We start from the raw sequence: 288358 nt of genomic DNA, 5'->3' as shown, positions 1-288358 counted from the left end.
ATGCTGTACTCCTATGATGAGGTATGCGTAACGTGAAAGATGCAGTGCGTGAACTCCTCAAGCTACCTTCGGCTACAAAGCTGAAGTGTCTGTCACCTTCAAAATATTTTGGCAATCTATTTTTTTTATTGAAAATGCTAACATGGTGATTTTAAGTAGCCTCTGATCGTTCAACTTTAATATTTTTGATTCAATGTAGAAAGTTGTAATGTGCTCAAATCGTCTTAAATCTAAAACAAATCGCAAGCAATAATTCTGCGAGCGTTGCAGCACACCAGCAAGACTTACAGTCATTTCATTGATCACAGAGTTGCAGTTAGTGAAGTGGGGAAATACGAGTGATTTGACAGGGTGGAGCTTTATGTGCAATGGCAAGAAAGTTTGTAATTTTTTTTAATGAATGTATTGATGTGAACACCTTTTTACGAATGTCAATCACTGCATCTCCCCAAGTGAGTGTAGTGTTGAGAGTCAGTCCCAAGTTTTTCACTTTGTCAAAGTATGGTAGTTCAGTTCCGTTAACAGTGATTGGATTTGTAGCATGAAAGTCAATTGAGCCTTGCAGTTGTTGATGGCAGATTATGATGGGTTTGGTTTTGTCATGATTGATTTTAAGTCCATGTTTTTCGGTCCATTCAATGATTCGTCCAATGTCTTCATTAATGTTTGAAACACAATGGTTAATGTCATCGGCATTGAAGTGAGAGTAAATTTGTAGGTCGTCAGCGTACATGTGGTATTTACAGTGAGTGAGAGTTGTGCCAATGCCATTGATGTACAGTACAAAAAGTAAAGGCCCAAGGATTGACCCTTGAGGCATACCACAAGAAACTATCTCCCAGTCTGATCTCAAGTCATCAACCTGAACACACTGCCGCCTATCTGACAGATATGATCTTAACCATTCAAGAACACTATCAGAAAATCCTATGATCTTACTTAATTTTTTTCGAATGCTTTAGAAAAATCAAATAAGGTAAGAATTGTACCCTGTCGACGTTCCATTGAGAGTCTAATGTCATCTGTAACTCGAAGAAGTGCTGTTTCTGTACTGTGACCTTTGCGAAAACCAGATTGATAGTGAGAGAGGATGTTATTTTCAGTCAAAAAGTCAGTAATTTGACAGTGTACGATTCTTTCTAGGCCTCTAGATAGAGCGGGCAAAATGCTGATCGGCCTGAAATCCTGACAGGATGATGGTGCTGCGATCTTATTTAATGAGCGAATGAGGGCAGACTTCCAAGATAAAGGAAATGATCTTTGTCTCAAAGATGTATTGAAAATATGAGTAATAGTTGGAAGAATGGCAAAAAGCATATCTCTGATGAGTGATGAATCGTAGTGGTATATCGTCAGATCCGACAGCATTGCTACGAATCCGGCGAATAGCCTTTAAAACATCAGATTGTATTTAACAGGTTTAAAAGAAAACATTGGATATTCCAACCCTTGGTCCAATGAGTTAACCAACTCATTAACGTAGTTATTAACTGGTTGTTGGTTGATATTTTGACTATACGAAGAAAAAAAGGTATTCAATTCGATAAGAGATATTTTAACTGGATGTGAATCAGTTTGCTTCCCAAGCCCAAGACTTTTTACATTGCACCATAAAACTCTGGAAGACAGATTTTTATCTCCAATAAGTTTGTGAATGTATCTCAATTTTGAGTTTCTCAGCAGTTGTTTGACTCCTACTTCTATTACGTAGACGGCGATATTCATCCAATTCAATTTAATCTTGGGATAGTCTTGCTCTCCGATAAAGACAGTCGCGTCTGGCCATCAAAGAGCGTATTTCAGGCGTCATCCATGGTACAGGTTGCAGTTTTGTTAAACGTTTTGTAATTATAGGTCATGTTTATCAAGGAGATCATTTATGGTACTATTAAGCTCACACCATTAAATCAACAGAGTCAAGATTTTCGATGGTGTGCCACGGTATTTGCTGTACATCTAACATAAACTGTGCCTCATTCATGTTCTTGAAATCTCTATACTTAACAAATTTTGTCTTGGGTTTAGGAGCTTTAACCAAATACACACAGTAGATAAGGTCATGTTGGGATACTGCTGGAACGGGAAGTTGCCCATGATGTAAAATTTCTTGTGGATCAGAAACAAGTCAAGGAGTGTGTCAGACTCGGCAGCATGATGCGTAGGTTCAAGTTGGAGTATACTTAAGTTGCATGAATCGAATAATGTAGTCAGATGTCTGTATTCATAGTTTTGGTTCGTTTGTAGTAAATTTGTGTTAAAGTCACCATGATCAAGACATGACTATACCTAAACATTAGGTGCAAGAGTGCATTCTCAAAGTCTAGCAGCTGTCCAAAAATTGTGTCTTGGGTTTAGGAGCTTTAACCAAATACACACAGTAGATAAGGTCATTTGTGTTAAAGTCACCATGATCAAGACATGACTATACCTAAACATTAGGTGCAAGAGTGCATTCTCAAAGTCTAGCAGCTGTCCAACTGTGTTATAGGAGGGCTATAACACACTCCCAGCAGCAAGGAATCTGCCCCAGACAAACCAATATCAATGAATAAGAATTCTGGCTTTGCCGAGTACTACTAGGTGTACAATGCAGTTGTCTGCTTGCAATATTGAGCGGAGCCAGCATATTAATTCAATGTCAATGATATATTTGGTTTGCATAATGCCTAGTTACAGATTCTAATGTCAATGGTACGTCCGTTCACGTAGACGGATTGTTTACTTGTAGTATCCAAACTCAATGGTGCATGTAAATGAATAATCTACTTGCAGTATCCTAAATCAATTGTCCATTTATTTCGTTCATTTAGATAAAATGCCGAATTGCAGTATCCGAAGTCAATGGTTGGCTTAGGCCTACTTCTGCTTCACTTATATGGGATGTCTATGTGCAGTATTCAAAGTACGTCAAATGATACGTCGGGTTCATGTCAAAGAATTGTCTAATTGCAGTATCGAAACTATGAGCAAAGATTACATATGCATGAGTGTTATATTTGGTTCACCTTAATGGAATTCCTATTTATAGACTGCAAATAGGAATTGCAGTGCATATTCAAAGTCTACATTAATGGGCACGTCTTGCTCACATAAAATACTGAAAAAGTTATTTACAGAATCCAAACGCAATATGGTGCATTCGCCTAATTCTGGCAACCCTTATGGTTATTCATTTTGTAGTAAATTATGCTCAATGCTATTAATCAAAAGCAGGAGTGTATGATAAGAGAAGTTAAAGTCAATGATATAAGAGCTTTGCTACGCTCTGCTCAATAATTTCTATATCCTGCAAATAAATCATGGTAAACCTATGCGATACCTGCATTATTAAAAGGCAATAACGATTATTATTCGAGATCGCAAGTTCGAATCTCCTCGGCGGCCTTAAAATTTTGCTTCTGATTTTGTTATAATATGATTTTCTCTTAACTTCACTGATCAGTTTTTTTTAGACATTTATAACTTAATTTTGTGATAAGAATGCATTTTTTATAAATACATTAACTTTTTGTGGTAATCATTTCCTAACAGCGAATAATTGAGATAGGCTAATCGATTTTTAAAATTATCAATTCGTTTTTAAGTATAGACATATAACTTAGGTCTAGTTTTATTTTAGCAGTTAAAAGTAAGAAATATATTGTCAACCACTTTCAAATTTTCCCTTTGGTGCAGTAAAATTTATCAATACGACTATAATGTAGACTAAAAAGAATAAGTGAAAACTTTAGGAATTGGTTTACTGTTACGTTTCATTACTTTTATAACAACATCAAAATAAGCAGTTTGCTTAACTTGAAACCTTATTTTTCCTAGTAGCTGGAACCTATATATTTTTCCAACTTAACTTGTTGAAAAGAACATAACGATTATACAATTAAATATAAACGTCATGATTTTAATCACTCAATATAGAACTGATTGTTAATCAATTCGTATTACATGCAATTAACTAATATACTCTTTAGTATACATCACATATTTTTCTTTTGTACTGTATTTATAATGTGGTAGATTTGTTGACTATGTCGAGGCTCTTGTTTACTTTTTAGTGTTGACTCGCAAATAATGTCATGGCAACCAATTAACCCATAAGGCCCATGTTAAATTTCTAAAAGTTTGCATTCATGTAGGGAAAATTCCTATGGTCCGATTTGTACCATTTCAGATTTATACCTTCCCATGGTTGGGTACTATGACTGTGTTAAATTTCGTGAAGATCGCTTCAGCCGTTCAGGAGGAGTATTTGTAAAACAAAAGCAGGAGTGTAGTATAAGAGCTTCGCTCGCTCCGCTCAATGAAGGCGACGAGTGAACAGATGAACATTTTAGTCCCTCCCTGATATACACCGCAACTCCTCCACCCTGCTTTCCCGTCCTGTCATTTCGATGCAGAATATAACCCGGAAGGGACACCTCGGCTGTCGGGATACTCGGTTTTAGCCAGGACTCAGACACCGCAATCAAGTCAAAATCTCTGTGTCGAAAAATCTCACGCACCTCATCAATATGATAATGCAATGACTGAGCATTGATATGCGCCGCCTTTAGCTTCTTGGGGTAAGGAGATAAGGAGTGAGAGAGATTGTCAGCGGTTGATAGTGGGTGCTGGTGGAAGGGTGAGGGGGGAGTGATTAGCCGGTCGGTGTGACGATCACTATGAGGACGTGGACTCTCGTGTTACAGAGGTTGAATATTACTCATAAGAAACTTCGACTTATAAAGGTACTTTTAACATAATGTGGATTTCAATGGAATAAAAAAAATGAGATATTAAGGAATTTGAGATATTAAGGTTTGATTAGTTGAGGTTCAACTGTAATAATTGTTTTACCAATATTAGTGTCAAAGTTGCTTAACTAGGTGACACCATTAAGCAGACATGAAAAAACGGTTTGTTTAGAAATAATTGTTTTTGGCTTGTGCTGTCTTTGGAGCAATTGATTGTTTTTATGTTGGGCAGTATTTAACAGGCAAAAATCACCAAACTGCTGCTGGACAAAAACTGCAGCTGCTACAGTTGAACGCTCAACCAATTTAAAAAATCTATATAGGCTAGGATACATTTTGTTTCACATTGCTAAGGGTTAAAGATGATAGTGAACAACACAAATTTGCTAAGACTAGGACCTTTAAAGAAACCAATGCATACATCGAAAAGAATCTAGAATTTATACTTTTAGCGAATTTCCCTATAGGGAAGTAGCTATTACCGTAGGTCTCATGGTAAGACCTAAGCCCGGGACCGATTTACTTTTTCATTTTGATGTCCCCAGAGGCCAAAAACACCATTCGTTCAAATTTTTATATATCTATATATAGAGATATATATATGTGTCCATCCGCACGATAACTTGAGTAATTTTTGTCCGATTTTGATAAAATTTGGTTTGAAGGTGTAAGGCGGGATAAACTCGAATGAGTTCGCGAACCAGCATGATTGGACTATAGGAACGGGGGTTTATGGGGGGTTTTATGGGGTAAAAATAGGTTTTTCTCATTTTTGACCCTAAAAACACAAAATTTCACATTTTCTTTTTAAACCATTTTGTAGAGCTTAAAAAAACAAATAATTTAGTATATTGAAGCGTTATTATGCGCCTAATTGTTACGGAGAAAATTAAAAATACCCCCGCCGCAGCAAACCTGCAGACTAAGCGAATTTCCATTTGACTGATTGGATTTACACTGAAATGTCTACTTAAAATTATAACATTTATTCTTGATTTAAATAGAATTAGTTTAACACGTTGACTGCGTGCGCCGACTTTACAGGCGCTCCCCAGTGGCGGGCGAAGCCCCGGCGCGCAACCGAATCAGCGAACGCAATTGGCATTCAAATATTTCAGTCTGACGAATCACAAAAGAGCAGTGGTGACTGTGCTGCGTTACCCCGAGAGTGGATGTAGTTCACTGAAACACCCAAAGGTAGCAGCACTGCACGGATCCGTATCCAGTGTCTTTGTAATGTGGGTTGAAGAGAAAAAATCCCCGAAACCGGGACAAAAGCATTGCCAGACAGGACTTTACGGGAAATTTTAGTACCAACCTACACCAAAGTAAAGCTCGCATTCTAAGCTGGCAGGCTAGCAACAATTATAACGTCTCCGTCTGAGGCTAAGCTCACACTGACTCAATATATTTCTGTTGGTCTGGTGCCGACTTTAGTCGGCGCGCGCCACCTGGGAGCGCTGGCGACGCCGACTAAAGTCGGCACGCGCGGTCAACGTGTTAACAAGTACTTAGGTTTGCTGCATCAGGGAGGGTAAAACTGTTTTTTTTTGTAAAATTTGAATAGTTAGTAAAAAATAAAAACATTTTCCAAATTTGATCAAAATATGTTCACAAACAAGCAAACTACAACAGTTTACTTATTCTCCATAAGAATAACATGGGAATTTTAAATTTACAATTTTTTGGAATTTTCTCCGTGACCATTAGGCGCATAATAACACTTCAATATTACAGAGGTTGAATATTACTCATAAGAAACTTCGACTTATAAAGGTACTTTTAACATAATTATTATAGATAATAGATAAGATTTATTATTTATTATACTCAATTATTTGTTTTTTTAAGCTCTACAAAATGGTTTGGAAAGAAATTGCTAAATTTTATGTTTTTTGGGTCATAAATGGGAAAAACCTATTTTTACCCCATAAAACCCCCCGTAAACCCCCGTTCCCATGGTCCGATCATGCTGGATCGCGAACTCGTTCGAATAAACGTACGTTTACACGTTTGTACCAAATTTCATAAAAATCGGATCATTTTTGCTCGAGTTATCGTGCTGACGGACACATATATATATATAAATATATATATATATATATTTATATATATATATATATATATATATATATATATATATATAAATTTTAACGCATGGTGTTTTTAGCTTCTAGGGACCTCAAAACGAAAAAAAAAATCGGTCCCGCGTCCAGGTCTTACCATGAGTACTACGGTAATAGCTTATTCCCTATATGGGAAATTCGCTAAAAATTGTTATTTTAAAATTCCCATGTTATTCTTATGGAGAATAAGTCAACTGTTGTAGTTTGCTTGTTTATGAACATATTTTGATCAAATTTGGAAAATACATTAATTTCTTACCAAACCACAGTAGGCCTACCTTTTAATATTTTACATTAAAAAAACTTTTTTACCCTCCCTGTTGCAGCAGCAAACCTAATTACTCATTAAACTAATTCTGTTTAAATAGGGAATAAATGTGATATTTTTAAGGAGACATTTTAGTTTGAATCCAATCAGGCAGATGGAAATTCGCTAAGTCTGCAGGTTTGCTGCGGCGGGAGTATTGTTTTTACACACACTCGAGTGTTGGAAAAAGCATACCTATTTTATATTTTGGGACTATTTGTTCTGTCCGTGCTTTGCAATGGGGCAAGAATACTTAAGATAATAATGTGGGTCTCGAACTCTACTGTAAAAAACAGTTACACTTACCATGCGAATTATAAAGGCAAATCTCAATCGTACTTATTGATTTTTTAAGTGAAAACCTCTTGTGTATTTGCATTAAACTGTGAGGCAAAATCAAAAGATTAACTCAGGGAAAAGTAAACAAACTATAAATTAAAACCAATGTAACAGCAGATGCATCTTCAATATTATTTTACTTCCATATGTTTTGTTAGTAAACAAATCTAACTAAAATTCTTTCAAAATCCCTGACATGAGTACTTTTAAGATGGTCCCAGGGTTAAGCCCTGAAAGTTATCATGAAATTGATGGTGTATAAACATACTCCATAAAATTGTACATGTATGTATGTATCAAGTTTCGTGGCCTTCGGTCCAGCGGTGTCTGAGTTTATCACTGCGAAACAAATATAAAAAAAAACCAACAGTCCTCTTTTATAGTTATAAGAATATTATGACGAAATAACAGAAAAAAAATGTATCATTGGCATTCAAAGAGTTGATTAACTTCTAAATATTTCATTATTAAATCATATCATCGTACCTTTACACACTCTTTATACACTTTCAAAAGTGAAGCGCACATTTCGTCATTATGATCTCCTTTTAAAAATTTCTGGCTGAACCACAAATTGAAACAGTTGTCGTACTCCTCTTTGAGTTGTCGACAAGGCTCCATGTCAAATTGTAATCTACTGTAGACTTGGAAAACAGAAGATAGTCACCTTCAGACACTGTTGATAAATTGCAAACTGAGAAGCGCAAGGTTCTTCTGAACCAGCATCACCATTCAAAAACTTTTTTGTAAACCAGACGTGAAAACATTCATCATACTCGTGTTTTAATTTTGTGCATTGATTTTTGTAGCTGTTCATCCCAAACAATCTGAAAAAAAAATTGTTTAGATAAGTTACAGGTTTTTGGATACAGGTTCTTAGTTAGCTAAACCCATTATAATCTCTATTACTAAAACTGGATCGCACACTCTAAACAGGGTTTTCAGTCTGATATAATAACAGTGGGACCAATGGGAGCCTAGTTTTGAGCGTTTCAGTTTGTGATCCAGCTGTAATATAGTATAGAGGTCTATGGCTGAGCCTCAGGCCTTATTAAAAAACACACAAATATAAAGCATCTATATACAGTATTTCCATAGTTGGGAAAGTTAGTCAAAAATTCTAACTAGTTAGAAGTTATTAGTTAGCCACATAAAAAGTAACTGATAGAAGTTATTAGTTAGTTAGTTTAAAAAGTAACTGATAGAAGTTATTAGTTAGTTGAAAAACCAACTGGTAGAAAATAAAGTTAGTTTTCGTAGAAGTTAGCCATTTGTTGGGCAATTGTTTTAACCCTCCAAGTGTCCATAGTTTAGGCCTTAATGTCCACCTATTTTTGGCGCATTTGCAAGGTTTTATTAAAACGGACCTGAGAAGCTTAAAACAATGTTAATTCTAATGTTCTATATACCATTTTGTTTGGAAAATCATGGGCTTCAATATCATACATAAAACATAAGGAATATTTGTTTCAAAAAATTTATTTTAATAAAAAAAAAATTATTTTGGAAAAATTGAAAAAAAAATAAGTTTGCGCTCAATGAAATTGTATAAATTATAGGCCTATAAATATTTGAAAATAGCCACTTTGTTCTAAATTTTATGAGGATTACAAATATATAATAATATAAGGAAGTAGATTTGCAAATAAATAAGTTATGGGCAAAAAACAGATTTCAGTACATAGCGTTTAGCTAAGAATGCATAGCCTAACCATAGCTAGGAATCTGGCTGATAATTTACATCAATATCACTACCTACTTCTTCAGGATCATCAACCAGCACTTCAAAACCACTTAAATCTTCTTATAATGCACCACGTATATCACTACTTTTGATTTTTAACACTAAAACAATGATAAACATAATAAAACACATCAGTCATCGGTCCGAGGGTAACCTAGCTGTTTACAAATACACGCACGTCAGCTGTCTGCTACAATTACGATCGGCTCAGAGAACATACAGCGCTGAGACAGACCTCTGGAGAAAGCTTAGAATATTACGGAAAGAACGATACCTAACTCGATCCAGTTCAATCCGATTCAGTCAGTCATAGAGCCTTCGCCGTAAACGATGTCTGCGTGTCGAAAAATCGACAAGTAACACTACACAAAGTGTGCTGCTTGTCGAATTTTCGTCAAGTAACACTGGGAGGGTTAAAGGATTTCATAATTACACATCTTGGTTACTAATCTATACTATAATAAGAGTAAAGTTTGCGCACAATGATTAAAAAAACGTCTTCTATGATTTCCTCCAATTGCAATGCTATTGAGAATTAATTGCTTATATAATACATTTGCATTGTATGATGTATTACTAACCAAAGGGGTAATTACGACTGTGTTGAAAACGCTGAATGTTTACAGCTGTTACGTTTAGCAAATGGTATTATACCAAAAGCTAGAGTAGAATGTTAGCGTCGGCTGCTAGACTTTTTAAAATTTTAAACTTAATTTCAAAAAAACTGAAACCCTAAACTAAAATTATGGCTTCGACATTCCCTAGTTCTCAAAATTATCTTTCAATCAACACAAAAATCATGAAAATCTGTCAAGTGTGAAATAAACCCCTAAATATGGTGTTATTCTAATCTTATCTTAGTTTAAAAAATAATAATTATGAGGACAGAGGTTTTAAAGTACTAGGTTTAATGGTATATAAATGGTTGAAATAAGGTTACAAAAATTCTTAAGGGGTGGGGATTCGTGCAGACTGAATCAAAAGATTTCGTTGATGCCTAATTTAAATTTTCAAATAAGTACGGTAAGTTATAAATTAAATAATCTTTTAGAAACAATAAATAGGAAGGATTTTGATTTTAATGAATGGAGGTAAGTTGGGTCCAAATGGATGCTTGAGGAGTCTATAGTCTGAGTTAATAACTTAATAAATGGAATTTTCTCACCAATCTTCTATAATAATAATTTTCTTCTTAATAATGTAGGCCTAAATTCTTCTTTCTTCAGTTAACTTGATTCGGATATTTTGCCAATACTTTATTTTATAATTTCACAACCAATAGTTTAAAAACTGTATGTTCTTCTTGGATGCCTTAACTGCACTGTCACTATTCATTGTTGTAAATCCTTTATTAAAATATGGGGTTCACATAAATAAAAACATGGTTGAAATTTACTTGTAATCTTGAACCCAGATGCACTGTATTTTAAACGGAGGAATTGTTTTAAATAATAATTTTGGATAAGCCAATGAATAGGTTTGATTATAAATTATATATAGCCTATGTTGAGACAATATGGTTTTAATAATATTAACAATGAACATGAATAAATATTGAAAATATAACAAGATTGAGTTTGGAATTTAAATAAGGACTATATTTATAAACATTGAATTTTAAGTCATTACAAGTGGTTGATTCAGAATCGTGAAATAAGAAAACTCTGTCACATTTTAAAACATAACCCCGCCGCAGCAAACCTGCAGACTAAGCGAATTTCCATTAGCCTGATTGGATTAACACTAAAACGCCTCCTTAACACTAATACCGAAACCCCGGTCTGACAGGCCCACGGGAATTTTCAAAAACGCATGTTGGCAACACTGTTTACTTGTGAGATTCCATACCCCCAATACCTTCCCCACTTTTCCTCCCCTACCTATTGATATATTGTTTGTTCATTTTGCATGGGTGCCGTGACCTTGACAGGTTGTCTATTCATAACATGCCCGTCTCAGAAGCCCATCGTTAGTGTATTTTCAAGCGGGGTCTCACAGGCTGAGGGTTTCGGTTTGTGTGTGTCTAAGCCATCCATTATTCCATTATCTTTTCAAATGGGGTCTCACAGACCGGGGGTTTCGGTTAGTGTCAGCCTAGGTAGGGTTTCGGTATTAGTGTTAAAAATATCTCATTTATTCCTTATTTAAAAATAGAATTAGTTTAACAAGTAGGCCTACTTAGGTTTGCTGCAACAGGGAGGGTAACAAAGTTTTTTTTTTTTTTTTTTTTTTTAAAACATCAATACCGTAGTTTAGTAAGAAATGAATGTATTTTCCAAATTTGATCAAAATATGTTCATAAACAAGCAAACTACAACAGTTGACTTATTATCCATAAGAATGACATCGGGAATTTTAAATTTATAATTTTTTGGAATTTTCTCCGTAACCATTAGGCGCACAATAACGCTTCAATATACTAAATTATTTGTATTTTAAGCTCTACAAAATGGTTTGGGAAGAAATTGTGAAATGGTTTGTTTTTATGGTCAAAAATAGGAAAAACCTATTTTTACCCCACAATATCCCGCTTAAACCCCCGTTCCCATGCTCAAGGTCTAATCATGCTGGTTTGCAAACTCGTTTGAATAAATGTAGGTTTACACATTTACTGTATACCAAATTTCATCAAAATCGGATAATTTTTGCTCTTGTTATCGTGCTAACGAACACATATAAGTTATAAATATATAACTTATATGAATTTGAACGGATGATGTTTTTGGCCTCTAGAGACCTCAAAACGAAAAAGTAAATCGGTCCCGGGTCCAGGTCTTACCATGAATACTACGGTAATAGCTTCCCTATATGGGAAATTCGCTAATATGTGATACCCATAAGGTAAAAAGGGCCTACATTATATGAAATTCCAGAGCCAAATGGGCGGAGCTCCAAGGGAGCTCAAGAACGGGATAGGACAGAAACCTTCCCAGAACTGTATAACTTGGAACAACTTCTTTAAGTTTCATCTCAATCGGATGACCGGTTTGGTAACCCATAACTTAAAGGACAAACATACAACAAGCAGGCATAAGTTAAATTATATTTGGCAAATATTTACTGTATTTACACTGGGATATGATGTAATTTTTATATGTCTACTTACAGTATTTTTAACGCTGAATCCAAAAATGCAATCAGTTTTGGTCGCAGAGATTACTAAGTGGCCGTAGTGGCCGTAAAACGAAGGTTAGGATTACAAATCTTATGATAATTGAGCGGTACTGAAGGTCAAGGTAATGGTAATATGGCGTGGTTTGGACGGGTCCGTACTGAGTGAGGAGTGAGGACTGAGTGAGAAGAGCAAACAACTGTTTATACTTGATCTAATGCGGAATGAAATCAAATCAATTCGTTTTGAAACCAAATAATCAGTTCTTATTTAGGCATGTGAGGAAGGTAGGTTGGGTTTTATTCGGATTCGTGACTGTATTAAGTGTTTTGAAGTGAGGTTAGATTAGGAAGGTAAAGGTTAGGTTATAATGAACCGACTCATTAATTTATGCAACTTCCAGACTGTTTTTGCACAATTAAATAGTGGGTGAAACACAATGAAATAACTTAACAATATCAAAAATGCGCAAGCTTTTTAAAAATGCGCTACCGGTATTAATAGTTTATGTATCGTAGTTGTTTTTTTTGTATTTTCTAAATAGCACCAAAGTCCATTTTCTTAGAAAAACCTAGTAATTGCAAACTCTGATTTTGTTTTCATGGCGTCGTGTGTGGTTTTGTCTGTTTAGTATTGAATGTATATTGAATGTAAACAACTGACAGCTCTGTTTCCACTCCACAAACCTTCCACCCCTTTTAGTGTTAGTCGCCACTAGAACTTGGAGTTGTCCATACCACAAATATGTTAATAAATCTACAAAACTGAAGCTTAATATTAATTATTTAACTGTACGGCCACTTAGGAATCCCTCCTACCATAACTGATTGCATTTTTAGATTCAGAGTTAAAAATACTGTAAGTAGACATAAATATCAAAATTACATCATATCCCAATGTAAATACGGTAAATAATTACCTTATATTTTAGATCCAAATAACATTAGGCTAGTTTAACAAGTAGGCCTAGGCCTACTTACGTTTACTGTTACAGGGAAGGTAATAGTATTTTTATGTGTATCAAATCTGAAATGGTCAGGAAAATGATTGTGTTGACTTGAATGTTATAACCTAACCTAACTAACCAAACATTCTGATAATGAAAAAATCGAACTAAGCCTATGAAGGTTAGATTTTCAGAAACTGTACCCTTTGGAATTTATAAATAACCTTATACTAACTAAAAGTAGCTTATTTTGAAAATGCTATATTATTTACCTTTAGGGTACTAAGGTCCTATTGCGAACCTACGAACATGGACATTTTCCATCACTTCACTAGTACTAGTACTTACTTACTTGTTGATAGCTAGGGCTAGAGGCTAGATGAGTAGAATTAAAAATAAGCCTAGGCCTATGCCCATTTCCTAAAAAAAATTCAAAATGTTTTATTTTTATTTTCCCACAACTCAGCTCGGCTGGCCTCCGCCAGGCCGCATAGCATAAACTTAAAAAGTAAAATTATAAAAGTAAAAGATAGCCTAGGCCTAAGATACTGGTAATAGTCAAAGATACTGGAGTCTGATACTTGACTGGTGGTACGGTACCGGTACAGCTCGTGTCTTATAAAAAATACTAGGTGGCGTTCGCAGAGGCATCCACAAAATTGAGCGGAGTCATCAAGGGTTTATATTGTTTTTGTCTTACTGCAGTCAAAACAGTATTTTTTCATGCATGCGCTGCGGGTCTAAAGTATAGCATTTTTAATATTTAGGGAGTAAAAATCGTGTTTAGCCTCTATGGAGTAAAAATCAGCTGTTGTCAACTCAGTTGTAAATTTCGATTGTAAACGATTGCATGTATCGAAAATATTTATCGATTTGTGCTTCGTAATCATTTTTAACATATTACAGTCTACAGTCTCTTCCCGTAGCATTTTAGCATTGCAGATACATTAATCCATTCCCAAACTCAACACTGCTCACATTTACTACTTCCTTCACCACACCCTACGTCGTGGACCTGTTTCCCTCTCTTCCCATAGCATTTTAGGATTGCAGATACATTAATGTAATTGCCAAAGACAGTTCCCACACTCTGCGCTGTTAGCCTTACTACTTCCTTCACCATTTACTACGTCATTGGCCTGTTTCCTTCCTTTCTCATAGCATTTAAGTATTACAAATTCACTTATCCATCTGCTCAAACGGTTCCCCCACTCTGCACTGCCAGCCTTTACTACTTCCTTCACCACTTACGTCGTGGACCTGTATTCATCGCTTTCCAAAGCATTTTAGTATTTTAGATACGTTAATCTAATTGCAACAAACATCCCCACTGTCCGTACTGCTAGACTTTACTACTTCTTTCACAATTTCCTATGTCTTGGGCATGCTTCCATTACTTCTCATAGCATTTCAGCATTGCAGATACATTAAAACCGCTACAAACGGTTTCCAGTTCCCACACTCCACACTGCTCACCTTACTACTTATTTCACCTGTTCCTACGTCGCGGATCTGTTTCCCTCTCTTCCCATAGCATTTTAAGATTGCAGATACCTGAATCTAATCGTCATAAACAGATCCCACACTCCGAACAGCTCGCCTTTACTACTTCCTTCGCCACTTCCCACATCGCGGACCTGTTTTCCTCCCTCCCATAGCATTTTATGATTGCAGATAGGCTTATCTTATCGTCATAAACAGTTCCCACACTCCGGACAGCTCGCTTTGACTACTTCCTTTACCACTGCCTACGTCACGGGCCTGTTTCCCTCCCTTTCCCATAGCATTTTTGATTGCCCATACCCTTATCTAATCGTCATAATAGTTCCAACACTCCGGACAGCTCGCCTTGACTACTTCCTTCACCACTTCCTACGTCGCGGACCTGTTTCCCTCCCTTCCCATTGCACTTAAAGATTGCAGATACCTTAATCTAATCGTCATAAACAGTTCCCGCACTCCGGACTACTCGCCTTGACTACTTCCTTCACCACTTCCTACGTCGCGGACCTGTTTTCCTCCCTTCCCATAGCATTTTAGGATTGCAGATACCCTAATCTTATCGTCATAAACAGTCCCCACACTCCGGACTGCTCGCATTTACTACTTCCTTCATATCACTTCCTACGTCACGGACCTGTTTCCCTCTATTCCCATAGCATTTTATGATTGCCTTTACTACTTCCTTCACTACTTCCTACGTCACGGACCTGTTTCCTTCCCTTCCCATAGCATTTTAGGATTGCAGATACCTTAATGTATTCGTCATAAACAGATCCTAGACTTCGCACTGCTACCCTTGACTACAATGTATCGAGTAATCTTAAGTATAATCTTTGCTCAATATTAACAAGTGATGTTTTTCCTTTTGTACTGTATTTGTAATTTCCTAGTATACTGTGGGTAGTTGGCTTATTATGAACACATGCTAAAACTTCAAATCTTTTGTTTACTTTTTACTTGTTATTTAATTCAGCCAACATGGTTACCTAGCAACCCATAAGACTAATGTTAAGAAAATGTGATTTTCAGTTTCATTTTTCTACGGATTCCTGAGAGACTTTTTTAACGCCATATAGATGTTGGCACTCACCGATATGGTCTTTATCACCATGCAAAATTTGAAAACGATTGATTCAGCCGTCTAGGAGGAGTTTGCGTATTACGAAATGCATAAAAGTCGACGTATAAGAGCTTCGCTCGCTTCGCTCGCTCCGCTCAAAAAATACAGTAGGAAGGTTCACTTACTCTACAGATCATAGTGACTTTGAGCCCCGAGCCTGCGGTAAAATATTAGATGGCTCACTTACACTACAGCTCATTTAGCTACACGTTGCGTTGCGACGAACCCTTGTCTCTCGTTACACCACCCACCATCCTTCTCCCACCACCGCGCCACCGTGTCGGCGTGTCATACGCCCGCCATGTTTGCGTGAGGCCGGAGTTGGCGCGAAATTTAAAATTGCATGCTAATAAATGGGCTGATAGCGCATGTTCAACCTTCGAGTTCTTACTTGAAAAAAGTTAAATAAATGCGTTTTGTGGTGATAACATTTCTGTTAATACTAGTCTTTATTTACAATTACCTGACATAGCCGAAAATTCAGAGATACATGTAATATATCTACATGATAAATTTTGCATTTGAACATCTGAACCGTGAGTGGTTTTCATTGCATATTCAGTTCTTTCTTGGGGCCCAAAATTCTAAACATATTTATAATCAAGCTTCTAGTATGGCAAGCATTCCTTTGTTTTATAACTAGAGAGTATATATCCTGGCTAAAAATCATCCTTTAATGTTTCTAACTAATCACAAATGACCTAAAAGTAATAGGATATGTAGTTTTTTTTTAATACAGTTAAAACAATTTTGATTATAACAATCTGTTAGCACTGCAGAACTGTATGTAAAAGCAAATAAAAGTAATATATTATTTTTATTAAGGCATGACCATGAACGCCTTTTAAGGTGAACCATGAACCATGAATGCATTTTAAGGCCTATTAGTGTAGGCTATGATTCTGATTCACTCACAAATAGGCTACATTTACAAAATTCTTGAATTTGTTATATCATACTTTTAAAGACACAATACCAGAAATTATTCCTTAAGGGTAATTAAATAAATTTCAAAATAGCTTATATTATAGGAGTATGTTTTATCTATGATTATATTAAGTTTAGGCTATTAACAAGACCTATGAAAACAGAAAACCTCTGAAACTTAGATTCTTTCAAGTTAGGCTATTTATTTATTTTATTTATTTATTTATTTCCAACGGACATCTCCATTTTACAGCACACAAAACAAAACATTAAACTCAGGATGACTTAATTGATAATAACAAATTTTGTGCTTATATTAGAAATAAAATCAACAATATATAATGATCTAATAACAAACAACAGTAACAATGCCAAACCTAGCCAAACCAAACAAAAACTGACAAAATAACAAAAGGTATACTAATGAATAAATAATTTAAAACAACAACAATAAATAAAAAATATGAAACAATAACAACAAACCCACTAACAACAATAACAAATGAGAAAGATAAATATATAGATTGACTAATATAAATTAAATTGATTAAAGAGCAACGACAAACCTAAAGTTAAATGCAAAGACAAAAGTGAAATTTTTAACAGACAAGTAGTATTAGTTTGAATGGTACAACGAAAAACAATTTTTAATTAGGACTGGTCAGAGACTTTGAAAGGGGGAAAAAACTAAACATTCAGTGTTAAAGTGATGATCTTCTTTTTCAGAGTAGTTACGCTGTCTTGAAAAAAGTCGACATGCCTTGTCACTTTGTTGCCAGCTCCCTGGACTCGAACCATCGTGCTGTTTGCTGAGTAGCTAGTGCGGTGCTGTTGCTTGATAAACAGATCAGTCGACCTTGTGTTGGAAGGAGTCTTGAAATGGATTTGGCGGAGCATGTCAGGACAGTCGACTCTTCCGTTGATAATCTTGTGCAGCAGGACCGTGTCAGCAATGAGTCTACGTTCCTCCAGCGACTGAAGACCAAGTGCCAGGGATATAGTGTCAATGGGCACCTGACGGTATGGGAATCCCATCTTGAAGCCCACCATTCGAACAAATCTTCGTTGAATTTTCTCCAGCTCATTTATTAGTAACTTTTGATGAGGACTCCATATTGGTGAACCATATTCGAGAGTTTGCCTCACCAAGGCACAGTAAAGGAACTTTAGAGCTTCTGAACCGCTGAGCTGCTTTGAGAAACGGAAGATGAAACCGAGCGTTCTGTTTGCTCTGCAGCATAAATCCAATACATGAGCTTGATAGTTCAATGAGGGCGTCAAGATGATGCCGAGGTCCTTAACTTGCTGCACTCGGTCAATGTTTATGTTGCGAACTGAATAATTGTAGTTTATAGGGACTTTACAGCGATGAAAAGTAATGACTTGGCACTTCTTGATATTCAAATTCATCCTGTTATCCTCACACCAACGATCAAGACTAGTCAGATCTCTCTGAATCTGGAGGCAGTCATCTAAAGAAGATATAGCGGAGAAAATCTTTACATCGTCAGCGAAAAGCAGAGATTCGTTCTGAAGTGCGTCAGGGAGGTCATTAATGAAGACTGTGAAGAGATACGGACCAAGTAACGATCCCTGGGGCTATGTAAAAACACATGTTAGAGTCCTAAAACATGTTATTTTTTTACCACTGTTACCGTTTGACTGTCTTCGCTAAAAGTTGAGATCTTCATTAGGCAATTATAATTATTGTGAAACATTGACATTGCACAATTCCAATGCTGAAGGACAGTTAAGTATTTTGAATAACTTAAAGTTCCAAATTGCAAGAATGAAAATATTAAAAAACAATGACTGTTAAATAAAACAAAATATATTTTGCAAGAGTAACTTAACTAATTTAGAAATCCCAATAGGCACAATAGAAATTTTATTGATGAGGAAGTTGAGGTTTAGTAAATAAAACAAATTCATTAGTCAAATACAGTGTATTTAAACATTTCACAAAAACAAAGTGATTCTTCTTTTATCCAAGTCTTAGGTCATTACATTTGTAGTTTTTTTCATTGGAGAAACTGAACTATCAATTTGAGTGTGTTTGCTGTGGTGGATTTGGCTGATGTCCGTTTGATTTTCCCTGTGCTTTGTCTTGGCGTCTTAATCTCCATGGGTTCAATTATTGGAGTCTGAAACAAAAAAAGGCCTTAGTTTTTTTATAACATTACTCGATTAAAAAAGTAAGAGGTGGTCCTTACTGATTCAGATTTTTAAACAGTTTCAATCAAAAAACCAATCAAGATTAAACCAAACTAGACAAAACTGTGAGTGTGAGATAATAATTCGCTTCTACTGAAATGAGCTGTAAAAATTTAAAAATCAAGGCTACACTTGCGCTGAGACCAGGTAAAAGTAATAAGTAAAAATAATAGAATACTAAATCAGGTATAGTTAGGTTTCAAAGTTCCGTTAGATAACAAAATTACTTTACACTAAATACTTCCATGTTGCTGTGCCTCAGGCCTTATATGGAAGTGCAACCAAAATTAGCTAATACAATTTATTGTTTTTTTTTACAGTGATTTCATTAAAATTACAGCCACTATTAATTGCCTCAGTGAGAGTAATAAGTTATTGTTACTCTTTAAGTTAGTGTTAGAGCAACGTCTTTAATCTAAGACTAAATTGTGTCAAATTAGGACATGTATTGGCGTTAAAACACCATCGTCAGCTTTAGGTACCTGTAAAGTTGATCAGTTGTAAACATCTTAAAAGATAAACACAGTACGACACAAAAAAAAACTACTGTACGATCAAGTACAAAAAGAAACATTCACCAATTTTTATAAACAGGACTGTTCTTACCAAAGTTGACCAGCCGCACAGGTAGGTCGGTAAGTCCTTATAATTTCGCAGGTAGCATAATATTATCACAATTCTGTTTAAAAAAAGGTAATCGTAAATATGTGCAGATAACCTAGCCTACAACGAGATGGTGCAGGGTTTGTAAATGAGTATGTTATGTTGAACTCTTATTATCGCCACGAAATTATTGCCTAAGAATATAAATTACAATAATGGTATCAATTATTTCACCTCACCTTCAAAAAGAGATCATCAAAACAACTCGAAAAATGGGGTGGGGTTTAGTTAGTTACGAACTATGAAAAAAACGTATAAATAACTCGATTTACCTAAAGTGCCAATTCCATTAACTAAGTCTAGATGTCATGTCCTGAACTCTTCCCATGCTCAGGCACGGTTAGAGAAGTCTCCAAAAACTTCCATTATAAGTTCCTTTTGTCAAAACCAATAATAATATATTTTTTAACCTGTCTTTATATTTTATGATACAAAGAATAGATACAACTAGGTGAAACCCGTCGAAATCGACGATTACATTCAAAGCTTACGTTAATTCATCTAACTGCGATAAATTGGGTGAAATATACATATTTTGAGCATTTAGCATTGTTTAAAGAGTAATAAGTGTAAAAACAATAATGATATTAATTGCGTTAATTGCCAAATTAGGTTGATCATTCAATGAATAAAATATTCCCCATACCGTACGTCATCGGAGTTATTATTAGTATGTTATATGGTATATCTTCCTTTGGAAGAACGTTTAAATAGTATTAAAATCGTATTGATGGATCTTTTGTAGTTAAACACTTTCGTGATTTCACATCAGTGTAATATGATTTTATTTCAAAAGAATAGTTATTTGTGTAACTAGTGGTGAAAGTGGCACTTTGCTGCACACGAGAGCAATGTTTACGCACGAGCCGCAGGCGAGTGCGGAATGATCTCGAGTGCAGCAAAGGCCTTTTTCACTCGTGTTACACATTATATTTTTCCTACAGTCACTATAAAACATAAATAATTAGTCTTTCAAACACTATACAACACGTTTTTAGGTTCAGCTAGCAACACAATTACACAAATGGTGCCCTGGAGAAAGTAGTACCCGTGGTCCGTATCACTCCGCTATTTTTCCTCGGCAAGAAATGTGCTCCGTCTTTTGAGAATATAGTTCCGTATATTAGCGAATTTCCCATATAGGGAATAAGCTATTACCGTAGGTCTCATGGTAAGACCTAGACCCGGGACCGATTTACTTTTTCGTTTTGAGGTCCCCAGAGGCCAAAAACACCATCCGTTCAAATTCATATATATATATATTTATATATATATATATATGTGTCCGTTAGCGCGATAACTCGAGCAAAATTGATCCGATTTTGATGAAATTTGGTACAAACGTGTAAACCTACATTTATTCAAACGAGTTCGCGAACCAGCATAATCGGACCATGGGATCAGGGGTTTATGGGGGGTTTTATGGGGTAAAAATGGGTTTTTCTCATTTTTGACCCTAAAAACTTTAAATTTCTAAATTTCTCTCTAGACCATTTTGAAGAGCTTAAAAAAACAAATAATTTAGTATATTGAAGTTTTTTTTAATGTTCATTGACTACGGAGAAAATTTAAAAAATTCCCATGTTATTCTTATGGAGAATAAATAAACTGTTCTAGTTTGCTTGTTTATGGATATATTTTAATCAAATCTGGCAATTTGGCTTATTTCATACTAAGCTATCAATATTTCAATAAAAAAAAAACACAACTCAACATCTTCCCCGTAGCAGCAAACCTAACTATTCACTAAAATTAATGTTATTTAAATAGGAAATAAATCTGAAAATTTATAGGGAATATTTTAGTAGAAATCAAGCCGGGTAAATGGAAATTCGCTTAGTATGCAGGTTTTGCTGCGACGGGGGTATTTTTGTAATTTGAAGTGGTTTCCGCGCCTAAAAAAAAATGCTTTAAAGGTATTTTCTTGTTTATTAAGACCGTAGGAATGTTTTAAAAACGTTTAAAAGAAAAGTCCAGCAAGTTCAGAAATACCAAAACTATAAACACGAAATGACAGGTTAAATCGTAGTTATAATAGTCAATCAGCTGTTCATAGTATTATTATCTTTAAGTGTTGCCAACCTATTTCCAAGCGTACACGGATTACGTGCATAATAAAACCACGCTGTTTTGTGTTGTTTGGTTGGAATCCTGATGTGCGGCAAAGTATAAACCGTGCGGCAAAGTATAAACCGTACGGCAAAGTATAAATATGCAGCAATTAGCAGCTTTCTGTACTATAAACAGTACAGGGAAGCCAACTTTGTCGGGTGACTGTAGGAAAAATATATTTTTTTTTAAGACATATTCTAACTTCAAAGGGAGGTAAATCCGTTACAGCGTAAGTTTGATTTTTCCTTCCTCACGTCGCGTCAGTTCATATCGTACTTCTGTGCCAATGAATGAACCCTCTATCATAGTTTTGAGAAATTATTGATTGTGGGGTTACTGTTAAAGCTGGAGTTCCTTGACATGGGGGATGTCAGTTAGTTGTTTCAGCCTTATCAATAACATAAATTTGTACTTACTTGAAGTGAAGTTGGCTTTTATTCTTGTACTGTTAGGGGCCTCCTCGTTTATATGGTCGTGCGGCTTCATAGGCAACAAATAATGCAAATGACATAGCAATGGGACATTTCCAAAAAGCAAAAATACTGTAAATTGGCTGTTACGTATGTATTGACGTTTACATATTGTTAATCAACGTATCTTATAAAGGATTATGTGATCTAGTTTAAAAGGAATATGACCTTTCTTTCATGACAGTAGCTGCTTAAATAGTATTTTCTCTTTGTACCATCTTTTACAGCCAAAATGTCGTGTTATTTTCAATAATGTTACCAAACCGTGCGCCAAAGTCCGTAATATAGGCAGGTGCAAATAATTTGTCAAGATGGGTACCATTTTAGACAAAGTTTCTATGTTTGGATTTTATTAGACACTATAAGAGCAGATATTTCTACATAAATATTTGATATGTGTAGAATAATACTAGTTGTTTCCAGGTAATAATATTAACTATATTTAAATATCATTAGATAATTTAAATAACCTTTAACTTATCAATACGAAAAAAAGGAAGAACTTTTAGGAGCTTAACTTTTAATTAACCATAAATAAAAAGCTTTAAGCTCAATACTGTTTTAATACAGGTTAACAGATTAGGCTTAGAATACTGACTGACAGACCAGTCAAAATGTTCATCTTACTTTTAAAATGTTAAATAAGAAACTCTTCCCATACTATGTTTCTTCTAAACACTCTAACGTCTTTGACCAGATGACCTTGGTTTCGTTGTTCTTTAACCATTATTTTTAGATAATCAAAAGCACAGTATCTTGACATTGCTACAATTCCCCATGCTGAAAGCAGGGCTCTGGCAGATAAAGACCAACTTTTCAAAAGTGTCTGTCCTTGAATTTTGTAATAGTCATGGCAAAAGCGATTCGACATGGGAACTGTCGACGTTTGAATTTTAGGGGAAAATTTTCTTCTGATGGTTCTAAGCTCAATTGGGGCAGTAACACTCGTTTTCCAGCTGAACTAATTTATAAGTAATAATTTCAAGACTTAGGACTTAATCATTCATCTCTTTCACCATTAATCTCGTTCTATTAACCGGTCCTTTTTGTGGATTTAAATTTCTTAGTAAAATTACAATTACATCTTTTTTTAAGCATAACTTGTGGGTTGTGAGGAGGTAAACCACTTGGTGCTAAAGTGTGAAGAAATTCATCAGGTACATGTAACTGGTCTCCCTCTTCTTGAATTAAAGTGTCCACTGAGTAGTAAACTCGGCAGTCATCATTTAGTTGCTCAACCATTTTATTATTTATAGCTGTGTGCCCGTTCTACGCACGGGGATCTTATAGTAGTAAGTTGAAACCTTCTTATATTAAGATTAAGAACAGCAATTAGTTTGCATATTTGCAGATATGCTGGCAAAACTATTATATATAAACCTTCGCAAATACAGTATCTGACAGTTCAAGCCAAAATAAATGCTTCGCAATTAAATGTCACCCGGATCGTGTTGGTCCATATGTCCAATGATTAAACTTAAAAATGTTTTATAGATCCATGAAGCGTAGCCCTAAAGTAGGCCTATAATTGAAAGTTACTTTCTACATCGGTTAACTTAAACGTATTTAAAGTACTACCTCAACCTCACCATTTAACACTTTACTAGTGAACCAGTGCGGCTCAATGCGCCGCAAAATAACATATGAATTTAGAAAACAAATTCATCGTATCATATATTGACTCGACGTCGAAAATTAAATACAATAATAATGAAGCCTTGGAAGGGAAGCTGTCCAGCCATTTTCTAGCTGTATGTGTATTATATTTAGTAAATTAATAAGTGTTCAAGTTCAAGTATGTTATAGGCAGCGAGCAAGGTTATAGGGTAGTTATGTTTTAAAGATTTTATAACACATTTAACAAAACATTTTATCATATCAAACCAATAGGCCTATGTAGCATATTTTGAGGGTCATAAAAATGCTGCTTGAAGAAAACACACTTTTAAAAATAAACACTAAAAAAATATTTTTATCACAAATGCACTTCCATGAATACTACGATTTTAGCCTTAAAGTTACCTTCAGGAAGATTACCTTGGTCAGAGTTTTCCGTAACGAATATGCTTATCCTATTAATAGATGTAGCCTACTTAAAACAACATATAATATAGTTGTTCATGACTGAAATTGGTCTAGGTAAGAACAGCGCTGCAAATGCCAAAGGTAACAGAAATTAGCATCTTTCCATTTTAAAAGGTAAGTTTGTTTCAGACGGGTAAATTTTTATCCTCGAAATCAAAATATGTCCCCACTCACTTGTTCCAGTTAAGACTTTACATTCTATTAAGTTGTTAACCATTCTGATCACAAAGCCTTGTGCCATTAATAAGGCCCTTTTTGATGTATTAATATTCCTCATCAATAAAACCACTGCCCCCTTTTAGTAGTCTAAACTGTGTCTTGGCAATCCACTGGGTGTCTGCGCCTTCGTCTGTTTCAAGGACCCACTCTTCTTCCCCTTGGTAAACTGACAATTAATTTCCTGACTTGTCAAGTTCATGTAGTAATTCATTAATACTGTTAGTTTATAAAGAAAGTTTGAAAAAGTTACTTGGCTTGGTGCTTTCATAACTGCAAACTCAAAATACACCCACAAGTAAAAAAGAATCAAGATATTGGTTAAAAAAACTATGTTTGTGTAATAACATTATTCACATGAAGTAGATGATTTGTTTGATTTGTCGATCAGCTGTTTAGTTTCAAATGAATTAATAATGTCAAAGATTTGTGATTTAAACACATAAATTATTATAGTAAAGTTTTTAAATCATGGTACCTAACTTATTCTCCACTAAATTTTACTATTCCCAGCATTAAAATAAAGTAGTAAGATCCATTATGGGTAAACTTTAAGGTACACAATCCTTGATTGAAATGTAGTAGGTATACATTAAGAGTCATAATACACAGCAATTATTATGTAGTAGACTTTGACTATTTTCAAGTAACAAACATATGTTTCTGTAAATAAAAATTATCTTCCATGTTATCCTTATGGAGAAATACGAAACTTCAAAGTGCTCCAGGGCCTCAATCTCTCATTATTTCTCTAAAAAGAAAGTTTCCTGCACAACTTCACGTTACCCTCTTTCCAATGACACCAAAAACATGTCAATCGGTTCAGTAGTTTCGGAGGAGTAATTGTCACAAAAATCGTGCTTGCGTATTAAATAAGTATATAGATTCCGGTTGACATTTTCAGTATCAAAGGTGCTCTTGTCCATTCCGTGAAACACTGAGAAATAAGGACATTAATGCGTTACCAACATACAACAAAACAACACAATACAACAATCCAACAAAGGCCACGAACTATTGATACATAAACAATATAAAGGCGTAAACAATTCATGATGGTTTGCCCAACAAATGTTTTACTCAAATAGGTTATCATTTTCTTAGCATACCGGGCAAGCTAAGATTTGGAATCCAGGCAGAAAAAGCAAAACTTATACAGAGTTAAGACATCACTTAAATTGAATACGGACGGCTCTAATAAATAAGGTGCAACACCAACGATATCTAATTTGTAAACTACCGGTTCTAAGGAAAAGAGCCAGTACCTACGTAAGAACCTACCTAAGAATTACAGTAAATCGGACCAATTAAATACATTAATATCTAGTCCCGAGGTTATTGATCTCTTGCTTTTGGATTTTCTCGTAAAAAGTTATAGCGTAAACTTATCGGTGTCAGTTTGAAAAAGAAGCAACCTTACCCAAACAACTTTTTGTTATTTAATAGATTACGCATTCTCTAAACAATTATTAGTATATCTACATTAGAAGGAAATGTGACAAAAATCACACAATGTTGGGGGTTTGGTCATTTGTAATTTTATTTTTTAAGTAGGTAGGCCATGTATTCTATGGAAAAGTACCGGTATCAAGGATCGTCGTCAAAAAGGTTGTTATGAATAAATATGTAGGCTTACGTACCCAAGATATGAGCTATGGGCCTATTGGCTGTATGGTCCAGCAATTGCATCACACGGTGAGTAGAAACAGAAAGTGACACATTGGAAAAGCGAGTTTAGCACTTCCTCTGTTAAACCTCTGTTACAATCACCCACTGCAGTTGTGATTTTTTACTTTACACTTTACACAATCGCCATTGAAGCGCCGTCAATGAGTGGAAACCTTTTTTGTAAGCTATTGGCGACGATCATTTCAGTGTCACAGCCCTATACAACACTGATTCAAGGTCTTCTTCTTTCTGGTTGTCAAAACTCAAGAAACATTTTATACTCAAAGAATTTCTGGTTCCGATTTGGACGATGTCTAGTTATTTAATTTCATTTACGGTTACACTATTAGACTATATTATTGCACTTGCAATTAATTAAATCCGTTATGTAAGAAAAACGTTTTTAATCTCACTTGGTTGGGATTTGCTTTCAAAACGTGATTCGAAATAGTTGCGGTATTTGTAAACAACATTTGTAAACATGTCATTGACAGCTAGAAAAAATAATCTTGATCCGAACAGCTGTTCGTTATTTCATAGACGATTATGTGATAAAAATTGAACGAAAATTTGACAAGAATCGCACAAAACTGCAATTTTGAACGTCCGTAATTTTATTTACAAAGTAGTGAGGCTATATTTAAATCACTAAAGACACTCTCGCCAATCCAGTGAATACATTAAAATGACTTGGATCTTGATATGTACTCTGGTTTTCACGGAGAAGATTGCGTAAAATGCCATCTTGAGTGTTACAGACAAAGGGACAGACAGACAGACAGACAGACAGACAGACAGACAGACAGAAATTGAGATAAGACTCGTTTCTGCTTCTTTAATGTATAAAACGTAAAAATAACCTAAAAGTATATAATTCTGAGCAATGTACAGACAAAACTCTAATTTTATTTATAGAGATATGATAAAATGTAGGCAAAAGTGGTGAAAAAGGCAGATACCAACCCGTACAATAGATATAAGATGGTTCAATAAGAAATAATTTAAGAATTCCTGTGATAAAAGGATTTTCCACTGATTTTGTAATGGAACGTTATATTGCAAAACATGACATGATAAAGAAGAAAATCAATTTTAAAATCAGAAAATAATATTGCAAATAGTTATTTGGTAGAATCCAGTAACTCCCAATTATAAATGTGTGTTGTTTGAAATATAATTTAAAAATGAACAGCTGTTTCATTAAAAAGTATTATTCACACGGCCAAAATGTAAACAACTCTGTGGAGGGATCTTAAAAGGCTTCTAGGGCAGAGTCCTAAGGGATTTTGATTAGTTTTTCTTTTAATAACTCATCTACAGACTAAGACCTTTCTTTGGACACCTCTACCAAGTTTCTACGCCCAGCCGTTCTCTCAAATTAGAGGGGACAAAGTTTCCTATTAAATATTTAGATTTCCCCATGTTAATCTTATGGGAGAAACTCCAACTTTGATGACCTGAGGGGCAAAGCCCGAGGATTTTTATTACAGGAATTGGTGAAAGGAGGCGTCTTCACAAAAAATACTTTATTTTGACACGTCGTTTGTAAAAATCCGTCCATTATTAACGGAGGAGTAGTGTTTCGTAGTAATCGCCTTCACGTATTATATATAAGGATGTCATAATCTTTACTACACATACTAGTCAGAGAAATATAGCATATGACCTTAAAAAAATTGCAAGGAAACGTCTTATGGTTTTATTTTGTAGTGTTAGGTTTGCAGAACAAGATACTAAAAGTTGCCAAAAATCGGTGCACGAGAAAACCACTAAAATCGCAATTTAAAATGGCGGCTTTTCCCAACATTGAAAAAATTTTGAAAAAAGATACTACATGCATTTTGTATGAACATTATTTGAGAAACTGATTTGGGACCGCCGCCGATATTTATTGGGTCGATAGTACTTCATTTTTATAGGGAAGGCGTTTTTGGCCGCCATATTGGACATAGATATATTTTTTTTAATGTAATGATAGTGTTGTGACACATAATTTCAAACAACATTTTTACACTGACTTCAATGCCGTAATCCTTTTTTAAATATATTTTTTCATTTAGAAGATATGTTCAAAAGAAAACTATTCCCCATACATTTCTTATGGACGTTTCGTAGTTTGATAATAATAAAAAAAAAACATTTTTCTTATATCTCCAGTTCTTATTAACGGTTGCAGTTCGTTCTAGTCATAAAATATTCAGTATTGTAAGGGCATACATTTGAACTCTTGAGCATTAAAATCAGACGAGTTAAAGACCAGCTACAAACCTCAGAACAAAATCAATTTTAACTTTTTAGGAATATATTTTTACTAAAAGATTTATAACTCGGGTTGTTAATACGTCATCAAGTTCTTTCTGGTCTTAAATTACTCTGTAAATGTTTTTCTTTAATTTGATTAATCATTAAATAAAATCTGAAAAATGTTAAATGAGTCATGAATCTTCATTTGACAGTAAATTATTTCTTTTTATAAATTTGTCTTTAGTTAAGGACATATATCCCAAACCCTAATAACTCCCAAAATAAGTAATCCATAACTAAAATAAAAGTCAATAATGTTACGACTTATTTAAGACTATAAAAAGTTTTGGGAGTGATTTAGAATTGGGTATATACATCCTTAACTAAAGACAAATTTCAAAATAAATACATTTTAATCTATATAAATAAAATTAGAGTTTTGTCTGTACATTGCTCAGAATCATAAACTTTAAGGTTATTTTTACGTTTTATACATTAAAGAAACCAAAACAAGTCTCATCAAAATTTCTGTCTGTCTTCCTGTTTGTCACGGCCCAGGAGCCATTTTACGCGGCCTTCTCCTGAAAAACGAGAGTACCTATCAAGTTCCAAATCATTTTAATGTATTCACTGGATTGGCGAGATTGTCTTTAGCCATTAAAATATGGCGTCACTACTTTGTAAATAAAATTAAGGACGTTTAAAAACCCAATTTCGTTAGATTGTTTATAAAGTTTTCTCCCAATGTTTATCAAATATTCATCTATGAAATAACGAACAGCTGTTCGAATCAAGATTATTTCTTCTAGCTGTCACTGATATGTTTACATTGAATTACACAAAACAAAAACAAGTTTTTAGGTTAGGATAGATTAGGTCAACAAACCCAGCCAATTTCCCAAGTGCACTCTACCAAAAACCTGCCAACCCCAAAGATCTCTCCTAGGCCTATTTACCTAAAAACCCGCCTATCCAAAATGACTAAAAATACAGATGAAGCACCACCTTGTGCTATATGTAAACTAGATGTTAAGGAAAATGACAATGCTATTATGTGTAACTGCGACGTTTGGTACCACATCAAGTGTGCAAATGTAACCACTAGACAATATAAAGCTATGATAAATGACAAACTCCACTTTGACTGGATGTGCAAATTATGTTCCAATAAAGTTAGACCTAAGATAGACCTGGAGAACCGAGTTGAACCAAATGACTCAAATCCCAACCAGACCAACTACAATCAGACCCTTGACATGACCTCCGACTCAGAACCCCTTCAAAACTGTGGTCAGTCAGATCAAATGAAAAAAATAATTGAAATACTCATGGAAGACATTGCATCCCTTCAGAAACAACTCGAAGACCAAAAATCAGAAACCAATAAACTCTCTGAAGTTGTAGTAATTAAAATGCAGGTTATCCAAAAAATGGAACAAACCATTCGAGACTTAATAAATGGCACAAGCCTGACAGACTCCCTAGCTAGGCAGTCACATCACCTTAAGTTACCAGAAACCCCCAGCCTCCACGACCCCCAACTGCGGGGTGAAAAAGCGGCCTCCGAACTTGTACAGGGAAGCTACGAACACACAAACACCACAATATCCCCAGATGGAGGACCTTTCTTGATCCAAAAATCAAACGCCTATAACAAAACAAACCTCAACAACAACAACAAATCCAGGTCAAATAGATCCTGTAAACGCACCCCAGAAGAAATAGAAAACACGCAACCAAAAGCCCTTCTTGTTGGAGACTCAACACTTCGCGCAGCGGCTAGCATCATCAAGGATAATTACAAAATAAACGTGGACAGTAAAATTATACCAGGGGATACATCGAAGACCTAGACCAGATACTAAACGAAACAAAAAACATGCCTAGAAAAGTAATTATTAACCTGGGATCTAATAATGCTCAGCACGCCAAAACTCCCAATCATGCGATGAGGCCACTGTGGCTGGCCATTGAAGCTGCACAGAAACTTCACCCAACCACAGAATGGTATGTAAATGGAATCCTACCTAGAAGAGACACGAGAGAAACATACATTAAAGAAATAAATGAAGCCTACAGATTCATGTGTGAGCAACTTAAGATTAGCTATATAGACTCAGGTGCTATCGTCGACACCTCCAACTATCGTCCCGATGGTATCCATCCTAATCTAAAAGGTGCAACAGTCCTGGCACATCACATAATTACAGAAGCTAACCTAACCTGCCCGCACTCCGCACTCAACAGAAACCACAACAGACACACTAAGACTATCAACCAAAATAGGCTAAATGGAACTAGCAAGAGAAAAACCTTGATACAGGAGGTTGAAAAACAACCACCCGCCACCCCCTATAGAAATTACCTCGACAATGACCATGATAATAAATACACAAATGAGCCTAGCCCCTCCAAAAGCCTGAGCCAGGACAAACCACTCATAACACCACCTGAACAAACATATGTTCAGGGGCCAAAGCACAACTTATCCAGTCCAAATCTCATAACAACCCAACCTACAACTCGAGACTGTAATAGGCCTACTAACTCACAACCAACCCCAGAAAAACCAGCAGATCAAGCAAACACCACTGATAACCTGTCAAATAGAGAACCAAAAAACTTGCAAGGCCATTCTCCGCCCATAATGGACTAAACAAAGACAACCAAATCGACCCCAACACAATCAAACATATAAGCATAAAAGAAAAACACATAAAAATTATCTATATAAATATTCAGCGAGGACTACAAAAGAAACTGTGCCAACTCGAATTTGAACTGAACATTTCAAAACCTGATATACTTTTAATAGCTGAACATGGACTCAAACAGGATCAAATGCAAAACCTGAATATAAACAACTATATCCTAATCAGCAATTTCTCAAGATGCAAAAATAAATGGGGAGGCGTAGCTGCCTACACCAAACAAAACAGTGAAACAAACTTCACCAAAATCAACACAGACGACCACTGCGAGGAACTAACATCGGAATTTGTGGGACTATACTACAAAAATTATCACTTAAACATTATAGGGGCATATAGATCACCTTCAACCAACTTGGATGGCTTTCTGCATAGCTTTGACCATCTTCTAACAAGCTTTTCAAACAAAAACAAGGATATTATCTTCCTCGGGGATATCAATGTAAACATACTAAACCCTACTAGCCCAGACACGATAAAGCTTACAAACTTCCTGAAAGAACACAATCTAGAGGCTGGGAAAATACCATTCACAAGAATTACCCCAACTTCAATTACCAGCATTGATATCTGCCTAACAAACCTAGGCCTCCCAAATTTAAAATTAAATGCCCTAAAAACTCCACTATCAGACCACCACATTGTCTGCTGCGAAATTAAAACACACTCATCCCAAGTAAACAAACCTATTAAAAAAATCGTCAGACCTATAACTACACACAAACTAAATCAGCTAAAACAGAGCCTAACTGACCAAAAGTGGGACGAAATCTACAAGACTCCACTGGTTGAGGACAAATATAATGATTTTATAAAAATCCTAACGGACAAAATAAATGAACACTTCCCCAAAACTAGCTCAAACTCCAATAGAAAATCCAACCATATTTTTTGGGATGAAAAACTGATCAAGCTTCGAAACCTGACCAATCTAGCCCATGACAAATATATACTGAGCAATACTGAAGAGGATAAGAAAACATACTCAAACTTAAAGAAAATGTACGACACCAGCATTAAAAAAAATAAATCGGAACAAATCATGAAAACAATAAATGAGGCACCAAACAAAAACAAAACCATCTGGAAGACCGTCAACAAGGAGCGAAAAAACAAAGAAAAAACAAAAAAAATCTAACTCTACATCTCAATGGAAATGAAACCACAAACCCAATAGACATAGCCAACAGATTCAACTCCATATTCATAAACACTGGAAATAACTCAGGACACAAACAAATAGAACAAAACCAAAACAATCAAATTACATCTAGGCCTATAAATGGACTAACAGGACTGGGACAGTTTCAACCCATATCAAAGACAGAACTGGAAGAAATCTTCAAGCAACTCCCACCAAAAAACTCTTCAGGCCTAGATGAAATACCGAACAAAATCATTAAATTTTGTAAAAATGAACTGATTTCCCCCCTCCTAAACATCATAAATGCCTCCATTACTCAATCAACAGTTCCTATGCAATGAAAAGAGCCCTAGTATACCCTAAATACAAAAAAGGAGACGACAGCCTTCCAGAAAACTACCACCCCATCTCAATCCTCCCAGTTCTATCAAAATACCTAGAAAAAATTATAAACGCTCAATTGGTATCATATTTGGAAAAAAACAGCATTCTAAGCAGCAACCAGCATGGCTTCAGGGAAGGAAAATCGACAAACACAGCTCTCACCCAGCTGTGCAACTCCATTACTGACATCTGGGAAAAAAAACAAACAGCAAACGGTATTTTCATTGACCTAGAAAAGGCTTTTGACAGTTTGGACCGCAGGATTCTTCTAAAAAAATTACAAGAGATCAAAATTACCGGAAAAGCCCTCCGCTGGATCCAAAGCTACCTGGAGAACAGAGAACAATTGGTGGAAATAGAATACCTATCGAACAACCACTTAACAAAATACAGATCAAAACTAAAAAAAACCATCACCGGAATACCACAAGGATCAGTCCTCGGACCATTATTCTTTCTCATCTACATAAACTGCCTCCCAACACTCCTCCCCCCCCGACTGCACATGCATCATGTTTGCCGACGATACAACCATAATTGCCCCCATGACAAAAGACGCAAATCAAATTGAAAACATAATACAATCAGCCAGTAATATAAGCCAAGACATGAATTTAACCATAAATAAAACTAAAACTGTGCACATTGAATTCAAAGTTAAAAACAGAACTAACGGTAATGAAGAAGCTGCTAGCCCACAAACTGAAAACAACATATACAGAGCAAACCATACAAAATTCCTGGGAGTTACCCTTGATTCAAATTTAAACTGGCAAAAGCACCTAGAAATTCTACACTCAAAACTATCATCGGCAATTTTTGCAATCAGAAGAATCAGGGAAATCACAAATACATCAATAGCAATAACGGCCTACCATGCACTCTTTTCATCTCATCTCAAATATGGACTTATAGCCTGGGGAGGAGCAGACGAAACCCACCTACAAAAAATCATCACACTCCAAAAAAAAGCTGTCCGAATCATCGCAAGGGTCGAAAATGAAGAACACTGCAAGCCACTATTTATCCAATATAAGATCCTTACTCTAACCTCCCAATACATCCTTGACACAATCATCGCCATCAAATCAGATCCTCCACAAACCAGACAAGAATGCCATCAATACAATATTAGGTCAGGGACAAATCTCAACCAAGGCCAACACAGACTACACAGAACAAGTAAAACCCCTACATACATGGGAACAACTCTCTATAACTCTCTTCCTCAAAACATAAAATCGATAAACGAAACAAAAAAATTCATCACTAGCCTTAAAAAATACCTCCTGAACAGGCCATACTACAATTTAAAGGAATTCTACAAAGACCACAACAATGTGACACACCTCTAAAATAAATAAACCACACACACTCACACATAAACACACACACATAAATACAACAAACCCCCTCCAAGAAATTGACAACTCTCCGGTCTCCACGACTGCGAAGAGGAGCGCCGATGTAAGATGTAAGATATGTAATGTTGTTTACAAATACCGCCACCATTTCCGATCACGTTTTGAAAGCAAATCCAAGTAGGATTAAAAACGTGTTTCCTTACATTACGGATTTAATTAATCGCAAGTGCAATAATTTGTAGGGTAACCGTAAATGAAAATAGAGATTCGTTGTGTATAAAATTGTTCTTGAGTTTTGATAACCGCAAAAAAGTCCTTGAATCAGTGTTGTATATGGCTGGGAAACTTACATTCTTTAAACGAACGTTTTCAGTCGAGACTCGGCACACGACCGACGCGCGTCTATATGTCCATAGTAAAAATAAAAGTAGGCCTACCGTGTATTTATGTTTTATTCGTCATGTGTATAAGTGTATGTGTTTCAAAAACTTCAAGACGCACCTAATGGGGAAGCTCAAGACCTTATATTAGGACTGATAATGGCGATTTAATTTCGCCGAAATGCATCTCCTGTAATAAGATACATTAGGATCGACCGGCGGACACAGGTAATTTAACCTTTTATTGATTTTCATACCGATCCGGAACAACAACAAACAACATAAAATGAAGTTATGTATACCGTAGTTTGGCCAGCATATCTGAAAATATGCAAACCAACTGCTGTTCTTTATGTAAGAAGGTTTCAACTGAATATTATAAGATCCCCGTGCGTAGAACGGGTACACAGCTAGTGTTAAATTAAAATCCATGATTTTAGTGGTTTTCTCGTGCACCGATTTTTGACAACTTTTAGTATGTCATTCTGCAAACCCAACACTACAAAGTAAAACCATAAAACGTTTTCATGCAATTTTTTTTATGATCCCTGTGTCAGTTTTCTTAGTTTGCTTGGACTATACATAACTACACGATGCCCAACTGTTTAACTCAAACGAGAAAGACCCACATGATGACATGATACATAAAAGTCCTCACATTATAGTTATGAAGTACTCACTTAACAGTATTTTGTGTGTGTACTCACTTTGATAACCAAAAACAATAGTCCTCAGATAGTCTGCAATTATTCAACCAACGGTAATTTTGTATGTGTCCTCAGTGCGTTGGACTATTTTCATGGTCCTCACAAAGTATGGTCAGTAACAAAAAAGCTCAAATTCAACGAACGAAAATAAGGGTTTAATAAAAATTAAGGAAAATGAAATGTTTTGAATTTGGGTTGGAGTAGTGGTGAACCCAGAATATGACCCCATTTTAGGCACGTTTTCCCCATAAGAATAACATGGGGATAATTTTTTGGCCACCAATTCCAAAAATCCTGCTCTCGGCTTATACAAGCCTATATTAATGTTCAATACCATTGTACAACTTCATTACTATTTCAAATCCACATGCATTCACATGTATATTCTCAAAATCATCAACTTGACAGTGCGAGCTTTGCACGCGAACTTGGGCGCGCTCCCGGCTCACGGCGCGCTCCCTTGGACATCCTTAGTGGAAATCCATGAGTTCTGGCTACTTGGGAATCCAAGCCATTTGACATACAATAAATCACCCTTCCTCCTAATTACCTGTTCTACTAAATACTGTACATGTCTTAATATTTAGATTTATATTAAGATTTATACTTGGTCTTTAACAACTCCTCTGTATAGAAGCCTCCTCTGATTATATTACCATTTTCATCTTTCAAGATATAAGTCACAGGCTTTGTATTCTTTACTTCTGCTATTGTAAATAGTTCCCCTGTCCAATTCGGAGTATAACCTTTACTAAAAACATGTTTATACTTGGAAATCCTCACACTATCACCTACCTTACATCTTATGGCTTTTTAACTTGCACTACTTTAGAAGTCAACCTCTCAAGCACATATTTACTGTTCGTAATACTCACTTGGTTAGGCTTCATTCCTATAGATCTATGCAACTTATTATTATATTTTCGAAGTAACTTTGGAAGTAAATCCAACCATTTATAACTTCCCTGAGCACTAAACTCTCTATATAACCAATTCTTTAAAGTTCTCTGAAACCTCTCCACAATTGCAGCCTTAGTTGTAGAAAAAGTGTGATAGTGATTAATATTTAACTAGTGTACCTATTGCTCGAATTCGAGCAATTGCTAAGTATTACAGGCGTTATTTTAAAACGAATGGCCATAATTTCTGATGACTTTAAAAGATTCGACTTAAAGATTATGGTAATACTCAAGATGTACATAACAAATCGATATAACCAACATTTCTTGTAAATATCTAATAATTTTTCAAAAGCTGATCTTGTTTTTTAGTGTTTTCTACAAATAGCCTTACTCATAGCCGTATTAGGTTGTCCATAATAACGATTAAATAAATAATAAAAAAAACATTATTCCTATTTCTTCTCCTTGGTGGTGTTCTATGACTCCTATGTTTCCATAGTTTGCAAATTGGCTCTTTCAATGATTACTAAGAATTAAATGCTGAACAGTGTTAATTCAGTTTTCCCTTTATTATATAAAATCATCCAGGCTCTCTCGCTTTTTTCCATTGTAATATTTACGCCAACCCAAATTCAAATAGTAAATATTTCCTTTCAAAGAAGTCAGTCAATGTTTGTAGCAAACTGTTAAATTAGCAAACTTATTGACTATATATTATTGACATATGTTCTTCTTCTCACTTTTAATTTCTGAAAACAGCTGGAGTTTCATAACAATTTTTGTTTCCCATGTTAATCTTATGGAGAAATACAAAACTTTAAAGGGCGCCAGGGCCTCACTCTCAAATTATTTCGATAAAAAGAAAGTTTCCTGCACAACTTCACGTTACGCTCTTTCCAATGACACCAAAAACATGTCAATCGGTTCAGTAGTTTCGGAGGAGTAATTGTCACAAAAATCCTGCTTGCGTATTAAATAAGTAAATAGATTTTTTCATTAGTTTGCTAAAATATTGATTAAAAAATTCTTTTCCATTGTCGGATTGAATGTTTTTAACCCCCTTTGGTAGAATGGTTTTAATGGCTTCTTAACCACCAACCCTGTCTTATTCTTTAGTGGAGCAGCATAAGCTTTTTTTATAAAATGTATCTATTAAAGTTAAAATATATTTATTGCCAGAATTCTCTCTAGCATAGTTTTGCATATCAATTAAATCTATTTGTATGGTTTCGTTTATACCCAATACTTTAAAAGAGCTTCTAATGAAATTCTTTCTTGCAGGTTTATGAAGTTCGTATGCAATTTCATTCATTTTTTATAACATCACTCTTTCCTTTAACTCTACATACATCACCATTAGCCCCAATCAATAGATTATCTTCCATTCTTTTAAATACATAGTTTTCTGGTATATATGGTCTATTATCTATATACTTAAATCCACTCAAAGATGTTGGGTCAGCAACTAATAAATCAGGATTGTATTCCATCAAATTAAATTTTTTTCTCCATATACAAATTTCGAACCATCATAATGCATAGCTTGTGACATTAGACAAATATCATCCGAATGTTCCCCCTCTGGTAGATTTCTTATAAATTGGCATCCCAACAATTTAGTTTTTTATTATAAGTTATAGTCTGTTCTTTTGTAACACAGTCAGTGTCATCAATGGCAGGTTTAACACGTACTAACCTTTTATTATTAAAATTCCAATAGCCTGCTTCCATTTTTGGAACTTGTGAAACATTCACAGCATCTTTACTATATGTACCTTCCATCAAATCTCTAAGTTTCTGTTTCTTAGCATTCCAAACACCATTTTCTGATTCTAAAAATTCATAATTATTATAGTCTTGTACAAATTTACCATCTTTTTTTCGTATTAAAGTCTGTTGTAAAGTAGGCACATCATTTAAACTTTCACCCTTTTCTACATTAGTAATTTTCCGTTTCTTAGCATTCCAAAACCCATTTTCTGATTCTAGAAATTCATAATTATTATTGTCTTGTACAAAATGTACCACCATCTTTATGTATTAAAGTCTGTTGTAAAGTGGGCACATCATCTAAACTTTCACCCTTTTCCACATTAGTAATTTTCTGTTTTTTAGCATTCCAATTTTTATTCTTAGATTCTAAAAACTCATATTTAGTTTTACCTTGTAAAAAGACATCACCTTTTCTAGTTAATGTCTGTCCCAAAGTTGATACATCATCTACAAACTCCCCATCTTTAACATTAGGTACCAATTTTACGGTTTAAACAATTCCAACTATCGTCTTGTAAATTTAAAGTAGGTTCACTACTAGCCCTGGGTTCTGCAGGCTTATTATATGGATTATATAAACGATAAAATTTATCTATAAACATATTTTTATTTAATAAATAATTCCACTTTCTCTCAATTTCTCAATTATGGAATCTATTTCATTATCCACTCCTGAGTTACCAGCTTGGCGACTTAGCCAAAGAAGTCTTAACCTATCTACAAGCTCATTAGGATCATCCCAATAAATATAGTCTATTTTATTACCAGTCACTTGTCTCAAACCTTCACCAACAGATTTAAAAAAAGGTTTAATTATATTAAGATATTTAGTATGTCTATTACTTGAAATTGGTGCACCATCTTTGTAACTCTTTAAATGTCCATTTGTAGCTTCCAAAATTTCTTTATAATTTTGCAAATCAGCCTGAGTATAATCCTCAGGTTCTTTTAAAGTTAATAATTGCCACAAACCTTTTGTCCCCTTGTAGGTTTTATTTGCAATTGTAACATCATCATTGGCAATATCAACTTCCTTATTTCCAATAAAATATTTATTTGCTTCTCGTCTAATACCATATGTAGTGTCTGTCATACTACTTTTACTGAGGTAATTTCCTAAATAGTCTGATCCCTACTCAAACACTTTATCATGTATTATCAAACAATATGCAGATGTATTTGCTGGCACATTTTCTGCAGTTTCAATCTCTAATTTAATATCAACAATTCCTTCCTTCACTGTTTCGTTCTGTCTAGAACAGTCTATTACAATTAGTGGATATTTCTTCATAAACTCAGCCCTACTAATCATAGGATCTGGGATAGTATTATAGTAAGTCTCTCTAAACCTCATAAACATCTCATAAGCTTTAGAGACATCTTTATTTTCAAAGTCGAGATTTAAATCACTATAAGGATAATATTCAGAGTTTAGAAATACTTTGAGATTTTTTAATTTACAGTGATCAAATTCATCAGTTCTTTTTCGTGCACTATTATCCCTAGCTGTTTGGAAACCAAATATAATATACCTAGGCTTCTCCAAACTGGAAGACGTCTTTACTGACCATGTATGTCTTGTAGTATTGGGATATGATGGAAGTTCATGCAGCTCTAAGCTTCTAAATGCAATTTGAAAATTTTTATTTTGCAATAACATCTTTTGTAATTGTAACTTCTCCCCATCGGATGGTATCACATGTGGCATCACCCATTGAATTGAGTTAAGTGTAATTTTGGGAATCAAATCAGCAGTGCCACTGGCTGGAGCACTAGCGGTTGTTAATATACAATTCAAATCATTTTTGGATCTTTTCAACACCAATTCTTGTTTGACATTTACTAATGCCTTATTAAAATCCTCAAATACACCCATTAACAGCTCTAATGGCAAACATGTACTAAACTTACCACCTTTATGGAACTCTTAAATTTGTGTCAGAATCAAATGCCACATTTGACAATTTAGTAGTTTTATTGTAAGAGCTCAATATTTTCATAAGACTAGAAATTCCTGGGTTTCTTACAATGTCTATTTCTTTACCTGCAACTTCGTATCTAATTTCATCAAATAAGAATGCAAATGCATTATTTATAAAATGACCTTTATCAGGATTCTCAATTTCTCCCTTAATATACAGATAACTCCTACATGGGAGGGTTAGCAAATCTTGATTATTAATACATATTCGAATTTCATCAGAATTATTTATTGCTAAAGTGTTGTGTGGAACATAGGAGTGATTTGTAATTTTAACCACACTATCGTCGAATTGGGATTTCCCTGTAACGTCTAGAAAATCTTCCATTTTTATTAATAGAAAATTTTAACTTTAGTCCTATTGACTTTAGGAACCTAGCATTTTGCACACTTATAGATAGCTGCCCACTCTTATAAATTCTCATATCTTTTTTATATGACAAGTAATTGTAGTTTCTTCTCCGTTAAAGTCAATTGCCTTTTTGTGCTGATCGGCAAATGTAATACTGACAACATCTAAACTTCTCTTATTTACAGGAAAATATATAATATTTCTTGGAACTTCAATAATTTTGTAGCCAGGAGGAGCTTCTGGATAAAAGCTATGTATGGTGTGTGATTTGTTGCCATTTAAATAGGGCCCATTTGCAATATTACATTTTACTCTAATCACATTTACATTATTAATGTTTATTTTATTTGTAGATTTAAACTGAACACCAGGAGTAGAAACACCTTTAAATCCGAATAAAACAGACCCTAAACATGGTTTTGTAAAATCAAACACATGGCTAGAAAGTAATGTCACTTTCATAGTTTTATTATTAGGTGTAAGGAAAAAGTCTGGGATTTGCTTTTGAATTTCCTTTGCAAGCTCAACCACCTCATATGTTCCTTCAGAAATTTCTATTGTAACTGGAGCATTGTGGTTATAATAGAAAACATCATCACCTTCTCTAATGGTTAATTTGTTGCCTTTAAGTTGATTTAATTTTGGAATAAGCCCTTTGAATAAAAGTTTGGATTTAGTATTAATTAATGCTTCTCCATTTTTATCTATTATAACTTTAAGTTTACCATTTAATAACTAGTTTAAATCATCAACTGAGATCTCTCCTTTTGGTAATGTTATTTTCTCTACTTTGTAATATGTTAAAGTATTTAGAGGTTTTTTAACATTAAATATAGAATTATAACTTTGAAAATCTACTAATCCAATTACATAATTATCATTTAATTCTATGGGAGGAAAGAACACTAACTTTAGCTCTGGCTCTGTGCCTGAAAATGTTATAGTAAATGAATCAATTTTAATAAAGAATAGACAAATGATAAACATAAAATTCCACAAATAGAACTATTTAAATCTTGTATTTGATCGGTTGTATAGAAGATTTTATATCCCTCAAAATATTTAATTATTTCTTTTGGAGGTTGGATTCCAAATGGGTCAAAATAAATTACAATATCTTTATTTTTACGATATGCTGTCCAATGTGTGCCAGATGAGCTATCTAAATTAACTATTCCGCACTCTTTTACTCTTGGTTTTAGATTTTTTAGCTCGTTTTTTTAGGTAAACCCCTCTGAAATGAGGCACGTCTTTTGCGGCCTCTAACAGCTGGTAGCTGTCCATCTTTTTTATTAAATTTTAATCCCATTCCCATTTTTGCTTTTGCCTTCATCAAATTTGTCACGGCATAAGCAGCAGCTTTTTCAGCAAGACTTGCGTCCTTGGCCGTAACTCTAGTCCAAGCTAAGTCTGCTAATCTCATGTCTGCTTTGTTCCGAGCAGCAGTATTGGGATTATTCATGTAGAATATGTCATGCTCTTTACAATAAGAGTCTAGTTTATTTTTTGGAGGTACATTTTTGGCTAGATTTTCACGTATATTCGTTCCATGTCCACAGTACCGATATGATGGTATGTGAAGTGGGAATGGAAGGTTATTTATAAGAGAATTCAATAACCCTCGACCCCTGTAAGGCTTTAGGAATAAACCTTTGCCCTTTTTACATGTTTTCTTATCATTTTTTACCATTTTTATTATATAAAAAATGTCTTTTATTCAACAAAAACATAAATTTAAAATAGTACATACTAAGGAAAATATACCAAAGAAGTTGGGTCTATTTCCTACCAATATTCGATGTGTTATTTGTGGTCCAAGTGGAAGTGGAAAGACGGTTGTAATTTATAACTTAATTGTAAGAAAGGAAGGATTAAAATTTACAAACTTATATATAATATCTAAATCTTTAGAACAAGAAAAATATAAAAAAAATAATTTAAATATTTAGTTTGTGTGATGGAGTGAAATTACACACGTTTACTGACTGTGAAATCACACCAAATGATGTAAAATCACAGTCAGTTGTTGTATTTGATGACATAAATAGTCAAAATATTACACAATTTTTATCAATGGGTCGACATAAAAATATTAACTGTTTTTACTTGTGTCAATCTTACAGCAAAGTACACAAACATTTACGTGATAATGTAAATTTCCTAATATTATTTAAACAAAATGATTTAAATTTAAAACATGTATATAACAATCATGTTGGTAATGACTTTTAACCAAATTAGACCAATTTAAACATCTCTGCCACCAATGTTGGGATAAAACTAAATATGGCTTTTTTGTAATAGACAAAGAAAGGTCAAAGAATAATGGCAAATATAGATTAATGTTTGATCAATTTTATAATGACCAAGAGCAAGGGTATTGATGCCATCTTCTAGAATAAACCTCTTGTCATCACCAAACGATAGTTATTTCTTATTCATGGTCAAAGTTTGAAGGTGATGATTTGTAGATTTAATTCTTGTCACATTCTCATAGTAATCTTGCCCAGTTGCAAGACAGTTCAAATAATGTTGATGTCTTAGGAGATGTTTAACTGTAGCACCATCAGCTCCTTTAGCTTTTTTGACCTCTAAAGCTTGCTTGTCTTCTTCATATAATCATTTTAGAGAAATGTAAGAGTATAACTTTGGTCTTAAACCACAATATTCATACATTATATGATCATCTAATTCGTCTTTAAACTTTCCAGTGACTTTTTTATTTTTATCAGAGTATAAGAAATGGTCTTTACTATATCCAGAGGTATCAAAATAGTGCAAGTCACATTCTATTTCCTTGTAAAGTCCTCTGTAACTTTAGAATACATTAAAGAATCTGTATCTGTCATTAGAAATCTTTTGTTCTTAAATTTTGACATATAATTATAGTGAAAATCATACATTATTACTTTACTGATATCCAAAATGGTCATGCCTAAATATATTGGTTTATTAAACTTTACAACTAATTTATTTAAATGTATAGCATGTAAATTGTTATCAAACTTTTTGCTACAATCAAACCTTGGATTAGTGACATATTTTGTTAATAGTGACTCATCCTTGAGATATATATCACAAAACTTTCGTTGATTCATAATTGTTCGACCAAAGAGACTATTATTTAACAATTTGTAAAAGTCTTTTTCGAAATCATTTTTAGCCCATTTTCTTTTTTCAATATTAAAATTAATATAGGGTGCAAGCCATTTTGATTGTCTAAATTTTAAAATTCTATGGTATTTTGTAACAATCAAACCCGATTCCTCATATTTTTGTAATGATTTGTAATGTAAAATATATTTAGTTTTGTAATTTAAATTAGGTATTAATTTTCCATTCATTTTCTCTGGTGCTAATGGATATTCATTATGTAAATCATGTAAGCTTTTATCATATTTTAAATCAACTTCTAAAATGTATCCAAACTCATCATTTTGATTATATTTGTATATTTTGTAGTCTATCTCATTAGTCCAACGAAATCCATCCACAGGTAGTGGCTCGCACATTGCTGTGGAGTATAGTGAATTACAGTCTAAATATATTAAATAGACACTCTCTTGATTGGGGTCATAGTGTTCACCCATATATCTATTATTGGCTTTAGCGTAACGTGTGGAAATGATACTGACTCCTCCTCTAATCGCACTTTCTATGAACAAATGCATGTCAATATCTTGAAATAATTGTAATTTTATACCAGTCATTCTAAGACAGGCCTCCCATGTTAATCCAGGAAGTGAATACATATGTACGGGGTCCAGTTTGTAATCCTTTAAACACAGGTCTCTAAATGTCTCAAACACATCAGCCAGTAGCAATACATCTGCTTTAAGATATAAATCATGACATTCTTGCAAATTATTTATATTTATTTATTTATTTATTTTATTTTCAATGCTACAAAACAGCACATGCCAATTACTTTGTAGCATTAATCAAATAACAGGAATGTTAACATGGTATTACAATTAATAATAAACACAACTAGGGAAAAATTTCCGTCTTCAATGGTGACAGTTTCACTCAAACTATAAATAAAAGAATATAAAATATAAATAAGAATATAAATAAGAATGACAATATAACATTTAAATATACAGTAACAAGAGAATTTATACTAACTTAAATAATACTGATGGCCATGAATCAATTATAATAAATATGCAATAAATATAATATAAATATATAACAAATAAATATGAACTATTTAGAAAAATTATAAATTAAAGTTGATAAGAAAGTTTGAATTTATTTAACAAACAGACATTTAACATTTTTAGTGATAAGTGAAATATATCAAACTGATATGCATTACAAGTGCGAGACATTATATTTAGTGGAGAATTGAATCCAAGATTGGTACGAGAGTAACGAGGGGTAAATACAAGAGTGCTGCGTGAATTGTGTCGTGGAACGTGAAAATTGATTTGTCCCAGCAAGTCACTATCGTCCAGAACACCGCTCACCAGTTTATGTAGATAAGATAAGGCGGCCAACTTCCTTCTGTCACTGAGACTAGTCATATCAAACATGGTCAAGAGCTGGTGGTATGAAATGTTGAATGTATAGTGACCAAATGTTTTAAAATACATAAATCTTAAAAATCTTTTTTGAATCGCCTCAATCATGTCCACAAGATAATGCTGATGAGGATACCATACAACTGATGCATATTCTAATCGTGAGCGCACCAATGAACAAAATAATAATTTTACTGAGTTTAAATTTCTTAAAAAGCTGCAAGATCTATGAATGAAACCTAATACTGAATAAGCTGCCTTACAAGTGTTCATCACGTGTTCTGCAAATAGAAATTTACCATCGAAAACAACACCAAGATCTTTAAATGCTGACTTTCTACATAAGACAACACCATCCATTGAATAAGGAAAATTGACAATAGTTTGGGTAGTTTTCCTTGTATAACTCATAACAGCACATTTTTTAACATTAAATAATATATTTTCTTTACTCCAAGCAATTAGTTCATCAATATCAGTTTGTAGCTGTTGAGAATCCAAGATTGTGTTAATATTTTTGAAAATTTTTAAATCGTCAGCGTACATTAAAATTTTACTATGTTTTACACACCTGGTTATATCATTTATAAATACTATGAATAATAAAGGCCCTAAATTTGAACCTTGGGGGACACCTGAGTCCACCAGAAATGTGTTGGAGCATGCACCATTGTATGTTACATACTGTTTACGTTTGTATAAATATGAAGAAAATAATCTTAATGTGTTCTCAGAGAGGCCATAGTAATGCAGCTTGGACAATAACACTAAGTGATTAACTCTATCAAATGCTTTTTCAAAATCGGTGTACACACAATCAACTTGAATGTTCTGATCAATAGAATTTATAACGTACTGTGAAAAATTTATTAAATTCGAATTAATTGATCGGCCCGGAAAAACCCCATGTTGATGAGGAGTGATAAAATTGGATACATGACCGAGCAATCTGTTGTATAATATGCACTCAAAGACCTTAGCTGGAGAAGATACAACTGCAATTGGTCTGTGGTTTTTTATGTCATTTTGAACACCTTTTTTTGGAATTGGTACTACTTTTGCAATCTTCCAAATATCTGGAAAACAGTTATTTTTCAACGAGAGGTTGAAAATGAAGTGAAGTGGTTTGACTAAAACATCAGCACAGCCCTTTAATAAATAAGGTGGAATGTTATCTGCACCTAATGACCTTTTTGATTTTAATTTTTTCAAAGCATTTAAAACTTCTACTTCACCAATCTCAGAAATAATCAATGAATTGACATTCTCCAAAACTGGCGAACAGAGCACCTGGTTTACAAGGTCGTCAAGGTCAAGGTCGTTGGGTTGGTAAACAGATTGAAAGTAATTAGCCAGTGCCTCAACTATCTTATCATTTCCCTCAATTTCCTTATCTTCATATTGCATAGTTCGTGGACCTTTATCACTTGCTCCTCTCAACTTCTTTATAACACCCCAAAATGATTGTGGGTTATTAGACAAGTTCTTTTCGATATTTGTAATACTGTATATGCATCATAATCTGTCTTTATTCTCAATTTTATTTCAGAACGCAATTGTTTGTACTGATCTCGAAGATGGTTCATTTGAAATTTTTTTAAACGTTTGCGAACTTTTTCTTTATTTTTTATCATCAATTTTAATTCGGGCGAGAACCAAGAGGGATGTTTGGGTCGGTATTTGGGGCGTCTTGCTGGAACGTGTGTGTGAAGAATTGTATGTATTTTGCTGTAAAAAATTTCCAAAGTGTTATTTAAATCATCACATTGAAACATTTCAGACCAGTCGCAGTCCCGGATGTCACAGTAAACTCTAAGAAAATCTGCTTTTGTAAAATCGTATGTGTATGTGTGTGTGGTGTCGGCACTGAGGTCTGTATCCCCCCCTCTCACCCTCCGTACCATCTGGAATTCACATAACAGCGCGGGGTGATAACCATCAATATTTACAATAGGATTAGATTCTTCAACAACAGTCAAATTATTTATATCACTTAAAACTAGATCTAAAGTCCTACCAGTTACATTTAATATATTATTTTTTGACACCAAATTATGTAAACTACAATAATACATTAATTGTTTGCAAGTCTCATTTCCCTTAGATAAATCATATCCAGACCCTACAATATGCTGATTAAAATCCCCTATTACTATTATATGCTCTTGTCTACGTACAAATGAATCCAACTTATCAAAAAATGATTTGTAAGAACTAACATGCGAGTTTGGTGGAAAATAAACTACAGCTAATATCACAGAAAAAGTTTTAGTAAATTTTAAACTAGCCCAAATATTATCTCCATCCGTTTCTAATTCAACTAATCTCAACTATATTAAAATGGGTTCAGACATTTTTAGCATGTTCATATTCATTGGGAGAGATATGTTCTTCAGTTAGAGTACTGTAAAATGCTTCTTTTGGGGGTAGAGACTCTGCGAACTTATCTGGTCCCGTCATATATTCATAGGAAAATTCGCCTTTACGTTGTAGTAGTGGATTGTCTATGAATCTAAATGTATTTAAATTGGAAGCTAATTTGTATAATGGAAGGGACAGAAAGTTATAGGAATCCAAAAATACTAAATCATCAACTGAGAATGAAATGTACTTTTCTATATCCTTGGCTATGCAATTTAATTTACGATTATATTTTCCCAAGTGTTGCATTATTAAATGACCATCATAATTTTTTAAGTTATGGAAGAATACTGGGATTTTCTTTGTTACTTTATAGTTTAAATTACAATCATTGTGGGCAGCTCCACGGTATCGGCCAGATGAATGAAAGTGATCAAGTACCCTATCAAAATATAGGGGCTTTTCACAAATGTGACAGTGTGTTGAGTTTTGGAAAGATACCTCTTGCTCAGGAGTCATTACTAGGGGAATATATATTGCCATTTGATTTTTAATATAACCATAAGTCTGAAATAATCTTTCAAAAAACACATCCATAACATTTATGCCACTGTACAACTCTTCAGAAATAATCTTAGAATCTTTTACTACGACAAATGCAAATCCCGATGGAGTATTGTTAGAGTTTATAAAACATTCAAAATCAGGATAAATTACATATGGGGCTTTAAGTTGATATTTATAATTTTTAAATTGTAATGTATTTTGTTTAGACATTTCCACTCGTTGGGCATCAAAGTTTTTACAATATGTTATGTGACGTTCTAATATATCATTAGTGTAAAAATGTTGTAAACACAACTTGCAAAAATGCTTCTTATTGTTATCTTTTGTAGACCGTAGCATTAACTTATTAAAATCACGAATTAAACAATAATGTGATTTACGACATTCTTGTAATAATAATAAATCTATGTGAGTATTTCTATTTAGTTTGGTTGTTCTTAATGGATATATACGTTTCTGGTCTTCAACTGCAAATACATTAACACTTATATTATTCTGTCTCTTTTGAATTTATTTATATCAGATATTTTTACGGGATATTTTATATTTGTCATATTTAACTGACCTACGTAGGGTACATAGTTAGAGACCCTTTCAGCATGATCATTAGCATTCCTTGGATATAAAGCTGCTAAAATTGACCAAAGAAAGCATTTATTATCCGATTTTTTTATATTTAAAACTGCTTTTGTCAATTTAATACTCTCTGGTGTGGGAATGTATGACTTTGGAGTTAAGGGCTTATACTTGTAAACATGTAACTGTCAATAATTAATTAGTATGGTCATAAATCCATCCACTGCCTTGGGCTTGATATTTGTGTATAGATGCGTCAATCTTTAAAAGAGCATTGTCAATTTGAGGCTTTAAATCTCTCTTCTCAATAGTTAATGTGGTAATGCTTCTAAAATCCGCAATACATTCTTTCTCAGTAACTAATTTTCCATTTTGATCCACAGAATATTTTATAAATTTGATTCTCCTTACTAAAGTCCATTTTATCGGCAGAGGACAAGACTTCAGAGTATTTTCAAGGTCAGCTCTAATCGATTCACCGACAAATTTAATCATTGTATATGGACATTTGATGCAAGAATTGGCGTGTCTTTTAAAATGTCCAACAACATTCGTTTTACAGAAATTACAAGTCTTGTGACTTTGTAATATATGTGATTTTAAAGCCACACGTTATTATCACAGATTAAATTGCAAACTTTGCACAGTTTCACCTTCATTTGATGAATTACCTTGTAGTGGCGAATCTAGTTGCTATTATTGGAAAAAGAAGCGGAGCAGTGTTGACATGTAGTCTTCATTTTATATATGTAACTAAAAACTTAGGTTGGCATCTTCTATATAGTTGAAATTACATTTTGATAATTTCAATTAATGAGAAATAATAATTTAAATCAGAATTCTAAATTTAAATATATGTTTTAATATTCAAAACAATTTTATACAATAAGATTTGACAATTGCAATTTTCAAAATCAAAACTAAATCTTAAAAGTGAAATTTGTTAAATAAAAAATACTTTTTAGCAATTCAGAATGTTGAGTCTACATTTATACAGTGTGTGTGCTATAGGAAAGACTACCTATGTTATCTATGTTACCTCAGTGAGTGAAATTTAGCAAAGTGTTTAAAAATCAGGACTTAAATTTTTGCATAATAGAAGTCACATAAAAACGACAAAGTGTAATTGGAGAAAAATAGTCTAAGTTTTAAAGAAAAACCTTGTACAATTTTTCTAAGTTCGAAAATTGGGACTTTAATGTGTAAGTTTCACTACCATAGTAACTGTTGAGAAATACTCTTTAGTAGAAATTACATTTTGACAATTTCAATTAATGAGAAATAATAATTTAAATCAGAATTCTAAATTTAAATATATGTTTTAATATTCAAAATAATTTTATACAATAAGATTTGACAATTGCAATTTTCAAATTTTTAACTAGACTAAGAGAATAAAGTCGAAGTACTCGAGATAAAAGTCGAAGTGAATGAAAGACAAAAAGAAACTGGAATGTCCCTTCAGGGCCGTCGTTTAACTCATCGGAAATTGTGACTGTTATTAGTTTTAAAATCACTCCTGAGAAAATACTTTTGTTTATGAGCAACTTTAACATTCCTTTCGACTATTTGTTCTAATGAGGACTGTAGACTGAGGAGGCTTGGGATTTGAAGAAGAAGAAGCCGCGCATCGATGTACCGTTCCGATTCCAATTCCGCTGTCCCACGGCGCGGTGGCGGGGGGTTGTGGTCCTCCGTGAACGGTCTCGCTCGTACCTAAGAAGAAGAAGAACGAAGCCTCTCCCCTCTGTATCTGTGTAGTCTGGACGCTGGGTTGAGGTTAGTTAGTTTGGTATTTGTGTGTCATAATTGATTTTGAGTCTGTTTAGAACATTAACAGTTTTCGCTGAGAACTCAACAGTGATTTTAAAGTTAAGTTATCAGGGATTCATAATGTCCACTGACTTTTATATCCGATACTATGTAGGACATAAAGGGAAGTTTGGTCACGAATTTTTGGAGTTCGAATTCCGACCTGATGGCAAGTTGAGGTATGCCAATAATTCTAACTATAAAAATGATACAATGATTCGCAAAGAAGCCTATGTTCACAACTGTGTGATGGACGAGCTTAAACGCATCATACATGACTCTGAAATAATGCAGGAGGACGATTCACTGTGGCCTCAGCCGGACCGAGTGGGTAGACAAGAACTAGAGATCGTCATCGGCGATGAACACATTTCCTTCACAACATCAAAAACTGGCTCTCTAGTTGATGTAAATAACTCCAGGGACCCTGAAGGACTAAGGTGCTTTTACTATTTGGTTCAAGATTTGAAGTGTCTGGTATTTTCCCTCATTGGACTGCACTTCAAAATAAAGCCAATCTAAAGAGTTAATTCAAGACCACAATATTTATGTGTAAGTTATGGTATCTATGTTCACCTTTTGTTTCTAACTGTTATGTCTCAAATTGTTCTTGGTTAAGCTTACTCATTTTGAAAATTCTGCTTAAAAACAGTAACTTAGGCTGGGCTTAAATGTCAAATAAAGATTCCATTCTTAATTAGCCTATATTTTCATTTAATAAATGCCTAACTTATAATCCTTTTGATAGCCTGGATACATCAATAATCATCATCTCGTCAAGTATTTGAGATGGGGACGCAGCCTGGGTGTACATTTCAACCAAAATATGAGTGAAGGATGAATGCAGAATGTGAGATGATCTCTGTAGTTTCGTTACTCACTAAGATCAGCTGTTACTTTAGTCAGTAAGTTATCTAAGATCAGGGACAGCTCGTCCAGTTTCTAACACTCAATTAGGCCTGGCTACTATACTTAACCATGGATAAAAAGAATTAAATAGGTATAGACCGACAGATGTTCTGTAGTTACCACAGGTTCTGGCACACACCCCTGGGAGCGCCATGTAGTTATGGCGTAGGGTACACTTCCATATCTGTTGGCACAAACAACCGAATGAAAATATCAATCGATATATCAATTGTTCGATATATCGTTTGGTTAGTTAGGTAAGGTTAACCTAACCTAACTAACCAAACGATATATCGAACTAAACAATCGAATAATCAATATTACTCATTCGGTTGTTTGTGCCAACAAATATGGAAGTGTACCCATGGCGTACGCGCTACTTTAACTACACGGCGCTCCCAGCGGTGTGAGCCAGAACCTATGGTAACTGCAGCATGGCTGAGTCTATATTTAATTCTTTTTGTCTATGACTTTTAAAACCTATTCTCAGGATCAACCGGTGACCTTTTTGACTGTTGGACAAGCACTTTAACCACTCAGCCAGTTATAATAAATAAAGGCTAACTTAGCCTAACGGATACACTAACTTAGATAACAATTAAGTTGGGGTTCAGAAGTGGAACACAGTGATGACATGTTATTTTATGTGGCATTGCTAGTACAGTAACTTACCTAGGGCCTATAAGCTTAATGGATAAGCTTAAAACACAACCATTAAGTTAACATTAAGGCACAACACTTGGTTATTAGGAACTTAAGCTACTTACGTGATTTTACAAACGTTTTGTTTAACATATTTGGTTAAGTTAGTTTGAGTGTCTTCAGTAGGCTCTTGATGAAGTGGCCAAACGTTTATTTAGTGTTGCTTTGGCTAGACACAGTAAAAAATTAAGTTATTCAGGCTTTGAACAAGCACATCACACTTTCGGAATAAATATTAGGCCTACCCTACCTAAATGTTAAAACAGTTACCCATACCTCTTATAAACAAGTTAAAAAGGTTGAATTAAAATAAACTTAGTGTATAAATGATCAAAAAGTAACTTATCGTATTTATAAAGTTAAGCTACTCTTGCGATTTTTGACATCTTTTTGTTTATTTGACTAAATTAGGCTAGGCAATTTTAAGCACTTTTTTCTGCTGGGTACTTTTTGAGCAAACGGATAACTTAATTTCACCCAAAAATTTGTTTTAAGGTTGTCTTATTTAGGCACATGAGAATGGTAGGTTATACTTTTTATGTGAATTTGGGGCTGTATTGTTTTGAAGTTAGGTTAGATAAGGAATGAAATGTTTTTAGGTTATAATGAACCAAATTGTTAGTTTAAATACTTTATTGTCTTGACAATATAAATTGTATCGACAGTACAATTAGGTTTACTGTAGTATTAAATAAAACTTTAAATTTTGATGCATTTTTCATTTAAAGTCTTCAATAGAGAGTAGATGATTGGACTTTCAGTAAAGATTTCTTTTAACTTTTCTTTTGTATTGTTTTAATTTTAGGTTTTGAATATTAGTTGGTAGTTTGTTAAATAATTTTCTTCTGTTGTGATAAAGATGTTTTTCATAAAACTTTGTTTGGTGGAAAGTAGAATGAAATATTTGTAATTTTCTCAAATCATAATTCTTCTCACATAGGTAATTAATAATTTTCCAGAATTTCTCAAAATTGTTCTTCAAAAATAGTAATGTTTCATAAATAAATATTGAGTAAACGGTCATAAATTGGTAATTTGAAAAAAAAAATACTCTTTTACAGGATTGGTGTGGTTTTAATTTGAAAATAATTCTCAATGCAGACTTTTGTAATTTAAATATTTGTTTAGTTTTTGATGAAGTTGAGCCCCATATAATAAGGTAAATACCTGGCCTATAGGCTATTGCATATCTAATATTGGAAATAATTAACGAATGATATACAGTGAGTAATGCGTCTTCACTACCTACAGAACATAGACAATCTTCTTAGTATAAAAATAATTTGGGAAAGTTTTTTACATAAGTGCTCAATATGTGAGTTAAAATTTAAATTTTGGTCTATAATAAGTCCTAGGAATTCCGATGTTTTTACTTCTTCTATGTTGATCATCAATTAAAATGTTTAAGTTGAAATCTTTTTTTAATTTTATCTCTGATTAAAAATTACATAATTTTTTTTTACATTAATTTCTAAATTGTTTTCCATGAAGCATTGTGCTAGGTTACTTAGGTACTTACTTATTTACTGCTGTGAAAAATTTAAGTTTAAATTTACGAGGTTTAAATTTACAAGTAGGTACATAGCCTTGATCATTGGCTTTTAATAAATGGTCCAGGTTGAGAATAAGCTAGGGTAAGTAGGCCATACAGATCATCTCAAATAATCGTACACCCACCGTTCGTTCATAAAATAAAAATACAACTTATGTTGATGTCTCATAGAATTCAATTGATAAAGCTGCGTTTACACCGGAGTTAGAAACACGTGCTTGGTAACTTACAGCTTGGCAAATCTTATATATTAAAATAATTTGGTTTTTCTTTTCCGAGTTCGTTTAGTTCTTCTACCCGACCGATTTTCATGATTGAGGTCTCAAATTGAAGGTATGCACGCACAGATTTGCCATCAAGCATCGGCATATTATTATCTATAGTCTCAGTCGGTTTGTACGTAAACGAAATTTGCTCTCCGTGTATTTCTTATGGGAGTTAAATTTGGTTTTTTTTCCGAGTTCGTTTGGCTCTTCTACCCGACCGATTTTCATGATTTAAGTCTCAAATTCAAAGTATGAACGCATAGATTTGCCATCAAGCATCGGTATACATTTATATATAATCCTACTCGCATTATCCGTAAACAAAATTTGCCCTCTAGGCTATGTATTCCTTTTGGGAGTTAAATTTGGTTTATCTTTTCCGAGTTCATTTGGCTCTTCTACTCGACCAATTTTCATGATTGAGGTTTTTAAATTGAAGGCATGCAAGCAAAGATTTGCCATCAAGCATCGGCATGTATTTACCTACTGTATTAATCGACCAAAAAACATCATTTGATTCATTTTTGAATTCTTACTTCATTTTAAGATGTATTTCACCAGTTATAATTATATAGTCCTACATATTCCGGTCTAAGAACCTTCAGTGAAATACCGGCTTTCATTTAAGCTATTAGTTATTCAAATTGGACAAGTTTCAAGCAAAATAGGTGAACAACCAACATAAAAATCATTTTTCATATGGGTTTTCTATGATTAAAAATCAATATAGGCCTATTTATACAGGGTGTCTCAGACCACCCGGCCGGCTTGTATAGCTCCAATATGAAAGCAAATGAAAACCTAATTGCAACTGGAACCCCCTATTTTGACCCCAAGGAATTCAGCTAAATTATTTTCAACCCCAAAAAAGCACCCCAAAGGGCAGATTTTGGGGGGTGGGGGTGGTTTTTGGGAAATTTTCAAATGTAAAGGGGGGTCGTGTTATACCTCTTTTTAAAGGTCCTTTAGTCCTGAGTATTTTAGTGGAAAAAGATTTAAATTATCTTCATCCCTATTTACAGGGTGTTCAAAAACGTACAAAAAATAGCCCTTTGAACTACTTTTTACTGTAAAGAGGTGGAATTTTGTGGGGGGTCCAAATTTTGATAACACTTTAATTGCTAAATGAGCTTTCAAAAAACTCTGGTTTCAACCCTTTTGCTATCTTTTTACTTATGTTACGCATTTTCAAACTTTTTGAAGTTTCAAAAGCTGTTATCTCAAAAATTTCAAATGGCAACATGGGTTTAATTACAAACCACATTGTAGCCCTTAAAATTTGCTATAATTTTTGTATTTAATGTTTTTTGGTATCTTCATTGGTTAAAGAGATATAACGAAATTAGTGTATTTTAATGGTTTATTAAATGGTATTCAAAGTGTTTACTGTTGCAAATGTACACCTCTAGGTCTCAATTAAAACAAATCTTGTCTAAAAAAAATAAAATAGTACTCAGATTTTTGATCTTGGAAGATTGATAAAGGAAAGAACACAACTGCAAATGTTCTTAGTTATTTTACAATTCCATGGCTCTAATAGTTCTTTAAATGAATAATTTGTTTGAATCAACATTAATAGCCTACATACCGATGGACTTCTACAAATGCTTAAATTGCCTTCCATTTTGTTCCATGCAAACCCCAACTTTGTTATGCATGTAGTACTTCTTCTCCACTATTATGGTACTGTATTGCTATTTTACTACCGCAGGTGCATTCACCTCTCGTACAAATCCAGTAAGTTCCTTATAATTTGTTTTATCTTATCAAACGTGACCAGTTTCATGCACACGCTCATTGATTTCATGATGATTTTTTTATTTATCAGTAGCATTTATAGACAGTATTCATTCAAAGCACTATTAGAACTTTGTAATTGTAAAATAACTAAGAATATTTGTAGTTGTGTTTTTTCCTTTATTATTCGTCCAAGTTTAACAATCTGGGTAGTATTTTAATTTTTTAACATAATTAGTTTTAATTGAGACCTAGAAGTGTACATTTACAACAGCAAACACTTTGAATACCATTTAATAAAACATTAAAATACACTAATTTCGTTATATCTCTTTAACCAATGAAGATACCAAAAAACATTAAATACAAAAATTATAGCAAATTTCAAGGGCTACAATGGGGTTCGTAATGAAACCCATGTTGCCATTTGAAATTTTTGAGATAACAGCTTTTGAAACTTCAAAAAGTTTGAAAATGCGTAACATAAGTAAAAAGATAGCAAAAGGGTTAAAACCAGAGTTTTTTGAAAGCTCATTTATTAATTAAAGTGTTATCAAAATTTGAACCCCCCACAAAATTCCACCTCTTTACAGTGAAAAGTAGTTCAAAGGTCTATTTTTTGGACGTTTTTGAACACCCTGTAAATAGGGATGAAGATAATTTAAATCTTTTTCCACTAAAATACTCAGGACTAAAGGACCTTTAAAAAGAGGTATAACACGACCCCCGTTTACATTTGAAAATTTCCCAAAAACCACCCCCACCCCCCAAAATCTACCCTTTGGGGTGCTTTTTTGGAGTTGAAAATAATTTAGCTGAATTCCTTGGGGTCAAAATAGGGGGTTCCAGTTGCAATTAGGTTTCCATTTGCTTTCATATTGGAGCTATACAAGCCGGCCGGGTGGTCTGAGACACCCTGTATATAGGCCTATTTAAATATATTGTAGGTTAGTTTTATAATTTGTTATAACGTAATATTTTTCATACTTCTATAATCAGTCTTAGACTTTAGAATTACTCTTTGATTGAGGTCTTGCTGTTTATGTTTTGTTGTTTATTTTTTTATTTACAAGTTGCAGTTTTGTTCAATTTCGAGCAACAGGTTATCTAGTACTATGAAAACAAAAAATCTTATCACAACACAAAATCCAACGTAAGTCATTTTCTTCTTTACATTTTATACAGATAGCATTATAATATTTTACTTGAATTCACTGAAACATCACCAACTACATACAGATAACCCCATATAGTCCAGGCGCTAAACGGGTTGAGTATGCACTGAAAGTCTGACAAAATTTGACTTTTGATTATTGTTGGGGACATCTAGTAGATGAAAAAAATCGATGATGTCGCATTTCTAGGGTGGTCACAACTCAGGGGGGAGGGGGGGAAGTTGCGCGGGTCATCGGTTTACGTTTCCGCGTCTAACTCACAAACGGTTAATGATAGAAAGGTGAATTAAGCGTCTATCTACGCCTAAATATATTGTCTTTTAAAAAGGTTATAACAACCTTTCTTCTATCTCTCATACTTTAGGCGCTAATCAACATTTATTTCAAAAAAAAATTTAAAAATACTTTAAAATGAAATATCGGAAATATTGCGCTGGTTTAGGGCATGTTACAAACTATTTATGATTAGAAAAACTAACAAGTAGTACAACAGCACCAAGTTTAAAGAAATCTGTGCAAAAACAACAGAGCTACGTTGATTTCAGTAAGAGTAAACGTGGAAAATTCGTAGTAGTACCGAGGCGCGCATGGACGGTACGTAGCCCACAGTCAATATCGGTTTGATGTTGTAAGTAACTATGGGAAAGCTGAATTTTTCTATGTTGTTAGACCATGTTGAGATAATCATTTTCCTGAAAGTCAACACTCCTCCCCCCTTGTGCTTTCCTTTAACCCCCCTTTTTAGATAAATTTACAGCCTCTTAGCAATTAAGCTATAACTTTAAAACTGGTAAGGATAATAATGCAATCTTTTATTATTCATTTTGCGTTACGATAATCTACAAAAAGAATTATTAGATAAATAAATATTTAAAAAGAATTTTTATAGATTTCTGAAGAAGGAGAAGAAGAAAATTTGTTCATTGTAATAAAATATCAATACAGTGTTTTTTTTTTATTTAAATGCAAAGAACAATGGTCAAAGACCGTCTGTTTTGTGTTAGACACACTAATTTTAAAATGTTTTAAAACAGTTTAAAAAAATTCCATGAATCACATACAATTATTCATAAAATTAACTGATTTCAACTACAGAATATACACAAATAGCACTACATACTAATAAAGATCAGATAACAATTGAATTAATAATAAAATTTAAATGTAGCCTACTGAGAATCTGAATTTTTCCTACAAACAGTTAATAATTCATAAAACAAACCTGTACTTTTATAATTTACTTTGATAGATACTTGTCTTAACAAACAATATTTTATAAATCTTTTAAATTACATAGATTTTTCTCATTTTTGTATTGATATCTCAATTCTTAAATTTAATAATTATACTCCATTATCAATTCCCACCCTTTACTCTACGCCTCTTTAAGATAATTTCCAAGTGCCCGCCAATCTTTGCCATTTAAAAATTAAAAAAAACTCATATTCATTTAAATATAACTTGTTAGACCAAAATTGACGTATCTTTTTTTAAATTGGACATTCTGCTATAAAAGGGTACACGTTTCATCCAGGTTGAGATTACATAGTGAACATACATAAATTTGATTTTCCATATAGAGTTAACTTTTTATTCGACGACCCCCTTTATTTGTAAAAAATGTTTTTAGGGATGGTTACGAATAAAAAAAATATATCCACCATTTTCCAATATGGCTAACAACTTTGTTATTTCTTATGGAGTACGCTGTATTTTAGTATTCTTTTAGAATTTAAAAGCAATTTTTTTATTCGTGACATTTTTTCTCCAAACCTACCCCATTTAGGAGTACAGCGTGTTATATCTAAAAGAAAGGCTTGTGATGTACATTCGGCATCCTGTAGCTCATAAACGAGTAAGTTGAGAGAGAAAGTGCAAAGAATAAATAAGTCACATATAAGTCCTCGTTCAAAAAAATATATAAAATACGTTAAAAAATACTGATTTTGTTGTTTTAAAAATGGCCACCATTTTCAAAAATGGTAGCTTACTTTGATATTGGCACAATTTATTTTATGGTTTTTTTAAAATGTAGATGTGATTTAAAAACTTGTTTATTCTTTGTATTTTCGCTCTTAAACTTACTCGTTTATGAGCTACAGGATGCAGGATGTACTCACTAACCATTTCTTCTTCGATGTAACTCCTAAACAAGTAGCTTTAGAGAAAAATGTCAAGAATAAAAAGGTTTAAAAATTGTGTTACATTCTAAAACAATCATAAAATACAGGGTATTCCATAGGACTAACAAAGTTGTCAGCCATATTGGAAAATGGGGAACATATTTTTAAAATTCGAAACCACTAAAAAACCATCTTAAAATAAAGGGTAGTGTCCCATAAGAAGTTAACTCTATATCTCATAATAAAAAAGTTATCTATTGGTTCACTTTAGGTGAGACATCCTGTATAATAAAATGAGGCTCTGGCGTACAGCAGCAAATGCACGATATTCATTCATATGTATCCACTACAGTCTGTATATGTACTGAATGAGCTACATAACGTTAATATAATCTATATAAAGCGGCAAATTCAAATACAAAAACCATGATATACGTAATTTTTTTCATTGTTGCGGTGCACAAAAAAGCCAGAGTCCTGTAAAATCAATATACTGTACTATCTATAACCACTATATGCAAACAAACTGTTAATAACTATGTATCATTTTAAAATGTAAACTATGCACCCCGAATTTTGTATCAAACATTTTGTTGTGTGACCTCGTATAAAAAATCTAAAAGTTTCATAAATTAATCCGTAAAAATTATTTTTTTATGTTTATGATATTTTTTAACTATGCATATTTAGGATACCATAGTAAATACACTTTTTGTAGAATATCGTTACGCAAAATGATTAATAAAAGATTGCGTTATTATCCTTACCCGTTTTAAAGTTATAATAATAATTAATTTCTAAGAGACTGTAAATTTATCTAAAAGGGGGGGTTAGAGGAAAGCACAAGGGGGGAGGAGTGGGGTCTTTTGGGAAAATGCTCATCTCAACAAGGTCTAACATCATAGAAAAATTCAGCTTTCCCATAGTTACTTACAACATCAAACCGATATTGACTGTGGGCTACGTACCGTCCATGCGCGCCTCGGTACTACTACGAATTTTCCACGTTTACTCTTACTGAAATCAACGAAGCTCTGTTGTTTTTGCACAGATTTCTTTAAACTTGGTGCTGTTGTACTACTTGTTAGTTTTTCTAATCATAAATAGTTTGTAACATGCCCTAAACCAGCGCAATATTTCCGATATTTCATTTTAAAGTATTTTTAAATTTTTTTTTTGCAATAAATGTTGATTAGCGCCTAAAGTATGAGAGATAGAAGAAAGGTTGTTATAACCTTTTTAAAAGACAATATATTTAGGCGTAGATAGACGCTTAATTCACCTTTCTATCATTAACCGTTTGTGAGTTAGACGCGGAAACGTAAACCGATGACCCGCACAACTTCCCCCCCTCCCCCCCGAGTTGTGACCACCCTAGAAATGCGACATCATCGATTTTTTTCATCTACTAGATGTCCCCAACAATAATCAAAAGTCAAATTTTGTCAGACTTTCAATGCATACTCAACCCGTTTAGCGCCTGGACTAATATCCCTATGGATGTAAACAAAATTCTATCATGGCCACTACAGATAACCCCATATCCCTATGGATGTAAACAAAATTCGATCATGGCCATCTGTTTTCATGTAAACAAATGTAAGCTTGAAACAGTTCAGATGATTGACAACAGAATTATGCACAAACTCTGAAATTTTAAAAGCCTGTAGGACAAAGGGTTTTCACGAGATCTAAAAATACCCCCGCCGCAGCAAACCTGCAGACTAAGCGAATTTCCATTTGACTGATTGGATGTACACTGATTTAAATAGAATTAGTTTAACAAGTACTTAGGTTTGCTGCATCAGGGAGGGTAAAACTGTTTTTTTTTTGTAAAATGTTAATAGTTAGTAAGAAATAAAAACGTTTTCCAAATTTGATCAAAATATGTTCATAAACAAGCAAACTACAACAGTTTACTTATTCTCCATAAGAATAACATGGGAATTTTAAATTTACAATTGTTTGGAATTTTCTCCGTAACCATTAGGCGCATAATAACGCTTCAATATACTAAATTATTTGTTTTTTAAGCTCTACAAAATGGTTTGGAAAAAAATTGCCAAATTTTATGTTTTTTGGGTCAAAAATGGGAAAAACCTATTTTTACCCCATAAAACCCCCCATAAACCCCCGTTCCCATGATCCGATCATGCTGGATCGCGAACTCGTTCGAATAAACGTAGGTTTACACGTTTGTACCAAATTTCATCAAAATCGGATCATTTTTGCTTGAGTTATCGTGCTAACGGACACATATCTAATATATAAAATTCTCGTGTCACAGTGTTTGTCTGCAAACTCCTCCGGAACGACTTCACCGATCGTTATGAAATTTGGTGTGTAAATTCTGTAGGTATGCGAACCGGACGTAAACTATTTCCCGTTTCGAAATTCTTAAAAGGGCTCCGCCCCAGTGGCTCTGGAGTTTCCCATGTTAACCTTATGAGAAATGGAATTAATGAATCTTAACAGCTGTTTCAATTAAACAAGTTGGTTCTGTTCTATGATGTTTAATAGCATTAAAGTTACAAGGATTACCAACAGGGTGCAGCACTATTATTTCTTTTACATTTATGACAACAGCTAATTTGCAACCAAAAGGTGAGTGAGCGTAGCGAACGAACTTCAACCTGGAGGCGAGTGACCGTAGCGAACGAGCTAACCTGAAGGCAAGTGAGCGCAGCGAACGAGCTGCAACCTAAAGGTGAGTGAGCGTAGCGAACGAGCTCCAACCCAAAGGTGAGTGAGCGTAGCGAACGATCTTCAACCTGGAGGCGAGTTAGCGTAGCGAACGAGCTAACCTGAAGGCAAGTGAGCGCAGCGAACGAGCTCCAACCTAAAGGTGAGTGAGCGTAGCGAACGAGCTCCAACCCAAAGGTGAGTGATTGTAGCGAACGAACTTCAACCAGGACGTGATTGAGCGATGCGAACGAGATCATCTTGAAAATTAAACGTAACGGTACTTTCTTTCCATCGGTCTGTCTTAGGGGAAACCTATAACTTAGGCGATACGAAGTTCGCCGGGTCAGCTAGTATATATATATATATATATATAAATATATAAATATATATATATATGAATTTGAATGAATGGTGTTTTTGGCCTCTAGGGACCTCAAAACGAAAAAAAAAATCGGTCCCGCGTCCAGGTCTTACCATGAGTACTACGGTAATAGCTTATTCCCTATATGGGAAATTCGCTAAAAGGCATATCTAGAGGATAAGAGCTTTAAATTGATACCCAATATACCCATAAAAATAAATATTTAGTGGTCGATTTGGGGCACACAAAAATCCAATTCTTTTAATAATTTAGACTAGCTGTTGGCCCGTCCTACGTACGGGAATCAAGTAGTCGATTAAATATGAATAAATATAATTCAGAACAGCTAGTTTATACTTATAAAGAAAAATTCTGGTGGTTTGAGTATGGAAAATTATCTTGTAAACTAATACTACGTGACCATCTCTATTTCATTCATCCGATTATAGGCCTATAAATATGATAGGTATGCATTTTAAATCCGACAATTTTACAACTAAACAGCAATTGTGTAAATTTTAAAAACCTTGGAAGTGAGATTGGTGGTCGATTCACACACACACTGGTTTCAAGCACAGCAGCTACATACCACTTTTAATTACATATTATCACTTACCGTACCTTATTTTACCTAAGTGGCCACTGAAACCTTAAGAGGCCTCCCATTCTCTTCTGTCCCTTGCCTTTCCTAATGTTGATCCTAGCCTGGAGAATCCTTTCATTGCTTGGTCCTCCAAGTGGTCGTCTTATTGTGGTACTCATTGGGATACATTTTTAAAATTTAACGTTTCTTTTCTCCTCCACGCATATATAGGTTTTTAAATATTCCTCTTGGCTCTCTGTTCTTTTGTATCTCTATTTTCATAAATGGCCCGTATATTTTCTCTGCACTGTATTTCTCAAACCCAGCAATAAAGTTTTTCCGTTCCTTGGTCAGTGCCAAAGTTTCTAAACCATACACTACTGGGATAATACGGTATGATATCCACTTTGGTATCTACTGACACCCTGCCGCTTATTGGAACAGTTTTCTAGAGACTTACTACACCGGGTGACATTATTTGAAATGAAATATTATTTATTTATCCAGGCAAAAGTTAGGGCCACATGGCCCTTTCTTACACTTAACCTGTCATAAATATAACACACATATTTTACCAATTACATTAATATACAACAAAAACAAAATCTAACTCATGGATACAGAAACTTAAACAAAAGAAAATAACTTACATTTTAAACTGTTCAAAAATAATCTTCCTCTTTCCCTCTCTCTCTCTCTCTCTCTCACACACACACACACACACACACCAAGCACATCTGTCAGTGACCAACCACGCGTACAAGCCCCTAGGACAAACCAACCATGGCCATACGTTCAAAATACATATTTTTTAGCGCTGCCACAAACCGGGAACGGTTATCAAGGGATTTGATGGCTAAGGGGAGGTCATTCCAAAGTCGGCAAGCGGTCACAACAAACGCCCCGTCGTAAACTGCAGTCCTATGATGAGGCATACGCAAAGTCAATGAAGCATAGCGTGAAAATCTAGCACTTTCTTCAGCTACAAACCTAAAATCATCTACAAAATATTTTGGAAAATTTGATTTTATTATTGAATAGGTTAGCAAAAGGATTTTAATTGATCTAAGGTCACATAGCTTTAATAGTTTAGAATTAATGTAGTAAGGCGTGATACGCTCACTGCGTCTCAGATCATAAATGAATCTCAAGCAGTAATTCTGAGCGCGTTGGAGAGCATCAGCGAGGTTTACAGTCATGTCATTGATCACAGAGTTGCAGTAAGTGAAGTGGGGGAAGACAAGTGATTTGACGAGATGTATTTTTATGTGCATTGGCAAAAAGTTTTGTAATTTTTTAAGTGTGTGGATTGATGCAAACACCTTTTTACGGATGTCTAAGACTGCATCGCCCCAAGTAAGTGTCGAGTTCATAGTAAGTCCTAGGTTTTTGACCTTGTCACAGTAAAGCAAAGCTGTTCCATTTATATTTATTGGATTTGTCGTGAGAAAGTCAATTGAGTTCCGTAACCGTGGATGACAAATTATGATAGGTTTAGTTTTTTCGTGATTGAGTCTGAGTCCGTGTTTATTAGTCCAAGTAATGATTTTCTCAATATCTTCATTCACTCTCTGAACACTTTCATTGATCTGTTTGGGTGAAAAATGTGTATAAATCTGTAAGTCATCAGCATACATGTGGTATTTACAGTTTGTGAGGACTGAGCTCAAGTCGTTTATGTATAGTACGAACAACAGAGGACCAAGGATTTATTTGAATTACCAACAAAACATTTTGTATTAAATAAATCACCCATACCTTTTGTTTTGTATTAATTTCAATGCATTAATTAATTGCAAAATAAATGGGTACACTTCCATATCTGTTGGCACAAACAACCGAATGAGTAATATTGATTATTTGATTGTTTAACTTGATATATCGTTTGGTTGGTTAGGTTAGGTCAACCTTACCTAACTAACCAAACGATATATCGAATAATCGATATATCAATCGATATTTTCATTCGGTTGTTTGTCCCAACAGATATGGAAGTGTACCCAAATAAATTATTCGGTGGGGCACACGGGAGGGACGATGGCTAACATAGTGTCAGCGTTCGCCGCTAAGTTGAACAATTTAAATTACTGTCATAACCTAACCTAACCAACCAAACTTGCTGATGATATAAAAAATATATAAGATAAAAATGAAACCACTTACTTATAATTTTTAATTATAAAATCAATTTTAAAATTTAGTATTTTAAAATTAAACTGTTATAACCTAACCTAACTATCAAGTCCTTAAATTATATAATAACAAGATACAAGAGAATGTACAACCCATTTTATTCAACCATTTTAACTGAATGAAAAATATATAAACATAAACATTAAAAACAATAACATAAACCATGTCTGTTAAGGAATCATATGTTGATGACAACTCCTTATTAATCCTCCCCCTCAAATTTACACGGCCGAATGTGGTTAATGTGCCTTCTCCAAACCTGTCCATTGTCCATCTCGATTTGATAATGCACCAATCCTTCTCTCCTTCTTATGTTTCCAAATTTCCACTTTCCGTCTTTTCCGAAATTGCGCACCTGAACCCTGTCCCCCACCCGAAACTCTCTTTTGATTTTAGTACATCCGTCAGGCATTTCTGTGTGATCTTGGGGTCTCTTCATAAGATCCAGCCTTGTCCTTATTCGTCTCCCAAACATAAGTTCATATGCCGAGGACCCTGTAGCATTTGTGGCATTCCTTAGTGACATTAGCATGTGATTTATTTTGAAGTGTAAATCTCCTCCATCATTCTCCATTGCTATTAACTGTTTCTTTACAGTCTGAACAAATCTCTCTGCTTGTCCGTTGGTTGCAGGGTGATAGGGGGCAGAGAATTTGTGTGTGACGCCACAAGCTTGTAGAAATTGGTTGAAAATAGATGATGTGAAGTTAGGGCCATTGTCAGAGACTAACGTGAACGGGTAACCAAAGGTAGAGAAGAGTTTCCTGAGCTGTTGAATGCGCCAATTAGATGTTGTAGTTTTGGTTGGTATGACTTCAACCCACTTTGAATAGGCGTCAACGATAACAAAAAGGTATTGCCCATAAATTGGACCTGCAAAGTTGATGTGTATTCGTTGCCAAGGTCCTGATGGAACCAGCCAAGGATGGACATCTACTTTTTCAGGAAGATTCTGCTTCAAACAGCATGGACGACAAGACTTTGCTAGATCTTCTATGTTACGGTCAATGTGTTTCCAGTAACAAAAACTTCTTGCAAGATTTTTCACAACTCCTAAGTGTCCTAAATGAAGTTCGTTGAGTACTTTTCCTTGTAGTTTTTCAGGAATTACTACTCTGGAACCACGAAAAATTTAGCCATCATGAAGTGAATACTCATTATTCTTCAAGCCAATATGTTCTAAATCCGTGCCATCTTGAAGTGCTTTCAAAAGGGGTTTTAGGTCATTGTCGTTTGATGTTTCATTTGCAATATTTTCATGTGTTACAGGCATTGATTCAATTTGATTAATGAAAAAGGCTTCATGTTGATCGATTTGATTTGTCGGTGGATGCTCATTAGGAAAGCGAGACATGTAGTCTGCATTACCATGTGATTTGGTGTTCCTATATTCAATAGTATAATCAAAGCCAGAGAGGAAGTGAGCGTAATTGAAAATACGTGTGGCAGTCATAGTAGGTAAGGTTCTGTATGGGTCAAAGATTGAAACAAGTGGCTTATGATCTGTTACAAGGATAAACTTTCTGCCATAACAATACTGGTAGAACTTCTTCAATCCCCAGTAAATCGCCAGTGCCTCTTTGTCTATCTGACTGTACTTTTTCTCACTTGCAGTGAGAGATCGAGAAGCGAATGAAATTGGCCGTTCAGTACCATCTTTGTAGCGGTGAGAAAGAACAATTCCTAATCCGACTGGAGAAGCGTCCGTGGCTAGCACTAAGGTTTCATTTTCATCAAAATGAGCAAGGACCCGGTCACTAGCTATCTCAGCCTTAACTTTTTCAACGCATTTATCACATTCTCTGGTCCAAACGAACTAAGTGTGTGCCTTTAATAGATTGTGTAGTGGATTCAAGATTGTGTTCAAGTTGGGGATAAATTTCTGGTAGTAATTAGTCAAGCCCAGGAATGTTCGTAGCTCTGATACATTTGACGGTTTTGGTGATTTTAAGATTGCTTCCACTTTGTCCTTGTTCTTGTGTAGACCATTTTGGTCTATAGTATGTCCAAGGTAATCGATTTGTGTTTGAAAAAACTTACATTTGTCTTTATTTAGTTTTAGGTTGTGTACAGATATTGTACCCCCCTCATAAAACTTTGAAATTGGGCGCGTTCTGGGAACATGTACTGGTGCAGATTAACCGGTGACTTACTCACCGGTGCCGCCCCGGGGCAAGAGTCTTGGTATCCCAGAACGGTTAGTCACCGGTTTACGCTACACATCGGATTATAATTTACACATTCACCTACTATTTGCTTTATAATATTTAAATCAAACAAACAGACTTACCCTCACGTAATAAATTATTTGAAAATTATTTATTATTATTTATTACGTAATATAACCCCCTCATTGAACAAATTTTCACTCATTACGCAACATAACCTATAAAACTAATGAGCATTATTTGGTGGACCTGCCATCTTGCCGTAGCTGCAAGCTGTTGTCAAAGAAACTGACCAATCAGAGGCCGCCGGTGTATTATGCACCGTACAATTTCTCCGGTGCATAAATCTTGCACCGGTGGAGGAAAAAGAGGAAATAGCTGTCTGCTAGGTTAACTCACCGGTCTCCCAGAACGACACATTTTTTGCACCGGTGCACCGGTACATGTTCCCAGAACGCGCTCACTGTTATGCACGAGTGGTTTGATTAAATCCACTGGCATCTAAAAAACTGTACGGACCGGAATTGTACCCCTCAGTTAGAACTCACTTTTATTTGGCCAGTGTACGGGGTGGAATTGTACCCCCCTGGAATTGTACCCCCCGTCAGTCTAGCCCTTCTTATAGGACCAGAATCGTACCCCCCTGGAATTTTACCCCCTGGTGACCGCAGAAGAAGATGTACGGCCCGGAATTGTACCCCCTCCCCTCCATTTCACCCAGGAGCTTGTCTATTGTGATTACCAAGTAAAATCAAAACAATAGTTATGTTGGATATTAGAGGGGAATCACACAAAAGTGAACTGAACCAAGTTACCCGACATCTAATGAATTGCTTGTTGTGAAAGGATATTCTAAGAAACTGCAAATTAAGGCCATTCCGAGTAATGTGCGAGAGGCCTAACAGACTTCTTTATACGTTATTCATTAATATTTGCTTAACCTTCCCAAGTACTAACTGTTCATGGGTTAGCTTAAATTCACAAAGGTTAAAACTTTGACAAACTGTGAAATACTTTATACCAGATACCTACAAACTAAATTTTACAACAGGTATTTTGTCCACCTTTGCCAGTAATAGCTGTTCATAATTTGTTACCGAATAAACAATAATGCATATTATGTTTGAATGAACAAAAATGAAATACATTAACTTCTTTTCATGGTCATATTAAATTACGTTGAGAAGAGTGACGTGAACAAATAACCATTCCATTCTTATAGCATATTGTATACAAACTAGTTTAGCTTAGTTATTAGGCCTATGTGCAGTAATCAAAAGGTAAGTATTACAAATTTATATAACCATAGATAGATAAAACATACTCAAACCTCGTTTAATCAAATAATACGATCCAATCATAAACAATAAATTGTCCCCTAGTTATTTAACCAAACAGTAAAGCACACAAACCAAGAAATTACCCTAAAATAATAGAAACAAAATTTCGTCGACACTAGCGCCCAGTGTGGCGTACATGAACTAGACATGAAAAACGAGCTTCAAAATTTACAATGGGATGAGAAGTCTAACTACTTGTGTTGGTTAGTCTATGATATAACTAAGCTGAAATTCGCTGCTTGCGACTCCTCTTGAAAACTAAGTTTTTTAGGATTTACACTGCTTGTATCGATAAAAAAAAAATCAATCAGCTTGCGTTAAAAAAAATCATTGTGATCAAATTATTTAGAAGCTTTGTCCATGAGGGAATCAAACTCAGCGTTAATTTCGTAAACGTTTATTCCATATTGCTTGGCCTTTTAGTAAGTCACTAAGGACGGCAACAGGTATATCCTGCGATCACAAACTAAGCAATAATGTAATCAGGTTGTTAATGGTTTAAAGAAAATTAATAAAATATGCATATGGCCCGAGGCGAAGTAAAGTGGCGAAGCCAGATTTTTGGATAATCTCTTCACAATTATAGTTTCTTAGTACAATCACTATTTTCTGTACAGGTTTGAAAATCCAACATATGTCACTGTAGAAGGCATTCTTAACTACTTCATTTTCATAATACCAATTAAGTTTATCGAGTGGGTGGGGGGTACAATTCCAGCCCGTACACATTTGGCTTTCTGATGGAGAGGTACAATTCCACCCCGTACGTAAACATTTTGATGTTGGCAGGGGGTACAATTCCAGGGGGGTACCATTCCGGGCCGTACATCTCCTGCTCTTTTTAATATCTAATATAATCATCCGGATCAATGGTCACTTGCCCACATTAAATAGATTAGATTTTGTTAAAATCAAAGTGTACGGGGTGGAATTGTACCCCCCCTAGGCGTGACGTCAAAATGACGTCAACGATTGCCGGGGGGTACAATTCCGGCGACCCTCCGAAACGCTACCAACTATGCCACGACCGCCGCTGGAATCACATCGTCTCGTTACGGTAATCGTGTTGCCTCAAGAGAAGACATTAGCCACTATAGATATAACGTCACCACACCTTTAGCCATCGTCCCTCCCGTATGCCCATTCGATAAATTATTAAACAAATAAAAGTAAAAACAATAACAGATAGTTTGTTTTGAAACAGATGTTTAGTTAAAATAATATACATTTGAAAAAAGAACTTGTCATATGTGGCAGGGATTTGAAAATAGTAAACATGCTAGTAAGCTAGTGACGTAATTTTTCTATGTTTATTATCCATACCGTTTTAATATCTGTGATAATACCCACTCTCATTGAATCTATGTACATCCTAATTTCCCATATTCATTTATTCAAACAATAAGATATTTAGTTGAAAAATAAAAGGGATATTTTGCCTGTGACATCAGCGCACCCAAATGTAACCACAAATGATGAACATACGCCAAACAATGTTTTAGATTTTAAAAAGGGTAGTAAGTCTGCAAGTATCATAGATCAATGATAAAATCGTGTTTAATCTATGTCATCCATCTGTTTATCTCTGAATAAAACCCGTGAAATAATTTGCATAGGCTTTTCTCTCGATTTGTAGGCAATGGTCTTACTTATCTCTATTGTCTACTTATCTCTACTAATCTTACTTATTTCCTATAATCAATGACAAAATAAAATAACCTCATAGTTCTATAGAATATTTTTATATCCACCCAGCTGTTAGTTCATTAAAATTAATTGCAGAAAGTAAATAAAAGAAACGTCTTATAACACTTAAAACATATACAGGAATTTCAGATCGCACAGTTAGGCGAATTCTGCACCAAGACTTAAAAAATTCCACCCTTACAAACTGGCAGTGGTGCAAAAACTAAATCCACGTGATTTTGTTTCACGACAAAGGGCATGTGAAGCCATCGTTGAAAACTTGCCTAACAACGCGTTTGTGTTTTTTAGTGATGAAGCATATTTTCATCTGTCAGGGTGTGTGAATAAGCAAAACATGCGATATTGGAGTGGTGTGAACCCCCGAGAACTTCATGAGAAGCCCCTTCATGCAGAACGAGTGACTGTTCCACCCTCACACAGCAGCGTGGAACTTACTGACTTATCACTTACTAACTTATTGAGGCGTGGGAACTTACTCTTTTAAAATAATCACAAAGTAAAAAGTATTAAAGATAGCGTACTCTTTTAAAATAATCACAAAGTAAAAAGTATTAAAGATAGCGTACTCTTTTAAAATAATCACAAAGTAAAAAGTATTAAAGATAGCGTTTTAATTCTTTCTGTTTTACAAAGAGCTACATTTAAAGTTTCGTTGGGTTTACTTACAAGTTTAATTCTTGAATATTACATCATGTAGGTGACCTCCATGCTGTTCAATACATTTTGTCAGACGAGATCGGAAGTTTCGCTCCACCTTCTCAAGCATGTCTGGACCAATGTCAGCAATAGCAACGCGAATGTTGTTCTTCAGTTCTGCTAGGGTCCTCGGACAATTGGTGTACACCAAGTATCCCCACAAAAAATAATCGCAGGGGGCTAAGTCCGGCGAGCGCGCTGGCCACTGGAGATCGCCCCTTAAGGAGATCAGGCGATGTGGAAAGTGTTCGCGCAAGAGAGCCATTGAAGCGCGTGCTGTGTGAGCCGTGGCCCCATCTTGTTGAAACCACACATTTCTTACACCAAGTTCATCAAGTTTTGGAAGGAAAAACTCTTGAATCATCTGAATGTACCGTTCAAAAGTGACTGTAACTGCCCTATCGTTCTCTTCAAAAAACCATGGGCCTATGATGCCAGTCCTGGATAAGGCACACCAAACAGTCACTCGTTCTGCATGAAGGGGCTTCTCATGAAGTTCTCGGGGGTTCACACCACTCCAATATCGCATGTTTTGCTTATTCACACACCCTGACAGATGAAAATATGCTTCATCACTAAAAAACACAAGTGCGTTGTTAGGCAAGTTTTCAACGATGGCTTCACATGCCCTTTGTCGTGAAACAAAATCACGTGGATTTAGTTTTTGCACCACTGCCAGTTAGTAAGGGTGGAATTTTTTAAGTCTTGGTGCAGAATTCGCCTAACTGTGCGATCTGAAATTCTAAGCGCAGATGCATGTTTTCGTGCGGATCGCTTAGGTGATTGCAAAACCGCCTGCCTTACTCTCTCGACATTTTCTGGCGTTCTAGTGGTTTTGGAAGGACCTGGTTTTTGTTTCCACACACTGCCTATATTCATAAAAGTATTCACCCACTGAACGATTGATGTTCGACCAGGAACACGACCAGTGGGCGCGACATTAAACTGCCTCCTAAACGCACGCTGGGTTGCAACGATAGACCGGCCACTAGAAAAGTACACAGAGACTGCGAACGCGCGCTCCTCTCTCGACCACTGCATGGTTGCAACTGAACTGAGTGGACTAAAAACTTCATAGCCCGCCCACCAGATTGTGCATGGCCGCCTTCCTAGGACTAATGGCCGCCACGCGGCGCGTAATTCAAATAAGTAAGTTCCCGCGCCGCACCCTGTATTTACGCTTATACTGTTACTCACAAGACGGTAAATATACAAAAAAGATGGTAAGTGGTGATCGATTTCGCCTATTGGGTCTGATGATGATTGGAGTGTCCAATCGAAATCGATCACCACTTACCATCTTTTTTGTATATTTACCGTCTTGTGTGTAACAGTATAAGCGTAAATATATGTTTTAAGTGTTATAAGACGTTTCTTTTATTTACTTTCCGTAAATTTAATAACACGTACAATGCTGATCAAGAAGTTATTAAATTAATTGCACCCCAATTAATATTTTAAAGACTGCTCTGAAAAATAAATTAGATTATCAAGTAATTTACAATGTACCGGTACATTTAAATAATCTGTCATCCCCTTACCAAATATTATTAATGTATCAACTATTAAAACATTACACATGGTATAAATAAGTCAACCCTACGTATGTCATTTCATTTCTATCCAATTTCCAAATGCTGAATTTGTGTCACAAACTCTGAATGATTACAGCTTTTACATTAAGCAAATGGTTTTATACCAAAAGCTAATCTAGAATGTTAGCGTCGGCTGCTAGACTTTTTTAAAATTAAAACTTAATTCCTAAAAAACTGAAACCCTAAACTAAAATTATGGCTTCAACATTCCCTAGTTCTCAACATTATCTTTCTTTTAACACTAAAACCAAGAAAATCCGACAAGTGGTTGATTCAGAATCTTGAAATGAAAAACCCTGTCACGTTTTAATATATATGATGATGATACTCATAAGGTTAACATGGGGAATTCCAGAGCCACTGGAGCGAAGCCCGAAAAGATCTTTTAGATAAGAATTCGCTTAAATATGTTAATTGGGAATCTGAGCTATCATAATGCCAAATTTCAGCCCAATCCGACCAGTAGTTAATGTGTGATTGAAATTCAAACATTAACAAATAAACATACAAACTTTCACATTTGAAGACCACAGGCCAAAAACGTCTTCCGTCACACTTTTGATATTTTACAGGAGAGCGTTTTTAGTACTTTAAATCTTATATGGACTTTACTACACTGTCCCTATGTTTATGAGAAAAATATACATCCGCTAGGGGCGGGGCTAGCGCGACCATCTTGGTGTTAGTTCGTTATGCAGCTCAGTCGGCATCTAGCCGTGCTAGTAAGAGGTTTCTGCTGTACTCCGTTCGTGTTACTGTGATAGTTTGATATGTCTTGTGTTAATTGAAAATGCCGCGAACTGTGAAGTGCGTGCAGTTATGAAGTTTTTGACTGCATAAAACTGTAAATTGATAGAAATCTATCAGCAACTTTGTGAAGTTTATGGGGAAAACATTATTACTGATGGTGGGGTCATCAAATTAAAAAATGGCCGAACTAACGTTCACGAGGAAGAGCAAAGTAGAAGACCCAGCATTGTGACTGCCGAACTTGTCGAAAATGTCGATGCTGATGTCCGTAAAACTCACAATAACAGAACTCTCTATGGGTTTTCCACAAATTTTGCGAAGTTTGTTGCACGAGATCATAACCGAAAAGCTTGGTTACCAAACTGTAACCAAAGAGTCCATAAAATTTTTTTTTGCACGCACTTCACAGTTTGCGGCATTTTTAATTACCATAGACATATTAAACTGTCACTGTAACTCAACGGAGTACAGCAGAAACCTCTTACTAGCATGGCTAGATGCCAACTGAGCTGCATAACGAACTAACACCAAGATGGTCGCACTAGCCCCGCCCCTAGCGGATACAGACAAAGACATAATCTACCTACTTTCTGGATAGCCCTCGTATAATCCATCCTTGGAATCCACATTAATCCTGAGTCTTTAACAAGTTACAGTCTTGTCTTACGATTGAACCGGCAACGTTCGATTTTATAAACAAGCACTTCGAATTACTAAACCACCCAGCAATAGCAGGAAAGATGAAACAGACCATTAGTATGAACAATTGACATCAATTTATTAACTGACATATATCGATTCATAGAATCAGCTTACAATAACAGTGAAATCCGATTCCAAAGACATTCAGTGTAATTAAGGCACATTGTGTAAGCCTAATCGACAAGTAAGACTTACGGATGATTAAACTCCTCATAGTATAAAAAACATAGAAATTGTATGCACCTGCGTATGAACAGCTGTAGGATTGAATTCCTATAGTAAGGATATAAATCCCCGTTGAATACAGGTGAAAGTTAACAGTTTAGTTCAATAATCTCTCTCATCCTGTCACATCACGATCCGCATGTAAAATTCCTCTATCTTTTCTTTGGCCACTGCTTAAAATAAGACTCATCAACAACATTAATCAGCATGGAAAAATCATGCTAATATTCAAGATCATTTCCAAATGCCCTCCACCCCTTGCGCAAATTCTTTGTCCCAAAATCTATTATTCTAATTCCGAATGGAATTTCTTGTTCACAGCAAAACTCTTTTATTTATTAACCGATTTTGATGATTGATGTGTCAAATTAAAGGGAATTATCTGCAGAAGTCATGGAATAATTTTTGTCAGACTCAGTTCAATGTGCTTCGCCCCACTGGACTTTAAAGTTTCCATGTATTTTTAAATATAAGTGAAAATTTAGTTAAGTTTATGAAACATCTATCTATTATTCTAATTCCGTAAGGAATTTCTTGTGTAGAGCAAAACTCTTTTATTTATTAATCGATTTTGATTATTGATGTGTCAAATTAAAGGGAATTATCTGCAGAAGTCACAAAATAATTTTTGTCACACTCAGTTTAATGTGCTTCGCCCCACTGGACTTTAAAGTTTACATGTATTTTTAAATACTAGTGGTCATCCAGTGGTCGAAAACTCGACCAAAAATATGTAATGTACACGCATTGACTATTGGATACTGAAGTAGATCTCCCATCTATATGGACCAGCTGTCGCCATTTTTTAATTAAAAAACATGCAGTTGTGTGAGCCATTCTCAGAATGTGTGTCTAAAATTATATTTTCTACCTAATTTTTTGTTACTGACAAAGTTGATGGGTCATAACAGTTGCTATGGCTGTCATTCCATAAGTTTGACTTGGTAAAAAACATTGTGTATTTAACAGAAATTAGTCATTTAGACCTTGAAAGGCGACCGGTTTCGACCCTCACGGGGTCATCTTCAGGCGGACGTCGTCATCATCTTTTCGTTCTTGCGAACACGTCGTTTTTTAAAAAACATTGAGGTTTACAGTTTTTAACATTTACAACACTTAACACAAAACACGAAAAATGGCCAATAACTATTATGGTACCGATCGGTGGAGCGGCGGGCGACACGGAAGTTGAGTCTAGACTGACCGCTGCAAGCCGGTGTCATTGTTTACTTGTCCCCTCCCCTAATCTTTCTTATCAGGTGCACGCTTTTGTTTGTATCCATTTTCAACTATTTTTATTGCTGTGTCGAATATAATGTTAGATGCGAAAGAGAGCTTGTCGTTCAAAACATTTTGTGGGTCCTGTTTTACGGCTTTGTATATTTCGAACTCCTCAATTGTTGTCATGAATGGCCCTTTATTGCATTTATGGAGTATTTCTAAATTATTATCGATGTTACTGTAGCTGTGGTTGTAATCAATCAGATGGTTGGCATATGCTGAGTTGGATTTTTGTCTTGACTGTTTAGGTAGATGTTCCTTAAATCTGGTATTGAATGATCTTGCGGTCTGGCCTATGTAAAAACTAGGGCAGTCGTTACATTTCAGTTTGTATATTCCGGTTTGTTTGTTATTTTGAGGCTTATCTTTGAGAATGCTGGCTAGTTTGTTGGATGTTTTGAAGGAGATTGTGATGTTATTTTTGGACATTTCATTTTTAATTACATTATTTAGTGAGACCCCGTATTCCATAGAAGCATATTTTTTCCGTTCATTGCCTGATTTTGTAACCTCGTTTTTTGCGTAATGTCTCTGGATCATTTTGTCGATCATTTCGCTTTTATATCCGTTAGATACAGCTATAAACTTTATGACATTTATTTCATTTTGGTAGTCTTCTGGGCTTAGGGGGATTGATATTAGTCTATGTACAAAGCTATGGTATGCCGCCATTTTTTGACTTATTGGGTGGTGTGACGAATTGTGAATGGTTTGGCTTGTCGTTGTTGGTTTCCTAAAGATTTTAAATTTGAGTTTGTCTTGAGATTTAGTGATGGTTAAATCAAGAAAATTAATTGAACTGTTGACTTCTTCTTCTAATGTAAACTGTATATTCCTGTGTATTGTATTGATATGCTTGCTTAAAGAGTTTAATTGTCTTTTATTACCATTGAATATAACTAATGTGTCATCAACGTAGCGTGAATATGATACAATTTTCTGCACATAGGAGTTTTGGCTAGACCATAAGTATTTGTTTTCAATGTGATGTAGAAATATTTCTGAAAGTATGCCAGAAAGGGGGGAGGTAAATTCTTGAGGTAATTTCACCAGATGATGACGACGTCCGCCTGAAGATGACCCCGTGAGGGTCGAAACCGGTCGCCTTTCAAGGTCAAAAGGATCACTTGACAGCAGGTAATTTCACCAGTACACGTATTGATCAGTGATTCGGAGGCTTAACTCAAACAAAATGTAGTCATTTAGATCAGCGCAGTCTGTTCATCAACTACGACGAATTTAATTAAAACTGGCGACAGCTTAAACATTTGGGATTGAATGTCTATTTGTAATTCAAAGTTACAGGCTTCTCTATTTTCACCCCTTGCTGTAAATAAAACATGTGATTTTAATTTCTTCCATTTGTTTTGATTTTCTGTGTTTATATTTCATTGTTATTTCGTCACCAGCATGGCAACACATAAAGCCCATGCAGTTTTTTTTTTAATTTTGAAATTCATTTTCTGTGCTTATATTTGAGCCTTTTTTAATTTTTAAAGGGATTCTGCACATCTACAGGAATATATCTTTCTAACAGTATGCATAGATTTTCCCTGCGATGCACACGAGCTGAGAAAAAAGGTTTGAAAGAAATATGCTTGCCTATTAATATATAGATAAGTGAAAACTTAGTTAAGTTTATCAAACATATGATTCATTTCCTTTTGAAAACATCTGTCTTCATAAAAATAACCTCTTTCCCTTATTAGTCCAGGAGCTGAGGGGGTTTGAGCATGCACGAAAGTAGTACGCAATGTTATTGCTGATTATTGTAATATGGACTGTGGTGATCAAAATTACATATGTCGCCTATTTCAAAAGTGGTCGATAAGGTGGGGGGGAGGGGGCAAACATGGCGGTTTGCGCTATGCGTTAAAACGCTGATAGTTCGAAAACGGTAAAAGATAGAACATCGGTTAAAACGTCGTTGGAATTCTAAAAATGTGGACAACAATAATGGTTATTGGGTCCGAGGTCGTATCTCTATAAATAAACAAGTTATTGTATAAAATATGTAAAAATGGACTTTTCGTGTAGTTTTTTAACCGAAAGTAGAATTAATTTGTGTGTGTTGCAAAGAAGTAATATCAAATATCTTTGCTGATAGTTGTAATATGGACTGTGGTGATAAAAAATACGCATGTCGCCTACTTTTCAGGTGGTCGAGAACTTGGGGGGAGGGGGGCAAAGATGGCGGAACGCGCTATGCATCGAGACGACTGTAGCTCGAGAACGGTACGAGATAGGACATCGGTTAAAACATAGTTTTAATCCAAAAAATATTACCAATAGAAAAGGTCATTGGATAAAAAGTTGTATCTTAACTAATAAAAAAGTTATAACAATAATAAGTTTAACAAAATCTACATCGTACAGCTATTTTTTTCGAAAATCGTATGGATTGTTGATAAATAATAGTGCAATTACTTAATTACTCGGCTAAATATTAACTAGGTGCATTTTCTTATAAGAAAAAAAAATATTATTACGAATACATTTGGTTTAAAATTTAAAACACGGCCTCCAAACTACATATAATACTTGGGGTTTCGCCGCAATCAAATGCATAATACAGACTACCACTACAAATCCAATTTTAATTATTATAAAGTTGTAGGTTATTACAATATGATTATGTAACAGATTCTTATTCAGTTATGCCAGTTATTCAGTTCTTATTAACAGTTGTGCCGATATCAGCAGCACTGCGCAGCAATTATGACGCAACCTATCGGACGAACCCCAAGGCGTTTGGAGGCCGTGTTTTACATTTTAAACCGAATGTATTCGTAATAATATATTTTTTTCTTATAAGAAAATGCATCTAGTTAATATATAGCCGAGTAATTAAGGAATTACACTATTATTTATCAATAATCCATACGATTTTCGAAAAAAAAATAGCTGTACGATGTAGATTTTGTTAAGCTTATTATTGTTATAACTTTTTTATTAGTTAAGATACAACTTTTTACCCAATGACCTTTTCTATTGGTAATATTTTTTGGATTAAAACTACGTTTTAACCGATGTCCTATCTCGTACCGTTCTCGAGCTACAGTCGTCTCGATGCATAGCGCGTTCCGCCATCTTTGCCCCCCTCCCCCCAAGTTCTCGACCACCTGAAAAGTAGGCGACATGCGTATTTTTTATCACCACAGTCCATATTACAACTATCAGCAAAGATATTTGATATTACTTCTTTGCGACACTCACAAATTAATTCTACTTTCGGTTAAAAAACTACACGAAAAGTCCATTTTTACATATTTTATACAATAACTTGTTTATTTATAGAGATACGACCTCGGACCCAATAACCATTATTGTTGTCCACATTTTTAGAATTCCAACGACGTTTTAACCGATGTTCTATCTTTTACCGTTTTCGAACTATCAGCGTTTTAACGCATAGCGCAAACCGCCATGTTTGCCCCCTCCCCCCCACCTTATCGACCACTTTTGAAATAGGCGACATACGTAATTTTGATCACCACAGTCCATATTACAATAATCAGCAATAACATTGCGTACTACTTTCATGCATGCTCAAACCCCCTCAGCTCCTGGACTATATTAGTCCAAGCAAACTAAAAAAACTTACACAGGGATCGTTAAAAAAATTGCAAGAAAACGTTTAATGGTTTTATTTTGTAGTGTTGGGTTTGCAGAATGACATACTAAAAGTTGCCAAAAATCGGTGCACGAGAAAACCACTAAAATCACAATTTAAAATGGCGGCTTTTTCCAACATTGGACAAATTTAAAAAAATCACATTTCACATGCATTTGTTATGCACATTTTTCGAGATATTGACTTGGGATCACCGCCTGTATTTATTGGGTGGTTAGTACTTCATTTTGATAGGGAACGCGTTTTTGGCCGCCATCTTGGATCCGCCATATTGGACATAGATAATTTTTTTTCAATGTAATGATAGTGTTGTGACTTATCATTACCAACTACATTTTTACACTGATTTCAATAACAAAATCCGTTTTTAAATATCTTTATTCATTTTGAAGATATATTCAAACTAAAACTCTCCACCATATATTTCTTATGGACGTTTCATAGTTTGATAATTTAAAAAAATTTTTTTTTCTTATATCTCCAGTTCTTATTAACGCTTGTAGTTCGTTCTAGGCTTAAAATATTCAGTAATGTAAGGGCTTTCATTTGAGCTCTTGATCATTAAAATCAGACGAGTTAAACACCAGCTACGAACCTCAGAACAATATTAAATTTAACTTTTTAGAAATATATTTTTATTAAAATATTTATAACTCGGGTTGTTAATACGTCACCACGTTCTTTCTGGTCTTAAATTACTCTGTAAATGTTTTTATTTAATTTTATTAATCACTAAATAAAATCTGAGTAATTTAAAATGAGTCATGAATCTTCACTTAACAGTAAATTATATCTTTTTTGAAATTCGTCTTTAATTAAGTACATATATCCCAAACCCTAATAACACCCAAAAAGTAATTCATAGCTAAAATAAAAGTCAATAATATTACGAATCATTTAAGACTATAAAGAGCTTTGGGAGTTATTTAGAATTGGGGATATACGTCTTTAACTAAAGACAAATTTCAAAATAAATACATTATAATGTTAAATGATGGTCAATGACTCATTTTAAAATTGTCAGATTTTGTTTAATGATTAATAAAATTAAAGCCAAACATTTACTAAGTAATTTGAGACCAGAAAGAACTTGGTGACGTATTAACAACCCGAGTTATAAATCTTTTAATAAAAATATATTTCTAAAACGTTAAATTTAATATTGTTCTGAGGTTCGTAGCTGGTGTTTAACTCGTCTGATTTTAATGATCAAGAGCTCAAATGAAAGCCCTTACATTACTGAATATTTTAAGCCTAGAATGAACTACAAGCGTTAATAAGAACTGGAGATATAAGAAAAGTAGTTTTAAAAAATTATCGAACTACGAAACGTCCATAAGAAATATATGGTGGAGAGTGTTCGTTTGAACATATCTTCAAAATGAATAAAGATATTTAAAAACGGATTTTGTTATTGAAATCAGTGTAAAAATGTAGTTGGTAATGATGTGTCACAACACTATCATTACATTGAAAAAAATTATCTATGTCCAATATGGCGGATCCAAAATGGCGGCCAAAAAACGTGTTCCCTATCAAAATGAAGTACTAACCACCCAATAAATTTTAGGCGGTGGTCCTAAGTCAATATCTCGAAAAATGTGCATAACAAATGCATGTGAAATATGTTTTTTAAATTTGTCCAATGTTGGAAAAAGCCGCCATTTTAAATTGTGATTTTAGTGGTTTTCTCGTCCACCGATTTTTGGCAACTTTTAGTACCTCATTCTGCAAACCCAGCTCTACAAAATAAAACCATAAAACATTTTCTTGCAATTTTTTTAAGGTCATATCCTATATTTCCCCGACTATATGTCATTTTAATATTTACTTTTAACTAGCTGTTACCTACGGGCTTCACCCCGTTTGACTTCATAAGTATTAATAAAATTGTTGATTGCTTAAGTTAAGCTGAAATAAACAAAACGGAATACAGTAATACAAACAAATAAGTACAGCTGAGGTATTTTTAACATTAGGTATATGGAAAGTTCCCTTTAGAAAGGAATTACGACCTTAAAGGGCATTTAAGAAATAATGGATAGTTTTGCGCAAGGTTTCTCGCCATGACGAACATTTTAAGTATATGGTTTAGGGGGGTGTGACTTGTAGTTTCTCAAAAGTTCATGGGTACTTTTGGCTTTATATATAGATAAAATAGTTAGTTGAGCAACTAAATAATGAGAGTTTACTAATCAGTGGACGGATTGATTCAAGAAGAGGGGGACCAGTTACATGTACCTGGTGAATTTCTTCACATTTTAGCACCAAGAGGTTTACCTCCTCACAAATTATGCCTTTAAAAAGGTGTAATTGTAATTTTACTAAGGAATTTAAATCCACAAAAAGGACTGGTTAATGGAACCAGATTAATGGTAAAGAGTTGAATAACAAAGTCCTAAATCTTGAAATTATTACTGAAAGTTCGGCTGGAAAAAGTCAAGGACAGACACTTGAAAAAGTTAGTCTTTATATGCCAGAGCCCTGCTTTCAGCATGGGGCATTGTACGTAGCAATGTCAAGATGCCGCGCTTTTGATGATCTAAAAATAATGGTTAAAGAACAACGAAACCAAAGTCATCTAGCTAAAGACGCTAGAGTGTTAACAAAAAAAAAAACATAGTATGGGAAAAGTTTATCATGTAACATTTTAAAAGTAAGATGACAATTTTAACTGGTCTGTCAGTCAGTATTCCGTAAGCCTACTCTGTTAGAACCTTTATTAAAACAGTATCGAGCTTAAAATTTTTATTTATTGTAATTAAAAGTTTAGCTCTTAAAAGTTTTTTCTTTTTTTTCGTGGTGATAAGTTAAGAGTTAAATGGTTATTTAAATTTGTTTAATATATTGAAATATAAATAAGATTATTAACTGGAAACAACTATTTTATTTCATTTGAGTCTATCAACTTGCAATAAACTTTAAGAGCGTTAACGACTGAGAACACAGATATCCAATCTCAGAACGCAGTTAGTTGGGGGCATCAATTTTCTGCTCTCACAATGTTTTTGAAATTTTAAATACTATGACAAGATTAATCATCCTACAGGGCTAGAATGGTATTAGTGTAAGTACGACGGTTAGGAGCTTCATGAAGAACTTGGGACAGCCCTCAAACTTTGTTCCATGCAATGCATTCATGGCAACATTAATTTAAAAAAAAATTGTTTCAGGGATAGTTTTCTAGGTCTTTTTTAAATATCTTAAATTCAAAGGGTTATTCGCCTTATTATGCATTTGGGGAGTGTAATAGCAAACACATTTCACATTAAAACACAATAAACTTTACCACAACACAAATAATAATATGTTTAGCACTATAATGTGTCCTTATAGAAAACACATTATAGACAAAGAGATCACAAGATTGCAGCTCCCATTTAAGTGACAACATTAAGAAGTGCTCATGAAAACATTGGCGGGATTTTAAAATGCTTAAAAGTATTAAAACAGATAAAACTATTAAACCAAATCTTCAAGATCTTCTCCTCCATCTTCTTCATCTGTTTTTCTTGGTTTATCTGTAAATGTAAAATCAGATTAAAAGAAATATATTTTTATAATGAGGCAAGTTATACAGGGTGTTCAAAAAAGGTGGGGACATAATATACGTAGTGATTCCTTGGGTAAAAATAAAGAGAAAATCAAGAAAAACACGTTTTTCAAAATCACTTTGTTAACCAGATATCCGCCATTTTGTATATTTACATAAACATTTTTATATCTTTGAAGTTTTTCAACCGATCTTTATGAAACTTGGTATGTATGTTAAAGTAGAAGAGATCCATGTTAGAGGAATAATTTAATCTTGATTCAACTTAAAATTTCAAAATGGCGGCCATTTAAACTTTTTAAACTTAAATTTCTCAAAAATGTCTGTTTTTATGAAGATATTTCAAGAACACTTTTATTTAGCATTTTTAATTCCCCATCAAACAATAGCAAGTTTAAATACCCCTGCCGCAGCAAACCTGCAGACTTAGCGAATTTCCATTTGCCTGATTGGATTTGCACTAAAATGTCTCAAAAATATCCCATTTATTCCCTATTTAAATAGAACTAGCTGGCCCGACAGACGTCGTCCTGTCCTAATGTGGTTTTATGTCAAATGCTCGTTCATTTTCAAGATGAGCTCGTTCGCATGGCTCAATCACGTCCTGGTTGAAGTTCGTTCGCTACGCTCACTCACCTTTAGGTTGGAGCTCGTTCGCTGCGCTCACTGGCCTTCAGTTACATTTGACAACAAATATTTGTAAAAAACAAATGGAATAGAAACCTATTTGATAGCTCTCATTTGTTATGCATAGGTTTGTTTTAAAAAAAATTAGGTTATCATTACAACAGCCGTTTTCTTAATTTAATTTAATCAAGAAATGACAAACATGGCATGGTTAACAAAATAAAACATTCTTCCATAAGATTAACATGTAAACTGCAAAGGGCCATAGGACGCTTCCCTTAAGGGTTTTTGAAACGGAAACAGGCTATTATGTTATTCTAATACCTAAGGAATATCCCTGTAAATTTTCATGCCAATTGGTTCAGTAGTTTTCTAGTTATAAACGCTGTAACTAACACAACTTTCTTTTATTTATTAAGAAGATTAGTTTAACGAGTACTTAGGTTTGCTGCAACAGGGAGGGTAAAAAAGTATTTTTTGTTGTAAAATGTTAATTAGTACTGTAGTTTAGTAAGAATTGAATGTATTTTCCAAATTTGATCAAAATATGTTCATAAACCAGCAAACTCAACAGTTGCCTTATCTATATACAGGGTGTTTTTTTAAAAACTTGCATCTTTATTTATGTAAAAACCACAATAGATAGAAATATGCAGTTTGCGGGAATCATCTATTGACGTAGGGGGCCCAATTTTTTTGAATTCAACGTTATATTCACATCTCCCCCCTTTCCCCCCTTCCCCAAACTTATTTTTTTTAAATAGCAAGGTACCCCTTGTGACATATCAAATAAAAGAGCATGAAAAAAGAAAATGTTTGATGAAAAAAATTGAAAATCGGTTCATAAATTTGCGAGATATATCCCTCCCCCCTCCCCGAAACTTAATTTTTTTTTATCGCAAGGTACCCCTTGTGACATATCAAATAAAAGAGCATGAAAAAGAAAATTTTTGGTGAAATTTATTTTTCATTTGATACGTCACAAGGGGGGGGGGTACCTTGCTATTTAAAAAAAAGTTATGGGTAGGGGAAAAGGGGGGGGAGATTATCTCACAAATTCATGAGCCGATTTTCAATTTTTTTCACCAAACATTTTCTTTTTTCATGCTCTTTCATTTGATATGTCACAAGGGGTACCTTGCTATTAAAAACAATTAAGTTCCGGGTGGGGAGGGGGGGAATATCTCACAAGTTTATAAACCGATTTTCAATTTTTTTTCATTAAACATTTTCTTTTTTCATGCTCTTTCATTTGATATGTCACAAGGGGTACCTTGCTATTTAAAAAAATAAGTTGGGGGTAGGGGGGGTAAGGGGGGGAATGTGAATGTAACATTGAATTAAAAAAAATTGTGCCCCCTACGTCAATAGATGATTCCCGCAAACTGAATATTTACATAAATACATAAATAAAGATGCAAGTTTAAAAAAAAAACACCCTGTATATAAAATCCAATGTATGTTTGTTTGTATGTATGTTTGTTTGTTTGTCCTTTATGGACTCCAAAACCGCTCGACAGATTGTAATGAGACTTTAAGGCATTATTAAGCATTATTCAAGGATGGTTTGTGTGAAGTTTGGTGCAGATCCGTCAAAAGGGCTCCCGCCCCAGTGGCTCTGGAGTTTCCCATGTTAACCTTATGAGTACTCATATTTAAATGGAATTAAAGAATCCTAACAGCTGGTTCAACTAAGCAATTTTATTCTGTGATGTTCAATAGCATTAAAAAGTTAATAAGTTTCCCAACAGGGTGCAGCACGACTTTTTTTAAATTTATGACGACAGCTAATTTGCAACCAAAAGGTGAGTGAGCGTAGCGAACGAACTTCAACCTGGAGGCGAGTTAGCGTAGCGAACGAGCTAACCTGAAGGCAAGTGAGCGCAGCGAACGAGCTCCAACCTAAAGGTGAGTGAGCGTAGCGGACGAACTTCAACCAGGATCTTGAAAATGAACAAGCATTTGACATAAAACCACATTAGGACAGGACGACGTCTGTCGGCCAGCTAGGTCAGCATAAGAATAACGTGGGAATTTAAAAATTACAATTTTATGGAATTTTTTCTATAACTATTAGGCGCATAATAACACTTCAATATACTAAATTATTTTTTTTTTTTTAAGCTCTACGAAATGGTTTGGAAAGAAATTGTTAAATTTTGTGTTTTTAGGGTCAAAAATGGGAAAACCCTATTTTTACCCCATAAACCCCTGTTCCCATAGTCCGGTCATGCTGGTTCACGAACTTGTTAGAATAAACGTAGGTTTACACGTTTGAACCAAATTTCATCAAAATCGGATCATTTTTGCTCTAGTTATCGTGCTAACGGACACATATATATGAATTTGAACGGATAGTGTTTTTGTCCTCTAGGGACCTCAAAACAAAAAAGTAAATCGGTCTCGGGTCCAGGTCTTACCATGAGTACTACGGTAATAGCTTATTCCCCATATGGGAAATTCGCTAAAAGATCAAATTAGAAATAGCTGATTATTACGATTCTAAGTTGTAAAATGGGGTAGAATAAGGCAGGTAGAATAAGGGTAGCTTGTCAGGTTTGTTCCATTTTACAACTAAAAATTGTAATATTTCAGCTATTTCTTATTTGATCTTTTTGAACTTGATATAGTTTAATATGGAATCATAAATGCTAAATAAAAGTGTCCTTGACATTTTTTCCTAAAATCAGCCATTATTTAGGAGTTTAAGTTTACAAATTTTAAATGGTCACCATTTTTAAATTTTAAGTTGAGTTGAATTCTCAATCTTTGTTACCTATAGATATGAACATGTTTAGTAATATTTTATTTAATATAATTTGACAATGCCTATTCCTATGTACAACTTGGTCCATGGCAATAAACTTTCTTATTCTTATTCTTATAATAATGAATTTTTTGTATAACATGGGTCTCTTTTACCTTAACATACATACCAAGTTTGATAGAGATCGGTTGAAAAAATTTGAAGATAAAAATGTTTATGTGAAAAATACAAAATGGCAGATATCTGGTTAACGGAGCGATTTTGGAAAAGATGTTATTCTTGATTTTCTTTATATTTTGACCCAAGGAATCAATACGTTAATTGAGTGAAAATTTAAAAACGTACGTTTTCATGTCCCTGGCCTTTTACTTAGTAGATACTGGATTTGTAGCTTATTATTATGTGTTTTAATATTTTTTGAGACGGGGGCAACATGTTACACACATTTATTTGGTTTTAAATAGGTTCTAGGTATTTTTTTCGTATTTTTAAAGTCTCGAAATTCACGACCATGACGTGTCCCTAGGGTACATTTTCCAACTTTCACGCTGTTTTTAGACTAATTATTCATGCCGAAATATATAAAGCCATATTTTTATGTCATCAATGGTTATTAAACTTACAAAAAAGGAGCATATTATAATTTTATTGTCATTGCAAACTGACTACCATGACAAAATAAGTCTGTCCCTCGATTTGGCATCACGACCATTTGGGAAAAATTTTCAACTTTGGAGCACGACAGTGGCAAGCCTGACGTCGATGGAGTCAGTTGGTTTTAGAGACTAGTTCGGGGTGTACGTCAGGATTGTAGTGCCGGTCGTTTTGAGTTGAAAGGAGGAATTACAAGATTAATAAAGGAAAGATTGTGTTTTTTGTAATTTTGGTGTGTCCATGACCGTACGTAGTCATTCGATGAAGTAGACATGGTGTTAATTTTTGTTTATAAGATATTTCAATTGCTAGATTAACCTAGAAGTCCACTTTGTATCCTCGAACATGAGGTGCAGGGCTACCGCCAGAACAGAGCCAAATAAGACGTAATTTCACGACCAAAGTTTCACAACCATCGCGGGTTTTTTCACGACCCATCCAGCCTTATGGATTATAGTGTGTTTGGTCGTGACAATAACTTTAACATAATTGTAAATTGAACAGTTTAGTTCAATTGAAACACATATTTTTATTATAACTAACAGTAAAATTGAAGGATTGTTTAGAAAGATTTAGATTATTTCAGACAATTCACGACCGTACCGCTTGTCCCTGACCATCACGTTTATGATTTCTATCATAAAAATTTCAAAAATTAAAATATCGTCATATTTCAATGTTTTATACACAAAAGAAGCATACCTCTATACAAACATAACGATTTTTCGGGTCTCAGGTAAGTTTTTTCTGAGTTATACAAACTCAAAAAGATTTTATTGGTTTTTTTTCAATTTTTTTTATTTTTTTATTTTTTTCTAGAAAGGCCAAATGTACCAAAAGCTCAGTGACCTTTTTATTGTATAATGGTCATAAAAGTAAATTAGTTTATAGCAAAACAGAGTTATAAAAATAATATTAACTATTTTTAATATTTATTTAAACGTCTGTTATGGTCGTGACAGGATTTTGTGTTTTTCCACTAAAGATGCTCTTTAAAAAAAAAACTACCAAAGATATTGCGTTACCATGGACATTTTATGAAACTTCAAATGTTAATGAAATAAAAAAAATAATGAAAGTTTTGAAAAAAGGGGAAAAAAATTTGCAAAGTGCTTTTCCTGAAAACGTACGTTTTTAAATTTTCACTCAATTATGTCCCCACCTTTTTTGAAGCTCCTAGCCTGAAGCAAGAAGCAACACAACCACACGGACAATACACATCGTCGGGTGATCGTGGCGGGTGGTGGCGTTTAGTTAACAATTTTGTTAATTAAAAGATAAAACTACAGTAGATTAGGCAGAATAAAAGTATTTTATCCAAAAATAACTAGCTTTAAAAAGCTATACACCATTTTGTTTTTTATATTTTTAATTTTTATCTTTAACACTGTATAAGATTGTGCGCTTTGAATTAGGATTTGCAGCAACAATTAACAAATTGAAAAAAAAAACTTGGACGGATATTTCTTTTTCAAAATGGCGGCCATTTACAATTTTACAACCTTATCTTTATAAATGCAGGAGGACCTTCTCTTATCCTAACTGTGATTCCACCAAATTCTTTCAAAAACAATTTTGTGTTCATAATAAAAATATAATACTTGTTTGAAAAAAGTATAAAAATATGCATTATCAAATCACTGAATTTCAACATTACACCATTACCCATGGAGTTCAAAGGATAACATGTTTACAATTTAAGAAATTGCCAACAATACAATAATAACAAGTACTCAACCGTATGACTGCAGAGCCTTTCTGCTTGGAAGCAGTTTCAGTGAAACTAGATTGTCATCACTTGAGTTTTTTCTTGAGTGAACATGAGCACTGGAGATATTTTCTTCTCCTTCCATGATTGGTGAAACAGCTGCAAAAAAAAAGGATATATTGATATGCGGAGAGCAAATAGTCTAGTGGTTAGAGATTAAAACTTCTTATTTTGTCTTAGAGGCCCAGAGTTCAAATTTCGGCAAACACCAATTGACCTGATGGTTTTGAGCCTAGGTCCACTTATCTAAAACAAAAAGAGCAAAGTAAATCTCAGACAGGTGGAGAACTCCCTTCACCAAAAGACATGTGAAAAGAGATGTAGAAAACTATTTCTAGAGTTACTTATTCAAACAGTTTGTCTGCAGGTTTGCTGCGGCGAGGGTATTTTATTTAGACTCCAGGTTTTGTTTTCCGACATTTATGTACTCTTATTGATATCACACATTTTTTTATTGATATAAATATATATTTTTTTCATTGATATCACTACAGTTTTCTATTTATATCCTATCTAGTGATACGTATCCGTCCCAAATCCTACGTATCACTATGTATTTTTTATCGATCGACTATTGATACTTCCACTAGGTTGAAGTAGAGCCTCTTCTTCTAACTCCTCACTGAGGAGATATTTAAAAAAAATACAAAACGCACTCATGACTTCACCATTGTGAGTGCACATTCAACTAACAATGAAAAATCCCGCAGCGACCGAAAATCAATCGCTCTAAGCAAAACGGTCGCAGCAACAGCGATAGTAGCTGAGCGATAATCGCTGTGCGACTATCGCTACAGTCGCTCCAAGCAAAATAGGCCTTAAGCCTAATATTCATAAAATGGAGAGTTGTCACCAGGTTGGTTCTTCACAGTCACAGTGGCAAATTAATTTAATATAGATCGATCTTGATGTGGAAGTAAGTTATAAATTTAAAATAGAAAAATAAGATAAATATGAAGGCTAACTCTTCTGTTGTTAGTGTTAAATACTTTTAATCACTTTGACTTTATTTAAATGTTTTACATAAGAATTATACCCTCACTGAATTTAAGATGTTGAAGCTGCCATGTCCAAAAGAGAAGAGAAGGAATTTTTTAATTTCACACAAATGTTCATTGGTTCATTGTTGTAGCCAGCTGTCTTCTTTCTTCATAAAGGAACATCACTTGCACTAATATTCAGGCTTTTGGAAAATAATGTAATGTTGGGGTTTTACGATTAATTTATACTATATTAAACATTTTGGACAACAGTTTTATTGCAACTATGGGATAAATTACAGGTTACAGGCTTTTTGTTAACAATAATGTGTTTTGGATATAAAAATATTTTAAAATGTGATGATGGTTTCTGAGGGGTGATTAAAGGGTAAATTTAAATTTAATCAATTAAATTAATAATTTTAATCAATTTACTCAAATGCCGAAGTTCAAACGTTCTTCGGCGATTGAACAAATCCAAAATACCCATAACGCGGTGAGAACAAAAGTAATTGTCCTTGTTGGGTTGTGGGTATTTCTATTATGTGCAAACGCCGAATTCTTGTTCTCACAAGACATCCATAATTAAGTCCTAAATAGAGAGCAGTTAGCATACCTTTGTGCACTCCTTGCTCAAGAAAATCTGCTATAAATACAACATGGGAAAACTGTGTAACTTCCTTAAACATCCAGACACAAAAAATTCCCAGAACACAGAAAGAAAATTAATCCCAGTTTCAGTCGGAGACAACATGATTCTCATCATACCTGATGTTAACTCTTGGTTCTAAACATGGAGTTCTGGAGACATAGTTCTCAAGAAACCTTTTCCAGGTGACGCCAAATAAATTTATCTGCACCAAGGATGTACCCGATAGTTCTCAAGAAACCAATTCCATGTGAAGCCAAATAAATTTATTTGCACCGAGATGCACCCGATGGGCAAGTAAACGTAAAATGCACAGAAGCAATGATGTAATCTGGATCCAAGCAAGGTTTTATCAGATGTGGTTGCAAGAGGAACTGTTTAGGTAAATCATGAAAATAAGGTTATACATCAAATGCAATTCTATATGACATTGCAGCACATACTGAGCCAAAAAGTAAAATACAAATGTAACAAGAAGGTCGAGTAAGGGTCGTTTATAATTTAAGGTGGGGATATAATTTACGTACAGTAGTATTTCTTGGGTCAAAATAAAGAGAAAATCAAGAATAACTTTTTTCCAAAATCGCTTCTTTAACCAGATATCCGCCATGTTGTGTTTTTTATATAAACATTTTTCTTTGTAATTTTCAACTGATCTTTATCAAACCTGGTATGTATGTTAAGGTAAAAGAGACCCCATGTTAGAAAAAAATTCATCTTGATTCAACTTAAAAATTCGAAATGGTGGCCATTTAAATTGTTTAAACTCAAATTACTCGAAAATGACTGGTTTTATGAAAAAATGCCAAGAACACATTTATTTAGAATTTTTAATTACTTATCAAACAATACGAAGTTAAAAAAGATTGAATAAGAAATAGCTGAAATATTACGGTTTTTAGTTGTAAAAGGATCACATCATTTGTCCGAGTTTTCAACTGTCCGAGTTTGTTAAAAATTACAAAATATTTAAAAAATCAGTTGTCCGAGTTTTCATTTGTCCGAGTTTTGATAAATAACTAATAATAATTAGATAAATCAACTGTCCGAGTTTTCATTTGTCTGAGTTTATTAAATTATTTTAAAAAATATTGAAATATCAAGTGTCCGAGTTTTCAACTGTCCGAGTATGGTTTAAATAATAACTAGTTAGCCGCCCGTGCTCCGCCACGGGAATATTGTCAAATCAAATAAAATCAAATCAAAATCATGTTTATTTCAGTAAGTAAATACATTGTTACGCTTTGCCAGTAAAAATTTCATAGTTATGCAATGATATAAATAAATAAAATAATATAGGCCTACTAACATAGTCATTAAATACGAAATGCCTCTCACATAGGCTACTACCCGTGCGTGAGAGATTTCCGCTATCAGGAAATAATAATATTAGAAATTGAAAGAAAAAAGATAAAATAAAAGACATAATAATTAACAAATACTGTTTATCTTTGATATATTGGTTTGATTAACATAAATAGTTTATACAGGCCCAACTATCCGTTCTACTTCATATAAAAAAAGCAGTCCCTAAATAAAATACAAATAATCTTTGTATTTTATTTAGGGACTGTTTTTTTATATGAAGTAGAACGGATAGTTGGGCCTGTATAAACTATTTATGTTAATCAAACCAATATATTAGTTTAACCAAATGAATGTTTTAAATTAATTCGAGTTACATTTGAAAAATAAATGGTGTATGAACTGTACAAGTGCACAATGCTGATAACCTAATAAGCTACTTATGCTATGGAGATAATTTGGTAATGTATATTCCTACATTCTTTGTTTTCTTGTTCATTACATTCGTTGTGCGGAATAAAGATAGTAATTTAAATCACGCATCATCAGTTGGCCGCATTTCACGGATCTTTGACCCATTCTGTGAGTAACAGCTGCGTATACGTTGTATAGGCTATAATATAAAGTTGGGCATACTTTGGTTCAATGTTAGAGGGTATTAACGAATCTGATGGTAAACGGAGCCCCGGATTATATAGACTACCAGAATGATGATTCATCTAAGTGAGTCTTACAAACTCACCATTGCAAATGCAGAGTTGTAAGATTTTATATTATTCAAATAGTTTTTTTTGTTTCTTTTACTTTTTATAGCCTATGTAGTCCATGTTGATAAGATTTTCTATGAACTCAGAATGTCGATAAGGAGCTAATTTTACCTTCCCCTTGTGACAACATAAGGAGAAAATACTTGTGCTGTGTCCCTGTTAGTCTGTTCTGACTCTAAATTCATAGATTTGCAGTCAAATCCAATCTAACGACCCCAATTCAAAAGAGTTGGTGTTTTTTTAGGAACTTCCAGAGCACATTTAACACCATCACTGTTATTTACTTTTTAGTTCCATGGTTCTCCAGGTTTTTTTCGTTCTGGTTGTCTCTTTACGCACAGTTTCCACCTTTTCTTTTTATTTTTGTACTTTTCACACCCTGGGGATTATGATAAAGTTGTATAACACTATAATGACCCGTTTCAAATTTGCCTTTAAACATCAAATCACACACTTTTTCGCCAGAACCGAAATTGTAAGTCACAGTTTCTCAAGCAACTTCCCTGTGTGCCTACTGGAAAAAAATAGTTAGGGTATAGTTCACTGATAAATTGTAGTTCTACATATCCAGAATACTCGATATCTCGAGAAGGTAAAGATTGGTACTACTGAACGTCAAACACTGATCTTAAGTAAGATTCATCATCACCTACGATAAAATGTTTGTATGTTTCCCACTCATTAGAAATTATCTGCACAACTTGCAAGTGGATTTCCCCATGATTGTTCTGGTGGGATAAATGATTTTAATCGGAACAAACAGTTTCCGTCCCCTACTTTCGGTATTATTTCACGTTCCATCCATTCCCAAACTCAAACTCAATTACCACTTTCCTTTGGATCATTTTGCATGAAAAGTAACACATATTTCGAAAATACAAATTTATATTGTAGTTATACGTATTCGTAATCGCCATCTCCAGAAGGTAAAGTTTGGTACTGCTTAACGCCAAACACTTACCTTGAGTAATATTGATCACCTACGATAAAATGTTTGTATGTTTCCCACACATTAGCAATTTTCTACACAACCTGCAAGCGGATTTCACTATGATTGTTCTGGTGGCCGTAGGGAATAAATTATATTGATCGGAATAAACAGTTTTCGTCCCCTACTTATTTACTGGGTATTATTTCGTGTTCCATCAGGGCCGTACCTAGGCTGTGGCGATGGTGGCCCCTGCCAAGGGCGCAGGTTAGACAAGGGCGCAAAATGGGCGCCGGTTGGGCAAGAACGCAAAATGGGAAAGAGGGACAAATTTTACTTTTTTTATGAGCTAGATGAAAAAAATAGAAATTGACGTTTTATATTACACTTATGTTACGGTATAATAACAGTTATATGAAATTATTTTATGTTTGTTAATGTCATTTATTGATTTATTAACAATTATTACAATGTCAACCATTGTAGTTGTACAGAAAAATGGGCGCAGGGACGTTCTCACAAGGCCCGGTGGTAAGCATGACACTATTTTCGTTTTAAAGTTAATAATTATGAACTTCTATGAACTTAAACAGCTCAACAATGTCCACAACTATCGAGGTGTCACACTTGACCTCGTTCTCTCGTCAATGCCTGACACTGTAGTTGCTCCGGCCCTGGACTCTTTTCTTCCGGAAGATAGACATCATCCTGCTTTAGAAATTACTGCAGCCATCCCTGTTCCGGTGAGTCAAAATTGCGTAAAGCTTGTTCATGACTTTAGAAGATGTAACAACGAATCAATATTTAACCAAGTGCAAGCTCTTACATTGCCCGTATTAGATGACTTGCATGACTGCGAACAGTCATTCAGCCTTTTTTGCAGTCAGCTGTCTCACATCATAACGCTGAATACACCCATGAAGAGAGTTCAAACATCTAGTTTCCCTAAATGGTTTTCCAAGGACCTGAGAAATCTAGTCATCGTGAAGAATATTGCCCATAGGAATTTCAAGACTTCTGGAAACCCTATTGATCTAGAACGGTTTCGATGTTTGCGGAGGCAATGCAAACTTCTGGCTGGAAATTGCTATGCATGTTACATTGGTAGGGTTGAGGACAGCATTCCTCATAACATCAAATCCTTTTGGTCGCATGTCTCCAGCCTGAAAGGCGCATCCAGTCTCCCACCGAAGATGGCCCTAAATGATAGAGTGGCTGAAGACCCTAGTGAAAAATGCAACCTTTTTGCTGGTCACTTTTCTTCAGTGTTTGGTGTCAGTGATGTTCCAATTCCTGTCTTCAATTTCGCTACTGGTGACTCCCTTTCTTCGATCAAAATATCAGCCACTGAGGTTCAATCGAGGCTTGACAAACTCGACCCATCCAAAGGCCCTGGTCCAGATGGCATACCCCCAGCTGTTCTGAAACTCTGCTCTCCTGTTCTTGCCGCTCATTTGGCCGTCCTATTCAATGCCCTACTTTTCTCTGGTATCCCTCTAGTACAGAACGGGCGAGTTGAGCCCCCAGTACTTTTCCCTCTCTCCGGTACGGGATGACGTTGAGCCCCCAGTACTATTCCCTTTCCCCTAGTGCATGGGCGTGTTGAGCCCGCACTGGCTGGACGGGCGTGTTGAGCCCCCAGCACTCCTTCTTTACCTTTCCATCCGGTACAGGACGGGCGTGTTGAGCCCCCAGTACTTTTTCCTTTCTCCGGTACAGGACGGGCGTGCTGAGCCCCCAGTACTTTTCCCTCTCTCCGGTACGGGATGGGCGTATTGAGCCCCCAGTACTATTCCCTCTCCCATAGTGCATGGGCGTGTTGAGCCCGCACTGGCTGGACGGGCGTGTTGAGCCCCCAGTACTCCTTCTTTACCTTTCCCTCCGGTACAGGACGGGCGTGTTGAGCCCCTAGTACTTATTCCTTTCTATGGTACAGGACGGGCGTGCTGAGCGGGCTGAGCCCCCAGTACGTATCCTCTCCTTGGTACGGGATGGGCGTGTTGAGCCCCCAGTACCTTAGAGCATGGGTGTGTTGAGCCCGCACTGGCTGGACGGGCGTGTTGAGCCCCCAGCCATCCTTTTAATCTTCCCCTTCCACTCCGTGCAATAGTGGACGGGTTATAATAGGAGATTCTGTTTTAGGCTGGGCAGTTGAAGCCAGACAGCTGACGAGAGCGGTTAGCAGGAGACAGCGCTGCACGCGACGAGGCTACACCACTATTTGAAGGTTGGGCAGTTGGAGCCAGACAGCCGACAAGAGGTGTCAGCAGGAGGTAGCGCTGCACATTGCGACGAGTCTACACCACTATTAGAAGGCTGGGCATATATCGTATGTGAGGTAACCATGTTCACTCTCACTTTTTCTCACAGTTAAAATGGAGGCAAACTTGGATGTAGAAGTTGCAGCATTGATTTTTGCATTGACCAAGCGAGCGTGAACTGGGGCGCCTTGCGCTTGGCTCTCATGCAGTTTCGGGTCCTTTGACTTGTGCCAAAAAATCGACTCCAGACGAAGCGCAGGCATGCACGACACTAGGCGAGGCGAGACAACCTGAATCAGGGTGGAAGAAGTCGAGGACACCAAGTACACTCTTCCATTCCCCATTCTTGCCTTGTACTGGGGCCATTACACTTCCTTTCCTTTAGTAATCCTTCTTCATCATTACACCATATTCAAAAAAGTAATCCCCTGGCAAAGAGCCCCTTTACAAGATATAGCTAGGCTCCAAATGGTCCAAGTCCGTGCCTGCAGTAAGGTCAGGAGAAGTGTGCAGAAGAATTTAAATTTCAACCTAAAGATCGATATGATAATTTTGAGGTTTTTAGCCACAATCAATAAAACTATCACTGAACTAATCATCTAAAAATGCAAAAACTTACCCCTAGCCTCTTCCCTGGGGCGAGGTGTCAGTCCGGAAACCACTCGGTCTAACGCCATTGAGATGAGTTTCTTGAAGCGTGCGGAATCTTTTAACGGATCTATTGTTGACCGTTGGTGATCCCTCACAGACTTGGCGAGACTGGTGGACAGCAAATAGCTCACTCCTGGTTCACAAACCTCCTCCCATCCCTACCAAAAGAAAGTTATGTTAGTTTCATAAAACTGGAGGTTTGAATGTTAAATACAGTAACATCTGATTTAACAATACACAATACCGTCACACAACAACAATAAAATTATTCAGAGAAAATAATTAATAAATTAATTCAGCCCTGGGGATTGCCTATTAGATTCTCTAAAATTATTGGAACATTGACAATTTTGCCTCTGAACTGTTTAAATGTACATTGTTTCAATATCATATGTTTTACTTTTTATATTAAGCTGTGTTCATGTTTATGTTTGTGTGATCTAAATAAAAATTGTGGATTCCTTTCTTTAATATGTTTTGTTTCTCATTAATTTAAAAGTTTATTCTTATAAGTCACTTAGTGAAAGAATGCCTTGGACAAGTACGTATCAATAGGTTATGGGCTATTCAACAAATAAGGTTTTATTTTTAAAATTACTTTTCAAGAAGCTATATAATATTTTCTTCATTGTTTTGCCATTGTAACTGTTGAATTTTGTTTACTTGGAGCAAGTATAAAATTGGTTAGACATTATGGCAAATACTAATGAAAATTATGTATAGAGAAACTTTTGGGTGCAAGTAATTGGACTTAATGGAAGATGCTTATTCAGTTGTTGTTAAGACAACAAGGATTGTTGAGTTTCATAATGGGATCTGAAGTAAGACCTATTACTAACATCTCCGGATCTGAGCAAAATGCTATTGCAGATTGGGACAGAAAAGATGCTTCTGCTATGTTATACCTGATGTCATCTCTAGGCGATGAACCATCTACACTGGTTTTGACTTGCTCGACTTCTAAAGAAGTTTGGGATTGTTTAATATCTGTGTATGAACAGTCTAGTGAACAAAGGCTAGATCGTTTGCTAGAAGAGTTCTTTAGGTGGGATCGGGATCCTAACGAGGACATAGCTACCCATGTTGCAAAGCTTCAAAAACATTTTGCCGAATTAAATGATGCACTTGAGAAACAAAAAGAATCAAAGCTTAGTGACAGAGTTTAATTGCAAGAATTGTTTCTACTTTGGGGCCAAGCTTTCGTTAATTCAGAAATGTATGGGAAGCTATGCCATCTAAGGATAGAACAATTAAAACACTAGTTGAAAAGCTTCACACTTTAGAGCAGTGTGATAACGTGGAGTAACTTTAAACTGCTTTATATGTTTCAAAACCCACAGGTACAAGGGTTAAAACAGAAACACAAGGGCAGAGCAATCAGAATCAAAAGCAGGTTACTAAGATATTTTGTTTTAAGTGTAAACAAAAAGGGCATAAGGTTCCTGATTGTCCACTTAAAAAGAAGTCTACGGTATCTACATCTGATAACAAGAAGGATATGCCTGCAAAATATAGTTTTATGAGCGGAAATGAGTTAACTTTTGCAAATCGGGACGTTAGGAGCTAATTCAAACGACTGTAGAAAACGTTTTGTATGTACCTAATTCTAGAGCTCATCTGTTGTCAGTCAGCAAGGCAGCGAAGAAGAACCATGTTTTTTCTGCTGACAATCTTGGATGTAAATTTACCCTCGATGGTATTGTTACATTGACTGGACATTTACATGGGGATTTATATTTTCTTAACATGCGTGCTATTTGTCCTATACAACCCACTGTACAACTTGCATGTAAGAAAGATTGAAGATTGTTTACAGCTATGGCACGAACGGCTAGGTCATCAGAATCAACGCCATGTTAAACAAGTTTTGAAGATGAATGGAATTAATGTGACTGGAGACATGGGTCTGTGTAATGGATGTGTTCTTGGTAAATCTCATCGTGGTCCATTTAATTCTCGTCCAACTTGTCCTGAGGTGGTTGTTGAACTGATCAGTACAGATGTCTGCGGACCTATGGAGGTTACTTCTCTTGGAGGTAACCGCTATTTTGTATTGTTTAAAGACTACTACAGTAAGTATCGCCAAGTATTTTTCATAAAGAATAAAAGTGAAGTAGCTGATTGTATGCGCATCTTTCTCACAGAAGCAAAACAAGGTGGAAAGATCATAAAAGAAATGTTGTTTGATAACTGGTCTGAATTCCTATCAAAGGAAACTACGAGAATCATTCAGGAGTATGGTATTAAGATACATACAACTTCTCCCTACTGCCCTGAACAGAATGGTTCTGTTGAGAGGGAAAATCGAACGATTGTGGAGTCTGCTCGCTCTATGCTTCAGAGGAAAGTCTTACCGAAGATTCTTTGGGCTGAGGCTTGTAATACTGCAGTTTACCTCCTTAATCTTACAGGACCAAGTCCTGTAGAAGGCAAATCACCACAGCAATTGTGGTCGGGTAAGAGTGTTCCAGGTCTGCAACACCTCAGAGTATTTGGAACTAACTGCTTTGTACATCAGCCGAAGCAAAAGCGGAAAAAGTGGAATGCTAAAAGCATTGACGGAATCTTTGTTGGGTATCATGGTTTGAGGGATGGATACAGAGTGTGTATACCAAGCAAACGGCAAACTGTTATAAGCAATGATGTTATCTTCCAACCTGAGATATCCCAAGGAAGTACTGTTCCTGATAATGAGCCATCTTCGAGCGATGAAGTTCATTTTGACATTAATTCAAAAACAACAGAAGTGGAAACTGACAAAGCGGCACCTCCTATTGTTTTGGAGGGAGTTGAGCAGTGTTATGTATTGTCTCAAAATGAAACCACGGAAGTGGAAACTGACAAAGCAGCACCTCCTATTGTTTTGGAGGGAGGTGAGCAAGACAAGTGTGTGGTATTGTCTAAAAATGAAACCACAAAAGACGTGTTACGACAAGGAAAACGAGTGAAAAATGTACCAAGTTGGATGAGCAGTGGAAATTTTGATCTGATGCTGGTTCAATCAGAAACACAGATGTTTCCAAGGTCTTACTGTTGTTTCCAAGAAGCAATGGTGTTGTATGATGCATCTGACTGGAAGGCTGCTATGGACGATGAAATAAAATCTATTCATGAAAATAAAACTTGGATTTTGGTAGATAAACCAGAAGCAGCTCGTGTCCTGGGAAGTTAAGTATTACTTTGTCAGAGAAAGATTCTTGGAAGGACTTGTTGATGTTGAACATGTATCAACAACATATCAACTTGCCGACATCCTTACTAAACCTCTCAATCGAGTAAAGTTTACACAGCTCATCCATTGGACTTTGTGACATTTAGTTTCAAAATTGTGAAGGGAGTATTGGAACATTGACAATTTTGCCTCTGAACTGTTTAAATGTACATTGTTTCAATATCATATGTTTTACTTTTTATATTAAGCTGTGTTCATGTTTATGTTTGTGCGATCTAAATAAAAAGTGTGGATTCCTTTCTTTAATATATTTTGTTTCTCATTAATTTAAAAGTTTATTCTTAAGTCACCTAGAGAAAGAATGCCTTGGACAAGTACGTATCAATAAAAATGTCAGCACAGATTGCGTTAGTTTGAAAAATAATTAAAAATTATCTTTTTTAGAAAGTGTTATGAACATATGAAGCTACTAGCTAGTACCCGCGGCTTCGCCTGCGATGGTATAACCATCATACAGTAAAAGAATAAATTAAAACAGATTACACAACTGGATGCTTGAAGTGTTATAATTTTTGTTTACTTTATCTTTTTGTTAAGGTCTATGCTCGGTAAATAGAGACAAAAATGGAGGGGTTAACTTACAAAAGGTACGTTACTTCGAAATTTTGTATGAATTGTCTAGGATGGTAAGTGGGTGTTTAAAATGCAAAATGCACAATTTTTTCCTTCGCGCCCGCCGTTATATTGAAATAATCAGAAAAAAATTGGCAATGTCTTGAGATTTTTGCCAATATTTCAGTTTTGGTGCGTTTTAAGCGGTGTTTACACTATCGTGGGGCCACGGCTAAAATCAGGCGTGTAGGTGAGAAATTTTCTCACTTTCTTGAGAAGCGTGGCCACGCCTCGTGTAAACAGTGGAGATGTGAGAGCAACAGGCGTGGCAATCCAATACGCCTGTTCCCCACGCCCTTTAGGACTAACCAAACCGTGTTTGGTTGCTACGCCAGTTGCAGGCGTGGCTAGACGTGGTAAAAAGGAGTTATGGTCTTCCGTCTCGTCATTGTGTGTACTACGAGTTTAACTATTGTTCTTTAAAGTCAGTGGTTGTCGTCTTAGTTTTTAAGTATGGTACCATAGTGAAAACAAAAAAAAATCTATAACATTGACACAAGTCGAATCAATTGAACTGGTGAAAACAAAGCAATCTTTAAAATTAATGGAAGGTCAAACAATTTTAATGCTTGAACTGTATCAAAGTGAACCTTGTTTATTTAATATAAATATTGAAAGCTACAGCTTGGTTTCTATCTTTTAATAACACTTAAATGTCGTGTTATTTCTTCAGCTAAAATAACAATTACTGTAGCACAAACTTCAATAATTAATCTGTTGGCACAATCCATACCGCACCCGTGAATAAAAATGAACACGCCTTTAATGAATACGCTTCTAGCAGAAAACTGTTTACACTACACAGCTACTTGTGGCCGTGGGACGGTACCGTGGTGCCACGACATTTGCGTACGGCTGTCCATTGGCGTGGCGAACATGCCTGCTATGGACGTGGTAATACGGCAGTGTAAAAACCGCTTTAGTGAAAAATAAGATATGGTCAATGTTGTGGACAGTTAAATTTCCCATGATTACGTTTAATATTTTGTTTCTACACGACTTACGGCTAAGAAAATATTCACTTAATAAAAAGGGAAAGTAAATTTTTTTTAATTTGTCTAAATTCTAACTTTAGGTAGATGTAATTCAGCAATAAGTATCACAATCAAATTAGTAGAGAATTTAATTACCTAAAAAATGATTCAATTTTTCTAATCATACGGTACCAAACATTTTATAACAGTATAATCCTATATGAATACAAATACCATGATCTTTAAGCCATGAAGATTGTTTCCTAATTATTTTGAGATAGTATTACTACCTGTGTTTCCGAAGAATGCATGACATAAGACATGGCAGCGGCTAAGTCGGTCCAGTCCTTGAGGTTTGTTGTGTCGCACATTGTTACCAAAACGAGCACAAGACGTACAATGCAGGCCAGTTCACAACTACTAGTCTCCAGTGTCTACAAACGTACAACTATTTGAGATAACATAGCATGGTAATGATATAAGAGAGATACATGGTTCAATAATCAAATATTTCACAAACTGTTAATTAAAAATTAATTTAAATTCAAACATAGTAGTCTAGTAAAATTATGATTTGACCTGGGCAAAATTGCTTCATAAGCCATTGAAGTGGTATTCGACTCAACAAATGTTACTTTACAACATATCCAAAATCCGACAAAATCCGACCATGGGAAAGTGTCTAAAAATACATTTTAAAATGGCGGCAATTTCTCTTAAGAGCAGAGGTTCCCAAACTGTGGTACGCGTACCCCCTGGTGGTACGCGAGACATTGTCAGGGGGTACGCGAGTAGGACTATGCCAGTTTGCGCGATCTAGTGGCGAAGGGAAATTTCAGGTTGCGAGGGAAGTTTTGTGTTGTGCGCCCAGCGGCTACATCACTGACGCTCGCTATTTCGTCTATCGTCTGGCGTCTGCTCATTCAGTGCGCAGTACTTGTGTTTACAAAGTGTTTGTCATGAGTCGCATTATTCGTATAATTTAATTAATTAATTATTTCATAGGCAGTTTGAGTTATATGTAAGTTTTTTTTATCATAATGGATAAGTGGTTAAGTCAATCTTCAAGCGTTCGGAAAAAGCAAAGAGTTTCATCGCCACTTGAAGAAGGTAATTTTACTCCTGTACCTAGTCCTAGTACATCTTCATCAAAAGAGCAAAGTTCTACTATGTGTTCTGCGACACCATTAGTTCAAAAAACTTGCTCTCAATCAAAAAGGCGTAAATATGATATCAGCTACTTGTCTTATGGATTTACTTATAATGAGGCCCATGACAATGAAGTTAGGCCACAATGCGTAATTTGTTTAGAAACACTTTCTCATCACTCAATGAAACCATCTCTTTTAAAGCGTCATTTCCTAACAAAACATGAAAGTTACAAAGATAAACCTTTGGATTTTTTCAAACGTAAGGAAGCTTCATTAAAAGGCAGTAAGACAAATATAAATTCTTTTACCAGTTTGAATATAAAAGCGGTTGAAGCTTCCTATAAAGTTAGTCTTAGAATCGCTAAAGAGGGCAAACCACATACCATTGGGGAAACATTAATACTACCAGCAACTAAAGACATTGTGTCAACCATGTTAGGAGAAAAAGAGGCGAAACAAATTGATTCACTTTCGCTTTCTAACAATACAGTTTCAAGAAGAATAAGTGACATGGCTGCTAATGTAAAGGAAACATTACTCATTAAAATTAAAAAAAGTAATTATTTTGCTATTCAAATTGATGAAACAACTGACGTAACTAACATGGCTCAGCTAATGTGTTATGTTAGGTACGAAGATGGAAATACTGTCGGAGAAGACATGTTATTTTGCGAAAATTTGCCTTCACACACAACTGCAGACGAGATATTTGGAAAATTAGACAGATTTATCCGAGAAAACGAGCTGAACTGGGAAAAATGTGTAGGAATTTGCACAGATGGGGCAAATGCAATGGCTGGAGTTCATAAGGGAGTTGTTACTCAAGTGCAGCAAGTAAGCCCAAAAGCCAAATTTATTCATTGTAGTCTTCACCGAGAAGCCTTGGTTACAAAGAGATGTCCAGCGGAACTGAAAACTGTATTAAATGAAGCAGTAAAGACTGTAAATTTCATCAAAGCCAGAGCACTGAACTCACGCCTTTTCCATAACTTGTGTGATGAAATGGATAGCATTCACAAACAATTACTTCTGCACACAGAAGTAAGGTGGTTGTCGAGAGGAAGAGTTATATCTCGAGTTTTTGAGCTTCGACATGAAATATTAATTTTTCTATCTGACACAGACTTTCAGTATCGTGACCGTTTTTCAGATGAATTGTGGTTGAGCCGATTGGCGTATTTGGCAGACATATTCAGTATGTTAAATGATGTTAACAGGAAATTACAAGGAAGCTATAACACCCCATTCCAAGTTATGGACAAAATCAATAGTGTAAAAGTAAAACTAAGCTTTGCAGAAGGGGAAGCAAAGAAAAATAAAGTGTCATTGTTCCCATCTCTTGAATCTTTTGTTAAAGAAAACGAACTTCTCCTTAATCAAACAATTTTGAATGATATATCAGATCATTGCAGCTCCCTCCGAGCCAACTTTACAAAATACTTTCAAGAAGACCTGAGTTCGTACTCATGGATTAAAAACCCTTTTGCTGATATTGAGAAAATTGTTCAAGACAGCTTTTCTCTGAAACTCAAAGAGGAACTTTTTGAGTTAAACTGTGATTCGGACCTAAAACAAGTATTTAACAAAACCACGCTTATTGATTTTTGGATCCAACGACGCTCAGAGTACGGTGAAATTGCTGACAAAGCAGTTGAGTTTCTACTCCCGTTCCGAACTTCCTATCTATGTGAGGCGGGATTTTCGCATCTGCTGTATATCAAAAATAAATACAGGAACCGAATGCATACAGTGGAATGTGATCTCAGACTCAAGTTAAGCCCAATTATGCCAGACATAAGCAGTTTAAGTCGTTCCATTCAAGCTCATCCCTCACATTGAATAACTGATTACTTTCGTGTGACAGATTTATCGTGTGACATTCACAATTCTGAATTTTGTATTTTGTAATTTGATTATAATTAAATAAATATATTAATGTAGTTTCTTGCATTTTATCATTTCAACCTACTAAGTTTCAACATCAATAACTAAAAACAAAAGTAATAAAATAGTAATTTTATATAATATTAAAAATCTTGTATTGCATTTTATCGTTGAAATTCAGATTTTATAACATAGATAGGTCCTAGTAATGATGAATGCATATAATAACTTGGATTTTTTTTAAAGCAAACTAATGATACGTGTACATTTTTAAATTAATTGTATTATGGGGTACAGGGCATAAAATAACATGTTAACTGGGCGACACTTATAAAAATATTGTCTAAAAATACAAAAATGGAAATTTATATTGTAGTTTTGTTTTAGGTTTACGTAGATATTTTAAACATGTTTGTGTTCACAAATTGTTTAATGTTTGTAGTAGTACACTTCTGAAATTGAGCAATGATTTTTGCCCAAGAGGTTGTGAAGAGAGCCTTGGCCTGTTAAGTCGTTGTAAAACACGTGATTAAGTGAAATTATATGGACTTTTATAAAGCAAATATAATAGGAAAAATCATCAAAAGATGCGTAAAAATGTGTGGTTTTCATGTAATTGATGAAAAAACCCCGGACCCCCCTTCTTACTGGGGGGTATTCCATACCCCCCAGACCCCCCGGCAAAGGTCGCCCAGGGGGTACGCCTTAAGACATAGTACGAACTAAGGGGTACATCACCAAAAAAGTTTGGGAACCCCTGCTTAAGAGCCATTTATTTTAAAACACCAATAGTCAGATAAATATGGGATATGGCCTTAAAACAATGCAAGAAAACATTGTATGGTTTTATTTGGTATAGTGTTGGGTGTGCAGAGTGACGTACTAAAAGTTGCCAAAAATCGGTCTACAGGAAACCCCCTCAGATGACATAAAAAACGGGGATTATCCCCAACATTGGACACATTAAAAAATATATCACACACATTTTTATGCATATTTTTGAGGTATTCACTTGAGATTACCACCGATATTTATTGTGTGGTTAGTCCTTTATTTTGATAGGGAACGCATTTTGGCCGCCATCTTGGATCCGCCATATTGGATATAAATATATTTTTATAAACGTAATGAGAGTGTTGTGACACATCATTATACATTAGATTTTCACGCTGATTTCAATGCTAAAATCCGTTTTTAAATATATTTTTTTGTTTTGAAGATATATTCAAACGAAAATCCTCCCTCATACATTTCTTATGGACGTTACGTAGTTTGAAAATTTTTTAAGATAAATTTTCTTATATCTCCAGTTTTTACGAACGCTTGCAGTTTATTCTAGCCTTAAAATATTCGGTGATAAAAGTGATTTCATTTGAGCTATTGATCATTAAAGTCGGACGTGTTAAAGACGAGCTACAACCCCTAACACAATATTAAATTTAACTTTTTAAGTTTTTATTAAAAGATGTATATCTCGGGTCGCTAATATGTCACCAAGTTCTTTCTTGTCTCAAATTACTCAGTAGATGTTTTGCTTTAATTTTATGTATCACTTAATAAAATCTGACAAATTTAAAATGAGTCATGAATCTTTATTTAACAGTAAATTATTTCTTTTACAACATTTGTCTTCAGTTTAGGGCATTTATCCCCAATTCCAATAACTCCCAATAAGTAATCTATAGCTAAAACAAAAGTCAATAATGTTACTATTTATTTAAGACTGTAAAGATTTTTGTGAGCTATTTAGAATTGGGGATATATGTCTAAAACTAAAGACAAATTTTGAAAAGCAAATAATCTATTGTTAAATAAAGATTCAAGACTCAATCAAAATTCATCTGATTTTATTAAATGGTTAATAAAATTTAAGCCACCGTTTTTTAACTTACCTAACAAAAAAATTTAAACAGTAGCAGCCGACGAACTTTTTTATGTCATATTTTAAAACTCATTTAAAAGTACCAACTTTATTTCAAGATTTAAAATAGAAAATGGAAACTTTTAGCTTTTAATTAGAACCAATAGTATCCTAGACTAATTGACATCTTTCATACGATGTTTCAACGATTTACATTTAGTCTAAATAGGCTAAATGTCAAGTTATTTTGAAGCTGGACATTGAGTTTTGGTGCCGTTTTCATTGGCATCTACCACTTCTAACCTGCACTAAGATGGCGGACCTGGCTTCAACTGCTTGTATGTTATTTAGATAGGCGTGCTCCATCTATTGGTCTTATGTGATTGTTGATTTAAGCTAACGGAATTCTGATGAAAATTTGAACATGAATTATTAGCAGTTTTGCAGGGATGATAAACAATAGTTTTTTTAAAATTGAAATGCTTGTCAGTTGGCAACAAATCTTAGAGATGTGTATACATTTTTAGGACAAAATTGAATTGGCAGATATCATGGTAAAGAAGCGTACTAGAAAAAGTTACTGTCGCCTCATCCAATTTTTACTACAGTCAGCTGTTGACATGCTAGGCGAGCAACCGCGACAGTGAGGACGGGGAACAGCTGATTTCATGTTCCTAGTTGGCAAATTGTCTGCTAGCTACTAACGTACACATGCAAGCCATCAGCGGTAGCACCAGTAGCCTCATTGACTATATAAACACTTGTGTTAAGGTTTAAATACAGTAGTCAATGCTATTACTGAATTTGATACTATACATATTGTTACTAATATATGAAATGGAGAAAAACGTTACCTTAAAAATACAAAATTTCCCAATTTATATCCAGACCTTTTCAAATAGCTTAAAAAACAAATAATTTTGTATATCAAAGTGTTTTTGTATGGTTATTGGTAACAGGACAAATTCAAAAATTGTAAATTTATAATTCCCATGTTTTTCTTATAAAGAATATTGTAAAATGTTGTAGTTTGCTTGTTTATGGATATATTTTGATCAAACTTGGCAAATTTATTCAAACAATTACAAAACTATTGGATCATGAACGGTACTCTAGTTTTCTCAAGGTAGGACACGTGAATTGGAATTTTGGCGTTACAGACACAATGACAGAAACAATCAAACAAACGTACAGATATTGACATAAGACTCGTTTCGGCTTTCTTATTATATAACACGTAGAAATAACCAAACACTTCATGAATCTACGCAATGTACAGACAAAACAGTAAAGACTTTATAATCTTATAATTAACTATAGTGTTTCTGCCCGTGCTTCGCAACGGAGTGAGAATCTTTGGGTCTCTAAATCCACTGTAAAAAATAGTATATTTCGTACCTAGGGCCGAAAGTGAGGTTTTGCCGACTCGAGATCGGGTTTTAAGTTCGAGACGAATTCGAGAACGTGAAACGATCGAGAGCTGCAAACCCATTTTGGCTCGTGGTACGAACGCTATTTTTTACCCAAGTGTGTTTTGCAATATAACGTCCCTCTTATTTATGTGAAATATTTTGAGGAATCAGCAAAATCAAAAATAACAATTAATAGTTGTCTAGGCAGCTGTGACAAAAAAACAAGTCTATTGCAATGCCATGGATACAGCTTGTGCATTTAATATACATTAATCTTTTAAGTAAATAAGCGAACAAGTGATTTTGCGGCCCTAGGGATGTAAACGCCTGCTCGGCCCCTATATGACGATGACAGCTGGCATGGTCAGAAAAACATATCTTTCAGCCACCAATTAACGTATGTAAAACAGCTAAAACATCATAGTGTGGTGAAAAATTCGTTACACATACTTTTACATTACCCTACCATGAATTAATTATATGCATACAGAAAAAACGGAGTCACTCTTATTGCGTATTTTAAGGTAAATTTCTTGTATATTTCCATGAAACTAATAATTTACCCAGCACACTAAGGCCTTTAATCCAAGTATCTAAGTTCGTAAACCATGTACATATAATGTGACGATAAAATATCAACGACATAGGATGTAGTTTTATGTAATTCTCACGACATTTCATTTGGTCCATTGACTTTAAATCCAATAATTGTCAAAATTATTGGAGCTTGGAAAAAACTGCATGTAAAAACTAGTTACACTAATAAAAGACGACGTGAGGAGCGCGGGCAATGAACTACAGCGGCTAGGGCATAGCCACATGAATACAGAACGGAATGAAGGAGCTAGAACGGAGAACTGGCAACAGCGCACGCGAGAAGTAGGGGGGGCGAACACACCGCTCAAGCGCTACAACGCATTAGTGGCATCCTGTCCACACACTGTTGATATATACCGATTTGTGGCAAGGTGCCACAATTAAAAACTGGAATGTTAGATGTTAAAATGGAGTGTTCATTAGAAATATCGATGCACACATGTTTCTACCACCTTCCTTCATCCACTGGTGGCCGCAGTTTTGAAAGATGCCACAATTAGGTGTTTGCGAGTATGCGGTAAAACCCCGTATGTGTGTGTGTATGTCTGTGTGTGTGTGTCTGTGTGTGTGTGTCTGTGTGTGTGCGTGTGTGTGTGTGTCTGTGTGTTTGTATTCACCGAATAGTGGCATCCTTCGCAGGCACACGGCCGTACTGTGGCACCTTCAAAAATTGTGGCACCTTTTTCAGGGTGCCACAGCTAATTCGATCATTTTTGAGGTTTTCCAGCATTATTACGTCGTTTAAACATCACATGCCACAATTGGGTATTTTTTAACTTGTTGATGTGAGTTTAAGTAGCGCAGGTACACGCCGAATTGTGGAACACGAAACCATACAGGTAGCTAGTGCGCCTTGCGCCGTCCGCCAGAACTATAACTTCCCTAATGCTACGTTGCCAATTCTCGCGCCAGCCTACACTCTAAATAGTGGCACCATGCCGCAATTCAGTATATATCAACAGTGTGTGGACAGGGTGCCACTTTATGGAGTTGTAGCGCTTGAGCAGTGTGTAGAACAGTGCAACAAGCAACTAATCCTTATATATAGCGCTAGTCTTAGACTAAAGCTCATTTTAGTACTGGACTAAGAAAAATATCTTTCTGATTCGAGTTCTTATAAGTCAGGGACTAATCTTAGTCAAGAACTAGTTTTTAAGTCTGAACTAAAGAAATTATGCTTTAGTCCACGGACTAAAACATGCTAGATTTTAATCCTGCATAGGGGTAGGATTAATTTTAGTCGTCCACTTTTAACCTAAGCAATTTTTGTATGTTAAAGTTTAAGGTGATTATGGATTACAATGATTATAATGATTTTTACCGTTTTCGTGGGCCGCGAATTCGTCGTGAGCGGGAAAACAATCCATTTGATGACTTAAGTGAGGATGAATTCAAGGATAGGTATAGATTTTCAAAAAACTCTGTGAAAGAACTAATTGAATTGATAAGGCCTAGTTTGGAAGGCACTTCCACAAGGGGAACTAGGTTACCTTTGTGGAAGAAAGTGTTGGTAGCGTTGCGCTTTTTTGCAAGTGGAACACTTTTGTGGGAAGCAGGCGATCTAACTAATATTTCAGCAGAATCATCGGCATGCTGCTATGTGCCTAAAGTGGCATTGGCAATATGCCGTGAACTGAGGAAGACTACATAAAGAGCTTTTACCCCCACCCAAAACCTCTAATTCCCACTGGTCCTCTAGGTTATACGGTAGAGGTTATTGCTGATATATATGAAATTGTAGGGGTCAAAGAAAGCCTCAACAACAAAAAAGTCATTTGAGAAAGTTGGTTTTGTTGTCTAGGAACAGTTTAAACACGTCTTATAGAACATTTCAGGTGATTAGGAGAACAAGGATTGGTGCTGATGAAAAGCAAAACTCTGTTATCTAAGTAAGTTAGACAGTGTGTAAAGAGACTTCCGCAACTTCTGTTGTTAAGAACAACTGAAATGAAATGAATGAAATAATTGATTGTTCGATATTTCGATTATTTCATTAGCCTGGTCGACAAGTTTTTTTTAAAAAAGGCTAGGGTAGGCCAGTAAGTTAGTACCGGTAACTTATGACTCCCTGTTGAAATTACCTGAGCATTATTGCAATAAGCCTATTCAAACTATGGCTGCACTTTACATCCTACACTCATTGGAATGAAAATATCGATCGTTATATTGATTATTCGATAAGTTATATCGTTTGGTTAGTTAGGTAAGGTTAACCTAATCTAACTAACCAAACGATATATCGAATAAAACAATCGAATAACCGATATTTTAATTCGAAGGAGTGTAGGACGTAAAGTAAAGTGCATAGCCAAAATAAATAGGATGAAACACCAATCCTACCTTTAAAACACCATTAAAATTTTACGATACAACTAATTTATAACAGTAATAAAATATATAACAATGATAAATGAATTAAAACAGAAATAAACCTCAAAACAAAGGTTTGACTGAGATCGTTGTCAAATAGCTAGTATACTGTGGGATTAGAAATGTTCTTTGTAGTTTTGAATTATTCTCCAAGGGAGTCCATAAAATAAGCTAACGGTCACGGTCATCTTGGAAAAGGCCAACTAATACGAAAACAATATCCTGTGTTGTGCGGGCCGTAGCACACAAATAGTTTTCCCGCCTCAAACAATCAAAGGCGCGTGGAACAAGGCAAAATTCTTGTCTCTTGCGGCGAGAGGCCTGGGCTGGCCTAACGGGTTCCATTGACGAAACGGCACACGGAAGATTTCTCAGGTGCCGTTTGACGTCACTAACTGCTGATGTCACTTAGAGGGAACACCAATACCGCAACGATACGGTATGAGCCATCGGCCTCGGTGGTGTAGTGGATAGCGTGTCGGGCTGATAATCCTATTGTACCGGGTTCGAATCCCGCTGGTAGCATTGACTTTTTGACAACAATATTTTCATATCAGCAAGTTTGGTTAGTTTGGTTAGGTTATGACAGTTTAATTTTATAATTAAAAAATTATACAATTCAATTTTAGGCATTTATAATTTCATTTTATGAACAAAACTATTTTTTAGATTAGTAAACCTTTATTCGATTTTTCCATTATCGGCACGTTTGGTTAGTTTGGTTAGGTTATGACAGTTTAATTTAATAATAGAAAAATTATAAAATTGTCTGTTTCTTCAGACGCAGCAGTTAGTGACGTCAGCAGTTAGTGACGTCAAACGGTACCTGAGAAATTTTCCGTGTGCCCCACCGGTTCCATGGATGGGCTACCCGGCTACCGACCGACCTAGGGTAGCGACTAGCGAGCCAGTGGATGGTTAAAGGTTCTGCCGGTTATTTCCATCTTATTGCTGGTTCTCGAGCTTTTTGAGCTCGTTGTACAGTGAAATCTTACTTCCCTATTTTATATAGCCACAATGAAAGCGATTTTTATAAGAAAGAATGAAGATATAGACTCAGTGATGTGTGGTTACTTAATCAAATCATGTTCCTTGATTGTTTACCCTTTTGTAAGAGCCAATAATCAATCAACTTATATTTCTTTATTTTTCGATTTATTATCTATATAAATTCAAGAGGTAGCCCTGTACCTGGTTAACACATATACCGATTACTTTTAACGTGTTTTCTTTGAGTTACGCCCCATGGGATTCCAAAGTTTCACAATGTTTACATTTTTGAAGAATGTAGATAACAGAATGTTTAACGAAGTCAGCTGTAAATGCTGTCAATGCAGTGCTTTGATTTTGCGGTCCAAAAGGTAGAAACGATTCGAATTTTTTTCGAACTTTTTCTCTTCAAAATCCTCTCAAGAACATTTCTAATCCCACAGTATACTAGCTATTTAAATTATAAACACTTTTGGTGTTTGAAAAATATTTTTGGACGATAAATTTTGCAGCTATTTGAAACCATCCAAGATGGCCGCTTGCCTCCAAGGACTCAACAATAGGCCTAATTGTGCGACTATAAAGCAATAACTTCCCACCTTGCGCTTGCGAATTAGTTCGGTACATATTTGTATCCACAGTTGGCAGGACGATCGCCATTAAGACAACCAAAGATTACATTGGCATTTAGGTATATAAACTGTAGAATAGTAATTGTTAAGTAATCTGGAAGACAACTAATTAAAATGAAGTGCGAACGATTGGTTATGAGAGTGATCAATGCCTGAAGCATAATCCGTTTGTTTGAGGTGCGGATTTTCAAGCTTGTAGAACAAATAAATATCACAAAGTAGAAGGGCAGGGGTGAAAGTGACTGAAGTGACAGGATACCCGGTGGATTTTCAGTGACTGGATTCCAGTGGTATGCGGTAAAATATATAGTGACTGGCTTAGCAGCACAAATTTTACGTGACTGGCTTTCCCATGCAAATGCGGTGGTGACTGCATTAGCATAGCATTTTTTACGTAATTATATTTTAGTATTTTTAAGAAAAAAAAATTGATATATACGTTCAGATATGTCTAGGCTTAAGATATTTACCAATATATATTATATATATATCATAGTCTTGAAATATATTGGGGGGTGCAACTGACTGACTTCCAGTGTATATTTTATGTGACTGGCTTCCTGGGTGCGGCCGTGTATATATATATATATATATTTATATATATATATGTCCGTGAACGCAATAACTTGAGTAATTTTTGTCCGATTTTGATGAAATTTGGTTTTAAGGTGTAAAGCGGGATAAACTTGAATGAGTTCGCGAACCAGCACGATCGGACCATGGGAACGGGGCTTTACGGGGGGTTTTATGGGGTAAAAATTGGGTTTTCTCACTTTTGGCCCTCAAAACACAAAATTTCCTGATTTCTCTTTAGACCTTTTTAAAGAGCTTAAAAAAACAAATAGTTTAGTATGTAAAAGTATTTTTTTTCAATTATTAGTAACGGAGAAAATTAAAAAAATTGTAAATTTAAAATTCCCATGTTATTCTTATGGAGAATATTGTCAAATGTTGTAGTTTGCTTGTTTATGGATATATTTTGATCAAACTTGGCAAATTTATTTATTTTGTACTAAGCTATCAATATTTTACTCAAAAACACACTACTAGGTGGCGTTCGCAGAGGCATCCACAAAATTGAGCGGAGTCATCAAGGGTTCATATTATATTGTTTTTGTCTTACTGCAGTAAAAACAGTATTTTTTCATGCATGCGCTGCGGGTCTAAAGTAGCATTTTTAATATTTAGGGAGTAAAAATCGTTTTTAGCCTCTATGGAGTAAAAATCAGCTGTTGTCAACTCAGTTGTAAATTTCGATTGTAAACGATTGCATGTATCGAAAATATGTATCGATTTGTGCTTCGTAATCATTCACAGTCTACAGTCTCTTCCCGTAGCATTTTAGCATTGCAGATACATTAATCCATTCCCAAACTCAACACTGCTCACCTTTACTACTTCCTTCACCACACCCTACGTCGTGGACCTGTTTCCCTCTCTTCCCATAGCATTTTAGGATTGCAGATACATTAATTTAATTGCCAAAGACAGTTCCCACACTCTGCGCTGTTAGCCTTACTACTTCCTTCACCATTTACTACGTCATTGGCCTGTTTCCTTCCTTTCTCATAGCATTTAAGTATTACAAATTCATTTATCCATCTGCTCAAACGGTTCCCCCACTCTGCACTGCCAGCTTTTACTACTTCCTTCACCACTTACGTCGTGGACCTGTATTCATCGCTTTCCATAGCATTTTAGTATTTTAGATACGTTAATCTAATTGCAACAAACATCCCCACTGTCCGTACTGCTAGACTTTACTACTTCTTTCACAATTTCCTATGTCTTGGGCATGCTTCCATCCCTTCTCATAGCATTTCAGCATTGCAGATACATTAAAACTGCTACAAACGGTTTCCAGTTCCCACACTCCACACTGCTCACCTTACTACTTCTTTCACCTGTTTCTACGTCGCGGATCTGTTTCCCTCTCTTCCCATAGCATTTTAAGATTGCAGATACCTGAATCTAATCGTCATAAACAGATCCCACACTCCGAACAGCTCGCCTTTACTACTTCCTTCGCCACTTCCCACATCGCGGACCTGTTTCCCTCCCTTTCCGTAGCATTTTAGGAACGTTGTGACCTTAATCTAATCGTCATAAACAGTTTCCATACTCCAGACTGTTCACCTTTACTACTTCCTTAACCTCTTCATACGTCACGAACCTCAAGCTAGTGTCGTCATTTGATTATAGTACCTGGGGACCGAGCTTTGCTTGGGGAAAATCATTAGTTCACTCTGAAAGCACCGTAGTATTGGAGATGCATAAATCCACACATCTACATCCTACACAATTTCCTACGTCATGGATCTGTTTCCCTCCATTCCATTGCATTTAAAGATTGCAGATACCTTAATCTAATCGTCATAAACAGTTCCCACACTCCGGACTACTCGCCTTGACTACTTCCTTCACCACTTCCTACGTCGCGGACCTGTTTTCCTCCCTTCCCATAGCATTAGGATTGCAAATACCTTAATCTAATCGTCATAAACAGTTCCCACACTCCGGACAGCTCACCTTGACTACTTCCTTCATCACTTCCTACGTTGCGGACCTGTTTTCCTCCCTTCCCGTAGCATTTTAGGTTTGCTGATACCATAATCTAGTTGTCATAAACATTTCAAACACTCCGGACAACTCGCCTAGACTACTTCCTTCACCACTTCCTACGTCGCAGACCTATTTTCCTCCCTTTCCATAGCATTTTAGAATTGCAAATACCTTAATCTAATCGTCATAAACAGTCCCCACACTCCGGACAGCTCACCTTGGCTACTTCCTTCATCACTTCCTACGTCGCGGACCTGTTTTCATCCCTTCCCGTAGCATTTTAGGTTTGCTGATACCTTAATCTAATTGTCATAAACATTTACAACACTCCGCACAACTCGCCTAGACTACTTCCTTCACCACTTCCTACGTCGCGGACCTATTTTCCTCCCTTTCCATAGCATTTTAGGATTGCAAATACCTTAATCTAATCATCATAAACAGTTCCCACGCTCCAGACAGCTCGCCTTGACTACTTCCTTCACCACTTCTTACGTCACGGACCTGTTTCCCTCCCTTCCCATAGCATTTTAGGATTGCCCATACCCTTATCTAATCGCCATAAACAGTTCCCTCACTCCTGACAGCTCGCCTTGACTACTTCCTTCACCACTTCCTACGTCGCGGACCTGTTTCCCTCCCTTCCTATTGCACTTAAAGATTGCAGATACCTTATTCTAATTGTCATAAACAGTTCCCGCACTCCGGACTACTCGCCTTGACTACTTCCTTCACCACTTCCTACGTCGCGGACCTGTTTTCCTCCCTTCCCATAGCATTTTAGGATTGCAGATACCCTAATCTTATCGTCATAAACAGTCCCCACACTCCGGACTGCTCGCATTTACTACTTCCTTCATCACTTCCTACGTCACGGACCTGTTTCCCTCTATTCCCATAGCATTTTATGATTGCCTATACTACTTCCTTCACTACTTCCTACGTCACGGACCTGTTTCCTTCCCTTCCCATAGCATTTTAGGATTGCAGATACCTTAATGTATTCGTCATAAACAGATCCTAGACTTCGCACTGCTACCCTTGACTACAATGTATCGAGTAATCTTAAGTATAATCTTTGCTCAATATTAACAAGTGATGTTTTTCCTTTTGTACTGTATTTGTAATTTCCTAGTTTACTGTGGGTAGTTGGCTTATTATGAGCACATGCTAAAACTTCAAATCTTTTGTTTACTTTTTACTTGTTATTTAATTCAGCCAACATGGTTACCTAGCAACCCATAAGACTAATGTTAAAAAAATGTGATTTTCAGTTTCATTTTTCTACGGATTCCTGAGAGACTTTTTTAACGCTATATAGATGTTGGCACTCACCGATATGGTCTTTATCACCATGCAAAATTTGAAAACGATTGATTCAGCCGTCTAGGAGGAGTTTGCGTATTACGAAATGCATAAAAGTCGACGTACAAGAGCTTCGCTCGCTTCGCTCGCTTCGCTCGCTCCGCTCAATTAGTTTCCTTGTAGCAACAAACCTAAGTACTCGTTAAACCTAATGTTATTAAAATATATTTAACTGAAAATCAATTCAGACAAATGGAAATTCCCTTAGTCGGCAGGTTTGCTGCGGCGGGGGTATTTTATTGTTCAATAAGTAAGTCTTTTTGAATTTTTTTACGTTTTTACACATTGAAATATATGATTGATAATTCAGTTCATTTTAGTCTTTTAAAGGTGTTTTACATTTGAGTCTTACATTAAAATAGCCCTACATTTTTCGTAGGCCTATGTTTTATCTTTGACTATCAATACAACTTACAGACATTCCATCCCCATGTTAAATTTGTAGCCAGCTTTTTCATCAAAATCTTCTGTATCCAATGGCCATTATTAAGGACAATATTCAAATTCTGTCTCTAAATCGTCCTAATAATGGTAGAAGACCTACATTCCAGTTACATTACAATAATATCCTCCATCATATCAAGAATACTTGGTATTAACAATCATAAATTATTTCCAGCAAAGAAAGCTGAGCTTAACCGATTGCAAGGGTTGAAATGAAGACCAATGTTTATGTTGCACAGTTCAATTTAAATGTCAAATTTCCCCTCCTGTTGTTATACTTTAATACTCGGTTTTTTAATAATAACTGTTTTTTTATACTTCAATACTTTAACCGATTGTAAGGGTGAAAAATGAAGCCTAATGTTTTTGTTGTAGGCTACAGTTGAATTTGGATGTTAAATTCCCTTTCTCTTTTTTATACTTTAATGCCCTTTTTGGATGTTAATATCAGATTCCAACTACTGTAATATTTTCCTGGTCAAAACTACCATAATGCACTTCTGGAAGAGGTATCTGAATAACAAGATGTAGTAAAACAAATTTGAATTATTATAATTTTAACCAATAAAACCAGCATTAGTACATCTATTGACTTTTTTACATTTAGTTACCGTACTTATACAAATATCAAATCACGTTTTTTCCGCTCAACTGGCTTTCACCTCTCTGAAAGCAACCCTAGTAATAATATATATTTTAATTTAAGTACGTACTTTAATTGATTCGGTTATATGTTTACCTCATATAACATTTGAACATGGATTGAAACATTAGATGTCTTTGGAATACTCTGAGAGTGAGAAGCAAAACATAACTTTCAGCAATGTTGCATCGAAATTTAATAATTGTAAAATATTTTGTCAACATGACTAGAATGTTAATAAAAAAGATGTCAGCACGAAATAGTTTGTAAGATAAACAATTGCAGCATAGGACAACTTATATAGTGTTCTAACCTAAAACATTGTTATTGTTTCAATGTAAAAATTCAATTGATACAAAGTAACTACGTTACCAATTTATGTTTGTAAACAAAAATAAATTTTTTAATGGTGGCATAAAACAATTTAAATAATAATTTACTACACAAATTATTTTTAATGTTAAACATTGTTCACCACTCTGAGCAAAAGTATATTATTTATGGTACTTAAATTGTTTTATAGTACGTGGCAGAACAGTATTATTAGTTTACTAGGTGAAACCCGTCGAAATCGACGGTTACTTTCAAGGCTTACGTTAATTCACACGATATCACTAACTGCGAAAGATTGGGTGAAATATACATATTTTGAGAATTTTGTATTGTTTAAAGAGTAATAAGTGTAAGAACAATAATGATATTAATTAATTGCGTTAGTTGCCAAATTTGGTTGATCATTCAATGAATAAAATATTCCCGATACCGTAAGTCATCGGAGTTATTATTAGTATGTTATGGCATCTCTTCCTTTGGAAGAACCTTTAAATAGTATTGAAATCGTATTGGTGGATTTTTTGTAGTTAAACACTTCCGTGATTTCATCAGTGTAATATGATTTTATTTGAAAAGAAAATATTTTTTGGGAAGACATAATCAAATTTCAAAGGGGGGGTATATCCGTTACAGTGTAAGTAAGATTTTTCCTTCGTCACGTCACGTACTTCTGTGCCAATGAATGAACCCTATAGCATAGTTCTGAGAAATTGATTGTGGGGTTACTGTTTAAGCTGGAATTCCTTGACATGGGGGATGTCAGTTAGTTGTCTCAGCCTAATCAATAACATAAAGTTGTCAATATAATCTCTCTACGAAATGTTAGGTGTAGTGAAATACTTGAAATGAAGTTGGCTTTTATTCTTGAACTGTTAGGGGCCTCCTAGTTCATATGTCTTGCGACTTCATTGGCAACAAATAATACAAATGACACAGCAATGGTACTGCTACGCACCATAAAGCTTTCTATAGACTTTTCATTAACTTAGGCCTACAAAATTCCTTTGGCTAATAAGTTAGCCCACATTGAACCCAAAGTCATTTATTTCCTAATAAAGATAATTTCTAATTTGTGTTTTATTTCTGTCTAATGAGGTAAGTCTTTATCTTAATCTTATAATAGGCCTATATGAATTATTGAATAAAGAGATTTGGTATGTTACAATATATAATTTATTAATGAAATACAAATATAAGATAAGTTATTGGTTGAATTAGCTACAGGGTAAGTTAACAATGGTAAATTTTCAAAATGGTGGGGTTTCCAAAGTGGATGATATTATTCTAGGCTTATTGGGTTGGTTTCTTCTAAAGTACTAATTAATATTTGAATATGAGCTCTTAATCTCAGGGAGGGGTGGTCGTGCCGGTTCGATTGATATATTAGGCTTCTTTAAAATGTGGATAATTTAATTTAGTTATTATTCTGAAATACTAGGTTCGTGATGCTATTAATATAATAATGTTAAATGTCCAAAGAAAGATTCCAAATGGTTTCACTGAATTTAATGAAATAAAATAGAATTTAATGAAATAAAATAGAATTTGAAGATTAAATTTTGAATAAAAGTTCAATTTGAAATATGTATATATCTTGATGAGTTGAGTTAATTGGGCCTAGTAGGCTATACTGATTAAATGTCCAATGAAGATTAAATTTGTCCTTAGTTAAATAAGATGGATGATGGTTACCAAATTTGGAGTGTCTGTCTTCTTATAAATTGGTACTCTTCAATGCACTTGTCCAATACTTTTGGATGATAAGAAATTTAAAATTTAGGTTTTACTTTGGGATTATAAATTTTAGTTTAAATCAAACACAATTTCCAATAGAATGATGTTCACACTGTGAAGAGTTGGCAGGATCTGGGCAGAGGCAATGGTAGAAGCTCAGGGTGGTATTGTATCAACAAGTCCATGTCCATTGTTGAAGTGATGTACAGCTGGTTAATTTACATGAATGACACTTGCCACAGTAATTTTGATTTTCTTTGGATAATTTTGAAAAGTGATACTATATTTAAGATTGTATTACTATATTGCAATTTTCTTACAATTATATATTATTCTAAATAAATGATTATTGTTGGTTTTTGATAAGTACAGGATAGGTATGGAGAGAATTGGCATAAATATTATATTGTAACATAAAATAGGATGATGTTTCTGTGAGGTGATGGGATATTATATAACATTGAACAAAATTGGATAAAATAACACATTAACAAGGGGAACAAATTAAATGACTGATAACACATTATCAGGGGCATTAACAGACATTATGAGATAAAATATACAAAATAAAAGAGAAATTAATGTTAATGATGAATGAATGACATGTAATATTACAGTACATTTCCAAAAAGCAAAAATACTGTAAATTGGCTGTTACGTATATATTGAGGTTTACATATTGTTAATCAACGTATCTTATAAAGGATTATGTGATCTAGTTTAAAAGGAATATGACCTTTCTGTCATGACAGTAGCTGCTTAAATAGTATTTTCTCTTTGTACCATATTTTACAGCCAAAATGTCGTGTTATTTTCAATAATGTTACCAACCCAGTGCGCCAAAGTCCGTATATAGGCAGGTGCAAATAATTTGTCAAAGTGGGTACCATTTTAGGCTAGGTTTCTATGTTTGGATTTTATTAGACACGATAAGAGCAGATATTTCTACATAAATATTTGAATTTGATATGTAAGAATAAGAATAAGAATCCTTTATTGTCATTAGACACGGTTGTGCAATAGACATTGTCAAAGAAAACTATAAACTAGAAAATGTAACAGATTCATGAACATTATCACAGTAGACCTTATGTAACATACATGTAAAACTTAGCCTATATCACAGAAGAGATCACAGTTGTCAATTGAGAATAAATATCAAAAATAAAAATTGTTGAATAACAATGCATGTTACTGAAAATCTATAAAATCAGTAGCACTCAAATGTAAAAACTCATTAACAGAATAAAGTGGGTGCTGTAGAAGACCATTTGTTACAACAGTTTTAAAATTAGCAAAGGATTCAATATTCTTGACATGATGAGGTAGTATATTGTACAGTTTAAGCCCTATAACTTTAGAGCTTTTGGCTGCTTTGGTCAATCTACAAAAGGGAATGTCAATTTCATGCTTGAGCCTTGTGTTGTGGCTATGTACATTTAGCCGTTTCAACAAGAATACAGATTGTTTTTTTACTTCTAATAGAACATACAAAACATATAAACTAAAGACAGTTAACACTTTTTCATGGATAAAAATAGGCCTACAGTGCTCTGAGTAGTCAGCTGAAGCTAGTATTCTGACAGCTTTTTTCTGAACCAATAAGACATCATGTACTCCAGCTGCATTACCCCATAAACATATGCCATACAGTAAATTACTTTGAAAGAAACTTTTGTAAGCAAGCTTAAGATATGACTTCGGGACATTTTTATCTAAAGATCTTAGTGAATATACAACTCTTGAAAGTTTGTTACAAATATAATCCGTATGAAACTGCCATGTCAATTTTCTATCAAGATATAAGCCTAATAATTTAACATTACTTAAACCTAATTGATCACAGGAGTTAGAATCACTAGCCTTGACATTCTTATTACTAAAAACTATGGTTTGAGTTTTGTCATTGTTAAGTATGAAACCATTGGTACTGAACCAGTTGGATACACTTTTAAGGGCACTTTCAGAATTCAAATTGACAGTTTTTATATCAGAACCAGCATTAAACAAAGTAGTGTCATCAGCAAAACATACAGTCTCAAATGGTACATTAACATCAATGTCATTAACCATGACAAGGAATAAAAGAGGTCCAAGAATCAAACCTTGCGGCACGCCAAAGGGTACAAGTCTCTTACATGAATACTGATTATTGACACAGACTATTTGTTCTCTATTATCTAGGTATGAGCTAAGAAGTGACAGAGTTGTATCAGTCACCTTGTTGTACCATTAGATATAAGACTGCTTAGTGATAAGGATTTTAAAACTAAATTAAATTATTTTCTATGTAAAGGATCCTTTTATTCTATAGAAGAGTATATGTCAAGACAATGGACTGTTAAGGACTTCTGTTGAATATTATTTATTTATAAAATTGACGTGCCAATGTATTTGCATGAAATATTTTCTGGCTGAATAAAGTTCTTATTCTTATTATTCTTATTCTTGTAGTACTTTAACTTAGCCAGCAATGTCTCATGACAAACACAATCAAAGGCTTTACTGAGGTCACATAAGATTCACTTGCTCAGGAACTTGAAGAACTCTGTACCCACTGAATGGCTAAGAACTGCCTACCTTGCCTTTTTTCAGAGCATAATTCTTTATGGTTTAAGACTTTGGGGTGGCACTCCGGGAGTCGAGAGGGTTTTGACGCTCCAAAAGGCGGCAGTCAGAATCTTGGCAGGTGCTGATTTTCTAGACCACTGCAAACCTATCTTTATTTCTGAATCCGTTATGACAGTGTACAGCTTATATATTTACCAATCTCTTCTGTGTACTAAGCAGGAGTCAGGCTCTTTCGAACTCCGAAGTGATATCCACCCTCACAATACTAGGAGGAAGGACGACTTGAATGTACCCTATGTTAGATTAAGAAAGGTCCAATCTAGCTATTGTATACAGAGATATAAGTTTTTTAACAAACTCTCTTGTACAGCTCGGAACCTGCCGGAAGCAAAATTCAAAATGGGGATTGAATCTCTTCTGTTGGCAAATCCGATTTACTCATTCAAAGAGTATTTTGAAATTTCACCTGGCCAAGTAAGTAAGTTTTTTTAGCCAATGAGTGCCAATGTGTGATGATAAATAAGTTTTGTTTTTGTTTTTCAATTCTCTGCATGGTGTGTTGCAGGCTTAGGCTAAGATTTTGATGTATTGACGTTTCCTTGTACATATTATGCTTTCAGGAAATAAATCATTCTCATTCTCATTCTCATTCTCATTCTCTCTCTCATTCATTCTCATTCTCAGGTGACACCAGTATCGGCTCTGCTTTCAAGGTTTGCTAGGATTGCATCTACAAGATAGGTCACAGCTTGAATTGTAGATTTCCCAGTTCTGAAACCATACTGTATAGTTGAAAACAAGGAATTAGCTTCAAAATAATTGTACAGCTGGTCATGTAAAATTCGTTCAAAAACTTTGGCAAAGACTGGAATTAAAGCTATTGGCCTATAACTAGCTGGGAGATCTCTCCACCCTTTCTTAAAAACAGGAACAACCTTAGATAACTTAAGCTTTGCAGGAAATACACCTTCAATAAGACAACTATTTATACAATAGGTTAAAGGCTCTACAATCACAGGTAAAATAGCCTTTAGCACATCACTAGACAGGCCATAAATATCACGACTTTTAGAACTTTTTAGAAGCCGCACATGCCGCGCTACCTCCTCACATGACACTAACTTCCATTCCAAACCGGGTGCTGCAATGCTCTTGGTTTTGAGAAGATCCACTGCAGCCGAAGGAACGCCACCAGATTTCTCCGCCACCTCCAACACCGAGTCAATGAAGAAGTCGTTGAAGTCGTTTGGATCCACAGAAGTATTGGGTTGATGTTTGCTCGAAGATTCTTTCCGAATGGCCTGCCAAGCTGCTCTACACTTGTTGTCGGATTTTTCAATACAGTCGGCAACAAACTGTTTTTTGGCAGTCCTCAGTTCTTGTTTGTATATCTTTCTATATTCAGTTAGAGCTTGAAGGGATGCTGAGGTTTTAAGAACATTGTGGCGATCAAGGAGAGCCATGAGGATACTTCTACTCTTCTTCAGGTCTTCATTGTACCAGGCTTTACCACCAGAGAACTGTCCACCGGAGTTGCAATTTGGGCCCCGCTTCTTCTGCAGCGGAAAGGACTCATGGAAACCAAGCAATATTTGGTCAAAAAATAAATTAAAAATGTCTTCAGAGTTTGTACCTAAGGCTAGTACAGACCAGTCAACACTGCTTAAAAACTGGAAGAAGTTATTTATTCGGGCTTCTGTTATGGGCCTATGGTATACAAGGGAGTTGGACTGTTCAAGATAAGTTTTCTCGGAATAGGCTAGGCGTATTTTAAGTTAACTGCAGCATGGTCAGAAAGGCCATAATCCATAACTGTAGTAATATAACTGGTATAATTGAGATCAGTCAAAATATTGTCGAGAACTGCATTACCTCTTGTAGGCGTAGAGTTGGTTGGATGTAAGTTGAACTGCCTCATAAGTCTTGCAAGTTCACGCTGGATCGGTTTGGTAAAATCAGCCACTAAATCTACATTGTAGTCCCCTCCGATGATAAGGGAAGACGATTTAAGACTTAGGAGACATAATAACCTTTCAAACTGATTGAGGAAAATATTTACATCGCCATTAGGTGATCGATACACACTGACTACAATGATATTGCATTCAAGTTCGATGGCAGCAACTTCCAAATGTTGAGTTGAGCAAAAACGAGCAACATCCATAACCTTATATTTTAGTCCATTTTTTACATAGATAGCTGATCCACCATGCACCATATCGTCCCGGGCATAGTATGTGGCCAAATGATAATCTTTTAGTCTATAAAAGCCTATCTCTTCAGTGTTAAGCCAATGTTCGGATATGCATAGGATATCATTTTTAATATCGCTTAAGACTACATCTAATTCCAGGGTTTTGTCCCTTATGGACTGAATATTCAAAAACATTAAAGATAAAACAGTTTCAGAACTAATAATACTGGTACGGTTGACTAGGTTACTCACTTTGCTGGGCTCGGAAACCCTAAAAAAACAGACTCTTCAAGACTTTCACTTTTAGACTGTCCATAGTGTTTATTTTTACGATGTACAAAGTCAGCAATTAGTACTCCTTCAGGCCAAAATTCACTTGAGAGCACTTTCTGCTGATCTACACTGGATAGGCCTATTTTAAACGAGCGGTAAGATGTGTACCGGGTTTTCAGTTCGTCACATTCCACATTTGAAACACCATTCTCCTTAAGATAGTCTTTCATTGATTGGCAGGTTGTATCAGGTGATAATCTAGAAATGAAAATCCAAGACTTTTTTGTAACCACTTTAAGGCTAGAAGCAGCACTGGAGTCCTTGGTACCAATGATAACATTGTCTTGTCGTTTAGGCCTTGCACGATTGTCAAGAAGTAAAGGCTTAGGTTTACCAGCTGTCCTATTTCGCTTTACAACATCTGCATATCCCAATGCGGAGTGTTCAATGTTCTCGTTGTCTGGGTTAGGCCTAGGCCTATGAGTATTTGAGTTGGGTGCAGCATGAGTCATAGTACTATGAGAGTTTAAGTTACTGGTATTAGCCTTAACTTGACAAACATCATTAAGGGTCGAGTCAGATCTAACAATCGTTTCAGTATCCGAATTGACAGCATCAACAACCTTTTTACTTGGCTTAGGCTTAGATACAGTAGTAGAGTAAACATTGCCAGTTCCTAGACCTAAGCACTCAGTGAGGTTAGGTTGCAACTGTTCCATAATGCTACCAAACTTTTCTTGTTCCACGGTAACTGAATTTATTCGATCAGTCAATGTTTTATTTTAATTCTTCAATTCATTGACGATTCCCATTAATCTGTCCATATTTTTGTTTAGGCTACACACGTCTTCCATTAAAGGCTGAGTTTTCATGTTGATTCTAACCCTATCATCACAGGGTTTACAAAACCACCTTACAAATTGTTGAAGATCCGAAATTTTTTCATAGTCTTCACAGGAAACATTCACACAGTTTATATGAAACAATTTACCACAAAATCCATCACATCGTAGACCAAAACAGTCATTTTTAACTTTAACATTGCATTGACCACAAAGCAACTTGTCTTTACTTGGGGCCATGTTGCAGATGTGTAGAAGAATATGATAAAATGTAGGCAAAAGTGGTGAAAAATGCAGACACCAACCCGTACAATAGATTATAAGATAGTTCATTAACAAATAATTTAAGAATTGCTGTGATAAAAGGATTCTCCACTGATTTCGTAATGGAACGTTATATTGCAAACCATGACACGATAAAGAAGAAAATCAATTTTAAAATCAGAAAATAACATTGAAAATAATTATTTGGTAGAATTCAGTAACTCTCAATTAATAAATGTGTGTTGTTTGAAATGCAATTTAAAAATGAACAGCTGTTTCATTAAAAAGTATTATTCACATGACCAAAATGTAAACAACTCTGTGGAGGGATCTTTAAAGGCTTCTGGGACAGAGTCCGAAGGGATTTTGCTTAGTTTTTCTTTTGATAACTCATCTACAGACCAAGACCTTTCTTTGGGCACCTCTACCAAGTTTCTACGCCCAGCCACTCTCTCAAATTAATGGGCACAAAGTTCCAAATTAAATAAGATTCCCCCATGCTAATCTTATGGGAGAAACTCCAACTTTGATGGCCCGTGGGGCAAAGCCCGGGGATTTTTATTACAGGAATTGGTGAAAGGGGGCGTCTACACAAAAAATACTTTATTTTGACACTTCGTTTGTAAAAATCCGTCCATTATTAACGGAGGAGTAGTGTTTCGTAGAAATCGCCTTCACGTATTATATATAAGGATTAGTTGCTTGTTGCACTGTTCTACACACTGCTCAAGCGCTACAACTCCATAAAGTGGCACCCTGTCCACACACTGTTGATATATACTGAATTGCGGCATGGTGCCACTATTTAGAGTGTAGGCTGGCGCGAGAATTGGCAACGTAGCATTAGGGAAGTTATAGTTCTGGCGGACGGCGCAAAGCGCACTAGCTACCTGTATGGTTTCGTGTTCCACTATTCGGCGTGTACCTGCGCTACTTAAACTCACATCAACAAGTTCAAAAATACTCAATTGTGGCATGTGATGTTTAAACGACGTAATAATGCTGGAAAATCTCAAAAATGATCGAATTAGCTGTGGCACCCTGGAAAAGGTGCCACAATTTTTGAAGGTGCCACAGTACGGCCGTGTGCCTGCGAAGGATGCCACTATTCGGTGAATACAAACACACAGACACACAGACACACACACACACACAGACACACACACACATACGGGATTTTACCGCATACTCGCAAACACCTAATTGTGGCATCTTTCAAACTGCGGCCACCAGTGGATGAAGGAAGGTGGTAGAAACATGTGTGCATCGATATTTCTAATGAACACTCCATTTTAACATCAAACATTCCAGTTTTTAATTGTGGCACCTTGCCACAAATCGGTATATATCAACAGTGTGTGGACAGGATGCCACTAATGCGTTGTAGCGCTTGAGCGGTGTGTTCGCCCCCCCTACTTCTCGTGTGCGCTGTTGCCAGTTCTCCGTTCTAGTTCCTTCATTCCGTTCTGTATTCATGTGGCTATGCCCTAGCCGCTGTAGTTCATTGCCCGCGCTCCTCACGTCGTCTTTTATTAGTGTATCGAGTTTTTACATGTAGTTTTTTCCAAGCTCCAATAATTTTGACAATTATTGGATTTAAAGTCAATGGACCAAATGAAATGTCGTGAGAATTACATAAAACTACATCCTATGTCGTTGATATTTTATCGTCACATTATATGTATGGTTTACGAACTTAGATACTTGGATTAAAGGCCTTAATGTGCTGGGTAAATTATCAGTTTCATGGAAATATACAAGAAATTTACCTTAAAATACGCAATAAGAGTGACTCTGTTTTTTCTGTATGCATATAATTAATTCGTGGTAATGTAAAAGTATGTGTAACGAATTTTTCACCACACTATGATGTTTTAGCTGTTTTACATACGTTAATTGGTGGCTGAAAGATATGTTTTTCTGACCATGCCAGCTGTCATCGTCATATAGGGGCTGAGCAGGCGTTTACATCCCTAGGGCCGCAAAATCACTTGTTCGCTTATTTACTTAAAAGATTAATGTATACTAGTGGTCGTCCTGTGGTCGAAACTCGACCAAAAATAATTGTACAGACTAATATATTTTCTCCCCACACTGTAAATGAAAACATGTGATTGGGATTTCCTCCAATTGTTTTGATTTTCTGTTTACATTTTGTTGTTATTTCGTCACCATCATGGCAACCCAGTTGGTCCATGTTAATTTTTTGAAGTTTTCAAATTCGTTTTTTGTGCTTATTTTTTAGCCTATTTTAATTTATAAAGGAATTCTGCACATCTACAGGCAAATATCTTTCTAACAGTATGCGTAGATTTTCCCTGCGATGCACACGAGCTGAGAAAAAAGGTTTTAAAGAAACATGCTTGCCTATTAATATATAGATAGATAGATTAAATGCACAAGCTGCATCCACGGCATTGCAATAGACTTGTTTTTTTGTCACAGCTGCCTAGACAACTATTAATTGTTATTTTTGATTTTGCTGATTCCTCAAAATATTTCACATAAATAAGAGGGACATTATATTGCAAAACATACTTAGGTAAAAAATAGCGTTCGTACCACGAGCCAAAATGGGTTTGCAGCTCTCGATCGTTTCACGTTCTCGAATTCGTCTCGAACTTAAAACCCGATCTCGAGTCGGCAAAACCTCACTTTCGGCCCGAAATTTTGTATTTTTAAGGTAACGTTTTTCTCCATTTCATATATTAGTAACAATATGTATAGTATCAAATTCAGTAACAGCATTGACTACTGTATTTAACCCTAACACAAGTGTTTATATAGTCAATGAGGCTACTGGTGCTACCGCTGATGGCTTGCATGTGTACGTTAGTAGCTAGCAGACAATTTGCCAACTAGGAACATGAAATCAGCTGTTCCCCGTCCTCACTGTCGCGGTTGCTCGCCTAGCATGTCAACAGCTGACTGTTGTAAAAATTGGATGAGGCGACAGTAACTTTTTCTAGTACGCTTCTTTACCATGATATCTGCCAATTCAATTTTGTCCTAAAAATGTATACACATCTCTAAGATTTGTTGCCAACTGACAAGCATTTCAATTTTAAAAAAACTATTGTTTATCATCCCTGCAAAACTGCTAATAATTCATGTTCAAATTTTCATCAGAATTCCGTTAGCTTAAATCAACAATCACATAAGACCAATAGATGGAGCACGCCTATCTAAATAACATACAAGCAGTTGAAGCCAGGTCCGCCATCTTAGTGCAGGTTAGAAGTGGTAGATGCCAATGAAAACGGCACCAAAACTCAATGTCCAGCTTCAAAATAACTTGACATTTAGCCTATTTAGACTAAATGTAAATCGTTGAAACATCGTATGAAAGATGTCAATTAGTCTAGGATACTATTGGTTCTAATTAAAAACTTGAAAGTTTCTATTTTCTATTTTAAATCTTGAAATAAAGTCGGTACTTTTAAATGAGTTTTAAAATATGACATAAAAAAGTTCGTCGGCTGCTACTGTTTTAATTTTTTTGTCAGGTAAGTTAAAGAACGGTGGATTTTGTGGCTAAAGAGCTCAATTTCTTGGATCATTTTTTTTTTTTTATAAAGGAGAGTTGTATAAAGAGTTTCAGAAACCATCTTGTGACTTTGAAAATACATTGTAAACCAAACGCCAAACCTTTAATACGATATAGATACATAAACTTATATTATAAATTAATTTGTAGCTTTTGAGAATTTTTCTTTCGCCCAAAAAGTTTTTGTTATTAATTATGTAAACTAACTTTTTGTAAGATACGGTAAACGCTAGAAAACAAATTAAAAGCATATTTTAAAGGTCATTGTTCAACTGTAATTAATTGTTACGTACCAACCTATTGGTGACATTGGGGAGGTGGAAGTCTAAATTTAGTTCATTACAATTATGTCAATGACCTTGAGCTCTGCTAGTAGGATGCCGTGGTATGGTGGCGTGTCGGGGAGAAGGGTAAAGGGGATTAATTATTGTTCATGCTTACTCATTCGCTCTTACCCACAAACAAACTTATTTCAAGCCTAAAATGAAGAATGTAGATCTAACTTCTATATTCGTTTGGAAAACGTCAGTCTTAGAGGCAAGATGCCTGCGCGGTTCATCACAAGTCACTGTCTTTACTACTTTTTTTAGTAAGCCTATGTGTCGATTATGTATCTTGTACAATGTAAAATCAAGATGACGTTGTTCAAACTAAGATATAAGTTTGGACTTCCTTGTGTGACCAAAGTAGTCGCCTACAGAGCAACAGAAGAATCTACCATTTCTTATAAAATTAGTTTTATTGACATTTGCAGACAGTTCTATATAATTGTTTTTAAGGAAACCCAAAATCTATTGGCAATCATAAATTAATATGATTTGAATTTTTTGCCTCCTACAAATGAAATACCATGTGCATATTGGTCCTCTGGTCCTGTTAATACAATTTTTGAAGGGTTTCTTTTATAATTTAAAACTATAACATTGCACAAGCATTTTCAAGGACTCTCTGCAGTTTTGCGTACTCTTGCAACTACTAATTCAAAAATTCAAGAATCAGTTAGGTGACCAATTAAAAATAATGTGTTGATACATTATAAAATTCAACTATTAAATATCATAGTTTTTGAGGGTGGGACTGAAAATTTATACTATATTATAGATTTGCATTCATAGTAGAACATTATAGACTTTAAGTAAACCAACAGAAAAAAGATTGTTTAGAATTTCCAAGTTCATTTTAGAACAAACTGTTTGCTCCGCCTCCCAGTAAACTGAGAATTTCAAGAAGTAGAAACATATTAAATAAATAATAAGTGAAGTTAAATATAACATATTGTGTTTAAAAAAAAAAAAACATTACACAAAACTCACGGATGCCAATATATTTCCAACCATACTAGGAATTTCCTAAAATTGATATTGTATGTTGAAATAGGTTTATCTATATAAATAAAATTAGAGTTTTGTCTGTACATTGCTCAGAATCATGAACTTTTAGGTTATTTTTACGTTTTATACATTAAACAAACCGAAACAAGTCTCATCTAAATTTCTGTCTGTCTTCGTGTCTGTTACGGCCCAAGAGCCATTTTACGCCTTCTCCTGAAAAACTAGAGTACCTATCAAGATCCAAATAATTTTAATGTATTCACTGGGTTGGCGAGATTGTCTTTAGCCATTAAAATATGGCGTCACTACTTTGTATATAAAACGACGGACGTTTAAAAACCCGACTTCGTGCGATTTTTGTCAAGTTTTCTCCCAATGTCCAATGTTCATAACTTAATCATCAATGAAATAACGAACAGCTGTTCGGATCAAGATTATTTTTTCTAGCTGTCACTGATATGTTTACATTAAAGGTTGTTTACAAATACCGCAAACATTTCCGATCACATTTTGAAAGCAAAATCCAAAACCAAGTGAGATTAAAAACTATTTTCCTTACATAAAGGATTCCATTAATCGCAAGTTCAATAATGTGTAAAATGAAATAGAGATTCTATGTGTATAAAATTGCTCTGAAGCTTTGATAACCGGGAAAAAGACCTTGAAACAGAGATGTATAGGGCTGGGAAACTTACGTTTATTAAATTGACGGCGTTTCAATGGCGGTTGTGTAAAGCGTAAAGTGAAAAATCATAACTGCAGTGGGTGATTGTAACAGAGGTTTACGGATGCTAAACTCGCTTTTCCAATGTGTCATTTTCTGTTTCTACTGACCCCTATGTGTTACAATCGCTGGACCATACAGCCAATAAGCCAATAAGACTGTATCTTGGGTATAGGCCTACCCAATTATTCATAACAACCTATTCGACGACGATCCTTGATACCGGTACTTTTCCTTAGAATACATGGCCTTGGTACCTACTTAGGAAATCAAATTAAATACTTTCAAAAACACAACCTTGTGTGGTTTTGTTCACATTTCCTTCTACAGTAATATTAACTACATATACCAAACATCGTTTAGAGAATACGTCATATTCTAAATAACAAAAAGCTGTTTGAATGAGATTGTTTGGTTCAAACTGTAACCAAAGTTTTTATATATGTTTTGCTTTTTCTTTATATGTCATAATATTAGGTTTATATATAATAGTTTTGCCAGCACGTCTGAAAATATGCAAACCAACTGCTGTTCTTTATATAATAAGGTTTCAACTGACTACTATAAGATCCCCGTGCGTAGAACGGGCACACAGCTAGTTATTAATAAAGTTGAGATTACTAAAGGTTCTACAAAACAAAACATTGAATGATAAAAATACATTTGTATTTAAAGTAACAGATAGATTGACAAAATTGTAAAACGATTGTATAATATCAAACAATATCAAATTATTTACAGTATCACGGTTACAACTTTTAAACTGTAATGGAGATAAGATAGCTGTAATGGTCAAACGTATTATTACGTCATCTTTTTTGGCCATCTGTATATAATTGCAATGTGAAATGTAAAATGGTGTTTGCAGTATAGAAATAAATAAATAAATAAACTACTCTTGTTATGACTCAATGTTAACATCTTTAGGACCTTTCATTTTATGCTTTTGTTAGTGGGGACTGGTTAAAACACCACAGTACAGTAGGTTTTGCAAATATGATTGTGAGATGATATATAATCTGAACTAGTTTATGCATGTTGATAATAATATGTATTTTAATTTAAGTACTTTAATTGATTCGGTTATATGTTTACCTCATATAACATTTGAACATGGATTGAAACAATAGATGTCTTTGGAATACTCTGAGAGTGAGAAGCAAAACATAACTTTCAGCAATGTTGCATCGAAATTTACCTTTACTGAGTGATTCAGAAATGTAATTGTAAAATATTTTGTCAACATGACTAGAATGTTAATAAAAAAGATGTCAGCACGAAATAGTTTGTAAGATAAAAAATTGCAGCATAGGACAACTTATATAGTGTTCTAACCTAAAACATTGTTATTGTTTCAATGTAAAAATTCAATTGATACAAAATAACTATGTTACCAATTTATGTTTGTAAACAAAAATAATTTTTTTAATGGTGTCATAAAATCAATGGGGATCCAGGTGTCCCTATCTCCGCAATGTTAATTTGCTTGACTTTAAGATCCTTTTTCTCTGAAACTAAGAGGGGTATCCCTACAATTTTTTTTTTACTTGTCAGTTTTTCCTGGAGAACAACTTAAGCTAAGGGTTTTTTTATTACTTAAAAAATAATTATTATTTGGATATTTTTAAAATTCTTATAATTTTTACAAAAAATATTTCTTTTAAAATTATTTTGCTTGAGAACTAGGACAGTTACTGTAAATTCCTTAGCTTAAATTATACTGTCTTTTATGGTGATCAAGATAAAAAAAAATCATGATGATATCTCAAACCGTTCCTGAGAAAAGGTATTTTATATCTAAAAAAACACAACTTCCGGGAACCGCAAAATGAAAATAGGCTATAAGGGTTATAATAGTAAAATTCTTACTTTAGTGCATCCCAGCTCCATATGAAGGGTTGTCTGGGTCCTCTTCCATCTCATACTGATCTTCAAGTCTCTTTTTGAGCAAGGACTTCTTTTGACGACACTTTTTCTCAATTTCTTCAATTGCTTTGTCGGCCTTCCTAACACGCAGCACATCAACTCGTTTCATTCGTTTAGCACAGTTTGAGCCTGGAGGAATACCTAGCTTTTGTAGTATATGGCATCTGGAAATATTTCCTTCATTATATGTGGAAATTGCATCGTAAACTCCTAATTCTAATGTTTTTTTCATCACAAATGTGGATTTAGGAAGTCGAGACCAGATTACACTATTGAGCGATTCACTCGCATTCTGCGTTCCCCCATGTAAACATCTGTGCAGAAGTTCAGGGTTGGACAGGTCTTTGAAAATAGGCTCAATTTCCTTCATCACAATTGGAGCATAATGACTGTGTTGATTGTGGTCATATATGGTTCATCATTAGATTTGGCACGTTGAAATTTACACCAACTTTCGGGGCCAGTGGGACAAAGCTCGTGTTTGGGCGATTCATTGGTCGAAGAAAGATGAAAATATTCGGCCCACACAGCATTTTTCATGGCATCTAAGCTATGCACATTCCTTCTGATTGCCAGTCCATAATAGTTCTGGATCTCATTTATTGCTACATGTGTGAGCCGTCCACGACCTCCTACAGTTTTCCTTTTAACTTTTCCATAATGTTCCTCTTAACTTAATGTTCCTCTTAACTCCTAAACTCCTCTTAACTCCTTTAACATAATGTTCCACATGTTCCTCTTAACTTTTCCTTTCCCATTTTACACTTTAGAGTTCGAAGGCGTGAGCCCATTCGTTTTTGAATATGGCCCACACATTCCAATTTCTCAATAGAGAAATCTGGGCCATACGGTTTAGCTTCTACCACTGTAGGGTATGCAGAGCTATCTCCATCGCCAAGAAAATTTTTGAATCTTACCTGATAGGTAGCCTCAGAGCTTTGAAACATATCAAGTATTCCCTTAGCCTCCATCCCACCGCTAACACCTGAGTAGTTTGCAACACATGTTGGGTCATGTTCATTGTTTAGTCTGCCAGAACACCTACAATATTTGGTAAGGATCCTTACATCTATTACCTTTCCATTGACCTCACTGATGGCACTGACAATTCCATTTTGGGAAACGTGGCCGAGGGGCACTGGGGAATAGGAATTTAAATACTACTGCAATTTTTGACGGATCATGGCAGCGCCTCCGCTGCCATGATCCGTCAAAAATTGCAGTGATGTCTCTACTTCCACACTCATCCACACATTGCTCTACAGCTTTCCTCATGCTTTCAGAAGCAACCTCCTTAGTAGCATGAAGAATAATGTCTGTATAGTGTTTGAATTCAGGAGGGTTAGGCAAGTTCATTAGGGCACAAAAGTTTCGGGCGGCGTCTTCGCCTTTTCCGATGCACCGGAAAGCATAGGCGAGACGAACATTCACAGACGACTTTTTACCAACAACTTTACTGTTTTTTTCAGAGACATAAGATTCACATTCATTGCACTTTATATTCAGTTTCACACTTAGGCCTAGCCTGTTGGTGGGGTATATGGAAAGAGGCCCGTGACACTTGTTGCAAACCGCAGTTTTTGCGATCAGGCTCTGAATGTGTTTTATATTAATCAGGTCATAACAGTCATTTAAGTTCTCAACATCTTCATAAATACTATATTCATCAAAGTTTGTAGAAATCTTCCTGCTAGATGAACTAGGCCTGGATATAGTTGGTTCACTATCTGTGTTGGGCGTAGGTGTCTCAAGCGAACTAGGCATAGGATTTGATTCTAAGCCTAAGCTAGAAATGTTCTCCCCACAAACAATACCACCACAATTTTCACTTCTCCTAACACTCACATGACGACCAGTAAATACCCGTTTCCGTTTTTTGAACACTTTCAAAGTTGACTTCGGCATTTTTTAGAAATTTTCAGACAAAACTTCAAGAATGTTACCAAACTCAGCACTAAACTCAAATTCAAATGTAAACAAAGCAACAGACAACAATAACAAAAACATCACCTGGTTGCCTAGTTACACTATAGACAGTAGAGAAGGCATTACCTGTTGCCAACCAAACCAAAATTAATAATAATACAAATTGAAAAGGTATACTATATAAAAAGAGTTATCCTCTGCAGCGGTGGGTGTCACAGCTGAGAAAAATTACACTGCATGTAATTGAAAAAAGTCATAACTTGAAAAGTAATTCTTAGAATTTTATAATTCTTATATCAAAATATTTGTGAGAAATTAGCAAATAAGAAAATGACAAAAAATAAAAATTGATATTTTTTTCGATTTTTGTCACCTGACTCCCCTTTAATAATTATTTACTACACAAAATGTTTGTAATGTAAAACATTGTTCACCACTCGGAGCAAAAGTATATTATTTATGGTACTTAAATTGTTTTATAGTACGTGGCAGTACAGTATTATTAGTTGCTTGTTGCACTGTTCTACTCACTGCTCAAGCGCTACAACTCATTAAGTGGCATCCTGTACACACACTGTTGATATATACTGAATTGCGGCATAGTGCCACTATTTAGAGTGTAGGCTGGCGCGAGAATTGGCAACATAGCATTAGGGAAGTTATAGTTCCAGCGGACGGCGCGAGGCGCGCTAGCTACCTGTATGGTTTCGTGTTCCACAATTCGGCGTGTACCTGCGCTACTTAAACTCACATCAACGAGTTCAAAAATACTCAATTGTGGCATGTGATGTTTAAACGACGTAATAATGCTGGAAAACCCAAAAAATGATCGAATTAGCTGTGGCACCCTGAAAAAGGTGCCACAATTTTTTAGGGTGCCACAGTACGGCTGTGTGCCTGTGAAGGATGCCACTATTTGGTGAATACAGACACACACACACACACACACACACACACACACAGACATCACTTCGAAAACCACTTTTTTGGGTTCAGGGGGACCCAAAACGGATATATCCACTCATAACTCAACCTCAAAAATGCTGACGAAAACAATACTTTCTCCATATACTATGTATAGGGGGAGAAAGTAAAAAAAACCTTTTTTGCACATAGAAATAAATCTCGCCCCGTCCCAAACGCAAAATTCAATCCTGTCCATCCCAGGTTCTTAAAAAAAGCTATATCTCTGCTTTGATTTCAAACAAATTTTAAAAGTTTTCTTAATTTTAGAATGTAACAAATATTTGGATGTCTTAATCGAATGTGCCAATCCCTTGGGCTAAGTTTATCATTTTTACCAGCTAACATAGAACTCACCTTAGGTTAATGTTAATGACTATCCAATTATACATTTAGGCTTACCAAATATTATCCATTGAATTGCTGAAATTGCTCGAAATATCTTTCACACATAAAAATATTATTTATACTTATAACTAAGTGGTCTTTAAAAAATAAAACTTCTCATCCGTTTTCTGTTACTGAGTTTACTTATTAATGAGTTTACAAATTAGATGACGAATCAGGAATATATAAAACTTATTTTCCTGCATTACGTTGGTATATTATTTATTTGTATCAATTAAGAATACCCAGCTACAATATAAGTACTTTTCTTCTTAACATTAATGATGAAACTTAACAACTAAGCAAAATATAAGGATACAAATAATTAATTATCATTATTAAGTGGAACATTTACAAGAACGAGAAAACTCACCTGTGTATTGTCCTCAATGGCATGAGATGTAGTCACTATCAAGTGATGGGTGTCAGACAATAACTTGTCCAACCCCACGAGAGGCTGGACAGTTCTCTCTCGTAGTTTACTCAACAATCGTCGCTCGATTGCTCGATATTGAGTCGTCTGGTTAGCAAGAGTATCCTGAAATTTTGAGTCAAGTTTCATTTATGCTTGAAATGTTTTATTTTAGGCCTACATGATAAGATAACATTCATTTTATCAGATCTGAAATTGTATGTAGGTAGGTACTGTAGAGTATAGACTATCCGACCTGTGCCAGTTGCAAAGAGGTAGGAAGCGAAAAGGTCCAATAACACAGAAAAATAATGACAACCATAGTCAAAATGTTGAAGGTCATATTTTAATCATCAAACCCTTTTTAAATGTGGATATTATTATGTAATGTGTACATTGAATCCTAAAGCAATAAGGCAAGTAGTCTGCATAAACAAAGGGAGTGTCCAGTCAAGTTCAATTACCTGAAGCCTAACTAGTATTTTCCTGAGTTAAGTCTAAGGTCGCAAGATAACACAACAGCTTAAATGCACAGTCACGCCACACGAAAATAGCATGCAATATCATGGTACCCAATCATCCACAGGGAAGGTCAAATAACTTGGAAAGTTGATTAACCCAAGGACAAAAAACAGATACTATTACCCTAATAATTTACGTGAGGCTCAGTCAGTGCCATTTTAGTTAAACTAGTGAGTGATATGTAAATTTAAGGTGCTATGACAGATTTAGCTAAAAGGTAATACCGGTATTGTTTTCAAACAAGTGAGATATATATAAATACCCTCGCCACAGCAAACCTGCAGACTAAGTGAATTTTCATTTACCTGGCTGGATTTCTACTAAAATATTCCCAAAAAATTGTCAGATTTATTAAATATTTAATTAACGTTAATTTTAGTGAGTAGATTGGTTTGCTGCTACAGGGAAGATATTTACATGTGTTTTTCGATTGCAATGTCGATAGCTTAGTACTAACACGTCTCCTACCGACCGTCAAACTACTCTGTAGCTGAGGGATGAGTATAGTTGGTAGCTAATGTGTTAACACGTTCCCTACCATCCGTCACACTACTCAGTAGCTGAGGGATGAGTAGGCTATAGTTGGTAGCTAATGTGTTAACACGTTCCCTACCGTCCGTCACACTACTCTGTAGCTTAGGGATGAGTATAGTTGGTAGCTAATGTGTTAACACGTTCCCTACCATCCGTCACACTACTCTGTAGCTGAGGGATGAGTAGGCTATAGTTGGTAGCTAATGTGTTAACACGTTCCCTCCGTCACACTACTCTGTAACTGAGGGATGAGTATAGTTGGTAGCTAATGTGTTAAATAAACAAAATTTCCAAGTTTGGTTTTAATATATCCATAAACAGGCAAACTACAACAGTTTATTTATTGTCCATAAGAATAACATGGAAATTTTAAATTTACAATTTTTTAAATTATCTCGGTAACCGTTGGGCATACAACACTTCACTGTACAAAATTATTTCTTTTTTTAAGCTCTACAAAACGGTTTGGAGAGAAATTATAAAATATTGTGTTTTTAGGGTCAAAAATGGGAAAAATCATTTTTTACCCCAAAAAACCACCCATAACCCCCGTTCCCATAGTCAATGCTGGTTTGCGAACTCGTTTGAATAAAAGTAGGTTTGCAGTGTTTACACGTTTGTTCCAAATTTAATCAAAATCGGATAATTTTTCCTCGAGTTATCGCGCTAACGGACACATATCTATATTTATAAATAAATAAATATATGAATTGGAACGAATGGTGTTTTTGGCCTCTGGGGACCTCAAAACAAAAAAGTAAATCGGTTCTGGATCTAGGTCTTACCATGAGACCTGCGGTAATAGCTTATTCCCTTTATGGGAAATTCACAAAAAAATAGGAGAATATCTGGAATTTTAGAAACATTACATACATCTTCCTTCATTTTAAGTGGATGTTAAATGTTGTATTAAATATATATAATATACTGTGATGGTGAGAAGCGGCTTTTTATGGACTTATGCTTTAGAGTGGGCTTTGTATAGCAACCCATCTTCAAACCAGTGTTGCCACACAGCTCCGGAAGAAATCCGTCCTCACAAGCATAAAAATCCCGCTTTTTCCTGTCTAATCCGCGCACAATATGTTAAAAATACGTGCACAATCCGCGCACTCTGTAAATTAACCTGAGTCTAATAATTATTGCTAGAAAACAATCTTTCCATTAATTTTTTCACCTATAACGAAATGTAACACTCAAAATATGTTACAGAATGTTTACACTTACCGTATGTGTGCTTTCAATATTGATTGGACAGATACAAACAAATATTCAGTGAAAAAATATAATGCTATTGCATTATACGAAAATTTGAAAATTACATAATTTAGGGTTTCTCTTATTTGTGAACACTATACAAACAAACAAAATTGGAAAACAATGAACACAAAACCATATTCAATTAAACTAAGCTTATTGTTCTGAACAAACTTTACCTATAGCAGTTAAAAGTTTCAGAAATCAATTAAAATTAGGGTTAGAGGTATCAATAAATTAAGACAGGAGTTGTTGGGTTTCTCTTATTTGTGAACACTATACAAACAAACGAAATTGGAAAACAATGAACACAAACCCACAAATAAAAATATCAATTTTTGTTTTCAAACTAGCTTTAGCCTGATGGACAATGTTACCTTTGAGAATGAAAGCGCATTATTGTATGTCAATTATTCTTTTCAAAACTAACCTAATACATTAATTGTAATAGTATCAAATATTATACAGTTGGTTGGTTTGTTTTGTTTCTGTTGGTTGGTACTTTGTTTTTTTGTTTGTTTGCCTGTTTGGTTAGGTTAGCAGTGTTGCCACAAACCAACGTCTAGTAGAGGAAAATCACTAGAACGGGAAGTAAAATATCCCTAGAAAACGATTAAATCTCTATAAGTGACAACCTAGAGACGTAGACGTAGAAGTAAAGGGAGTGAAGAGAACAATAAATGTACACAAAAAAACATCATCAATCATTCTTGAATGCACTATAATATAATCCTTAGTTCATATACTCATGAAGTGCTCCTCTTGAGTCACAAAGTACAAAGTGTCCCGATTTGCCGTTGCAATTCCCATATATTTTAAAATAATTTACAGTTGGGTAAAATCCACGCAAAATCCGCTCACAAGCCTAGTCCGCACAAAAATCCGCGCAGCCCCCCAAAATCCGCGCAAAAAGCGTAATTACACGCAAAACGGCAACACTGCTTCAAACAAAACTTTTGCAATCAAAATAAGAGTTTCTAATGAAAAATGTTCTAATGAAACAACAAGAAAGTAATACAGGAACTGTCAAATGTTTACCCGTAAAGTCTTCATGCTGTTTCTCAGCTCCACGTGGTTGTCTATGGCTGCCATAAGCGGAGCTATCGGCAATGATCCTGCTGGAAAACTGATCGAGACAGTTTTATTTCTTGCTGCGTAATATCTGTAATTGTGGAAGAGTAGATTTTAGATTTAATTCCTTATGTACAAAAAGTAATTTTAGAGATACAGTAAACTCCCGATTATCCGCGGGATTGACTGGCGTGAATACTGCGGATAATTGAATTTCGCGTATTAGCTGCAAAATTGCCGGTAATGGTTAAACAACGGTCGAAGGCACTAAAAAAAACACACAATTTCTTTAAATAAGTTTATTCTACAATAAAAGGACATACCTGATAACAAAACATAATAAATGTCATCCATGTTATTGAAAATAATATTTACTGTTAAAGTCGTTTTCTTTTGCTTTTTCGTAGCAAAACTCTTTTTCTTTATTTGTGATTTGAGTTTTCTCAACAACACCATCTTGTCACAAAGTGATGCTTCGTCTTGCTCTTCAAGGTATTGAAGAATCTGATCAATGTGTCCTAATGCTGCATCATGAGTAATGGTCCTCTGCATTTCCTCATTATCCTCATTGTCTTCCGGTTCAACCGATTCAATCCCTTGTACTTGATTTTGATTTATGATGCTTTCATCTGTAAGGTACTCAAAATCCAGATTACTGGCACCACATTCAATCCACTCAACGATATTTTCCTCATTTACGGCAACAGATTTAGCTAAATTAGCTAGGATACTGAGTGGAATGTCGTTTTTGTCTTCCTCTTGAATAGTCTCTACATTCGGCAAAATTTTCCGCCAGGATTTCATAAAGAATAGACAGCTTGACAGATTTCCAAGCATTGTTAATGTCATAAATGCTGTCAAGAACCGTGTAGTCTTTGAAGAACGTCTTTAAGTCATCTTCTTCATTGACCCTTTTCTTCAGCAAAGCCGTCCTGTATTTTTTCTTTATCAAAGCAATGACACCTTGATCCATGGGTTGATCAAGGGCCGTGACGTTTGGAGGCAAAAACTTCACACAGAAATTTCCATCGTCCAATTTTAACACACTTTATCCAGGGTGGGACAGAGCATTATCCAGAAGAAGCTTAGCTTTTTCGGGTAGATTTTTTTACCTAAGGTGCTCTCTAACCTGGGGAACGAACTTGTTATCGAACCAGTCTTTAAATATTCGTTGATCGATCGAGCCTTTTTTCTGGTGGTAGTAATGAACTGGAAGGTTTTCGGCTCTTGTTTCTTTAAAAGATCTTGGTCCCTTGCAAGGCGTATAAAAGAAGGTGTGTGCACGCGCATCCCCCCCTCCTCCAATCAGCCAGATTGTGACGTAGTGTGCGAGGCACAGCTGACCGGACTTACACAGGAAACGTTAGTCCACCAACGATTCCTTACAAATAATCCATTGAGAGAGTATTAAAGGAGAGCCTTTCCACCACTCACCATGTGACATCATCATAATTTAAAAACGTTCGTTCACAGCTAAAGCTAAGCCACAATAAAATACAACGTTTGTGTCTGTAATAGTGTAGATTAAAATTCAGTCCAACCTCAGTATAACGAATCTGAAGGGACCGAACTGAATATTCGTTATATCAAGGATTTCGTTAAAATGAGGTTCGTTATATAGAGGTTAGGTTTGCAGGAATTTCGCTAAGTCGAGGTTCATAACCAGCGTCGGTCAATATAGGCCGGGATTTGACCTCATTAAAACACAATTAAAGTAGCATCGCCAGCATCGGCTACAATACTTTACAGTACAGTGTTCATTGTACAGTAGAACCTTCTGTATCCAATAGTCAATGGTAGAACCTAAATTATCCGGCATAATAAAGGTGAGGGATCTCGAATATTGCGCAATCATGACAATGGCATTGACCTTGGTACAGGTTAAAAACTGTAAGTTTAAAATCACAGCTTGTTCTAACCCTCCTAAAACCTAGCCAAACACTACATTGCGTAGTCATAAACCATGTAAAAAACAAAACAAAACAGTAGAAAGTTTTGTAAGCTACTGACTGCTCCGTGATAGGACGGTAGCCGAAATCACGAAAAACTCGTTAAATCAAGGTCGTTGTTATGGTTTGTTCGTTATGTAGAGGTAAAATATACATAGTCTCTTATGGAGAGTTCTAGGGGATTAAAAAAAATTCGTTATATCAAGAATTCGTTATATTGAGGTTCGTTATATCAAGGTTAGACTGTACATTCTATAAGTATTGCTGATCTCCCTCTACTAAAAGCCATACTTGATCTTTTTTAATAACTATACCTAGTGTCTGTACCATTATTATTTATACTAGATAACCTGTTGCTCGAAACCGAGCAAAACTGCAGGCTGTAATTGAAAGAATAACCAGTAAATTGAGAGCTAAATTGACGCTACTACTATTCTTAATGACTGTGTAAATAAAGATTAATTGTCTATTGTCTAGTAAAAAAATAAACAGCAAGACTTAATCTAAGAGTCACTCTAAAGTAATTTCTGAATGATTATATAAATATGAAAAATATAATGTTGTGAAAAGATTGTAAAAGTTGTATACAATATTTAAATATAGATCCGCTCTCGTAATGCTTTGTCTATCCTATCTCTTATGTACTGTAGGTGGGTGCCCTCTATGAGAACATAGATGTCAACCACACACTGTAGTGAGTTTTTAAACTTTTTGTAGCAAGCTAAATCGCTCTTAAAATTCATTTCCATTCTAGCTCCTGAGCTGTTGAATTCAACATAATAAATAGGTTACATACCTTATAAATCCGACAAACAGCTTAATTTTTCTATTTATTATATTAAATCTCTCTCTTTCAAACTCAAACTCAAACTCAAACTCTTTATTTGCCATAAAAAACATTACAAATTTGAGCATAGCTCATGTAACAGATGGCATGTCCATTATGCTAGAGTGTAAATTAATTATTACAATTAATTACAATTACAATTATTACAATTAATTATTAAAAAATCAAATACAATGGATAAGATACAGTCTAACAAAAATGAGAATATATACAGTACAATACCCCTGACTCAGACAGATGTGCTCATTTAAAAAAAAAATCGTTCACTTTATAAGGACATGTTGCAACTAGATGAGTTTCCAGTTTTTTTAAAAATGTGTTAGTTTTTTTTTCTTTTTTTATCTCTGGTGGAAGGTGATTAAACAGTTTAATTGCCATGTAATATGGACCCTTCTCCAAAAGAGACAATCTATGTTTAGGGTACCGCAGAGTGTCTGTGTTTCTTGTACCCTGAGTCCCCAGACTGTTATTTGAAAAATATTGTTGATGTTTTTTAAAGAATTTCAGAACTTCAAAAATATAAAGAGCTGGTACAGTTAATAGTTTAGAATTTTTGAAATATTGTTTACATGATTTTCTAAATTTTAGTTTAAACATTGCTCGAATGGCCTCTTTTTGTAACTTGAATATCTTGTCAATTACTGATGTCCCACCCCAAAGGATGATGCTGTACCTAACAATTGATAAAAAATAACCATGATAAACCTGAAGACATGTCTTTATATCTGAGATGTTGGCAATAGTTCTAATAGCATGAAGAGATTTATTAAGGTTTTTTTGTATGGCCAGAATTTGATCATGCCATTTTAAGTTGTCCTGAAGTGTAAAACCTAGAAAGTTCACACTAAGGGAATTTTCACAAAGTTCTTCATTTGGCATGAGGAATTCCTCATTTATTTGTTTGTTTCTATTGTTAGAAGTGAAAGCTAAGATTTTTGTTTTGGAGCAATTCAATTCAAACTAAGACAGTTTTTGGATAGCCAGTCAGATATTTCTTGGAGAGTATTTAAAAGCTTTACTTTTGTTATTTGTTTGTTTTGACCCATAATTATTGCTGTAGTGTCGTCTGCAAAAAGGTAAAGTGGAATATTAATGTTGATTGGCAAATCATTAATGTACAACAGAAACAATACTGGCCCTAAAATAGATCCCTGCGGCACCCCACAGACAACCTCCCTCCAAGTTGAGAAGTGAGCAATTCTGTCATCATCGAACATTTTAACTCTTTGGAATCGTTTTGTCAGATAAGATTCAAACAGGTCATGTGCTATGCCTCTAAATCCATAATAACTCATTTTGGTTAGCAGCAGTTCGTGGCTGACACAATCAAAAGCCTTGGACAAATCACAGAAAACTCCAAATGTTGTCTGCGATTCATCCAAGGCCCTCAACAAGTCACTCACCAGCTCAAATACTGCCATCTGGGTTGATCTTCCCTGTCTAAAACCGAATTGTTTTTCGTTAATAAGATTATACTTTTCTAAATGAGTAACCATTTGATTTAATATGATCTTCTCCAAAATTTTTGAAAATGATGGAAGCAGTGCTACTGGTCTATAGTTATCTAAACTTCTATTACAGTTTTTCTTATAAATTGGAAAAATGTTGGAAAATTTTAGTTTGTCAGGAAAAATTCCAGTATGTAATACAATATTTGAGATGTGCACCAATGGATTCAAAATGATACTACTAATTTCTTTAATTAATGAAACTGGGATTTCATCCCATCCAGATGACTGTTTAGCCGACAAGCCTGCTATAGTCTTAATCATATCTCTTTTTGTGATTGGACTAAATGAAAAAGTTAAGCTTTGTATCTTTGCATTATTTATGTAATTTATTGCATCCTGAACTGAACCCCCTATGGAAGACTGTTGCCCCACACTACTAAAATGGTCATTAAAAACCTCAGCTATATCTCTTGGATCCTTTACAATGTTATTGTCACCAATTAACAACTCATTACAATGAAAACCATCTGAGATAAATCCAGTCTCTTTCCTAACTACTTGCCATGTTGTTTTTGCAATGTTATTGGAATGCTTGATTTTTGAAGATATACTATTTTTTTTGCTGCAAATACAAGTCTTTTAAAGATCTTTTTGTAGTTTTTATAGTACATTTGAAAACTTGGGTCAGAAGTCTGCTTTGATTTTTTATGGAGTTCTTTTTTATTCCTACTTGAGATTTTTAATCCTTTTGTCATCCAGTCACACCCATATTTAGAATTTTTATTTGAAGTAAATGTTCTAGTTTGAAAACATTGCAAAAACAAATCATAGAATACAGAGAAAAAACTGTTATAAGCTTCATTACTATCTGCCGAAGACAAACACATAGACCAGTCCTCCTTACTTAACAGATTAGAAAAATGTTCAATTCTTTTCTTAGAACTTAACAATCTGGTTGAAATAATTTCCTTCTTAGTAACTATATTTTTGTTTTTTACGAACAATAACTGAGCAGTGTGATCAGATAAACCCAATTCTATTACCTCTACCCGTACATTTCTGGTCCCTATCTTAGTGATAATGTTGTCGATACATGTCCTAGAAAGTTTTGTTATTCTTGTAGGTGTCAGTATAGTAACTTTGAAATTAAAAGACTTCAGAACAGAATTAAAAGTATGCTTTTCATTGTCATTACTCAGCTGGTTAATATTAAAATCTCCACACAAAAATATGTTTTTATTTTTTTTTGAGTTTGCTAACAGGTTTAGAAGATGAGTAAGTTTATCTATGAAATGCTTAAAGCTGCTGTTTGGTGTTCTATATATGGCTACAACCAAATATTTTTCTCCATTGCATCCTACAGATAAATCGAGAGTTACCCCCACACATTCAAAAACCGATTCCTCATAAATCTTTTTTATGCTGCTACATTCAGTTGCTTTTATATCATTCCTAACCAATATACATACACCTCCCTTCTGTTTTGTATCTCTTACACTTATTGAAATTAGCTTATAGTTATGAATTGTATGTGCAACATAGTAGTTTGACTCATTGAGCCAGTGTTCACAGATAGTCATCACTGCTGGACTTAGTTTGTTAATATCTAGAGATAATTCTAAATCAATTTTTGAGCTCCTCAGGCCCTGTATGTTAATATTCAATATTAATAGACTCTCGTCTTTAAGAATCCTTGTTTTATTTTTATGTATAGCTGTCATTCCGCTGTGAACACTGCCTGCCTTATCTCTAAAAAATTACATTCTTGAATATTATTTGTTTTTGAGGTTTCACTATAAGATGTGGGTTGACAATTAGTATCTACTCCCTTTACCATCTCTGAGAAGGAGAAGGGGCCAGGAGTGATAATGGGGGGGGGATTTAACTTTATCACATACTTTCTCAGACTGCTCATTCACTTCACTGGACACAGAGACACTCTTTCACTAACCAGTACGACACGTACTATAGCATTGTTAAATTATTTGTACTACCTATATGTTATGTTATTTGTACTACCTATATGTTATGTTTTTAGGCGTGTTTAAATTAGGGGCGCCAACGAAAGTCTCCGGTTGGGAACATAAGAGGGTAAGCAAGTGGATCTAACGACGGATCTAGAACGGATTCGCGTTTAACATTATTAGTTTTTGAAAAAGACCTATGATTTATTTGGCCAGGCTGTGCTCTGTTTCAGCTTTAAAAATAGCTGCGACATTTATTTAAGTAGCATAAGTAAGCACATGAATCTCACTGTACTCATCGGACCTCTCGTCCCTTCTAAAAATCCTCTAAAATTCTGCCATAATTTTAAAAGATTAGGCAAATAGGTTGGCAATGTGACCTTATTCCCGCATATTTTTTCCTGGCATTTTTGTTTGAATTGGGTTTCAAGCGCTGTTGGGTTCCAGTGCCAACGTCGTACTCAACTATACATCTGTGCGGGTTCCCGATGACCTTCTAAAGGTATTAGATTATTTACTCGGAGATAACATGTGTCATGGATCTTTAAATTGTAGATCCCCTGTGTGATCCTCTCATCTAAATGAGCTTCACAGCTGACCATGGCAAAGGTAAAATTGAATTGACGAATTTTAGATCTAAGCCTCGCAGCCCTGTTTTCAGATTGGGAGTTTCCAATAACTTTCTGAAAGTATAGTACGTAAAAATACGTAAGTTAACCAAACAACAGAAAACACTACAACGGAATTTTGATATACATTGTAAATTACGTGATACGGTAATGCAACGGGTAGGTAACTGCACTAAGAATAATCACTTTCAAACATTCACTTGTTCATCACACCGAACTGTAACCAAAACTACATGGTAATTCAGTAAAATAAGAAGCAAGTTAAATTAATTCAAATATTACGGACAATGTGTTATCAAGTTTTGCTAGGAAACTATTTTATGAACCAGACTTATTTAACAGACGTTTAAATGAAAATATCTATTCCGGCTTTACTCTGGAAGTTTTAAGTCCTGCAGTCTGTGGTTAACCTTAAAAACTATTTCAAACTACGTCCATATGTTATTTGTAAACAAAGGGAAATGAGTTTGATCTAATGTCAACAGATAGCGCCTCCTTCCAAACTTTAGCCCTTAAGTTTTTTTTTTTTTTATCACAATTTTATTTACAATCTGTTCGTTTTTAGAACATTTAGCAAATACAATAACAACTTTTAATAAAACGTTAGTTAATCTCTGTCCATTGACAGAGCTAACTTAAAAATATTTCAATGAAAAAATAAATATGTAAATAAACAAGGGAAAATTAAATTGTTCAAACAAAACGTGTGCTTAGATCCAAAACATGAATCCTTTTTAGCCTGTATATACTGGTACTGTTGTCCAAGAGGTTTAGAGCCAGGTGATTAGGGTGATTTTCAAGTTTCTTAAGATATTTTGCACTAAATTTGGTTATTTCCTCTTCAACCGTTCCACTGTCCTTGTGAAGGATATTGTTATTAACATACCACGGGGCTTGCAGAATGAACCTTAAAACTTTTGACTGAAATCGTTGGATGATGTTTATGTTCAACATACTGGATGTTTCCCACAGTTGGATTCCATAAGTCCAAATTGGCTTCAGGATTACTTTGTATAGTAATAATTTGTTTGCAATGGTCAATTTTGATTTACTATTTAGGAGCCAGGAAAGATTTTTAAATTTTAAATTTAGATGCATTCTTTTGTTCCAGATGTGGTTTTTCCATGTCAATCTTTTGTCAATCGTCATGCCGAGATATTTCACCTCGTGGGATTGAGGAATTTGAACATTATTTAAGGTTACAGGAGGACAAGTACCTAATCTGGTAGTGAAGGTCACATGAGTAGATTTGCTCTCATTCACTTTTATTTTCCATGTTTGCAACCATTCTTCTAAGTCGTCTAGTGAATTTTGAAGATTAAGTGAAGCTTCCACTGTATCAGGATGGGACGCTAAAATAGCAGTATCGTCAGAAAAAGTGGCCACAGAAGTATTCACATTTTCAGGTAAATCGGCTGTAAACAGCGTATATAGTACAGGTCCAAGAACACTTCCTTGGGGAACGCCAGCTTGAATTGGGTACAATTTTGTAATGCTATCTCCAAATTTAACTCTGAAATCAGGGTGTCTACTACATTCTGGATAAAAAATTCATGGACAATTCCCGTACATTTAAGGACACTTTGCCGTAACCTTTGTCGTTAGGTGTCATTAGGCCTACCGAATAATTTTCCTGATTTGTCAAACTGTATTAATCTTGTTATTCACTGTAGTTGTACCAGAGAGAAAAGTAAATAATAATAGATAAGAGTTAAAAATTACAAAATAGAAATTTATTGAAAGTAAACAAACATAGGCCTACCTATACTTTAGGTAAAGCTTTTATAGTGTAACAGCGAAACGCAATCATTTCAATTCAATTCATTTCAAAATCAATCATTGTCTCCTGCGATAGCGACAAATATCTCCATCCGTCACGTAAACTTCATAACATAGCTTATCCGATCCAGGCGGATTAATTTGGCATGATTCGCCCTGGCACAACGTTAGGTTCTCGACTACTTTTGAAAAAAAATCTTTATTGCATATTGTTACTCAATTCTTAGTACAAAATCAAGGTATGGTAAGCGGCTATAAATAAGCAATAAGCACAGAGTAAGATTATTGTATTTTCATTTGTAAAGTTAATATCGACACATAGCAATCATTAGTTGTTTATCTTATAGGCTCAATTACATTTTCTTAATATATTTTACAGCTCTTTCAAGAATCAAAATACCCAGGCCTAGACCTAATTATTTAGGAGGGCCTATATAAACTGAGTAACAAACAATGAGGTTATAATAGCAGCAAAGTTACTATCATCATTCTAGTTCATAAGATTTTGATTGCCTAAAGCATACAACTCAATAAATAAATATATGGGAAACAAAAACATTGAAACCTGAATAGCCAACAATATAAGACAAAGATACAGAAAATGGAATGACCTAATTTGAAACCAAGCAGGCCTAAATAGTGATAAAACATTAATGCAAACAACAATGCTTGTGGTTTTGTCAATTGAAAGATAAAATGTCTATAAAAAAGGGGTTAACTTACAAAATAAGACTGTAGATTATTTACATGTTTAATATGAAACCATAAACAGTTTTATGGCACTAGGCACTGGCCGGCAAATTGAATCTTCAAGCCGAAAGTACAAGTAAGAAGTGAAATCTAACAGCCATTATAAAGCTATTATTTTCACGATAAAATAGGTTTGGGATCTAATAATAACTACCCTAGTAATAAAAAAAGAAGTTGTAAAGGAATAAAAGTGATACAACTTTTATGAGCTAGCTGCTGAGTCAACAGTTCTTGGAAGTACTTGACTTGACACTTGATTGTCGTGATAAAATATTAATGTGTTTGAGATTGTTAATGGGATTTTTATTGCATAATTACTTTAGTAATAAATTATGAAAATGTAAACAAACATCTGATAAACCTTTTATGTGCTCCTAACCAACTAGCGATCAATAAAATTATGGCCCATTAAAAATTTAAGGACATTGTCTGGCATTTAAGGACAATTCCCGTACATTTCATGGCCAGTAAAAATTTAAGTACAATTCCCGGTTTTCGCGGATTTCCCGGTTGGTAGACACCAACCGATCGTAAAATAATACAGTTTGTTTTAACCGACCTTGATTTGAGAGCAGCTCGGTTTAACCGCCGCTTTCTAGGAATCTCTGCATTTCCGCTCCCACGCTGGGCGATGAGAACTGAGCCATACGCATATCTCCACAGGATATGACTAACAATAAGCTATTTTGTGTTGAGCACAAAAAATATAGCATAGCCTATTGTCAGTTTGTCATCATCGTTCGTAGCTCGAGCACATCTGATCTGATTTGTTATCTGTGCGGCAAATTTATAACATCATAAAGTGCGTTACGATTTTGAGAACTGATTATCTTATCGCCGAAGTAAACAAACAACGCAACTTGTAAGGAAGGCGTTAACAACTCCAAGGTCAAGATAGTTTTTGTGCCTCGAGCCTCCAGTGAGAGGCTATAAATAAACGTCCTGTTTTTAACAAAATGGTCGCTTGTATCTTTAATGTCGACAAAAGGTTCTGTACTGTATTACGATGTATTTGGAAAGCATCAATTAATACATTACAGTATTAAAGTTATTAAAATAGGAATTTTATTGACTCTTGCCTAGTACTATAATAATATATTCCACTGAAAGTAGGCCTATTTGACTTAACTGTGTTTCGTGTTTATTTGTGACTTTTCTATCAATATGAAAAAGGAGATAAGAGTAGTTTATTTTATAAATAAATAATGCCATTTTTGTTTATTTTATACCATCATTTGTAGGCTAATTGCTTCTTTGATGTATGATGTAACCTTTGTAACAGTGTTCAACTTAATAAAATAGATGAATACAGTTTGTCAACAGACACAAAGAGGCCTTACCCCTCTACTCTGGCGGTAAGTTGTGAGAGAACCAAACACAGAGCTGCCGCGTTGTCAGCCTGCAGACGATACCGGGGAGTTGATCTCCCCAAGACCACCGTGACAACACAGTGGGGCGCCGAGGTGTGAGACAAACCTGCCACACTGTCTGTACAACCTGCATCCTCCCATCCCTCACTGGCAGCCAGCTCTAAGACACATAATATAGTTTTGTAACAAACAGACAACTGATATTTATCTTGTGGGGTTGATCTTCCCAATGTAAATGAAAAGAAGTGCAAGTTTTTTTAACCTAGGGTAGAGTACTTAGGTTATGTGATAGATGAACAAGGGTTGCATCCCATGTTAAGTAAAATTGAAGCCTTGCAGGAAACTAGGCCCCCTCAAAATGTGAAAGAGTTAAAAGCCTATTTAGGTTTATTAAACTATTATCATAAGTTCATTCCGAATATGTCAACAAAGCTTGAACCATTGTATAGGCTATTGCAAAAAGATGTTAAATTTATATTTGGTGAAGAGCAAATGCATACCTTCGAAGACAGTAAGACTTGGTTAAAAAAGTACAATGTTTTATGTCATTATGATCCAAAAAAGGAACTTGTGCTTTGTTGTGATGCAAGTTCAGTAGGTGTTGGTGCAGTAATCTCAAACAGAGAATCAGATGGTAGCGAGAAACCGATACATTTCGCATCTCGTACTTTGTCGAAACATGAACAAAACTATGCGCACATAGAAAGAGAAGCGTTAGCAATTGTGTTTGGGTTAAAGAAATATCATAAATACTTGTATGGACGATCTTTTATTTTGCAAACAGATAACAAATCTTTGTCGATCATACTGCACCCCAGTAAAAACATACCCGCAATGGCAGCAGTTCGTATGCAGAGATGGGCATTGCTTCTCTCGTCATATAATTATAAGGTAGAGTATTGTAAGGGTACCGACATAGGTCGTGCTGATTTTTTGTCTCGCTCGCCCTTGCCTAATACGGATGATCCTATTAGTTGTGAAGTAAATTATTTATCTCCTACTCGATGTAAGCCTTTGTCTGCATATGACATTGCTGCCGAAACAAAAAAAGATGTTTTGCTTTCAAAAGTTTTGGATTTGACTTTGGTTGGTTGGCCAAAGTTTGTTGAAAAGGAATTAGAACCTTTTTTCAAACGTAGAGATGAGTTGTCTATTGATCAGGGTTGTATTTTGTGGGGTAACAGATTGATTATTCCATATAAGTTAAGGAAAGAGGTGTTGGCTCTCTTACATGAAGAACACCCTGGCATACTTAGGATGAAAATGTTGGCACGTAGTTATGTATGGTGGCCTAACCTTGAAGATGATATTATTAATGTTGTTAAGTATTGTCAAGTTTGTCAATTATCTCAAAATGCGGCTCCTAAAGTCCCGCTAACCCCTTGGTCTGTTTCTACCCGAAGGTGGGAGTGTTTGCATATTGATTTTGCTAAGAAGGACAATAAGAATTTTCTTCTTGTCATTGATAGTTTCTCAAAGTGGACTGAAATATTCATTATGGATAGTACAAATGCTAGTTGTACGATATGTAAACTGAGAACATTGTTCTCAAGCTATGGTCTACCAGAGAAAATTGTATCAGATAATGGTCCTCCTTTCAGTAGTTTAGAGTTTGAAAAGTTTTGTGAAATGAATGGAATCAAATTGATCCATAGCCCACCATACCATCCGTCATCAAATGGAATGATTGAACGGTCGGTTCAGACATTTAAGAAAAGTTTGTTAAGTTCACTTATTGAAAGTAAATTTCTTTCAAAACAAAATATCAGTTTGCAGCATAGAATTGATAATTTTTTGTTCGCTTATCGAACAACTCCTCATTCTTTTACTGGCCAAGCTCCTTCTGAGCTTTTTCTCAAGTGTCAACTGAGAACCCGTCTCTCTAGTCTTAAGCCAAATCTGTGTAATAGTCTTAAGAAAAAGAGATCTGATATAGCTAATAGGCTAGTTAAGAATGGTAGGCAAACAAGATGTTTTGTGCCAGGTGATAATGTACTTGTTCGTAGTGTCAGGGGAGAGGAAATTAAGTGGTTTCCAGGTGTGATTGTAAGAAAATTAAGTAATGTAACTTATACAGCTCAGGTTAAGGACCAAACTAGGTTTGTTCATGCAGATCACCTCAAGCCATATTTTTGTAAACCAGAGTCTAGGTTGTTAACAAAAGTAACTGCTCCCATGTTCGTGAGCCCTAATGATGTACCTGATAGAAGTCAGAATGTTGACAGTCCTAAAAGAAATGTCGCAACTCGTAGTCCTAAACCAAAATTGTCTCCTGATAAGTATGCAAGACATGATGAACCTGTAGAGCAGACACTTGGTAATGATCAGGCTAGTAAGCTCGCTAGATCGGAGGAACCTGTTCAGATGTCGTTGAGCCAAGGTAGGGCTGTTAGAAACAAGAAGGCTCCTGACCGATTAAACCTATGAATTGTAAATAGGCCTATTGTTTTGTACTGAAGAATTGCTATATTGTTGTATTATATTATATTGTTTTTTACTGAAGAATTATTTTTGTTAGTGTAAGATGTTTAAATATTATTTAATTTCATCAAGTTTGTATACAGTACAGTGTATACAGTAGAACATGAAAATTGGTTAATTTTGATTTAAGTTGTAAGTTGTTATTGTCTTTACCAGATGTAACTTGAAAGTTGTGATTTTAAATTTTATTGTCTTCATCATTATGTAACTTGAAAGTTGTTGTTAGTTTTAGTTTCTTCTGTCTGTAAAAAAAAAAAAAAATAATAATAATAATTTAAAAAGGCCTAACTCAACAGTTATATTGTTAAATTCAGTTATGTTGTAAAATTCAGTTATTTTGTTAAATTCATGTGGAAGTAAAATTTTTATTTTGTTACAAGCCTTGACATAAGGAGGGGAGAATGTTATATATGTATACTTAGGTCTTTACTTAATGTCAATTTACTTTGTCATGTTGGTTACATGCGAGGATAACGAGAAGGTTGTATTTCCTCCTTCTTCATATAATGGTTGTCACAAGATGTAGACGTCAAATTGTTCTATCTTCATTATGTTTTAATAAACTTGTATAGTTTGGCCAATGTGAAGTTCTTATTCTATCCAACAATTATTAACTCTGACCTCAACTCTAAGTTTACAACTTTGTAAATCATAGCCTGATATGATTACATCATCAATGTAACAGCCTACACTGGGAATACCCTGAAGCACCCGATCCATTATCGACTGATAGATGGACGGAGCCGACGAAATACCAAAAGGTAGCCTAGTGTACCTAAACAAACCCAAATGGGTATTTATAGTCAAATAGGGTCTGGATTCCTCACAAACCTTTAACTGCTGAAAAGCATTAGATATGTCTAGTACAGTAAACACCTTACCATTAGATAAAGGCTGAAACAAATGCTCAATACAAGGTAACGGATAGTGCTCAGTTTTCAAACATTGATTTACATTCTTAAAATCACCACAAATTCTGACTTGGTCAGAGTTAGGCTTAGGCACAACAACTATACTAGAAGCCCATTCACTGTGACTAATAGGCTCGATAATTCCATTGGTTTTAAGTTTGTTCAACTCTTTTTCTACTACTTCTTTCAAAGAAAATGGAACAGGCCTACCTTCATTTTTAGCATTAGCTGTACCTTTAAATTTATTCTTAGGTCTACTACTACTTTCCCCACTACTTGAATAGGTTGTACCCTGTACATTCTTTTTGCGACACACTTTAGCTAGATGACCTTTCTTTTTACATATGTTACAATTATATGACTTGTATTTACAATTAAACCAAACATGATTTTGTTCCCCACAACACGTGCACTTTTTATCCACACCACTTTTGCGTTGGAACAGCTTTTGAACATTACCCGAACTGGACTCGTGAAACCCCTTTAACTCCCTGGAAGCTAGTTCCATAGAGACCGCAACTTCTACTGCCCTTGTAAAAGTAAGATCACTTTCCGTAAGCAGCTTACGCTGTATCGCCTCGTTGGTGAGGCCGCAAACCAGCCGGTCCCGCAGCGCCTCCTCCAGAAATGTGTTAAAGTTACACTGAGAAGCAAGTCTCTTAAGTTCAATGACATAGTTTGAAACAGATTCACCCGAGAGCTGATCCCTCTTGTAGAACTTGTAGCGTTCTGATATAAGAAGCTTTTTAGGAGCATAGTGGGCCTTAAGATGTTTGACAATGTCCTCTAATCCGAGAGAATCCACAGATTTAGGGGCTACTAGATTTTTTAAGAACCCCATAAGGCTTAGGCCCTAAAAAGAATAGGAGCTTTAGTGGCGTCCTTAACAGAATTAGCTTTAAAATATTGATCTACCCGCTCTAGGTACAGTTCAATGTCATCAGATTCTTAAAATTCTTTGATGTGTCCTAAAAACGACATGCTTGCAACATACCTGCCATCGGCGTCACCTTTTATTATCTTCATGCATCGGCCTAATTAACATCTAAAACATGGCCATGTACTTTGAATTCATTTCCGCATTCGTCGCCATAATTGTTGGATAGAATAACAACTTTACATTGGCCAAACTATACAAGTTTATTAAAACATAATGAAGATAGAACAATTTGACATCTACATCTTGTGACAACCATTATATGAAGAAGGAGGAAATACAACCTTCTCGTTATCCTCGCATGTAACCAACATGACAAAGTAAATTGACATTAAGTAAAGACCTAAGTATACATATATAACACCCAAGACCCCTGTAACAACACAGTGGGGTGCCAAGGTGTGAGACAAACCTGCCACACTGTCTGTACAACCTGCATCCTCTCATCCCTCAATGGCAGCCAGCTCTAGACACATAATATAGTTTTGTAACAAACAGACAACCAATATTATCTTGTGGGGTTGATCTCCCCAACACCACTGTAACAACTCAGTGGGGCGCCAAGGTGTGAGACAAACCTGCCACACTGTCTGTACAACCTGCATTCTCCCATCCCTCACTGGCAGCCAGCTCTAGACACATAACAGAGTTTTGTAACAAACAGACAACTGATATTATCTTGTGGGGTTGATCTCCCCAACACCACTGTAACAACTCAGTGGGGCGCCAAGGTGTGAGACAATCCTGTCGCATGTTCAGTTTTTTTCACAGCTAAAAAATTCACAACTCATTGCCAAGTAACTAAGTAAGTATTATCTAGTAAGTAATGAGAGTATTATCCTCATGTTGTCGCATTCTTTCATGAAGGATAATTTATGATTACAGGTGTGGGATTTATAAACCAGAGAATTCAAGAGGTCAGGATGGAATGAATGTCTTCTTTGATGGAGTTGGTTTGACCAGTGAGGATTTTTCAGGATCTGTAAAATTTGTTTATACTCAGGGTTAAGATTGGTTGAGTCCAACTCACAGTTTTCTGTAGGTTATTATTCTTCCAGTAGAAATCAATCCGTAAGTGGGGCTCCGCAAGGGTATGATAGAAGCAGAACATAACCACAACTCACCGACAAACAGCAAATTGAGAGGCACTGCTGGTTGTGAGAGGGACAGAATGATCTTGTGGTCTCCTTCCTTCCCAGGTGAGACAGCCTGCATTACCATAATAGTTGGCAACACTGCTGTCTTCTGCAGTATGTGAGGCTTACCCCCGGCACCCTGTATAATAACAATAATTAATTCTTTATTTTCATTTTCGACAATACTATAATTCAATAAACATAGTAAATAATCAATAAATTAAAAAAGGACACACAGTAACCACAGCCTAAATCAAACATAATAATGTCACAGGCAATTTGACTTAATGTGAACTAACGTTTTAGGCCAGGTAGACATGTTAAATGACTTAAGAGTAAAAAAAAATGTTAATATTCTAACAAGGATTTTCAACCAATCACTTGTATCAGTATAATTAGTGGGAGACTATTTAAGAGTATCTTGGACAGAGATACCTTAGTAAGCTTACCTTTGAAAATTAGTTCCCAGGAGCTTGTAGAGATAAACAAAGAATATCAATCTATAAGCCCCTGGACTCTATTGATCTCGGTTATGCTAGATGAACTTGAATCTCTTTCCAGAAACCCATTATTCAGCCCCATTGTTTTTTTTTTTTTTTTTTTTTTTAAATCTAGTCTCCAATTTAGTTGCACCAACTATTTTCTTGTTAACAAATGTTTTATATGAAAGGAGATAGTTTCAATTCAAACCAACATCTTGAGTAAGCACATAACAGTTCAAGCTAAAAGTAAATTGTAAGAAAAAACAACCACCTGGACATATTTTCGCTCAGCTCAAAATTAAATATGCTTGGGTTTACTGAAAATAACTCAAGGTGATGTCATAAAATCCTATACTCTAATACGAGCAATGTTTGCTTGTATGTATGTATGTATGTATGTATGCTTGCTTGTACCAAGATCTCGAAAACGGCTCCGACGATTTTCTTCAAATGTTGTAAATAGATTATTTTTGGCCTAAAAACGAGTTTACTACAGTTACAACTGCCAACAAAAATCTAATTACGTAGAAAAATTAAACTGAAAGTCACATTATTTTAACATTAGTCTTATGGGTTGCTAAGTAACCATGTTGGTTGAATTGAATAACAAGGAAAAAGTAAACAAAAGACTTGTAAGTAGTCTATCCACAGTATACTAGCAATTACAAAATACAGTACAAAAGGAAATACCCCCGCCGCTGCAAACCTGCAGACTAAGCGAATTTCCATTTCCCTGAATGGATTTACACTAAAATGTCTCCTTAAAAATATCACATTTATTCCCTATTTAAATAGAATCAGTTTTACACATACTTAGGTTTGCTGCAACAGGGAGGGTAAAAGTGTTTTTTATGTAAAATGTTAATAGTTAGTAAGATAGCCTATAAAAACATTTTCCAAATTTGGGCAAAATATGTTTATAAACAAGCAAACTACAACAGTTTACTTATTCTCCATAAGAATAACATGGGAATTTTAAATTTACAATTTTTTGGAATTTTCTCCGTAACCATTTGGCGCATTATAACGCTTCTATATACGGTACTAAATAATTTGTTTTTTAAGCTCTACAAAATAGTTTAGAAAGAAATTGCAAAATTTTATGTTTTTTGGGTCAAAAATGGGAAAAACCTATTTTTACCCCATAAAAGCCCCCATAAAGTTCCCATGGTCCGATCATGCTGGTTCGCGAACTCGTTCAAATAAACGTAGGTTTACACGTTTGTACCAAATTTCATCAAAATCGGATCATTTTTGCTCGAGTTATCGCGCTAACGGACACATATATATATATATTTACTGTATATATATATACACGGCCGCGCCCAGGAAGCCAGTCACATAAAATATACACTGGAAGTCAGTCAGTTGCACCCCCCAATATATTTCAAGACTATGATATATATATAATATATATTGGTAAATATCTTAAGCTTAGACATATCTGAACGTATATATCTCTTTTTTTCTTAAAAATACTAAAATATAATTACGTAAAAAATGCTATGCTAATGCAGTCACCACCGCATTTGCATGGGAAAGCCAGTCACGTAAAATTTGTGCTGCTAAGCCAGTCACTATATATTTTACCGCATACCACTGGAATCCAGTCACTGAAAATCCACCGGGTATCCTGTCACTTCAGTCACTTTCACCCCTGCCCTTCTACTTTGTGATATTTATTTTTGTTCTACAAGCTTGAAAATTCGCACCTCAAACAAACGGATTATGCTTCAGGCATTGAGCACTCGCATAACCCATCTTTCGCACTTCATTTTAATTAGTTGTCTTCCAGATTACTTAACAATTACTATTCTACAGATTAAATACCTAAATGTCAATGTAATCTTTGGTCGTCTTAATAGTCGGCCTGGCAACTGTGGATACAAATATGTACCGAACTAATTTGCAATCGCAAGGTGGGAAGTTATTGCTTTATAGTCGCACAATTAGGCCTATTGTTGAGTCCTTGGAGGCAAGCGGCCATCTTGGATGATTTCAAATAGCTGTAAAATTTATCGTCCAAAAATATTTTTCAAACACCGAAGTATTTATAATTTAAATAGCTAGTATACTGTGGGATTAGAAATGTTCTTTGTAGTTTTGAATTATTCTCCAAGGGAGTCCATAAAATAAGTTAACGGTCACGGTCATCTTGGAAAAAGGCCAACTAATACGAAAACAATATCCTGTGTTACGCGGGTCGTAGCACACAAATAGTTTTCCCGCCTCAAACAATCAAAGGCGCATGGAACAAGGCAAAATTCTTGTCTCTCTTGGGGCAAGAGGTCGGGGCGGGCCTAACGGGTTCCATTGATGGGCTACCCGGCTACCGACCGACCTGGGGTAGCGACTAGCGAACCAGTGGATGGTTAAAGGTTCTGCCGGTTATTTCCATCTTATTGCTGGTTCTCGAGCTTTTTGAGCTCGTTGTACAGTGAAATCTTACTTCCCTATTTTATATAGCCACAATCAAAGCGGTTTTTACAAGAAAGAATGAAGATATAGACTCAGTGATGTGTGGTTACTTAATTAAATCATGTTCCTTGATTGTTTACCCTTTTGTAAGAGCCAATAATCAATCAACTTATATTTCTTCATTTTTCGATTTATTATCTATATCAATTCAAGAGGTAGCCCTGTACCTGGTTAACAAACATACCGATTACATTTAACGTGTTTTCTTTGAGTTACGCCCCATGGGATTCCAAAGTTTCACAATGTTTACATTTTTGAAGAATGTAGATAACAGAATGTTTAACGAAGTCAGCTGTAAATGCTGTCAATGCAGTGCTTTGATTTTGCGGTCCAAAAGGTAGAAACGATTCGATTTGTGAAACTTTTAACTTTTGCTACCATTGTGACTTTCTTAATTTAAGGAAGTAAACGTATTAACATGACGTGTTTGGAGTGGGATTTGAAATATGTGACGTGTATCAAACTTTTTCTCTTCAAAATCCTCTCCGATGTAAAACACAGGTACGGCAGCTAGGTTTATTAGAATTCAAAAGTTTTTTAATTGTCCTCCAATGTTTAGAAATTATTTTTCGATCAAGTTGTTTAATGAATAAATAATTGTTTTGCCAAATTATGTTTCGAAACCAGGAACTAAAAATAGATCAGGAAATAGATATTTTAGTTCAGAAAACAAAGCCAATCAAATAGGCCTACGTACTTTTTAAATAAAAACACTGGTCGGATGGTTTTTAACTTTGCTGTTTATTTACTTCAATAAATTTCTAATAAAAATCACCACAGGTACTAATCTATATAAATAAAATTAGAGTTTTGTCTGTACATTGCTCAGAATCATCAATTTTTACATTATTTTTACGTTTTAAACATTCAAGAATCCGAAAAAAGTTTCATCTCAATTCCGCTATTATCTCAATCATCAATTATTATCTCAATTCCGTTGTTGTCATCTTCCGTCTGTCACGGTCCAAAGGCCATTTTATATTTTTAACTGTTTCAAAAGATTAATAGTTAAAATTAAAGCCAAAGATTAATAGCTCAAATTAATATAATTCACGGATTATTTTAAATCAAAAACATAAATAATAGTGGAACTATTGGTTTTTAACCATAGAAAAACCTTATGAAATATCAGTTTTATTTTGGTTATTCATCTTGTGTTTGCTTGAAACTCGTCCGATTTCAATAACTAATAGCTTAAATTAAAGCCGGTATTTCACTGAAGGTTCTTAGACCAAAATATTAAATATATAGGTTTAGATAAAATTGTAACTGGTGAAATGCATCTTAAATCGAAGTAGAAATAAAAAAAATCAAATATATATTTTTGGTGGAGTAATACATTAGATAAATATTGCCGATACTTTATGTGAAATCTGTGCGAGCATTCCTTAAACATAAGACCTCAATCATGGAAATCGGTCGGGTAGTAGAACCAAACGAACTCGGAAAATAAAAACCAATTTTTTAAAATACATATATATATAAGACTAGAGGACCTATGCTGCCCCGCAGTATTGAAATAAATACCATTATTAAATAAATAAATATCAATATGCCGATGCTTGATGTGAAATCTATGCGTGCATACCTTCAATTTGAGGCTTCAATCATGAAAATCGGTCGGGTGGAAGAGCCAAACGAGCTCGGAAAAGAAAAACCAAAATATTTTAATAGTCAAAACTCACTATAACCAATCCAGTGAATGCAGGAAAAAGATTTGAATCATAATCGGTAATATAGTTTTCTCGGAGTAGGCAGCGTAAATTTACATTTTGTAGGTACAGACAGAAAGACAGACTGACAGAAATTGAGATGAGACTCGTTTGAGCCTTCATAGCCTAGAAACGTAAAAATAACAAAAAACTGCATGATTCTACGCAATCGACAGACAAAACTGTAATTTTATTTCTATAAAAGAAGACTACATTTGCACAGTTTCAAGCACTCGACAGAGTTGCTCGACAAGCTGGTCCGAATCTGACACCATTGAATCACTGCAAGGGATGCGCGCAGAGGTAGAGGAACATACAGATGACTTCTGAGAATTTCAACTTTCTCGTTTTGCAATGTGCCGTTATAGCCTTACTTGGAAGAGGGGGATTTTTGGACCACGAATGAGTTTCTTATGTTTAGTTTTAAATAAATCCGACCTGAATATAAAATAGCAAATGCAAGTTCGCAGTAACAAAAACGTTTATTTTTACGGAATAACTAAGGTCTGGGTCAAAAATAAGTTCTAGACCAGTGGTATAGCCAGGAAAATTCTATTTTCGCCATAATATGAGTACAAACTTTTGAAAATTTAACATGGGCCTTATGAGAAAACATTCCACTATTATTGTCATTTGTTTACATTTTAAGACATAACTCGGCGTTCTGTACCCACGGGCACCTCAGCTTGCGCATGCGCAGAAAGCTCTTGAAGCACTTTCCGAGGTAACTGTTGTACTTCTGATGTGTATTAGCTTCTGACATACAATTTTGTCAACTAGAGACAGAGAGAAAGAGGACGACTCGACTTTGCTCCACTTCATTAAATAGTTTGATGTATAAGAATTTTTATTACATTATAAAACTTTCCAGAGTAATGAGTTTCTAATCCATTAAAAGACTATTCTTACATTATCCTCAGCTGTATTACTGTTTATTTAATACTTTTGCCAATATAAACGAGCGATACAATTTATTTTTTTATTTTTAACGCTTTTTATAATAATTATTATCACTAAATCACTCTTTTCGTCAGTTATCGAGTCGTGTCGTTGTCAATAATGTCGTCTGATTTTGACTGATGTCAGATGTAGCCTAGAAACGTAAAAATAACAAAAAACTGCATGATTCTACGCAATCGACAGACAAAACTGTAATTTTATTTCTATAAAAGAAGACTACATTTGCACAGTTTCAAGCACTCGACAGAGTTGCTCGACAAGCTGGTCCGTATCTGACACCATTGAATCACTGCAAGGGATGCGCGCAGAGGTAGAGGAACATACAGATGACTTCTGAGAATTTCAACTTTCTCGTTTTGCAATGTGCCGTTATAGCCTTACTTGGAAGAGGGGGATTTTTGGACCACGAATGAGTTTCTTATGTTTAGTTTTAAATAAATCCGACCTGAATATAAAATAGCAAATGCAAGTTCGCAGTAACAAAAACGTTTATTTTTACGGAATAACTAAGGTCTGGGTCAAAAATAAGTTCTAGACCAGTGGTATAGCCAGGAAAATTCTATTTTCGCCATAATATGAGTACAAACTTTTGAAAATTTAACATGGGCCTTATGAGAAAACATTCCACTATTATTGTCATTTGTTTACATTTTAAGACATAACTCGGCGTTCTGTACCCACGGGCACCTCAGCTTGCGCATGCGCAGAAAGCTCTTGAAGCACTTTCCGAGGTAACTGTTGTACTTCTGATGTGTATTAGCTTCTGACATACAATTTTGTCAACTAGAGACAGAGAGAAAGAGGACGACTCGACTTTGCTCCACTTCATTAAATAGTTTGATGTATAAGAATTTTTATTACATTATAAAACTTTCCAGAGTAATGAGTTTCTAATCCATTAAAAGACTATTCTTACATTATCCTCAGCTGTATTACTGTTTATTTAATACTTTTGCCAATATAAACGAGCGATACAATTTATTTTTTTATTTTTAACGCTTTTTATAATAATTATTATCACTAAATCACTCTTTTCGTCAGTTATCGAGTCGTGTCGTTGTCAATAATGTCGTCTGATTTTGACTGATGTCAGATGTTACACTGAATCGGTCACAGGGATAATAATTAGTTTTAACCTACCAACGCTTTTTATAATAATTATTATCACTAAATTACTCTTTTCGTCAGTTATCGAGTCGTGTAGTTATCAATAATGTCGTCTGATTCTGACTGATGTCAGATGTTACACTGAATCGGTCACAGGGATAATAATTAGTTGTAACCTACGACTAGCTTACCTAACTAAGTCTGAGTGTTGCTATTTGCAGTGTGGGATGATTGCACTGGACAGTTTAGCTATCTATTTCAGAAAAATAAAGTTTAAAATAAATCAAATTCTAGGATCTGTTCTTAAGTTGTGGCCGTTTTGAGATGGATGCTTTCAGAGTTCAGTTTAACCTAGCCTGAACAACTGGATTAGTAGCTTGACTTAGTGGTTCATCCATGTTTAGTTTATAAACACTAATCAATGCCTAATCTAGATTATACGTGCCTTATTCTACTCCGTTTTAAAACTAATATACATAGGCATAAGCTTTAATTTTTGTATTAAATACTGGGTGCATCATTAAGGTAACTCCGTTAGGTTGCTTTTTATAAATAAATAATTTCATAAATCACTGATACCCAATATCATCTACGTGTGTTATATTTATATCACTTATATTTATATCTCTGTGGTTAGGTTTTGGTTATGTTTGCCTTAAGATGGCTATAAGCTTAGGACTAGATATCAAATAAACTCCCAATTAACTTATAGTGCAGCCTAGCCCTAATATGTCAGTGTCAATGAAATAGTGCAATATCAAGGACAACCAAACTTGGATATACAACCATGTTTATACCTAAGGTTCCTTTTTGGTACTCACCAAAAAGGATCAACCGTAATTGTTTTCAGTCAGAAAGTGTCCTGAGTTTCCAGAAAATTGTAACTTATTACATTTTAAAAATTAAGGGTAAATTAAACGTTTTGGTTCTGGTTTTGGAGTGAGTCCAAATTCTTGCAGTGACTAATACTTCAAAGGAAGGAAGGTGGGAAGATTTTCATACTGCTAATAGCCTTCTTCGAACTCAGCGTGAAAAATACTGGGTAATTTCTATAGTTTGGGCCATTTAGGGGAACCAAACAAATTTTTTAAAACTCTTCTATCTCATCATTTCAGTAAACTATGATATTATTATTTGAATAGAAGTTAAATGTCAAGAAAAAAAAATACCTCAAATTATTATTTTTGGGATAGAATTACATTGACCAAGGAATACTCTCAAAGTGTAGTGTAGTGATAAAGTTTCCCGAACAAAGCTCGGTCCCCAACTACTTGTTGTCAAACAACGCAATAATGTACGTTATTTCATAAAATTTGTACCTGAGAAATTTACAAATGGAAAATGCATTTCTCGAAAGTGTAAGCAAATCTTAAAATGATAGGATTTGTAATGATACGATCTTAAAACGAGCAATTCAGTATTCTTATTCAAAACACCAAAAACCCGCCACTGGATCAAAATATGCCCGCACGGCGCAACCCGGCACGGTGGGAAGCCCCTCTCGTACAATTTAAATTACGTACATAAGCCAAAAAATAAAAAATATGATTTTTTAGAACATTTTACTTTTTGTATACAGAATCCACTGTTTTTAAACTTACCTGACCAAAAAATAAAATAAAGTAGTAGCCGACAAAAAAAGTTCCGTGGAAATTTGCCATGTCACGTTTCATAAAACATTTAAAATAATCGACTTTATTTGAATATTTAAAATGAAAAGTACCGGGGGACCGAGCCGTGGTTCAGTATGTTTATTTCGATTGTAAAAGATATATAAAGGAAACTCATGTTTTCTTTATAACTAATTTCGGCTTTTATTGTTTAAGTTTCAGTGGAATTTTAATTTACTATGATGTAACTTTAAATGGACAATGCAACACATTAATTTATTTCAATCTTACACATTTCTGTTATTGTAAATAAATCATAGAAATTTAAAAGCATAAAAGTAGTATATTTTTAAATACGTTCCTAATCTATACTTATTCAATACGCAAGCAGGATTTTTGTGACAATTACTCCTCCGAAACTACTGAACCGATTGACATGTTTTTGGTGTCATTGGAAAGAGCGTAACGTGAAGTTGTGCAGGAAACTTTCTTTTTAAGGAAATAATTAGAGAGTGAGGCCCTGGGGCCCTTTAAAGTTTCGTATCTATCCATAAGATTAACATGGGAAACAAAGATTGTTTTGAAACTCCAGCTGTTGTCAGAAATTAAATATTAATATTTGGTGTCCATGGAAGCATGAGGAAATTCACAATGTTTCCATTTGCTTTGACATTTAAAAGTAAACAACCAGAACTAAACTGTCAAATGCCAATTTCGCAATTTCAGACAGCTGATCGAAAAAAATAAAACAACTATGTGGTAGGTTTATTTAATCTTTATGATGGATTGTTTATTATAAATCTATTTAAATGATTATAAAACAGATTTTTCCCGTTGCGAAACAAAAATTAAAAGTGAGAAGAAGAACATATGTTAATTAAACAGTCAATGTGTAAATAATTATCCACGTTGTATTAAAAATGTGTATAGGTTTGGATGTTGGTTTGTGTTTAATGATATAAGTTAAAACATATCATTCAAGTCATCATTAGTCATCGTATTAATTATTGAATTTGTATTATAAGGATTTGGCGTATGACTATGCCTATGATAAATAACACCATTTCAGAGTTCTGCCAGTTTTTGCCTAAATCTGTTCTGTAGAGTTTAAAGTAGGCTACACCTTTTTGTCTACAAATTAGCTAAATAACTTAAGTACGGTGCATTATAAAAGCTGACAGCTTTTTTACGTTGACTTAAATTGTAAGCTTACCTTTCCCCGTCCATGGGCAGTTTGATAGTTAAAAACTAACCCTATAAACTGGAATAGGACTGTTATGTAAATTGTGAGTATTTCCATTAGTTGATAATCTTTTAGTCGACTCTTTCAAAATCATCGGAAATTATGTCTGTTGTTAGTTTTAAACAAGTCATTTGTTTATAAATAACTCCTGTACTTCTTTGCAATTGCTCGATTTTGAGCAACATGTACACTAGTGAAGGAATTAATATGCGATCAAAGGTTAATACAGTAGCAATCAACTACACAGCATTAAAACAGCACAGTGTATGTAAGGGATGTGATTTATTTCTTGGTACTAAATTAAGTCATTCTTCAAGTATAAGTAAAACTTCAGCATGGGCATACTCTCTAACGTACTATCATATGATGGATTAGCTGAAGGCAGATAAGTCCGATTCAAGCTTATATTGCTTACTATAAAGATTGTTGTAATACAATTAACTTTAACTAGTGGTCGTCCAGTGGTCGAAAACTCGACCAAAAATATGTAATGTACAGGTTTCAAATGATTTAGGCCTAAAACTTTTTTTACTGTGTGAGTAACTAAGGACTTCTGGATAATTTTAATATGATATTTATATGTTTCTTACTCAGGAACAATGCCGTTCCGGTACACTATATAAATGGACGTTAACGTGATTATAAATTTGCATTTTACATAGTCAAAATACAATAGGTATTGCGCAACCGTGATATGATAAGTCATTAACCTTGGTTCACTAATAAAAACTACACCGTATGCTTACTCAAACAAAACAAAACTTGCTTACTGTACAGCAATAAATCACGTAAAGAACAAAACAAAAGAAAATGTAGACTAGAAGACTATTGATACCGTAGTCATCCTAGGCTACTACTACATAATGTTTCAGAACAGAAGTATGGGGATAAAAATATTAAATAACTCATAAAACACCATAAAATCATAGTACTGTACTTAATAATCACCTAACGACCCAGCCACAAAATATTGTAGTGTTGTGACAGCAGACAGGAGCAGACGATTGTCAGTATGTCAGTGTCAGTGCAAGATTGTCAGTCTGTAGGTGCGAGCGTATAGCTTGACCTTGACGCTACTGATCGGTATTTCTCCGTTTTGCTTCCATCTTATTTTTGTCAAATGAACTGTAATATTTCAATAATTGGGAACCTACTGCACATAAAAATTACCGTAAACAGTTAAATATATCGTTCATATCGAAATATTAGACTGAAAAACACAGTTCATAAAACATTTTCTTGGGATTTGTGAGGTTATATAATATATAGGCATCATGATGATGCGACTCCAGTTAAGCGAGGTTCTACTGTATCTGCAAGTTAAAGTTACAAATAGAAACCCATTATGGTTTGTATTCAATGACTGATGTATTATACAAAATAAATTATAACTTATTTTGATATTAATCAGAAGCATTTATTACAGCTTGCAGAACTTATTGGTATATATAAATATTCCAGTTACTATTACTTAAAAAAAATTAAACACGAAATTGTGTGGCCATTCAATTTTTATAAACACAGTGTTAAACATTTGACTCTGCAGAATACCAGATGGTAAAGAGTGTTTGGTTTCAAGAAAATAAAATAAAAAATAGTTTAACCAGCTTTACTATTTATTTTGAAAAATAATAGATAGGAAACCATAAGGATAGGTATGGGATTGAACTGAAATAATTGCAGGATAACTTAAATCGTAAAGTCCACAATCTGTATATCGTTAGAGAGAATCTGAAAAGTAAACAAATAATCGTTTCTGGCGTTTGTTATATTGTACCCCCCTCCCCCCCGCATTTGCACTCGTGACCACTTTTTGTTGCTTCCTTATCATTCATCCGTCCCAAAATAGAATTCCTGTAATAGTTTGTTTGTTAAATTAAAATTATTATACAAATCTTTTATCTTTCGAGTGTAGTTTCATGGTTATTCTTATCAGATGGAATAATATCGTTGTCATATGTAATAGAGGGGTTATATTATATGTGGTAATAGTTACTCCTTCGCGTAACGCAATTGCGTAAAAAACAGTTCCCGTATCTCGGACAAGATTCACGTATATTTCTCGAGATAAAGAAAATCCGTATAGTTCCCGGTCCGTGGAAACACTGTAATATTGTACTAGGATATAAAATATTGTATAAAAGAGAAGTTGACTAAAATTTCAACTGAAGGTAAAAAAAAAAATAAAATAACTTAAAATATGAGATGATGAACGGGTAGGATCAAGATTCAACCAATTATAATTAATTAATATTCAACGATCCTTATTATAGGTGCATCATATTTATTTGGAGTATGAACATGTTTAAACATTAACACGTAGTTAATCACTATCCCAACACAAATAGTAACAAGGAGTAAACGAAGGTTACAGACCGCTGGGTGTTACCGCTACAAAGTAGGGTAGGGTGCCGTACTTGACTACACTACTCCACGATAGAACACACGATGAGACAGTCTCCGCATTGGTATTGCAGTTACGCTTATCGACACAGGCAGCAGCACCGGTTTGCTGTTTTCATTCGTATAAAGTGCACGGGAAGCCATACCTGACTGGCTTATGGGAGAGCTGACTGGCTTTCGGGCGGGTGACTGCCACACCGAGTAAATTACCAGCGCACTGACTGCCAAACCGGGTGGGCACAAAAGTATATATATATATATATATATATATATATGAATTTGAACGGATGGTGTTTTTGGCCTCTAGGGACCTCAAAACGAAAAAAAAATCGGTCCCAGGTCCAGGTCTTATCGTGAGTACTACGGTAATAGCTTATTCCCTATATGGGAAATTCGCTAATATTCCCTATATGGGAAATTCGCTAAAACATCAATTGTTACTATTGAGCAAAGATTATACTGAAGATTACTCGATACATTGCTGCAGGACTTTTTTTTATCTATGATTGTAGTAAAGGCTAGCATCCTAAAATGCTATGGGAAGGGAGGGAAACAGGTCGGCGACGTAGGAAGTGGTGAAGGAAGTAGTAAGGGCAAGCAGTCCGGAGTGTGAGAACTGTATATGACGATTAGATTAAGATATCTGCAATCCTATGATGCTATGGGAAGGGAGGGAAACGGGTCCGTGACGTAGGGAGTGGTGAAGGAAGTAGTAAAGGCAAGCATTCCGGAGTGTGGAAACTGTTTATGACAATTAAATTAAGGTATCTGCAAACCTAAAATGCCATGGGAAGGGAGGGAAACAGGTCGGCGACGTAGAAAGTGGTGAGGGAAGTAGTCAAGGCGTGCTGTCCGGAGTGTGGGAACTGTTTATGACGATTAGATTAATGTATCTGCAATCCTAAAATGCTATGGGAAGGGAGGAAAACAGGTCCACGCCGTAGGAAGTGGTGAAGGAAATAGTCAAGGCAAGCTGGGCGGAGTGTGGGAACTATTAATGACGATTACATTAAGGTATTTACAATCCTTAAATGCTATGGGAAGGGAGGTAAACAGGTCCACGACGTAGAAAGTGGTGAAGGAAGTAGTAAAAGTGAGCAGTCCGGAGTGTGGGAACTGTTAATGTCGATTAGATTAAGGTATCTACAATCTTAAAATGCTATGTTAAGGAAGGGAAACAGGTCCGCGACGTAGGAAGTGGTGAGGAAAGTAGTAAAGGTGAGCAGTCCGGAGTGTGGGAACTGTTTATGATGATTACATTAAGGTATCTACAATCCTACAATGCCGTTGGAAGGAAGGGAAACAGGTCTGCGACGTAGGAAGTGGTGGAGGAAGTAGGTAGTAAAGGTGAGCAGTCTGGAGTGTGGGAACTGTTAATGGGGATTAGATTAGGGTGTCTAAATCCTAAAATGCTTTGAATCAGGTCCATAACGTAGGAAATGGTGAAGGAAGTAGTAAGGCTAACAGTGCAGAGTGTGGGAACTGTCTGTGGCATTTATGTATCTGCAATTCTAAAATGGTATAGGGAAGGAGGCCAAACAGGTCCACAATGTAGGGAGTGGTGAAGGAAGTAGTAAAGGTGATCAGTGTGGAGTTTGGGAGTGGATTAATGTATCTGCAATACTAAACTGCTTTCAGAGTAAACTAATGATTTTCCCCGAGCAAAGCTCGGTCCCCAGGTACTTATTGTAAAACATAATCCTTCAACCAAATTGAATATATATAGTAAGATTAATATTTTAAACAAAAGACTACCTGATAGACAATAACGATGTGTGCATCAACAGATAGAAGAGGAACAGGATGTGAGGATGAGAATGAAACTAGGCTCACAATTTCTACTTCTGAGCCTGAAAGAGATTAAAAAGACAGAGCAGATTATTGGCAGATAATATTACATATGAAATACTTGTAATACACTAATCATACTTTGGCAACTCATCATCTGAGTATATTGTAAAATACTGATGGAGGCTAATCATTTCTCAGAGTAGCATTATATTAAATGATTATCAAAGATCAGATCATCAAAGTCATAATCTAGTTTATGAAAATTGCAGTTATTTTTAGTACTTATTTTTAGTTCTTTTTACAAACAACTGTAACTAAAGCCATGTTACATATCATATTAGCTCAACCCTTTGTAACTGATTTATATAAGTTTATTAATACAACCTAAAATTAATTCTTTTGGTAATAACTACCAAACTGGTAGGCGGAGAAAGGTTACAAATTGAGCACAAAAGTATATTTTTGCTATAATACAACTTATATCAAACGACATAAGATCATGATAGAGGTACTCACAGATGCTGGGAAGGTGGTGAGTGGCAGGTTGTGCAATGAGTGGTGAAGTAACTGTGATAGAGACTTGAGCGTTGCTGAGCGCTGCAGACGGATTGAGCACCACCATGAGCTGACACTCAGTTGGGTCAGACATGCCCAACGTGCGAGTGGTCACCTTCAGTTCATGTCCCTCACTGACCTGTAGTGCCGCTATTCCACAGAAACATTAACTGGTTTAAAATACATAATTTTAGTTTGTTTATTGAATTATCATAATTCTTTATGGTTAGGCCTATATAGCTTTTTGTCACGGGCTTCACTACACTTGTGAAGATGTTTTATGTAATAAACTAAACTAGCTGTTGTGTCAGAACATACGTACGGGAATAGAGTAGTCAGTTAAAACTGTCTATAATTCAGATCAGCTAGTTTACACGTATAAAGACAAATTTTCTGGCAGTTTAAATGTGGAAAATCATCTTGTAAACAAATGTTGCGTGAACAAATATTTTTCATCCGATTATAGGCCTATACAATATGCATTTTAAATCAGATAATTTTAAAATAAAACAGACATTTTGTCGATGTGAAAAGCCCTAATAGGAGATTTGCAGCCGATTCGCACACTGATTATAAGTACAGTTGTTAGAGAGAGTAGTCAATTTAGAAGTGATACCACCTTCTGTTACATACTATAATTTACCGTAACTTACCAAAGTGGCCACTGAAACCTTAAGAGGTTTCTGTCCTTCCACACCCTTCTATCACCTTCCTCTTCTATAATTATTATTGTTATGAATTTAAAATAAATGGATAGTAATAATTTATATATATATATATATAAATGTATGCTTAATTTAGTAGGCTTTGCTAGTAATCCAAAGCCTGGACTGAAACTAATACTGTAATAAGCAATTGTTGAATAGACTGGATTTGAGTAAACAACAAGCAAGAAATTAAGAATGGAGAGTCAGGTTAATTACAATTAGGTTTGATTTTGTAAGCTTTTCTGAATAAAATATGAAATACAATTACCATTAGAGTTATTTCTGATTCCTAACATGGCGACAAGGACGGGATAGTATATGTAAATTGTGCGTGTTAAAGAAAGTAGTGATTTTTGCGCAGTATTTAAAAAAATAAACTAAACAACAGTAAGCCAAGCAGAACAATGTCGAAAAACTATATTGGTAAGTTAGATGAGTTTGATCCACAAGTGGAATCATTTGAGAATTATCATGAAAGGTTAGTGCAGTTTTTGAAGATAAATAAAGTCAAGGAAGAAAATAAAGTTCCTTTCTTTATTTCAATAATGGGGCCAAAACTTTATTCCATTGCTAAAAACTTGTTGGTACCTCAAAGTCCTGTAGAGGTAAGCTTAGAGAGAATGAGTGAAGTGTTGAGCAACCATTTTGTTCCTAAACGAAATATAACTTATGAAAGGTTTCTGTTCTATAAAAGAAATCAACAAGAAGGGGAAAGTATTTCCAATTATGCCGTTCAGTTAAAAAAGTTAGCCTCAACATGTGAATTTGATTCATTTTTAGATGAAGCATTAAGACACAAATTTCTTTGTGGGTTGAGCTCAAGTACAATACAGAGTAAACTATTGTCAGAGGGGGGGAACTCTCAAGTTTGACAAGGCATTAGAAATGGCTTTATTGATTGAAAATGCTGAAAGTAGTGTGAGGGCTTTACACCCAGATGGGTATAGGAATAAGTATAGTTCCGACATAAATTGGGTAGGGCAGCAAAATAATAGACCAGTTTCTCCAAAGTATCACAAGCCTAGGTTTAACAATTATGACAGTGTAAGCGGAAAGCAGTATTATCGTTGTGGGAAAGATCATGAAGGTAAGAATTGTCCCTATAAAGATTACAATTGTAATTTGTGTAGGATCCGTGGTCATTTAGCCATAATGTGTCGACAAAACAAGAATAGGAACAAAGTCAAGTCTAGAATAAACTATTGTGATGATAGGTCTAACAGTGATGAGGATGAACTTCCTGCTGAAGAAAAAGGATCGACTTCTGGTTAAGGGCAGGATAAATTTGAAATATTTACCATAGCCTATTCTGACAATATAATTAGGCCTAAGTCAAAGAGCTTCACAGCCAAGGTGTTGGTAAATAATATACCCTTAGAAATGGTCATAGATACTGGTGCTGTGGTCACTGTATTACCAGATAATATTTATTTCAGTAAATTTAAAGGAAAAGTACGAGGCATGTTTTTTAAGTAAGTACCGTTTTTAAATTTCTCCGTTGCAGTTCTGCGATTGGCATTTTTGACACTTTCGCTGTATATGTGCATCTATTGGCAAGCCCTAGACGGAAATTCGACAAAAATCGGCCGTGTTTACATCCGGTATCGAGCACTTAAAATGGTGCCGCCAATTGAGACTGCCGCCGACTGTGAAGTGCGCGCTGTAATTAGAGTTTTAAGTGCTAAAGGTGTGAAAGCCATTGAAATTTATCGACAGATTAGTGAGGTGTATGGCGAGAACATTTATGAGTGACGGAATGGTACGCAAGTGGGTAAGGGCCAGCGAACACAGAAGGGCATCTAAAGACGGCCCCACCAACGTCCATCATGAGCAACGCACTGGGCAGCGTCACTGCCCCCAGTACCCAGTGCGTTACTCATCATGAACATTGGTGGGGCCGTCTTTAGATGCCCCTACCCACTTTTGTACCATTCCGTCACTCATAAATGTTCTCGCCATACACCTCACTAAGCTGTTGACAAATTTCAATGGCTTTCACACCTTTAGAACATAAAAATCTAATTACAGCGCGCACTTCACTGTCGGCGGCATACTCAATTGGCGGCACCATTTTGAATGCTCGATACCGGATGTAAACACGGCCGATTGTTGTCGAATTTCCGGCTAGGGCTTGCCAATAGATGCACATATACAGCGCAAATGTCCAAAATGCCAATGGCAGCGCTGGAACGGAGAAGTTTAAAAACGGTACTTATTTAAAAAACATGCCTCGTATCTAGTTTACACAAAACTAACATGTGTTTAAAGACATATACTGGTGAAAATGTTGAGGTGTTAGGAGAGTTTCAGGCCAACGTTCGGACAGAAGATAGTCAGCAAAAGCAGTTGCCTGTAATAGTTGTCAAAGGAGCTACTGCAAATCAACCTGTTCTCATGGGACGTAATTGGTTGGAAGTGCTACAGCTAGACTGGAGTAAGATAGCTCAAGATGTACATAATGGTCAAGGACTGGACAAATTAAATGGTAAGACTGTTCAAATTAGTAATAGTCTAAGTGTTAAAAAAATCTTAAATGATGATGCTCTTTCACGCCTTCCATGCCAATCTTCCAATGAAGAGAAAAAGGGTGAAATTAATTTTTTTTCCATGACAAGTGAATTGCCAATAACTTACAAAGAGATAGGCATTGCTACCAAGTTTGACCCTGTACTATCGAAAGTACTAGATTTTACCCAACATGGTTGGCCTAATGTTATGGATGAAAACATAAAACCATATACTGAAAAGAATCGGGAACTGACGGTAGAGGAAAATTGCCTTTTGTGGGGATCTCGTGTTATCATACCTCCTGTTTTTCGAAGAGAAATTTTACTACTCTTGCATTCAGAACACCGAGGAGCGGCACGAATGAAAGCACTAGCGCGTAGTTACGTGTGGTGGCCTAAAATAAATCAAGATATTCAAGCTTTTGTTTCCGAATGCAACATATGTCAGTCTTGGGCATGTCACAACTGGCAATGTCTATATTTAGATTTTGCTAATTTTAAAGGAAATGATTTTTTGTAGGGATGGTCAAGTCTCAAAATTTCGGGAAATTTTCGGGAAATTTTAAATCTCGTTACATGAGACGAGATTTCTTTTTGGCCGAGATTTTTATCGAGACGAGAAAAAAAAATTAAAAACGCCTGCAGAAAGTCAATGCAATACCCGCAATACAGGAGCGTGTTGTAGCTGCGTTTCCTTTGCGAAGGCGTTCTTATTTAATTAATTCTTTGAATGTAAATATTACTTTAATTATTTTAATAATATTACTTTAAATAACATTTGAGAAGTTTTGTTAAGTGTAAGCAGTGTGAGGAATGTTTTATTACTATAAAAAGTCAAAACAAGTAACTATTTAATAAAAATTAATATTGATTTTATTTTATGATTTATTTTATTTTAGGATAAGCTGAACTCTATCCTAAATTATATCACTATGTTTCCTAATTGTAGGCATTTTTAATAAGTTTGGCGTGATTAATAAAAAATGTTATGCTGATGTTTTTAAATAAAAGATTGTAAATATTCTTGCCTATTATCATTATTTTTGTATTTAAACAGTCATCTAGCAATGTTACAAAATCAGGTAAAAACTTTGAACGTGCATTTCCTGTTGTGTATGAGAAGGGAAATCCTGTCTCGATCTCGTCTCAAAATTTTATGAGAAATAAAGAATCTCGTCTCGTCTCGACTCGAACTAAAAATCCAATCTCGTCCGATTCTAGTGGATAGCCATTCAAAATGGGTAGAAATCTTTTAATGTGAACCACAACATCATCAAAGACTATAGAGAAACTGAGAACTTGTTTCGCCGCTTATGGTCTGCCTCATACAATTGTCACAGATGGTGGACCACAGTTCACAAGTCAAGAATTCAATGAATTCTTAACTTTCAACGGAACACACCATGTTTTGTCACCACCGTATCATCCAGCCTCTAATGGTTTAGCAGAAAGAATGGTTCAAACAGCAAAGGAAGATTTTCTGAAACAGATGTTATATGATGCAACCAACCAACCTCATAGAACACTACAGCATAGGATTGACAGCTTCGTATTTACCTATAGGAATTTACATTCGACTACTGGCCTTTCACCATCAGAGATGTTTTTGAAAACCAAACCTAGAACCATTTTAAGTTTGCTTAAACCTCATCTATCAGGAGAAATAGAAAAGAAGCAGCGATTAATTAAATCTCATGCAGATTTCTCTAGGGGTAAATCAAGATTTTTTGTTGAAGGAGAACCAGTTTATGTTCGCAGTGTTAAGCAAGAACAAGTTAATTGGCTGCCATTAGTAAATGTGGAAGGAAGAACAAGATTTGTTCGTGCAGACCATTTAAAACAAAAGGAAACATCAGACTGTGGGGAAGAAGTCAGATTACTGATACCCAGGGACAATTTAGGATTAAGTAGGCCAGTTGACAAGATCACAAATTTTCAATCTCCTATCAAATCTCTGATAAAAGGTGTTGCACTTCGATCTTCTAAACATAAAAAGATGCAGGAAGACATTAGTACAGAAAAGACTCCACCAAGCAATGATATGAGTCCTGTGCGATCTAAATGTATTAGGAGAGCACCTAAAAAAACTGGACTTGTGACAAAATGTGGTAAATCTCCTTACTAAGAAACATACTGTTAGTCCATATGAATTTTTTTTTGGTTTAATCTATCTATCTATATATTAATAGGCAAGCATGTTTCTTTAAAACCTTTTTTCTCAGCTCGTGTGCATCGCAGGGAAAATCTACGCATACTGTTGGAAAGATATTTTCCTGTAGATGTGCAGAATGCCTTTAAAAATTAAAATAGGCTAACAAATAAGCACAAAAAATGAATTTGAAAACTTCAAAAAATTAACATGGACCATATGGGTTGCCATGATGGTGACGAAATAACAACAAAATGTAAACAGAAAATCAAAACAAAGGGAAGAAATTCCAATCACATGTTTTATTTACAGTGTGGGGAGAAAATAGAGAAGTCTGTACATTAATTATTTTTGGTCGAGTTTCGACCACAGGACGACCACTAGTTTTATTTAATATTTGAATTTAAATAAGCAGGGAGGAGATGTTATGAATTTAAAATAAATGGTTAGTAATAATTTATATATATATAAATGTATGCTTAATTTAGTAGGCTTTGCTAGTAATCCAAAGCCTGGACTGAAACTAATACTGTAATAAGCAATTGTTGAATAGACTGGATTTGAGTAAACAACACGCAAGAAATTAAGAATGGAGAGTCAGGTTAATTAGGTTTGATTTTGTAAGCTTTTCTGAATAAAATATGAAATACAATTACCATTAGAGTTATTTCTGATTCCTAACAATTATCACCACAATCCAATTACCAACATTGTGTTTAATCTATGTCATCCATCTGTTTATATCTGGATAAAACCCGTCAGAGGTTGTGGTAGTATAATTTAAAATCGTGATTCCTGATCATCCTTGATCTCCTTGTTTAACATCAATATTTTCAGGCCTAATCCAAACAAAGTTTAAGCAGCCAAACATTTATTGTAGACAAAAAGCTGCCAAGATCAATTGAAACTTGTAAACATTGCAATTTTCCTACTCCTTCCTCAAAAAGTCGAGCATTAAAATAATTTGCATAAGCTTTTCTTTGAACCTCTACTTGTTTACAGCAATGGTCTTACTTATCTCTGTGGTATATTCATCTCTACTAATCTTACTCATTTCCTATAATAAATGACAAAATCATAGACTAAATAAAATAACCTCATAGTTCTATAGAATATTTTTTTATCCATCCAGCTGTTTAGTTCAAACAAATTATATTGAACTAAAACCAACCCAATATTTTTAAGGCTACTCTAAAACATAAATTAAAACATCTAGTATTTTACTATGTATATTAAAATAATCCGCCATGCTCTTACCAAATAAATGAACATATAAATGATTTTAGTATTACTCATAGTAGAAATAAGTAGTCAACCCTATGTATGCAATTTCATTTTTATCCAAATGCTGAATTTGTGTCACAAAAGTTTACAGCTGCTGTTACGTTACGGCTGATAGACTTAAAAAATATTAAAACTTAAAGTCTAATAAACTGAAACTCTAAACTGAAATTATGGCTTCGACATTCCCTAGTTCTCAAAATTATCATTCTTTCAACACAAAAATCATGAAAATCCGTCAAGTGGTTGATTCAGAATCGTTAAATAAAAAACCCTGTCACGTTTTAATTTATATGATCTTGTCGACTATTTAATCCAAGCATAAAAAAAGGCTTTAAACAAAAACAAAATTGTAAAAGATGCCAGAACCTAAAGAAGATAGGGGAGTGTCAGAAACAACTTTTGAGTATTTTGTAAGACAAAACAGGCGGAATCATAGTACTTAATCCCTTCAAGGCGGTTTTATAAAGAGAAAATTGGAGTCCAGGAAAAGAAAGATTCATTTTCAGATGAATGGGAAAATGTTTAGCTGAGAAAATATAGATTAACACTAGAAGAAACTGACTTAAGTGGTTAAATTAAAGCAATAAAATAATATAAATTTTATTAGATTAATAAATATTCTATAAATTGTAAGGTTAAATTAAACATAAATTACCACGCCTAAATCTAAACATAATCTTGAATGACACTAATAGGTCGGAAATTATTAATAGTAGCAAAAATAAAAATTACCTTTATACCATCAGAGTCTGTTAAACTAGGTTCAATTACTACAACAATTAAAACCTACTCTGTGATGTAGAATCAATTTCCTGTTGCAAGGTGTAGAGCCTGTGCTGCAACTCGTCGTATGTGACTGTCTTGTTGGTGAGAGGAGGCGCTATAAACACGGCTGGTTCTGTGCCAAGGTAGCAGCAAACAAGCTGACCCTCCTCAGCCAACAGGGCTACCAGGCCTTGTGCACACTGGGAACATGAGACGTTTTCTTTGAAAAGGGGTAAAGTTCAGATAATAGCCCCAGGATTGCGTTTTAAGACATATAATGGCTAATAATGGATAGAGCTTAGTTGAGAAAATTAAAGTCCAGAGGTTTTTAGATACACAACCAAGGTCACATAGCAAAATGAAAATACAGATGTTTATTCTTAGTATAGTGGTGAAAACTCCTCGTTTCAATTACTATCATCAATCTATTCTCCAAATAAAACCTTTCCCAGGGCAAAATATATCAGTTTTATGTTATAAGATAGGCCTAACCTTTTTTGTATATTAAATTTAAGTTCCTAGATTCCAATATTCTTAAGAAAGCTAGCTAAACTATATCCCACCTACAGATTAAGATATAAATCATTAACATTTGAATGCATTTAAATTAACAAAAACAAAATCATAATCTAATTTGTTATTTATAAAAACAATTTATAAATACAAAGCCAGATTAATCAACCACAGTGGAACTGCGATTGTCTGCCAGTGAACTACTGGTACTTGTCATTGCATATGTGGCTCAATACAACTTATTTTTAAATTTTACTAAATTAAAAATGTGATTTTTTGCTAAATAATTTTCAAGTTATTACAATGGACTTTCTAAGGTGAAAAATTTTGCATTAAAAAAAAATTTGAAATTAGTGCAAAAATAAAATAGATGAATAACTGTAGACGAGTAACTGTTGCAAATTGTCAAAATTTGTGCACAAACTATAGCAAACTGCAATGTGCTTCAGTGATTGTTGAGAGGCATGTATGTGAAACCTTCAGATTAATTCTACTGATGGAAACTGGAGTAAAAGGCAGCTGGGACGACCAACATAATGAAACTGAGTTGTAAACCAGTAGAGTCGCTGTATCTGCCACAACTAGCACCATAACGTTGAGGCCGGGTTCTAAAAATTCACCATACAAAATTACATAAATTAAACTTTTATTAAATATTGCAATTTATTATTTATTATTAATGAAAGTATTGCTCATCTTCTATATATATAAAATCCAATGTATGTTTGTTTGTTTGTTTGTCCTTTATGGACTCCGAAACCGCTCGACAGATTGTAATGAAACTTTCAGGCATTATTAAGGATTATTCAAGGATGGTTTGTGTGAAGTTTGACGAGCTCCAACCTGAAGGTGAGTAAGCATAGCAAATGAACTTCAACCAGGACGTGATTGAGCCATGCGAACAAGCTCATCTTGAAAATGATCGAGCATTGACATAAAACCACATTAGGACAGGACGACGTCTGTCGGGCCAGCTAGTGTATAAATAAAATGTGTTTTTTAAAACCATCCTTTGTGGGAGATTACTATATGATTCAAAAGCAACCTTATTACACACTTTTGTGGTTAATATGTTTGGCTAAAAATGTAATCATAAAAAATATGAGGACCACAATAATATTAGAACAGTACAGTCCCACAAACTCGGCATTGTATAGACCAGACAAGTGAAGAGTAATAGTTATCAGAAAAAGGACAAACAATTGAAAATTAAACTTTAGATTAAAAGTAACTACATTACAATGCCATACATACATTTGCATTTTTGAAGAAGATACACAACTTACTTTTTTTTTTAAATTCATGGTAATTGTTGGTTGTCAATGTCAGCTGTCAGGTATGCAAGAATCAAGTGTCTCGGTCTTAATGTCTGCAAGAAGTTCTAGGCAAAGCTTGTGTAACTGTTAAAGCTACAGAGTTTTGTAGTTTGATACTAGGGTCATAAATAAGTGTAAACACCGGCGTAGGGTAGCACAAAACTTGTCTAAAAATTAATTATGGGTTCCCTGGCAGATCGGATGAAGTGTTAGTTTATTGGGGGATGAATTTGTAGGACTTTACTGTATTCTAATTTATTTTATATCTTTTAATCAACTAATCAGCAAAAGATTTATTTTTGGTATTTGGTTTTGTACATTAGAAATTATGTCACCCTCCTTAAACGGAAAACCTTGAGAAATAAAATCCTTCAGAAGTTGAGCCAATATTCACCTGTGATGTATGGATGTACGCAACAAGGGGTGAATTGCAGCCGTTTCACCAGCTCCAGGCTACCACCTTCTTTAACAAAGAATAAATTTCTCTCTCCTAAAACAATTATTGAGGCTTTGGAGCTTTGTACTGTTATGACCCGCATGTCCACAATCGGCTCCCCAATGTTTAAACTCCACCAAGGTAATAGTTTGCGATTTGTATCTGCTAAAACTTCATACCTGGAATGTAATCATTCAATGAGTACAGTAAAAAGTCCACGCTTTCATAAAAAAATGTCATAGTAAATTTGTCTGTGGTTTTTAAAAGAAGTATTCCTATTTATGAATATATCCCATTTAATCCAGTAACCTAACACATTTTACCTTGCATGAAATGGGGTAGTAGTTACCTTCTAGGTAAACTAATCAACTTCCAGTGAACGTTCTAAAAAATTTTTTCCCCCAAAATGTTCGTTTTTTAGTGCCGATTCCAAAAATGATATTCATTTTTTGCGGAAAAGCGGAAAAAAATTATTGCCCGATCAAACCCCATGTTGTGGGTACTCAAATTGTGCGGAATTGCATGACGAATTCTACAGTATACTGCTCAATGCGATACGACCGCCTCAAAGATACCTCAAAAAAGGCCGCCGAAAACTGTGGATGCACCGTCTGTGAGCGTGGAAAGTTTAGAGGTGAGGTTAGGTTAGGTTTAGTTAGGTTAATTTAAGTTACTAGTGTCCCTGTTGCTCGAATTCAAGCAATTGCTAAGTATTACAGGCATTATTTTAAAACGGATTTCAACCAAGTCAGCAAATGTTTGTAGCAAACTGTTAATTTAGCAAATTTATTGACTGTTTACAATTATGCTCTTCTTCTTACTTTTGATTTCTGACAACAGCTGCAGTTTCATAACAATTTTTGTTTCCAATGTTAATCTTATGGAGAAATACGAAACTTTAAAGGGTCCCAAGGCCTCACTCTCTAATTATTTACCTAAAAAGAAAGTTTCCTGCACAACTTCATGTTACGCTCTTTCCAATGACACCAAAAACATGACGATCGGTTAAGTAATTTCGGAGGAGTAATTGTCACAAAAAATGAGCTTGCATATTAAATAAGTATAGATTTATAGGCCAGTCAAATTGGACAATAAAATCGCAAAGCATGATGTATTGCTGCATTTTTAATATGTTGTTGGGACCAGTTAGGGTAACTCAAAACCAAGTTTGCAGCTTCGAGATCCCTGTGCTCCCTGCGTAATAAGTAAAATACAAAAAAAATGGTGTATTTTTTTAGTTTTTGGTCTATAACTTATTAACGGTGCATTTTTCTTAATACTACTCAAATTTAATAATTAAAGTACATAAAATTTCCAACAATTTAAGCATAGTTTCATTTTTGTGTGTCAAATAGTTTTTGAGCAATGATTTTTTGAATATTACAAATTATTTAAAGTAATTACCATAATTTACATTTTTCCTGGGTTGGACCCACAAAAATTGTGTAATACCCATATTATGGCAGAACTCTTAAAAACTGCTTTTATGGTAAATTTTATTGGCTTTCGTTTTATCACAAAGCCAAGTCTGTATCTTCGACACTTTTCTGAAAACTATACAAATAATAATTTATGAATATCACGATTTGTTTTATTTAATGAGTTAAAACAATGTCCCCCAACTATCAAGTAATAAAAACGAAATGAGGAAAAACATATTTAAGGTGAAAAGTTATATTTGAAGATAAATTATGACAAAAACATTCTTAATACTGTATTAGTATTTTGGCTTTTTGGACACTGAAGGCAAGGTAGAAATGTTACCTGATTCAAACTCATCGGGTAAAGACATATTATCGTCAGGGTCATCTTCATCCTCTTCAATAAATGGTAATGTTACATTTTGGCAATTCTTAGCAGAGAAAGGAATACATAATGGTGAACACTTTAGCCCGGCCTTCCGACATGTGCAAGCACCCGTGCATCCCTTTTGGCACCTACATGATATTAGTTTCAGAAGGTTGGATGGAGCTGGACTGCATGAGCATGAGGTTGTCACTGGAACCAATCCTGCTGTGCTATTTGAACAACCCCACTCTGTGTGATCCTTTTCAATTCCTAACCATTTTTGCACTTGGTGGTATGTTTGAAATTAGTGGAAGGAAGCTGCTTCTTGGATGAGGGGCAAGCGTGATAAGTTTACCTTAGCGCTGGCTGCTGACTTTACAAACAGTACAGGTGGAACCGAAGGTTTTCTAATTCATCGTGCGTGGAATGTGTTGCCACCATACAAAGCAATTAGGCACTTTTCTCCAGCTTCCTAGGAGGAATTTTTAGAGTGAGAATGGGGAAACCTATTTTAATCCCATAAAACCACGTTCCCTTTAGTACGATCATACTGGTTCGCGAACTCGTTCGGACGTAAGAATAACATTTGCTTCTAAGTTGATCAAGATTGGATGAGTTTTACTCCATTTAATGTGCTGATGGACATACACACACATGTACATAAACTTGAACGGAAGGTGTTTTCGACCTCTGAGAATTTGAAGTCGAATAAGTAAATCAGTCCCGGCTGTGTATAAATAATGATATTTTTTCAACATCTAAATAAATAAAATTATAACGTTTTAGCAAATTTCCTATATAGGGAATGAGCTATTACCGTCATGGTAAGATCTGGACCAGGGACCGATTTCAATACAGTACAAAATCAATAATATTCACCCTATATATATAGCAGATCAAAACACAGCTTATCTTATGCCATTTTAACTTAACAAAGTAATTTTTCCATTTGTTTTAATCAAAATTATGCAAGTGACATCCTTGTCCTTTTAACCAGTGAACAAGGTTGACACAACAACAGGAGGTCGTCTTTCAGACTCTCGGTAAAGATGCTGCGGGAAAAAGTACATCAGCAATCAGCATGAGTCTTTTATTGATGTAGAACCTGTACTATTTGAGTAAAAATGCATCATATAAATATTTGAAATAGCAAAAAAAATTATATACCGTAGTAGTTTACGCAACGATTGTGTTGAAATAAAATCAAATCGTCTTTATTTCATATTGTACATAAACCAGTACATGGAATGGCGTCAAAAACTATCTAAAACTTAACATAAAGAAAACATGTCTAATAGAAATAAAACACTAATTTAACATATATTCTTCTTTTTTAATTATACTGATAGGAAGTAGCTATTACCATAGGTGGTATGGTAAGGCTTAGTGCCGGGAGTGCCGAGACCGATATATTTGATCATTTTCTGCGGTGGGGATATTTATTGTACATTGTTTTTACAAACATTTATATTACATTTTGTTTTTACTAACCAAAGCATAGTAAAAATGTATTTATATAACTCTTAAAACTTAAACACACGTTGTAAAAACAATTAAACACGTTAAATGAAAAAAATCGTGATATTCATAAATTATTATTTGTATAGTTTTCAGAAAAGTGTTTGAGATAGAGACTTAGCTTTGTGATTAAACGAAAGCCAATACAATTTACCACAAAAGAAGTTTTTAAGAATTCTGCCATAATATGGGTACTACACAATTTTTGTGGGTCGAACCCAGGAAAAATGTAAATTATGGTAATTACTTAAACAGATTTGTAATATTAGAAATATCATTGCTCAAAAACTATTTGACACACAAAAATGAAACTATGCTTAAATTGTTGGAAATTTTATGTACTTTAATTATTAAATTTGAGTAGTATTAAGAAAAATGCACCGTTAATAAGTTATAGACCAAAAACTAAAAAAATACATATTTTTTTAAAATATTTTACTTATTACGCAGGGAGCACAGGGATCTCGAAGCTGCAAACTTGGTTTTGAGTTACCCTAACTGGTCCCAACAACATATTAAAAATGCAGCAATACATCACGCTTTGCGATTTTAGCCTCTTTTTATGTACGATTTGACTGGCCTATTAGTTAACCTAATCTAACCAAACCAACCTAACCTAACCCAACTTTCTAACATGGGTCTCTTCTACCTTAACATACATACCAAGCACAGAAAACGTACTACTATAACCCAGAATGCCAACCGCATGGTAAAAAGCATTAAGCGGTTTGAGAGAGCTTTGCCTGTCAATCCGTAGGCAGCGCCATCAGCGTTGCTATGCTATTGCATGGCAGTAGTATTATTCAAAAAGGCCAATTTTATGAAAAAAAACTAAAGAACATTTTTATTTAACTTTCTTAATTCCCTATCAAACAATACCAAGTTCAAAAAGATTGAATAAGAAATAGCTGAAATATTACGATTTTTAATTGTAAAATGGGGTAGAATAAGGCAAAACATACATGGGTTTCCTATTATCAAATTTCCCTGCCACGAGTTGCTTTAGAGAAAAGATGCCAAGAATAAAAACGTTTTTAAATTGCATTTACTTTCTAAAACAATAATAAAATATAGGGTCTTCCATAAGAAAAATCAAAGTTGGCGGCCATATTGGAAAAATAGTGACCAAAATTATTTTTTGAACTTGACCAAAAAGGCAGTTACAATTTAACATTTTGTTTTATCTCTTATAACTTTCGAATAAAAAGCTGGAACAATTATATTAATCACCCTGTATATTAGCAAAAAACCCCATTTACTTTTTGTTTTGAGGTCTTCAGAGGCCAAAAAGACCCTCCGTTCAAATTCAAATATTTATATATTTATATATTGCTGTTAGTCATTTATATTTTAATTTATGTGTTTACGTAAGAGGGCTGCTGATACATTAAATTAGATTAGTAAATAAAGTACAACTGGATGCATGCACTGCAACTAACTTTCAGCGGTCACGTATCACTAAAGCTGCCATATTTCAATTAATATTCGTCCAATCTTAAAAAATAAGGTGTCAATCGATTTTTAAAACTTTAAATGGCCGCCATTTTGTTTAATGAATTTGAAATTTTTCATACCTTAATTACTTGTAGTTTTGTCTAGTTGTCATAAATGTTTGTGCAAAGTTTTAATTTCAAATCTTTAACCACTATTTAGAAAAAAATTAATAAGTGAAAAAAACAAAATGGCGTTTTTATTTTACTAAATTTAGTAGAAGTTACTAAACCTTTACTAGTTTAAACCTTTAGGCTACTTAGTTACTAAACCTTTACTAAATTATTAGTAGAGGTTCAAAAAAAGGTGGGGACATAATTTACGTAGTGATTCATTGGGTCAAAATAAAGAGAAAATCAAGAATAGCATTTTTTTTCAAAATCGCTTCGTTATCCAGATATCCGCTATTTTGTATTTTTTACATAAACATTTTTATCTTTGCATTTTTTCGACCGATCTTTATGAATCTTGGTATGTATGTTAAGGTAGAAGAGACCCATGTTAGAAAGTTGGGTTAGGTTAGGTTGGTTAGGTTGGATTAGGTTAACTAAATAACTTAAATTAACCTAACTAAACCTAACCTAACCTCACCTCTAAACTTTCCACGCTCACAGACGGTGAACCACAGTTTTCGGCGGCCTTTTTTGAGGCTATTAGGTTGTATCGCTTTGAGCAGTATATTGTTGAATTTGTCATGCAATTCCGCCATTTTGAAATTTTAAGTTGAATCAAGATGATTTTTTTTACTAACATTGGTCTTTTCTACCTTAACCTACATACTAAGTTTTATAATGTTCGGTTGAAAAAATTAAAAATGTTAATGTAAAAAATACAAAATGGCGGATATCCGATTTTGGAAAAAATGTTATTTTTGATTTTCTCTTTATTTTGACCCATAGAACCATTTCCCGGAGTTTGGCTGTTTACTTACGGGACACCCTGTAATACAGGGTGTTTCACGGGAACCCTGACAAACTTCGGGAAATGGATCAAAACTATAAAGAAATGTCCTATAAGCATATGTCCTAAACTCACTCGTTTTCTATTTATACGTAAAAATAGGGGTTTTTAGGTTTTCAGTGTATCTGTTGAACATTTTGACCTCTAGATTGAAAAATTGACAAGATATTTTGATAAAACTTGCATTGATAGATAAAATATTACCTTTCAAAGAGATTTCATTAATACTATTTTGGGCAAACATGTTTGTTATGACTGATAAAAATAAGTTTAAAAATAAAATATTTTTGAAAAAAATCTAGATGAAATATTATATTATGTTTTTGACAGGTCTTCATGTAGTTGTAGAATTTAACGGAGAACAAGGAAATGTGAATTTATGTATACCTTTTATTGGGATTATTTTTGACAAAATCTAAAATATTGTAAAGTGTCAAACATTAATTAAATTAAGCGAAATAAACAAAATTGAATATTTAGCTTATTTAAAACGCATCCTAATCACAGTTGGTATATGGGTTCACCTAATTGAGAAATATTGCATAATGGCCTAAAATTTTCTTCTTTTTCATTTTTAATGATAGAAAACAAGCATACCCATTTTCCTATGTTAACCTTAGGGGGGGGGGAAATACAATAGCTCGCATATTTTTCTGAACACATCTTATTAAAACTTGGTATATCCCTTCTTTTAGTTGAGTACTACATGATTATGGCCTAAAATCTCTAGTTTTATATTTCTGTTGCACGAAGCCTGCTTACTCCAATCCTTTAGGAAAAACATTAGTTGCCTAAATGACGTTTTGACCTAAAATTGATATAATATTTCAAAAAAACTGTTTGTGATTAGATAGAAAATTAAATTTTAAAGAGATGCCATTACTACTTTGTGCAGAAATATTGACTGTGGTAAAAAAATCTTATTAAGACCAATAATTGATCTAAAAAAACGAGATAAAAAAATATGTTTTTATTTTAATAGCCATTCATTCTGTAACCTTTTTGCGTTGATCTAACGGATATTTTAGGCCACAATCATGTAGTACTCAACTAAAAGAAGGGATTTACCAAGTTTTAATAAGATGTGTTCAGAAATATGCGAGCTAACGTATTTTATTTTTTCCCCATAAGGTTAACATAGGAAAGTGGGTATGCTTGTTTTCTATCATTAAAAATGAAAAAGAAGGAAATTTTAGGCCATTATGCAATACTTCTCAACTAGGAGAACCCATATACCAACTTTTATTAGGATGTGTTTATAAATAAGCTAAATGTATACAATTTTTTTTATTTTGCTTAATTTAATTAATTTTTGACATTTTACAATACTTAAGATTTTGTCAAAAATAATCCCAATAAAAGGTACACATAAATTCACATTTCCTTGTTCTCCGTTAAATTCTACAACTTTTGGTAAAGTTGCAAGCCAAAAGCTTGAATGGTTACTGCATGAAGAGCTGTCAAAAACAAATAATAATTTTTAATCTAGATTTTTTCATAAATATTTTATTTTTAAACTTATTTTTATCAGTCATAACCAACATGTTTGCCCAAAATAGTAATGCAATCTCTTTGAAATGTAATATTCTATCTATCAATGCAAGTTTTAACAAACAAAATATCATGTCAATTTTTCAATCGAGAGGTCAAAATGTTCAACAGATACACTGAAAACCTAAAAAAAACCTATCATTATGTATAACTAGAAAACAAGTGAGTTTAGGACATATGCTTATTTTTCCCAGTTTTGGCCCCAGGAACCATCTCCTGAAGTTTGTCAGGGTTCCCGTGAAACACCCTGTATATATGAATTTGAACAGATGGTCCAGCACTCAAATTAAGCTCATATATATTTAGTTGCAGCATTGTAATCCCTCTATGTACCGTATTTAATCATTTTAATCTATTTTTTATAAGGATTTGTAATTGAATTTAAAGTCTTCTATGGCTAAAATCCCAAATTAATTTTATATTATACTTACTTTATTTTTTATTCGTATTTATTATTTTCCCAGGAGCGCTCAGGCACCCCAGGTTGAGAATTGTTGGTCTATATTAACCTCATCAATACTAAAAATCAATAATAATAATATTAATAGGTTAAATACCTTGTTTACGTCCTCAATCCAAGTCGTCTTTTATAATGTAATAGGTAATATCAATGTTAGTCAGTCAGTGTACCGGTCCGCACAACAATATAATCACTTTTGTTTAGGCCGGCTAAAAGTATAAATTCCCAATGTTACGTGTAAATATAAATGTTTTGTGTGTCAGTGTATGTATATATGTGAACTTCAACGGAGACCAATGCTATCAACAGTAATTAACAAGACAGAAAATTGGACAATGGGGCTGTTGGCCCCAAAACTATAGTCATTATAAAAGACAACTTTGACTGATGACGTAAATAAGGTATTTAACCTATTATTATATTATTACTCATTATCAATCCAGGAGGCAAACATGGATAAAAATCAATACATTTTACCTGTAAGACTCTAGCATCCAGTTAGCGTTGGGAATGATGAATGAATCTGAAGAAGAGATGTATACAAAAGGTGAAGGCAGCAAAAAACATGGGAGGTTTCGAGAAACAGAAAATGTTTCTTGTTCTAAAAATGTTAAAACTCCATCTAATGACTGAACACAAATAAAGTCTCTTCCTTTCACACCACCAAAATTTCCAACAACAAAGGCAAAGGCAGATTTGGACAACTGATGCTCGTAGGCCAAAACTAAGTGGTATTGGTCACCTGAAATAAAAATATGACATTTTACACTAAACTGTATTTTGTTACTACAAAAATTATAACTAAAAAATATTTATTACAGATGGTTATTTCAGCTATCAACAATTAACGCTGGTACGCAAATCATCATTGTCCTTGCCAAGTTAAATTCAATATTGTTAACATATTTTAAAATTACTTAACTTTAACTAGCAAGTTGCAAAGCTCAGAAATCCAAGGTCATTATAAAATAAAAATAGCTCCGCCACAGCAAACCTGCAGACTAAGCTAATTTCCTCTAACCTGGTTGGATTTTCACTAAAATATTACATTAAAATTGTCAGATTCATTTTTTATTTCGATATTTATTTTAATGATTACTTAGGTTTACTGTTACAGTGAAGGTAATTAAATGTGTTTTTATTAAAACGAGGTGTTAGCCCGTCCTACGTAAGGGAGTAGTCAGTTAAAACTGTGTAGGCCTATAATTAAGAACATCTAGCTTACACGAATAAAGACAAATTTTATTGCAGCCTACAGTAGAAAGAGTAATTATTAATTGAGAAGTGTATAGACCTAGTCAATGATATCACCTTCCATCGCATACCTGCCTCTTCCAAAATCAATATCGCCACAATACAATTACTCATACTATACACAATTTCCAGTAGGTCTGAATTGAAACTCCCTCAAATAATACGAAAACATCCAATAAAATTCACAGTACACATAATTATAACGTTGGTGTCTTGACATCATTAAAGGAATCGTCCACAAACATCCTTTATGTCAATTTCACTGCATCAATTGCTAAATAAATAAGTGTAAACAAATAAAAGTAAACATAACAACATATTAGTTTGTTTTGTAAACAGCTGAGTCAAAAATAAAATAATATTAATTTGAACAAAAGAACTGGTCACATGTTGCAGGAATTTAAAAAGTAACAACGCTAGTAAAGCTAGTGACGTAATTAATTGTTTATGTTTATTATCTATTCCGATTCTGTTATCAGTTCTAATATCCTTGATAACTAAACCACCCTCATTGAATCAATGTACATCGTAATTCCCAATATTCATTTATTTAAACTATAAAACATTCAGTGCCTCCAAACGTAACCACAACTAAACACACGCCAAACTACTTTTTAGATTTCATAAAAGGATGGTTAGTCTAATTGCAGTATCCTAGGCCAATGATGACATTGTGTTCAATCTATATCATTCATCTTTATATCTTTGGATAAAACCCGTCCGAGGTTGAGGTGGTAATTTAAAATCGTATTCCTGAGGATTCTTGATCTCTATCTTTATGACATCAATATTTTCGGGCCTAATCCAAACAAAGTTCAAGCATTCAAAAACATTGATTGTAAACAAAAAGAGGTACTTACGTATTAAACGGAGGCCACATTTTGTCAGCGCGCTGCGGCGGTTATGTTAGGTTGGGTTATCGTAAATATTATGTGTGTAGGACTTTCCTCGCTTCGTTATGAATCGAACGATACCAGACGAGTTATACTTTCTATTATGATAACCCAACCTAACATAACCGCCGCAGCGCGCTGACAAAATGTGGCCTCCGTTTAATACGTAAGTACCCAAAAAGATGCCAAGATGAATTAAAACATGTAAAAATTGTGATTTTCCTACCCTTTCCATAAAAGTTGAGCAGTGAAATAATTTGCATATATTTTTTTTAAACTCGTGTACAGAGCCTCGAATTGTACATCGATGGTGTTACTTATCTCGGTGGTCTACTAATCTTACTTATTTCCTATAATCAATGACAAAATCAGAGTAAATAACCTCATAGTTCTATAGGGCATTTTTATAATAATTAACCAGCTGTTCGTTAATACAAATTATATTGCACTAAAACAAACCGAAGATTACAAAGATTACTTAAAAAAATAATTTGAACATCCTAGTATTTCACTATGAATATTTAATTAACCCGTCATCCTCTTATCGAAGGATTGAACGTATCAATGATTAGCATTACACATAGTATAAATAAGTCAACCCTTAGTATGTCTTTTAATTTGTTCCAAATGCCGAGTTTGTGACACAAAAGCTGAATGTTTACAGCTGTTATGTTAAGCAAATTATTTTATGCCAAAAGCTAGTTTAGAATCTTAGCGTCGGCTGCTAGACTTTTAAAAAATCAAAACTTAATTTCTAAAATACTGGGACCCTATACTAAAATTATGGCTTCGACATTCCCTAGTTCTCAAAATTATCTTTCTTTCAACACAAAAAACATGAAAATCCGTCGAGTGGTTGATCCAGAATTGTGAAATAAAAAAACACTGTTTCGTTTTAATATTATAGATGTCAATAGCCTAATATATGATATAAATAATTTTGCTGAATTTGAACAAAATATATCCCTAAACCAGGAAAATACAACAGTTAATTAATTCTCCATAAGAATAACAAGGAGATTTTGAATTAAACTTTGTTTTTTTCCTACATTACCATTAAGTAAACAACGGAGCATCAATATACTAAATTATTTGATTTTTTTAAGCTCTAGGAAAAAATAGGATAAAAAAAGAAATGATAACATTTTATGTTTTTTGGATGTTAATTCTGGGATCAAATTTTTAAGCCATAAAAAACCTGTTTTTATAGTCCGATCATGGAACTTTGCGAACTCGAACGAATAAATGTCGGTTTACACGTTTTTACGAAATGCCATCTAAATCGGATGATTTTTACTCAAGTTATCGTGCTAACGCACACACATAAGAATATTAATTTGAAAAAATGGGGTTTTTGGCCTCTGGGGACAGCAAAATGAATGAGTAAATTCAGGGTTTAGGTCATACTATAAGACCAATGATAAAAGAAAGCTTTATCCCTATACGAGAAATTTGCTAACATTCCATGTACATTTCACAAAGACAACTTTAACCAACTTGGGGTTGCCATTACGCATGAAGAGTAAATACATGCACTATAATGTAGGCAAAAAGAAGCAAAGGGAGGTCACTAACAAATAATTAATTGTGGAGGGAAATGTATTACAGTCACAGAGAATACATTCTGTGAAACCACCAATATTGACAAGCACCACATTTTTATTAGGTGTGTTGGATTAGCATGGATTTTGGATATGCCTGTTCATGTATATTTTATATATGTATATATATATGCCTGTAAATGTATATATATATATGCCTGTTACATCCATGCTAATTCAACACACCTAATGTAAATGTGGAGCTTGTCAATATTGTATATATAATATTGTTATATATTATATATATAACAATATATATTTTATATATATATAGACTTTTAAATGTAAACAAATTATCAGTATTGTCAACATGTGGTTTGTACTTCTAAACAAAATTGTAAACTATCTGCATTCTAAAGCTATGTATACAAGAGGAAGAAAATTGCGTGAGTTTTCTGTCCGACATTGAAAATTGCTCGTGTAAACAGGTGTGCGATCAGTGTCGGAGGTTCTACTGCCCAATCTACCGTCACCGAAGACAGTAAGAAATAGACTGAATCAGAGACAAAGAAGTTAATTGCTCTATATGAAGAAAATGAAATTCTTTGGAATGTCACATTGAAAGACTACAGGAATAGAGTAAAAAAACATGAAGTTGTGCAAAACATCAGTGCAAAGCTTAATACCAATGTTGCAGAGGTACAGCAGAAATGGCATAATCTGAGAAGCCAATTTCACTCAGAGCTAAAAAAGCTTAAAATCCTCAGGGCAGTCAACGGACGCAGTTTATGTGTCAAATTGTCCATATTTTGCGGCTCTCAAATTCATCAATATCAAGACACCAAGGACCTCCAGTAATTTGGTGAGTAATTACTAAATAAATAATGAAGGGCTGTTGAAGTATACACTTTCTTTTTTTCATGATTAGTCATTTCAATTTATTAACCTACAATACAATGTAAAATGGTCGGCAAAAAATATAAAACAACTATTGACCAAAGCTGTACGATTCTCACCCCTCTGGGGGCCATAAGTTTCTTGGTTTATAATAATATTTCATGGATACCGTATCACGGGGTGAATGGGAACAGTTTTTAGGGGCTTTCTTGATAGCTTAAGAAAAAAAACCATATGAATTTTAAAATATGATAGGTACCTAATAAAAGAATGATACATATATTGTTTCTAGTTTTCCAAAATTGCAATATATATTTATTTATTGCTTTCCGTATTCTCCCTGAAGTTAGAGTGAATAGGGATAAACCTATTTAAGAAACATTAATGAACTCTTTAAACAGATGTATGACTAGAATGAAGAGACATTCAGTGTTTTATTGTTAAAATTAACGAATAAATAAATAAATAATAATATATAAATAAAAAACTTTTTAAAAACAAAACGTTTTTAAACGCACTAAAAAGTAGAAAATAATTTATCAATATGTGAAGAGTATAAATACTTGTAAGATTTAAAACGAAAAACGTAGGGTGCATGCAATAGATCATTTACAATTACCTTCACCTATTGAATTAATGTATTATTATCAATTTAATGGGTAAGGTACCAAATTTTAAGGGGGGTAAAAACGTACTACGAATAGATGAACCCCAGAACTTACCCGATTTTAAACCTCAATAGCCTACTCCTAGGCCTATGTGTTGGCCATAGCTTGGGCTATGGGCCAAAGAACGTAGGCCTATTTTTATTCACAGTGAAGTACACAAACACATCCACAACTACATATTTATTCATAATAGCACTTCGTTTCTCATAATAAAGTTAAACCGGCCGATTTTACAGATATTTAACGCCGCTGACGACATAACCCCAAACTGGTGTTTATTTGTTGACAGGCGACAGACGAGAACTAGACCGGCTCAACAGTTGAGTATTCGATCAGCTGTTGTCGAGTAGTACTTGAGTTCGCCGCTTGAGCGCGTGAGCCTCGAGCGGTAGAGATGTGTCGCTGCAGCTGGAACTACATTTATCCACCGTTCCAAGCGGAACCACAATCCAGTTCCAGTTCCACTGGAACTACTTTTTCAGCTGCAGCTCGGTGGAACGATTTGAATGTAGTTTCGCACAAACAGCTGCAGCCTTTTTGTAAATTTTTAAAGATAAGTTCCAGAGTAACTGGATTTGTAAAACACATACAGTTACAACAAAACAGCTGCAGCTGGTTTATTAATACTCTCACTAAACATTAAGTTCTAGCATAGATAAAACATACTCCGTTCTAGCCTGTGTAGCTGATGCATTTTGACTTATTTGGTCTATTGTAAACAAAGGTTTGATTAGCGGATATGGTTGACATGCCTTAAAAGAAATTAATCATTTTCAGTTTTTTTTTCAGGCAGGAATTATAAAAGTAATTAAATCAGTTCCAGTTAAGTCGTGCTCATAATATATACAAATTTATCTCTTCCTCTGTAATCAGTACCGTAATAATTGTTTGTGTTTTTGCTATTAACTTTAGAATTTTATATTAAGAGTTAGTGTAAGTGATGTTTGAATAATATTATTTTAACAATAAAAAAAATTTATAATATGAATAAATGCATAATATGAAGAACCTCTTAAATAATTTATACCGGCCTTGTCACGTATTATTTTTAGACCCTAGATAGACAAACTAAAATAATTAATTACTTGTACAACATTTCCAAAACACGATATTGATTTCTTAACAGCCGCTATTTTGCACTATTTAAAACAATATTCTAATTCAAGAACAGCTTAAACTAATCCGTCTCAAATTATGGTAATAAACTGAGATTTTGTTCATCCGCCCTTTTGCCTCGTTCCACTACAGCCATAGCTCCGCTGCAGCGGGAAAACCAGCTGCAGCGGGCAAAACTAGCTGCAGCTGGAACTGCTTTTGGAACGAGTTCCACGGCGACCTTGGAACTAGCTGCAGCTGTTGCGCCCAAGTAACTGCTTGGCACATCTCTATCGAGTGGGCAAGAACGAAGGATTTTACTCCAAGACATGTTTATTCTTATTTGTTCGTACGTCGTCTTCGAAGTAACTTCGTCGTTACATCTACGCTCGCACGATAATCGACACGACTGTACGATTTTGTTACGAAGGTTAGCTAGCATACTTAGTTAGGACCTTTTCACATTTTATGTTATTTTCATTTTAATCTATTGTACCTTTTCGCTTTCTTTACATCCCGATTCAAATTATATAAATTCTAATAACTTCGTTTTTGCCGACTTGCATAAAACCCGCCAATTCCTGCCTGCCAGTGACTAGCGGTGGATATCTTTAGGTTCGTTTAAATTAATTTGCTACGAAATTACATTTATTCTGTTCGTTTAACGATTAGTTATTACTTAAATTATTCTAGTCAATTCGTCGTTTAATACCCCCGAGACTTGTCGTCTGAGTTCTAAACCCCGTCTTTGGCAGGTGAAAGAATCAAGTCTAGGGAGCCGGCTGAGTTGAATTATCAGCTACGAAAATTAATACTAAATTTATTTTAAATCATATTACGATAAATTATCCGTTCAGTTATATTAATTAGGCCCCGACGACTCTGTAGGAATTGTTTTACCTTACATTCGATATTAGATCGATTACCAACGTCTATAACTAATTAGTTGCATTTTAATACGAGTATTTACATCACATTGGCTAAGATTGAATACTCGTCGGCCCTACAGAGTCAATCCAAAGATTAGGCAAAATTTAACAAAACACTCTAAAAAAGGTAAGGATGATATATAGCTCCAACTGAGCGTCTGCAGGATTACCTGAACGTTTCCTGAGCTCTGAGCCTTCAATTAAATTTAAATAAATTGATCAGTCAAAGCCGTGACAACTTCGTATCGACCCCTGGATTTTTCTCGGCTCCTTCTGAGCACTCCGGGGAAGAAATTTGAGTGTGGCCGGTTCTAGGGTAGGCCTAGCCTGACTTTGGTGAATACTAGTTTATTCCCCCCCTAGAATTTTGCGTCACAAATGCACCCCACGTTTTTCGTTTTAAATCTTACAAGTATTAATACCATGGATTAAACGTTAATACTCTCCACATATTTATAAATTATTTTCTACCTCTTAACCTCTGCTCATCGAACTGTCAAATTTAAGTATTTAAAGCTGACTTAAATTAATTGATATATTTACATTCTTTCAAAATGTAAACATGGAAAATTTGGAAGCCCATGGGGCGTAGCCCAAGGGAAATATGAAAATTAAATGATATAATATTGCATTGTCATCCATTTGTGAGCTATGTTTCAAATTTCAAGTCTCTAGCTCATTGGGAACTTTGTTTAAAATTGATATCAAAATTGTAGGAAAGCGAGCTAATAAAAACAAGCCCATGGGAAATCATCACGATTTGCCCGCGAAACATCTGTTTAGTGCTATCAAGTGAGTCCAGCGACCACAGAATAAATTTTTTTTTTGTGGTCGCTGAGTGAGACGACCACGGTGGGGCTAGGGCTAGCTACTGGGCCGAGCAACTCGGTTTTCAACTAAATCGCTCGACTCGCTCTCAACTGACCTCTTTTTATTAACTCGCTCGTTGCTTGACTTGCCTGCATGTCTACACCATGCAAGTTAGAGAGCGAGTGGCAACTCGTACACTGACTCGCCCACCGTACTCGACCCATGTAAACCAGGCTTAAAAGATGGCAAGGCATATTTTTTTAGGGCAGAGGGGAGGTCGTTGTACAGCTTTGGGCCTAAGTACGAGAAGCTTCTCCTTCCAAACTCAAGCCTCACTCTTGGAAAGTGGAGCTGGAGACCTCCATGGCGGGTACTGCGCTGAGAGACCTCCTACCGGAAAGAGAGCCTCTCAAGAAGGTACTGTGGCTCCTGTAGAACAAGAGCCTTGTGCACCATGTAGCACGTCATAATCCTGCAAACAGTGTCAACTGTTGACATCCCCGCTACAGCTCTAAATGGAGAGACATGTTCAAATCTTTTGAACCCAAAAATGAAATGAATTGCAGAATTTTGCAGTTTTTGCATTTGGTACATGTCTTATCCAGAGATGCTGTTTCCATAAGCAGGGCAACAATATGTAAACACTGACAGAACCAGTGACTGCATGATGCGCAGCTTTGCAGATTCTGGCAGCAGACTTCTGAACCTGTACAGCCCTCTCAGCCTACCTAACACGCGCTGCGAAGCATGTGTGACATGGTCAGAGAAGGTGAGGCTGTTATCAAGCACAACGCCAAGAGTCTTTGACTTGTCACACAAGATCGAGGACTCCCCATTGAGCACAACACTCACTCCTGTCTCGCTGAGGGACTGCATCAAGTCACGGGGTGCCGTATGCATCAAACACACTTGCTAGGGTTTTTTAATGGGGATTTTCCCATAAAAAACCCATAAAATTGGAAAAATCAGATTTTCTCAAAAATGGCCCGAACGATTTTGATAAAAATTTAGTATGTTGTAGGCCTTTAAATTCTGAACAAAATGGTACAAATCCCATTTCTGTAAAAATGACGGTTCAAAAGTTATTGTAAATTATGTTTTTTTCCCATAAAAACCCCATAAAATAACAAAAAAATGTATTTTAGAAAAAAATCTGATTTTGATTTAACATAGTATGTTATGGTCCTTACAATTTTGATAGTTTTTTTCATTTTTTAGAAATTTTTATTTTTAATGGGGATTTTCCCATAAAACCCCATTAAACAACGGAAAAATAGGATTTTCCCAAAAATGGTCCGAAAGATTTTGATAAAAATTTAGTATGTTATAGTCCTTTATATTCGGAACAAAATGGTACAAATCCTATTTCTGTAAAAAATACGGTTCAAAAGTTATTGTAAATTAAATTATGTTATTTTCCCATAAAAACCCTATAATATAACGGAAAAATCGTATTTCCCTGAAAATGGCCAGAACGATTTTGATAAAAATTTAGTATGTTATAGTCCTTTAAATTCTGAACAAAATTGTACAAATCCCATTTCCGTATATTTACTCTCACCGCTTACACATGATAAAGGTTGTTGACAAACTTATGGGAGAAAGTATGTGTCAGAATGCCAATACCGTTTATTACTCATAATGATGTTTGGAATGGAATACAATTGAAACCATTACGTATAATTTTATACGGCATTCACACACCGGACAAACCTTTTAAAGATTGTTTTATAGGGATATATAACAAATACACAAGATAATAATATAAGTATACTTCTTAAATTTGAACAAAACATTTCTGTTATAAATATAGTCCCTTACCATCACTATGTTTCACTCCTGCTTTTAAAAATTCTAATTAAATCTTTAGTAGACTAGAAAGTTAAACTTAATTACGCTCCTAAAAAAAAGTTCGTTAAATTCAGTCTAACAAGATATTCATTGAATGCAATAATTGGTGTGTCTTATGTACATAGACGTCTAAATGTGCCTATATCGCCAGTGTACCTTTCCCTGAGGAGATGAAAAATAGTCTGTGAATTCTATCCAAACTTCTTGTGCAGGCTTTCGGCGGTTCCTTATTCTTGTGGCTTGCAAAGGAAGTACGTTGTTGTTTGGCATGGACCTTTTTCTGCTCACCATGATCCAAGAATGATGTTACCGGTTTCAATGTCTTCTATATCAAATATCCCTAAAGGAGTGTAAGTCTTTGTGATCTCCTTTCCTTGCATAAGATAGTCATGCAACACACATATTGCTAAAACAACCAACTTCACTCTTTCTGGATGCAAAAGCATTGACTTTCGTAACACTCTAAATCTATTCGTAGCCAGCCCAAACACATTTCTTCAAAAACAACAATTCTTCTGCATCGAGACAATCGATAGTTAAAGACACGTTGCTTCAATGGTAGATTGCGGAACGGATATGGTTTCATTAGGTACGTTTTTAATACAAATGCATCGTCTGCAACGATAACATATGGCATTGGTTTCTCTCTGCCCCTTAATGGAGTACGATTGGGTAGGTTTATGGACCCATTAGCGATGCTGCATTGCAGGGAACTGTTGTTGAACACAACACCATCAGAAATTCTTCCACAACATCCCACATCAACATATAGGAACTTGTACTCACTATCGACCAATGCCAGTAACACAATGTTATGTGTACCTTTGTAATTAAAATACAAACTTCCACTCTCTGGAGGTGCTTGCATAACAATGTGTTTCCCATCAAGGGCTCCAAAGCAATTAGGGAAATTTCATCTGGAGTCAAAACCATCAGCTATTTGTCTCCAATCACCTGCGTTTGCCGGCATCTGCAATAAGCATAAAAAAGACATGTATGATAAAATAGCCCAGTCAATCTAGGTAAAAAATCATGCAAACCCGGAAATGCGAGATATAAAGCTGAATTTTGGCACAGATGTTCTTTATGATATCCTTGACCATATCCTAAAAGTCCCCTACCGTCCCCTGTGTGCTTCTTCCGGTATAAAGAAAAAAGGGGGGAGGGGCGAATCTTATATATTAAAAAACTTGGTTTTTCTTTTCCGAGTTCGTTAGGCTCTTCTACCCGACCGATTTTCATGATTGAGGTCTCAAATTGAAGGTATGCACGTACATACTTGCCATCAAGCATCGGCATATATTTATTCATAAACCAACTCGGCGTATACGTAAACGAAATTTGCTTCCCATGTATTTCTTATGGGAGTTAAATTTGGGTTTTCTTTTCCGAGTTCGTTTGGCTCTTCTACCTGACCGATTTTCATGATTGAGGTCTCAAATTGAAGGTATGCACGCACAGATTTGCCACCAAGCATCGGCATATATTTATCTATAAACCCACTCGGCGTATACGTAAACGAAATTTGCTCCCCATGTATTTCTTATGGGAGTTAAATTTGATTTTCCGAGTTCGTTTGGCTCTTCTACCCGATCGATTTTCATGATCGACGTCTCAAATTGAAGGCATGCATGCCAAGTTTTCACATAAAGCATCAGCAAATATCTACCTACTGTACTACTCGACCGAAACACATGATGTGATTTATTTTCTAACTCTTCAATTTAAGATGTACCTTCACCAGTTATAATTTTACAATCCTATATATATTAATCTAAGAACCTTCAGTGAAATACTGGCTTTCTTAAGCTATTAGTTATTCAAATCGGACAAGTTATTGAGGAAGATCGAAGAATTGGTTTGACTTATATATAGGTACTGTATTTGAAACTGTTAATAATTAGTCTACAAATAATTCATAATACCAAGGGAGTATGTTTTATCTATGATAATACTTAATTAATTAAATTACATAACATCATTAAATGGCTACTCAGTTCCTATCGGTGTTTTAAAGAGGGATTGGAAGAAATTGCTCCGATGCTCCGTTCCGATTTTAATTCCGCTGTACCGTTTCCAGACAGACGATACACGGTGTTCTAAAGGACCTCGCCTATTTTCGGTATGATTCGGAAGCGTTCGGCTCGGCCTGGCACGGTGGTGGGGGGTGGTCTCGTCACGTGACCTTTTTATCATGGACGCCTTTTTAGATAGAAATTATGGACATAGCCTACTACTATACATCTAGAGAACAAACTTATTGACTTTTATGGCTCTACCCATTAAAATTAGGTATCATATTGAAGGTAGTTAATCCAAATTGTACAAATATTATTTTATGTTAGTAATCTTTTCTCATGGTACTTAAAATATATAATAGAAAAACTGTTAAATATTACTGTATCCTGTACATTATTTATTGAATAGTATGCTTATGTTATGTTTTTAGACCATTATTGTCTAAGTTTATTCTGGGGTTTATTCATACTATTGCCAGCTTAAATATACTTTTTAAGGGGGAAACAATAAGTGTTGTTTTGACAAAAACCATTGATAAAGTAAATTTAGGACAGTGGAACTTTGTATGAAAATACCCCAGCCGCAGCAAACCTGCAGACTAAGTGAATTTCCATTTGCCCAATTGGATTTTTAATTAAGTCTATTTAAATAACATTATGCCTAACAAGTACGTGGTTTGCTGCTACAGGGAGGGTAATGATGTGAGTTTTTTAGTAAAATATCAATCTACTAGCTGTACCCGCGGGCTTTGCCCCGTTTAACTTCATAAGTATTCGCATGGCTCATTCACGTCCTGGTTGAAGTTTGTTCGCTACGCTCACTCACCTTTAGGTTGGAGCTCGTTCTCTGCGCTCACTTGCCTTCAGGTTAGCTCGTTCGCTACGCTAACTCGCCTCCAGGTTGAAGTTCGTTCGCTACGCTCACTCACTTTTTGGTTGGGAATTAGCTCTGTTGTCATAAATTTAAAAAAATAATAGTGCTGCACCCTGTTGGTAATCCTTGTAACTTTGATGCTATTGAACATCATAGAACAGAACCAACTTGTTTAATTGAAACAGCTGTTAAGATTCATTAATTCCTTTTAAATATGAAAAATCATAATGTTAACATGGGAACTACAGAGCCACTGGGGCGGAGCCCGAAAGGATTTTTGAGATAAGAATCGGGAATGTGAGCTATCATCATGCCAAATTTCGGCCCAATCCGTCCATATGCGTGATTGAGCAACACACACACAAACTTTCAGATTTATAATATTAGTAAGATATTTATAAAAGAGGAAGTTTGTATGTTTGAACGTTATGATCTCGGACACCGTTGGACCGATTGCCACGAAACTTGGTATGTACGTGTAGAATTTCATGGAATAGGTTTATACACCATCAATTTCGTTATCCGTCCAATCGGCTCTGCCCCAACGGCTCTGGAGTTTCCCCATGTTAACCTTCTGAGTACTTATATTTTAATGGAATGAAAGAATATTAACAGCTGTTTCAACTAAACAGTTTCATTCTGTGATGCTCAATAGCATTAAAAAGTTAATAGGTTTACCAACAGGGTGCAGCACTATTATTTTTTTTTTATTTATGGCAATAGCTAATTTGTATCAAACAGGTGCTACATGCAATGGATGGATTTTTTACAGTTATGTTTGTGTAGCCAGTTAATGAGTTAATTCTAATAGTAAATTAATATAAGTCTATCTACATAAAGCAGATCTAGGGTACATAAGAACTGTTCTATTTAGCGTTCTCAAGCTGCTTGCCGTTATTTTCAAGGAACCAAAAATTGTCTCTTCCGCATCTTGACCCCGTTGCAAGGCACGGGTATAGCGGCTAATAGCTTAGTATAAAATTAAGTTGATTTGCCAAATTTGATGAAAATATATACGTAAACAAGCAAACTACAACAGCTAACTTATTCTCCTTAAGAATAACATGGGAATTTTAAATTTATATATTTTTTTTAATTTTCTTTGCAACCAATAACCTCACAAAAACTCTTTAATATACTAAATTATTTGATTATTTAAGCTTTTTTAAATGGTTTGGAGAGTAATTAGAAATGTTTATGTTTTGAGGGAGATAATTCAATTTTTACCCCATAAAACCCCCTGTAAACACCCGTTCCCATGGTCCGATCATGCTGATTTGCCAACTCATTTAAGAATATCCCATCTTACACCATCAAGCCAAATTTAATCAAAATCGGACCAAAATTACTCAAGTTATTGCGTTCACGGACACGTTTAAATAAGTTGCGCCCCCTCCCCCCCTTTATTTCGCTAAAACGGGGGAAGCACACAGGGGACGGGCGGGGACTTTTAGGGTGTGATTTTACATACCATAACGGACATCTGTGCAAAAAATTAGCTTTATATCTCACATTTCCGGGTAAAAACCTAGATTGACTGGGCTAAAAAGAATTACTCACCATGATTAGGGTATTTATACATCTGGGAAGAATTTGACAAGTACCGTTGGATACTACGAGACCTTCCCGCCTTCCCGATCAGAACACCCCCCCCCCCCCCCCACGACGCCGTGCCGAACGCTTCCGCATCATACCGTGCATAGGGAACTTTGTTTAAGATTGATATCAAAATTTGTAGGAAAGCGACTAGCGAGCTAATAAAAACAAGCCCATGGGGCGTAGCCCAAGGGAAATATGAAAATTAAATGATATAATATTGCATTGTCATCCATTTGTGAGCTATGTTTCAAGTTTCAAGTCTCTAGCTCATCGGGAAGTATCAAAATTTGCAAGAAAGCGAGTTAATAAAAACAAGCCCTTGGGGCGCAGCCCAAGGGAAATATGAAAATTAAATTATATAATATTGCATTGTCATCCATTTGTGAGCTATGTTTCAAGTTTCAAGTCTCTAGCTCATCGGGAACTTAATATAAAATCGATTGCAAAATTTGTACCGGACAAGAAAGTGAGCTAATAATAACGTTTTGGTTAAAATTTGGTACTTGTCAAGGCACTTGTCCCTAATACTTTGATTTAAAACAATTTAAAATTTAGATTACACTTTGGGATGAATTTAATTTAAGTCAAGCACAATATCCAATAAAATGATGTTAACACTGTGAAGAGTTGGCCGGATCTGGGCAATGGTTGAAGCTCTGGATGTTCATGTCCATTGTTGAAATGATGTACAGCTGGTTTAATTCACATAAATGACACTTGCCACAGTAATTTTTATTTTCTTTTGATAATTTTAAAAATAATACTATATTTAAGATGTTATTATTATATTGCAATTTTCTTACAATTATATATTATTCTAAGTAAATTTGATTATTGTTGGTTTTTGATAAGTAATAGGATAGATCTGGTGAGAATTGGCATAAATATTATATTGTAACATAAAATAGGATGATATTTCTGTGGGGTGATGGGATATTATGTAACATTGAACAAAATTGGATAAATAATACATATTAACAAGGAGAAGCATATTAAATAACTGACAACACATTATCAAGGGCATTGACAAACATTATGGGAGAAAACACACAAAATAATAGAGAAATTAATGTTAATGATGAATGGATGACATGTAATATTACAAAAGATGTACGGTTAAGAAGTAATCACATTCTAAGCTAAATCTTTGACAAAAAGTTAACGCCTCCAGTGGGATTTGATCCGGCTACCATCAGTTCATCAGCCTGGTATGCTATCCACTGCATCACCGAGTCTGATGGCTGTACTCCGTATCGTTGCGGTAATGGTGTTTCCCTCAAGAGAAGAGACTGACGTCATGCCATCGGCACGGCGCGTTAGGGGGGTGTCCCGATCGGGAAGGTCTCGTTTAAGGGTCGCCGGAAGACTGCCCTCCGGAAAACTACCCCCCCAAGCAGGTTCCTACGTCATATTGACGTCAGAGACCGGGGGGTAGTTTTCCAGTCACGGACACTCAAATTTAGTTGTCAAACAGTTCTAATCTAACCTAACCTAACCAACCAAACTTGCTGTAACATTTCGAAAATCTGTTTTATATTCCCCACATGCCTTTTCTATTATCCAACGGAATTACTCGAATTAAAATTAAAATTATATAACATGATTTGTCTAGGGGATAGTATTCCGCATCCCCTCGTTTAAGTACTCACCCAAAAAATAAATATTTTTTAGAAGATGTAAATCTAACTTTGTTTTATTATTTGAAAATACCATATCTATAAGGTTTTTTTTCTTCCAGGCGATGAAAGAGAAGGAAATAATTAATGACGCAGAGAGGGAACTTGACAATGAGGACGTCGACCAGCTTAGCCTTCAATCGGAGAAGAAAGTGACATCGAAATACCAGTACTTCTGCTCAAGAAAAAGAAAAACAAGTCCTCTGCAGATTTGCCACAATATGTTGAAGCAGCATTGAACCAACTTAATAAAAATAATTATGAAGAACAAGTGATTTCTGTGCCTCATAGGTGGGGCAAATTAAAAACCCAGCGAACAAGAGAATATTTAAGTAGATAGTTACGGAAGCCATTACTAACATTGGGGAAGCGGAGGCGCTCGGGACGAAATACATGCCAAATCGGTTGGGTATATCTGTTATTCACAGTCTCCAGGATCAAGTTATTATTTGCAACACAATGTTCAGCAGCAACAACAAATGTTATCACTGGGACAATTTAGACCCTTTGCTTCGCCTTCTCTCTCAACTGACTCAAGTGACAGCTCATCCACATACGCTCCAAGATATCCCAACCAACCCTCCAGCACATATAATGAACAAAACAAAAACACTGGACTTCAACCAACCCTGTTGCATTTGAGTGGATTCAACGATATTCATGACTTTCAGATTCCACAATACCGTCAGCAACATTATAACAAGTAACATTCAAGCCTACACACTATCACAACTATTAATAATAGGCTATTAATTTCATTTTGATAATTCACTTTTATGATTAAAAAGTAAAAAGAATAACATTTCTATTGGTTTCATATATTATTATCTATATATCTAATTCCGTAAGCCCAAAATTTTACAATAAAATTGTGAGCGAACGGGAGGCCGTAGAAAGCTGGGAGAGGTCTCATTTTAAAGGTCTGGGCATGAATTTTTAGGGAAAATTATTCATTTTTCTTAGTTATGTACCAAAAGGTTGTTACGGAATAAAATAATTCACATTTAAATAGCATGGGAATCTAATTTTATGTCTTTTTGTAAACACAGCTGTGATTATATAAATTGAAAAAATTATAACCACACCTGAATGTGCTTTATTTTGTTATTGTAAAATTGTTAGTATTGTAGTAAACAACACAAAGTGAAAATTAGATCAAATCTTATGAACAAACAATTTGATACTTTTAAACTTAATACTTTACAATGGATTGTTCTTTTGCACGGTAATAATGTATAGTGTCGGAAGACCATCACGCAGAGGTATTGTTCCTCGAAATGAGAACAGGCGCCTGATTTGGCACGATATTAATGGAAGAAGAATAAATGAGCATCGGATGAACATAAATTTATTCATGTGTATAGATTACCACTTTTAAATAAGATTGCATTACACACCGTAGGACCAATGAATTATAGATGCATTCGTTGTGGTGCATTGGGCAATTTGATTTGGTGATATTGTGACACAAGGCCGAACCGTCACAAAAGTTGGCATTTATTTGAAAACCCCAGTGTTTACCCATGGTCACAACTTTATGTTGCTTTTAGATGGGTAAAGAGGCCAGATGATGTTAAAATAGAACTAGAGCCAAATAAAGACCAAGGAATCGACCAAAATGATACTATGCAACAAATGTTGTTTCAGAGAGATTTTATTATAGAATTAGCATTTTTTATTTTTTTTATTTTTTAGTTATTTTTTGTTATTTATAGTAAAAAACAAACAGGCAGTGTGTAACCGAATAACATATTTCAAATAGTATCTTAGTTAATATTATCATCTTCTATACTATTAAATAAAAATCTAATGGTGTCTGTCTGTATGTGTGTTACTAATAGCACAGAAAACGTACCTACTACTATAACCCAGAATGCCAACCGCATGGTAAAAAGCATTAAGCGTTTTGAGAGAGCTTTGCCTGTCAATCCGTAGGCAGCGCCACCAGCGTTGCCATGCAATAGCATAGCAACGCTGGTGGCGCTGCCTACGGATTGACAGGCAAAGCTCTCTCAAAACGCTTAATGCTTTTTACCATGCGGTTGGCATTCTGGGTTATAGTAGTACGTTTTCTGTGCTAATAGGTGCAAAAACTACTGAAGCAACTGGGCTTAAATTTTACAAAAATATAGCTACCATACCAAGGACCATAATAGGACTATTCACATTTCGATATTGACCGTAGGCTTTGCCCCTTTGGCTTTAACCCTCCAAGTGTCCCTTGTTTTGGCCTTAATGTCTGCCTATTTTTTTGCTCATTTGCAAGGTTTTATTAAAACGGATCTGAGAAGCTTGAAAACAATGTTAATTATACTGTTCTATATACCATTTTGTTTGGAAAATCATGGGCTTCAATATTATACATAGAACATAAGGAATATTTGTTTAAAAAAAAAAAATTTAGGTAAAAAAAAAATATTTTGGAAAATTTTCCAAAAAAAAAATAAGTTCGCGCTCAATGAAATTGTATAAATTATAGGCCTATAAATATTTGAAAATAGCCACTTTGTTCAAAATTTTATGAGGATTACAAATATATAATAATATAAGGAAGTAAATTTGCAAATAAATAAGTTATGGGCAAAAAACAGATTTCAGTACATAGCGTTTAGCTAAGAATGCATAGCCTAACCATAGCTAGGAATCTGGCTGATAATTTACATCAATATCACTACCTACTTCTTCAGGATCATCAACCAGCCCTTCAAAATCACTTAAATCTTCTTATAATGCACCACGTATATCACTACTTTTGATTTTTAACACTAAAAGAATGATAAACGTAATAAAACACATCAGTCATCGGTCCGAGTCTAACCAAGCTGTTTACAAATACGCACGTCTGCTGTTTGCTACAATATTTTCGGAACTAAAATGAATAGCGCTTAGAGACAGACCTCCGGAGAAAGCTCTGAATCTGTCAAATAAAACTATACCTAACTCGATCCAGTTCAATCCCATTTTGTCAGTCATAGAGCCTTTGCCGTAAACAGTGTTTGTGAGTCGCTGCAGCGACACAAAACATTACACAAAGTGTGTTATGTGTCGCTGCAGCGACAAATAACACTCGGAGGGTTAAAAGTTCTGAGGTGAAGATTTTAAAAGTAAATATTGGTTCAAGGCCACACTAAAAAAAACAGGCTCTGCCAAGCACCCTGCTGACCCTGCTCGCCAAGCATGACGTCACGATAGAAGACGGCTATGACGTATAAGTACTTATTTATTTATTTTCCAATGAAAGATTAAAACAAGCAGCTGATCACAAACGGCAAAATTACATCATTGCCGTCTTCTATCGTGACGCCATGCTGGACGAGCATTACGGCCTGTTTTTTTAGTGTGGCCTTGATTGGTTGGACTCCATGGCTTCGATGAGAACACTAACAATGTTTGATGTTGCTTTGACATTTAAATGTAAACAAGTAGGACTGCTAAACTGCATAATATTTCACAATTTCAGACAGCTGATACAAAGAAATTAAATATATTATTTTCCAATACTATGAGGTAGGTTTATTTTAATCTAACCTTTTATCATGGATTATTTATTCCAAAACTATGTCAATGATTTTATAAAAAAAAAGATTCTATAACCGTTGCTGTATCAACTCCGGCTCTGCTTTCAATGTTTTTAAAGCGTCTAAGTTAAGCAAATAGTGTTATTGATATGATTTCATGGAAACAGTATGAAAATTACAATGTATAGATGTTTTATATGAATTTGGAGGCTACTTTAAATAAATTCTAACTGCTTAACATGTGTTAGATTAACTTAACATAACTTGCACATCACATTGTTTTATATAATGTATATTTAGGTAAATTAAGTTATTGTGTTTCGCTAAACCTATGCTTAAATTAAACCAAAGAATATCATCAATAACTAAATTGTAAGTCGTTTATTTTTGTTTTTTAAAATCTGTTGTACATGTATGTGTAACTATAATTAATTATCAAATGGTAATACAAAATACTCTTATTTTATCTTAACATAGCTTTCAGTTCACATTTACTTTATTTGATAAATTTATTATTTGTGTTTTGCCACACCACTGATTACATTAAACCAAGAAAAATATCATAAAACTAAGCAGTGCACATTGTTCTTTTGTTTCTAAAATCAATGAAATACCTGTTACTATGTTTACTTAATGGTAAGTGTGAAAATGTAAAGGCAATGGACGATGGAACTGATTAAAAGAACTGGTTTGTAAATTAAGTTGTTTGTTGATATTTTTGTAGAGTAGAATCAGAGATGCAATGAAACATATACAGTAGACTCTTGATAATTCGAAATTGGTGGGCCAAGCATATAAATTTGAATTATCAAGAGTTTTGAATTATCAAGAGTTCGATTTATCGGGAGCAAAAAAAAAAACCATTCGAATTACAGAGAGTTAATTTGTTTAATACATACAAAGGTACAGCACGTTACAATAAAACATCATACCGTATTTTAGTACACTTTTAAACAATCAACGGCTTATTTTTCAGTTACTGTAGTTGCAAAGAAATCTGTTATTTAGCGCTATATATTTCGCCAATAGCTGAACTATCAGCTGTCGACAACTACGTTTGTGCTCAAGGAGATGTCGCGCAATCTAGAGATCGGATTGCCAACTTAGAAAAACAAGTCAGCGAACTAACTCTGACTACTGCTCTAACTAAACAAACATCAAAACGTCCAACACTAGCCTACCATGGGAACAGGATGTACTGTACTGTATAGTTTCCTGTTATAACAGGAAGAGATCACTTCGAATTATAGAGTGTTTTGCCGACTAAACTTCGAATTACTGCGTGACTTTGATTTATAGAGTGTTTTTTCGACGAAACTTCAAATTACAGCATGACTTCGAATTATAGAGTGTTAACCGACGAAACTTCGAATTACTGAGTTACTTCGAATTATAGAGTGTTTTTCCGACGAAACTTCGAATTACTGCGTGTTACAAATTGACCTGCCCTCTATTTGGACTTTGAAATACCGAGTGTATCAAAATGCATGGTAAAAATTTGAAATATTGAGAGATTCTCTAGGGACTGAGCCTTCATTTTGAATTATCGAAAGTTTTGAATTATCAAGTGTTTGAATTGCCAAGAGTGGACTGTACTGTATTTGCTGTTACATTTTTTAGGCCTTGATGCGTTTATAATCATATAAGTTTTGTTTGCTGTCTTTAATGCTAAATTATTTGTTAAACATTTTTTATAGTGCCTATAGGTATAGTTTCTTTAATATTTCAAGACTGTATTGATAAGGCACAGCAATATTTCTAAAGTTTATAAAAGCTGACTTAGTTTTGCTAATGATTTATTGTGAGTGAAGAAACTGAAGATGGAAGGATTTGTGATTTAATATAAAGAAGAGTGAAATAAAAAAAATGTTCACTTAAATTTAATAATTAGTAGTAACTCCAAAATTGAAATTTAAAATGTCAATAATAAATAAAAAAGATATTTAATTAAGGAAAATGAAATGGTGGTATACACTACATACCAGATTTAAAAGTCATAACTTAAACCCTCCCAGTGTCAAACATCGATGCATCGATGGTTAATGACACGCTCTGGGGTGTCAAGCGTCGATGCATCGATGGTAGTGCAGACACATATTGTCTTTTAACTCAGTCAATTTCAGTCCGATTTGGATTGGATTGATATCACTGTAAACAGCAGAAAACTGGCTTTCTTCTGGTGTCTTTTTCACAACCTTACTTTTGTTTGTCTGTTTCCAGATGTTTTGAGACAAAGACAATGTTTTGGTTGCCGTGTTGCGTGTTTTTGTTGTTGTTTACAAGTTGTTTGTTACTATATTTTTACCTGTTTAGACTACATATTTTGATGTACAAAATAATCAGTGATGACTTGTTGGTTTGATGTGTTTGCAGTTATATATTTGAAGGTTATGTGTAATGGCAGTAAAGTCATTGTAATAGGCCTAGTGAGTGATTTTGCTACTATTCCTCGATAATATTTATGACTCTTTTAGCTGTCCTAAAAATTAAGTTAACCATACTAAAGTTCATATTTTCTTTATCGCTATAATATTTAGAAATAAATGGCTATTTCAGATTTTTCATTTAGTTACAATTATTCATAAAAATAGGGGCACGAACATTTTTTTCATATTTTTATTTTGTATTTTTTATACTTCTAAGTACTTTTTTATGATAAAATAGTTATAAAAACCTAATTATTTGTACTGAATCATAATGTGCATATATTTAGCTGCACAAAAATATATAACATGGTATAGTTATTTTACAAAGTAGATTTGTTACATTTTTTAATAAATATTACTGCAAAATGCCCAAAAATCGTCTGACACCACACAAAAAATAACCGACACCAGGAGGGTTAAGGCCATAAAAGTTGAATTTTGTTTCTAAAAGCGTTGGCGGATGTGTAACTATTATATTCAACAGATGTAAAGATTAAAATTTTTCTATTTTGTGTTCTCTTCCCGTTGCAAAGCACGGGTACAACAGCTAGTTGTAAATAATATTTAATCTTTAGTTAATTATTCAAATTTATAAATGATGTTTTTTGGACTATTTGATGTCTTTATTAACCCTACAGCATTCCACCAACGTCAATTCAGACACACAAATATATAGCATAATAGCCAATAACTCCAATAACTGTGGTTTATGAATTATGATTTCACAAGCATTCAAATTATGTCTATATTACTATTGAATGGTTCATTAAATAATATGAAAACATACCTGTGTCAAGAAAACGTAGGGTGACCACCAGCCCCTTATTGCAGTATCCACTTTTTCTATCTTCGGCCCAACAATACAAATCAAATTCTCTAATTCAACAGGCAGACATTTTAACAAAATTTCTAAATTGTTTGGAATCTTCGATCCTTAGTTCTCCAATTAAGTTGTTAAACGCCCCCAACTCTCTTCTTCTTTCGATCCACTTCCTGACCCATATACTCATTTTCTTTTTCTTAACGCCAGTCCTTAACCAATGGTCAACAATCACAAGTGATTTTGATTCTCGTCGATGGCATCGTACTGACTAACTAGACCATTTGAGCAAGTCAAAATTGCATATGGAGCTCTCACGTGTAAATGGATATTAGCAAACTGTCGCAATAATCAGTGATAGCAGCTCGTACGAGGGCTCACGGACAACTCTCCAGAAAAAGTGTTTAGACTGTGCAACAATTCTTGCGCAAGTACTGTCGCAATTTTTCTTCCTCCTGTTTAAATATAGCTTAAGGATATGAAAACACTAGCCTACAACAAACCATGTTTCGCAGAGCCAGAAATTGACACAAGACTGTAAACAGCCACACTAAGAGGATGAAGAACACCAATTTGAAAACTTTGGGACCCTCTGCAACATAAATATTATTTAATGATAAATGTGAAGTAAATAATTTTTACTTACAGTCACCTGACATAAAGTTGCTAATTGCTGCATCTACTTACTTTTGCTGCACATTAGTATTTCAACCAAACAACACAAAACAGCGTGCTTTTATTAGACACGTAATATGTATAGGCTTGAAAATAATTTGGCAACACTTAAAGATATTATGACTACGATCAGCTGGTGCAGGGTTTCCCATTTCGTTCAATGTTTGGATTTAACCTAACCTAAAAACGTGTTGTACAGTGTTTGAAAGACTAATTATTTATAGTAACTGTAGGAAAAATATGTGTAACCTGAGGAGTGCAAACTGCCTTATTTAGTCATAGAATATTCAGTGCCGTGTCACTATATTATTTATTAGCAAGCCTTCCGTTTCACAATGCTTATAGCAATATGTCATCTGGTTTTATAAAGTGACACCAAATTAAACAGCAAGGAGTCTATCTTAAAATTAGTATCAATCAAGCAAAATTATTTCTCACTGCTTCAATTGTTGATTATTGAATAAAAATTAGGCCTATCTATAAATTAATTAGGTATACTGGTAAATTATTTTTGATTGGCCAGAACAACTTAAAAATACAAACACAGCAAATTAAAAAATTAAAACCAAGCTCAATGAATTAAAATTTGATTAATTAGTTGATCAATGGCCAATAAAAAATTTCAACCACAAACAAGTATACCTGTACGCCTATAGTACAGAATGATCTTCAAATGTATACAGAGTGTTTCCAAATTGTCTGGACTTATTTTGTGGGCTTGTTCCTTCAAAGGCAATGTAATAGGAGTACGGTAGCATGATACTGCTCTTAAGTTAGGTTTCTTATTAAATTGCGTAACCAAATGTAGGAAAAAACTGATGACTCTATTTGATTTGGATTTAAATTCTCTATCTTTTTGATCATAAAAACAATTTTCTTAATATTTACGGTTTTCATGAAATTCGGCATTAAAAATTTTAAATGGCCGCCATATTGAAACGGCTTGAGATATTGGAACAACTTTTTTTAGCTCTTTTTACCTTCAAAGCTACACATTTATACCAACTAGAGATTGTCCAGTGGTCGAAAACTTGACCTAAAATATGTAATGAACAGTTTCATTTCAATATAATATTTTTTTATTGTTTGTTGATACTGAACAATATTTATTTATTGTAGATGTCAGCTGATAAGTTTCGATTTGTTAATATAAAACAGGAAAGTACCACAATTTTGCCTATGTTGCAACATGATATGAATGCCGCCGTATTACGTTGTGTGGCTTCAGACTGGAAGTGTTTTCCAACAAAATCTGCATTCAATTCAATTTATTTATTTCCACAGTAATAGGCTAAGTTCATAAGTCCAATGTCTGAGCCACAAAACTACCGAGACACTTCTCTTACGCACATTTAAAACTATCTATCTAATTCGGTATAGGAACTACATCTTGTTGATTTAACTATCATATTGCAGAGACGGTTTCTTCTTTCTACCCGGCTAGAATGTTCGCCATAGCCCTTTTATTCACCGCGGTTTTATAAATGCATTGCCGTAAATGGGTGCTTTTATTCAAATGGGAGCGGTCTCAGAAGTTGCGGATACCCGCGGAGGTTTGTAAATTCACCCGCTTGCACTTAGAAACCGCTGGCGGGTAGCAGTTTGTATATGCATTGTGTTATACGGGATCGTTTATTCAACGCGGGAGCCCGCCGTCGCTGGCGCATTGCTACCAACCCAAGTCACTAGTGTCAACCAATACACGTGGTCTAGTCATTCGGCTGTGCGCATTATCTACTACTTACTAGTCAATAGTATGTATATTTGTTTGGTCGTGTACATAGCTGAACCTCTCATCGTTAAAAATGACTTCATGTCATGTTACGGACATAAATACTGAAAGATTTTGTCTGAAATTATCTACAGTAAATAAAATTTTGATTGAACACCACTCTGGCACTATTTGAAACTTTTACAAAGGATTTATTTTACTATAGTGTGTTTTAGCTAGATTTCAGGCTTAAATAGCAGCCGTTGAAGTGAATCGATGACAGTTCTCAGTTGTAAACAGGAGTATACATTAAAAAAACAAAGGTTTTAACAAACAAGGGTTGGCAGCACTGTTACACTATCCACATAATAGTGAATCGATAGGGGTCGATCGCATGTGACACATTGGTGCAGCGGTCGCCCGGCGGGCAACCGCGGTGAATAAAAGGGGCCATAGAGACATTTCAGAATGATACTCGAAAGTCACTCAAGTTTATAACAAACAAATACAGTAAAAATTTCACTAAACAAAAAGTATGTAGGTATATAATATTCGGACATATCACACAGCACACAATCAGTGCAAAATAGGACTCACCACCACTACAAACTAAATTTGTTTATGTTATTATTTTGATTTTATATTTTAGATTATGATTGCTTTACAGCTGGTTAAAATACCGCAAAACAAATATTATTAATGTACACACGCCAACGTGGTTTACAGTGCATTTCATACAGTACACATTTTAAAAGTAAACATGTGATAGGAATTTCTTTAATTTGTTTTGATTTTCTGTTAATATTGCGTTGTTATTTCATTACCAGCATGGCAACCCATAAGACCCATGTTAACCCTTTCAGCGCTAGGCCAATAATTCATATTTTTTAAGACTTTTTTGTTTGCCTTTTAATTCCAATAGGCCTACCTGTTGTTGAATTTTAACTGTCATGTTGTCACTATTTTATTAATTAGGCTAATTTTGAATAATAACGCAATAAGAAAATATATAAGAAAGATAAATCCCGGTATTTGTAGTAAACATTAAATAAAACTTGGTTTTTGTTGTAATTTTCCTGGTTTTCCCATAAATTTTTATGTTCTGATAGCATTATTTGAAACCAAAATCTCATAAAATCAAAAGACATATAGTTTACAATGTAATATTGAATTTAACCTTGATTTAGTTGGACGAGGTTATCGTAATATAGCCATTTTAGAGAAACTAATGTTTTGCAGCCAAGTCTCAGGAACACATTTATGATCACAGTTGTGTTTAAACTAAAAAATTTCATCTAAATAGTCCGTGCTGCTACCTAGTAACGCATTGAACAACCATCTGTAGCGCTATCTGTTCGCAATCGGTGGCGTCAGCTTAAATACCGGTTTTTGACTCCTCAGTCTTCAAGCACAGATAGCCGAGAAGGCTAGGGCGTGTGTCACTTGGCCAGTGGCATTCGTCTGCTCGGGTTCGAATCCTGTCCTGTGTGGCAAATAATTGGTGACCTGTGTGTTTGTAGCGATATACTACAACCACTGGGGCATAGTGAGGTGTTGATAATCCTTGGTTTAGACATACACCTCGAAATCATCGGATTGGGCGAATCTTTTAGCTAAGTGGTTGTTAGTGTATCCTATGAACATGCAGGTCACCAATGGCCGTTTTGCTATTTTTTTTTTAAATAACCTTCCTCTCTATATCCCTTAGAGATTTTTTAAAACAACGATATATCGTTTCATAGCACTGAAAGGGTTAATTTTTTGAAATTTAAAATTCATTTTTTGTGCTTATTTTTGAGCCTATTTTAATTTATAAAGTTATTCTGCACATCTACAGGAAAATATCTTTCTAACAGTATGCGTAGATTTTCTCTGTGATGCACGTGAGCTGAGAAAAAAGGTTTTAAAGAAACATGCTTGCCTATAGATTTTTGCCTATTTTTTTTTGCCTATAGATCAATATTGAAAAGTTTCCAAGATATAAAATAATTTTTAAAAATCGCAAACAGGGCAACAGACAGAAATATAGGCATTTTAGACCCATACTTATAAGGCATTTTAGACCCATACTTATAAGGCATTTTATGTTTGTCTTAGCCCAAGGATCAAGTCCACAAAATATGTCCAGACAATTTGGAAACACCCTGTATAGCTGTCAAATTAAAAAAATAAAATTTACAACTTACGAAACAAGTTTTCCAAAGTCAACCTGCAAAATGGGACTTGGCAACTGCATTTCTAAAAGCAAATCTGTAGCTCGGTATCCTTGAGGATCAATTTCTGTGTCTGGCTGCGGTTGAAATATCCTTAAAAATCCACTATGACTGCCAACAATTATACAATCAAACCCCTGTGATAAAATGTCTGTTACGACCATGCAGCCGTTGTCATAATGTTCATCTTTTCCACACAACGTGGACCACAGCTCTCTTGATTTGAAAAGAGACATTGAATTTTCCTATCTGAAATAGATGATTAGATTTAATTTCTTTTAAGTTAGGTAGGTAGGTAGGGTGTTAGTTCTGGTTCCAGTAACCAACAACTATGAATATGGAAAAAATATAGAATTCCTAAAAATTGGTAGGCCTATAGTCGATCATTATTAGAAACAATGGGAAGATATACAACTTCAGGTTTAAAAAATAAATTGTTACTAGGTGGAATCCGGCAAAATCGACCTATGGTTACTTAGGTTATTTAGGTTTCACAGCTAGCTGATATAGATTAATAGAGTGAAGTTATAAAAATCTTGGTTAAATAAGGGGAGGGTAAACATAATTATGAAGATTGAGCACCTTACAAAACGTGGTTGATGAATTCTTTGAATACAATATTCTTTGAATACAATATTTCCTGTCCTTTCATGGGCAACAGGTCGCCCAAAAAGTTTTGAGGAGTCTTACAACTAATAGTATATTGTTCATGAGCTTTGGTCATGCTAAAGCCTCTTTCACCACATGGTAAAAGGAGATGTTATAATTGGTCTGTGATCAAATCAAATCAAATTGTCTTTATTTCATATTGTACATAAATCAGTACATGGAATGGCGTCAAAAACTTTATCTAAAACTTAACATAAAGAAATCAAGTCTAATAGAAATAAAACACTAATTTAACATATATTCTTCTAAAGAGTATAGAGAGGTAGTGACAACAAGTGGTACTTCAAATGTTTTTTAAATTTGAAAAAATTATTTTCTTTATTAATGTGATCAGGAAGTTTATTATAGAATTTACCTCCAGCATGGGTAGTTTTCTTTTCATATAGACTTATTCTATGGGCAGGTGCTGCAATAGTACCCCTATTTCTTGTATTGTAGGAGTGGAATTCACCTAATAGAGGTAAGTCTGCAAAATTTTGTCTACAATATAAAATTACTTCATATACATGCTGTATACAGTCATTATTCCAATTTTTTTAAATTCCTCTTTGACGGTCTCTCTCCATTTAATATCCAATATTATTCTCAATGCTCGTTTTTGTAAAATTAAAAGCCTATCCAAATTTCTTTTACTTGTAGCTCCCTAGATGCAGATACAAAAATTTATATTTGAATGAATATAGGCTAAGCAAAATATATCATTTTTAGTGTTTTAAGATCACAAAGATTAGATAATTTATACGAAGCATACAAACCAGATGTGACCTTTTTAGCTATCTGTTCAATATGTAAATCCCAACTTAAATTGTTACTCATTATCAAACCTAAAAATTTGGTGTTAGTTATTGGAGATATTTTATTTTTATTTATAGTAGCCTAATTGAGATGGAATTTAATTTATTTTTGTTGTTGTTGATGGCACTGATTGGCATTAAATTTGTTTTTGAAATATTGAGCAATTAGGCCCCTGAATATGTGGTTTGACCTAGAAATAATTAGAACACAGATGAAACCATTGTTGTTCGATAGTGAAAAGTATTGTGAATAACATATCAAAAGTCTCCAAAAATATCTTTGGTGGAACACCACCATTTTTCCAAAATGGCGGCCAAATCCAGTAGTTTTTTGCTTTTTATTGAAATTCTCACTTTCCAGTCAATATTGGTGAAAAGTCGTCAATACATTTAATGTTCCTCCTGAAATTACCTTTTAAATGATACCAAATACATGTACCTACAACAAAAATAAACCCCGTAGAAATAATAAAATATTTCAAATAAAAATATTTTTTATAAATTAATGTAATAGTCCAAGCAAACTAAAAATAACGTACACAGGGATCGTATAAAAATTTGCAAGTAAACATGTTATGGTTTTATTTTTATTGTTGTGGTGTGCAGAGTGACATACCAAAAGTTGCAAAAATCAGTCCACGGGAAACCCCTAAATTAAGGAAAAATGGCGGCTTTTCCCAATATTGGACAAATTTTGCAACAAAAGATACCACATGGTTTTTTGCACATTTTTCGAGATATTGACTTGGAACCACGACCGATATTTATTGGATGGTCCGTACTTAATTTCAATAGGAAACGCTTTTTGGGCCGCCATCTTGGATCAGCCATATTGGATCTGCCATATTGGATATAAATATTTTTTAATGTAATTATAGTGTTGTGACACATCATTATGAAATAGATTTCCACGCTGATTTCAATGCTGAAATCCGTTTTTAAATAAGTTTTTTCGTTGCTTAAGATATATTAAAACAAAAACTCTCCCCTATACATCAGTTATGGACGTATCGTAAATTACTTTGAAAATGTGTTTGGACTATTTTTCTCCAGGTATTATTATTGCTTGCAGTTCGTTCTAGCCTTAAAATATTCAGTGATAAAAGATCTTTCATTTTAGTTAGCTTTCATTTTGTTTTATTTATAGTTAAAACAGACTAGTTATAGACGAGGTACAAACCCCAACACAAAATTAAATTAAACTTTTTTTATCAGTTTTTGTTAAAAGATTTATATCTCGGGTTGTTAATATGTTAACAAGTTCATTCTGGTATCAAAGTACTCAGTAAATGTTTGGCTTTAATTTTATTGATTATTAAATGACACATGACAAATTTAAAACGAATCATGTGGTCCTACCTTCAATGAACTATTGAATGAATTATTGTTACAGTATTTTGAAATTTGTCTTTAGTTAAAGACATTTATCTCCAATTCTAAACCACCAATAACCATCCAATAAATATCGGTCGTGGTTCCAAGTCAATATCTCAAAAATGTGCAAAAAAACATGTGGTAGGCTATCTTTTGTTGCAAAATTTGTCCAATATTGGGAAAAGCCGCCATTTTTTCCTTAATTTAGGGGTTTCCCGTGGACTGATTTTTTGCAACTTTTGGTATGTCACTCTGCACACCACAACAATAAAAATAAAACCATAACATGTTTACTTGCAAATTTTTATACGATTCCTGTGTACGTTATTTTTAGTTTGCTTGGACTATTACATTAATTTATAAAAAATATTTTTATTTTAAATATTTTATTATTTCTACGGGGTTTATTTTTTGTTGTAGGTACATGTATTTGGTATCATTTAAAAGGTAATTTCAGGAGGAACATTAAATGTATTGACGACTTTTCACCAATATTGACTGGAAAGTCAGAATTTCAATAAAAAGCAAAAAACTACTGGATTTGGCCGCCATTTTGGAAAAATGGTGGTGTTCCACCAAAAATATTTTTGGAGACTTTTGATATGTTATTCACAATACTTTTCACTATCGAACAACAATGGTTTCATCTGTGTTCTAATTGTTTCTAGGTTTTGCTATTTATTTTCTTATTTTAAGGCGCCTAAATAGTTGATGATCACTAAAGAAGTTATTTATATCACTTAGATTATTGCTAATAGATTGTTCTATTTCTATGGCAGATTTGCCACTTATTTTCAAATTGGCATCATCTGCATAGATGCAAATTTTGTTTCCCTTATTACCAGAAATGACTTGAGGTAATCCATTTACATATATTAAAAATAAAAGTGGGCCCAAAATTGAGCCTTGGGGCACCCCATGGTTAATTAGTTTCATCTCCGATTTTTGAATAACTAAATTATTTTGACTGTTGTAAACTAGCTCAACATATTGTTTTCTGTTTTTCAAGTAACTTTTTAGCCAGGATAACATAGATTCTTTAATTTTTAGTTTTGCCAATTTATTAATAAGTAAAGAATGTGAGACACTGTCAAAAGCCTTAGTTACATCTAAGAAAACTCCTACAACCTTTTCTCCCTCATCAATTGAATTTATTACAGATTCTATGAACTCAACCGCCGCAGTTACAGCAGACCGCCCTTTTCTGAAACCATGCTGCTCTTTGTCAATTTTTTTTTCCAAAAAAGTTATTAATCTATGATACATTGTTTTTTCATAAATCTTAGAGATTACTGGTAGCAGCGACAATGGTCTATAATTTGACATAGTTGATTCATCTCCTTTCTTGAAAAGAGGCTTAATTTTGGAAATTTTTAGTTTATCTGGAAAAATGCTACTAATGAAAGAGGAATTTATTAAATGTACTAAAGGTTTTATTAAATATTTCTTAACATATTTAACTAAGGACATTGGGATATCATCATAGCCGGATGAATGCTTATTATTTAAAGAACTTATTATTTTGTCTATTTCTTTGTCGCTGACAGGTTCACATTTAAAAGTATGTCAAGTCTGGTTAAAAGTCAGTTTTAGCATTATTTAAGTTGGGATATTCATTTAATTTAGGTATCACATCACGATCTACAATGTTAATGAAATAATCCTTGAACAAATTGCAAATCTTGTTAGGACTAGAGTAAACATTGTTATCTACTTTAATACTAGATATACTAGGAGTACGCTCCGAAGTCGCGTATGAGAATGAACGAAGACCATATCATACATACAAATAATTTGCCAACAATAACCATATTCATATCAGCTGATTAAGCAGGATGGTTTATGGCAAAGCCAACCTTGGTCTAACGTCTTAAGGCAGGTTTGATCAAATCCACAAAAAGGAACAGGTAAATATTCCCAGTTTCTGCGATTTATAATCAAAGAATATATTTCAATGTGTTACAAAAACAGCAATTGCTCTAATATGCTGAGTAATAGTAATATCGGTTTCACAATCTATCACCAGGAGCTGTACCATTTTCAAATACCCCTGCTGTAGCAAACCTGCAAACTAAGTGAATTTCCCTTTACCTAGCTGGATTTTTATTAAAATATTCCCTTATAAATGTAAGAATTATTTCATAGTACCGGGGGACTGAGCTTTGTCCGGAGAAAATCATTAGAGTTTACTCTGAAAGCAGTCTTAGTATTGCAAAAACATTAATCCATCTCAAACTCCATAATGCTCGCTTTTACTACTTCCTTCCCATAGCATTTTAGGATTTCAGATACATTATTGTAAATGCCACTCTGCACTGCTAGCCTTACTACTTCCTTTACCATTTCCTACGTCATGGGCCTGTTTCCTTCCCTTCTCATAGCATTTAAGTATTACAGATAAATTAATCTAACTAACACAATGGTTCCCACACTCTGCGAAGCTACACTGTACTACTTTCTACACCATTTCCTACTTCGTGGACCTGTTTTCATCTTATTCCATAACATTTTAGTATTTTAAATACATTAATCTAATTGCCACAAACATTTCCCACACTCCGCACTGCTAGCATTTACTACTTCTTTCACCATTTCCTATGTCGTGGACGTGTTTCCATCCCTTCTCATACCTTTCAGTATTGCAGATACATAAATCTAACTGTTACAGACGGTTTCCAGTTCCCACACTGCTCGCCATTACTACTTCCTTCACCACTTCCTACGTCGCGGACCTTTTTTCCTCCTTTCCAAGCATTTTAAGATTGCAGATACCTTATTCTAGTCATAAATAGTTCCCACACTCCAGACAGCTCACCTTTACTACTTCCTACGTAGCGGACTTGTTTTACTCCCTTCCCATAGCACTTTAGGATTGCAGATACCTTAATCTAATCGTCATAAAGAGTTCCCACACTCCGGATAGCTCGCCTTGACTACTTCCTTCACCACTTCCTACGTCACGGACCTGTTTCCTCCCCTTTCTTTAGCATTTTAAGACTGCAGATACTTTAATCAAATCGTCACAAACAGTTCCCACACTCCGGATAGCTCGCCTTGACTACTTCCTTCACCACTTCCTACGTCGCGGACCTGTTTCCTTCCCTTTCTATAGCATTTTAAGACCGCAGATACTTTAATCTAATCGTCATAAACAGTTTCCACACTCCGGATAGCTCGCCTTGACTACTTCCTTCACCACTTCCTACATCGCGGACCTGTTTTTCTCCCTTATCATATAATTTTAGGATTTCAGATACCTTAATCTAATCGTAATAAACAGATCACACACTCCGGACTGCTCGCCTTTTCTACTTTCTATGTAGCGGACCTGTTTTCCTCCCTTCCCATAGCATTTAACGATTGCAGATCGATACCTTAATCTAATCGTCATAAACAGTTCCCACACTCCGGACAGCTCGCCTTTACTACTACCTTCACCAATTTCTATGTCGCTGGACATGTTTCCTTATCTTCCCATAGCATTTTAGGATTGCAGTTAATCTAATTGTCAAAAACAGTTTCCACACTCCGGACTGCTCGCCCTTACTACTTCCTTCACCACTTCCTATGTCACAGATCTGTTCCCCTCCCTTCCCATAGCATTTTAGGATTGCAAATACCTTAATCTAATGGGCAAAAACAGATCCAACACTCCGGACAGCTAGCCTTTTCTACTTCCTTCACTACTTCCTACGTCGCGGACCTGTTTCCTTCCCTTTCAAAAGCATTTCAAGACTGCATATACTTTAATCTAATCGTCATAAACAGTTCCCACACTCCGGATAGCTTGCCTTGACTACTTCCTTCACCACTTCCTACGTCGCGGACCTGTTTCCTTTCTTTTCTATAGCATTTTAAGACTGCAGATACTTTAATCTAATCGTCATAAACAGTTCCCACACTCCGGATAGCTCGCCTTGACTTGACTACTTCCTTCACCACATCCTATTTCACGGACCTGTTTTTCTCCCTTACCATATAATTTTAGGATTTCAGATACCTTAATCTTATCGTCATAAACAGATCCCACACTCCGGACTGCTCGCCTTTTCTACTTTCTACATAGCGAACCTGTTTTACTCCCTTCCCATAGCATTTAAGGATTGCAGATACCTTAATCTAATCGTCATAAACAGTTCCCACACTCCGGACTGCTCGCCTTTTTTACTTCCTTCACCACTTCCTATGTCACAGACCTGTTCCCCTCTCTTCCCATAGCATTTTAGGATTGCAGATACCTTAATCTAATTGTCATATCAGATCCCACACTCCGCACTGCTAGTCTTTACTACAATGTATCGAGTAATCTTCAGTATAATCTTTGATCAATAGTAACAAGTGATGTTTTTCCTTTTGTACTATATTTGTAATTTGCTATTTGCTAGTATACTGTAGGTGGATGCCTTTATGAACACATGCTACAACTTACAAGACTTTTGTTTAATTTTTTCTTGTTATTTAATTCAACTAACATGGTTACTTAGCAACCCGTAAGACTATTGTTAAAAAAATGTGACTTTCAGTTTCATTTTTCTAAGTAATTAGATATTTGTTGGCAGTTTTAACTGCAGTAAACTCGTTTTTAGGTCAGAAATAAATTATTTACAACATTTAAAGAAAATCGTCGAAGCCATTTTTGAGATCTATCTGCAAGCAAGCATATATAAATACATACATACAAGCAAACATTGCTCATATTAGAGTATAGGATTTAAATCACTTTATTTTAATGAGTAATTAGGTTTGAAATACAGAAAATGAATCCAGATGGGTTTTTGTATTGAAATGTTCATAGCTTAGTATGAAATAAACAAAATTGATAAATCTGATTAAAATATATCAATAGACGAGTAAACAACACTTTATTTATTCTTCATAAAAATAACATGGAAATTTTAAATTAAATTTTTTTTTTATTACCTCCGTAACACATAACCAATATCTCTGTAAACCTTTGAACAATATCTCCGTAAGTTAAGCCGTTAGGCATAAAATAACGCTTCAATTTATTTTCTCTTGTAAGCTATACAAAATGATCTGGAAAGAAATTGTGAAATTTTGTGTTTCAGGGTCAAAAATGGGAAAACCCAATTTTTAACCCATAAAACACCTTACCTTATAAACCCCCGTTCCCATAGTCTGATCATGCTAGGTCACAAACTCGTTCAAATAAACATAGGTTTACAGTTTGTACAAAATTTTCTTAAAATTGGATCATTTTTGCTCGAGTTATTGCACTAAGTGACACATATATATACTATACATGCATTTGAACGGGTGTTCTTGGCCTCTGAGGACCTCAGAACGAAAAAGTAAATCGGTCCCGGGTCTAGGAAAGTCTTACCATGAGGTATACGGTAGTAGTTTATTCCCTTTAGGGGAAATTTGCTAAAATTATAAATAATTATCATACTGCAACCTACTGCTAATTTTGTTATGTGAATGACTAAACAAAATGTTTAACAGGAGAGGGATACTTTAAAAACTGAAATATTTTGGATGAATATTCTACATTATCATTGGATGACAATACATGAATATGTAGGTTCTAAATATCAAGTATATTTGTTATACTGCTACCTCACAACCAACCAGCCCATTGCAGAGTAGGCTACTGCCAGATGGTTGACACTCTGGAGGACGAGATTGTGAACATCGATGGTAGCGTCACTGTTTGCGGGGATTTCAATACAAGGTGGAATGGGAACACGGGTGATGTTTTCACCGTTTGTTGCCCCCTGGGAATGAAGAGGCAGTTCCTGACATCTCTCTGGCATTGAAAGCCTTAGCCTACCGTATGGGGGACTGGCGAGTCTCTGAAGACTACTCTGCAAGCAACCATCAGTCTATCGTCTTCCGGAAACACACTAAGCCACCTCAGTGTACCTGTCCTGAATTTGTCCGGCCACTTTTCAGGGTTACATAAAAATTTAACTGTTAGGGATATTGGAATTCCCTAGTTTTGTGCCACTTAGACAATGCGTACCCCTTTCTTCAACGTTTGACCACTTGATGCTAATGATTTCCACCCCAGCTGCCAGCCGAACCCAGTTTACTGGTGGACAACTAAGATTACGTAACCCAGGAGAATATGTTTTTGACTCCGACGAGCAGCGCAGCATTCCAGAAACTGGCCTGAAGCTAATGCTAGATTGGCAGAGCACCCGCGCTCCATCACCACCTACGACAATGGAACGCCACCTCAGTTGCCGTAACTGCTGTCATCGACATGTTGTTTTAAAGTACCCAGCATGACCAGCATTGGAATTCCCTATATAGCCTATGGGAAATTCACTAATGCCACACCTATCAAATAGCATAGAAACCGAACAAAAAATCATACAATTGTTTTGAATTGTTTTGGTTTGAATTTTGGGGTATAGGTCCCAAAACTTAAAAATCATTATTATGATAATACTATTAATAATAAATAATATAACAGGGAATAATTTTTCACATTATACAGAGGCCACTAATTTTACAGCGCGCTGCGGTGGCTATGTTTGGTTGGGTTATCTAAAATTTGTTTTTTTGTAGGACTTTTCACGTTTTGTTATGAATCATGTGATGGCAGATTGGTCGTAAAAAAATTATGATAACCCAACCTAAGATAACCACCGCAGTGCGCCGTGTTTGGGTGGCCTCCGTATAATACGAAAGTACTCAAACTTTTTCTACATGCATTATTTCACTCTTTCGATTATAACAGTTCATACAAAGCTACGAGAATTGCGCTTTTGCTTTAGTCAACTATTGAGTTGGCTATGTTTCCTGTTCCTATTTTTTTGAGTGTCATTTTGCCAGAGGGAGTAAGTAGTAATGTGAGTTTAACATTGCAGTTTGGTGTTCAAGAGTTATGTGAGAGTGTTGTGAGAGAAATTGAAACACCTATAGGACTAAGAATTTAATTAGGAGAGCATTGTATTTAGACATGTGATTACTGTTCTCAAATCTTTCCCACGAGAACATAAATAATTAAATAAATAAATAATTTGAATTTGAACAGTCGTTTCAGTACCGGCCCCTTCCTGCCGATCGAGTCCGGTTAAACCAATGTGCTGATAAAAATTTTCCGGTTAAAGAGATGTGATTTCCGTCGAGTGTAGTCCGGTTAAACCAGTGTCCAGTTAAAAGGTGTCCGGAAAAGAGGGAGTCTACTCACAGAGAAGTTTTATATTACTTCTCTGTGGTCTACTGTACAGTTAAAACTTAATATTAATTGGGCTATTTGAGGAATCTGAGTAATAGGCCTACAGTCGGGAAATCTGAGAAATATAGACAATAGACAATAGATAATAGTTGGGAAATCTGTGTATTATAATTAATGTGAAACATTAAAATTGTGTCCCCCTCCCAAAATTGTTTTTGTACGACACCCCTGGCTAACTCTCACTGTCAATAACGAATTACCAGCAACTGCAATCACCCAATCACACAGCACTGATTTGCAAGCAAGTTTGGCAAAACTGCTGCTAATATCTACCATGTTCAAAGTTACCAGCGAGCGTTTAATCGTAAGCGTGAAGCTAAAGCAAAATGCTAGAAAAGTAATCACACAGGGTTTGGTTCGCCAGCGCTTAGACAACAAGTTCAGGTGTTTCATTTGTTCGACTAAATGGTTCAGATGACTTTCTAAAATAAAAGGGAAGGCTACTCTCGATAAGTTTAATCTTTTTATCACTATGGTAGGCTTAGGCCTAACAGGTTCACCACTACAGTAATGGTAGACTATTATTTATCCCATTTGGCTGAAAAGTCACTTGCACCTCCCCTTAACTTTTCAACCATTTGAGATATTTGAAATCGGTTTGCGGGTACCTTCTTAGATATGAGGGGTTGCAATAATTATGGTCAATTTTGAAAATTTTGCCCTTAGGGGTAGCGGGGGTAGGGGGTAGCTCAAAATTTTCAAATGACAAGTATAGTCAAGTTTTGTATCATTTTACAGGTTTTGACGAAACATAAAAATCGACATAAAGAAAACCAAAATCGGCTCACTAATAACAAAATGGCGCCCTAAAACGTTTCAAATCCAAATAACCATGAGGGTGGCAAAAAATTAACTTGCACCCTCATTCACTTTTTAACTATTTGAGATATTTGAAATCGGTTTGCGGCAACTTGTTTGGATATGAAGGGCTACAATAATTATGGTAAGCTTTGAAAATTTTGCCCTTAGGGGTAGCGGTGGTATGGGGTAGCTCAAAATTTTCAAATAGCAAGTATAGTCGAGTTTGGTATCTTTTGTACGTCTTGACGAAACATAACAATTAACTTAAAGGAAATATAAATCGGACCATTAATAACAAAATGGCAGTTCAAAATTACTATAACCATTGTCTAAATCATTTTTAGCTGCCATTTTGTTATTAATGGTCCGATTTCTATTTTCTTTATGTTATTTGTTATATTTCGTCAAGACCTGTAAAATGATACCAAACTCGACTATACTTGCTATTTGAAATTTTTGAGCTACCCCATACCCCCGCTACCCTAAGGGCAAAATTTTCAAAACTGACCATAATTATTATAGCCATTCATTTCCAAACAAGTTGCCGCAAACCGATTTCAAATATCTCAAATAGTTAAAAAGTTAAAGAGGATGCAAGTTAATTATTTTGCCACCCTCATGGTTATTTGGATTTGAAACGTTTTAGGGCGCCATTTTGTTATTAGTGAGCCGATTTTGGTTTTCTTTATGTCAATTTTTATGTTTTGTCAAGACCTGTAAAATGATACCAAACTCGACTATACTTGTCATTTGAAAATTTTGAGCTACCCCCTACCCCCGCTACCCCTAAGGGCAAAATTTTCAAAATTGACCATAATTATTGTAGCCCCTTATATATAAGAAGGTTGCCGCAAACCGATTTCAAATATCTCAAATGGTTGAAAAGTTAAGGGGGGTGCAAGTTACTTTTTAGCCACCCTGTATATTCATGGTGATACAAGCCAGTTTAAAACCAAGAAATAGGTAATGTGGGGTTCTGTGGTAAATTTTTTTGTAACTCTCGTCACATGAATTTTTATCGACTGTGATAAATTACGGACGCTTTAAGCCTGCGCCTACTGTAAGGTTCCATAAAGGGATACCTATACCTAACCTATGTTATTTTCCCAACTTAACTTATAACTTTTTCATCACTTGGGATAGTGCCTGCATTGTTTAAATCCAAATTACGCTCCAACTATCGATGTTTAAGCCAAATTAAATGGGATTCAAAGAGAAGGGTACAGTTCCACAGAGAATCTGCAATACTTATCATTGGATTAAATGTCAATACACCCTAAATCGTTTAAGTTATAATTTGGTTCAATATTAATATTGCATCAAATTTAATTTGCCTACAGTTACCTGACAAAGTTGCCTTCCTTGCTCTGATCACAGCACAGATAGCTGCTTAGGATTACTACATCAAACTTGACACTTTTTTTGCCACACACCAGTAGCCTATTCCAACCAAACAACACAAAACAGCGTGTACGCTTGAAAATAAGTGGGCAATACTTAAAAATATTACGATTACGATCATCTAGTGCAGCGTGCATGTATTTCCTATTTTGTTCAATTTTTGGATTTGATTTAACATAACGTAAAATGCAGAGGATACGCGTCCAGTAACCGGATGTGGATTAGGCATCCGACAGTTACTGTCATAACCTAACCTAACCAACCAAACTTGCTGATAATGAAAAAATCTAATGAAGGATAAATTCTGTTCATAAAATAAAATTGTAAATGCCAAAAATTCTAACAAAAGATGGACAGTTAAGAAGAAATTGCATTCTAAGCAAAATCTTTGACAAAAAGTTAGTTACCGATGGGATTCGAGCCAGGGACCTCTTGCATATCAGCCGAGCACTCTATCCACTACACCACAAACGCCAATTGCAGTACATCGTATCGTTGTAGAAATGGCGTTCCGGGCCCCCACAACCCGGTGCCATCACTGCCAGACGCCTAGTCTATGTCCGGTTACCGGATGCGTATCATCTGTGAACCTAAAAACGTGTGGCACAGTGTTCGAAAGACTAATCATTTATGCTTTATTTATAGCTTAGTTACTGTAGGAAATATATAATGTGTAATGTGTATGCAGCCTTTCATGCACTCAAAATACTTTCTATACTCGCCTATAGCTCGTGCGAAACATTTCTCAAATAACTATTTCCCATAGGCCTATGATATAAATAACCCCCACTACAGAAAACCTAAAGACTAAGTGAATTTCCATTTGCCTGATTGGATTTACTCTTAAGTAGCTTCTTAAAATATCACAATTAAGTTATTCCCTATTTAAATAACATTGGTTTAGTGAGTCTACTTAGGTTTGCTGCAATCGTCAGGGTACGGTAAAACTAAAAAAGTGTTTTAGGATGTTTATTCTCCATGACAATAATGTGTGTGTTGTATTGTATAATGTGAATACTTTTTATTTAGTTTTTTTTTAATTTCTCTGTAACCTTTATGCCCATAATAACGCTTTAGTATAGGCCTACTAAATTGTTTGTAAATAAAATTGTATGTTTCAGAGTCAATAAAGGAAAAAACCCAATTTCACCTAGTTAAATCCCTATAACCACTGTTCCCATAGTTCACATTTCCCATAGTCATGCTGGTTCGTAAACTCGTTAGAATAGATGCATAGCCTACCATATTTCATCAAATTGGATCATTTTTGCCTTGAGTTATCGTGTTAACGGACACACATAAAAATGAATGTGAACGAATGGTGTTTTTGGCCTCTAGGGACCTCAGAATGACAAAGCAAATTGGTCCGGGTGCAGGTCTTACCATGAGTACTACAGCATTTAGCTTATTCCCTATGATGGGAAATTTGCTTAAAAATAGGCTTAAGATAACAAAAACATTTAACTTAAAATAGCCTAATAAATTTGTTTCTTTTTGATCACTTTTGTAAATTTGTATGACAAAAAAAAAATGAAATTACTACATTTTGGAACCCTAAGTTGATTTATGAGGTCTAGTCTCATAACTAATCATAACAAGTTTGGGTTATTGTTTCTGTATTTTTAAGTTAAGACGGGTCTACACGCAAGGATTTATCGTACGTTTTACCTGCGCAAGTAAATCGTTGCAGTCAAATCGTTGCGTGTGTACCGCAAAACTGCACATTTTTGAGAACGGCGCAGAGACGGAAGACGGAGCGATAAAACTATTGCGGAGATAATAGTTTTGACATCGTTTTCAGACAAGTCGTTGCGTGTGTACACTGTCATTCGTTTCAACTCCGTCTTCACGCTAGAAAACCCCAGTATGCAGTGTTGTCTTCACGTGCTGTCAGAGGTATAACTGTGTTTTTTAATTACAGTCGCAGATCTTCGCCAATGTTCCCGTGATTTTATTTTTCAATTCATAGAACTGTAGCCTACAGAAGTTTTCCTTATTTATGGAGGGTCAAGAGTAAGGAACATAGTGACTGTGATAAGAAAAAGACTTAGATACTTTTGAAAAATACAAAGCATCAGATTCAAACATGAACAGAGAAACTATTATGAAATTGGTTCTTTTTAGTAACCAACGTCTTGACCATGGTGAGTGCCGTCGTCGCTCAGACTTATTTCTTTGCTTTCTTGTAACACTGGCTACAGAAATCAACCACAGTAACACATCTTCCATGATATTACATGCACATACACTGAAAGTTATCGCAAAACTACACTAAAAGTTGGTGCTAAAACCTGTACCGTGTGGACGCATTTCTTTGCAACGACTTGACTGCAACGTTTAACCTGCGCAGATAAAACGTTCGCGAAATCCTTGCGTGTAGACCCTCCTTAAACTTTCATAAAATATATTTTGTTTTTGATTCAATAACTTGCTTAGTAAAGTTAGGCCTAGTTTCATTTCCAAAACATCAATAAAACTCTAATTCACTTAACTCAGATAGATTTTTACATTAATTTAACAGCAATACAAACTTTAACAGTTTATAACTCAATTCAATGTTTAAATTGGGAACATTTTTGGTTGCACTTTAGCATCTGTCCTACACTCATTCAAATGCAAACTATCAATAGGCCTATATCGATTATTTTATTTGGTTAATTAGGTTAGGCTAACCGAACTTGATATATCAAATGAACAACCGGTACGTAAGAAATAATTGATATATTTATTTGAATGAGTGTAGGACAGATGTTTTAACTTAGGTATTCAAGTGCAGCAACAATTTTTAGTACTTAGCGATAACTTATAAGTTTTTAAACCGAATAATAATCGCTACCGGTACAAAAGTTATCAATATTTCAACCGAATAAGATATAAATCACGGTCCTCTGCGGAACTGTAAGTTAACTCACCCTAACCAAAGAGAGTTTTAAACTAACTTGTGCATTTCAACCGATTAAATATAAATTGCATTTGTAGGTCCTTTGCGGAACTTAAAGTTATCTTACCCTACCCAAAGAGAGTTATAAACTAACTTATCCATTTCAACCGATTAAGATATAAATTGCATTCGCAGGTCCTCTGCGGAACTTAAAGTTAACTTACCCACCCAAAGAGTTTTAACTTAAACTTAAGTTATGCAGTTCAACCGATTAAGATATAAATTGCATTCGTAGGTCCTTTGCGGAACTGTAAGTTAAGTTGTAGCTGATATGAACTTGACATGATGGGCCAAGGGAACACCCTGTCAATTAGCCTACACAGGTTGTTACTGCTACTGCCGGTACCCTACCAAACGCAAACGCATGAAATCATAACTAACCATACCACATTAATTAATCGCAAGTTAGGCCTAACTTAAGTGCAAAAAGTCTTAGGGAGGCTGAGCAGGTCTAGATGGACATCAAAGTAAAACAAACCCCTAAAACTTCATCAATCACTCACAGAGCTCTTGCTCTTACCTACCTACCTACAGGATAACAGCAGACAACCAAGATCCGACGACAAAAAGGCAATAATAGGCCTAGTGTGCTTTAATGTTAGTATTTAAAGTTAACATAATGAATAGCTCCAACTCAATTAAACTTTTGAGCGAGGTTAAGATAACAGTACACTACAAAAGTATAATATTATTAACGAGCAACCCCCCCCCCCCAAACGTCTGTGGTCACTGGTCTTACATAACAATAACATAACCTACAAAACCACCATACCATCGGCTACAGACACTGTAACTAACAACTTCAACTTGTAAAACTAAAAAAAAGTAATTACATATTTTCATCGATTTCAATAAACTTATGTGGATTAAATATGAATTTTAAATTCCCTATTTCTTTTAGTAGACCAATTGTTATTTTTTAGAAACCGTAGAATGAAAGATTTCTTAAGCAAACCTGTATACTCCATGGACAGAAGAAACAAGAGACTTTAGTCGTTCTCTGTGTCTCAAATAAACGACAAAATTGTTGCTTGTAAAATGTAAACAAAAAATAGAAGAAGAAGGTAGCTCTTAATGTTATTCTTATGGGGGAAAATTAAAATGGTTTTTTTAAGATTTTATAATTATTACAGAATAAATATTCTTCAAAAACTGATATTCTCAAGATATTATGCTATAAAATCTTTGTGCAACACTTCAAGTTGGATATACATAGTATTTCTAAGGCTATTGCGTTTCAACGAGATGCATTTTGTCATGTATGAGAATTCACTTCGTTCATTCAATTATCTACTTTACGCCTGTTTCCCACTTGCTTATTAATTATATTCCATGTTGTTTTTACTACATTAGACGAGTTATTGATTTTGTTTTGGAAATACTCTTTTTTAGCATTGTTAATTTTTTTTCCTAAGGGTTTTATTTTTTAGTTTAGCATCATTTACAGTATTTGTATTTTTAAGCAGTCTGCCCTTGGTATAAAGCTGGATGATTTGATCTTGTTCGTTTTTTAAAGTGACATTATACCAGCGACACTTGTTAATCCTTTTTCTAATTTTGACCACTGGAAAACATTCGTTAAAATATAAAATTATTTTATATATAAATACATCATATTTTTGTTCTACAGGAGATTGAAACACTTCCAGCCAGGTTTCATTTTTTAGTCTATCTAAAAACAAATTCTTATTACTTTCACAAAACTGTCTACCATGTTTAGTTATAAGCTTACTCCTAACTGTATTTTTTATTTCTTATAAAAAAAATTTCTAACAATGATCTGGTGGAGGGAGTGAATATTACTGACAACTGGCTCCATCTGCTTTAGGAAAATTTTTCAGATCGTATTTGGTTCCTATCAGTAAATCACCATCATTGGTCATAAACAATGCATAATTTTTATCAGTTTGAGGCCGATTAAATATTTTTTGTATTTGATCAAAATATCTGTTTCTCCAGAAAGCAGTAAAATTCTTACTTCGATTGGGGTCTATTTTTACGCTGTGCAATTTTGATTCCTCCTCTTGCCACATCAGCCATCACCCTGTACTTCTTTGCTAATTGATTAACTTCTGGCATAATTTTATTAAATCTGGCCATGAGGTTGAGGTGCCTGTGAAATTTGAACTTTATTGACAAGCGAGGGCCCATTGCCTCGGCCGTATCAATTATATTAAGTTGTGCATGTATTTCGTGGATGGAGTGGACCATAATTGTAGTGAATTTGACCACATTTGACCACATTCATAGCCTAGTCCTGCTTTGTTGGTAAAAAATTATGCAATTCCAATTTCAGGCCCCAAAACATGAACTCCATAACAGTACGTGATACCGTATGTAGTTATGATTAGTGTAGTTATGTCAGTGTATGTGTTTAGATGCGTTGTTATGGTTCATCAAAATCCTGTATTAATTATGATGAGATCTGATTTCAAGGAGCCTAAACTTTTTATCAAGTCTGCAGCCGTTGAAAAAGTTTTGCCAGGAAGGAAAGTCAATTGCTCTTAAGTGCATCCCCTCATATACAGTCCACTCCATTAAAAACGCCTTCTTAGGCATACGCAACACAGTAGGTTTGGTGGTTAGTTTGAGCAGTAATCATATGATTGGCAGTGATTGCTTGCACAATAAGTTTTGTAGTTCGCTGTGTTCTTTTCTTTAAAGCTGTTTGTTGTGAGTGGCCAAAGCTGAATTTGCAGAATTTATTGTATTGTCACGGAAATTAAGCTTAAATACAAGTCCCTTTTGATTGCAGGAAAAAGTTATCACGGCAGGAGAAAGTGGTACGAGTAGAGTCAGAGGTTGCAAAAGCTTTTCAACGGTTTTTTAGAAAAAAAAAACAAAATTGTTGGAGTGAATGCCGTTACGAGAAGAAAAAGGACCACAAAAGGTGAATATCCTAGACTAGAAGACTGTTTAGTTAAGTGGTTGAGATAATATATGTAGAAGTGAAAATAGGCCTACTAATAATACTTTTACTTGAAATGGCGACCGTAAGAAGGTAGGAGGTTTGATAAAAAAAAAAAGCCAAGGCACAAGCAAAATAACATGAAATTTCCACTCTATTTCCGCATAAAAAAACTCTTTAATTTGAATGGTTTATATTTCTTCCAAAAGATTTAACATCTTAATAATTCAAAACTCTTGATAGGCCTAATCCAAATTTTTGCCTGGCCCACCAATGTACCCACCCCTTAGCTTGAATCTTATGGAATATGCGACCCTTTACTACCTTAGCTTAAGAGCTACCTAACAGGAAGATCCTCAATCATCAAGATTGGTGGAGGCTACTCTGACCCCTTTTCTGTTATGTCAGGAGTCCTCCAAGGCTCCCTTTTAGGACATTGACTTTTCAATCTGTTTGTTAATGACATAGGCGAGGCTATTGAGAGTAATTTCCTGCTCTTTGCGGATTAAATTAAGTTGTTTAGTAAAATCAGTGACAATGATGATGGCACTATTCTACAGCGTTCCCTGGATGGCGTCTTAAAATGGTGTGAAGATAACATGATGCAACTAAATGCATGGTAACGTCTTTCTATCGGACTGAAACTGTCTTTCATGCTGATAACAATATCCTAGACACTAACTTGGAAAAAAACATGTACAGAATGTCATGGGTTTAGGCGTGTACCTCAGCCTATCTCTGCCCCATTGATGTCATTTGTAGGAGAGCTGGTAGACTGCTTGGATGGATATCGCATGCAGCTAGAAGTGGATTATCTATGCACTTAATAACAACTCTCTACAAAACACTTCTAAGACTTCATCACATTGTCAGACTAGAGAGAATACAGAGATTTGTAAGACATGTGGGGCCGATGATGGGAATGTCATTTTCCGAAGTTCCACTGGAAGACCTGATGAAACATCTTGAACTGTGTCTTCTAGAGGTTGATCGTGAGCTCTCTGATACGGGATTCCACTACAAACTGATAAATGGAGCTCCCGAGTGTTCGTACTTGCTTGCCTCCATTAATCTCAGAATATAACTAACTTACCAGGTCAAGAGATCTCTTCGCTCAAATGCACTATTGAACCAACTACTTACGTGAAGTTTTGACCTGTGGCTCAACTACATCTACTTGGCAATTCTTTTCTTGCCAATGTGGACCTATTCTGCAGTAGCCTGAAATCCTTGAAGAGAAAATGGACAAAACTAAAGTAGTATTCTAATGTATATTTATTTGTTTGTTGGTTTCTAGTGTAATTAAATTTTAGTGCAGCAATTCTGGATTCTAGCTCATCCCATGTTACCACCATAGGCCTATTTCTCTCACTGTCATGCCTGTTAGCTAGTTGTGTTATTACATTTTTTCACCACATCCTTTTCATATTCATATCATTGTCTGATCACTACATTGATTTAGTCATTGGTTTTGCACAATTTATTGTTCATTTATACCTAGCTTTTGTTAACTCTTGCTATAGGCCTAATGTCTAATCGTTGTTGCTATTTATAGTTTTCACTTGTTAAACTTACTGAAAAGCCTACAGTATTTGTTTTAACATTGCATACGTAACTTCTTGTAATTTCTTGTATGTACTGGCAATTTCCTGTCGGAAGTCAATGAATAAATATATCCCTAAGGAACGCCACAGCTGTGAGCTGTATGAGAGTCAGAAATGTATGCCTCAGACGATGCCTATGCATTTTCACTTACTGTATTTCATACTGTAGGGTAATTGTATTGTCTTATGGGAATACCGAAAGAGTTTTAATTTGATTTGTATTTGTAGGCCTAAGGCCCAGTCGTCCACAGACTTTCTCTTTCCCCATAAGCTAAAATTATAAACTGTAAATTGGCAATCCTAGTGATAGGTTTTTTTACTTGTTTTCTGTTATGAAATTAGTTTCAAATCAAATCAAATCAAAAATTCTTTATTTATTTCATGCACATAGGTACATATAAATAGTGTCAAAAAATTATATTAAAAATACATCAGTGTTTGAACCTTAACTATTTTAACACAATTTGTCCTGAAATATACTTTTTATTTATTTTGTGAACAGTTCAGTTTGCTGCTAATCACGACTGTCTTCTATTACAACAACTGCCGGAGGTTAAAGAGTCAGATATAAATTACTGCAAGGAGAAGTAAAATACAGAGGATATACAAGCAGAGGATATATAAAGCTTATGGGACAACTGTGCGCTTATAGCTCTGGTATGGTGAGGTGGAAATGTACTAGTATGGTATCTACATTAGCAAAGAAGAGCTTGAACGGTGATGGCCATTTTAACAGCAGTTGTTAAAACGGGGTCTTCCAACCTACTGCGCTGTAGTAGGCCTACATGATGACGAGAGGGGAAAGGAGAGCGGAAGGGGACGACAAGTAGAATTTCCTCTTGATACCAGTGACTGGTGCTAGACCCCACTTAAGAGTACCATTGAATGTATCCTCTGTATTTTACTTCTTTGGGCTGCACTTTACTTTACACCCTACACTCATTAGAATGAAACATCCGAATGAAAATATTGATTTATCGTTTGTTTCATTCGATATATCGTTTGATTAGTTAGGTTAGGTTAACCTTACCGAACTAATCAAATTATATATCAAACAATCGATACATCGATCGATATTTTCATTCGAAAGAGTGTAGGAGGTAAAGTGCAGCCCTTCTTTGTGCTTATTTGGTTGCACTTTAGTTTACGTCCTACATTTACTATTATACATTATACATTACCAGCTGATTATAAATAAAATGAAACTGTTCTAAATTGAACCTAACCTTAACCAACTAATCTTAACCTTAACCTAATCTCAACACGATAAATTAGTGGTTAAGTTGTAAGTATATTAAAGTTACCTGCACTAATAAATAACAGGGTGCGTGTGCTTGATATAGGCTAAAATGATAGTTTGCTACATGAGAACAAACAGGTCAGTAACATATGAGTTAAAAATATTGCCCCAGACCAAAACTAGGCCTAATTAAAAACATGATCTCAGTTGTGATAAAAACAATAACCTAGAATAACAATAGAATGGAATTTGTCAACAATGATAACATTGATAATTGGATAGCCTAGGTTCGCTACGTCGGACAGAATACGATTGAATCGAATCGATTGAACCTCACTAACCTCAGATACAACTATAACAAAAACAAACATAAAATTCTGCGATCCGTCAGGCCCATTATTCGATATTCCACTCGACGTTCTGTACCCACGAGCATCTCAGCTTCCACAAGCACAGAAGGACTTCGAACAGTTCCTGGGATAACAGGTATTTGTGTAATAGTTTCACCGTATATCTTTATTGGACCTGTTTCTGTTTAGATAGTTGTTTTTTTTTCAACAGTTACAGTTGCGAACTGTGCATTGTGATTTTGAAAAGGTGTTTATTCTTTAATCTTAACTGTTTGTTTACTTTTGACTTGAGCTGCTTGAAAAGGTGTTTATGATTATGAAAATTAACGTTTTGTGAGTGTGCTGAAGCTGATTTGTTATTAGGTATTGACAATTAGCCTAAATGTTTTGCGTGCATGAATTAATTATGAAGATTTAAATGCTTACTTAACCTATATTTTTCGGATTCCTCAAGAGAGAGTGATTGTTAGGTTAAATTAGGTGTTTGTTTGTGTGTGAATTTGTTAGATTGCAGTTTTGGTAGTGGTAGGTCTAAGTTAGCCTCTAAGGTAAACTTAACTTAGGCATACTCTTATTAATAGATAAGTTATTAATTTAACTTTTTCAAAGGCAATAACTTAGACCTAAACTCCACTGAAAGGCCCAACTAACTTAATCAAAATAAACCTAGACCTACCACTACCAAAACTCCAACCTAACAAAACAAATTCACACACACACGCAACTCAACCTAACATTAACAATCACTCTTTCTTTTGAGGAATCCGAAAAAGATAGGTTAAGTGAACATTTAAAACTTCATAAATAATTCATGCACGCAAAATATTTAATTGTTAATACCTAATAACAAATAATCAGCCTCAGCTCACTCACAACATTTTAATTTTCATAATCACAAAACACCTTTTCAAGCAGCTCAAGTCAAAAATAAACAAACAGTAAAGAATAAACACCTTAAAATCACAATGCACAGTTCGCAACTGCAAACTGCAACTGTTGAAACGAAACAACTATCTAAACAGGTCCAATTAAAGTATACAGTGAAGCTATTACACAAATAGCTGTTATCCTGTGCATGTGGAAGCTGAGGTGCTCGTGGGTACAGAACGTCGAGTCGATATTCCACTTTCTCATGCCCATATTCCACTGTTCCCCTGTCTGTCAATATCAATAATAGTCCAGTCAATGAAGGCTCAAAAGAGGGGTGTAGAGGACATGGAGAGGGGGAAATTTTTTTTCTGCGGGAATGTGTTCGGGGTAGTTAGAAGGTAAAAATACCAAAAGTCCCCGCCCCTGGCCCTGCTGCTTCAGCGGGGGGAGGGGGGGAAAGACCCCATTTTTTAGTTTTTTACTTCTACACTGAAAACCGTGCATCGTACGGAAAAAATGTAAATTATAAAAAGAAAGATGATAAAATTCTCTACAAGAATGGTCATATTCATTTCTTATGTATATGCATTAGTTTTAAAGATATTTTCAAAATAAGATAAAAATTATTTTCTAAATTGATTTTTCAGAGGTTTTTTTTTCAAATAAATTCATATAATCGATTAGCCTGCTGTTGTTTTACACTAATAAGGATAGAAAACAGGTTTTGGAGCACAAACCTATATAATATAATATATCCATCGTATATATTGTGTTAAAAATAGTTTTTATAAATTTAAAAAAGTTTTGTATATTTGTCATGGAAACAAGTAATTTTGGCATAATTATTACACTAAAAATGAAAACTATTATGTTTGCAGCTACATTTGTCCAGGTTTATTTATAACAACTACCGAAACCAAGACTTTTAATACTATTGTTCGTGATCTGACTCACTTGGGACGAGAGGGTCCGACTTCTGTCCCAAAAACAGGTGCCATCTGGAACTGGAACTGAGAACCACCATCTAGGACATCTCCATCATTCAATTCTTGTTGATTAGACTCAATATTGGCTATCAAAGTGATAATGCGGTGTAGGCCTATATATTCTTCATCCTCTCCATTCATCAGAATGGGCATTCCATGTATAAAGTTCCCTTAGCAGTTCTGGCATAACGGGAAACAATTGGACATTTTCTTGCATGCACAAATTTCGCATGTGACACTGTTAGTTTTAAGAGATTAACTGTTCCTGGTTACTATAATTTCGGTGTCGCTGTTCAAATGAATACTTACTGACCAGTGGCGGTCCCTGGTGTGGGGGGGGGGGGTGTATCCTCTCCAAAATATTTTATAACCTAACATAAATACTAGTAGCTTGAAGATATTTTAGAGCTGAAATACTATAAAACTATACGTTATTATGCTTTAACTTCCAAATTAAATGCTGGGACCGCCACTGCTACTGACTTTTTCCAATCTGTAGCGTCTTTCTTGGTCTACCATATTCGTGCTGTTTTTTTTATTGCTATGGTATTGAACAGAGCAGCCTTTTTGGTCTTTATCATACTACTCTCAATAAATAAATGGAAACGGAGCAAGTTCGGAGCAAGTTCAAATCGTAACAATCCTTTAAATCTTGATAACTTTTTTTAACTTATACAAATCCTTTGAAACAGAATTAAAGGTTTTGCTACAACATTTTAATCATTGCAATATCAATGGTTGAACTCACAGAAGACAAAGGGAGAGCCATATTTTCCCGTGACAGCTTGTTGTCCGAAAATGATTACCATTTGATTAATTACTTGCTGACCACATAATAGAGCATCGTAACAGTTAACAGATTCATCTCCTACAACCCCAGATGCTATTGACATAATGTCTTGAGTTTCAGGGAAGAGTGGGTAATTTTAAAACATTGCTGTCAGTTTAGAAATATATGACATTTCATCATTTGTATCATTTCATCAAGGACAACTCTGTTTGGAAAACCAACTACCAACTACCCTCAAAAATGTGGGGCTGGGAGCGCAAAAAGGTAATCTGTTCCCATTTTTAACCAACGAACCACCTAACCCACGAGAAATGTTGAGAATGTTTTTTTGCAAATATACTAAAGATTGTAGCAATAAAAGATGTGCATGCAATGAAATGTCCATTAATTGTTCCTCGTTGGCCGTTATGCCAGAACTGCTAAGGGAACTTTTTACATGGAATACCCATTCTGATGAATGAGGAAGATGAAGAATATATAGGCCTACACCGCATTATCACTTCGATAGCCAATATTGAGTCTTATCAACAAGAATTGAATGATGGAGATGTCCTAGATGGTGGTTCTCAGTTCCAGTTCCAGATGGCACCTGTTTTTGGGACAGAAGTCGGACCCTCTCGTCCCAAGTGAGTCAGATCACGAACAATAGTATTAAAAGTCTTGGTTTCGGTAGTTGTTATAAATAAACCTGGACAAATGTAGCTGCAAACATAATAGTTTTCATTTTTAGTGTAATAATTATGCCAAAATTACTTGTTTCCATGACAAATATACAAAACTTTTTTAAATTTATAAAAACTATTTTTAACACAATATATACGATGGATATATTATATTATATAGGTTTGTGCTCCAAAACCTGTTTTCTATCCTTATTAGTGTAAAACAACAGCAGGCTAATCGATTATATGAATTTATTTGAAAAAAAACCTCTGAAAAATCAATTTAGAAAATAATTTTTATCTTATTTTGAAAATATCTTTAAAACTAATGCATATACATAAGAAATGAATATGACCATTCTTGTAGAGAATTTTATCATCTTTCTTTTCATAATTTACATTTTTTCCGTACGATGCACGGTTTTCAGTGTAGAAGTAAAAAACTAAAAAATGGGGTCTTTCCCCCCCTCCCCCCGCTGAAGCAGCAGGGCCAGGGGTGGGGACTTTTGGTATTTTTACCTTCTAACTACCCCGAACACATTCCCGCAGAAAAAAAATTTCCCCCTCTCCATGTCCTCTACAATCCCTTTATTGACTGGACTATGAGTAAAAAAAAATTAAATACTTGATGAACCGGACGGAGTGTTACATCAAGGAGCTTTTCAGAAAGACTGACGCTTGTGGGTTTCGGGAATGGACGCGTCCAGTGGTCACATGACCGTCTCGACCAATAAATGTATGGCTATATTTTAGTTCACCAATGAGGGAATACTTTGACCCCTCTAAGCAAGTAATGTTATAGAATAACGGGACCTCTCTCTATCTCTGTGGAAGGGATAACGATAGAAAATCGAGATAAAGCAGTGCTGAGTTACCTGACAAATAATATTACATAGAATACTTATACGAAATACTGAACACCTTCAAATATTTAAGTTGATGGGAGCGGGACCTACCACTTCTAAAGAACGCCACCGTGTCTGTCATCCCTATTCTCTTACTTAAGAACACCCCTAAAAACCTTCACCGAATAGGTAAGGTACTATCGTAAAAATAACGAGGAACTTATATAAATCAGTTTTAATTTACAATTCTCTGGACGTGCATCACTGTGAGAACCGAAGCCTCGGGGAAAGTCCACGGGTGCGGGACTTGCCACCAGGGCGGTCAATATCTTCAAAAGAACGCCACCGCGTCTGCTTTCCCTAACTTAACAACACCCTTATAAGCCCTAAATGAATAGAGACTATCATAATATGACAAGCACCTTTTACAACTTCTTTCCATTTCCAATCAACCTGACCTGTCCTTCATCGGCGTGAGAACGAAAGTATTGGGGAAGTCCAGAGAAGCCTAGAACTGCGTAGATGAAAGAGAAGCCGCGTTGGATGACCTTGCCACCCCTTCGCATACCTTCATCAGCAATATCTCATAGTGACTTTTTACAACGCAATTTTTGTTGTCAATTTGTCTGATCTGAACAATTTAAATATTTCAAAATTAACTAAGCGAATAGCTGATTATAATTGATTATTTTTATTGGCATTTGTGTAGCCACAATATCCGGATTGAGCGTAGTAAACGAACATCAACCAGGACGTGTTTGATTGATGCGAGCGAGCTCATCTTGAAAATGAAAGAGCATTTGACATAAAACCACAATAGGACCACATGGTATATTGGATTAAAATTTGCACTGGTTATCAGTGTTCGTTGACTTTGGAAATAAGTCAAACGTCACAGTGTCTAATGCTATTCAGCAAACATTCCACATAATTAGTTCAACTATTCGATCAACTTGAAATGCTTACATTTCTTAATAACGCTGCCATTGATTTTTATCGTATTAGCTTATCTAATGGCATAGTAAATACAACCCAAGGCTTCACCTGCGGTGAAGCTGCCATGAATATTTTACAGTACATAAGAAATAAACAGAGTATTACAATCATGACAGTAATCATCCGTAGTGGCTTAGCCAAAAATGACAAAAGTAAGATATTATCATCATTGTGTCACGCACAGTTTAAATAGACACAGTTTAAATTTCGATCATAGTTAGTTGTAATAAACATTATGAATCGGCATATTTTGGGGTAGGAGTTAAGAATTTTATATTTGAATTTCAACGCAAAAAATCTTTTAAAATCAATATTTGATTTTCTCCGTAATTTTCTCTCTACAGCTTAAACCACACATTTTCGAAACTTTGAAAATACCAAAATCGTATTCCTCACCTACTAAAACATACATTTCGACATACGGATCAATATATTTGTACAATCCGTTCCTTAATAAAAACCTATATATTTTCATAATCGTCGCGCGAAATATAAGAATTTGTATTGACCTTATGGCTACATTATCGATCATAGTTGTAATAAACATTATGAATCGGCATATTTTGGGGTAGGAGTTAAGAATTTTATATTTGAATTTCAACACAAAAAATCTTTTAAAATCAATATTTGATTTTCTCCGTAATTTTCTCTCTACAGCTTAAACCATACATTTTCGAAACTTTGAAAATACCAAAATCGTATTCCTCACCTATTAAAACATACATTTCGACATACGGATCAATATATTTTTACAATCCGTTCCTTAATAAAAACCTATATATTTTCATAATCGTCGCGCGAAATATAAGAATTTGTTTTGACCTTATGGCTACATTATCGATCATAGTTGTAATAAACATTATGAATCGGCATATTTTGGGGTAGGAGTTAAGAATTTTATATTTTAATTTCAACACAAAAAATCTTTTAAAATCAATATTTGATTTTCTCCGTAATTTTCTCTCTACAGCTTAAACCATACATTTTCGAAACTTTGAAAATACCAAAATCGTATTCCTCACCTATTAAAACATACATTTCGACATACGGATCAATATATTTGTACAATCCGTTCCTTAATAAAAACCTATATATTTTCATAATCGTCGCGCGAAATATAAGAATTTGTTTTGACCTTATGGCTACATTATCGATCATAGTTGTAATAAACATTATGAATCGGCATATTTTGGGGTAGGAGTTAAGAATTTTATATTTGAATTTCAACACAAAAAATCTTTTAAAATCAATATTTGATTTTCTCCGTAATTTTCTCTCTACAGCTTAAACCATACATTTTCGAAACTTTAAAAATACCAAAATCGTATTCCTCACCTATTAAAACATACATTTCGACATACGGATCAATATATTTGTACAATCCGTTCCTTAATAAAAACCTATATATTTTCATAATCGTCGCGCGAAATATAAGAATTTGTTTTGACCTTATGGCTACATTATCGATCATAGTTGTAATAAACATTATGAATCGGCATATTTTGGGGTAGGAGTTAAGAATTTTATATTTGAATTTCGACACAAAAAATCTTTTAAAATCAATATTTGATTTTCTCCGTAATTTTCTCTCTACAGCTTAAACCATACATTTTCGAAAGTTTAAAAATACCATAATCGGATTCCTCACCTATTAAAACATACATTTTGACATACGGATCAATATATTTGTACAATCCGTTCCTTAATAAAAACCTATATATTTTCATAATCGTCGCGCGAAATATAAGAATTTGTATTGACCTTATGGCTACATTATCGATCATAGTTGTAATAAACATTATGAATCGGCATATTTTGGGGTAGGAGTTAAGAATTTTATATTTGAATTTCAACACAAAAAATCTTTTAAAATCAATATTTGATTTTCTCCGTAATTTTCTCTCTACAGCTTAAACCATACATTTTCGAAACTTTGAAAATACCAAAATCGTATTCCTCACCTATTAAAACATACATTTCGACATACGGATCAATATATTTTTACAATCCGTTCCTTAATAAAAACCTATATATTTTCATAATCGTCGCGCGAAATATAAGAATTTGTTTTGACCTTATGGCTACATTATCGATCATAGTTGTAATAAACATTATGAATCGGCATATTTTGGGGTAGGAGTTAAGAATTTTATATTTGAATTTCAACACAAAAAATCTTTTAAAATCAATATTTGATTTTCTCCGTAATTTTCTCTCTACAGCTTAAACCATACATTTTCGAAACTTTGAAAATACCAAAATCGTATTCCTCACCTATTAAAACATACATTTCGACATACGGATCAATATATTTGTACAATCCGTTCCTTAATAAAAACCTATATATTTTCATAATCGTCGCGCGAAATATAAGAATTTGTTTTGACCTTATGGCTACATTATCGATCATAGTTGTAATAAACATTATGAATCGGCATATTTTGGGGTAGGAGTTAAGAATTTTATATTTGAATTTCAACACAAAAAATCTTTTAAAATCAATATTTGATTTTCTCCGTAATTTTCTCTCTACAGCTTAAACCATACATTTTCGAAACTTTGAAAATACCAAAATCGTATTCCTCACCTATTAAAACATACATTTCGACATACGGATCAATATATTTGTACAATCCGTTCCTTAATAAAAACCTATATATTTTCATAATCGTCGCGCGAAATATAAGAATTTGTTTTGACCTTATGGCTACATTATCGATCATAGTTGTAATAAACATTATGAATCGGCATATTTTGGGGTAGGAGTTAAGAATTTTATATTTGAATTTCAACACAAAAAATCTTTTAAAATCAATATTTGATTTTCTCCGTAATTTTCTCTCTACAGCTTAAACCATACATTTTCGAAAGTTTAAAAATACCATAATCGGATTCCTCACCTATTAAAACATACATTTTGACATACGGATCAATATATTTGTACAATCCGTTCCTTAATAAAAACCTATATATTGTCATAATCGTCGCGCGAAATATAAGAATTTGTATTGACCTTATGGCTACATTATCGATCATAGTTGTAATAAACATTATGAATCGGTATATTTTGGGGTAGGAGTTAAGAATTTTATTTTAGAATTTCAACACAAAAAATCGTTTAAATTATATATTTGATTTTCACCGTAATTTTATCTCTACAGCCTAAACCATACATTTTCGAAAGTTTAAAAATACCATAATCGGATTCCTCACCTATTAAAACATACATTTTGACATACGGATCATGGTATTTCTGATTCGTGGTTTAATTCGATTCGTTACAAATTATTCAATTAAAATGCAATCAAAAACTACTTTCGGCCAGATATTTGGTTGGAATGTGGAATATCTTAGCTATTGTATAAAATTATAGCTTAACTAGTGTACATGTTGCTCGAAATCGAGCAATTGCAAAGAAGTACAGGAGTTACATATAAACAAATGACTTGTTAAAAAACTAATAACAGTCATAATTTCCGATGATTTTAAAAGAGTCAACTAAAAGAGTATTAACTAATGGAAATACTCACAATTTACATAACAGTCCTATTCCAGTTTAAAGGGTTATTTTTTAACTATCAAACTGCCCATGGACGGGAAATGGTAAGCTTACAATTTAAGTCAAAATAAAAAGTCTGTCAGCTTTTATAATGTACTGTACCTAAGTTATTTAGCCAATTTGTAGACAAGAAGGTGTAGGCTACAAACTCTACAGAACTCTCATGCTTCCATGGGGAGCAATTGAGGCGGTCTACGTAAAACGGGCGTATAAGCAAAAATGATGTTTTGAGAAAACACAAAAAGAATTTTCATTGCTTTCTCCTGTTGTCATAGTAATCATTATTCCTGTAACTTAAATTTAATATAGTTACTAGATCTATATTAAAACACAGTCAATGAGTTTAAAACAAATCAAACGAATGTGTTTTTTTTATAAATAAATAATGTATGCCATGTTATACGCCCTTTTTAGCCAGAACACCTTTTTTATATAAAAAGGTTAGTAAAAAAGGCATAGTAAAGAGATCAAACCATATTTATTTGTTACAATAATAAAAATTGACATATAAAAAAGGGAAAAATTTAAAAGTTGGATAATTGTTCATATCTGTCAAGAATAAATCAAAGAAAACAGTTAATTCTACGTTAACTCAGTTCATTTCTTTGTCATTATGCTTTCTTACTTTATCCATTTTGAGAAATCATTGTTTCAATAAAGTCCACATCCTCTTCCTGTAGAAAACGGAATAAACATTTAACATCATTAACTTTAAGTTGGTTTACTTCTGGGTAAGGACACCTTTGAGTCGTAACGGTGCGAAAATCTCCAATCTGATGAATAGGCCGCCAATAACTGAACACTTCAAACTGTCCAGAAAAAGTTTTTGAACACAGCAGAGCACCATTTTGTAATGATTTGATTATGACATATTTCATGAGAGTAAATTTGATTTTATTTCTTGAGACAGGTTTCTTCAGAAATAAATTATTTAAAAAAGGTTCCCAGTCTTGCAGAAGTTCTGGATCCATAAGGACTTCAAAGGGTGAAGGGTTTGTTCTGCACTCTGACATTGCTGTTAAATAAGGCTTCGGATTTCCAATCACTTCATTATTTTTTATTTTGTTCCTGATCAAACCAAAGTTTCTATCGCATTGCGAGAAACTGTGTCCTCTAACAGGGAAAAGTTGTATTACATTTTTTTTAAATGTCCTTGCAAACCAAGAAGTGAACTTACACATTAGAAAATTTCTATTTTGGCCACCTGTGGCATCAGAAAGTAAAACAACTGTAGAAATATAAGGGAACTTTTCAATTTGCTTTTTTAAACAGTTATACAAGAAACAAATAACTGAATTAGGATTTTTAACACCATCACATTCAGTAAATGCGTAACAATAGCTTGAATCATCATTAAACACATGAATATTGAAGCAATAAAGCCAGAACATCCTTTTATAGAACTGGTTGTTAACGTTCAACTTTGGGATTGGATGGTTCTGGGAGTAATCAAACTCAAGAGTGAGTGTTGTTGAGTTTTCTTGCTGGCTTTTAGCAATGTAATCATTACGGATTTCCTTCCTCTTTAATGCCTTCCTTCTATGTAGTTCATACATGGGTTGGCAAGGATCATTTGGGTTACTTTTTAACTTGTTTTTGCATTCTTCACAAAAATCGCAAACATCAGTTTTTGGTTTTCGCACAGCATAGGAAAATTTAGTTTTAAAATATTCATAGTAGGTCTTATACGACATTTTTAGATCCTTATTAGTTTGATTTTTGTAGTAGTCCTTGAACATTTCATATAATGTTTTAATGTTGAGCATACAGTTGTCAAAGTATAACAAGTTTGTTTTAGCTTTACAATAATGACTTTCATCATGTGGAATCGATTTAAGATGATCACCCATTAGCGAAATAACATCATCAGGAGTATTACGTGGTCTATTATCATGAGTACCTCGCTTTTCTTCGAAAGAATCATTGGACAGAAGTTTGCCCTGTACAATACGCAATCGTTTCTCTGAAATTTGAAATAAATTTAGTATAAACTTTCTACAAACGGATAGCTTACTTCCACCGACATAAAGTACATAGTTCCATAAATTTTCTCTTGGTCTTTTTAGGTTTACAGTCTTTTTTTTAGGGCCTTCCGACTTTTCCATACACCGAGCCAAATAAGCATCTTGAAGGCTTTTTGATTGACCGCAATAAAAAGCATCGAATACTTCAACCTGGTTTTCAAATGAAACATTTTGATAGCATTTACTACTACAACAGTTTTCAATGACAGAATGAACTTTAGAATCAACACTTTTACCTTTACTAGTTGTATAGCCTAGGCCAAGAGCACGTTTACGTTTCACTTCCTCATGAAATTTATTTTTCTGTTTGTTTATTATTTTTCTTGTTCTTTTCTTCTTAACTTGAACTATTTCACTTTCATCACTTTCATTAGAGTCACTCATTTTAACTATTAATAATATAAATAAGCAGCATCACACAGGACTATCAAATCATAACATAACCACAAAACAAGAGTACCTGACTGTGAAAACCAGCTGACATCACCTCACAAAAACAAGTGTACCAACTTCAATTTTCAAGATATTGCGATGAACCTTGCACCACTGAATTCTACACGAAATGGCGGATCAAATAAAGCGATCTGCGTAAAAAGGGCGTATGGACCCATACGCCCCTTTTACGTTGACCGCCTCAATTATTAATCCATACTATTATAAAGAAGAGGTGGTGTCTGTGTGTGTGTGTGTGTGTGTGTGTGTGTTTGTATGAGGTAATCTCAAAAACTACTGAACCGACTGGGCTCAAATTGCACACAAATGAAGCTACAGCTCCGAGGATACATATAGAACTATTCCCGCTTCGATATTGTCCTAGGGCTCTGCCCCGTGGGCTTTCAAAAATTTGAGGTGAGAGATTTAAAAGTAAATATTGATTGATGGTATCCATGGTAACAAAGAACAAACCTACAAAGTTTAAAAATGTAAACAAGCAGAACTAACTGTCAAATGAATGTTGATTTAATATTTCCACACAGCTGGTTCAAACATATTAAATACTGCACGAATATTAGAACAGAGAGGGTAAGGATTATAAATTTAAAATAATGATGTCACTAGCCCGAATGTAAACATTATTCGACATTACTTAAATGGAGCTGTCAAACCATATGTTAATATAATTTGAATTTCATTAGTATATGAATCTTTAAGTTACTTCATTTGTTTATGTTTATGATCTATTATACTGAGTCTGTTCTAATATTTGTGAAATGCTGTAATAATATTTTAGAGGGAATAATTCGTTGTAAAAAAATTGTTCATGGATATAGGAAATAATTAAGATTCTATAATCATTGCCCTATCAATCTAGGCTCTTATTCTGAGTTTTATGAGGTTTATTGTGATAGTTTTTCGTTTACAGTGCAAACCATAAAATACATTCTTTTATTATACCTTAAAATCTATCTTTGGTTTTGTATGGTAGGTAGCATAAATAAGTAATCACAGTAAGATTTAACAAAAACGTACTATTATCAAGTTAAGTAGTACAGTTAAATTTTGTTTCTAAATTTGGCATTTGGAAAACCATTTGGCATGTTTCTAAGAACCAACATTGTCTCTTTTGCTTACTGACTCCGATGCAAGGCCCGGGTATAGCTGCTAGCAAATAGAATAGTAGCGCTGATTTGCAGTAGCTGTTCAAATGGCGCTACTAATTGCACCAACGATAACATTAGGTTTAACGAGTACCTAGGTTTTTGCTGCCTACAGGGAGGGCAACGAAGTGTGATTTTAAGGAACATATCATTAGCTTACTATGAAATAAATACATTTGCCAAGTTTGATAAAAATTGATCCATAAACAAGCAATATTACAACAGTTTACTTATCCTACTAATATTATAAGTAAGAAAGTTTGGATGTATGGATGGATGGATGGATGTTTGTGACAAGTAAACGCGAAAAATACTAACGCTAATTTTAACCAACTAGCAACAAAAAGTTGTGGTACACAATGAGAACTTAACTTTTTTTCATGGTTTAGGTGCAGTGGTAGAAAATTAGGGCTATGGTAGATACTGTAGGACACTATAGGATACCGTATAAATTAAAAGACAAAATTTTCTTAAACCGTGTCCTCTCCCATAACTACAATAAGCATTTATACTTATATGCCAACCCCGTACGAAGGACGGGTACTCTGTTAGTTATTAATATTTAATTCCTGACAACAGCTGGAGTTTCAAAACAATGTTTGTTTCCCGTGTTAATCTTATGGAGAAATACGAAACTTTAAAGGGTCCCAGGGCCTCACTCTCTAATTATTTACCTAAAAAGAAAGTTTCCTGCACAACTTCACGTTACGCTCTTTCCAATGACACCAAAAACATGTCAATCGGTTCAGTAGTTTCGGAGGAATAATTGTCACAAAAATCCTGCTTGCGTATTAAATAAGTACGAGAGGTCGTCCAGTGGTCGAAACTCGACCAAAAATATGTAATGTACTCACTTATCTATTTTCACCCCACACTGTAAATAAAACATGTGATTGGAGTTTCCTCCATTTGTTTTGATTTTCTGTTTATATTTCGTTGTTATTTCGTAACCAGCATAGCAACGCATAAGATCCATGTTAATTTTTTCAAATTTTTAAACTCATTTTTGTGCTTATCTTTGAGCCTATTTAAATTTATAAAGGGATTCTGCACACCTACAGGAAAATAGCTTTCCAACGGTATGCGTAGATTTTCCCTACGATGCACACGAGCTGAGAAAAAAGGTTTTAAAGAAACATGCTTGCCTATTAATATATAGATAGATAGATGTGACTGTGGACCCAATTTTGTACTAAACACACGCTGTTGTTTTATCTCGAGTAGCCGACCCAGTGTTAGCATCAAGAGGCCAAAAACTAGGAACGTAGCGCCAGCCACGTCCCTTTCACTTTCAGCAATTTTACAACCCTCGCCAACCCTACACATCCAAAGACAGAGAGAGAGAGGGAGAGAGACAGTAAAACAGCTGTCGAAGTCGATCGGGTCGACCTAGCCTCGGTCGTCAACTCGCTTTCTTTTTCTTCGCCTACAAGCGTTTGAATATAAGCGCGGGAAAACTACTTGTGTGATGCGGCACGCGTAATACCGGAAAAGGCCTTCGGGTAGTTCTAGAGCGCCGCCAGAATTGGGTCGCTGGAGTCGCGTTTTAGTTGCCACTTTACTATTGAAGACTAAGAGTTTATGACGAAATATACCCCCACCGCAACAAACCTGCAGACTAAGCAAATTTCTATTTGCCTGATTGGATTTACACTAAAATGACTTTTTGAAAATATCACAGTTATTCCATATTTAAATAGAATAAGTTTAACAAGTACTTAGGTTTGCTGCAACAGGGAGGGTAAGAGTGTGTTTTTTTTTTGTAAAATAATAACATTTTATAAATAAATAAATGATTTTTTTTCTAATTTAATGCAAATATTTTCATAAACAAGAAAACTACTACAGTTTACTTATTCCCTGGTGTGAGTGAGGGTATACATTCAACTCTAGAAAATACGCTGGTCAACGAACGACAAAGAGCCGCCGATGTCTAGAGTTTCCTTGGATGGGTGGCCGACCGACCGGTGGTCATAGGGTGACGACACAAAGGGGGTGGTAGGCGGGTAACCGTGTCGGCCAGTGAGTCAGTGTTACCGGTGTTACTTCAAAGATGAATTATTGCCCTCGGGGAATCCCGAGGTAGGCGCGGCGCCGCCAGCTCGACACTTGTTTCGGTCACTGGTCTTGGTTGATTGTTTCGTTTTCGTTTTACTATCTTTTGATACTTTTACATAAACGATATAGACATGATATATTACTAATGAAAATTCAATAAGTACATTGCACACTATAAAAAAAAACTTACATATAGGATAGTTCATGTAAACAGTTGTTACTTAAATCGTTTGGAACTCTGGCCACGTCTATATTCTTCATTAGAGTGAACTTAACTGCAGGCTATTCAATAGACTGTGAAAAAAAAACTGTGAATGATTTTATGTACTTGGGTTTTTTTTATAATTATAGCAAAAGCTACCAATCTTTGTCATCCGCGTCATAATTCTTGAGCTAACTACTTCTGCAGTGATATACCTTACACGTCACAAAACTGTATTAACCCTAGATCCAGTACCTCTGCTCCAACTAGTATTATAACATTGCCGTCCAGGAATCTTTGAACATATAGTTTGACAATAATTGCATGGATAGTACAGCCGTTTCAAAAAGGATTTATTTAATATATGTTCTTAAAACTGAAATTAATTAGAAATACTATTAAAATAAATTAAATTAATTAATTTGATGTGAATTTAGCTTTAGTTAACAACACTCATACAAGTTCATAAACATAAACCAAATAAATTTTTTTTTACTAGAAACGATTTGCAGGGTCGTCCAGATGAACTTGGAAATAGTACCATAGGTAAAAGGAGTAGACATACTCTGTCATACATACATGTCTATACTCCTTTTATCTATGATAGTTCATTAGAAAATCTGAATGTATACAGTAGTGCCGTGCATTTGAAGTACTTACTCAGAACACAGACTTACTTGAGGACAGTTACACAATAAAACGCAAAGATCCACGGAAGTAAAGACTACATTATTTAGTAAAAAAAAACAAGGATGCGTCAGTTAGGGCCAGTTAGACAATTGAAGTACACAGAATTGAATCACCATAGTATTGTCCACGCAACAACGTGAGAGGATAAAACATGTACTTCTTCAATTATAATTACATGTTTCTGTGTAAAACCGAAGACGTCTACAGACTTTACTAAGAAAAACTTCTCCCCGGTAACACAGGCAATGGGAATTCCTTCTAGACAAGGTTTTCAATAGGCCTACAACAAAATCATAAAACAAAAGATGTTTCTCAGGCTAAGTAGCACACTGTGCACTTCAGCAAATAAATAGTTTACCGAGATAACTATTGCTTACCAAGACAGCAGTGTCATTTAAGGAGAAATAGTACAAACTAATGTCACCAAAAGTCTAAATTCATTCTTTATTTTATTTTTTTAAGAGAGGGAAAAATAGACAACAAAGCTTTAAATAACCGGTATTATCAATTTGTATTTATCTCTCAATTGAATAAATGTAACGGTAGTTACCTCACCACTGTTAACAATATTTGACCCTCCGATTACATAAATATGTTAGTTAATTTAATATTCAAACTCTTGTACATGTTGCTCGAATTCGAGCAATTTCAAAGTATTACAGAATTTATTTCAAAACGAAAAAAAGTAATAATCAATGAGTTTAAAAGAGTCAACTCAAAGATCACCAGTGTGTAACTGCTGGAGATACTCACGATGTATATACAGTAATCAACATTTCCTGTAAATATTTTATCATATTTCATAAATTGGTATTGCTTTTTAATGTTTCTACAAATGTTTCCTGACTTATAGCTGCATAAGGTTGTCCATGTTTATCTTATTTATTGATAAACCTATGTATGGCACCACCCTTGTCGCCAGCAGTAAGTTTACAAATTTCAGTAATTTTTTAATAAAGATAAACACTTTTTTGATCATATTAAGGACTTCCTGTTGTCTGTAACAATTTTATTTGTTCAATCGGCGTATTTTTATTTATTTAGCTAAATAAAACATTTATTTCATTGAAGTAAACTAATATAGGCCTATTTATATTCACTGTACTGTGTATAACAAAATATCGATTGAGAAACAAACAATTACACGTAATAAGAACCTCGCTAGTCCGCTGCATTGTGATAGCTGAAAATCGTCGGAATGAAAACCGCCGCTACAAGATACAGAAGTTGGTACGCCTGCAGTGCCCTCCACAGCTGCGCGCGCCGCTGGCACTGCCGCTCAACACATCCCCACCTAAAAGACGAGCAAGTGGTAAGTCGGTCGGGAGGATTGACGACAAGTTGGTTTCTCGTATGTAATAATTTAGATTTACAGGCCGGTCAACTGGACTGACGATGAAATGACTTGTCGACGTACTGGTTTTCAGTATTTATCTATTTAATTAAAAAAGACGGTCTAGTGGCAAGACGACCAAGTATCTTGTCGGTCAACTGGGGGCCCCCCGTCTTACCATGAGACCTACGGTAATAGCATAGATAAAACATACTCCCTTAGGTAATAGTTTATTTCCTATGAGGAATTTGCTAATAGAACAACCGAAACAAAACCCAAGTACAGTTAATATAATTAATTTCAATCCTTCGTATTTAAAAAGCATGAAATCATTTTATATGTACGTAATAATTTTATAGGATGTTATTTCTTAACAAAATAATTGCATTATCATGATTTGAAATTAAGAATTAATGATACATCGAATTGCAATTTTTCCCTTACAACTTCTTTCCCCCCTGATCTTATATTTTCAACACTGGAGTAAGACGAGTCTCTTACGCATACTGGGGTTTTTTCTTGTCTTATCAAAGCCGCAGCTGTAGAAACGATTCTCTTAATCTTATCATCGTTATGCCTTTTATTTTAAGAGTACCAAGTTTCAGAGAAAATCTTGTCCACCCTATCTCTTAAACAAACTATGGAGGATTAATTTTTATGTTCGTAGTCTATAAGAAGTCTTTCACCAAGTGATTAAGTAATAATGTTTTGAAGTACTTCGTTTCATAAACCTGGTCTCTGCCTGATATATTTTTCATCAATTGCAAAAGGTTAGGAATACTATGCTGGCAATCATCATTTTCCTCAATGAAATCGCAAACTTTTATGAATGATTCTTTTAATAAATCGTTAACTGGTCTACCACGACCTGCACACGTATTGGGTGATTGAAAGGGTTGTTTCAAAAACCTAGCATAACAAGGTAAACAAATCTTTCTAGCCTGGACCTAACCTAATCACCTCAACCATTTTTCCTATTTTCAATACATTCACTTTTAGTTTGTTTTGTAGTTGAATTATAGTATGAACTAAATTGACTGCTTTTTTTGTGTCTTAAAATTTAAAAAATCGAGAAAAATACAATAATGGGTAGGCTCAGAAACATCGTGCACGAGTGCGGTAACGGATCAGCTATAGAGCGCCTCATAAAAACAGTGCACACACCATGAATTCACGGTTGATATATGGCGTTATATAACCATAAAGTACAAGTTTCAATATATCATTTTAAAGCTGATAGCAGCTACAATTTCGTTTGAATAATACTTTCATAAAATGACGGCTTTAAAAGTTTTGCAAAAAAATTACACGTCCAAAAAATATTAATCTGTACATTATTCTACGGATAACAAACAAACGGTAACAGTTACGACGAGATTTTACTGGACATGATTGTAGGAAATGTTATTACATAGGGAATAAAACAATTGCATTCGATGTATGTTACATTTTAGCGAATTTCCCTATAGGGAAGTAGCTATTACCGTAGGTGGCACGGCAAGACCTAGACCCGGGACCGATTTACTTTTTCATTTTGATGTCCCCAGAGGCCAAAAACACCATTCGTTCAAATTTTTATATATGTATATATATATATATATATATATAGACTTATATATATATATATAGACTTATATATATATACGTCCGTGAACGCGATAACTTGAGTAATTTTTGTCCGATTTTGATGAAATTTGGTTTAAAGGTGTAAAGCGGGATAAACTTGAATGAGTTCGCGAACCAGCACGATCGGACCATGGGAACGGGTCTTTACGGGGGGTTTTATGGGGTAAAAATTGGTTTTTCTCACTTTTGACCCTCAAAACACAAAATTTCCCGATTTCTCTTTAGACCTTTTTAAAGAGCTTAAAAAAACAAATAATTTAGTATATAAAAGTATTTTTGTTCGATTATTAGTAACGGAGAAAATTTAAAAAATTGTAAATTTAAAATTCCCATGTTATTCTTATGGAGAATATTGTCAAATGTTCTAGTTTGCTTGTTTATGGATACATTTTGATCAAACTTGGCAAATTTATTTATTTTGTACTACGCTATCAATATTTTACTCAAAAACACACTTTATTAGTTTCCTTGTAGCAGCAAACCTAGGTACTCGTTAAACATAATGTTATTAAAATATATTTAACTGAAAATCAATTCAGACAAATGGAAATTCGCTTAGTCGGCAGGTTTGCTGCGGCGGGGGTATTTAACTTCCAGATCTTTGTTCAAAGATAACATCCTTTAAAAATACTACATTCCTAAAACAATAATTACATGCTTTTTAAATAGCTAATAAACTAAATATATTTTACCTAACCCGCCATGTTAAACTTCCCTATCCTAAGCGTGATGTATACAACTTCCTTACTTCTCGAGTGATGTAAAGTATCAAAAAACTCACTCGGTGATGTAATGAAACCCATTTAAATAACATTGAGTGGATAACTTAAAAAATATAACTCTATGGAGCCAACGACGTTTAACGCTAGAAATCAGCTGTGTGCTTGAATTTTATTGTTATGTTTTGAAGAATTTTCCTAACCTAGCTTTTGTTTGTAAATGAACCTTACTGTTATAAGATGAGTGAAATGGGTAATGAAAAATATTGTTCGTAACCTCCTGTATATTGTCGGGTCAGGTAAAATCTTGTACGTTACACGTTACGCAAGAGCGTGTTTACATCACTTAGGTAAATTATGCAACTCGCTTCGCTCGTTGCACAACTTTCACCTGCGTGATGTAAAAACGCTCTTACTACACTTGTAATGTAAATAGCTATTACCTAACCCGCCATGTTAAACTTCCCTATCCCAAGCGTGATGTATACAACTTCCTTACTTCTCGAGTGATGTAAAGTATCAAAAACTCACTCGGTGATGTAAAGAAACCCATTTAAATAACATTGAGTGCTTAACTTAAAAAATATAACTCTATGGAGCCAACGACGTTCAACGCTAGAAATCAGCTGTACGCTTGAATGTTATTGTTATGCTTTAAAGTATTTTCCTAACCTAGCTTTTGCAATTTTGTTAGTCAAAGAACGTTACTGATACTACTGATAGAAGATGAGTGAAATGGATAGTGAAAAACCCCATTTATATTGTCGGGTCAGGTAAAATCTTGTACGTTACACGTTACGCAAGAGCGTGTTTACATCACTTAGGTAAATTATGCAACTCGCTTCCGCTCGTTGCACAACATTCACCTGCGTGATGTAAAAACGCTCTTACTACACTTGTAATGTAAATAGCTTTTTTTTTTACTAATTTAAAAAAATAACTTTAAATGTTATCAACTTTACATGGGGGTTTCGATTCTTTTTTGTGTTTTTTAGGATAATACAATAGTGTATCTTAAGTGAAAAAAATCTCCACATTACAACAATGATAGTATTTCGCACCAGCCCCACCTAGACCAAACCCACTGATTGAGTACACATACTGCATTACACCGGCTGAATCTCGCAGGATTTCCATTAAAGTAAGTACTATTATATATCATTTTAAAGCTAATGAAAACAGCTAAAACTTTTGTTCTAAACATATTTTCATAAAACGTCAGCGAAAAAAGTTAAAACGACAAAAATAAAATGATATGTTCAAAAATATATAAATCTTTACATTTTTATACAAGTAACGAACAAACGGTAACAGCTACGACGAAAGTTAACTGAGCACGATTGTAGGAAATTTTATAACGAAGACAATGAAAGTAATTGCAATTCTATATGTCGTTTAAGAATCGAAAAAAACGTGATTTATGAAACCCTTACACTTAATATGTTTAGGGGGGCACAGGGGGGGAAGCAAGGGGGGTAGGGGCTGGGACTTTTGGCTAAACTCTTGTCCAAACGGTAGTAGTCGATGGGCAAAAAATCAGCTTTTTACTAATTTCCTCTCCCTAAAAACACAGGTTGATTTGACTAACTATTCTCGCGGATCCGCGCCGCGAGCGCTCTTGCGCCCGACGCCGCCTCCCGTTTTCGGACTGATTCTGTCAACTGGGTGCAATTAAAATACGTAAAACCCATATCATTTTAAAGATTGAGAAATACGCAAACTTTTTACATAAAACATTTTTCTCTATCTCGTCTCATTTCAATACAAATCAACTTAACACATAAAGGTTGAAATTTAAAAGTGAAAAAAATTACATTCAAACTTAAATTACAAGAAAACTACTGAATATATTGATTACACTCTTATAACGTTTTTTGTAGAGAATATTTTAAGGATTGAAATGGTGAAACAAAATTTATACTATTACTGTTTGTTTCTGAGATATTGATAAAATGATAAAAGCTTACACAAATACACTTAAAAGGGTGTAGGGGGGAAGCAAGAGGGGGAGGGGTGGGGACTTTTTAGAAAATGTTCCTTATATGATCTACTAACATCCATGAAAAAATCAGCCTTTCACTAATTACTTCCGACAAAGCACTATTTTGTCCCTTTATTGACTGGGCTATTAAGAAGATTAAAAGGTTGTGTAACACAAGATGTTTTGATAACAGTGTATTATGCACAGATACATAGTTTATTGAGTTACGGAATATTGGTGTGGGGTTTCCAATCATATACCAAAAAGTTATTTAAATTTGCAAAAAAGAGCGATAAGGCTTGTAAGTGGTGTACGCTCTAGAACTCACTGTAAACCTATAAAACATTTCAAAATTTAAACTTTGCCTGCAATATATATTCTTCAAGTTCTGTTGTATGTAAAAAATCATTTAGAAATGTTCTCAGAAAATTCAAATAGACATAATTATATGAAACCAGATCTAAAAACAACTTGCAAACAGTGCTTTGTAAATACTCAAAGAGTCAAACAAACATTCAATACATGGCAGCTAAATTGTTTAATAATTTATCAGTGGAGTCTCGGGAGTTGTCCTTGAACACTTTCAAATCAAAATTGAAAACATATTTAATACAAAAATGTCCATATACAGTGGAGGATTTTTTTTACATGTCAAAATATTTCTATTTAATTGTGCCTGTATATTTATATATTTTTAATACTAGAACTTGATTGATTACATCTAAGTATTCATTTGCTGTATTAATTTCAGCATTATGTATTTTATGACGATTGTTAAAACATTGCGAAATGTCTACAACAATAAATTGATTTGATTTGATTTGATTTATAACTTCGTAATTTACTAGACTGCCTGAATCATATTTATACTGAGTATTCTACACATTGTATGTTACCATTAGAATAGCTCAAAGTTGATGTGATGGGCTTAGAAAAAAGAATAATGCACTTTTTTATGTTCGGAGTTTTAATTGATCGCGTTATGTTAAGCCATAGCTACGTATAATGTACAGTACAGTTTCAAATATGCCTTTTAAAATATGGCTATAATTAGTTTCAACGTGTATACACGTTTTATCAAGGTATAATTGACATTATATAAATGTAAAAACATCATTTTGCACCGTATTGTCATTGAATTGCGTTTCCAACATCCCTGCAAAACACGTTTACGTGGCATCCGCAGGCGTAGCAACCCATATCTATTACAATCCGAAAAAGCGCCGATGAAGAAAAGAGCCGCTAACTTCACGACGGTCCGTAACCGATTATAGAGAAGATGGTATGAAGGCTGTGAATTTTCTTCAAACACAACTTCATCCCAAGGCCTTGACTTCACCCGTCTGCTACTTCTGCTAGTTTTTTTTTATCGATGTGTTGTTAATGGTGTTCGAGAGCCAATAGAATTGTGGAAAAATGGAAAAAAGTAACTGTTCCCTTTGCATTATTTTGTAATATTGGAACTGGAACTGCAACGGGAACGGGTTGTGACGCTATTTAGACGTGCGATTAGTCACTTCGTTTCGCTAATTATAGTCCAGTCAATAAAGGGATTGTAGAGGACATGGAGAGGGGGAAATTTTTTTTCTGCGGGAATGTGTTCGGGGTAGTTAGAAGGTAAAAATACCAAAAGTCCCCACCCCTGGCCCTGCTGCTTCAGCGGGGGGAGGGGGGGAAAGACCCCATTTTTTAGTTTTTTACTTCTACACTGAAAACCGTGCATCGTACGGAAAAAATGTAAATTATGAAAAGAAAGATGATAAAATTCTCTACAAGAATGGTCATATTCATTTCTTATGTATATGCATTAGTTTTAAAGATATTTTCAAAATAAGATAAAAATTATTTTCTAAATTGATTTTTCAGAGGTTTTTTTTCAAATAAATTCATATAATCGATTAGCCTGCTGTTGTTTTACACTAATAAGGATAGAAAACAGGTTTTGGAGCACAAACCTATATAATATAATATATCCATCGTATATATTGTGTTAAAAATAGTTTTTATAAATTTAAAAAAGTTTTGTATATTTGTCATGGAAACAAGTAATTTTGGCATAATTATTACACTAAAAATGAAAACTATTATGTTTGCAGCTACATTTGTCCAGGTTTATTTATAACAACTACCGAAACCAAGACTTTTAATACTATTGTTCGTGATCTGACTCACTTGGGACGAGAGGGTCCGACTTCTGTCCCAAAAACAGGTGCCATCTGGAACTGGAACTGAGAACCACCATCTAGGACATCTCCATCATTCAATTCTTGTTGATAAGACTCAATATTGGCTATCGAAGTGATAATGCGGTGTAGGCCTATATATTCTTCATCTTCCTCATTCATCAGAATGGGTATTCCATGTAAAAAGTTCCCTTAGCAGTTCTGGCATAACGGCCAACGAGGAACAATTAATGGACATTTCATTGCATGCACATCTTTTATTGCTACAATCTTTAGTATATTTGCAAAAAAACATTCTCAACATTTCTCGTGGGTTAGGTGGTTCGTTGGTTAAAAATGGGAACAGATTACCTTTTTGCGCTCCCAGCCCCACATTTTTGAGGGTAGTTGGTAGTTGGTTTTCCAAACAGAGTTGTCCTTGATGAAATGATACAAATGATGAAATGTCATATATTTCTAAACTGACAGCAATGTTTTAAAATTACCCACTCTTCCCTGAAACTCAAGACATTATGTCAATAGCATCTGGGGTTGTAGGAGATGAATCTGTTAACTGTTACGATGCTCTATTATGTGGTCAGCAAGTAATTAATCAAATGGTAATCATTTTCGGACAACAAGCTGTCACGGGAAAATATGGCTCTCCCTTTGTCTTCTGTGAGTTCAACCATTGATATTGCAATGATTAAAATGTTGTAGCAAAACCTTTAATTCTGTTTCAAAGGATTTGTATAAGTTAAAAAAAGTTATCAAGATTTAAAGGATTGTTACGATTTGAACTTGCTCCGAACTTGCTCCGTTTCCATTTATTTATTGAGAGTAGTATGATAAAGACCAAAAAGGCTGCTCTGTTCAATACCATAGCAATAAAAAAAACAGCACGAATATGGTAGACCAAGAAAGACGCTACAGATTGGAAAAAGTCAGTAGCAGTGGCGGTCCCAGCATTTAATTTGGAAGTTAAAGCATAATAACGTATAGTTTTATAGTATTTCAGCTCTAAAATATCTTCAAGCTACTAGTATTTATGTTAGGTTATAAAATATTTTGGAGAGGATACACCCCCCCCCCCCACACCAGGGACCGCCACTGGTCAGTAAGTATTCATTTGAACAGCGACACCGAAATTATAGTAACCAGGAACAGTTAATCTCTTAAAACTAACAGTGTCACATGCGAAATTTGTGCATGCAAGAAAATGTCCAATTGTTTCCCGTTATGCCAGAACTGCTAAGGGAACTTTATACATGGAATGCCCATTCTGATGAATGGAGAGGATGAAGAATATATAGGCCTACACCGCATTATCACTTTGATAGCCAATATTGAGTCTAATCAACAAGAATTGAATGATGGAGATGTCCTAGATGGTGGTTCTCAGTTCCAGTTCCAGATGGCACCTGTTTTTGGGACAGAAGTCGGACCCTCTCGTCCCAAGTGAGTCAGATCACGAACAATAGTATTAAAAGTCTTGGTTTCGGTAGTTGTTATAAATAAACCTGGACAAATGTAGCTGCAAACATAATAGTTTTCATTTTTAGTGTAATAATTATGCCAAAATTACTTGTTTCCATGACAAATATACAAAACTTTTTTAAATTTATAAAAACTATTTTTAACACAATATATACGATGGATATATTATATTATATAGGTTTGTGCTCCAAAACCTGTTTTCTATCCTTATTAGTGTAAAACAACAGCAGGCTAATCGATTATATGAATTTATTTGAAAAAAAAACCTCTGAAAAATCAATTTAGAAAATAATTTTTATCTTATTTTGAAAATATCTTTAAAACTAATGCATATACATAAGAAATGAATATGACCATTCTTGTAGAGAATTTTATCATCTTTCTTTTTATAATTTACATTTTTTCCGTACGATGCACGGTTTTCAGTGTAGAAGTAAAAAACTAAAAAATGGGGTCTTTCCCCCCCTCCCCCCGCTGAAGCAGCAGGGCCAGGGGCGGGGACTTTTGGTATTTTTACCTTCTAACTACCCCGAACACATTCCCGCAGAAAAAAAATTTCCCCCTCTCCATGTCCTCTACACCCCTCTTTTGAGCCTTCATTGACTGGACTATCAGGACAGTTCCCCATTAACAGTGTATTTTGTAGCCTACTTAGGCCCCCATATTTCCTATTTCGTGTTACACATAATTGTATTTTGTTTAAACTGTATTTTAACTGTGTATTAATTCCCTGAAAAGTGATAGCTCCCATTCAACGTGAACTTCATGTGCGGCTTCCGTGAACGCGTGTGAAAATTATTTACAATAACATTTTCTTGAGCTCATATAAACTAACCCGTCATTTTGACATCAAGAAAAGTGTTTAAATTTGACATTCTCTTCTCTTCCCATCACCCGTCTGGACATTGGACCTCCATCGTCTTCCCCAACAGCTCATCCAGTTCATGGCGTGGGTATCGGCCATGTTGTCGTCATCTAGGCTTCCCTTCTCCACAACTAATGGTTAGTGAATCTATCATAAAACCATTTCAAATAATGTCTTAAAATAATTCATCGTATCTCAATTGCTAAGACACCAAGTGCTGCAATTTTCCATAAATATTTTACAATTTAATTATTTTTTTATACAGTCCACTCACAAATTTCGAAGTGCCTTTTTAATTACAAATTTACCACAAAACAGAAGGGTTTGGTATTTTTTTTGTTTGGAGCAAATATAAGCATTAGTTAATTATATAAGGCAAGGACTATACAGATCTTAGCATACACAGCATATACAGCCTATACAGACATTATTTTCTTCCGCGTTCTCTTCCCATTGCGATTACTTATATAGTTAAGTCTTTTTTGTTTTACTTGCGATATCAGTAATGCTCCATATTTATTATGTTGCCAATTTATTGTTAATTTGTATTTTTCAAGTTTCTATGTTAGTTTTACCTGATATTCTCACAGCAATGGCCTTTTCGAACAGAAACAAGTAATATTGGCACGGGCTTGGAAATATGTTTCAAATCAGGCGAAAGTACTTGGAATCACACGATTAGCCGACATTTATGTTATAGAAAGGATTTCATGTGTTCTAAATAACAATCTCTCTAGACATCGCCAGAAGTTATTTTACCATCCATGCGATTCGGGCAACTTTGTCTAGCGATCCTTTAAGCTCGTGATACTGTACCCAACATCTGTTGACCGTTATTAAGTCACTGGTATCGCGGTTGGTTAGTAAGTATTCCTTTGGTTAGTAATACATCATAAAACCCAAATACATTAAATAATCAATGCTCAATAGCATTTATAGGAATGCCCTTTTCCTTTGTATTGTATTTTGTAATTTGTTACTCTAGTATAGACTAGTTGTTTCCAGTTAATATTAACTATACAGTACCTATTTAAAAATCATTAAAAAATGTTAATTACCTTTTAACTTCTCAATACAAAAAAAGGAAGAATTTTAAGCTCTTAACTTTTAACTAACCGTAAATAAAAATCTTAAGCTCAATACTGTTTTAATAAAGGTTTTAACAGAGTAGGCTTAGAATACTGACTGACAGACCAGTTAAAATGTTCATCTTACTTTTAAAATGTTAAATAAGAAACTCTTCACATACCATGTCTTTTTGTAAACACTCTAACGTCTTCAGCCAAATGACCTTGGTTTCGTTGTTCTTTAACCATTATTTTTAGATCATCAAAAGCGCGGCATCTTGAAATTGTTACGTACAATTCCCCATGCTGTAAGCAGGGGATGCAGCTCTAGCAGATAAAGACCAACTTTTCGAGGACGAATTTTAGAGGAACACTCGTTTTCCAGCTGAACTTCAAGTAATAATTTCAAGACTTCATCATTCATAACTTTCGCCATTAATCTGGTTCTATTAACCAGTCCTTTTTTTGGATTTAATTTTCTTAGTAAAATTACAATTACACCTTTTTTGACATAACTTGCGAGGAGGTAAACCACTTGGTGCTAAAGTGTGAAGAAATTTATCAGGCACATGTATCTGGTCTCCCTCTTCTTGAATCAAAGTGTCCACTGAGTAGTAAAATCGGCTGTCATCATTTAGTTGCTCAACTATTTTATTATTTATTTCGTCACAAAGCCAAAACAATCACCTTTCCACCAAAAGGCTTTTCTTGGCCTTCTCTTCTGGCAATATATCGCAGTAATCTTTTTACAGACGATAAAGCTTACTAATATCAAAGATTACATATGCTTAATATAGACATATGAGCTTCATCCCATAGTATTTCTTTACAATTCCTGATATAAATCTCCCTACCACTCTGAATGAAACTGCAAAAATAAACTATCCCATTTCATCAGTCATTCTTGTATTGGAAAGTCAACTGATAAATAAACAGGAAAAGTAAATATTTAAAGAGGTTATCTATACTTATTTAATACGCAAGCAGGATTTTTGTGACAATTACTCCTCCAAAACTACTGAACCATTTGACATGTTTTTGGTGTCATTGGAAAGAGCGTAACGTGAAGTTGTGCAGGAAACTTTCTTTTTAGGTAAATAGTTAGAGGGTAAGGCCCTGGGGCCCTTTAAAGTTTCGTATTTCTCCATAAGAATAACATGGGAAACAAACATTGTTTTGAAACTCCAGCTGTTGTCAGAAATTAAAGTGATAATTGGTCTCCATGGAAGCATGAGAAAATTCACAATGTTTACATTAGCTTTGACATTTAAATGTAAACAACCAGAACTGTCAAATGCCTATTTTACAATTTCAGACAGCTGATCCAAAAAAAAATAAATTAACTATTCATCTTAAACTTTATCGTAGATTATTTTATTATAAATCTATTTCAATGATTATGAAAATATGGTTATTGTTGGCAAATTGTTTGTATGTATGATATGGTCTTCGTTCATTCTCATACGTGACTTCGGAGCGTACTCCTAGTGATATAAGTTATTAATTATAGAATTTTTATTTTAAGGATTTGGCATATGAGTAAGCCATAAATAACACCATTTCAGAGTTCTGCCAGTTTTTGCCTAACCACTGTAGAGTTTAAAGTAGCCTACACCTTATTGTCTTCTAAATTGGCTAAATAACTTAGGTACGGTACATTATGAAAGCTGGCAGCCTTTTTACGTTGACTTAAATTGTAAACTTACCTTTACCCGTCCATGGGCAGTTTGATAGTTAAAAATTAACCTTTTAAACTGGAATAGGAATGTTATGTAAATTGTGAGTATTTCCATTAGTTAATAATCTTTCAGTCGACTTTTTTTTTAAATCATGACTGTTGTTAGTTTTAAACAAGTTATTTGTTTATAAATAACTCCTGTACTTTGCAATTGCTCGATTTCGAGCAACATGTACACTAGTTTTTATAAAGACAGATTTTTTTTTTAGAAATGAATTATATGTTTGATAAACTTAACTAAATGTTCACTTATATTTAAAAATACAAGGTAGCTTTAAAGTCCGATGGGTCAAAGCACATTGAACTGAGCGTGACATCAATTATTCCATGACTTCTGCAGATAATTCCCTTTAATTTGACACAACAATCATCAAAATAGGTTGATAAATATAAGAGTTTTGCTATGCACAAGAAATTCCTTAAGGAATTAGAATAATAGATGATTTGTTACAAGCCTATACATAAATTCTTATACATAATTTTATAATGTGTACAATTCATATTAAATATCAATATTCTGTACGTAAAATTTTAACCATCCGATCTTGACAACATTTAATGTAAACCTACATTTATTCAGACGAGTTTGCATTCCAGCATGATCGGACTATGGAAACTGTGATACTATTTTATTTTTGTTAATACTATCTCGTCTATCTCGATCAATCTTTTTCTCTTGTTAATTGTTAATTGTTACTGTAATTATTAATTTTTAATTGTTAATTGTTAATTGTACATTTTCAAGATGAAACAATGTACTTTACTACTTTAATATCGTATATTTATTATCACTGTATGAGTTTTATATTCTTTTGCTGTTTATTGTAATTGTTTATTGTTTATTGTTAATTGTACACTTTCAATATGAAACAATGTACTTTGCCACTTTAATATTGTATATTTATTATCGCTGTATTGGTTTTATAACCTTTTGCTGCTTACAACTGTCCTTAATTAATTTTACTTCCGTAGGTATTACGTTCACCGTGCTTAAGTTTTACAAATCAATGTTGGTTTTTATGAGTTTGTATGCTATAAGTTAATGTTACACATATATTCTCTATTCTATACTCTTTGGAATACGGTCGCAATGAGTTTTTTAATTTAAAAAATATAGATTTTCATTATAATAAAATAAATACAAACAATACGTTGATTTACAAATGTTTATAATTCTTCTGTTTTAATGTTAATGTTTGTAATTTGTTGGGGTTTCTTACATTGCACTTCATTTTCACCTTATTGGAAATCAAAATATTAGTTTATTATAATCTGAAGTTTAATATGTATACAAATCTTTTTACCATAGTTTGTTTTCTTTTAATTGCTTTACACATACTATTGGTGAAATCACGGTATCTGATACAATCTGTGCAATATGAGTTATTAATTTATTTTCAGTTATTTATCTATATTGGGGGAATAAGCCAATAATGACGGTCTCTTAGTCACATCAGGGCGCGGGACAATTTAGTTTATCTTTTTGATGCCCCAGGAGACCAATAACACCATCCATCAAAATTCATATATATTTATATGCGTTCGATAGCACGATAACTCTAATAAATATTTTCCGATTACAATTCAATTTGGTACAAATTTGAATTCTGTACCTACATTTACATACATTCTCTGTAAATTGTAAACATACATTTTGATAAACCTACTGGAGAAAAATAATTTTATTACTTTGTTTACATTATTTATATTTATTACATAATTAAATGAAAAATATTCAGCCTATGCTATCTTTTTACCAATCATGCGGTTTTATTTTCCATCTACCTTCCCATTATCTGTTACGTATAAACTATTAATGACACGATCTTAATACAAAACTTCCCAATATCATGTATTTTACATTTGATGCATTAAATAGCGTTGTGTTGAATCAACTCATATTAGCAAATTTCCCTATAGGAAATTAACTATAATAGTTATTGTAGTTGGAACAGTGAAACCTAGACCCGGGAGCGATACACTTTTTCATTTGGATGTTCCTCTAGGTAAAACAACTATCAGTTCAAAAATGTATACATACTATAATAGCTGCGTGTCCGTTTTTAATGGTTCTACGGACGGGAATCTTGTAGTCAGTTAAAACCTTCTTTTAATTAGAAAAAGCAGTTGGTTTGCATATTTAGTGTGCATTTTTTAGATATATAGGCAAAATAATTATAATAATACACATACAACTTCGTAAATACAATATCTGACGGTTTCAAACCAAAACAAATGCTTAGCATGTTAATGATACCTGGATATAAATCATGTTAGTCTATATTTTATTTATATCTAATGATTAAACTAAAAAAATATATAGATCTATGACGCATAGTCTTAAGGTAAATAAACTACTTCACACAGACTGGATAAATTAATTCACCATTGCAAACTTAATTTCGGTTGACATTTTCATTTACAAAGATGCTCTTGTCTTCTTCGCGATCCACTAATAATATGCACCCTAATGCGTTCACAACAGAGATACACAGTTTACACAAAAGTACAGAATTTAATTATGACATTTAATATTATTAAACCAAATTGGAGTACAGGTAAAATAAGTATCGCAACGTAAACAATGTAAAGCGTAAGTATTTCATGACGGTTTGTTAAAAAATGTTCACTCAAATGTGTTAAAACTTTTGTAGCTTGAACTAACATTTCGGAATCCAGACAGATTGCAAAACTTGTACAGTACGGTATGACATAAATTAAATGTAACATGACTAAAAAATAAGATGGGACAACAACGATAATTAAATTGTAAATAGTGATGTAGTTGTTTCTAAAATTGGTTCTCGCTCTTCGGTAGTACCATCAAAAAAACCAACGTCAAAATAATAATGGTTTCGGACAATTGAGTAAGGCCTGGGAAGCATCTCAAATACGGGTTATTTATTTCACGTGATCAGTGAGGGTTGCGTGCGGCCGTGAGAGGTCAGCGCCCTTATATACAAACAATGCAGGGGTGAGGAAAGAGAAAGTCCAGTCAGCTGCTTTGGAATGCAGTGGTCCTGTCTGTGGAAGGGCAGGGACGGCCATTATAAACACACCAAGCACTGATGGGTAGGAAGGGAGAATGTTTGTTTAGTGATTGATATATCATCTCAAGTGTCAAAATATTGTCTTCACTTGATGTTGATGTTCATTATCTGACAAGTTTAAGGTCATTTGTTTCTGTTGTAGTAGTGTAAAAATGTGACAATGTTTGATTACAACACAAGTACCAGGAGAGCTTACTCGAGGTGGCAGGTTATTTCATATGTAGCGATGCATATTTGGCTAAATACACTCTCGCCAATTCAGTGAATACAAAAAGACTATTTAAATGCCTATCGTATTTCGTATTCGTATTTCAGGAGAAGACCTCTTGTTCATCTTTACATGCAAACACTACGTAAAATATCTTCTGGGCCGTGACGGACAGACAGACAGAAATTGAGAAAAAACATTAAAAGTTTTTTAATGTATAAACGCAAAAATAACAGAAAATATGTCATTCTGAACAGTGTACAGACAAAACTCTAATTTTATTTGCAGATATTTTATATACAGCACCATTTGATTAACTGTATTTTTTCACTTCTATAACAGATTTCGTTTCTCATGACGCTTGATGAACGACTTATACACCTAATAACAACTTACTTAAATAGGCAATCCTAACGAACTACTGTTGCAGAAAACTTAACTGTTACACATGTTTGAAATTTACAACATCTTGCATAATTACAATACTTTGTGCCTGTTGGCTACTATGAATCGTTTGGATTAATTTAAGATATTAAACTTTTTTGATATAGGCCTACACAAGGTAAATTGACCTCCATGTTACACAAAATTATACACAGGTCCTATATACAGTATATACTAGTGTACATGTTGCTCAAATTCAAGCAATTGCAAAGTATTACAGGGGTTATTTCAAAACCAATAACAGTCATATTTAAAAAAGTTTAACTCAAAGTTTAAAAAGAGTTTAAAAAGAGTCAACTCAAATATTACCATTGTGTAACTCAGACCCTGATTACCTAAATCCCTGAGCTTCGTTATTGATAAACCTAAAGCATTCCGGCTGGTTTTCTCCTTCTCAAAATGCCTCGCTGTACAGGCAACACATATCATTGATAGAGGGTCAAATTGAGAACGAAAAGTCTTTTAGGGGTAGTGTTAGCTCGCATTCGTAACCTAATAGTTGAGATTGTCCAGGGTCAGGTGCTGACGTGTACGCCTCCCTTCTATGTTTCGTTGTTGTCGCGTCGGAGGCATTTAAAAGAAAAAAAACAACAAATAAACAAATTATAGCTACACAAAACAACGATAAATGCACAAATTTAAGTTACAATCATGCTAACACGATCCGTCATAGCGACACAAAGCAACGATAAATATATAAATTCAAGATACAACCATACTAACACGGTCCGTTTTCGTTTTGGGGGTTATGTTTACACAAACTCAAATAGTAAATAAATTTACTCAATGCGTTTCATTGGGAGTTTGTTTTTTGATTTTGTGCTGAATACACGTGTTTTAGTGCTGTGCCTTATTTTATGTGAAGGATTCAAACTTTGGACAAGTTACGTTGCTAAAGGGTAACAATATAAGTTATTAATCATTATTCAGTTGTGTGTTTAATAATTATCAATATTTTGGAGGAAATATGTGTTAAAAACGTTTTTCTTTTCGTTTAACCTTCTTCCAAATTTGTTTGTTTACTTTCTTTTGTTTACATTGGACATGGATCCATCTAAAACAAATCAGCTGTCTTATACTGAAGCTAATATGAGTCAAAAAGTTGTTTTTGACCATGACTACTGCAAATTTAATAATAATGTTGCTCCTATGACTAGTACTGACGAATCTATTTTACAACATGATGATGTTAGTGGATGGCAAACTGTCCCTACTTCCCAAAAACGAGGATCAAAATCCTCTTCTGAACAAGACTCTAAAAAATCACGTCAAAATTCTGGTGGTTTTACCTGTCAAACCAGCAATGTTTTTGAGCCCCTTAGTACAAGTGATCAGATGGACGATGACACAACTAATTCGCCCCCTCCTCGTCAACCTAAACCTCCCCCTATATTTATCTCTGATGTTGTAAATATTAAAAGTATGGTGTCATCAATTGAAACAGTAATTCCGAATGATAGCTACACCTACCGCTGTCTTAGTCACAACAAAGTTAAGATCAATCCCATGTCAGTAGATGCTTACCGTGCATTAGTACACAGACTTAAAGCTCTAGAAATAAACTTCCACACGTTTCAGGTGAAGCAAGACAAAGCTTACCGTGTAGTTCTGAAAAACATGCACTACTCAACTGACACCGGAGATATTAAAGTAGCTATTGAAGATCTAGGATTCAAAGTGAGAAACGTAACAAATGCAAGGAACTTCAAAACAAAAACTCCTTTGTCCATGTTTTTCATTGATCTTGAACCCAAGGAAGACAACAAATCTATTTTCAACATGGAATATCTGTTGAATGCTAAGATTACCTTTGAACCCCCACTTAAACGTTCTGATATCGTTCAGTGCAAGAACTGTCAATCTTACGGCCACACCAAGTCGTATTGCTGGTACAAACCTCGATTTGTCAAATGTGGACAACAACATGATACCAAATCGTGTACCAAATCCCGAGATACACCTCCTTCATGTGCTCTCTGTAATGGCAACCATCCTGCCAACTATAAAGGCTGCAATGTTTACAGAGATCTTAAAAACAAAACTTTCCCTCCTTTGAGAAATAAATCACAAAAGTCTTCATCAAATGAAAACATGAATGCAAACAATTTGCCTTCCAGTAAGGGTCCCCAACAGTCATCTCAGTCACCGTCTCAGCCAAGGTCACATGAACTGACATATGCTCAAGCTGCTTCTTCAAATCATTCTCCCACTCCCAGTGATAGTGTAATTCAGGTTGATGTAAACAAAACTCTTCAAAATTTCTTTGACCGGTTTGAAAAATTGATGCTTCAACAATCCCAACAAATAGGTTCGCTATTGAACTTATTGACCACTGTCGTGTCTAAGTTAAAATGGAGTGTAGGAGTTTTGCCAACGGGTATCAGGTAGAAAGGGTCCCCATCCGCGAATTCCTCATACTGCGGAGTTTTGCCAACGGTTGGGGGTTGGCGCGAGAGGGGATGGAAGAGAGAGAGATTCCACGTGACCGTGAGGGTGGCTTCCGCTAGGGGTGGACAAACCAGGCAGGATGCTGACTGTGTTCAAAGGAATGCAGTTATGCACCTCTGACTGAGAAAGGAAATGTATTGAATTTTTGAGCCAGGAAGCACTCTTGACACACTGTTTCTTGTGGAAAGGACGTGTGATTGTTAAGTGTATCCGCCTTTTCCGTAAAATGAAAACGTACATATTCCGTAATAACATCTTCCAGGATACGCTATTTAAAATATGTATATGTTTTAATATTTACATACATTTAACTGGGGATTCAAATGGTTAGATTCAGAAAACTAATATAATAGTTGGTACAACCATAGTAGCTGCTGTACTAATTTTGGCCTTGGCCGCATTGCGTAAAATGGTACTTTCCTGTTAAAGGGAACATTCATTATTATCGATGATTTCTTTCCGATAGGCCCCCTACATCGATATTCTATTTTTGATCCGATAATGAACGAGATGTCAGCTGACAACTACGATAAGTAAATATTGTTCAGTATCAACAAACAATTTAAAAATCTATATATTAATTTGAAACTGTTTTTCTTTGTGACAGCTAATTTGAGAGAACGGCTGGGCGTAGAAACTCGGTAGGGGTCTCTAAAGAAAGGTCTTGGTCTGTAGATGAGCCATCAAAAGAGAAATGTGGTAAATTCCCTTGGGGCTCTGCCCCAGTGGCCTTTAAATTCCCATCCCATGTTATTCTTATGGAGGAAAAACGGGGTTTTGTCACTGCTAATTTCAGAGAACGGCTGGGCGTAGAAACTTGGTAGGGGTCTCTAAAGAAAGGTCTTAGTCTGTAGATGAGGCATTAAAAGAGAAACAAGGTAAATTCCCTTGGGGCTCTGCCCCAGAGGCCTTTAAAGTCCCCTCTTTAGATTTGTTTACATCGCGACCATATGCATACATTTACACTACTTTTGAATGAAACAGCTGTTAATATTTAAATTGTGATTTACTAAATTTGTCAAAATGAAGTATTTGCAATGGGTTTTGATTATTTCTAGAAAACACTAAAAAACAAAGTCAGCTTTTGAAAAAAGATAAGATATTTACAAAAAATTTTAATTATATCTAACTGTTGTGTACATCTTTAGTATTTCTATAATCTTTGAGTTGACTCTTATAAAGTCATCGGAAATTATTTTAAAATAACGCCTGTAATGCTTTGCAATTGCTCGAATTCGAGCAACAGGTACACTAGTATTATATTGAAATGAAAATGTTCTAAACTAACCTTACCTAACCAACCAAACTTGCTGTAAAATTTCCAAATTCCGTTTCATATTACTCACATGCCTTTTCTGTTATCAAACGACATTTTAAATGATACAGCAAACCCAGCAAGTTTGGTTAGTTATATTATGTTAGTTTAAAACAGTTTTACTTATTTATGTTTTGCCTAAACAAGATCAGATGACAATTTGTAATTTAAATGTGTTTAAAGATATTAAAACAGAAGGTATGGATCGTAAAGGAAAACAAAATTATCGATATATCGAATGAAATCAGATCGATAATAATGAATGTTCCCTTTAACAGGAAAGTACCCGTAAGATATTTTAAAATAAACATTTAACAGTGGCCACATTAATTAATTATTTTGCATTAGCAAAATACAGTTAATAAATGCGGTTAATAGTAAATACGGTTGGTTTACATAACCGTAACAGAATGCAATCATTTAACGTTGAATGCAAACTTCATTAGTGACGTTTATTTATATTTTCTAAGTCACGTGCGAGACAACTGCTAACTTCAGTAGATAGAGGTTTCCAGATTGTTTATAACTGTTAATTGTTATGTGTGTATATTATACAGGGTGTATAAAAACTCCCTGGAAAAATGTTGTCCACTTGTATTTTATGTTAATAAAAAACATATTTAAAAACATGGGTCTAAAATGGCTACTTTTCTGCATGTCGGTTTGTTTGTTATTTTTATTTAATTCTACTTAACTTTTAAACTATTATTGGAATCAACTTTAAAGTCGATCAATGTATGAATACTAACAGGATCTTACTTTTTGTTGACTACCACATGTATACGTTCAAGCAATTCAAAATGGCAGTCATTGAGAAATCGGAAACAGCATAGTTTTACAAAACATCAACTCTTTACCCTTGTAATATTTGTTTAACTTACACAGTATATGTTCCGTACCTATTTATAATTCTTAATTTTTAATACCAACAAATATTTAATAGTACATTTCTTATAAGCAACATTGTTGTAACCATCTATCTTCTATACAGGGTGTTCATTTGAAAACTTTCCATATCTGTTGTGTGCAAAGGTAAGGCTTTTAACACTTGTTTGTTCTCATTTACCCCTAATTTGGACATGCCAAATCCAATAAAATTATTTTCAATTTTGAAAAATGCCCCAAAAGGGCCCAATTTGGGGGGTAGGGGTGCTTTTTGAGAAATTTTCAAATGTAAACATGGGTTGTGTGATACATCAATTTAAAGGTCTAATCACCCCGATCATTTTTGTGCAAAAAAAGTTTAATTATCTTTAACCGTATTTACAGGGTGGGTCAAAACGTTTTAAAAAAGGACTTAGAAGTTAAGTACCGTATTACCCTAACTACTGAACGGAACAGCGCCAAATTTCTTTCCAAGCTTATTCTTGAGCTACTCTTTAAGATAACTTGTAGTAAGGGCATTTTCCAAGTTATTTTCTAATTTTAAAAAAAATCCCAAATTTTAAGAATAAAAGAAAGCTGAAAACTCAAAATTCTTAAATAGCAAGGTATAACAAATTTCATACCACGTGAAAGGTCCTTTTTTAACAAACATTTTACGTATTTAAGTTTTCTTTCTATCTCTTACCGTTTAAAAATTGCAGTAGAAAAACATAATTTTCTATGGTAAAATTGTAACTAGTTTTCTAATAAAACAGCCAAAATTCGTCAATAGACACATTAAATGGTGCAATAACTGAAGGAAACAATTCATAATTATTTTTAGGCAGATAGGCAAACAAGTCATTACGTTTTACTTTGTGATAAACAAGTTTTATAGCTGATGAGAAAAACCCATGCGTGGGCCGCTTTCTGTAGTACCATTGACTAATCAATGGTAGTATTAATTTCAAAAGTACCATTTCCTGTCGTACCTAATCAAATATGGTGTAAACTTAAAAAAATAGACTTTATTTTACTTATTGGTCATAACAAAAGTGTTCCAGGATAACTGCAAAGTGTTTAACAATAGATATCCAGGTAAGACCTTGAGTCATATGGCTGTAAATGATTTAGTTAGGAAGTTTTCTGAAACTGGCTCAGTTACCAATGAGAAAAGAACAGGATGAGGGGTCCAAGATGAATTCTGACACACGTAAAAGTAGTCGATCAATTTGTTATGAATCCTACTACATCGTTGAACAAAATGCAATGTGTTTTATTAGAAAACTAATTACAATTTTACCATAGAAAATTATGTTTTTCTACTGCAATTTTTAAACGGTAAGAGATAGAAAGAAAACTTAAATATGTAAAATGTTTGTTAAAAAAGGACCTTTCACGTGGTGTGAAATTTGTTATACCTTGCTATATAAGAATTTTGAGTTTTCAGCTTTCTTTTATTCTTAAAATTTGGGATTTTTTAAAAATTAGAAAATAACTTGGAAAATGCCCTTACTACAAGTTATCTTAAAGGGTAGCTCAAGAATAAGCTTGGAAAGAAATTTGGCGCTGTTCCGTTCAGTAGTTAGGGTAATACGGTACTTAACTTCTAAGTCCTTTTTTAAAACGTTTTGACCCACCCTGTAAATACGGTTAAAGATAATTAAACTTTTTTTGCACCAAAATGATTGGGGTGATTAGACCTTTAAATTGATGTATCACACAACCCATGTTTACATTTGAAAATTTCTCAAAAAGCACCCCTACCCCCCGAATTGGGCCCTTTTGGGGCATTTTTCAAAATTGAAAATAATTTTATTGGATTTGGCAAGTCCAAATTAGGGGGAAATGAGAACAAACAAATGTTAAAAGCCTTACCTTTGCACACAACAGATATGGAAAGTTTTCAAATGAACACCCTGTATATTAATACATAGGCAAGCATGTTTCTTTAAAACCTTTTTTCTTAGCTCGTGTGCATCGCAGAGAAAATCTACTCATACTGTTAGAAAGATATTTTCCTGTAGATGTGCAGAATGCCTTTAAAGATTCAAATAGACTAAAAAATAAACACGAAAAATGAATTTGAAATAAAAAAAATTAACATGGGCTTTATGGGTTGCCATGCTAACGGCTTTTGCATACTTACAGTTTGGGGTGAAAAATAGAGAAGTCTGTTCAGTTCAATTGGATTTTTTAGCTAGAAGTGGTTAAGCTGTGGTGGAATATTTTTGAAGATGAACCTTTTTAGTGCGATCATGTGTTCATACGTGTCAAATTTTGAGGTTAAATCAAAACAAACAAACTGGCATACATAATACTCAATTGCCAATCGTTAAATGTACTTACTTTACTTTAATAAAATCACTTGGTCATTAGAGAATATTTACAGTGAAATAAAAACGTGATTCCTAATACCAAATCAACTTATGAATAAATTGTTATTTAATTATGGTCTTCAAATTAAGTGATGGTTGATTTAAAAAGTAAATAATTTAACATGAGCAAATATTAAAATATTGAATCTTCTTGCAAAATTAATGTCGATCATTATATTAATAGAATAATGTAGTTGCTGTGACTGGGATACACATGATAAACTGTTGGGATAATTTACGTTTCGTTTGGCTACCTTTTAAGGGTTTCAAGTTAGGGGTCAACAGAATTATATACTCTCGAGATGACGAGATAAGCCTTTATACTTTTAATACTTTTCAATGAAATTATAGCCTAACGTTTTGAGCTTTGACACAGTTAAATTATAATTAACAGCTAAATTGTATTGCTAATAATTCACTTATGGATTCTGATAAGTTTACCAGGTATCAAACAGTGAAACGTTATACGATAGGCCGAGGTATAGCAAGATTTGAGTTTGGTTTATAAAACACAGGAGCCTAAACAAACAATGAATCTATTCTAATGAATCATACAATGACATAGGTAATACTAAATTAATTAATTTGATCTTAAATGAACATTATTTCGTAAGTAATACAACTTTGTCCCTAATTGACAACATGCCAGTTGGTTTGTTTTGATTTAACCTTAAAATTGACATGTGAACATTTAACACATGATCACACTCCCTACAGCCAAAAAGGTTCATCTTCAAAGATATTCCAACGTACCTCAACCGTTTCTAGCTAAAAAATCGAACTGTAGGCCTACATATTTTTGATCGAGTTTCGACCACTGGACGACCTCTAGAATGGTTTATTTCGTTACTAGTGTCGAAAATGGAGTTTTCCTGGTTTTCCTATAATTGGCCTATTTTCTGTAAAAAAGTGAACATCAGTGACTTTTACCGTGTACGCGAATTTATCTGGACATTGCGTCAATTCGTTTCCGTACTTTAAGAAAGAAAATATTGTTACAAGATTTGAATTTGAATGATTAACGATTGATTGAATTTGACTCTCAACGATCGCAAAATCGGCGTCGTCAGAAGACATCAAAGCAACATTTCATCATTCATCATCCTCCAGATCGCACTACAATCCTCCTACACTCATCCGCCATTCTTATTCTGGTTTAAATACCAACAATTAGAAGTCCCTTTCTCAAATAATAATATAGTGAAAATATCTCAATAAATTTTGGTACAGTACAAGTTATAACACATAAGTTGTATTATAAACTTTGCAATTCGCTGAGTACGAAGGTTTTTGTGACGCAACGGCGGTAATATTTATTTGCAAACATATTTTTAAGTAATATTTAATTCTTAATTACTAACAGATAATTATTTTATCAATAAAAATAATTCAGCAGTACAAACTTATTAAATATGATTTCTTTTAGGCCTAATTCTCTAAGTTTTCGCTAGTAGGATAGGATTTCTGCTACGAGGACCTTCTAAGTGGGATTTGTAAGCGAATGTTGGATAAATCTCAACTAAACGAAGCCATATATATATTTTTATTTAATTTGATTTGATACACAAAATGTTATCAATATATGGGAAAACGCGAGACATAACTGCAAGCCTTAAATAATTATATAAATAATAAAAGCGTTATCTCAGCATGAAAACAGGATTTTAGACACAGCTCTTGTCAAATATAGCAACGTCTTAGAGCTAATTTATTTGTTTAGGTGAACTTAATGGTGCAAATATAAATTGAATTATTTTTATTATTTAAGGCGAAGAGTTTAAGAACATTTTTGGTGCATCTAATAAATAAGACGCGTAAAGACACGTGTATACTACTATGCTTGAGTATGCTACTATAAAGTTGAAAATTACTGTAAAAGAAAACATTAATTTACAAGGATAAATACTCAACTCATTAGGGGACATATGTACGTTTTCCTGTTATGAGAAAGATGGATGCTCTTTAATAATCACTCGAAGAATCGATGTGTCATGAGTGCTCCTGGCTCAAAAATCTTATACATTTCCTCCCAATGCGACTGCATTCCTATGAACGCAGTGATCACCCTGGTCGTCAACCCCAAGCGTAGACAACCCTGACAATCGCTCTCTCTCCCTCCCTCACACTCTCTTTCTCCCGCCCCCACCGTTGGCAAATCTCCGCACCAAGAGGTGGCCGACGGCATCCCCCCCATCTACCTGACACCCGTTGGCAAAACTCCGGTTCCCGTTAAAATGAATCAGTTCATACGATTTGGTCTCTGGAATGCCAATGGCTTGGTCAAACATAACCAAGAACTTAAAGCTTTTATTATACAAAACAGAATTGATGTCATGCTTATATCTGAAACCCACTTTACTGATCTTAGTTACTCCAAATTTCTCGCTTTACCACTCAAACCACCCAGGCAACGTTGCTCATGGTGGTAGTGCTATCTTGATTAAAAACTTCATATCACATTATGAATTGCCCAAATATCAACACAACCATCTTCAAGCTACCAGTATAGTAATAGAAAATAGGTCTGGACCGCTCACTATATCCGCAATATATAGTCCACCTCGTCATAAAGTCACTTCCCAAAATTTTACAGACTTTTTTAATACACTTGGCCCCAGGTTCTTAGCAGGAGGAGACTACAACGCAAAACATCCCATGTGGGGCTCAAGACTAGCTAACCCAAGAGGTCGACAACTATTGACATCAGTCACCAATAACAATTTTCAGTTTATATCAACAGCTGAACCAACATATTGGCCCACAGATCCTCAAAAAATTCCTGATTTGTTAGATTTCTTTATTACAAAAGGAATTGGTCAAAACTATATTGATGTGAAAGCAAGCCTAGATTTGTCGTCAGACCATTCGCCAATTATTGTCACCTTAAGTTCGACTGTTGTGTGTAAAGAACAGCCTCTTAAGCTGTTTAATAAATCTACTGACTGGGAAATATTTCGAGACAGAGTAAATGAAGAGCTTTCTCTAAAAATACCTCTTAAAACTCCAGATGACATTGATGACGCTGTAGAAAATTTTAACAATGTAATTCAACAATCTTGCTGGCAAGCGACTCCTAATATACAAAACACAGGAACCCATTTAACTTCCTACAACTATCCATTACATGTAAAACGGAAAGTGGCCGAGAAGAGAAGATTAAGAAGAATTTGGCAACAGACTAGAAATCCGAGAGACAAAACTAAATTTAACAGAGCAACTCAAGAACTTAAGAGGGATCTGAAAAATTTAAAAAATGAATGGTTTTCTGAATATACAGGTAATTTGTCACCTGATAAAACAACAAACTACTCTTTATGGAAAGCTACTAGAGGGATGAACCGTCCAAATATCCTGATACCGCCTATCTCTAAGTCCGATGGAACTTGGGAAAGAAACGATATTGAAAAATCTGAAGTGTTTGCAAACCACTTGGCCGCAGTGTTTACTCCCAATCAAAATCAAAATAATAATTTTAATAATCTTGACGAAATTCTTGAGTTCATTGACTCACCAAATCAGTTATCACCTCCAATAAAGCCCTTTACTCCCTCAGAAGTCTGTAAACTTGTAAACAAATTAAAACTGTTTAAAGCCCCTGGATACGACTTAATCACGGGAAAAGTAATGAAAGAGCTTCCTAGAAAAGCATTTATATACCTGACACTCATTTTTAATTCAATTATACGGACTGAGTATTTCCCGTCACAATGGAATGTTTCAGAAATAATCATGATAGCAAAGCCAGGAAAACCACCCCAACAAGCAAGTTCATATCGACCTATCAGTCTACTTCCAATAACATCCAAATTGTTTGAGAGGCTCTTCTTGAATCGTCTACTTGAAGAAGTAGAGGACAGAAACTTGATTCCAAATCATCAGTTTGGGTTTCGACGGGAGCATTCCACAGTTGAACAAGTACATAGATTGGTTAATACAATTAAAGAAGACCTTGAGAAAAAGAACTATTGTACAGCTGTCTTTATCGATGTAAGTCAAGCCTTTGACAAAGTTTGGCATACAGGCCTACTTTATAAACTCAAACTGAATCTTCCTCATACATTTTATATGACAATTAAATCATACCTAACCGACAGATATTTCAGAGTTAAATTTGGAGATAGCATTACAAAATTGTACCCAATTCAAGCTGGCGTTCCCCAAGGAAGTGTTCTCGGACCTGTACTATATACGCTGTTTACAGCCGATATACCTGAAAATGTGAATACTTCTGTGGCAACTTTTGCTGACGATACAGCTATTTTAGCGTCCCATCCTGATCCAGTGGTAGCTTCACTTAATCTTCAAAATTCCCTAAATGACTTAGAAGAATGGTTGCAAACATGGAAAATAAAAGTGAATGAGAGCAAATCTACTCATGTGACCTTCACTACCAGATTAGGTACTTGTCCTCCTGTAACCTTAAATAATGTTCAAATTCCGCAATCCCACGAAGTGAAATATCTCGGCATGACGATTGACAAAAGTTTAACTTGGAAAAACCATATCTGGAATAAAAGAATGTACCTAAATTTAAAATTTAAAAATCTTTCCTGGCTCCTAAATAGTAAATCAAAATTGACCATTGCAAATAAATTATTACTATACAAAGTAATCCTGAAGCCAATTTGGACTTATGGAATCCAACTGTGGGGAACGTCCAGTATGTCGAACATAAACATCATCCAACGATTTCAGTCAAAAGTTTTAAGGTTCATTCTGCAAGCCCCGTGGTATGTTAATAACAATATCCTTCACAAGGACAGTGGAATTCCTACGGTTGAAGAGGAAATAACCAAATTTAGTGTAAAATATCTAAAGAAACTTGAAAATCACCCTAATCACCTGGCTCTAAACTTCTTGGACAACAGTACCAGTATATACAGGCTAAAAAGGATTCATGTTTTGGATCTAAGCACACGTTTTGTTTGAACAATTTAATTTCCCTTGTTTATTTACATATTTATTTTTTCATTGAAATATTTTTAAGTTAGCTCTGTCAATGGACAGAGATTAACTAACGTTTTATTAAAAGTTGTTATTGTATTTGCTAAATGTTCTAAAAATGAACAGATTGTAAATAAAATTGTGATAAAAAAAAATGCGTTTCATTGAATCGAAAAATAAATAACAGCAATTAAATTATACAGCTGATCAAAATGTAAACAATTATGTTCTTCATAAGGATAACATGGGAACTTTCAAAGCCACTGGGGCAGAACCCAAGGGACTTTGTAAAAAATGTAAGGCCAGTTGGCAAATCTACGCGACACGCTCTTTCCAATGAGATGTCAATGGATAATACCCCCGCCGCAGCAAACCTGCAGACTAAGCGAATTTCCATTTGGATTGGATTTACACTGAAATGTCTACTTAAAAATATAACATTTATTCTTGATTTAAATAGAATTAGTTTAACAAGTACTTAGATTTGCTGCATCAGGGAGGGTAAAACTGTTTTTTTTTTTGTAAAATGTGAATAGTTAGTAAGAAATGAAAACATTTTCCAAATTCAATCAAAATATGTTCACAAACAAGCAAACTACAACAGTTTACTTATTCTCCATAAGAATAACATGGGAATTTTAAATTTACAATATTTTTGAATTTTCTCCGTAACCATTAGGCGCATAATAACGCTTCATTATACTAAATTATTTGTTTTTTTAAGCTCTACAAAATGGTTTGGAAAGAAATTGCTAAATTTTATGTTTTTTGGGTCAAAAATGGGAAAAACCTATTTTTACCCCATAAAACCTCCCGTAAACCCCCGTTCCCATGGTCCGATCATGCTGGATCGCGAACTCGTTCGAATAAACGTACGTTTACACGTTTGTACTAAATTTCATCAAAATCGGATCATTTTTGCTCGAGTTATCGTGCTGACGGACACACATATATATATTTGAACGGATGGTGTTTTTGGCCTCTAGGGACCTCAAAACGAAAAAAAAATCGGTCCCGCGTCCAGGTCTTACCATGAGTACTACGGTAATAGCTTATTCCCTATATGGGAAATTCGCTAAAATCGGTTAAGAAATGGCGGAGGAGTTCAACCGACAAAGTTTCATGTAGCGTATTAATTATATATATATATATACACACCATATTACCACAACTACAAATGTAATTCTACAATATACGGTACGTAGTTTTATCCAAACAAACGATCAAAACCCCCTAATGATATTGTTATTTGATTCAATAGTCAATGCACATAAGCGAGTCTTATCTTTCAAAGCAGATTAAATAATACAAAGGCAGAGGAATGCGCGAGAACGAGGTCACTTCACGGTTGCTATAGAAACGACGAAACTATCCATTAGAATTGCGCGCCAACGTCAACTAAACTCCAGACTGTATAAAGACGCCGAGTGTGTAGTGTTCGACGGAGCTAGGCTACTTTCAGTTGGCAAGACTGGCTTCTAGCCTCGAGCGACGTGTTTCAACCACGAGAAGCGCCTCAAACTCCTGGGTAATCCCCGGTTAGCTCCTCCCACTCTGCCCCCTATCCCCACCTAAAAGACGAGCAAGTGGTAAGTCGGTCGGGTCGATTGACGACAAGTTGGTTTCTCGTATATAATAATTTAGTTTTACAGGCCGGTCAACTGGAATGACGATGAAATAACTTGTCGACGTACTGGTTTTCAGTATTTATCTATTTAATTAAAAAAGACGGTCTAGTGGCCAGACGACCAAGTATCTTGTCGGTCTACTGGTAGGCTCCCTGGTAAGACCTAGACCCGGGCCCGATTTAGTTTTCATTTTGAGGCCCCCAGAGGCCGAAAACACCATCCGCCGTTCAAATTCATAAATAAAATGTAAAATTTAAGATCATATATGTATATAAATTATATATATATATATATATGTATATATACTTTATATATATATATATATATATACATGAGTCCGTTAGCGTGATAACTCAAACAAAAATGTTCCGATTTGATGGATTTTGGTAGAAACGTATCGATTTACGTTTATTCGAACGAGTTTGCGAACCAGCATGATCAGACTATGGGTTTATAAGAGTTTTTATAAGGTAAACGTTGGTTATTCCCATTTCCCCCCTAAAACCACAAAATATAACAATTTCTTTCCTAACCATTTTGTAGAGCTTAAAAAATAAATAATTTTGTATATTGGATCAACTTTGTACGCCTAACTGTTACGAAGATAATTTATAAAAATAAAAATTTAAAATTCCCATTTTATTCTTTTGGATGATAAAAATACCCCCACCGCAGCAACCTGCAGACTAAGCGAATTTCCATTTGACTGATTAGATTTACACTGAAATGTCTACTTAAAAATATAACATTTATTCCCTATTTAAATAGAATTAGTTTAACAAGTACTTAGGTTTGCTGCATCAGGGAGGGTAAAACTGTTTTTTTTTTTTGTAAAATGTTAATAGTTAGTAAGAAATAAAAACATTTTCCAAATTTGATCAAAATATGTTCATAAACAAGCAAACTACAACAGTTTACTTATTCTCCATAAGAATAACATTGGAATTTTAAATTTACAATTTTTTGGAATTTTCTCCGTAACCATTAGGCGTATAATAACGCTTGAATATACTAAATTATTTGTTTTTTTAAGCTCTACAAAATGATTTGGAAAGAAATTGCTAAATTTTATGTTTTTTGGGTCAAAAATGGGAAAAACCTATTTTTACCCCATAAAACCCCCCGTAAACCCCCGTTCCCATAGTCCGATCATGCTGGATCGCGAACTCGTTCGAATAAACGTAGGTTTACACGTTTGTACCAAATTTCATCAAAATCGGATCATTTTTGCTCGAGTTATCGTGCTAACGGACACATATATATATATATAAATATATATATATATACACGGCCGCGCCCGGGAAGCCAGTCACATAAAATATACACTGGAAGTCAGTCAGTTGCACCCCCCAATATATTTCAAGACTATGATATATATATAATATATGTAGGTAAATATCTTAAGCCTAGACATATCTGAACGTATATATCTCTTTTTTTCTTAAAAATACTAAAATATAATTACGTAAAAAATGCTATGCTAATGCAGTCACCACCGCATTTGCATGGGAAAGCCAGTCACGTAAAATTTGTGCTGCTAAGCCAGTCACAATATATTTTACCGCATACCACTGGAATCCAGTCACTGAAAATCCACCCGGGTATCCCGTCACTTCAGTCACTTTCACTCCTGCCCTTCTACTTTGTGATATTTATTTGTTCTACAAGCTTGAAAATCCGCACCTCAAACAAATGGATTATGCTTCAGGCATTGAGCACTCTCATAACCCATCTTTCGCACTTCATTTTAATTAGTTGCCTTCCAGATTACTTAACAATTACTATTCTACAGATTAAATACCTAAATGTCAATGTAATCTTTGGTCGTCTTAATAGTCGTCCTGGCAACTGTGGATACAAATATGTACCGTACTAATTCGCAAGCGTAAGGTGGGAAGTTATTGCTTTATAGTCGCACAATTAGGCCTATTGTTGAGTCCTTGGAGGCAAGCGGCCATCTTGGATGATTTCAAAAAGCTGCAAAATTTATCGTCCAAAAATATTTTTCAAACACCAAAGTGTTTATAATTTAAATAGCTAGTATACTGTGGGATTAGAAATGTTCTTTGTAGTTTTGAATTATTCTCCAAGGGAGTCCATAAAATAAGTTAACGGTCACGGTCATCTTGGAAAAAGGCCAACTAATACGAAAACAATATCCTGTGTTGCGCGGGCCGTAGCACACAAATAGTTTTCCCGCCTCAAACAATCAAAGGCGTGTGGAACAAGGCAAAATTCTTGTGTCTTTTGTGGCGAGAGGTAGGGGCGAGCCTAACGGGTTCCATTGATGGGCTACCCGGCTACCGACCGACCTGGGGTAGCGACTAGCGAGCCAGTGGATGGTTAAAGGTTCTGCCGGTTATTTCCATCTTATTGCTGGTTCTCGAGCTTTTGAGCTCGTTGTACAGTGAAATATTACTTCCCTATTTTATATAGCCACAATCAAAGCGATTTTTACAAGAAAGAATGAAGATATAGACTCAGTGATGTGTGGTTACTTAATTAAGTCATGTTCCTTGATTGTGTACCCTTTTGTAAGAGCCAATAATCAATCAACTTATATTTCTTTATTTTTCGATTTATTATCTATATCAATTCAAGAGGTAGCCCTGTACCGGGTTAACAAATATACCGATTACATTTAACGTGTTTTCTTTGAGTTACGCCCCATGGGATTCCAAAGTTTCACAATGTTTACATTTTTGAAGAATGTAGATAACAGAATGTTTAACGAAGTCAGCTTTAAATGCTGTCAATAAAGTTCTTTGATTTTGCGGTCCAAAAGGTAGAAACTATTCGAATTGTGAAACTTTTAATTTTTGCTACGAGCCTGTTAATTGGAGATTGTGACTTTCTTAATTTAAGGAAGTAAACGTATTAACATGACGTGTTTGGAGTGGGATTTGAAATATGTGACGTGTATCAAACTTTTTCTCTTCAAAATCCTCTCCGATGTAAAACACAGTTACGGCAGCTAGGTTTATTAGAATTCAAAAGTTTTTTAATTGTCCTCCAATGTTTAGAAATTATTTTTCGATCAAGTTGTTTAATGAATAAATAATTGTTTTGCCAAATTATGTTTCGAAAACAGGAAGTAAAAATAGATCAGGAAATAGATATTTTAGTTCAGAAAACAAAGCCAATCAAATAGGCCTACGTACTTTTTAAATAAAAACACTGGTCAGATGGTTTTTAACTTTGCTTTTTATTTACTTCAATAAATTTCTAATAAAAATCACCACAGGTACTAATCTATATAAATAAAATTAGAGTTTTGTCTGTACATTGCTCAGAATCATCAACTTTTAGATTATTTTTACGTTTTAAACATTCAAGAATCCGAAAAATGTTTCATCTCAATTCCGTTATTATCTCAATCATCAATTATTATCTCAATTCCGTTGTTGTCTATCTTCCGTCTGTCACGGTCCAAAGGCCATTTTACGCGGCCTTCTCCTGAAAACGAGAGTACCTATCAAGATCCTCGAATCATTTTAATGTATTCACTGGATTGGCGAAAGTGTCTTTAGCTATTAAAATATGGCCTCGCTACTTTGTAAAAAAAACTTACGGACGTTTAAAACCCAATTTTGTGCGATTTTTGTCAAGTTTTCTCACAATGTTTATCACATAATCATCATATGAAATAGCGAACAGCTGTTCGGATCAAGATTATTTTTCTCTAGCTGTCACTGATATGTTTACATTGAATATTGTTTACAAATACCGCAATCATTTCAGATCAAGTTTCAAAAGCAAATCCAAACCAAGTTGGATTAAAACCGTTTTTCCTTACATAACGGATTTAATTAATCGCAAGTGCAATAATGTGTAGGGTAACCGTAAATGAAAATAGAGCTTCTTTGTGTATAGAATTTCTATCGAGTTTTGGGTTTATAACCGGGGAAAAGACTTTGACTCAGTGTTCTATATGCCTGGGAAACTTACATTTTTTACATAAGCGTTACCAATAGCTTACATATAAGGTTTCAACTCGTTGACGGCACTTCAATGGTGGTTGTGTAAAGTGTTTAGAGACAACTGCAGTGGGTGATTGTAACAGAGGTTTACGGATTATGCTCAAATCGTATTTCTAATGTGTCTTCTCAACGCTATGTGCTGCTCGCTGGACCATACGTCCAACAGACCATTTATCCATCTCTTGGGTTCGTAGGCTTAAACAATTATTCATAAGTTGGTAGCACATATAACTCAGTGTTCCGTACGGACAGGCCAAGAGCACCTTTGATAGTGAAATTTCCAACCTGAATATTTAATGGTGAGGTTGAGGTATAGTATTTTAACTATATATTGTTTGGTTAGTTAGGTAAGGTTAACCTAACCTAACTAACCAAACGATATATGGAATTAAACAATCGAATAATCAATATTACTAATTTAGTTGTTTGTGCCAACAGATATAGAAGTGTACCCCTCATAGATCTATTACGCATTTGATTTTTACTTGAAACTGTCAGATACTGTATTTGTTTGTATATAATAGTTTGGCTAGCATGTCTGAAAATATGCAAACCAATAGTTTTTCTTTATTTAGGAAGGTTTCAACTGACCACTAGAGGATCCCCGTGCGTAGAACGGGCACACAGCTAGTAATTAATATTTAATTAATACATCTTATCTTACTAATATTATAAATGTGAAAGTTTGTGTGTTTGTTTGAAGTTCAATCACGCATTAACTACTGGCACAGAAGATATACTGTTTTAAATTTATAAATAATTTGTCATATTGTGCGAATCTTGGTGATTTGAATTTGGTGATTTGCTTTTTTCTGCTGTTTAGGTGCAGTGGTAGAACATTATTATGGATATGGTAGATGTTTTATGCTATATTATACCGTAAATTAAAGAAACGACACGACGAGTGTCGTTGTCAATAATGTCGTCTGATTCTGACTGATGTCAGATGTTACACTGAATCGGTCACAGGGATAATAATTAGTTGTAACCTACCACTAGCTTACCTAACTAAGTTTGAGTGTTGCTATTTGCAGTGTGGGATGATTGCACTGGACAGTTTAGCTATCTATTTCAGAAAAATAAAGTTTAAAATAAATCAAATTCTAGGATCTGTTCTTAAGTTGTGGCCGTTTTGAGATGGATGCTTTCAGAGTTCAGTTTAGCCTAGCCTGAACAACTGGATTAGTAGCTTGACTTAGTGGTTCATCCATGTTTAGTTTATAAACACTAATCAATGCCTAATCTAGATTATAGGTGCCTTATTCTACTCTGTTTTAAAACTAATATACATAGGCATAAGCTTTAATTTTTGTATTAAATACTGTGTGCATCATTAAGGTAACTCCGTTAGGTTGCTTTTTATAAATAAATAATTTCATAAATCACTGATACCCTATATCATCTAAGTGTGCTCAGTACATAATGACACTCTCTCAAAAAAGTACTAATCCTAACCCAAAAAAATATAGATAGGTAGCTTTAGGCCTACAGAGGATGAGTGTTTATATTTATATCACTTATATTTATATGTCTGTGGTTAGGTTTTGGTTATGTTTGCCTTAAGATGGTTTGATTGGTTTGACTAGATATCAAATAAACTTCCAATTTACTTATAGTGCAGCCTAGCCCTAATTTGTCAGTGTCAATGAAATAGTGCAATATCAAGGAGAACCAAACTTGGATATACAACCATGTTTATACCTAAGGTTCCTTTTTGGTACTAACCAACAAGGATCAACCGTAATTATTTTCAGTCAGAAAGTGTCCTGAGTTTCCAGAAAATTGTAACTTATTACATTTTAAAAATTGAGGGTAAATTAAACGTTTCGGTTCTGGTTTTGGAGCGAGTCCAAGTTCTTGCAGTGACTAATACTTCAAAGGAAGGAAGGTGGGAAGATTTTCATACTACTAATAGCCTTCTTTGAATTCAGCGTGAAAAATACTGGGTAATTTCTATAGTTTCGGCCATTTAGGGGAACCAAACAAATTTTTAAAAACTCTTCTATCTCATCATTTCAGTAAACTATGATATTATTATTTGAATAGAAGTTAAATGTCAAGAAAAAAAAATACCGCAAATTATTATTTTTGGGATAGCATTACATTGACCAAGGAATACTCTCAAAGTGTAAAGTTTCCCGAACAAAGCTTGGTCCCCAGCTACTTGTCAAACAACGCAATAATGTACGTTATTTCATAAAATTTGTACCTGAGAAATGTACAAATGGAAAATGCATTTCTCGTAAGTGTAAGCAAATCTTAAAATGATAGGATTTGTAATGATACGATCTTAAAACGAGCAATTCAGTATTCTTATTCAAAACACCAAATACCCGCCACTGGATCAAAATATGCCCGCACGGCGCAATCCGGCACGGTGGGAAGCCCCTCTCGTACAATTTAAATTACGTACATAAGCCAAAAATTAAAAAATATGATTTAGAACATTTCACTTTTTGTATACAGAATCCACTGTTTTTAAACTAACCTGACCAAAAAATAAAATAAAGTAGTAGCCGACAAAAAAAGTTCCGTGGAAATTTGCTATGTCACGTTTCATAAAACATTAAAAATAATCGACTTTATTTGAATATTTAAAATGAAAAGTACCGGGGGACCGAGCCGTGGCTCAGTATGTATATTTCGATTGTAAAAGCAATATAAAGGAAACTCGTGTTTTCTTTATAACTAATTTCGGCTTTTATTGTTTAAGTTTCAGTGGAATTTTAATTTACTATGATGTAACTTTAAATGGACAATGCAACACATTAATTTATTTTAATCTTACACATTTCTGTTATTGTAAATAAATCATAGAAATAAAAAAAAATAAAAGTAGTATTTTTTTTAAATACGTTCCTAATGAATGAATTAATATGCGATCACAGGTTAATACAGTAGCAATCAACTACACAGCATTAAAACAGCACAGTGTATGTAAGGGGTGTGATTTATTTCTTGGTACTAAATTAAGTCATTCTTCAAGTATAAGTAAAACTTCAGCATGGGCATACTCTCTAACGTACTATCATATGATGGATTAGCTTAAGGCAGATAAGTCCGATTCAAGCTTATATTGCTTACTATAAAGATTGTTGTAATACAATTAACTTTAACTAGTGGTCGTCCAGTGGTCGAAAACTCGACCAAAAATATGTAATGTACAGGTTTCAAATGATTT

General features: G+C 34.6%; 3 protein-coding genes across 3 annotated transcripts; 1 reads left to right on the top strand and 2 right to left on the bottom strand.

Annotated features, from left to right (window-relative positions):
* The first annotated feature begins 50019 nt into the window (after positions 1-50019).
* Positions 50020-50763, top strand: LOC128986783 (protein mago nashi homolog). The gene has a single exon (XM_054407303.1). It carries the CDS (start codon positions 50148-50150, stop codon positions 50586-50588), a length of 441 nt encoding a protein of 146 aa, XP_054263278.1. The 5' UTR covers positions 50020-50147; the 3' UTR covers positions 50589-50763.
* A 13791-nt stretch (positions 50764-64554) lies between these two features.
* Positions 64555-66940, bottom strand: LOC128986813 (uncharacterized protein K02A2.6-like). The gene is made up of 3 exons (XM_054407347.1): positions 66920-66940; positions 65891-66123; positions 64555-65467 (listed from the first exon to the last, which is right to left on the bottom strand). Exons 1-3 carry the CDS (start codon positions 66938-66940, stop codon positions 64555-64557), a joined length of 1167 nt encoding a protein of 388 aa, XP_054263322.1.
* Positions 66941-81101: 14161 nt separating this feature from the next.
* On the bottom strand, positions 81102-235704 carry LOC128986798 (protein PTHB1-like). Its single transcript, XM_054407320.1, has 17 exons — positions 235365-235704; positions 214332-214607; positions 210263-210351; positions 187368-187632; positions 179081-179301; positions 177848-177978; positions 176883-177057; positions 169407-169595; positions 168855-168949; positions 155093-155243; positions 149610-149799; positions 138868-138991; positions 135478-135642; positions 100469-100612; positions 95329-95518; positions 87790-87918; positions 81102-81971 (listed from the first exon to the last, which is right to left on the bottom strand). Exons 2-17 carry the CDS (start codon positions 214592-214594, stop codon positions 81913-81915), a joined length of 2580 nt encoding a protein of 859 aa, XP_054263295.1. The 5' UTR covers positions 214595-214607; positions 235365-235704; the 3' UTR covers positions 81102-81912.
* Positions 235705-288358: the final 52654 nt, after the last annotated feature.

Source organism: Macrosteles quadrilineatus, unplaced genomic scaffold (assembly GCF_028750875.1).
Source record: "Macrosteles quadrilineatus isolate MER2022 unplaced genomic scaffold, UCM_ALF_1.0 Scaffold_2__2_contigs__length_208266976, whole genome shotgun sequence".
NCBI lineage: Eukaryota > Metazoa > Arthropoda > Insecta > Hemiptera > Cicadellidae > Macrosteles > Macrosteles quadrilineatus.
This window is presented reverse-complemented; position numbering and strand designations above follow the sequence as displayed.

Excerpts from the sequence above, each read along its gene's own strand:
- LOC128986783 (XM_054407303.1), top strand. The coding sequence starts at position 50,148 with ATGTCCACTGACTTTTATATCCGATACTATGTAGGACATAAAGGGAAG.
- LOC128986813 (XM_054407347.1), bottom strand. The coding sequence starts at position 66,940 with ATGTGTCGTTCTGGGAGACCG. Across the intron at positions 66,124-66,919 it reads TGTGTCGTTCTGGGAGACCG|GCTGAGATAGCTAGTGACCG; the intron begins GTGAGTTAACCT and ends GAAAAAGTTAAG. Across the intron at positions 65,468-65,890 it reads GGATTGAAGAAGTTCTACCA|AGTAGTAATTCCTGAAAAAC; the intron begins GTATTGTTATGG and ends TCGTGGTTCCAG.
- LOC128986798 (XM_054407320.1), bottom strand. The coding sequence starts at position 214,594 with ATGTCTCTTTTCAAATCAAGAGAGCTGTGGTCCACGTTGTGTGGAAAA. Across the intron at positions 177,058-177,847 it reads TCAGTAGAATTAATCTGAAG|TGTGCACAAGGCCTGGTAGC; the intron begins GTTTCACATACA and ends TCATGTTCCCAG. Across the intron at positions 149,800-155,092 it reads TCTCAATTTGCTGTTTGTCG|AGCTGGCTGCCAGTGAGGGA; the intron begins GTGAGTTGTGGT and ends TATGTGTCTTAG.